The sequence below is a fragment of the Cololabis saira genome, chromosome 24 (genome assembly GCF_033807715.1).
Source record: "Cololabis saira isolate AMF1-May2022 chromosome 24, fColSai1.1, whole genome shotgun sequence".
Taxonomy (NCBI): Eukaryota; Metazoa; Chordata; class Actinopteri; order Beloniformes; family Belonidae; genus Cololabis; species Cololabis saira.
In genome coordinates, this window is record NC_084610.1 from 10,143,162 (window position 1) to 10,377,768 (window position 234,607).

A 234,607-nucleotide genomic window follows, 5' to 3' on the forward strand; every position below is an offset into this window, starting at 1 on the left:
TTACTTTTATTACTAGACTTGTAGTTCTCTCCAGACCACTTGTTTGTGGTCTTGGTCTTCTCTCGGCCTTGGATAATTGAGATACCGTTGCACACCAAGGTGACAGAATCTTGTATCACCACTTCTTCCTCTTGTTAATGTACAGTTTTGTAACTATTTTTATTTTGCATTTGATTTAATGTTTTGGTGCATCTGCATGTGTGTTTCTTTTTAATTACAGTTTTGTGTTTATAACGCCCTTGTTTGAATAAATATATGACATCATTGGCCTTGAATAATATTTGCATATTGTTGTGATTGATCTCAACTCAACTCAACTCAACTTTATTTATAAAGCGCTTTAAAACAACCACAGCTGAAACAAAGTGCTGTACATAAGAGGACAAACAATCAACAGCAAAAGACAATAAAAACAATTAAATAAACAAATAAAATTACATAAAACCACTAAAAACAGAGCGAGGTCTCATACTGGGTTTTGAGGTTGGTTTTAAAAGCAGACAGTGAGGAGGCCTGTCTGATGTGCAGATGTAAAATGTTCCACTGATTGATTTATTGATTAAGCATTAGGTTTATTTCAGTGATGCTGATATACAATGTCATCTGGCTATTATAATAGTAAATAATGCAATTTCAAGTCGATTTAAAATTCATGTTTCATCTAAAAATTAAGTCCAATTTAAATCAATGACATTTACTATTCATTAGACTTTTCTGAGGTGGAGGGGGGTGTTGGATGCCGGTTATTTTGTTAGATAACTTTGGGAATAGTTAGTATTTGTGTCAATCCTTAAAAGCACTGGAGTCAATCCTCCAATAGTGTAGAAATAGCGGTAGTGCAGTCGCCACACATATTTGATCTCAGCTGATTGATGAAAACATTTATAGTGAGTTCAACATCTTCATCCACTTCTCTGTGTTATTGTGCTGGAGTTGAATACAAGCTCATATGGAAACTAAGCAGCTGAACCAGGATGGTGCTGATGTTCTACAACTCACGCAGGATGAGGAAATAACTAGGTTTTGTTTTGATCTCGGTCTTGAGTTGAACTAGTCTTGGTCTCGACTTGGTCTTGATTCTCTCTGGTCCCGGTAGTGTCTTGGTCTCGGTTTAGGCGGTCTTGACTACAAGTCTATTTAATACTATCAGCAACTTTTCATGAGGACAAGCACTTTCAGCTGGCTCTGGTAGCTATATATTATTGTTACACAAGGTTTCAATATTCTTATTGGTGATCATTCAGCTTCATCTTTATAACAGAGGTTGAATATATTAGGGCTGGGCGATATGGACCAAAAGTCATATCTCGATATTTTCTAGCTAAATGGCGATACTCGATATATCTCGATATTTTTTCTGTGCCTTAATTGGGGTTTCCCCCAAAGCATTATAGCATAGCATCTCTGTTAGCTTCATTTTTTTCTCAGGCAAACCCTTAAAAAAACTGTCAATTTTAATACAAAGCCTCGTGCCAAATGTCACACAGGTACCTTTATTAACAGAGGTCTGCACAATATCAAAATGTATAAAACAAATAAAATTAAAATAAACTGCCTGCATATATAGAATAAAAATACTTCTTGAATAAAATAAAACAAATATCCCTTTCCTGCATAACAATTAAATTAAAATACACTGTGCAATTAATACAATGTAGACAGTAACAGGCAGACTTTTCAACTGAGGTTGACAGTTGTGCAAATAACAAAACATTTGTGCAAATCTCAAATAAAACATTCAAGTCAATTTGTCACAAAATAAGCTATATCAAAATCATAAAAAAAAAATGTAAAAAAAAAAAAAAAAAAATCTTAAAAAAAAAAAAAAATCGATATAAACGATATTGTCTCGTTCCATATCGCGTTTGAAAATATATCGATATATATTAAAATCTCGATATATCGCCCAGCCCTAGAAAATTGGTGACACGGCTTGAAAAATATCAACAAGTAATTAGAAGTCAGCATTTTCTTGCTCATCATCGCAATGCTCACAAGACTCTGGCGTCGCTTAAGTTAGGTTGTATCTGATTGGTCAAGAACTAATAGTATTTAGAGTATAAATTAGGCTATTTGTAACAATATTGTCATGTTTTGCGATATCGATATCGTCTACATTGATGGGTTTTCGATATATTGTGCAGTCCTAATAGAAATATGTTCCTGCTTTGATGCTTTATCTATTTTGTTCGGTTGAAACTCGTATTTTTAGAGCCTAAACAGACCATAGGAGGTGAACTAATTGCATATATCAGCTCAGTTCTCTCAGTACTCCAATCCTCCTACCTCCTCTTCACATTTATCACAAATGCTAATTACCTCTGTCATTTTAAGTCATTAGGTGTGCTGTGAAATTGCCTTCATGGACATTGACTGCCACTGACACGCTCCTGCATCTCACTCCCCTTGCATTGTTTGGTTTTTCGCTCTCTGGGATTTCCTCCCCATCAGATTCATAATTGGCCAAAGGGCGATTATTTCCACTTCCACTGTAATTCAGCCAAAATAACAGAACAGGAAAGAGGGTGATGGGCTCTCTTGCCTCTGTTTCGTGTCTTTCCTCGGTAAACAAGATGAGTTTGACGCTGGGTGCGGGAACTAGAGCAAGAAGGCAAAAAGGAAATGGAAAAAGAGAAAGGAAGACAATGATCTCTAATTAGGAAATCTCACAAAGCTTTGATTTTGAGGTTAGAGCATAATTATAGTACAAGCCTGTTTTAGAGTCCCTGAGAGTGCACGATGCGGCTCCCTCGGCTGCTGACTCATCACTCAGTTCAACTGTACCGTTGCCAGCGCTTAAGAAACACACGTCCCACTGCTGACTGCAGTCATATTCAATCAGCAGTGGAATATGTGCATTTCCACTCTGCGTTGTTGAAGGAGAGAGTGAGACGTGGGGGAATGAAGAGATAAAACTGTTTGGTTTCTTATCTAGCAGAAGACACACAAAAAAAAACTGCATGTCCTGTTCTTTAAAGCTTTATTTGTCCGAGGCTGACAGCCTGCCGCATGAAAAGCTGTGCCAGAGGACTCTTTCTCCTAGTCCCTACTGCAGTCAGGAGCTTTGAGTAGAAATTAGCAAATCTGAGTTAAAAGTTTACGACTTTGCTGAATTTTATTGCACACAAAGCATTCAAAGTAGCTGCAAACCCGTCATTCTGTCTGAGTCAGATGCAAACTTTTTGCATGCTCCTGGACAGAGTTTGCATATTATATATTTAAATGAGTTCCGAAGTCGAACGAGTCCCTGTAGCAGAAAGGCATTAAAAATGAATCCCCCTTTAAATGTTAATGTAAGCTAAAAACAGAAAAAGTTTGTTTTCATGTTTTTGTTACCCCTCCTCCTCCGGAGTTAAACTGAGCATGAACTTGAGCCTTGAGCTGTCGCCTCCGCCGTCATCGCAACTATCCAAATTCCTGATTTTGTACGCTGGGAGATAAGATACAGAAGCGTGCACACATATCGGCTACACGAATAAACACGCTGGGCAGGATATTTCTGTAGTTCCTCTGTGTTCGACTGCAAAATGGAGAAGCTTTTTAGTTTTTAGTTCCTGTAAAATGCAAAAAGAACAGTACGAGAACAATAGAAGCTTTTATTTTATTGCAAGTTGAAGCAGGAACGATGGAGGCCTCAGCTTGGTAGTGTTGTAGTGTAACATTCAGGTGCTACACTTTCTGTGTTTCATCACAAGCAGAAGCTTGTCTGACCTGAAACTAAGACTAGTTTGACAACAATCCTTGCATAACTGTCATTTGTTGACTCTGTGATGTCACTTCTATACAGTAAATAGAGTGATATGTTTCCGAGCAAGCCTGAGTTTGTTGCAGTTTCTGAGCGAAAGCAGCACGGAGTGTTTCAGAGCCTTTGTTCCCCTGCATCAGGATGAGAAAGCTCAGGTTTACAGTCGTCTTTGAGCTGAAATCCTTTCGCAGCGACACAGCTGTCCTTAGAATGATCCATGAAGCTTCAATCCTCTCCCTTGTTTGGAAGCGAGGCGCGCCAGCCGAGGTGTTCGTCATCAATAACGGTCCAGTGATGGTTTTTGTTGTTTTGTTGCTCTCTCTGAGTGCAATTTACAGGGCTGGCCTGTCTGGGTCGATAGCCAAGTTGATTTGCTTTCAGTCTTCAAGCAGTGCCCCTTTTCTAAAGAGCAAAATTGACATACTGTCAGCGGCAATGCCACCACCCCTGTGTTTTAGCTCAGTGTGAGGCTGAGGATGGTCAATAGCTGAGGCTTACTTCACTTCCTGCTGGGCTGCTTACAATTACAGGCCCTGATTCCAGCATCAGGCATTTTTCACACATAAAAAAAAGAAAAAACAGGAAAAACACTGTTTGCAATCATAAAACTTTCATCCGGCACAAGGATTTCATTTCAGGCAGTGTGTACAATATTCATGCCCCAAAACTGCGTTTATTTTGTTCATCGCTACTGCAAAAAATAAATAAATAAAGCTCCAATTCAATAGCCAAAAAGCGCTCCCCTGAAAATTACAAGTGCTTTCGAAGTTGCTCAAATTGTTGCCTGGAATAATCACAGTTATTCAGAGGAGAGGAGACATCATCCGGCATTATGATCTGTGGGCGCAGAGATCCATATGGGTTTGGAAGGTTTCTGTGAAGAACTGATGGGAGTCCACTTACTTCTGGGGTTTCTTTCTAAAGAGTGTGAAGAGACGTGTGCTGAGGAAGAGGAGGCGGATCTTCTTCAGCCGTGTGAACCAACATGGTGAATGTACATATATGTAGTTCTACTCACATATCACATAGAAACACATTATTGTTTAACACACTGAAATGTTGAGCAATTCAAATATATGTATTTATAATATACAATACTGAATAGTAATTCTGTCATCCTTTTCAGATAATTTTATTAAAATAAAAATGAGACATGGTTAGACATTAATCTGATGAAATTCTGCTAAATATCTTTCTAAATGTTATTTATGCTTTAAAGTTACTCAATGTAAATCTATTTCATTTGGGATGGATAAATAATGGATGGATAAATAATTAACACACACACACACACACACACACAAATATATATATATATATATATATATATATATATATATATATATATATATATATACACAGATATATATACACACATACATATATATATATATATATATATATATATATATATATATATATATATATATACAGTATATATGTGTATATATTTCTATGTGTGTGTATACTGTATATATATGTGCGTGTATATATATACATATAATGTTTTTTTGAGACTAACACTTGTTCTTTCTGCTCTCTCACCATGAATAAATATGACTGCAAAAATCGAATCAAATAAAAAACACAATAGAACCAAAAAGTATGTTTGTTTTCACTCTGAAGTTAGAAAAAGCCTGTTTTAACTTCCTGTTGAAACGGAACCTTCCGCTCTGTTGTTGCACGCTTTAAATTTCCAACAAAACATCAGCAGTCGCTTGTGCCAACAATGTTTTTCAGTTTAGATCCTTGTTAACATCAATTCAGGACAAAGAAACATCTGTGTTTGCATGCAAGCGATGTCACGTCGTCACGCGAGTGGATGAGGGATGTGTTTTGCAGATCATTAGTTCTTGGAGCATCTCCACTGCCAGGAAACCATCGTGAATTTGTTTGAGTGTAAGCGAAGAGCTGATGTGGGTTTGTCGATTATACAAATCCACCCGCACATATTTTCACACTGTTTTTGAAGAGGAAACATATTGTCTCACTTTTCTCTGCGAGGAAGCCACAAAGGAGTAGTCGTTCCATCTATGACTGTTGCACACACCTAATTAAACTAATTAGATTTTTCTCAGCTGAAGCCTGAGTGTGACAAGACATGACTCTCACCTTCTGCACCCTGCTCATTGATGGGTGAGAATGAGGCTTTATATTCAGCAGGCAGGTAGCGCGTCACGCACTCCCTCTCTCTAGCACACACATACACACATCCCCTAATGGATCAAATTAGCACTCTGGCACATAAACCCTGTTTTCCACTCATTCTTTCACCCCTTTTTTTTCTCGCTCTCTCCGCATTTTCTTCTCATTTTCATTCCAGGTTCCTTCTGTCAGAGACGGTCGGAGAGCAATTAAAATCTGCACTGAGACAAAAGTTGCTTTAATTTAAGTTCATTACAGCGTGCCAGTCAAAGGATTTGCGGGAGATCTTCTTTAGAAATGTGCTGCTTTGAAACCATGACAACATAACTACATTTTCTTCCTAATCGCAGCAGGAGAGACTGCTGAAACATTGATTTGGACAATTATGGGGCTACATTTACAACAAAGCCAAACGAGGCAGAGCCAGCGCTTGGAAAAGGTGAAGTGAAGTCGGGGTGGGGTTGGGGGGGTTAAGTGCTTGTCGGGTAAATCAAAGTGAAGGCAGAAGAGAGTGCACAGAACGGTGAAGGTATATGCCTAAATGCTTTAATGGCAACTTTTTTTAATATAATAAATGTCAAAATGATGTTAGTCTTTTCAATGTCGCTGTTGTTCTGTGTCATTCACTGCTCAGGACTTTCCTTCTGATGTCAACCTGTTAATCTTAACAAGAGCTGCTTGTGTTTGCAGCAGGAACCAATACAAATAGGTTATTTTGTGGTTATTAGTATCAAAAATGACCTTGTGTGGTTAAAAATAACACAAAATAAAAGCTCTTGCATTATTTTACCTTTAGCTGGACATCTAATCTCTCACGGCACTGCATCAGGGACCAACACTCATCATTACTTTGATTACTTTGAGAAAAATTTGCTATCATATGGATATATATTCACAAACTCCACTAAAATGACTTTTACTAGGCAGATAAGAAAACGATGCTGAGCCCAGATCAAAACAGCTTGGCTCAGTGCTGGAAGATTTACCGCTGCTTTCATGATGCAGAAACAAAAAAATACAAATTTCCTTTTACATTAGTCAATGAGGAAATATTTGTTAAGAGCAGAAGGTGGTGTAATAAAGCATGAACTGCATTTGCAGATTTTTATGAATGCAAATATATAACTATGTCAAATGAATGATTCTGTGAAGGATTATTCACAGTATTGGCACTTTTTTTCAATTATCTTCTGTTTCCGCTCACACATGGTTTGCAAAAAACACCCCCTCCATTCTTTCTGCATTCTAAATCCGATCTATTTGATATATGAAACAGTTAAATCACTACGTTTCTTCTGTGATTTGCAAAAAGACCCTTTAAATCAATTCAGCGAGTTAATTTGCCCACATCAGGCTTCAGTCGGCGACACTGATACACACAAACAACCTGGACTTTATTACAAGCTGCAGAGGTCACCCAATTGGCTGTGGCCCCCACAGGTCAAAGGTCAAAATGTCAGAAAGTTGAGAAAGGCTGTACTGTAATAACACCACCTCATTATGGGGTATCGGTACCTTTTGAGCAGGGTCACGTGCTTGTTTGGGGCTGACCTGGCTTCAAAGGGGCCACGGCTGCTGTCCTGTGACCCTCGTCAAATTGGGGGAATTCTGGCGATTATGAACGAGGTAATATAGACGAGGACGCAATGAGGTTAAGTCATCAAAGAGAAATGGAAATACACGGAGCTGCTTTGTTGTGCACGAAGGCATAAAAGGTCCCTCGCCTTTTTGTGTGCAGGTGTGTGAGGTGTCTGTCAATCGCAGGGCTTCCCTGACGCTGTCAGCAGTGATGAGAGTCCTAATGACAATCCGTCACCAAACACACACAATTAAGTTATGCAAATGTACTAATTGCAAATGCATAATAGTCCAGCCCTGTCACTTAACCCCAAGAAACCTGTTTAAAGGTTTTTAGCGTACAGTTTTACTTGCAGGATGGATTTGTACGCGGCATTCAATAGGGGATGAATAGAAGGTGGGTTGGATGGGAGGCAGCGTGGAAAGAGGAAAAAGAGAGATCAAAATTGCCCCCCGTGCCAATCAAAAAACCTAATTATCATTCTAAATCAGCATGGAGACGACACAAAGAGTCCCCCTCATACAATGGATCACTGGGCTAGACCAGAACAATTACGGCGTAATTAGTTCATCAGACGGTTCTAAATTGATCCCACTTCGATTTGCATACAGAACTGGGTCGGAACGGGCCGGGAACAAGCTGTTCCCAACCCATCGACAGGCATCCGGGCTGTGCTCGCTGTGCTGCTGAAACAAGAAGAGCAGCTCAACCGGGGGGAAAATAACATGGTGAGTAAAATATAAAGAAGGAAAAGTAGAGTTTAAACACCTTCCTACAGGTGTTATCGCAACTTTTGCACGGATTCATGTTTTAGGTGGAAGGCGGAGGTGAGAAATTACTTCTGAGTCCCTTCAGCTAGCACACTATGAAGTGGTGAAACTCTTTTTTTTAACCTAAGTGCCCCCAATTTGAATCTTCCTCCCTTTCTGTAAGTGAGGATTGCAGCGATGGCGCCCGCCTCCGCCGCCATTACAGTGCAGACGTGCTGCAGAGCAAGATTGCACGACCGAAGTTGTTATTCACTCGACCGGCCGGGACCCGATTCTTTGGCGGAGCTGCATCGTCGTGGTGAAACCTGCACCGATCAATGGCGGGGAGAAGAAAGTGGCCTGGACTTGTCGCAGGGGAAAAAGGCGCCACGCTGGGCTTCTGTTAAGAGAGAATCGAGACTCAATCACTATCTGGGTGAGGAAAGGCGTCCGTGCGCTCCGAAGACCGTGAATAGGCTGGTGATTACAAAGAAACGGGGTGCAGGTAATGGCTGTGGTTTGACAGACGCCACCCAGCAGCAGCTAAACAGCTAGCCGCTGCACCGTTTGATTCAGGAGAAGCTGTTGCTATGGAGACCATACTATTTGATTGGCGCCCTGCTTTCGGGGGCAAAGTCATTTGCATGAATCATTTGCCTGATTCTAAGGCCAAAAAAAAGCATCTTTTGATGCCAAAAAGTCACGCTTAGTGAGTTTCTCCATCAAGTCGCATTTAAATATGGTTATATTTTCCAAATAATATTAATGAGTAAATGAGAGAAAACAAAGCTTGGAGGAGAGAAAACAGTAAATTACCTGGGTTACGCTTTATCAACTACATTGAAAATCACGGTTTTGGTTAAAACTAGACAGAAAAAAAGCAAAACAATTAAGATAAATAGATTATTTCATATGTTTCAGCCAGAATTAGATGGCTGGGAATGTAAAAGCTTTCAATAAGAAGAAATCTGGATCATTTTGAAAAACAAATATCCACAAAATCATCTTAATCCAAGGTCCTAAAGGTGTAGGTGCATGGAGTTCTCCAACACCGCTTTGGATGGAGCATAAAGGCAGCTTCAAGTATTCTGATGCCTTTATAAAGTCAAAGCTACACCGTTCTTGGCAATCATAAGTTGTTTTTGTTCTAATTTCAGCCCCATTGATCCCCTTTAATTCAATCGCATGCTGTCCTTTATCTTCTTTATCCCCCATTTCTCTAAATCCAAAGGACCTTTTTCCCAAGCAGCAGTGTAAATATGGATGGAGGAGCGTTTAGAGCATGGAAATAAACTCCCGGCCCCGTCTGCAGGCTCACAGGTCGATGATGGGGTTAAGTCCAGGCTTACAGCTGCTTCGTACAGACTACACCAAGGTTGCGGATAAAAGGAAAGCGCTATTTCTGCCCGGCTCTCCTTTGTAATTAGCGAGGAATCCATACAGCGTAGCTTCTCAACCAGGACTACAATTGCGCCGAGCCATAATTCACTTAATTACTCGGAGACGCCTCTTTGATTCGGTCGATATCGAAAAGGAGCTTTTCAGGAGAAGAGGTGGGGAATGATAGTGATTTAGAAAGCTGTTCGGTTCCCATTCGCTGCCTCTTTTTATTTTATATTTCTCTCAGACCAATAAACTGATTTCAGCTGTGAGTCTGTCAGCGATGTCCGTTCCGCTTTCTCACACAGTGAAAGAGGGGACCAATAGAAGTCCACTTCAAGTCCCTTAATTATAGCGATAGCTAATAACGATCCCGTCTTCCCCCCCGTCTCTCTTCTCTCGGGTCATTGTGCAGGTTTGAGATGGGTGTAGTTCAGCTAACATATTACTTGATACAGAAAGAGATTCGTACACGCCCAGACTTTAGGGAGATAATGTTTTCACAGAAAAATGCTACTTAAAATCTGGAGCAAACAAGCTCAAGTTGAACATGAATTCCACTCAGCCTTGAAGTGATGGAAAAAAAAAGGGAAGAAATTAAGTTAACTTAAGGGATTTGTAAGACTTCTTTCGAGGATCCTCGAGGCGACAGAAGGCAGGGTGCCACTTACCTGCTGAAAACTGCACAAGTGTGTTTTTCTTCCCGCTAACCGAAGAAGGGAAATGGCAGGCCTAACTTGAAATTCTCTCTCTGCGGGACTGAGATTAGAGGACTTTCCTCCCTGTTTCCACTCATGTACTGAGCGCGTGAATGGTCACCGCGGCCCTGATGTAACAGGCGGTCCCCAATGTCTTTGAAGTGGCTGGATAAGCCGGGCCTTGGACGCGGGGCGAGTTCAGAAAGGGCCTGGGGAGGGATTTTAAAATAGAGGGAGAAATCCAGCTCTTCCTCAGATCATTTCCAGCCTCATTTCCCACCATGTCAGCGAACAGGCTGAGAGACGAGGGGGGAATCTTCTGAGGATTGTTAGCGAGTGACTCAGACATGTGGGTCGCTTCTTTGTGGGAGGGCAGGAGAGACAGACAAGGGAAAGAGAGACACATCCCCCAGTTTTTTCTTCACATTCAAACCTTTGTTTCTTTGATTCAGAGAGACTGACAAGAAATTCCCTCCGACCTTTTCTATCACAGAGTAAAAATTTATGACATCCGACACAGATGGATGAATTTATAACAGGAGTAATACGTCTGATAAATGTTTAAGAGAATCTATTATGCTTTTTGACTTTTTCATTCCCATATGCAAAACCAAAAGTGCCTCCCACCCACAGGAGCAACTGCTCCAGAAATAGTTTCTCCATCTTGTTTACAGTTGTAACCCCCGGGTCCCACCAGGTGGGGGAGAGCAGCAGTCTACTGGCCCACCAAGGAATGCCATTGGGCCGTTAGGGCCATCCCAAAAGATATACACCCACGTATGCAGTGGTAGCATCAACAACATTGCTTTTCTTTGACTTTGAATGGGATTTTCAAAACAAAACATGAGCAGATTCTAACTGGTCCATCAACGTTAACCAATGGAGGCTGTGGATAAACAATTCAGAAAAGATCATTGCCATAAAAATCACATTTTTAAATAATAAAACATTGACGGATCGGCTTCTGCCTAGCCGTATTTGAGCCCATTTTCCTTCATATGGGGCGCCTGTTGGCTAGCTTTAGAAAACAGTTTGATATTAGTCAGAAAAACCAAATTACAACTTCAAAACAAAATTGGCCATAACAAAAGAGATAGAGAAAGTCCATAAAAAATACTCACATTCAATTCAATTTTATTTATATAGCATCTATTACAACAGAAATTGTCTCCAGGATCTTTCCAGATACCAGAACATGACCCCCGAGCAATTATTACATAAACACTAGCAGGTAAAAACTCCCCTGGTGAGAGAAAAATCTTAAACCAAACAGTGCCAAGGAAAAACTCCCCTTTAAGGGGGAAGAAACCTTGAGTTGGTTCCCTCCTGCTGGAGACCAGACAGGCATTACATCCCTAATGCCTTGTAAGAGATGGTGGTTTCAGTGTGGGACATGTACAAAAAAAGAATTCGACCTAAAACAATTAGCTGCTAGTTTTACTACTGCTTTTGAAGAATCAGATAACAAGGCTGATGGAGTGAAAATAAAAACGACAAGAGGTGCTCCATTAGTGCACAAAATGAGGAAAATTTTGTTTTTTGAACATTAAAGTAGCACAATGTAACTTTCAGCTTTAGGTTGAGTTTGGCAGCTCCTTTGGACAAAAGCGGTAGTGCTTTACCAGAAAGAACACTACATTTCCCATGAGCACCAGCGCGTACTGCCGGAAAGATCCTGTCCCCGTCACGTGCATTTGTTTTGATAGTGAATGAAATAAGACGGGACGGACTTTCAAAATTACTTTTCTGTTTTCAGCGGTCGTTTGCAGGATGGATAGCAAAGAGGTAATGTATCTATTTTTGGCTAAACAATATAATATGACGATGTTGAAAATCACTAAGTTCAACTTGGTTTTATTAGTGAAGTCCATGTTTCAGCAAGATAATAAGCCCTACAAACTCATACGCTCTGCACCTTTTTCCTGTCATGTTTTTTAGAGGGACTTCATCATAAATTAGTAGTCCAACATACTTGCTGACAAAATAAAAAAATACTTTATAACCTGTGAATAACTGAATGCCCATTCCTTATATTTTATTTTATATTTTGCAGATCAGCCCTGCACAATTTTACAGTTCTCAGGAAAAATACTAGAAATGTTTTATACATTTTCTTTGCATTGCATTATTTCCTCTAGTGCTGTAATTCTATTCAATTGTATTTTTTCCTGTACAGTTATTTTTTTGTGTTTAAAATAAAGACATTTGTGCAAAACAAGACAGACTTTTATTTACACACCTTTCAGAAAATAGAAAAATTCTTGAACTTTGTCATTTGCATAGTGACAGCAGTTATCCCATACATACTTATTATAAACAATAAGTAATCTGTATCACAGTAGCAGTAATGAACAACTGTATGACAGGATAAATTACTGTGAATAAAGTAAACAAGTGTAAATAAAGTAGTAGAAAAATAAACTAAAAATAATGAACTGATAATAAAAACTGAACTATGAAACAGTGTAAGAAGTTACTGTAAATAAATACAATGACTATAGTAGCAGTAGCATCTTGTGTCCATCCTTGTTTCGTGCCGGGAGAGTCCGCGTGCGATTCACTGCTGGAGTAGGAGAACCTTCCCTGCATGAGGATGTGATTGTGGAAGTTTTCCAGATCTGATGTAGTCCTGTGTGAGAATAAAGATACAAAAACATTATGTCTTTCTGATAATTACTGACCTATACATCATTCAACATATTTTATTGATCACAAGTTTGAATTTTTTTCGTTGTTGAAGTCACTGTAATTACGCAGACAGTAAAAGCAAGTAATGTATAGCTATAGAATTAGAGAAATGTATATATTTATACACTCACAAGATAAAACTACACATTATAAACACCATATAAGGTTTCTTTTACTACCCTTGTTATTATTTTAATATAATTCCAACAAAGTAGATTTATTTTATGCTTATATGGTGTTTATATTGTATTCTTTTTATCTGGAAGTGTATACTTTGCCTATATATTTCATTTTTCTGGCTATATTTTACTGTATCTACAAATTTGTTGCTTTTACCATCAGTGTATAAATATCTGTATATACAGACCTGAAGAGTCAAAAGGTTTACATAGATATTGACATTTGATACAGTAGCAACACTTACACCAGCTGTAGTAGTTTCAGGATAATTGTTTTTGTAAAACACACATAGGTGACATAGGTGTTGACAAAAGTGCATACCTGAAGGTGATGAACGTCTTTTCATCCTTCAACCATCTCTTGTCCAAGACGACGGCTACAAGGGCTTGTAGCGAGAGAACGCCGGGCCAATGTTTCTTCTCCACCGGGCATTTAGCTTGTTACTCTCCCGCTTTCTTTTTTTCGCCTCCTCCGATAAAACTTTTATTTTCTTCGTTTTTTTCGCTGCTTGGGCCATGATACCAGCTTCTCCTGAGCTCTGCGCTCCACGCCCTGCCCAGCTTTCGTCTCGACTACGAATCGGGAAGGAGGGGGAAGTGACGTATCCCGTAAAGCAGTCAAAGCCGTAAAAATGTGTAGTTTTTTAGTGTGGCAGGGTTCCTACCATGCTCCTCAAAGTTACATAGTGCCAGTGAAGGCGATACAGACCCCTCAGACCATGACAGAGGTTCATTAAACCTGTTGGAAGTTGATGTACCATCACAATGACTCTGGAAATATTAGATTAAGGTGGAAAAGTTACATAGTGCTGCTTTAAAGCAAATATTATTCTTCCAGTAGACCCGAACATTCATGTAAAGCAGAGATAAAACCTAATATGGCCTCTTTAGGCAAAACTAAGATGTGCTTGATGCAGAAGAAGAAGAAATTAATTGTTACGCCTTCCTCACAGCACAGCTCTCACTGCTCGGTCGCACCCTCTCCTCTCGGTGTTGTAAGCTCGGTGAAGCTGCTGTCATCATTTATGTCTCAGCAAGGACAGAAAGTGCTGACAGGCCAAGAACGGTGGAACCGACGTGGTGTTTTCACAGATCGGGAGGCGAATCTGGCCTCGACCTCAGGGGGACAAGAACTCACAATCCAGTTTTCCAGCCGCAAACAGTCCTCCAAACATCTGGAATGGCTTTACACTTTTTTTTTCTTTCTTTTTGCCTCTGGTGTAAAAATACTCCTCAGTTTCATCTGAGAATAAGAAAAACATATTCTGTACATGCTGCATATCTTCAGAAGGATTGTGAAACATAAAACCCAGAAGATAAACACACATGACCATGAAAACTGAACATCTTTTACTGCCTCAGGGATGATTGTACATATATTTCTTAGCAATTCAGCCCGTTTTTTTTTCCCTTTTGGAAACTTCGGGGTCTTGACTAGAACCGCAGTGAAGTTCAGTGGGTGTGAACAAAGCCTGGTTGCGCACCGTTTGCTTTCCCTGTGGCAAATCTGTGTGGGCTGAAGAGGTGAAGGTACAGCGAGGCTGGCACTGCTTCCCGGCTGGAAACAGCCGTAAAACAATCACACAAGTGCTATTTCTGACAAGGTTTAGGCCCATGAACAATGTATGAGCTCTGGCTAAAGCTCCCGTTCGTGCTGGAGGCAGTGATCCTATCTGTGATGAAAAAGGGACTGATGCCAAAACTGGTTTGATAATGTATCAATAAAAATGCAGGCCGGCACTCCAAGACGCTGTTCTCTTCTGAAACATTCATAAACATAAAAGATTTTATGATCAATGAGGAGATGTCGTCCATTAAGTCAGAGTCAGAGCACCAAGATTTAGAAAACTTTAAAAAACAAATACATTTTAAGGTTTAACCCCCTTTTTATTCAAGAAATTAATTAACTTTCTTGTTGCACTATTGGTCCTGTTGATCAGATTCTGGAGCAAATAAGAAAATAAATCGCTCATAGCTTGTAGAAAGCAAGGTTTGCTGCTACCACAGTATTTTATCATCATTCCCGGCCAAGTTTTTAATCAATAAAGTCTCCTTCAGGCAGTTTTTCAGGCGTAAATGGCATTTTTAAAGCCCACAGTGTGTGCGCGCATAAAGAGAAGATCAGCCTTGTACACGTTATCAAGTAAAAAGAGAAAATGTCAAAGACTGGTGCAGATGAAGGTGCAACTTCAAATAATTGGTTATCAACTACATTAGTCGTTGAGGAATCTAATGAGCGGATATTTAGAAGTGCCGTGCAGGGAGGAGGAGCTCTCATTGGCTGATCCGCCGTGGTCATCGGGGTTGCAAATCTAATGCATCCAAAACCCTGATGCAGGTGGACATTCACCTCTCAGTGCTGCACCGCTGCCAAACCACACACTGACCACCTGCTCCCCTGGAGATCCAGCTATGCTTTTATGCATACACCCCCCCTCTCTCCTGCGCTTCTCCTCACTGACCTGTCAAATAGCCCGTCGGAGCCTGAGCCAGTTTTTTCCTCTTTTTTTTAAGCATACAAAAAGGAACCCACAGGTTGTCTGTCCATTTCTAAGTGACAGGTGTCCAAGAGAGTGTGTGTGTGTGTGTGTGAGAGTGTGTGTGTGTGTTGCTGTGCAGACGACAGATCCTGGTAATCCTGTCTGTCCCGGAGGACGGGCAGTGTGACTGGGTAATTGGCCACTGACTGAGCAGGACCACTCTGGAGGCGCTGCTTATTGAACCACTGTCACAGGGAGAGGAGGTGGAGGCATAACGAGGCTGGAGAGGGAAGCAAGAGACGGCGGAAAGACAAAGTGAGGACAAAATCAAAAGGAACAATGCAGGTGGAAAATAAGGGATGGGACGCATGTTGGTGAAGCGGCCGGGAAATAAAGAAATCTGGTGGCCGATGCACTCAGGGAAAGAAAGAAATATATATATAAGTACCAGTGAAGAATTTTAGAGTGACCCTGAAGTCACTCTTTCTTCTTCTCTCAGCTGAAATGTGACACTTTCATGATTACACTGGACCCTCTTTTTGGACGGGAGGCAGCTTAATCTTAAAAGGATGAGCGGGTGAAGGGATGCAGGGGATGGGGGAGAGTGGAAGGGGAGACGTGGGGTGTCATGGTAATGGAAGTCTAGGTTAATACTTCCCTCCTCCAGCTGGCCACCTAACAAATTGCCTTGTAAAAGCAGAAGCGATGGATAAATAAAGAATGAAATAAAAAAGTATATCCCTCCAGCAAATTGGCTGTCATTGGATTATCCCCTATAAAGCAGGATTTGTGCATGGGTGGATAGACTTTGGGGTGTGTGTGTGTGTGTGTGTGTGTTTGAGACCACCTTATTGTATCACATATTTGTGTGAGTGTGGGGAGGTGGCTGGTAGTATCAGGCCCAGGCAGAAAGGGTAGAGGGAGAGGAAGGACTGGATGAGCGATCATTGCTTCATCAGCTCCATTAAACACACCAGCGGCCTGTAAATCAGGCTGTCACAGCAGCACTCATCCCACACGTGCACAAACACACACACACACACACACTCTGCAATATATATATTTATATAGGTGAATTGACAAAATCCATGTACTCTTTTGTAAAAGATATGCATGAAACATGAATAAGAGCCCACAACAAATTGATCAGTTGATTCATGGCAAGAGAAATGTCTTAAAAGTAGATGAAGTCCTGACAAATGACTTTCCGAGGAAATTGTGTTTATGCTTGCTCTTCTGTTCTGGCTCTTTATGCACTTTTTTTGTCCTTTAGTGTCCCTGAAGAGCCTTTCGCTCTGATTGGCAGGTTGGTCGGAAGCCTGTTTGCGTAAGCGCCACCTCAACTTTTAGCCGGTCGGGACGCAAGCTGAAAGAAACCTGCCAGGTAATGTTATTTTCCAGCAGTATCTTGGCAAATCCAGCAGTACATGTTTGAACCTGAATCTGATCTAACATACAAATGGAAAGTGTTGCAATCCTGTACAGCTGTTTTTCTACTCCAAAGACAGTATGGTTTTCTTATACCTAAATAAATCCAAACAGCCACTAAAAATTCATTTTACGCTTCTATTCTATTCCTTGTGCAGATGAAACAGCAGCTCGGAGCTTATCTAAGCCCAGCCTAAGAAATCTTGGTGTTGTCTTTGACAAAGACATATCATTAGATCACCACTCCAAGCAGCTGAGGAGGAACTGTTTTTACCAGTTGAGGAGTATTTCAAAACTAAGAACAGTTGTTTCTAAAAATGATCTTGAGCTAATTATATACTTTTGTATCGTCTCGTTTGCACGACTGCAACAGTTTGTTTTCTTGCCTAAACAAGAAGGAACTGTCTCGTCTTCAGAAAGTCCAAAATTCTGCAGCAAAGCTGCTGACTTGCTCTGACTCAAATCACCCCAATTCTAAAAACTCTTCGCTCCCCGCCCCTTTTAATTTTACCTTTAAAGTCTTGGTGCTGACATTCAGAGTTCTGCATGGTCAGGCCCTCCTACATCAAGGACCTACTATGCCCCTACGCTCCATCTCGGAGTGTATATAGGGGCATAGTGTGAGAAGGTTGTTTTATGACCACCATGATGATTTTATGTACTTTTTTTATGTAGTTTTTCTATCTGTATCTTCTTGTTTTTATTGTGTTTCTACATTTATTGTAATGTTTTTATTCTTTGTGAAGCACCTTGTGACATTCCCTTGTCTGTGAAAGGTGCTATAGAAATATTTTATAGAGACCAGACTGCACATGTATAAAGGAGCCGCACTATGGCTTTTATCACACATTAACCTAATTTATTCAGGGTTTTATTCAGGACCCAAGCATGTTTTTGGGACATGCTTGGGTCAAAAAAACAGAGATATGGTACAACAGTCCCCTTTTCATCCATGTCCAAACAGCTCTGTTCACAGCAGCTGGTTAAGAGGGGCAGAGTCAACCCTTCAAGTCTGCTCCACCTCCTTTTTCCAAGTAGATTGTCTGTTTTGAGGCCTGTCATTTCATTTCCCCGGCGGGGAACGCTGGATAACACTCCAATCTGCTTTTGATGTCACAGTTTATCCAAACCTGCTCTTTTTGCACATCGAACAAGTCTGTTATGTTAATAATACTGTACAGTATATCCAGCACAGGAGGCGTTTTGGCCTATCCTGCCATTTGCAGTCTTCCTGGCAGTGCAACGTGAACAAGAATGGGGTTCATGTAGTCCACGTGGACCCCCACATTCCACCGGGGATCCAAGTTCAAAGCGTTGCTGAGACACCAGTGGAACCCTCGGTGCTTCGCCTGATTACTTCATCAGTAATGTGGGAAGACTTGCTGCCCTCCAGGTGATCCTACAATGAATTCAATGTTGGTGCCAAGGACTGAATCAGCACCTTTTTCTCATCTTTTTATTTTATTATAATCCGACTTTCCCGCTAACTAAGGTCCTAGGAGAGAGCAGATCTGAGCGGGTCTGTAACCAGCAGAGAGATGATTGTGGCAGGTTGTTCAGTGGGCAGAGGAGAACAACTTGTCCATGCCAAAAAAAAAAGGGAAAATCAATAGGCGCTTGAGAATTACCAGCGTGTGGGTGTTTAATGACAAGATTCAAGCTCATTATTTCAGTGTTCGCCCCTTACTTCTGACCATCTCAATCTTGCAGGCTCTAACCTGCGCGCTAGAACATTTGGCAAATGACCAACTATGTTATTTGCTACTTTCAGCTGCAACAGAGCAAATCAAATTTGACAGGACTTGAGAGAAAACAACAGTGGAAAAAAAATGAATCCCCCTATAGTCATTACATTTCAGTGGACGGACTAAAATTGAAGCTCACTCATTACTCGAATTTATTCAGTATCGCTCCAGGCGGGAAATCCACATTGTTTTTCTGTTGCTCCTCTTCAATATCCTTCAGTGAAAAAAAAAGAAAGAGCAATACACAGAGAAAAGGTCCCAGTCTGATTTCTATCCTTCCTTACAGTCATTTAAAATTGAATTTAAATGACTGATAACACTCAATCAATGGTAGCAATTTCAGCAAATGATGCAGCATTGTTTCCAACTGTAGTAAAGTATTGATTCAGCTGCAGCCTGCAGTAAGACATTTATCTTCCATTAAAAACAATCTCTTCTAATTGCCTTAAACTGTTTTTTTGCTATCATGGAAGCATGAATTATCCAGCTCCGCCGCGTGCAACAAATTACATATCGTTACAGTGAAATGCATTAATGCATGCACTCATCGGGAGTTTCTGTTGGTTTTGAATAAAGTGCAGTAATGTATGCACTCGTTCCCGATTCCCCGAGGTTCCTCTTTATCGCAGCCGTCGTAAAGAATAGCCTTTGTAAGTCGGGCTTCGGTGTTTCCTGGTTTAGCTTCAGCGGTTTAGTCAAAGGACACCTCTGGGTGGCTGAAAATGTGCTTTTACTGTAATCTCAGCTCTGCAAGTTTGTACCTGTAGATTCTCCTCTGAAAGTAGCTCAGGTCTGGGTTTGCAGGATGGATAGTGGGAATTTTCTGCACGTGAACTGCAGCTTCTGATGAGCTGTCGAAGGCTGTTACTGAAAACCAAAAGCTGGCCATTAATGCCGTGGGATAAAACAAATTAAATCGTCCTTACAGTGACACACCGTAGCAACTCAGGATAAAGAGTACAGTACATATATTGTAGAGTCTAGTAAAGTAATAACAGGGAAAAAAAGGGTAAATAGCCAAAAAGTCAAGTAAAATAGGCAGTTCTCCGAATCCTCTTTACAAACTGCATATCTCAACAGCTTTTAGATTTATTAACAGATATGGTATAATACGATATGAATAAATGTAGATTTTTTTTTCTTTTATCCACTTGGTCAAAGTTTTCACCTTGCACAAAACCGTCATTACCACACGGTGTAAGAACTGGACAAACCCACAGTGACATCACATATTTCTGAAGGGTGCTTTTGAAGCCTATGATGGTAATCGATAAAACTTTACATTCATTTTTATCAAATTGGTCCAAACTTCCTCATTTCAAACTTGAAATGAGGTCCAAAACGAGGGCTGCCAGAGCTGAAACCAGGATCAGCAGCCCTGCTGCTACCTGAGGTCGCTTAGACCCGTTGTAGTCGGCCAAAACTCTCCGCATTGCAGCTTGATATTCTGCAGACTTTCATTTGGAAGGGTCCTGAAAGGATTTGCAAGCGATCACGGCTCCTTCAGCTGATCTACGCCAGAGATGCTGTAAACCTTTCAGCAATGGGACCCTAATTCTCAGACTCTTCAAAGCCAAAATTAACATAACAACCAAATATATTCTTTGGAAAATCTAAATAACTATGCTCTATCAAGCTTTCACAGCTCAGACGTTCAGTCAAAATAGTGCTAAGTATCAAAATTATGACTACTAATTATGACACCACACGCCTCAATACACACACACACACATGTTCCTTTACATAAAAATTCACCTCTCATACCTGATCATGGACGTATGAAATCTAGCTATGAAGACCAAGAGTATTTTTTGTAACAGGATGAAAATGTGTTCACTTCTGCCGCAAAGGTTGGACATTTTAACAGTTGAGGAAGCACAAGTTTTTACTACTTCCTTGGTCATGATATCAACAGGAAAAATCATAATATTCTTTTACGAAACATTTATTTCAATTGATAACTTTTAAAGCTGCTATGTGTAGTAATACTACCTCTGACCAGATGGAGGCAGGATATCACACAAAAGTTCATTTCAATACAATGAATTGTACCTCTAGTGCAGGGGTCGGCAACCCAAAATGTCGAAAGAGCCATATTAGACCAAAAACACAAAAAACAAATATGTCTGGAGCCACAAAAAATGAAAAGTCATGTATAAGCCTTAGAATGAAGGCAAACACATGCTGCATGTATGATATCTATATTAGTTATAACTGGGGGAAGATTTTTCTTTTCATTATGCACTTTCATTACGCAGAAAAAAGTCGAAATGTCGAGAAAAAAAGTCAAAATTTCGAGAAAAAAGTCGAAATGTCACGATTAATGTTGCAGTACAATCTTGAGAAAAAAGTCGAAATGTCGAGAAAAAAGTCAAAATGTTGAGAAAAAAGTGGAAATGTCAAGAAAAAAGTGGAAATGTCGAGAAAAAAGTCAAAATTTAGAGAAAAAAGTCGAAATGTCGAGGAAATAGTCAAAGTTTCGTGAAAAAAGTGGAAATGTCGAGAAAAAATTTGAAATGTCGAGATTAAAAAGGAAAGGAAAAAGGAAAAAAAAAAGATAAAAAAAGGAAAAAGAAGAAAAAAAAGAAAAAAGGAAAAAAAGAAGAATAAAAAGGAAAAAAAAGGAAAAAAAGAAGAAAAAAAGGATAAAAAAGGTCAAACATTTTTGAAAAAGCTCCAGGAGCCACTAGGGCTGCACTAAAGAGCCGCATGCAGCTCTAGAGCCGCGGGTTGCCGACCCCTGCTCTAGTGGAACAAAGTGGTATTACAGACAAAAGAGAAATAAGCCTATTTTTCTATATTTTGCTTGCCTCATTTGTAAACGTTAGTTTGTTTGCTCTGAGGGGCAGATTCCATCACTAAAATACAGCAAATCGTTGCTGCACCAAACAAGCACACATGGGGAATAACTGCAGAACAAGCCTCGTCATATCATTATGGAGATCTTCTGTAAGCATAAGAAATCACGTTTTATTATTACTGCAGTAATGAGTCCCGTGTTGTTAACGAGTCAAATGGCCTTTAAATTACTTGACCTGTGGAGATAAGAGAGCATTTGGCCTTTTCTCAGAGACTCCTGGTTGTCCCTCTCTCCCAGCAATAATGTCACCGGTGCTGCATGCAGTAGTATCGACGGAGCCATCTGACATCACGCTCTGACACATGAATCACGCTTTAGGTCGTATTTTTGCTCCGATAAGAAAATCATGGCCACCAACAACGCTCCCAGCTGCTGTGAGGCGGTCGGCGAGCTTTGTTTTTGTTTTATTTCTTGACAAGGTTAACAGATGATCAGTAAAGAGTGACTCCCATGGCGTCCAATGGTCCGGCTCCTTCCTTCCTCCCACCTCGGCATTGATCAATACCCGTTAACAAAAGCTCTGCAGGCCTCCTCTCCGCTCTCTCCGCTCCTATTCATATTTCAGGATGTTATTAGAGCACCCGGCAAAATGTCAAGATCTTTACAAGGTAAATATCTCTCCGAATGTCACGGGGAGAGGAGTGGGGGTGAAACTACTTTTCTTCCCTGCTCTGTTTTTCACTGTCGGCGCTGCGAGCTGTCGACATTAGGGCAAGAGTGATTTTACTGCCAACGGCTATTTCGCGCAGTCGTTTGTTTCTGCCGTGTTTTCAATCATCATATTGGCGTGGGTGTTTGCATTTTAATGACTGGCTGCACTCGCTTTCCCGAGCTGGAAGGGCCTGAAAGATAAATGCAGCAAAATATCAGGGCGGCGCTCGTTTGGAGCCGGGGCGAGAGGTGAAAATGCGGTTTGTGCACGGTCACAGCTGCCCGAGGCCACGGCGGTACGAACGTACCGGCGATCAGCCGAGGGAATGAGGATGCATCTTCCTCACGAGGGTCTTCCACGTCCCCACGTACGGTGGATGACAGTCGTGTCTGGGGGAAGTTGCATGGAAACATGGACAGGATGCATTCAAAAAAGCATTGGCGGGAGGCTCGGCGGCTGAGTTAGAGCTCATTTCAAGTCGTGTGAGGTGCGAGCAGGTGCAGCAAGGTTCTGCTGATCAGAGGAGAATGTGAATCAGCCTCCCGTCTCTGCTTTCTCACATTGTCCACACCTTGACAAAAGCCTCAGCGAGGACACCGGGGATCGTGTCTATTTTTGATTTGCTTGTGGGGTTGTGTTGTTTTTTTTCCTTCTTCCTTTTAAGTCAACATGTGTATGATGCCTCTGAACGACAGCTTCGCCCGGCTGATCAACCAAGCAGAGACACGGGGAGGAGGAGGAGGAGGAGGAGGAGGAGGATGGGGATCATGAGAGAGACATGGAGGTTTTTCATTCATGGCCAGCTTCTGGGATTATCTCTCTTCCGCCTTGATGATGTCACTCCGCCAGGAACGAACAAGCACAATCAAAGATGCATTTGACAGGAAGCGGGGAAGCACAAGAGTGAGGGTGTTTCTTATCCAGAACATCTCTCCTCTGCCTGTCTTCTCGGATGGTGACAATTCAAGTGACAACGGACCTCTGAGGGAGAAGACGACTGCTTTCTCCATCTGGCGTTCGCCTGTCTTCGCTTTACGTTTACCCGCTGTTTCTCCTACTGCCGTTTCCCTCTTTTTTCCAGGCCATCTGGATAATTAAGAACTACATCTGACAATGCCTCCCCTCTCTTTTTACTTACCACTCAGCGTGTTGACGGCACAGGCGTGCCCGCAGAACCATCCCCAGCTTTTAGCCCGTTCACTTTCACAGATGAGTGTCTTTTTTAATCACAGCCTTATATTGTAAATGCTCACGTTTATATTGAAGCACCTGGCGAGTCAAAGGATGCAACTGTCACCGGTAATTGCAGGCACCTTGTTAGAAGTTGTCAGGCTGAAATCAAATCCCCCCCCAATTATTCCATCCATTTCCCGTCTTACCTCAGATTCTAAATGGATCTGCTTTGCATCTCCGAGGTCTTCATTTGTGAGGATGATGTTGGGAATAAAAGCGCTATGTATGGATGAGATGTTTAAGAGACAGGACAACACTCCGTTTACCAACCATCTTGTGTGTCCTGGGTTTCACTTGAGCTTTTGAGAGCATGTGCTCTCAAGGAACCTTTGGTCCCACAGTGCCCCCTATTGATCAAAACGAATATGAACACAGTGGATGAGCTCGTTTCCTCCCTTCAGTGTTTGCATCAAGCATCCAATAAACACAGTAATTCAGTTTTCGTTGCAAGAGAAGCTTCTCCCATAAGCGTAGAATTGTAAAAACCAGTATTCGGCTCTTGAATGTACCCCCGTTTGCCGTAAAATGACAGATTGAGGTAATATGAGATGATTTGTTCGCGACAAAATTGTCTTTAAATGTTGGTCAGGTGACCTGAGGGGGAGTTAAACGGAGAAAAAGGAGAGCAAGGCGGAGCGAAATTATTAAATCTTTCATAATTCCGACTTTTTTCTAACCTGGTTGTACGTCCAGAGCCGGGGTCTAGACGTTGTTGCAGGAGCAGCAGCCATCCATCATGTCTGATTATGCTGTTTAGATGTAATTGCAAACCCCTTAAGGATTGCTCTCCCATCCTCATCCCAGCTATGGGTGTGCACGTACGTGACGCGGCCTGCACACAAACACACACCTGCAGGAGGGGGAGAAGAGGGGCTGGGGTATCAGCCTTGGCTCCTGCAGACGGAGGGAAGCAGAGCAGGGGAGCACCTCTGCACACATTTCACAGACAATCACATTAGAGCCGGCGTTCGATGCATCACTGACAAATTGTTTATTAAACAAAAGGCTTGAATTGCAGCATAACTGAGAAAGATTTGAGAGACTGCAGGAGAGCTGGGGGCCGCCAGACTTTTATATGTGTGGATGTTTTACTCCCATGTAAGGAAGACGCTTCTCCTGCGAGTCTCATCCTCACAAACACACCATTTATGTCTCCTTCTACAAAACGACCCCAGTCACAGTTATTGGGGATATAAACACAGGAATAAAACACAAGGTCACGTGTGGAAAAAGATCTTATACTACTAATGGTGTCCATGTTTGAGTCCCGGCGGGGCCACCCACGGTTTTGTGGCAGTTTGATTAAAAGCGCCCACCATATGTTATGTAAATGATTTGCTTCCTGTCACTTCGTGCATTCGGGAGTCAGGACCCGCATGGGTCACGTCGAGGCGTGATTTGTTCATGTTGTTTTACAGCAGGTGTTTTGCAGCCATAAGTGGAGGTCTGAACCCGGATGAGATGCTGCAAGATGCTTCAGCAACATCAGACCGCTCAAATACTCCCAGGATGCAGCGCTGGGAGGAAACGCAGAGCGAGAAACGTGGAAAAGTCGATGCAAACCGTGGAAAAATAATAGTTTTTTATGTTTTCTGGTTGGTTTTTGTTTAAAGTTTTGATTTGAGTCCCTTGTTTGCCATAACTCCCGAGTGTTCACACTCACGCCTGCCAGCTCCTGTAACTATATCCTGTATATCGTCTTGTTTTTCCCAGTTTCGCTGTGCCGTCATGTTCCTGTGTTCTCCATTTACTTCTCCTTTGGCTACGATGGTTGTTTTCTGTTTTTGCTCTGGGTTTCATGCATTCCAGCCTTTTTTTCTTTGCTTTTTCATTCACTTTTTTCCTCCTGTGGTCAACCCATTTCAACCCGTTACAGATGTGCTGCACAATAAGGGCCAGAAATACAACAAAATGGTAGAAAAGGACAAAAATTATGATTTTAAAAGCTTTCAAAGATAGAAGGTGGTATAGATTATCTGAAAAAAAGGCTTGAATCAGCATCAGTGGACTTCCTTTACCTGGTTTTTTACACTTCTTCATGTTACTTCAGATGTGAAGAAGCCTTCTGGAAGGTAAGCAGCAACAGAAGCCAATAATCATATGCGGAAAAAGCTCTTTGGACGCATTCTTTTACTGCAGGAAGTGTAGCTGTGATTTATCGGTGAACCCAGCGACAGCTTGGCAGGAGCGGTTGGAGATGTTATGTTGAATGTTTTGATATGTTTTGACATCAGTGTTCCCTGCAAATGTTTAGTAAAGTCATGCCACTTGGGACTGCAACTCCCCCCTTCACGGATGAGTGAGTTAACAGCCTCATTTTAAACCCCCCCCCCCTCTTCAGAGTAATAAACCCGTGGACTTCTCTAGGAACTGTCCGTCACTGGATGAGGTCGATCGCAGCAGCGCCGGTGGTCCGCAGAATGTTTACCGCGTGCTGAAAAGCGCCGTCAGGACAAATGATAAGAAATGTTAAAACACAAAGTGATTTAGTGTCAAACTTTGCAAAAAAGAGGCCGACTGCAATTAGAGGAAACGCACAACATTCAAAGCCATTTCCGCCAGAAAAACAGCTCAATAGCATCGGATTAGATCTGCTCACAAAGTGGATCCACAAAAAAAGGCAGAAAAATGAAAAGTGTCTCCCCTGGGAGAGACTCAGGAGTCCATGATGAGCTCAGAGGAGGGTAAAGGTCAACTCCTCATTCTCCTGCTGCTGCATTGTTCCTCTGCCCGGGGTGACGGCGTCTGTCAATCAACCCGCGCCCAAGACCTTTCTAGCAAGACAGAGGCCATTGACGGGGTTTTTCGCGAGACAAAGATCCCGTCATGAGAAATGTCATGGATGTTGTGATAAAATGAGGTCGGCCCTGGAGTGTGGGCACAGCGAGGAGGCTTCTCGCTTTCTTTGGAGCGTATGGAGTAGGTCTGTGTTGTTTTGGCTTTTTTGCCAAATGATACATCAGCTGTTATTGCGATTCTGGGAAAGCATTATCATGTGTGTGTGTGTGTGTGTGTGTGTGTGGTCGGTAGGTGACGTGGTGTGATGCATGTCTTTAATAACAGCCCATTAGCTCTCTGCATGTGAGTCTCCTGTATCTGCACTCCCTTGTGCGTGCATGTGTGTGTGCGTGCGTGTGTGTGTGTGTGTGTGTGTGAGTCAATGTGCAGAGAGGTGTTGGTTGAGGCTGCTGATGGCTCGTGAATCAGAGTCCCGCATGACGTTGTTTCATGTCTCTCCCACCGGGACGAGCCGAGCACCCGAGGTTCACTGACCCTGACCGTATTTTCCTTCTTCCTCTCCTTTGTTTTCCCTTTTTCTCCCCCCCCTTACATACTGCGCCTCGAAGGCTTCTCACTTTCTGTCCTTCGTCTCACACTTACTTCCCTGCTTCCGTCTGATGTCACTAATATAGTCTGGAGTAGTGGCAGGATAACAGAAGCCGGTGTCTGAAAACAGTTGGCAGTCCATGTTGGGAGGCTAAACCCCCCCCCCTCCACTAAGAAGTGTCTCCAGACCCCACACAAATCCATTCACCACCACGGGAGCTCTGACAAAACTGCTCGGAAATCCACTGCTCTCGGCCTCTCGCTCGCCCACCGCAACAGCAGGCTACGGCTAATCCGTCTCCCACTACATGTTTTTAATGAGCCTCCGTAACCGTAATCCGTATGGCGCCGCGCGGCCCGGGCCCACTCGAGGTGTTTCCACGACTTTGTTGCTGTCAGCAAAATGTGACGGTGGGGACCCGGGTGTGTGTTTGTGTGTGTGTGTGCGCTACTGTCACCGAGCATCTGTGCTGCTGGTGTCCCATCACGCTTGACGATTTTCACCATCTGGCAGAATGGGGATGCATGTGTGTGTGTGTGTATTCATGGTCAACACAGAGCTCTTCTTATTTACCTGCACTTGTCTAAAAATACATCAGGACTAACGGACACACAAGCTGCAGAGAGAGAGAGAGAGAGAGAGAGAGAGAGGTAGAGCCGACCAGGCCCTTGTCAGAAACCCCCAAAGCGGGGCACATTAGGGCCCTCCAGGGGCCAAATTACGGGCAGCTAACCAAGTTAGAGACCAGCAGGAGATGGGAATGGGGGTCTGACTGGCAGGAGTGGACTGATTTCAATCCAGCCCCCTGTGAACTAACACACACACACAAACACACACACACAAGGACACACGCCTCTTTTTGTTTTGCCGCTGATCAGCAGAAGATAAAAGCCTTTCTGAAGCGCCGTCTGCAGGGAGATCCTGACAGAGCGCGAAAGCTGTAATGTATTCCTGCAGGTTGGCCCGGATCGGTGCATCTGCATCAAGGGGGAGAAGTTTAAACTCATTTAGCCCTTAAAATAGACGCTGGTTGCTATGAGATCTTGTGTCTTTTGACAATACATTATGCTCTTACAGGAAAGCTTGGTTATAAATAGTGTGGGTTTATACGTGCAGATGTGAGCAAGGGTTTCAGCATCCATGGAATATAATGTTTTTGAAGTGAAAAGACATAAAAAAAATAGATGTTCTTCAAACGATCTTCAATCTCTTGCTTTATGTTTTATTATAAACACACATCACTGATTTGAAAATCCATCTAGATACACTTTTTATTTTGTGTTTGAAACTCTAATAGTAAGTCAGCCTTTCTTATTCACCCATCTCACGCTTGACTGTCAAATTAGTTTCTCGTCCCAGCGTGCGACGCCGTAACTTTGCAGCGGTCCCTCACTTTGAAAAGGGACACACATGCTGGTTGCAGCGCCGACCTCCCGCTCACCTGGAGAGCAGCGTGCCTCGCTGCTGCTGGCAGCTGCAGCCAAAGATGGTGGCGGGATGAAAGATTCATTGGAGAGGCGGCTGAATGACATTCGTGCCTGCCTGCCACATGGGTGGGCCCGGGCCAGCGGCGGCGGAACCTGCCAGAATCAAATATTTACATTCTTCTCCGCACTGCAGGTTCAGAAGCAACGTCTTGTGGTTTTTAATGTCATCTGTTTTTTAATTCTTTTGTGTCTGCAAAAAAAAAAAAAAAGGATTGCACTAATTCCAGCTGTGAGAGAATCTCCTGCTGCGAAACACACGTGGGAACAGAAACTGCAGAGCAAGTACAGTATAGACCTCCTTCCCAGCAGGCTTTCCTATAGTGCTCGTGTGTGAACGCGGCTGTAGTCACCAGATGACGATGTCTGAAGAGATAAAAGCTTGAACTTTATCCTTCTACTGAGTAAGCACTCGGTAAGTGCTCTGGAGAGGGATCAATCAATCAAAAAGATTTGGAAATAAATTTAATTGATGCCGAACACGCTATAAAAAGGGATCCGAAAGCTTCCAGCTGGCAGTGGAGACACCTGAAGTCAAGATGCAGATGTGCTCTGCACTTTCAGCTAAAGCTGCACGTCCACTGGACAGAAACATCCCATCTGACATCAAAGACGCTGCAGGGAGGTTTAGCGCAGCGGTCCAAAGGGTAGGGCTGGCGCACAGACAAGCTTTTAATGATGAAGTCATGAGTGGAAATTCTTACCTGCAAGCTCCTCACAAAAGTCCGAGCTCCAGCAAAACAACATCTGGTTCTGCTTGGCCTTTGTTCGGGGGGAGAAAGATAGCCGGGGATGAAGTCGGTCAACAAAGATACAAAAGTTATTGAATGAATACAGCTTGCTTGAGTTATGGGGTCGGAGCAACAAGAGGAGCAGTAAGGAAACACCTTACTGCTGACTGAAAGGTCATTAGGTCAATAGGACATGTATATTTTTATACGTTTACTTACAGAAAACACATTTGGTGCCAGATAGGTCACTCGGTTGAGCAGGTGACCCGTATGAAGGCTCCAGGGGTTGTATGATTAGCTAAGTATATTTTATGAGATTTTATTATTTTATTATTTATTTTTTGGTCATTTATTCATGCAGGCTCCAACAAATTAGTTAAAACATGTTGAAAAAGTCAAGGATGGACTAGGAATCAGGTGATCTTTATCACAGTTTACAGTTCTTTCCATCCTCCTTTAGTATATTTAACAATTTTTTGTTATTTTAAGAAAAACATTTGCATTATCGGAGTTAGAAATTGTACTAATTGTGGGATCCAGTACAGGACTGTCTCAGAAAATTAGAATATTGTGATAAAGTTATTTATTTTCTGTAATGCAATTAAAAAAACAAAAATGTCATACATTCTGGATTCATTACAAATCAACTGAAATATTGCAAGCATTTTATTATTTTAATATGGCTCATTATGGTTTACATTTTAAGATTAAGATTCCCAGAATATTCAAATTTTTTGAGATAGGATATTTGAGTTTTCTTAAGCTGTAAGCCATGATCAGCAATATTAAAATAATAAAAGGCTTGCAATATTTCAGTTGATTTGTAATGAATCCAGAATATATTACATTTTTGTTTTTGTAATTGCATTACAGAAAATCACAATATTCTAATTTTCTGAGACAGTCCTGTATATTACTAAATGTGGTACACATAAACAACTTAGCAACAAATGCAAGTACTCTCTTTGAATCCTTAAACTTGTTCAATAATGGAGCCAAAAAATAAAACTGCAAAGTGGATGCATTACTCAAGTGGTGCAATTTATTTGGGATTCTTCACAATAATAAAAGTTTAACTAGAAAAGGAAAGGAAAACTGGTTCCGTAAACCTGCAATGGGCAAATATTAATATTTCTGTTTTGTTATGTTTGGTCGGTGATGTTGGATGACCTGTGTGACATCGTCGAGAAAGACGTCATTGGGAAACAGTTTTGTCAACGTCCTGATGCTATGTGAATGCTTTTTCTGTGAAAAACAAACCCTGCCAAGGCCTTGGGGCTCTTTCCATTGTATAAATTTCAGTTCCAGATTTCTGCAGGTTCAAAAGTCAAAAGAAACTCAGACTGAACTTAAGGTACAAGAGAACAGTTTGTGCATCATGTACATTGCTGTCTAGGTCATTTACTGGCTGGAATGTCAGGGGCTTTTAGAAATATTGCCTCTTGCATCCAAGAACTTTGTAGAAGTTTGCTGCCAAAACCAGCACAATTGAGATATTGATAGTGTTATTAGTGCAGGAAAGCATTTTTTTTAAATTTTGTTTTAGGAATTACACAACTTCAACAGAGCTGAAATCATTGATCTTTGTGGCTGACGTGTCCCACGTCACGCGCAACCCAACCGGCGCCGATTCATATTCGCTGGTGGTGATAAATCTCAGTTTTATGAGTGACTCCTGCTGAACTCTGCCGGCTCGTGACCGCACCGCCTGGACGTGCAAGAGTGCACGGCAACACAAAGAAAACAGCACTGGGTTCAGGCTCCTTGAGCGCACTGGTTGATTAGCCTCATGAGGGCAGTGAAGGCCTCTTGCTCTCGAGGCTCAGGGTTGTTTCTGGTTGGGAAAGTGCACATTTGGCAGATTTCAGAGTTTGAACCCTTCCTCACTTCTCTGCTTCCAGAAAAACAAACAACTGACATGAACTTTTTACTGTCTTTTGGTTTCTTAAACAGTCATGAGATGATCGGCACTTAATTTAAGAGACCAAAAGCTTCACCCTTTGAAATCCTGCAGCTGGAATCCAATCAAGTCATTAGGAGGAGGCGGAGCCAGCGCAGAGCTCCCATATCTTGGTTTTTGGTTCAGAGACAGGCAAAGCAGGACTCTCTGAAAACACCGATATAACACCAAGGTTTTTGTGTGAAAGGTTGTAATGGGGTTCAGGGTGGCTGTTTTCTTAGGGTTTGTCCTTCTCCTTGGTGGAAGCCTTTGCTTTGCAACACAAAACGGGTCCCTGTTCAACACCAATGACACCCTCCACCAAGTCCCTCAAGGCCAGACAATGTTAGCGCCGTCGACGGGTCGCCAGTCAAACTTGACGGCGGTGAGGCGACGGACCGGCTCTCCTACCACCTTCCGGCTCAAGACCTTCCAGCTCCGAGACCCACCTCGCCAAGAAAAGCCAGGGAAGTCTGATAAAGAGCAGATGCAAACTCCTGAAGGCCCACAGGGACTGCAGCCCAGGCAATACTCCCCTGAGCTGCACAGGACCAGGCCCACTGCTCAGGAGATGCTGCAACTGGTGAACCACGGCCCGGATCGCCTGCCTGTCAAGAAGGAATCAAAGGTGCTCTAAGGGAGTTTTACCTTCTCGACCAGTTTAACGGCTCCTTCTCGATGCACGTGTCTTCATGTCTCCTGATGCTCTAGGTGGTGGTAAAGTTTGAGCAGCGGGTGGCCACGCCAGCCGAGAGTGTGTCGGTGCACTGCGGCGAGGAGAAGATCACCATAGCGGTCAGACAGAACTTCCTAGGTAATGGCTGCCCATTAACTGCCTGAATTGATCACGCGTGCTCCTTTTTTGTCTGCACTGGTAGCAGGACGGGTCCATTTGCAAGGCCTCCTGCTTTTAATGTATGAAAAAGGGCCGGATTAGAGGCCTGAATTGGAAAATTGAATAGACTGGTGAAGATGGGACACAATTCCGATTTACTGCAAATGGCTAAGAACTTTAGCAATCAATATTTTGTTTCCTCTTTATTTCTTTTGAAAAGAAGCATTCTGCTTCCCCCGTTTGGAGCTCAAATGCTGTTTTTTTTTCTTTTTTCAGCAATGCATTAAGAAACCTTTTATTCGTCCCGTAGCTGAATCTCAACTTGCTGAGTGTTTATTGATCTTGATTTAAAATTCTACCTTTTTGGCTCCATGTCCCTAGGAAATGGTCAGCTGATCCGTCCTGGCGATTTGACGTTGGGAGGCTGTGCGGCAGCGGAGGTCGTGGACCACGTCCTGCTGTTCCAGACGCAGCTGCACGCGTGCGACAGCACAGCTATGGTCAGTGGATCCGTTTCCCCCTCAAATTCATCTGCTGCCGAGCATCTGACGTCACTTTAAACGGTTTATGTGCTTCCTGCAGATGACGGAGGACACTCTGGTCTACACATTTAGTCTGACGTACTTCCCGACGGCCATAGGAACTACCTCTGTTTTAAAGACCAACCTTGCAGAGGTGCCAGTTCAGTGCCACTATCAAAGGTAAAGCCACATTTAACCTCGGCTGGATCAGCTGCTCTCCCATTGGCTGGAAAGGTGACATGACATAAACCTTCCCATGAAGGAGCACTGGCCCTGAGCTGTACAAGTAAGACGCTTTGGTGTGAAAAATCTCCAACTTGAGCTTAAAAGACGTGTTTTTTTTCTGCTTTTGACAGTAAAATTATTCTTTTGAACACGCTGAAGCTTCCCCAGTGGGATGTAAAACTGCTCCTAAGTTTGAAGTACAGCAGAAGATGCTCCTGAAAGAGCCTGAAACTCCCAGCTAATCTCTCGTTCGTCAATGCTTCTCAAGCCAGAGCTTTATGTTTATTGTGAAAGGTACAGCGTGTACTCGTCTCCATTTGGGGAAAACTTGTTTTAATTATTACCAACCGCAACCTGGAAAACTTTTTGGGTTGCCTAGCACCCGCCACCCAACCTTCCCTCCTGTCTCAGCTGTCAGTCCTATGTAGGGTCTTGCAGCGTAGATCTTGCAAGACTTGGAGCCGGATTCAGGGATGGGGAAAAAAAACAGTAATTTGAGAGATTAGTCCTCCACTTTGACTCCACTCTTAACTTTAGCTTGTGAAGTAACTTCCTCCCTTGATGAAGCCGACCCCCGTCTCCGTAATTATCCTCACAGGAAGCACCGCGTGAGCAGCGATGCCATGAGGCCGGCCTGGAAGACGTTCGCCTCCGACATCCAAGCCAATCAGCAGCTGCACTTCTCCCTGCGCCTCATGACAGGTGGGATCGGGTCAAAAAAAGTGACAAAGCTGATGTTCCGCATCCGAAGCTGGTTGGGGGGGGGGAAACAACTTCCGATTCCCACCCGGCGGTCCTCCTAATTTCCCCAATGACAGCGACTGTAATTATAATCACTCAGACGTCGCTGCAGTTGTTAAAGATGCTAAACGGGGGCTTGATAACCAAAGAGAAAGTTTTGATGCCTGGTTATTAGCTGAAATTACACGCCTTGCAGGCTGCAGCTGACCCACCGGGGTCACGCACAAGTGAAGCGATCAATATACAGCTGATTAAGGCATCTAATTAATTTCCTGTTTGGCATAATAGTAATTGCATTGAACTGTTTATCTCAGAAGTTGGTCTAAGAGTGCTTGCATGTACTTTTTTGAAGTTTAGAGGAAATCTTAAACTGCTTTTTGCAGACGCAGACCCATATTTATGTTTCTGATCCAGGTTAATGATTCTGATAGCCTCCTAATTTGTTTATTGGTTTCTTTTCTATCGTTTGTTATTGTATCAATATCCCATTTTCCGCTGCTGGCCTGACCGACCGTCTCCCGTGGGCATCGTTTTTAGTTTCATCTAATCAGATTCATGGCCCCGACCTTGCTGTTCCACTTGGTTCTTCTCTTCCGTATTTGATTAGAGGACTGGCAGTCGCGGCGGCCCTCCAATGTTTACTTCCTGAGTGACGTGATGTACATCGAGGCCTCGGTCCTCCGGGGTCACCACATCCCGCTGAGGGTCTTCGTGGACAGCTGCGTCGCCACCGTGAACCCCGACCCCACTTCCAAACCCAGATACCCCTTCATCACCAACTATGGGTGAGAAGCTGTAATTAATGTGCTTAAATAGGACGAGATGAACTTTAAAAGCAAAAATGGCATGTTTTGAATGTTCAGGGTAAGAAGTTGAAATGTTTTTTATGAAACTGGGTCCTGTGCTTGTATCTTGTCACCTTTTTGAAGGTGTTTAACTGATGCTAAGCTGACAGGAGCCCAGTCTTACTTCACGCAGAGAAGCCAAGAGGATAAACTCCGCTTCCAGCTGAAAACCTTCAAGTTTCACGAAGACGACAGGAATTCAGTAAGTACAGCTACAGTGAGACATCTTTACAGTTAAAAAAAACCCATATAAAGTCGTGTGTGCCACCAAAATATAAAAAATCTTCCCAGTTCTCTGCAGTCATGTTTATAGGAGTCACAAATGTACCATAAACAAGCCACAATGTCTCCAGAACTTTACTCTGCGACCACAACTATGGTGTTAAAATCCTTGCGGAAAGCAGTCTCACATATTGTTTAGAATAAATGTCTAAAAATGCAATTTCAATACATCTTAATTCTCTTAAAGCTCTACATCACGTGCCATCTGAAAGCGACAAAAGTCGACGTTCCCATTGACTCGCACAACAAAGCCTGTTCGTTCCTGACTGAAGCCAGAAGGTTGGTGCATGATAAGTGTCATTCTTTCTCTCCCTGGGTGAGCATGACTTGAATCACACAAAAAGATCTCCTCTTCCTGTTTAACAAACCCCTTTTTCCATCTCTGGACAGATGGGTGGCATCAGGTGGAGACAATAACGTGTGTAGCTGCTGTGACACCAGCTGCATCGGGCAGCGGCAGAGGAGGAGCCCTGCAGCAGATGCCGGTATGTTTACAGAACCGGTGCTACATGACACAACAGGGAAGGCTCCGGAGAAGATAAACCTCGTCTCCAGCAGGAAAAGCATTTACTGTATTTATATCAATTACGTTGGTTAAAGGTGTTTTTTAGTTCTGTTGGGTACAGCCTCCCTTAGAGCAAGTGTGTCCCTCTGCAGCGCCGCAGTGGGAGGAGACTGTAGTCCTGGGGCCCATCCTGGTGGAGGACAACGCAGAACTTCCTCCAGAACCTCTTCCTCAGCTCCAGATGCAGGGAGAGACTCACGCTGGTGAGGGAGGCATCTAAATTTATGTCTGCTGCAATCTTAATTGCTAATTCCAACTTCTGCAAGTAATGTTTCTCTCCTCCCTGCTTCCTCCTCAGCCTCGTATTCATCAGCAGCCCTGCTGTTGGGAGCAGGTGTGGCGCTGGCTGTGGTGTTGGTTTTCGTGAGCGCTGTAATTTCCGGCAGGCACTGCAAACCTACTGTGTATTCCGTTTCCACGTGATTTAAACCAATAAAACATTTATAACCAAGCTTTTTCTTTCATTCTCTGGAGCAGAACTGAATGTTTTTGTTTCCAAGGCTGAAATCTCCTACCCCGAGTCTCAATTTTTGTTGTGCAGTTAATGTATTTCTATGCTAATTTGACCCCCTGCATATGATTCGTCAATGCTATTAAAGGCAGCGAATACTGTTCGCTCTTAAATACATGCAAATTGCAGGCACTAGTTGCACTGTCAACCAGCGACCTTTTATACTTTAATAGGCAGGGATTAGCACTTTTGGAAGCTGCCTGTAAGATGTGCATAAATTTCTGTATATGGAAGATTTCAACAACGTGCATGGATGCATCCAGGATATCTTTGAAGGGTAGGTCTTGTGGCAGAACTTAGACATTAACGGTGTCACGTGAACTTAAGGAACTCATTTCTTGGATGAATGCAGGATGATTGGTGTGGTTCAATATGTTCGGGAACCTGCAGCAAGGCTTTCCGCTGTGTTGATCGCTCCGATAATTCAATACATCACTGATGGCTTCGCATGAGCCTTCATTTTTACGATTTTAAAATAAAGACGAGCCTCAAATTGAAATGAAAGGCAGCACGTTTCGCTCCACATGCAGCACTTTGACAATGGTCTTTTTTTTTTTCTTTTTTTTTTTTAACACATTCAAGGCATTTCCAGCATTTTCCTTTTTAATTCACCCCCCTCCAGCTTTCTGCCGGTCGAGGAGTATTCATGAAATGGGGCTCATCATGAACTGTTGCTCACTAGCCCAGGAAGACGAATAGACATAATTAAAAAGCCCATAAAGGCGAGAGCAGGGGCTTTTATTACAGTAATATGTGAAGGCCTTGGTTTAATGGGGTGTTTGTTCCCCGTGTGCAGGGCTGACGGCTGTGCTGCTTTACTGCCGGAGCCGTGCTGACCCCCTCCCATCCCCACCACACCAGAAGCTAATAAAAAGCCATACCTAATGAAGCATCAGCAGGATATGTGACAAGTGGCGTGCAGAGACACACTGATGGACACAAACCCGGAGCCTCTCAATTAAAACAATCATTAAGAATATGAGGGTTTTTTTTATTTGTTTTGTTTTCTTCACCATGTGTCGTCCGAACCATACTCATGAGAACTCCCATCCACTGGTGGAAAAGAAAAAAGATAAATAACTGCTTTTGACCACCTGAGGGCACCGGCGCTTATCCTTGCGATGACGTCATCCTGATGGCTTTATAATGACACGGGTGAAACAGGTGTTTTTCAATTTGACGTGAATGGCGCAGAAAAGAAGGTATTTCTCAGAAAAATCCTGCAATTTGGGCCAAATTGTCACAATTATGATGCTATTCACTTCATTCTTTGCTATCCTCCCCCTTCAGGGGGAAATAGCTCCTTAAGCTCTCTACTGCTTGATTCACAATCATTTGGAAACTCAAATTGCTAATTGAGTTAACTTTTTTTTCTTTTAGCTGTTTATTCCTGATCAATAAGCTGGAATAAACCTTAGCGTTGAGGTGTGACAGAACTAAAAGACTTTATAGCAGGGGCAAAACAGAGTTCAAAGGTGCTAAAATGGTCTGAAATGGATCCTTTGCGAGTCTGTCGATACCTGCAGCCACTTTCACGATTCCAAAGGGTTTAACCTAATGTGTTTTTTATGGAAATATTGATCCTCGCAGCTTTAAAGCTACTGTATGCCAGCAGTTCCATCTAAAGGCAAGTGTTTGATGAGCAAATTACATTTGAACATAACATTTATATTGCTGCAGTAAATCCTGCCAATGATTCAACCTGTCTCCATCTCTTCATCAAGGTATTAAAAACTATGAACCGTAGTTTTTCACACTGTTTTATACACAGAAGATATTTTTCTGCTCTATTTAATTTTGTTGAGGATGCACATCTAAGATGATTTTCAGAGGCCGCCGGGATTAATGTTTCTCTCCATATAAGGATAAACTGGCCTGCGGCTTTAAGAGAAGTCAGCAGTGTGTAAAAGGCGTTAATGTCTCGCTCTGCCTGCAGAGACTCATTGTCATCATCATTATCATCATCATCATCATCATCATCATCATGGTGGAGCTAGTTGCCTACCCGCAGATGTCTAACTGGTGCAACACGGACTCCAGTTGACAAACAAAAATGGCAGATCCCTGAATCAGCCATTTTCACGGACGGGAAGCGTGACCCCGACGGGGCGCATGCGCACGCTCATCCTCGCAGCATGCGCACACATAAAAAGTCACAAGCCACTCGTGTGATGCAGAAAAACTAGTTCATGCGTTTGTATCTTCTACACTAGATTACTGTAATGTGTTATTAGCAGGATGTCCAAGTAATTTGCTGAATAGGCTCCAGCTGACCCAAAATGCAGCAGCACGAGTACTGACAGGAATCAGCAGGAGAGACCATGTCTCTCTAGTGTTGGCTTCGCTCCATTGGTTACCCGTAAAATTCAGAATCCAATTTAAAATTTTATTACTTGCATATAAAGCCCAAAACGGCTTAGCTCCGCATTATTTGCAAGACCTGATAGTGCCTTATGTTCCTGTCAGAGCTCTCCGTTCTCAGAGTGGAGGTTTACTCGTAGTTCCTAGAGTATCCAAATGTAGATTTGGAGGGCGGGCGTTCTGCTATCAGGCACCACTATTATGGAACCAACTTCCAATCTGGGTTAAGGAGGCTGACACCACCTCCACCTTTAAAACTAAACTTAAAACATTTCTGTTTAGTAAAGCCTATATTTAGTGTTTAGTAAACCTCTAGCTGGTGTTGGTAAATCTCTAGGTAGTGTAAACTCTAGTGTGTTAGAGTCGCTCCTGTAGTTTCTTGTGCTGGCCCCCCCTTCTCTTCTCTTTTGCCCATGTTGCAGCATCCTCTGCCGGTGGCGAAGAGCATCTCCGAATGCAAAACACCGGATCCTGCAGTGGGGGAGTGAGGGGGGCAGGGTAACGGCCCCTTTTGGGCGGGGGAGAAGGTTCGTCCCTCAAGACTCCTCTCCCTGGCCCTGCCCCTTTTCAACCTTTCCCCGACCCTGCACCCCAACCTGGGACTTGATGATTGGGCCGGAGCTTCGGGAGCTGCGTGCTGGCCTGCGGTCCTCACCCCTAGTCATCCTGTTGCTGCTTCCACCTGCCTGCTGTGCTGTTGCCGTCCCTGACTCCCAGTCTGGCCCTCGGCAGGAGGGTCCCCCCTTATGAGCCTGGTCCTGCTCAAGGTTTCTTCCCTCCTAAAGGGGAGTTTTTCCTTGCCACTGTTTGGCTTAAGGTTTTTCTCCCACTATGGGAGTTTTTACCTGCCATTGTTTATGAAATAACTGCTCGGGGGTCATGTTCTGGGTCTGTGGAAAGCGATCTAAAGACAACTTTTGTTGTATTAGACGCTATATAAATAAAATGGAATAAAATTGAATTGAATCGTGTCTTGCACGCCATGGCCACGCCGCAGACATCTCCTTCTGCCTGCCGGTGACGACAGAAGGCTGAATTAACACCAGACCTATTGTTGATGCTTCTAACAGAAAAGTACAACATGTGGATTCCTCCTTGAGACATGAAAACGACTGTTACTTGCAGCTGAAGTGGGGATTTGTGGCACAAGGGGATCATTATCAGAGAGAACATGTCGTATCATCACTCTCTTTTTGAATTTCAAGGCACAATACTGCATTATTTACAAGAAATGCTGACTTAAAATATTCATAATTTCTTCAAATTTGAATACATATCAAAAGATTGTTTAATTTAAGCCTTGGATGCTCATTGCGTCATTATCCGCCTCTCGTACAAACTGCACGAACACATACACACAAACATGCATGCTTCAACTGTCCAGGCCCATAATTAACCCTCTTAATTAAGAACGGGAAAGAAAGTTACTTACTAAGGAAATGAATTTAATTAGCCTGATCTTAGCCCAGGAACATGTGCACACTATAAAACACACACATGCACACACAAAACAATTAAGGCTCTTTTATACCAGCTAATGGCTTCAGTGACTCAGAGCCGTTCTCATTAAGACTATCAATAATATGCTGATTACATGCATCCACTGGTCTCCGTTATCGGGGCACAAAGGGACGAGTGTGTGTCTCTAAGGTTTTAAGGGCGGGGCACTGCGCCTGTGCGACCTTATCTGCTGAAATAGACGTCGGGGTTTGTTTGACTGGAGGAGTTGAAAGAGGCTTGGGTTTGCCGTGTCTTTATTTTCTGCGGCTTATCTTATCAACGGAGCTGCATATGCCTCTCACAAGCAGGAAATGCCTATGAAGTTGTGCCCCTGGAAGGCTTTACAGGGCTGAGATAATAGGCCGAGGAGGGACGGCGGCTGCAGGGTTGCAGGTCTGAAGATTGCACTTCTTGAATGCAGTAGACCCGTTCATGCTGCATTTCTTGCAGTGGTGTCAAGGATCCAATGGAGGTGGAGGTGGTGAAGGAATACAGATATTTATATATTAACCTGGACAACCTGAACCAGACTGGAAACCCACTGACGTGCTCTAAAGCAGTGGTTCTCAACCTTCTCAACCTGCAAATCTGTGATCAACTCTTAGGACCCCCCAACATGATATATTCTTCTTTGTAAAGTCTCTTTTTGCTGTCTGTTTTCTTTTTGTTTTTTTTCCGAGTCTGCTAGGTTTGGAACAAGTGGTCCTATTTTTTAGTATGATTTCTTTTTTTCTTCTTCTTCTTTGTGTTACTCTGCTTATCCCATTCTTCTTGCAAAATTGCAATTTTTTGTTTTTTAAATCTTTTTATCTTTTTATCTTTATATGGGTGTTTTTGGGGGGTTTCTTATTTGTATATGACAGTGCTGAGTGAGTGAGATGGAGATGTCAATTTCCCCGAGGGAACCTCCCAGAGGGATTAATAAAGTCGTCTGAATCTGAATCTGAATTTCAATTCTGCAAATATTCCTGCGAATATTTCACAATAAAAGCATTTTAAAGAAATGAAGGGTGTATTCCCACTGAAATGCTAGGGGGCTCATAATTTGAAAAGGATGCAGATCGAGTTACGCTTGTGTCAACAGTGTCATGCAGTAACTTCAACAATGCAAATGGGTGCAAGATTTCTTATCAAAATACCACGAATTACACTTGTAAAGAGTAAAAGAAGGTCATGTGACACTCTGTAGTTTAGGTAGATAAAGGTATCGGCCACATTTGAGTAAAATAATAATCTATTTCTATAAATGTCAGAGGATCTTTTAAAAATATATATATATTTTACTCTCACAGACCCACGGAACCCTTGCAATTACACCACGGGCCCCCGGTTGAGAATCACTGCTCTAAAGGAAGGGACAGAGCAGATTCTACGTTTGCTCTACGTATGCTCGGGCGTTTGATGTTTGGGGCAACATGACGCACATCCTGCACGCTACACGTCTGGTGGAGAGGGCACTTTCTTTGCCTTCGTCAGTTGGGGCAGCAATATCGAGTCAATGACTCAGATAAACTAAACAAACAACATCATGAAGAACAAGGACATTCTGGTCTGATATTCTGTCCCATATGTATAATTTTTGGATTTCTTTCAATGTGCATTGATATTACTTTAATCAAAGTGCATTCATGTTACTCAATGTCCTGCATGTGCCCTCATTTTTCTATACGGTGTTTTTTCCCACCATACAGGCGGAGGTATGGATGGGTGTGTGTCTGACACAGAGATACCAAAGTAAGACAGACAGGCATCTGTCACACAGGCAGGAAGACAATAGGCCTGTGCTTTGACCTTGAGGCTCTTCCTGTTGTAACAGACATCGGGGTCCCTCCCAGCGGAGGAGAGAGGAAAGCACCGGCCTGACCCGCGGAGCCACACCTCTACCCCATCCCCATAAAGTATCCCAAACATCCCTGACCGAGGCTTCCTTGCTCCCTCTGATCTCCACTGTCTATTGTGTGATTTGTTTTTCATCCCTGTTCTGAGGGTCTCTTGTGGCCACCTATAGTGTTGACGGACAGACCTTTGTGTTGTTTCCAGATTTATTGTTTCAACTCTTGACTAAATGTGGGACAATTGAGTTTTGACTGGATTGTGAAGGACCTGAGAAGAAACTGGGAATTGTGGGAACCACTGGACTGAAGGAAGGGGGAAGAAATCCAGCTGAATCAGCAGGATATTGTTGCTGTTTCATAACATCAAATTTATAAAATGAATCATTTATTTTGCACCATTTGAAGGTTTTGTGTGATTTAAGAAATTAAACACAATCATGTTCCAAAAAGGTTTGGATACTGCAAATGAAAACAATAACATCATTTAATCTGCTAGTTTGACTTTCTTCAAGATTTCAGCTGCCTTAACTTATTTATTTTTCTTGTTTCGCCTATGATTTGATGATAAAATAAACCTTTTGATGGATTAATAGTCTGCATTACCATCAGGCCAGTTTGGTACTTTCACAGAGCCGGGCTTTTGTGACCGATCCAAACTGTGGTTTGGCATTGTCTTGCTGAAATCCACAAAGATTTCCTTGAAAAAGACACTTCTGGGTGGCGCTGAAAACGTCCCTTTTATTTAACCTGGGGAACAATATATTATTATTTAAATTAATCATAGCATGGGACAGGTAACTTCTCAGTTTATTGTGACCCGGCTTCATTTTTAAAGTTTTGTGTCAACAATTTATTTCATTTTCCAAAGAACTATGGCCATGAAACATATTTAAAGGTTAAAATTTCAGTTTTTACTTACGATGGCTCACTTTTGATCAATTATTTTCTTCCACTGTCTTCCTTCTGTCTACTCTCTGGTAATGCACACTAAGCTATAGTTCCCGAGCATGTAGCTGACGTGTACTTCAATAAAACATCACACTCCGTGTTCTTCTTTCATTTTCTTTCAAACAAAATACTACTCTCGTGCAAACTAGTGTGCTCTCTCGGTTCCATAACTTCACTAAACCAAAATACACATACATCACGTTATATGTCCTTAACCAATGAGAAAGCTGCAGTCACTATTAATATTAAGCAAGCACTCTGCGAACTGATATTGAAATCAAATATTACAAAATCTAAATTATTATCACTTTGTTCATATGTACAAATGGCTCTAACACTATATTCATGTTGCATCTAAATGGATTATTTGAGCTCAGACTCTGTGGTCTTCACATTTGTTTTCTTTTTCTACGGTTTAGTCTTAACGAAGCAGGTACATCCGGTTTGCTAAACTGGCTTGATTCCTCGACGGACCACACGCTGGGAAATTACTTCAAGCTGTGGAGGAATAAGTGTAGGATAATAATCACTCTTGTTTCAGCAATAACATTGTTTAGTCACATAGGGGTTTTCCAGTTCTTTATATACAGTTCACGTAAGGACTTTTTTACTGTATCTATGATCAGACTTGAGTATTTTATTGATTTATTTATTACTAGTTACTCTTGATTTCTTGTTACATGTATCAGGACTGGTGAGGAGCGGTTAAAGAACAAAAAAGAAAGTTTTAGATAACCCATAGTCCAGGCCTAGCTGGTCAGCTTTTCCCATATCTTAAAGTCCCATGTGTTTATGAGGATTATGAGGTGCAGTAGGGTTTATCCAGGGAAGTATATTTCAACGTAAGACACAGAAACAAAAGTAACCATCTGTAAATCGTAGAATATTTCAGTTCAGATTACTTTTCTGAAACATTTTCTTAAACTTCTGCTTAGGTTATTCCCCAATAGATCTCTTTTTACCTTGCGTAAATACGGCAACGCTGGCCAAACCCAACAGCTCTCGATATGACATTGAAGAGTTTCCCCGAGGTCAGCGCTCCCCTCAGCTGTGCCAGCAGCGCCGCGCGGCACTCCTCCAGACTGAAAACCAAACATACGAGACGTAGAAATCATCACGCTGGGAAGCATCTGCACCAGGGAAGTCAACGCAGATGTGTCTTCCAGCAGAACGGATGTCTTTTCTGATTGAAATAACATCACATCCATCCAGCAGTGAACCTTACACCTTCCTTTTAACCACCAGGAGGATAACCGCAACAAAAGGCTCCCTTTCCCGTTTATTCCTCTGTTAGATGTGGGGTTTTTTTCCAAGAAGACAATGGATAAAATATCCTTGGTTTGGTGTTTGATGTGGGCTTACTTGTGCTGTGCTTTAATGGGAACGTGCTTAACAGGGTTTGATCGCAGCTCTCAGGTGCACAAAGTGGGAGCAAGTCCACACAACAAGGCCGCCACAGGATAAGAAAACTGAGAAACTCGCAGCTCTCATTTATGGATTCTAATAAACGCTTATTTGTCCCGTCGACCATAACCTTTAATCCTGACTGGCACACTGAAAGGCGAGGAACACACAACACCCAAACACACTTCTTTATCATTCAAAGTATGCTGGGAGCTATCAACCTGAATAAATAAATCCTCGTCTTATCTCGCAACGCAAAACTGGATAAGCGCTCCCACCGGGACTGGATGGAGGAAGCTGTCAGCACCTCTATTTTGGTTTGCCTTTTGCCTCATACCGAGACGGAATCCTGTTTTTCATTTCCAATCCATCCTCCTGGTTCTCTCGTCCCCCAGAGAGTCATTTCCCTCCATGTGCGTGAGACACATCTGTCCCGCCTCGCCATCCATACATGATCCCTCTTTCCGGCTTATCTGCTGCACTGGGCCTATATTTTTCAGCCACGCAGCAACATTTTCCAGGTAGAGAAGAAAAAAAAATACATTTTCCTGCCTTTAAATCTGTCTGTAGGATATATCTGTCATTGCTCGGCTCTACACCATTAACCTTCCTATATCGAACCTCTCTTTTGTTTGGACACCTGTAGCTCCTGCAGACGGAGCACTGGGCTTTTATCTGTGGTCCAATTTCAAGAACCGTTTTTTTAGATGTTGAATTTAACTTCTCCTACCTTGAAATATCACAATAAGTCAAAGGATGTACGACTTAAACGTGGAGCAAAATAAGCGACTCGTACATCACATCTCCACTGTCAAGATTTGAGTTAATGTAATTTGTATTCTACTCAGGCCACCGCCACTTTGTCAAGAACAATCGAACCGAGTTTTGATGATGCGTGTCTCCGTGAAGTTTTTACTCTAATTTTTCCTTTTGTTAAAAGAACAAAGGAAGTAAAAAAAAAAAAGAAAGAAAGCAAGCCCACAAAAGGGAAGCTCTCTTGCAGAGCAACATTGCCATCTGCAGCCAAAAGGAACTTCAGCATGAGGCCTTTTTGAGGATGTATTAAAAGGATTTTCTTTTTTCTTTTTTTTCTTTAAAAAAAAAATGATTTACTGTTTAAAAGCTTCACTTGGATGCTTAAGATGCATCCAGATTTTTTTCTTTTTCTCATAAATAGAAAAATAAAGAAGGAAGTGTGTGAAAAATTAACAATGTTTCTTTTCTATCCAAATTCTCCATAATGGGGAGAAAAATCTATATATAATCTTAACTGATCCATAACTGATCCATCACATGTGTGTAACAGCCAAAGAGAAAAAATGTATTTAATCTGATAATCAGAACTACAGTATATGAACCCAATATATATTCAATTGATATAAATCAACCCTGTACTGCCGGATGTGTCGTATTTGATGCATAGATTTCTGAGACATCCCTACCACCTCATAATTAAAACAACAACAAAAAAAGTTTTATATAATACACATTAAAATAAAGCCAATTAATAAAATAGTACATCAAATGACAAACATGTAATAATAATAATAATAATGAATTTAACTTGTAATGCACTTTCCATTCAATGAATCTCAAAGTGCTACACTTAGACCATTATTCATTCATACACATTCTCTCTGGTGGTGGTAAGCTACATTTTTAGCCACAGCTGCCCTGCGGCAGACTGACAGAAGCATGGCTGCCATTCCGCGCCAAACGGCCCCTCCGACCACCACCAAACATGTATTGATAATGATTTATTTAGAAACTGTTATAGACAGAATTGGGGGTGTTTTTTGTGTATTATTTTACATGTCAGGCATTAATGACTTTTATTGTCACACCTGGAGCAGCAGGGAGGCTATTTGTGGACTACAGCTCTGATTTTAATACCATCCTGCCTCACAGGCTGGTTGACAAACTATGGGAGCTGGGTCTCCCTCACTCCACCTGCATGTGGATTTAGATGATATGACTGCACCTCTGCCCATCACAGTAACACATTTGTGAAGTTTGCTGATGATACCACAGTGGTAGGGCTCATTTCAGGAGGCGCCAAGTCCGCTTACAGGGGTGAGGGGAAGCGGCTGTCAGTGTGCAGCGAGAACAATCTGCTCCTCAACACCTAAAGACAAAAGATCTCATAATGGACAACAGGGAGAAAACAACGGACCCTACACCACTAACCATTGGGGGAGACTGTGTGGAGAGGGAAGCTGATTTCCGTTTCCTTGGGGTCCATATTGAGCAGGGCCTCACGTGGAACCTGAACACCTTTGGGTTGACAAAAAAGATCCAGCAAAGACTGTACTTCCTGAGGGTCCTTAGGAAGTACAATATCAAGGAGAAACTGCTGGTGTCTTTCTACAAGTGCTCCATAGAGAGCATACTGACGTCCTGCATCTGTGTGTGGTTTACCAGCAGCACGGTGGCTCAAGGGAAGGCTCTACAAAGGGTTGTGAGTACAGCCCAAAAAATCCTGGGCTGCCCTCTCCCCTCACTGCAGGACTTGCACAATAACCGCTGCATTAAAAAGGCAAAACAGATCACAAAGCAGGACACTTCTCACCCTGGACACTCTCTGTTTGCACCGTTGCCCTCGGTACAGAGCAATAAAAACAGGAAGAACCTGATTTAGAGATTTTATCCTACGGCTGTAAAAAAAAACTCAATCTACTCAAAAACAAACTGTAACTGATATGAGGGATTGTGTGCATGTGTAGGCTATTTTTAATTATTTATTGGTTTTAATCCGGCATTTGTTTTATTTTATATTGTGTGCAAATGTTTTATATACTACGGTATTAATCTATTTATTTCTGGCACTTCTAATTTCATTGTTAAATAACAATGACTAAATAAAGATCCAATCTAATTTTATTTTATTTTAAAATATGATTGAAAATCTTCTAAATTCAAGAATCTTTTCATTTCATTATCATTTTAATATAAATCCAGATAAGAGACATTTGAACATTTCCTCCTTTAAAATGCCTTGCAATGCATGAGATGATTGAACAAATCCAGAGAGATCTCACTTGATCTCTGATCTCTGATCTCTCACGTGACTCAGCATCCAGAACCGTCACTCATCAATAGCTGATAGCCACACAGGCTGAGGGATTCCTGCTTGTACTCTTTTTCAGACACTACAACACAGGGCAAAATTGACAAACACTACAAAAATGTAAATAAGCAAGTTAAGATCCTAATGTAAGGCTTGATGTCTCCAGGCTCAGAGGCATCTGGCATTTGAAACATGTATTGTGATCAGATGAATTATTATTCCAGATGTTGTTTTGGAAGAAAATGGGCAGAAAATGTGATCCTGACTAGTAACAAAAAGGCCCATCTAGACTGTTATAAATCAACAAGTACAAAAAGCCAGGATCTAAGATATTACTTAAGAAAAAAGTGCAATAACATTTAAAAATTGCATATACTGCCTTTAATGTGACATATGTTCCAGAGATATTTATGGATTTTTCTACAAGACGATGCAAAACCTGAAGATGGTGCTGGACTGACATGCCTGCACTTATACCCTTTCCTAGAGTTTTGTTTCTAGAGAATTTTGATACAAACCCAAACAGATGTTTAAGTCATGTTTGCAAGAAAAATGGAACAAAATAACAGATGAGATGCTTCATTTCTTAGTTTCCTCAATACCATGGTGTTTTCTGAGACGGGATAACAGTACAAAGTGGTAAAAACCACACTGTCCACCCTTTTATGGTACTACAGGATCACATACAGTATATATCAACAAGTTAAATCCAGTAAATCACTTAAAAGTCTTAAATTCATACATCTGTGGTAGACTGTTAGTTCTCAAGACCACTTTTTTGTGGTCTTGGTCTTGTCTCGTCTCGGGTCTCTCGGTCTCATACTCGGATCACTGAAATGCCGTTGCACCAAGGTGACAGAATCTTGTATCACCAGTTCTTCCTCTTGTTAATGTACAGTTTTGTAAACTATTTGTATTTTGCATTTGATTTAATGTTTTGGTCCATCTGCATGTATTTATGTATATACAGTATTGTGTTTATAATGGCCTTGTTTGAATAAATATATGGCATCATTGGCCTTTGAATAATATTTGCATATCGTTGTGATTGATTAAGCATTAGGTCCATTTCAGTGATGCTGATATACGGTGTAAACTGGCTACTATAATGGTAAATAATGCAATTTCAAGTCCATAATTGTATCTTTAATATGTAAAATTCATGTTTCATCTACAAATTAAGTCCAATTTAAATCATTAACTATTCATTACTTTTCTGAGGTGGAGGGGGTTGTTGGAGGATGTTTTTTTTGCTAGATGACTTTGGGACTAGTTAATAGTCGTGTCAATCATGAAAAGCACTGGAGTCAATCCTCCAATAGTAGAAATAGTGGTAGTGCAGTCGCCACACATATCTGATCTCAGCTGATTGATGAAAACATTTATAGTTTACACCTATTCGTGGGTCCATAGATGGATGAATGTTTCCTCTGTTGCTCCAGAAAACGGAAACACATCCACGGTCTGTGAATTTAGTGCATTTCCAGTGAAAACCTCTGCTGACAGCAGTTTGTCCACTAGATGGCGCAGTCAAGCCATTATTAGAGTTGGAGAGACCTCCGTTGAGGACAGCGTCTGCATTGTGAAGACATCTTAGCAGAATGATTAAATCAGTCCATTTTTAGTGTCTACATGTTCATCTGTTCACAAACTTTTCTTTTTTTTTATTGGCAGAGACAGAACCTGACGTTTTTTCTTAATTAAATATCTGAAAATAGCAGCTCTATTATTTAATATTGAATGTGGGCAGGCTGCTAAATATGACTGCTACATTTGTTACCAGGATTAAAGTTAGACAAAACCATTCCTACAAAGCAAGTGTGTGTCTGTGTGTGTCTGTGTGTGCCTGTGTGTGTCTGTGTGTGTCTGTGTGTCTGTGTGTGTCTGTGTGTGTCTGTGTGTGTGTGTGTGGGCAAGATATCTAATTGACTCGGCCCCTGGCATGCCATGCGTGCACAAACACACTCACACAGACACATACACCCCGTGAACCTCCGCCCACTCCCATCCATAAATACATTTCAACTGTAAATCACACAGAAAATAAATCACCATGGTTACTGTAATGTAATAAATGCTGTTGCTGAAGTAGGTTTTGAGTGATGCAGCTTTCGGGGCTACTCAGAAATCGATGATTACAGGGGAACGAGTGCATATTTTACTGCTTCCACAACAGAAATTATGTTTCAATGTATATTTGATCCAATAACCAGAAGGTGGAGTGGACAACATGCCAAGAAGATTTGAAACTCATATTGAACACAGATCAAACTGTCCTTCATGGTCTTTACTTGTCCTCAGGTTTATAAAGCAGATGTTGTGAGAACAAGGTTTTTATTCCCATTTCAGAGAAACCCATAACTGCAGTGGTTATTTTTTTTTCCCTGTGTATTATGCTACATTCTTTCCACTGGATCCATATTCAACTACACACTTATAACCAAATGTTTGGACTTAACCCTCAGAACTCAGGTAAGTGTAACAACTGTCATGTTATCAATGATAAGCTGTGGATGTTTCTATTGAGCCATATTTTGATTTCAGAAAAGTGAGTTCCAGGGAAAAATGTTGCAATACACATTTTTAAATTGGTTTTGTTGTCAATGTTTTTTTACTCAGCCACTTTCCACAAGAAAATCACCCCATCTTCTGAAGCTTTTACAGAAAGGTCATCTCAATCACGACCTGATCGATAGATAGATAGATAGATAGATAGATAGATAGATAGATAGATGATGCTTCCTTTATACATCTAATATAAGCAATACAAGCCAAGTAAATATACTTCAGTCAAATCTAATTTTAATCTAATCCCATTACAATGAGACAATGACATATTTGTTGTCAAGATGAAGCAACAAACCCATTACTTATACCGTAAGCATCATTTTTTCAGTCTGCATGATGTTTACTTGCAGCAGCAGACTGTACAAAAGGATTTGTGTCTTTGACACTGTAGCAGATTTGTGAATAAAGGGATTTGTGATCATCTTTTTTTTTTTTTAATCTAACATTAATTACTTTTAGCCTCCAAATACAGAAAATATCTTCTTAAAGCTGGCATTGGGTTAATAACTAATTTCGCTGACTTTTTTCAAAGCTGTCACAAAGGGGCCTTTAAACCTACAATAACAGACCTCTGATATTACTGCATGAATTACAGAAGTGTGAACCGTAAATATAAAAACCTTTACGTTCTGTCGGAGGCCCTCCTGCAACTGGGTGAACACGATTCATCAATAACTGCAATTACTCACCAAAATAGTCATTATTCTAAATAGAAAGTGTAGATTAAGAGACAGACAGCCAGACCTTGGGTCAGACGTAGACGGGAGGGGGGAGGGTGCATTCGATGCAGAATCTGTCACATCTGCATCTGTTCTCCTCTGAGGCATTGAAGTGTCCCTGCAACCTGCTGCAGCGGCGGCGGCGGCAGCGGCAGAAGCATCAATATTTCAACCTGATGAGTTGCCTTGATAGAGGTTATTATTGTCTCTTACTGTACACAGAGGGAAACATGTAAACACTCCATTTTTTTTTCCAACTCTTACATCCCTGAGTCTTAATATAGACATTAAGAGACAAAATAACACACTCCAAAACCGCCTTCCCTTTTCATTCACAAATATCTAAGCACCATTACATCTTTACTGACTGCAAAATGCCTAATTACTCCAACCGACTCTGTGCTTATGAGGCTTTTTGGAGAAGAGAGACAGCGTGCGTATGTGTGTAAGCATAATTAGCCGACTTCTTTCTGATCTTTAATGCCGTATTGAATATTTCAAAGGAGTTTCAATCCTCTGGGCTTGGCGACTGCCAAGTAGGGATGACAGGGCCCGTTTGGCAGTGATGAAGGGCAGGTCAGCCATTAAGGAGTCTGGGCCGACTCGATGGCCTTGTGTGAACCTGGGGCTCATGAATAATATAAATTCCTCTACTGTATTTGGAAGCACTTTGGACCGCGGTGGGAGGAAGACGATGATGCCTCATTGATTTTTGGACAAGCAATTTCAGGGAACAGGTCAATTCGGTTTCGGTGGGGAACAATAGCTTGTGGAAAAGAGATGTATTGTTGCAGCTATTCCTGATAGGGAGGAACGCTCAGGGTCTCGTTTCGTCGCCACACTGCATGCGCTTGCAACCTTGACAAGACAACAGCAGGGTTGTCATGGTAATATGGCATTGTCTCCTGACATTTCCAAGATTTGAATCTCTAACAATTACAACCATTGTGTTCCCTTCCCCTGAAATGCCACCGTCTATTATTGCAATTACTTTTTAATTTTCATTATACCACATACAATAAAAATACAATCCTAATCGGGTGAGGCTGAAATATGATGATAGGAGTGGATATAGCTTTATACTTAAAGAAAAATACCTATTTCAAGAGGCACAGAAAAGGAAACGGTTCATAACAAATAAGTAGAAGTTGTTAAAGGAGTCTGTCTTTAAAACATATGTCGATAAAGTAAAGCCATTATATGTAGCAATACCACGTCTGACCATCTGGGGGCAGTCCAACAAATGGGAACACAATACTGTCCTAATGAGTGAGGACGGTCCGGGACATCTTGGCCATTTTTCAGTGTCTGTTCTTGTGTCTTCTTGTGAAACATCATCATCTGCAGCTGAAGTACTCTTCCAGTTGCAAGAAAAGATGAAAGGCGTGGATGTATCATCGCTACGCCAATTTTATCGAGGCTGCATCTAGCGGAAATTGTGTGGACTTGAGACGGCACAGAGTGCATTTTGCACCAAGGAGCAAAAGTAATAGAAGATAGGAGAGGACTAAGGTTTTTTTCGTGCAAGAATATAGGTATTATAGCTTTATATTTTTGATTTTTTTCTTTTCCCCTCGACCAAGCTCATAACGTTGGCACACAAAAGCATAAAATCCATTAAAAACACTTTGTGTAAACTATTGGTTATAATATACGGCCCATTCCCAGTTGTTTTAATATTAAGGTGTTTGTTTTTATAATCAATTGAACTGTAGAGGTTAGCTCGGATCTGATGTCATGAAGAACACAAGTACGCTGCTCTTCCAGTTGCAGAAAGAGAGAGATGCGTTCTTGTGTCCTCCAAAGTACCTTCTGCCAGTTTATATTCTTAAATACAGATTCCCAAGAACACAAGTCCGTACTTGAAATGGCCCTGGTAATACCACTTCGTCCCACTGGAGGTGGCATCTTCCATCAGACAGTGATACATGAGACCATCATGTGATATGCTGCCCCCGTGTGGTGAGAAGTTATATTACAGGGGATGGTTTAAAAAAAAAAAAGCCCCCACCATCTATTATCTAAACCTCCTTATTATTATTTAGGGTCACAGGAGTCGGCAGGAGCCTCTGCGGATGAAATGCAGGGGTACACCATGGATGGATCGCCAGCCACACAACCACAAACACTCACATTCACTTATATGAACTATAGACTCACCAATTTATTACAGTGTTGGCACAAAAAAATACAAAGTATGAAAATATAGAACCATACATGCAAATGAGTGTTTACTGGAATGAAAATGTACTCTTATCAGCTGCAGCGTAATAAGAATCTTAGAGCGACCTTATGAATCGCAGTATCTCACTGTGTGGTGAAATGAGTCCTGGAGGACTGGACGAAGCAAAATGAACAAACAGCTGCAGCGCATGATTTATGATAATGCATAACGAGTCTTTTCTCATGTGAGTCCGCCTCAAAATGGTTCCTCTCAGCATTTTGAGCAGTCTCACCACAACAGACTAAACCCATTTGGGCTTTCATTTGGTTTAATGACGATGGGCCCACCTTCAATCCCTCATTACTCTGGCCTTGTGATTAGTAAAATGCCCGTCAGAGTCATAGTGGGAGTGAAATGCCCAGGTGAGCATCCTATAATCAATCAAACTGACTGAACCTCAGCCACACACACACACACACACACACACACACACACACACACACACACACACACACACACACACACATGCACACTCTTTGTGTCAGACATAAGCTCTTCCCATTAAACCTGTGCTGCATTAAGCATTTAGGTTAAAAGCTTTCATAATCAGGTGTGTTCTGATTTAGAGCTCAGAGATTTCCAAGATCAATACTGTCCTTGACAAAAGAGCTTTGCACACTGTAGTTGTGTATACGTGTGTTTGTGCAGGGCCGTGCATGTGTGTGAGCAAAAAAGACCTCAGAGTCAGAGCTTTGGCCCTCTGGAGTGTGCATGTGTGTGTGTGTGTTTATGCGTCATGCATTTGCCCCCGACTGAGTGTCTGTTTACTGTTTTCTGTCTGCGGGGGCAAAACCGTTTCCTACTGCGTTCCCTTTATTCTCTGCTTGAGAGAAACTAAGACCGGTGTCCTGCAGATGCTGCGGTTGTTTTTCTGCCTGACGCCTCCTCAGTTGCTCCTGAGGTCCACTCCACAGACTGCTACCGCAACAAATGCAGAGTCAAAACCCATTAATGAGCACAACGAACATACACGCCTGCTTTGGTTCATTCCTCTTTGCATAGATGTTTGAAATTCATTTTGAGCAGTGACGTGAACACATATTCACGTTGCCCAGTGATCAGCCTCAGATTCAGTTTCCATCTTTGCAACTGAGATGAAATATTTCTCATATAGGAAGCAGTTTCTTTTAAAGCTTACTATGAATCTGAAACTGCCTGTCCTTTGGCATGCTGCCACCTGTTTCTTGATAATATTACCCAATAGATATCCAAACTATGCCCACTGCTCATATTGAAATCGGTCTGCAAGAGAAATATCTCAGACAGGGTATTGGGAAACCACATCCATCTAATTTTCATCACATGAAACTCAGAACACGCAAAAATCAGGAAAATGTGTAATTACATAGCCATATTTGCATCGTCAACTGTAGTTTTCCATGTTTTCGTGCTTGTGGACCCAGCATGTAGCTACTTGTGTGTTTGTTTGTTAGTGCGTGGGTGTTCAGGGACTTTCAGAGAAGTATGCCGGCTGCAGCGGTTTTGTAAATGCCTCCTCTTCATGGGGATCAATATGTCAAGCCTTGGAGGGTTGAGCTTGACCTGTGCGAGCGGTTTTTCATAATCAGTGACATCTTGAAAATACTGTTTTTCTTCCTTACTGCGTTGCAAGATGTCCGATTATACTTTCTGTAATATGTATTTATTTATTTGACCTTTTTTTGTATTATAAAATGCAAAGATTAAGTAAGGCAAGATGGGAAATGTTCCATCGCTCTCTTTGTACATTTAAAATTAGTCTGACTGGAAAAATCTCTACTGAATACAGACTTTTATTATTCTTGCAGAGTAATAGGGTTCAAATGTTGTGTCTATTAATTTATCTGCTTCAAAAAATGATTGTCTTCTTTATTATTATGCTTATTATTATTATTATGACTATTATGCTTATTATTATTATTATTCTCATCATTATTATTGTTATCTTTATCATTATCATTATTTTTACAGCCGTGTTTATTCCTGGTACTACCAAAGTTTAGTGTCCCGACAAACTATGATGCCTTTATTCCCAACAGCATTCCACTGAAGCAGGCCTTGGCCCTGACGGAGCAGTCTGCCATGGCTATGTTCATTGTTCATGCGCTCAATAGGCAGCACATGGCATGGGCAGCAGTCAGTGGGGCTAAATTTGTGCCTCTCTGCTCATTCCAGGGATATTTGTGACTTGCTCCTTGTTGCCTCGCCGTGCTCCTTGCTGACAACGAGTCTCTCTGTGTCGCATGCTGCTGAATCCAGCCAGCTGTATGCAATTAGGGGGCAAAATGTTAAAGATGTGCATGCTCCTCTACAAAAAATAAATATATATATCAAATGGTGATGATGGAGTCATATTGGGTCAGTGATTAATAATGATAATAATAATTAGTATCTAATTAAAGACATGTATTTAGGCTGATTTGAAATAATAATAATGTATATGTCAAAGATATAAATATTCAAACAGCACATTTACAACCTTTAACAAATCTTAAAATGTAAAAAGTGATTCATGTTAACGTTGCAAAGCTAAATCGGTTAAATCAGCCTGTTATTAAATTTAAATTTCTCATTTTGAGGTGGGGAAAAACAAAATATCCCCACTATGAGGGAAAGTATTGAAACTTATGTAATACTGTATATAACATGATCATATTTTTAAAATATATATATGTATTAAAAAATAGATTTGATCTATTAAATGTAATACATCTGCAATATATTTCACCAGATGTCTTTTCATCTCGATGATTGCAGGCTACTTTGACAGACAGACTGGTTCATAAATCAGTGGCCACATCTTTTCCCCCTGGGAGATTCACTGTTGTTTCCTAGGCAACAGGCAGCCCCTCAACCCCACCCCTACCACAGCTCTCTTTGGACCGTACCACATTTATAGCAGGGTGGACCCTCTCGTTCACATCTAGTAAAAAATTAATATCCACGCCAAGCTTAACAATGTATAATGTTAAATTATTCATACATTTTAGTTTTATTTAAAGTTCAGTTTGTTTAGGGGGGTGAGAATAAATGCGTTATTAATGTTAACACCGCTGCACTTAACCTCCCCCCCCTCCGTGGCTCACAGTCAACATTTCCTCGAACTGTCAAAATCGCTTGTTGCTTCCTACCTTAGCCTTAAAAGTAGTTAGCGAGCAGCGTGCAGGGGGGGCGTCGCAGCACTTCACTGACAAACAACCTCGGAGGCGGTTAAGTTTTAACGGAGAAGAAAAAAAATAATAAAAATAGCCGTGTTAGGCGAGTGTTAGTCGGGAGACCACCGGCTCCACCGTCCTGCGCCCGAGCTGCGAGTGCCAGTCCAGCCGAGACAGGAGCGCCGGCGGCGGCTGCAGCGCAGCTGGATGCGGCAGGTGCGTCATCAGGTGAGCCGGACGGAGCTAGCAGCTAACGGCTAGCTGCTGTTTCCCGCCGCGGCGAGGGCACAAACTTGTAATGACGTAATAGTATGGATAATAAACCCACGCAGTGGCCACGCCGGGGTCGATAATGCTCCTCCAGAAACGGGAAACTTGCTTCGTGATTGGCTGCTCCCAAGAAAACAAGTGAAAGCAGTTGCATGGAAACTGAGTTAATGCCAAAACAGTAACAGTTAATCAAAAAGATCTGACTAAAACTCGTCCAGAAAGTGTGTGTGTGTTTTTAAACGCAATGTATTAATGCACCCCCCCGGTTAATAGATCATTATATGTAATTGCCACTTAAAAAAAAAAAAAAAAGGCAGATTTCATATGACACAAGTGGAGGAGCGTTTTAATCTACTCCAGATTTCCAAATTAAGAGTCTTTTCACCTGGGAAAGGTTAATGATTTTTTATCAGACTTGCTGATTGGGTCATGCGCAATAATTGATCCTTCTAAATTGCAAAGTAGCATGCAGATGGGATTTCAGAGGCAAAGGGAGCGAGGTTTATTTTCTAATGACTATGAATATGACCGGTTAAATTGGACCTTGTTAGTTAACTTATTTCCATGGAATATATTGTATTCATTAGGGCTATTGCAGTTACTTTATACTTGAATAGGAAATAACACCCTACAGTAGACAGGAAAGTGGCTTTCAACAATCAGAAAGGAATAATTTCCCCAATAAAGCCAATAATGTTCAAATTAGCATGAGATTAATTCTGTTAACAAAGCCTTAAGGCAAAAGTTACATTTGCATCCATTAGGCAGGTATTTATTATCATTTATTCTCAATTATCATGGGAACTTCAGGCTTCGGGCAGGAAGAAGCACAACTTTTTGCTACTTGATATTTGATTACGGCTAATAATAGAAAAAGACAGCTGCCTTTTCATTGATCTGTCTTCAGTGCCCTATTTATGAGTCCTATTTTTTTTTTCTGTCATGTTGAACCATCCAGCACACTGTCGTCTGTTCTGCAAGGATTTTTCAAACACAGTTTTAACTCATTCCTATTCTATCGGTAAAGAATCTGGTCCGCGTGTTTGAAAATGAAACTGTTTTGGTGTGTGTGTGTGTGTGTGTGTGTGTGTGTGTGTGTGTGTGTGTGTGTGTGTGTGTGTGTGTGTGTGTGTGTGTGTGTGTGTGTGTGTGTGTGTCAACCGAGCCGTTCGGGGTCAAACAGGACAGGAATGATAAGAGGAGAAGGGATACCATGTGGGAAGGAAGTAGCTCAGCTTGTTTGTCTGCCCAGCCTTTGTGTGTTTTCCTGTCGGACAAATCTATTTAGAAGGCAGGCTGCAGGGGTCTGCCAATTGAAATTAGCAATAGGAGAGGCGGGTACACAGGTAATGACAATTATTCTCTAATGTTGTTACTAAGATGTTAATTTCAGATACAACGAGGGATCGATAAACTTCAATCATTTTCAATTGCTGCTATCTAGAAACATTCCTCTTCCTTCCTCTCTTGCATCTACCCACGATATAATGTCAAAGTGGGAATACTTTCACCGCTGGTGTAAGGTGACACTTTTGCTTTTGACAAGGGCTGACGTTCCCCACCTCCCTCTCCATGCTTCATGAAATAGCTCGTCTGTGTTATTTCCCTACAGGTGCCCCAATCCCTGAGTTGATGTCACCATGTGATTTGCCCAGGTAGACACTTTTCATGCTAGAGAGAAGGATTAACCGCTCTAGTCCTCATCTCCCCGAGAATATATAGCAGATGCTTTGCAAGTGTAGCACCGGATTATTATCAGCCGGTAAATACAGTAGGTCTGTTTATCATGGGACTGTAAAGCGTGTTTATCCTCATTGATGTCAACGAAACACCCAGGCTGCAGTGTCATTCACAACCTTTGTGTGAGACCGAAGCGGGGAGGGAGGTGGAGAGAGACAGGCGGTACAGCTGTTCTATTGAATCTGGATCGAAAAGTCATGAAGGTGGATCTCTGACTCATCAGTTCTGTGACGCTTCGGTTTCACGGCTCATATGATGCCAGCCAGCGTGTCATCAGCTGGGTGGTGAAGAGGGAACGAGCGAGGGGGGGCTTAGAGGGACAGAGCAAGACCTCCACTATCCCTTCTTCTTCCTTTTTTTTTCAGTCCAAACTAATTCTGGTACATTGACAACAGAAATGTACCCCACTGTGTAATTTTCTGGTTCAATAAACTAAGGAATTATATTGAAATTGAGCTTGAAAAAATAGCTTTTATATATATATATATATATATATATATATATATATATATATATATATATATATAAAGCTATTTTTCAAGCTCAAATTTATTACAATTCCTTAGTGTGTGTATATATACATATATACGTGTGTTCAGGTGGAGATGTGAGGACAGGACAAGAGAAAGGCGAGAAGAGGGATGTGTGGATGAGTTTAGAGGACGGATGCTGAGAGGTGGTGGAGGAGAAGCTGGAGAGGGGAGGAGGTGTGGTGCTCCTGTTTCCTGGGGGGATGGTGTTAAATGTGATGATAGAACATAGACAAGGACAGTGCTGATCTTCAATATGCAGCTGCAGGGGCACTTTCATCGTCACTTTGCCATATTGCTTTTCAGTCTCCTTGAGCTTCCTTTCTTAATGTATCACTTGATTTTAATCGGTATGAAGATAAATGTTATAATAGCTACCTGAGCAGGGCATGAAATTGGGGAAATACCTTTTCAGATCAGTATTCAGGGGCTGTTACTGTAAGCGCAGTATCTGCCACATCAGTCATCCACACTCTTCCAATGAAGCGGCACAGAAAGCTGGGATTCAAAGAAGCTGATATGTCATTGGATAGAACTGTGAAGGGGCAGGTCTCTGCCACAGGCTGGTGGGCAGGAAGGGGCTGGCTTTAGGGGTGTGTGTTGTATGAGGCGGGAGGGAGGGGAGGCGGGAGGGGAGTTAGCTGGAAGTGTTTCAGCCAAATAGTTTGAGTAGACACTCTTCTGCTTCCTGCCTGCCCGCCTGCCTCGCTCGCTCGCTCTGTGACCGAGAGAGACATTGAGAGAAAATCCCTGTCTAGGCATGGACCTCTGGCTGCAGCACTCGGCAGCTCGCGAGGAATGACAACAGTTCACATGGTCATTAACTCCACTTGCTGAGGCTGAAGGGAGAGCCGCAGTGTAGCTGAGTGGCACAGAAGCATCGGCTGCTTCCAAGACAGAGGCAGACAGCAGTGCTCCCGTGGACCCCATGAAACAAGGTGGGAAACTACTGTCATATTGGCTGCTTACATTTTTTGTCTTGAATATAGATTTTTTGGGGGAAGAATTTTGCTGCAGTGTGCTGCATACCAGTCTGGGTGGGGAGGGACTTGAGGGAATCTTTCATCTGTGTGAAGGAGAGAGGCAGAAAACAAGGAAAAGGAATATGGAGAGAGTGGTATACATGTACAGGAGCTTTGGGAGCTTGCAGCCATGCTGTCTTCACCGCAGTTTTAAGTCCTGCAATAGACTTTCTCCTGCAACTCCTAAGGGAGAGGTATAATAACAGCAGCTGCCTTGCCTCTTCCTCAGTACAAATGACACAAGCTCCTTTTTCTGCCACATGAGTTACATATTTATCACTGTGTCATGTCTACTCTCATTCCTTGTCATGTTTGGGTTCATGCAAAGTTTTTCCTCAAAACTCTTTTACAGTTTTCTAGTTATACGCAAAGGTTGTATTGGCCCTCTTTATGTACACAGACATAAATAGATGATGGCTTGAATGAGCTGGACCGTCATGGTACTAATAAGGCTCACGTCGTAATTAACCTTTTGAGTTAGGTGTGGCATAGTTGACATGTCCCTAGCTCGCCGCCGTCTGTCTAGATTTAGCTCCGCACTCGACACCGGCCCTGTTGCGGTCAGCCCGTGGACATCGGCGGGCTGCATGGAAAAGGCCAACGCGGTGTCATACGCCTGGCTGCAGACCAAGGGGAAGTGGGTGTTTTCTAAAGTGGAAACATTAGTCTAACCCTTCCTGTTGGAAATAGAAAAAAGGACCGAATCCCAAGAAGGCGCACGGTTCTCACTCGATACTTTGTTAGCGAGAAATCCCATATCTCTAAATTGATTCTCTTATTAAAATGACTTGCAGTTTCAAAGCTTTTCCCAGACATCCTCTGCCTCAAAGAAGCTCACTGATTGCTCTCTTACAGAAGGGGGGAGTTTGCTGAATCATTCAGCTCCAATGTTTCCAAGTACAGTAATTTGAAGGTTTAGTTTTCAACATTTAATATTCTATTCTTCGTATTATGATGTACAAAAGGATTGATCTGATCAGATGTTGCCTGTTTATGAATTTGAGATGCATAGGTGCCAGTCGTGCTTATGAAAACAACTGACAGAGGTCCAATTGTCTTAAATAATCACTAAAGATCTTTGTTCATTCATTCATTCAGTAAAGACTGGGGTGTTCTTTTATCGTCGTATTTATCTGAACAGCACTACTGCACCTCTGGCAGACAAGTGCACTATAATTAGGTGATGACTAGCTCGAGTCCCCGTGGCTAATCAGAGAGTAGACAAGAACACTTAGACAGGAAAACAGATCCATTTACCAAACACAGAGGATCATATCAGGCAAATATCCTGGATATTTCTATCGTGCATATTAAAAGACGGTGTCACGAAAACGAATCCCTGCTGAGGAGAGGAAAGCCTGGTCCCATACCATGAGCTGGGCTATTCGGGTCACTGCGGTTTAGCTAAGGCTATTATGATATGGGGCACACCTACCTGCTGACTCTGTGAAATGCTTCTTGTGTTGCCTCTCAACGGTAGCTTAGTCCTGGTATAGCCTCTGCTGAGCTCACTCACCCATCCTTATCGCTAATGGTACTTGATAATATTGTCCACGAGTATCCGTAGCTTACGCCAAAGACAATTTCATAAGCATCACAGCTTCCATTGTATTAAATAAGAATTGGGCTACAGGTTACAGCCCGGGTGCAAAGGAGCATTCTGTAGGCTATATTAAGGTTTGTTAGGGATAGAGAACGTTTTGATAAAGCTTTAACTACACGGCTTACTCATTTTTCCATTACTCTCTGGAAACTGAACGTTTTCCTATCCCCCCCCCTACAATGAGGCCCTCTCTCCACAGCCTTGAAAAACATTGACCACTTGTTCCTCTTGGCCATGCAAATGGCCATACAACTGCGGTTTGCCAGCATAAAATGGTAATAAATGGAAATGCAGCCCCTCAGGAGCCCGGCTCGTGCGCCTGCCTCGCACAGCCGTTTGTGTTTTTTGCCTCGTTTTGTCCGAGACACCTGGCCGGTGCCCCAGGAAACGTCACAAGCGCACAACTGACAGAAACCAGGTAGCTTATCATCTCTGCCGAGCAAACACGAGCAGCGGAGATAAACTGCACCCGCGCAGCCAGAGTGCACAGATACCAGACTAATGGGTTACATACGTGGTATTCAGAGGTCAAGCCAATGACTTTCACTCGAGACACCCCAGGCCCGCTGACTCTCATTCAATTAAGCAGACTGAGGAAGATAATGCTTCTGCCAGCTGGCCTTGGTAAGCGTCGGTAATCCATAAAGTCTAGTACTGTGGTGCTTTTCTTCACATCTCTATCCCGTTTCATCGGGTCACCCCGTCTGTCCACTTTTTGTATGACACAGAACGGACAAAGTCCTCTTGCACAATGCTCCCAATCTCGCTTCCCAGGTATTATTTTAAATGCGGTCGTGTCTAGCTGATAGTGAGTGGGCGATACGATCAAGATAACACGTTCCTTTGCCCAATGTAGAGCAAGTAAATAGCAAAAAAGATATAATTGCATGTTGCAAGGGACAGCTCTTGATACGTGGTTTATTCCCATTGAATGCAAAAGTAGGCATGCAATTTTCCATCCTTGAAAACACTTAAAGCTGCAGAAACGGAGACCGGGCCCGCCATGAATCTCTACAAACCCGCTAATCTCTGAGGGTTGGATGAACTTTTCCTGCAAATTTGACTTTAAGTTGGTATTCAAAGGATTTACTGCTTGGTAGACACCCTGTGCATTGAAGAGGTAGTCAAAACACGCTGTGGTTTATTCCCTATCGACATACCATCTGTTCTCTTGTTATTTTATACACCGACTTTATCTCTAAAGTGTGACTTCTAAGCCCGGTGTTGCACCTTAGTCTTGCTGAGCCAGAGGTCCGGTCCAGTGTCCAATAATGTTGAATCAGCCTGCTCTAAAACAGCACGCACCGCCTCTGACTTCAGACCGTTTTTTCAAACTAGTCATTATCGCCAAGCCGTTTTCTTCTACTATGTGTTTTAGCTCCTCATACCTCATGGGATGAGATATAATTATATGGCAGAGGTAATAGTTTTTGCTCCCAGAATGATGGTTTGCTTTTCAGCTTGGGCTTTAAAACTGAAAAGGACTCGGCTGTGTAGCATAAGCTAGTCTGTTATGGCAACTTTGGATTCCTGGCGATTGTAGTCTTGTTTTGCAGTACATTTCTTTGCATTACAGTATCATCCACCCACATTCATACAGTAGTCATGTTCCTGCATGTTTTTGTTTTTTATCTGATTACCAGTCCCATAGGGGTGCGCTTCATTCCTCACTCCTCACCTTTTCTCTTGATTATCTTTTGTGACAAACATTGCCCGTCGAGTCCCATGTGAATTCTTCTGCTGCTGACCTCAGCCAACTCCTCTGCACATTTCCTCTCCAGAGTTGTTTCTCTACGTAAAAATCACCACTTCAAGCTAGTCGTTTAGCAGAAACCCGGCGCCGTTGTCCCTTCACACACTGTCGAAGTAGGTTAGGTTGATCGCGGGCTTCTTATGGCTTCTAAAAATAAGAAGGGATTAATTGTTTAAGGTCAGATCTGACATGATTCTTACCTGACTGTCTCTTCTGCAGCGATTGGCTCTCTCCCTGGGGATATGATGGTGAAATTAAATCTTGCCTTGGAGAGTGGAGCCTTGGCGTCGGTACGATCAGGCGCGGAAGCTTCTGATCTCATTTCACATGATCAGCACTAAAGTGGGACGATATGATTAGCTAGACAATGGTCTGAATGTATAGGGTTGGAATGACATAGGGTTGTGATGATCTCGAGGGGAAATCAGCCAGCTTCCCTAAACAGAGGACAACAGTGGGACGCAGAAATTTGTGAACTTTTATCCAGATTTCTGCATGAACGTGAAAAAAAATGTGACATTTTTACACAAATTCTTGAAGGAGGTGAAGTGACTTTTTATTCTGATTCTGTTTGTTATCATGGGAAATAATCATGAGTGGTAAAAATCTGTAAAGCTTGCCTTTATTGTCGTTGTGGGACTAAATTTTGCAGCAGCAAATGCTGCTAAACATTCGCTGTAACCACTGATTAGTCCTGAATGTCAGCTTCAAGAATTCTTTCAGCCATTCCCATGTGATCTATAGCAAACTGCAGACTGGCAGCGATGTTGTTTTTGGCACTTTTAGCGGTGACTTTCACCTTGCAGCTCTACTGTTCACACCAGTGTTTTCCTGACGAGGGACTCGTGAACATGAACTTAATAGAAACCACTCACAGATGCTTTTTATCGGCTTTATTTACTCATTGAGTTTTATTTCATACGCCATATTTTTGGAAAAACTAGTTCTGTATTCCCTTGAAAGGTTTCCCAAGAATCTTTCCCAAGGGCTTGGAAGATAGTTCCTGCACTTGCACTAATATGCATGAAGTTGTGAAAGAGTAATCTGTTAACCAGATCTTGGAGATTTAACAACCCTTCTCTTTCTCCTCCCTCGGTCTTATGTCCTCAGCTGCTTCTCTCCGCCCCTTAGTTACCAGGAAAACACTTCCAGATGTGCCAAGAAACAAGCTCCCTGCGCAGTAGCCGGGTAATAGATTTCATGCTTTGAAGCTAAAGGTCGCTTCCTCAGATTGTCGCTTTAACAGTCGTTTCCCCGATCTCCCTAAACAACTATCGGACACATGGACCAGCGCCTTTACAGGACGTATAAACGATCCCTACATGGAAGTGAATTGACAGGCTGCTGTCAGTGAGCCAGCGACTAATTTGGACAGTGTGAGACTAGCGAATGTTGCGGGACACCGGGCAGCATCGTAATCGCGTCTGATACTGGTATATGCATCTGTCTCAGTCCTTCTCTGCTTGTTGGGCGACTGCCCGGAATAATGCTGCGCTGCGCTCTTTTCTATTGGCTGAAACATCCCTCCATGTGCAGCTCCACGGGGCAGACTCAACCCTGGGGCTTTTTTCTTTTTTTTCCTCCCAGTACAGTGGCTCCATGCTCTCGTCTACTGTCTCATCGCACAGTTCGCTCTTGCCACTCACTGCTTGGTATGCAGCATGTTTGAAAGCCGGTGGGCACGCAAATGCACACAGCACTGACTGAGGGACTTAAACTGAAGTGGTTTCTGAATAACATTACAGCTGCTTCGTCAGCCCTGTACTCTTCAGCGTTAGGACCCCTCTGGAGCCGTAACCACTTCAATCTAGATTGACATCCATAAACAAACACTTTAAACGTATGTTGAAACCTGTGGAGACTTTATTTTAAAAACTCACTGTTTGTCCCTTGTGTCTTTTCCTCTGAACTACTCATTTCAGATCACTGACAGAAAGTGCCTTGTGAGACAGCATCTCTACTTGAAGATCCGTGAGTGTTTCCGAAGACTCCAGACACAGCTTCGACCGCAGGCTCCCCCGACTTTAAAAGTGACGCTGCTGCACTCTTGGCAAAGGTGCCAAAGCTAAGAGACTTCATACTGAATATAGAAAGCCTCAAACTTTGTCCTAAATTGTGCCATTGTACCTCGAAATAGGACCACCTCTGCCCCCCCGGTAAAGACACCATCACTCATAAAGAGGACACTTTGAGGACGTTGGAACAGCCGATACAGGTTGTTTCCAGGCATGCCCCTCTGCCTTGTCAGAGGTCTGCACCTGAGACGTAGTGATTGATGAACACGAGGCCGTTTGATTGACAAACCGCACACCAGCACCATCGTGTAATTCCATGTTCAGGTCACCGAGACTCTGTCAGTCCATTACCTCTCCTTCACCGTCGGCGAGGACAAACCTCGTCCACTGACCTGTGGCAGATTATTTATAGCTACATGTCCCCTCAGTTTTAGCTGGTGTGGAGTTTTATTTTCCTTCTTTTATTTATTTATTTATTTATCTATTTATTGAAATCTTTTTTTACTGGAACACGACAAAACCCCCCCACAGAGGATAGCCGAGGTCCTCCTTAAATCAAGTCCTCCACAGCTCCGCTGCCGTTGCCCCTCGACATGGCTCTAAACATAGCCTCGATACGGGACACGAAATGGCTGACCCTGGAAGTGTGCCGGCAGTTTCAGAGGGGGACTTGTTCACGCAGCGATGAAGAATGCAAATTCGCCCATCCACCCAAGAGCTGCCAGGTGGAGAATGGGAGGGTGATCGCCTGCTTTGACTCATTAAAGGTAAGGACACCTGTATATGTCTCGAGAGAAATCCTTACGACTTGTTCTCTGCCACGCCTTGCAGTAATGGCAAATTAAGTAAAATATATATATATATATATATATATATATATATATATAGATATATATATATATATATATATTTACGATTCCTAATATTCTGTAGGTGTAAGTTGTCTGCTCAAATTAGCATGTGTGTGTCAGGTCTCTGTACTGTGCTGCAGCTAGCAGACGAGTCTGACCTATGAAGCTAAAGGTCACAGAGGTCTGTTGTCTTGTTCACAGCCACCACAGGGTGTGTGTGTGTGTGTGTGTGTGTGTTTATACGGTAAGTTCGTCTAATGTTACCTCGCCTTGTCCATCATTTGTACGTCTGGGCGAAAATCTGATAACCTTGAGTCGTACTAGGGCTTCTATTCCTGGATTCATGTCAGCTCTCATAATATATGCAACCAACAAACAACAGAAAAAGACAGAATCTGTTTCAGCAATAACGCTTTATATATATCTAATAAATCGGCTGGTGTGTTTTTACATGTTCTGCATTTGTTGTTTGTTCCTCCCTTATATTACCTATAAGACACTTAAGAGTCAGCCAAATTATCACAACAAGGTCGATTCACACTATTCCCCGCACTAGCCGCAACAGAGAGCAACCTATTATTCCTCACGCTGCATGTTGGAGGAGAGGAAGAAAAAAAAAAGTGACAATGATAAATAGCCGATGAAACTGGAGCAGAACACCAAAACAGTGTGGAATTTGTCTTTTGTCTGCCACGGTGGCTTTTTAAATATACAGCAGCACAATGTATACACAGAAGATTATATTACACATCTTTGAGAGCGGTGTGCCAGGTCAGCACCCGTAGACTCCATTTACATCAAGTTAGAATTCATTGCATGTTCTAAACTAATTTACTCCATCCCTCCAAGAAATATATTAGTTTATTGTATTAGCTTTAAAGAAATAGGTTAAAAAAAAAAAGATATTTAAATATGACACTCCCTATGCTTGAAATCATGTGAAAAATTGCCTTAATCTTAATACATTTGAAATATATTGAAGGCCATCCTGCCTCTGTTGGGCTTGCAATGACCTCTGGTTAATATTCCATGGTATTTGGTGTATATTATTTATCATTAGGTGTGTAGTGAGTGTGTGTTTCTTTCTAGCCTGAGCGTATCTTGGTCAAAACACACTTTTCATGGCATAGACTCTGTGACTGCTCTCTTTTCCATGCGTCTTGAGACATAATTGACCACAATGACCTGAGGGGTCATCTTTCTCCTCCAACACTGCAGGACAGTTTATCAGCTCCTCTCTGGAACGGTTTTAAAAGCAAAAATGGTGCAATCATGCCGATGCTAATGCTCCTCGTCATGGTTTAGAAGAATCTACGTGGACCCCTCTGGAGACATCAGTAACAAATTCAAATATGATATCCAAACAAACGTGATAAATATTTCCGACTGAATTCAACGCCATTTTCTAGACAGTTTGAAGATGCATCTAAGCTACACTTTCATTAATGATGGCAAAAAGAAAAGGTCACGGCGACAGGACTTTCTTTATGACTCTCCTTTTTCTTCCTGCTCAGATAAACACAGCAGCTCTTCTTCTTGATCTCATGATGCTGCCTTTATACCTGCAGAAACACATGTATGAAAAAGATTTAAAAGCACTTTATAAATACTTCATAAATACTTTGACTTTTGAGATTTTGGATGATTGAAGCTAAAAATGCTGTTTGATGCATTGGACTGATTAAAAGACACTTGAGGAGGAGTTTTCATCTTTTTCTTTGGCTTACCAAACATTCCTAGAGATCAGGAATATTTGGGATATTTCTTTAACTCGTCTGATGGGATTCATGTGATCTTGTCAGTCCACGATTCCTGCTGCGGTCCTTTAGGTCTCCCGCAGGATGCCCATAAGTCACAAACCTTTTTTCAGATAACTTGTTTATCGTGTGGACAAAGAGACACAATTTGACTTCTCTCTTGTTCTCCTCTCGCTCTCTCTTGAAGGGAGTATACACGATTCTCTGTATTTTTAACTCCAACTCACCCCCTCTCTCACAAAGACGTTCCTCGTGATGGCCGAGAGAATGAATGCTTTATTATGCATTAGGAAATGTGTTTCACTCCGCGGTGGGCTGATTTTCACCCCATTACGCCCATATCCTCTTCCTGGGTCCTCTCATCTGACGGGGTTACCGTGCCAGGGGTGAGTCCTGCCAGGTGTGACTTGGCCAATGATCACAGGGGACTCCTTTGATAAACATTTGAAAAGCAACGCTCCAGAGGAAGAAGAGCAGAAGGTGTAACTCTGTAACTCTGGCAGTGCTGTGCAAGCATACCAACTCAGTGGAGTATGAGTGTCTGGCTTGTGGTGTTCAGGCTAAGTAGGTAAAAAGTCTTTCAAGAACTCAAAGGTACTTTACTGAACTATAATTTTGTTTTTTATTATCTCAATCTCCATAAATTATCTTCATACCGGGGTTTATTTTAGATGCATGCTGCACAAAAAGATGCATGATTGTACTTTGTGACTTGATGTCATTTAAAATACACAGGCCTCTTGGTAATTCTCTTTTGTGAAGCAGCTTTTGAAAGTGGTAATTAATTTCAAACACAATGCAGCGGGGATACTCAGAATAGCTGCTATGTATAAAAGATATACAGTAAGTGCTTTGTATATTTAGAAGAGCACAATCCAGTTATCGGTCCGTATTTATCAATGAGACGTGAAGGACCGCCCAGGTTTTCAGATTTCAGGCAGTGAAGTCATCACACTTGGCTGAGATGAGGCATGTCAAGGACAGCGAGAGATACTGTGGGATTTGAAGCAATCTTTTTGCACGAGTATCAGCCATCAGAGGGGGGAGAGACTGGTTTTGCATTTTCCGTTAGTGCTTTGCATGGCCAAAATGATTTCGTGGAATCATCCCTGCCGGGTTTGCTCCTCCGTTTTGCGATCACAAAGCCCGAAGCATCCTGACGCTGCACTTCTCTCAGCATTTCTGCGGTGTACCGTCCCGGGGATTATTTTTGTCCCCTGCTCTACACTTTGGGGTTTTAGAAATACCCTCTGCTACATTTGTCATCTCTCGAAAATAGAACAAGCTGCAACAAAACCAGAGAAAATGTCCTTTGAGGTGACAAGACCCGTTAAAGTTGAGCTGCACTCCTTAAATCCAAGAGTCCTAGTAGTAGTATGATGTTTTTTGTGGGCTTTGCATCATATTTTTAGCGATTTGAGATAGGAAAATAACATGCAAATCAAACATGTTCAGGCAGATGTGCTGGTCGCCAGGCACAACATGTCGTTTAAATGTCCTATAATGATGCAGTGATAACAATCAGCATTACATTACCCCCATACATGTCGCTGATTCACATCATTTGAATGTGGACATATTGCCTTTGGCTAATCAAACAAAGCCATATGGTCGTATTTGGCAGCCATTTCCTTTAGGCTCTTTGGTACTTGTTGCACTGTGGCCATGGAAACCCTGACTGCGTGGTACTTGTGGGAAGAGTGGAGGCGGGGGCTGCAGGAAATGAGGGAGAATGTCTACCTTAATGAAGTAAATGCAATCAGGCCAGTCATGTGAAGATGTCACTGCAGACATTAGCCTTTTGTCGATGCTTATCTCTCTTCTCCTCTGATTCATTCCCTCCAGTGACGTCCCTAACTGATGACTGGTGACAGGATTGCGTCTTTGTTTTTGAATATTTTGATGGTTTTCTGTTGCACATAACACAGATGTAGGTTTTAAATAAACTAGGGCCCCTAACGGTGTCTTCTTTCCAAAACATCCTTGACACGGCAGGTCAAACGGCTGGTAACGTGTTTAGATTTTCTCCCCCGCCCCGTCATATTCGGCCAGGTGACGACCACGCCTGACCGAGCTCCCGCGGTCAGGGGTGGGGGGTAGTCTGCTGCACATCTGCGCGATCATTTTTCACTCAGAAAGCAGCAAAATGGGTGAAAACAATAGAAGGCCCCATTCAGGTGCGGTTTTCTCATTTGTATCACAAAATCAGTGCGAGGCCCCCCTTGAGGGGGGGTGATGCACGATGTTGAGAGCCTCTTAATCCAGACTCCGCTTCAAAGAGAGCAAGACATGGGATGACGGAAGGGAAAGTGCTGAGAAGTGATTCAGCCACAGAGAGAGAGAAATAAATGTGGTTATGAGGGCTTTATTGTTAGCGAGTAATGGGCTCAGCTAAGCAATGGTGGGGGGGGCGGTATTTTTAAAGCAATTATCAAAGAGTCATATTAAGATTCAAAAGGAATGTGGCTGTTGCTTCAGACACACTCGTCCAGACAGAAACCAGACTGGAAAGCTTAATGCCTATCTATGCCAGATCTTTTTTAAGTTTAAAGAGGTCTCTCACTTCACTGTAACTCCGCCCCGCCTTTCTGGTCTTATTGCATTTGCATTTTTGTTTTTTTTTGGGTAGGGGGGGAGAGGGATCCCTGGGATGCTCCATTGAACATGAACTTCATGCACATAGCCTTAGCCTCTTGTTTTAAAATATGGGCTCGGCCACATTCCTCGGCGTAATCCTCTCGAACTGGGCCACACCCTGGGCAGAGCAAACATGTGGAGGGGGAATGCATGCAGCGCACCGGTAGCCGGTGTTCCCCTGGGGTCATTCACACAGACACAATGAGGCACTGACTTGAGCCTAATGTGAGGCTGCAGTGGATGCGGCATGCTTTGATGAGCCCCTAGGAGACCCCAACTGCTGCCGTTCCTTAAACCGCCCTCCGCGCACGCAGCCGCATGCATTCACACTCACTTTCTTGCCAATGCAAACCATGCCAAATTTCATTTGATCCACATGATTTCACCCCCTGCACCCTGTAGTCCTAATCTGACTGATCTGAAGGAAAAAAACGTGCAAAGACAAGAGAGAAGGAAGGGGAACAAATATGAGCCCACTGTCTCATGAACCAATTAGTCATATGGGTGGACTGGAAATGGCTCATACCTTTTGTGCAACTCTTGTTATTAGACCGGTATGACACGATTTGTAATGGATGCAATGAATCAGTTAGTGAGTTTCCCTCAGTCATGTGCAGATCATTAAGAGTTGTAACCGTTCTTGTCGTTTTATGTCTGCACGTGATGCAGAATGATCTCTTCACTCTGCATCGGCTGAACTGAGGAGTTTCATTTTTCACCACGGCCGTCGTTCAAGTTGAAACACAAGCTGGTATTTTAATTAGGCCAGCACTTTGACCCACATGTATATCAGTCAATGTGTGTCAGAATCTGCGCGTAGCCAGGAGTTTAGTTGCTCGTTATGGGTGGAGCTAAACAACTGGGTGAAGCCAATTATAGGCAGTAATCTTTTTTTAAATGTTGACGCCATAGCCTGAGGTTTTAATGTGATGTCTTTGACATTGGACGTGTTGCAGTCAGGGATGCAGGGCGAAAGCTCCACTTTCAACCATGTCTGTTTAGCTGGTAAACATATACTTCAGAGGTCCAGCTGATGCTACTATGTGAGCAAATGATGGGCGTTTGGGTGAAGATGAAGGTAGAGAGGCTCTGATTTGGTAATGTGCAAATATTTCAGGTGTAGTTACTGAAAAAGTTATCTATTTCTGTATTCATTTGCGCTGCAGAGCCTCATTTTGCTCGTAGATTTCCAGTAGAAGAAATTTGGTGAGCGGTTTCGCCGGTTTATGTGGGCAGCCAGACTAAAAATAAAATGCAGAGCCTGACAATGGTTGGGCACATTTTACCGTACCAATGGATAAAGGAGTTTTGTGTCCAGAGTAAGAAGAAATCTGTATTATATTACTCGTCTAATGATGTTCTCCAGTGTGAATGTTAGTCTTCACTTTGAAGTATTTTTCTCTTATAATCAAAAATTCACCCATCTTACTTTACATACGTTGAAGCGTTCCCAGAGTACAGCCTGCCTACTCTTCCTACCCCTCTGATAATGTGCAGCCTTTGTTATATCATATAATAGAGTTGCATTTAGGAACTTGAACTCCATTATTTCTTTTCTGTGAATTAAAAAACAAAACCACTCTTGTTGAGTTTGAATAGTAGGTGTTTTTCGCCCCATGAGCTGCCTGCAACATGATGGAAAGACTGAAAATCTGCCCATCTGCTGTAGCAGTGTCTCACCTGGTCTAAGTCCACCCACTATCTCTGAGTCATCCTCGTCCTCCATCGCTCTCCGCTGCCCACAGTGCTGATCAAGTGCTTGATTTTCTGACTTTTATCCCCCCCCCCCCCTCTCTCTGTATACACCGGCAGCTTAAATCACAGCCGCCGGATCAATTCCATCCTCACATTTGACGATTTCAAAGCCAGCTGGAGCCACGTTCCCTCACTGCTGCAGTAGTCGTTGCTGTTGCGAGGCACCTCTGCAGTGGAGATGAAGGCAGATCTCTGGCTAAGTCAGGCAGGAGGCTTGACCTTTAGTGTTGGCCTCATTAATTATTGATGTTTGGTTTGATCATCACTCAGAGACAGATTCAGGTTGTTCGAAAGAAACATTTATGTGCCTGGTTTATTTGCTTGAATGTCTCCTTATCGTCATTTGAAAATGTAAATACTGTTTCTGCTCGCCACGCTATGTTAACTGAACAGTATACTGAAGCATATGGTGTTTAATGTGACCTGTTTTAACATCTAAATTAATTGTTGCATAGGAAATCTGTCGACTCCTTCCCCCAGGCTTCAGTTCATTCTTTTGCTTATTAGAAAAATTGACAAACTCACAAAGACACAAAGCTAAAGATGCCCCACAATTCCCAGCCAGCTACCCTCAGGTTGTAGACACACGTAAGGTGACACACGCACACACACAAACAGTTAAGACAGACAGGCCCAGCTGTCTCCCAGGGGCCAGCATTTATAATGAGACAGAGATCTTCTTAATTGGCTCCACCTAATGAGGCAACAGAAATGCAATCTTTAGGGGCCCTACAGAAGAATGGGTTCCCTGCGCTTTCTCCGTCTAAATGACTGTGGATCCATCAGGCAGGCACTTTTGATCCAGCTCCACCGTGACATCCCACTTCCCTGTGAAGATGTCATCGCCGCGATTGACGACACTCTCAAGACTCTGTGGTTAAACCCGATAAGACCTGATGTAACGTATGACTGAACCTGGTTCAGATTGAGCTTCAGGTCGGGGGGGGGGGGGGTTAAATTGCACGGTCTTGCCTTATAAAAAGCTAAATGACAATGGCGTGTGCCCCGGGTGAACTCCCTCTCTTTCCTGTTAGTGTTCTGACTCAAATCCTATTCAGGCTCTGTGAATGGCGATGACTTCACTCCACAGCTGAACTGTTACCTGTCGTCATTTCTTCTCGCTTTTGTTGAGCTGAACGGAGTCCCACCAATCAGGGATGGCACTTACAAATTGCTACCTTCTTCCACCCACTTAACCTCTACATTTTAAATATATGTCCTCCAATGCATATTGAATAGGCAATCATTTATCTCCGTGCCCTGAGGGTAAGGACTGAATCAGGCTGATAAGATAAAGAAAGTGTTGGTATGAGTCTTTGTGGAAAACGGTTGATGGATCACCCAAAACATTCCTCCAGGAAGTAGATGATTCACTCAAGGCCAATTTAACCTTTCTCTCAGACATCAAGCTTAATAGGCTACACTATACTTGCTACAAATTGGGATAATTTGATATAGCTTGTCTAGATGAAAGTCTTGGAGTCTGTTGAAATGCTTCTGGGCACCCATTGGAAATGTTAATGCTGCCTAGTTTAACACCCTTTGCTGAATCAGATTTACTTTCCAGCTGATGGCTTATTTTTGTTATTTTGGGCATCGTTTCTAACAGCGATATGCTCATTTGTGACTGGGAATGTAATTTTGAAGACCATTCGGGGTCTAAAAAACATTCAGAGTACTGGATACTGTCCAGGCCGGAGGTATTATTTGTAGCATCTCGCTGGGTGGCCATACCGCTAAGGTCAGTTTTAGGCCATGACAGCAAAAAAAAAAAAGGGGGGGGGATTCAGAGGGAAGGTTAGCATGCAAAGTTCATGGGCGAAAAGTGAGATGGCCAATTTCACACCCAGCAGAAGCCGTCACCAGTGACCTGTGGTGACAGGTGGGGGACTCTAATTGGCAGCGTGCAGCATCACAGAGCGTGTTGAGGCCGTGGTGGGTGAGGGAGGGAAGGCACGACATGACAATGAGATGGAAAGAGACGCGGCAACAGTGTGAGCAGAAATGTGCGCAACAAATCATTACATATTCATGGTGGGACGAGTGTCGGGTTAAAGTGCGCGCATAGTCTTTAAATAAACAGATGTTTCCTGTGGAGGCCTCTAATCCTCTTCTCTTTCTGGCTCATTCACGCTACAATCCAAAGTTTGCCTCCGAACAAACAGGAGGAATAACACATGGTGACATGGGGGAATAGAGTGACCGTGATGTTTACCTGCATCTGACCCAAAGATAAGTCACCGTACCCTTGCTTATTGATCTCAAGTTCATCGAGTAGGGCGTCTAACGCGTTAACCAAGCACAAGCACTCGTTCAGCTCACTGTTCCTTGACGTTCTCGCTCTTGTGAGGACTCTTTTCATCATCTCCATGTGGGATTAGAGTCTCTCCAGCCCACAGGAGGTCGCAGAGGCCTCCGAGGCCTCATCACCACGGCCAACAAACAACACGCCGATCCAAGCAGGGCTGTACTTTATTCCCCCTCGACCACACCTATCAAAATGAACCTGCACCGACTACTTTTACAATGGTGGTTTCCAGCTTCTGCCTCCATCTGATTTAATATGAAACCAAAAGTAGTGGACTTTAACCCATGCATGCATGAATATGAGCAACTAGATATATATCTACAGCCTGATCAAAGATTTAAGGCTCCTAACTCGAATATGAGGATGATTCTGAAGTCTTACTGTAGTAATTGGACTCTCCAGAGCTACTGTAGCTTGAAAAACACTAGAGGAAAAAAACAAACAAACGTGCAACTCCACTTTATTTGCAGCTACCAGAGCTTTAATCTGAAAACTGGAGAGTAAGCAGCCATGCAACATTTCTGCCCCTATCTGCTGAGTGTGTTAGAAAGAGGCTTTGATGAATAGATCTGCTCTCTCCCTTCCATCTCATTATCCTCCTTTATCTGTTGTATGGATTTACACAACTCTTCAACACGCTGTGACATGCTGTCGATAGCCTCAGCAGGAACCCAAGACGTTGCCTCGTCTTCTTATTTTATCCTTTTTTGTTTGTTTAATTTGTCTCATTAGCGTGTGCGGTGATTTCGAGCACCATGGCTAAGAAGTTTCAGTTCCGATCGCTGAGGAGTGATCGAAATATGTTAACAAATGTAAAACGAAGAGACTGAAATAAGGCCTTGCTGTCGTGTCCTCTTGGGGCCATGACACAGTTGCTTCCAAACTGGGGCATCTTCATCGTGTAACCTATTTCTATGAAATCTTCATGGCTATTTCTTGTTGCCTGGTAGCTGTAGAAGTGTTGTCATATCGCCGCGGAGCTGACGAGACCCGTCCTCTTAGGGAAAAGTCAGCTGCTTGAAAGCAGTTTAATGCCCTTGGCTTTTCGCCGTGACTCACCTATCAGCAGCTTGAGAGGTGGCAATGTCATCGTTGAGCTTTTGTTCACTTTGTGTGTAGTTGTCAAAGGTGTGTCGACGTGGGAAAGTTTAGAAAAAAATGCTGCATGTGAGTTTAGGACACGTTAAGTATCGACGCGTGTACGGTGCCTCTCAGCTTCCCCGGGTTGATGCCTGTTTGTGTGCACAGATTAAATGAGCTCTGGAGGGGTGGGTTTCATGTCTCAGCAGGTCACAGATGATCAGATTAACTGAAGCAGGGCGCCAGCCTCCAGGTGGATTAGCAGCAGGGAGCAGGGCTTTGCAGGTGCCTCGCAGCAGTCTCTGCTGCAGCCACACTTTGAACATTGCCTCCTCAAAAGACACTCAGACAACCACAGTCACATTCAGCATGGGTAGTTACCTCAGCTGTAACCCCAGTATGTTTAGGGGCTTATTTGCAGCTGTCACTTTAAACTCCCTTTTCCTCTTTCACCGTCTGCACTAGTATACCGCATCTCTTAATAAACATCTATGTTCTGCAGACACCTTCAATTCATTAGTCCAGGAAATGTCATTTGAGCTTAATAAAGACTATTTATTTTGTCACTCGTGCAGTCAGTCAAGTATTCAGCCCCCACTTATTGCAGCATTAGTCTTAATATTTCCATAGCGTGCAGTTCGGATCTTTAAATGATCCCTTTAGCGGGCAGTTTACCATTCCTGAGAACTGCATGACCCACGGTTCGAGTTAACTGATCACAAGCTCGGAGTGCCGGTGCCGTCTGATGATAGCACAAGCATGTGATTTTCAGCTGATGTGCAACACTCTGCTACTATTCTGAGACGCTGCCGCGCAGACCTACGAGGAAACAATGTGATCAAAGGAAAGACTGAAGAGACATTGAAAGGGTGTCAGTTAAAACCGGATAAATGGACGCTCTCTGCCTCAGATTTATTACACATCTCAGACGCATGTGGGAGTGTTTGCTCTTGAACCCTGTGGGGGAAAGATTTCAGGATATCCAGGCATCCCAGGACAAACAAGCGCCAACAAAGCGGCATACTTTATTGCACCTCGATCCATTCTCCTTGTCTGTGTGTATCTCTTGCTGGCGTTCTCCTCGTCTCAATCCTCGGGTAATCTCAGGCGTGTCAGCAGCAGTACCACTCCTTCATCTGTGGGATTACAGCTGGTGAAACAAAGGCACTTAATTACTGCTGAGGCAACACAGTCTTCACCGGTGATGCGTGTCTGCTATATGTGTGTATGTGTTAGGGAAAAAATTAGGGTTTTTTTAACTAAATTGGTCCATTATATGGTATTTCCTTGTTTTTGTTTACTCTAATTATATTTAATTGTGATGTAGGTAGACAAATATACCAGATCGCAATATAATTTGAGCTGGAAAGAACCTTTTATCAAGGCTTTCATTACAGTTTTACATATAAATGACTTACCCACTGTTCTGCATTGATCCTTCATCACCATTACCAAATGTAAGCAAAAAGCTTTCGGCTATCATTTCAAAATGGATTTTCTGTGTTTCCTGCTGTCCCGGGGCCTCGCCGCTTCAAACAGACCCATTAGCTCTAACCTATCCATTAGAGTCCGAATCAAAACAAGATCCTTAAGAGGAAGCACTCTCCAACCACGAGGATAAAGGGGACCCCTGTCTCTGTGCATCCAGCGCCTCACGACTTAACCAGGTGGTGGGATCACTTGGCCTGGCCTCTGCTCGGTCCTCTGAGCAAGAGAGCGCTAGCATTTCATAGCCGAGATTTGCAGACTGACCCACAACCAGCTCTAAGTGTCCCTGAAAGAGGACTCCGGGTGTAAACTGAGAACGGCAGCAAAATATTTTTGTTTTTCAACGACGGCCTTCGGGGGGAAGAGTGAGTTCTGGCTTCAAACTAAGAATAGTGGGGAAGGGTTTGGTCTATTTAGAAAAACAAAAAAGAAAACGGGATATTGTGAGGTGAACCTTGCAGAAAGGTTCTTTTCAGTATAAAACATGCTCTTTGGATATTTATAGGAACAAACGCAAATATTTCAAAAGAAGATCAAACATCAGCATCTCACAAGCGAAGACGACCTCGCGTTAACAGCAGGATTGACACAAACGGCACGCTCCAATGACAAGGCTGTGAAGTAGCACATAAAGAAAAGTACCTGGGAATATTAAGGGAGGAGGAAGAGAGGCTGACCTCCTTTCTTCGTTGGTCAGTTTAGATACATGAGGTTCTTCAGCTCTGCTCTAAGTGGATTACACATATCACAGGTTTTATGTCGGGGAGATTTGTGTCGGTTCCTCACAGAGGCCCTCCTCTTTCACGCTTTGTAGTACAATCGGATAAACTGCTGGGAGAGGACTCTGATGGATGCAGCCGCTAGGAAACCAGATGCTTTGGGACATAACAGGCGATTTCAAGTAACAAGGCCGTCTCATTCGGGGGAATATAAAGTGTGTTTTCTCCGTGCATCTGTTGCTCGCCAGAATCATCGCGATCCGCGTTGATTAACAACGTCGTTAGTCATAGTCCTATATTCCTGGTTTGAAGTGTGCCACTGCCTCTCTGTCAGGTGGTGCAATCAAACATTGCTTAGTCACGGCCCGTTGTGTGCTGACCCTGCTCTCCTCCCCATTATTGTCCACCGTGATTGTTCTTTCCAGCGCGCAGTCTGCCATTACTGCCAGTCACAGCACCATTGATCATGTTGCCGAGCGCTGAAAGAGATACCATCAGGCCGACGATATGTAAAAACCAACCCAGCTTCTCGGCGCCACAAAAGAAAACGGAGGATTAATATAGATTTGCATGCGCACACCTCTCTGATTCCCAAGGCACTACCTAATGTTTCAATACCGTTTCACAGATTGAGGTGTTGATTAGGGAACGAAAAGCAATAACTCATCTCATGTGCATCCATCCTGCATAAGCAGCGGGAGATTGGTCTTCCTATTAAAGAGGAGAAATAAAGCCCTTAGCAGGCCGTTTACAGCTCATCAGTCAGCCGCGGCCTATAGGCGGGCGCTCTGTGTCTCCAGCGGGCCTCGGGATAGAGCAGCCATTGAGGGCGAAATGCAAATGTTACAGTGACGAACCGAGGGGCCCACAACTGAAGCGCTATTCTTCCGAGCGGGTTGAAGACTGGCCCTCTGTGTCTCCACCACCCACAGACACACAACAGTCATCACTCCAGCCATTCAGTTATCCTAATGAAGGAGGTAGGGGGTCGAGGAAAGGGCTCCGAGCCACCGAAGATGTCCAGGCAAGGAGATGCTGACGTTAGTTAGAAATTCACCGCTACGGCTGAGCCCTCCAGCGTGCGGCCAATATACCGTTTTTTTTTTTTTTTTTGTTTTTTAAAAGTTTTGGTCTGAATGTGGTAATTATTGGTTAAACATTCATCCTTAAATTACATCTGTTGGTTGTGGAAAGACATGCAGACGTCCATAACTGAGGACAGACAAACCCAAACATCAGTGTGATTGATCATAGCGATGTCATGTTGGGTCGGATGAATTTTCGTTACCTCCCTCCCCCCTCAGCACTCTGGCGCTGTGTTCGGGTGAACTGGGTTTTTTGTTTTCTTCTGCCCCCCCCAACTTCTTTTTATCAAACAGTTAGTCAAATGAGCGTGCTCAGCCGAACTGGGATACACCGATTTTCTGTGCTACTACACTTTAAACACACTTAAGACAATAACAGAATAATAAACAAGGGGAACAAAGTTGTAAACATTACTCCTCTTTTATAGATTATAGATTTATGGGACTGACATAATCGTTCTGTCACCTCTCCCTCTTGCAGAGCCACTTATCCAGTCTAAATCATAGCACTTATTAATCCAAAAGCAGGGATCACAGAGGAGCAGCGGACACTCAGAGAGAGTCTGGTACGAGCGACCCTGGTGGAAGGTGGCTGTGGCTGCACAACGACGGCTGGCACGTGAACCGCAGAGGTGCCGTGGTGCTTTCAAAGATCCTTTTCATACACGGCCGCTCGGCGACAGCACATGCCATGAATGGTTTTCTGCCCTGCTCCGAGTGGGTGGCTGAGACACGAGGCACGGTGCACTCGCTCGGCGTGTGTGTCGCTCTGTGTGCGGGTGTCTGCAGTTGTGTCTGCACATCCCACTAAAAGAATGGAGATGTGAAAGCAGATGATGGCTCGGAGTTGTCATCGGTCATGCGTGCTGCCTTTTAGGGCCGTCATGATTATGTTGGTGAACCCCGTCGGTGCTTAAAACCATCAGCTTTTCATGCAACGCTGCCTTCCCTCAAAGCTTACCTCCTATGTGCTTCGAATCCCCAAGTGTGGTCTCCCAAAAAGCACACTGGACCATTCCTGCATGGTTTTTGTTCTCATCTCTCTCCTGTTCTGTTGTACCTGCCCTTCTTGTATTTATAAAACGTATATATGCTTATATATCTATGTGCACATGTGAATCAAAAGGAAAGAAATTAGACTTGTATAGTCCCACAGAATCATTATTTCTGTGGTTGAAAGCTGTTCAGAGCCATAAAATGTATCTGTAGGACCTGGATTTATTATGTTTTATTTGATTATACTATACCATGTTCTGCAGTGGTTCCCATTCATCCTAATAAAAGCTGCTCGCAGCCTGAGAGTTGGCACGAACGCACCAGCAACACCGCAGACGCTCACTTTAAGAGGTGACTCATAAACTCGGTTATTTCATCTGTCCTTTATTTAAATACACTTACTAATTAAAATTGATCCCAATTTATGTGGATTGACTCTGATGTAGTTTAGATGTCGCAGACAATTTAAATTGGCGGTTATTGGCGTATAATCCAAGTATATATGGATCTTTAAGGTTAATGAAGATCACGTTTACTAATATATGTTTGGGTAATATTGTTTTAATGTCATTGCGCTGGAGTTTCCATTGTAAGAGGCCTTTTTTTATTTTTTTTTAGATACTTTTCCTACCTTGAAATAAGATAAAGAAAATGAAAAATAGTAACTTATGCAAAGACCACGCACAAAGCTGTGATGAATCAAAAATAGATCAGTGAGAAAAGACTCTTAAACAGGACTGACAGGATGAAAGTAGGGGGAGTTTTCAAGAGCGAGTCCAGCGCTTCTAAAGACAGCCACTCTCCCAAGCAGCTTCACCATTTAACTCATCACTTTAAATGGAAAATAATGATGCGCAATTACGGAGAAGTCTCTTTCCCTCTCCAGCCGTAGATGAACAGAAACACATGACTGACAAAGTGCACGGTGAGGGTCGGTGGTGTTTGTTTGCATGCTGTTATCCGTGTCCTTCAGGGTATACGAGCACTATAGGGTGTAGCGGTGAGGCTGCACTTCCCCACGGACTCGGTCTGGGATGCTGTCCAGAGCTCAGCTTCAGCACCAGCTCCCTTTCTCACACCCGCCCGCGCAGTTTCTCCTGCACAGTTACACCTGCCTACGCGTTGTTTCTCGTGGCCACAGATACACATGACACTCGTGTATTGCCGACATTTCTGATGGCGGCAACACAAAACCCTTTTTTTTCCCCCACCTGTGAGGTTTTTGGTTGTGAGGTTAAGTGCCGGCATAATGCCTTTGGCCTGGATGAGGTTTCTGAACAGCCTATAACAGTATAACACACACACACATGCCTCTGCGTGTGTGTAGGGGGAGGCTTGTTGTGACCAAGCGATTTAGTATGCATATGTGTGGGTAGGTGCGATTTGTCTGCGTTTGAACTGTGAAACAGTTATCAGAGGAGGTATCAGAAGCTCATTGGAGCTTTCACACCAGGTCGTGGAGGTTAAGATCTACTTATCAAGATATAATTAAGAAAAAAAGAATCAAAATGCAGAAGCAGTATGTGGAAAAAACACCTCATAATTCATTAGTTTAAAGCCTTGGTCTGACATTATTAATAATCTCCTATATCATCGTGGATGAATTTTGAATTCTTCTTTACAGTACCTCTTCAGCCATTCTGATGTAGATTTACTGATTAGTTTGGGATAATTGTCTCGTTGCGTGAACCAGATTCAGCCAGACTATCGTTGAGGGACAGCTGGTGTCACATTTGACTCGAGAGGAATTCATGGTGAACAATACTCTAATATTAATCTGATTAGCTGAATAGCCTGAATACGAGTCGTCCATGTAAACAGGGACTTTCATCTATACTTAAAGTATGTAATACAATCTATGAAGACATGTAAATAAACATATTAATCACAATTAAACAGCATATAGTACTTGTAAAATATTAATGACAAATGACACTAACAATAAAAGGCTATACTATACAAAACACTCATAACAGAATCTGATGTCAACAAACATCTGTACAGAATACCAGAACAGGCATTTTTACATGTGCTTTATGGAAAAATGGATCGGCCCCTCACGAGAGAAACTAAAGGAAAAACTAGCTGACATTCAAACTGTATCTAAAAACACATTAATAGTTTTTGTTTTGGCTCCACACGTTCCCATCAGGGAGATGAAAGGCACAGGGACATAAGGGATGTGCAGTTTATCAAATTATGCTGTTTAATATGGAAACCTAGAATATCAAGTGAATATTCTCAGAGCAACTCATGTAAACAGCTTAAATGGAGTATCGTCTCATTTAGCTTTAAGTCAATAGATTAAAGTCTATAATTAGATCACTGATGTCCATTTAAACATCGACTCATGTGGATGTAAAAGGGGCGTAAATCCCCCCCCCCCCCAGTAAAACACCAACTTATAGCTTTGGTTTTTTACCAGATGTGGTGCTGGGCAGTTTGGTCAACTTTGTTTTGTTTTCATCCGTCCAACGAATACTGTCCCAACAGTTTTCCACCTTCAGGTTTGCTGCCATGTTTTTTTTTTAGAGAAAAGAGGCTTAAATGATAACTCATAAGTGGTCTGGAGTCGATTGGTCGTCAGAATATGTTGCTGCATTGGAGTCAGTTGCCATCTGTCGTCGGCTAACAACAGATGGCGCGACATCAGACCTCCCAAATTTGAACGGAAAAACAGAAACTGTTCCTGTTTTTGGAAACACTTTTTGGGGAAAACTATTCACTTTCAATCGTATATGTGGTTTGTTGGAAGTTTTCTGAACATGGCAGCACCATGCAAAAGTTATGCAGGTCAAAGTAAAAATAGATTTTTATTTATAAGCATTTTCATAAACTATCAATTTGGATTAAATCTATTTAGTACCCAAGTCTACTGTCTGGGTGGAGTCTGAATTTTTTTTTTTTTTCCCTTGACCTTGTAAACTTTTCCAGATGGATTGGAAACAACATTTGCTTCTCTAAGATTATTTCTGATGTCTTTCCTGCTTGGTATTGTGTTAACACATTTCAATGCTCCTCACCAGCAAAATGCAAAGCTGCATGCGTGGTTATTCTTCTTAGTTTGGCGATGAACCTGAGACCTGTCCAGTTATACCCCGGCCTTTCTCGACTGTATCTCTCCACCTATTGCACCTATTGTGCCTACGAATGAAACATCTTTTGAACTCTCTTGCACTCCAGATCAGTTGAAAGAAAAGTAATCACAACAATGCAAGTAGTCGGTTTGGTTCTCTCTGGGGCGGTCTTTCACATCAGTTGAGAGGAACATGATAGCCAGCTTTTATTAGTTTTCCTATGATGAGAGTTGAGTACGTGTTGTTTACACTAAGAGCAAGGCTTATACATTGAGCCGTGCTTGATTAAAAGATTTTGGTTGCTTGCTTGCCTAACGTACAGGAGGAACAAAGCTCTCAGAGTAGAGGTGTAGACTTGACTGTAGGTTGAGCATCAACGTCGAACTCGTCTCGGGACACCCTGATCTTCCCAGTCTTTGTGTTAACAGAAATAATCCAGATTATTCTTTTGTTCAATCGTGTGTCTCAGAATAATATGTTATATCGACTTTTTTCTCCACTCACTGCTAATAGATCTCAGGCTCAGTTGAAACGTCCGACTTGATTGTGCTTTAAAACATATTTAATGACAGTGAGGAAAGAGAGAATATTGATTAATTAAGGGCTTGGAAGTACCTGGGCAACGTTGATAATAGACAGTGAACCGGAGCAGCTTGAAAGCACCGCAATAATGTTGTTTGCATTGGAATTTTAATTGGATATTCATTTTTTGTTTATCGATATAGCTGTTAAACTTTATGCTGGCTCTTTTGGTTCAATACCACTTTGACCAATCGCAGAAGCATTCAGCTGGAATCCCTGTCAAACATGTTACAGATCATTGCAGGCCGCCACATTACATGGGACGTATCCTGTACACGGCTTGTTGCCCTTTTCTCTGATTTATCGCGGGCTTAAACTGGCATTCGAGTGCAGCACTTGAGTAATTAAACTCGCTCGTTGCCAATCACCGCACGGACAGAAGGCAGACCCGTCATATTTCCTCAGAAGAGGAAATTAGAGAGATTGTGATGCCAGTGATACCGCTAATCAGAAGACGGCGCTGCGTCTTGTCTGTGTCATGGAGTTAAGGGGTATTTAGAGAAACCAGCGGACCTCCTCACGCTAGGCTGAGTCTAATTTGTCTTCATTTCCCCGTGTGCTCCTTCACACTAACCAAAACCCTCCATGTCGTGCCAGCCATGTCATGTCCTCCCTTTGTCTTCGTGTCATTTCCCTGCGATCTCTGCGTCCTTTCACCTCGTCCCCACAGTCCACCTTTGTCTTGGTCGCTCCCTCCTGACCTCTCTCGTTTGTTTCACCCACTTTCCTCGCAATAAGCACTGCAAAGAGGATCCATATTGGATCATTGTGTTTGCCATTAGGCTCTGGCTTGACATGGTAATTGCCTTCATCCAGCAGGGTTTCTGAGCGTCTGACCCTGCCGATCCTCCATTTGCCTTTCCACTGAGAATAAAATGCGGTTTGTCTGTCAGAAAACTACAGCGAAACTTAACTTTTGTCAATCATTGCTATCTTGATTTTCATGTCTGTTCTAATAATAGGGTTTGTAAGTGTTTCCATGATGAAAGCATGACACAAATCAATTACAGAGCTATCATCTTTTATCAGAATGATCAGGGAGGCCGCGGGTCCTTAAAAAGTGTTAAATTCAATTTTTGCTAAAAATAAGGTCTTTAAATGTCTTAATTTGTCTTAATTCTTAATCCAGGGGTCTTATTTTTACAGGGAATGTATGCAGGTATCATTAAAAAGTGTATTTCATTGTTTTGAGGAGAATCTCCTTCTGAGGTTCTAAATCTGTGTTGCCAGGTTGGGAAAGTTTCAGCCCAATTGGGCTGAACAATATTTATTTGGGCTGCTTTTCCTGGTTTTTACTATTTAATATTTAGAAGAAATTATTAACAAAAAAGTTGCTATTATGGCAGAGAAAAGTAGAAACATACACAATAAACTCACTGATATTTTATTTGCTTTTTGCTATTTGATTTAAAGGAGCTTGAGGCTGGATTGTGGCAAGATTTATGAAAAAAAATCCGTATACATTTTAAGTTTTCTAGTAATAATGTCAGATGAAGCGTTCCAAACCCAAAAGAATGATCCCTCTAGTGTATCTCTCCGTTGCCTTGAACAGGCTGTGTGCTGCAAAATGTGCTGCAATTCCGGGCCCGAATTTCCCGCTGTCCTGCAGATGTGACGTCACATGACGCTGCATGTGCGTTCTCCCCGTTCTCCCGTGCCGGCTTCACTGTTGGCTGCAGTACCCCCAACGGCCGTCGTGGTGAAGGGTGGCGTTAAGGAGTCTCATTTCTTAAAAGGAGCCTCAAGCTCCTTTAATTGTAGTCTTTGTTTGGAGCTTGAACTTTTTTGGGGCTATTTAGTGATGTTGTGAAGCTTGAAATTTATAACGCATTTAGTAATTGACAGTTTTAACATTGAGAATGTATGATTCAGGCTGGTTTTTCATTATTTTGGCAGGTTTTACATTGCGTCTGGGCTGGAACCTGTCAGCCAGATCTGGCAACCTCGACTTCAGTGCTGGATTTCTTAGTGACTCGTCTTTTTGGTCTTAAATTTAGTTTAAAAATGGTATTAAAAAGTCTTAAATTTACCTTGGTCAAACCTGTAGACACCCTGATGTTCCTTTATAGAGGAGAAAGTATGTTGATGTGTACTGCTTTCAATCATCTGATGTATTGGAGTCTCTGGGCCGACAAACAACCTCTTCATGCTTTAACTTTATCATCGAAAGCTGGTTTTCAGCTCAGTCAGGTCACCAGACAAGACTGATGACAGCCAGGTTTATCTCTCCCTCATCAACTCGTTTTTTCCCCCCTTTTCAGGGTCGTTGCACGCGAGAGAACTGCAAATACCTCCATCCGCCCGCTCACCTGAAGACCCAGCTGGAGATCAACGGCCGAAATAACCTGATCCAGCAGAAGACAGCGGCCACCATGTTGGCTCAACAGATGCAGTTCATGATCCCCGGCACCACCATGCAGCCTGTGGTTAGTGTTGCTTCACAACCGGCTCCTGTCAAAACACACGTTGCATCACTCTAACTGAAATATTCTGCAAGGTCACGCCTTTGACGTTCATATGTTACCTGCACAACGTCTCGTTTTTACACGCCGGCTCTCTGAAAGCGCTGGTGCGTGTAAAAACGAGGGATCACGTTCCTGTGGAGTCATCCTTCGTTATGGCAACAGCTCAGAATCGCTCAGAGTATTTTCTCAATGAATCATGTCAAGTCAGGCCAAGTTCAATTACACAGACTTTGATTAGATTGACTGTTATCTAAGCGCTCAGATGACTTTGTTGTTTGAGACGAGAAAGATCATGAATTAGTTCCTGCGATTATTATTCTTGCGTCGCCCTTGTGCGAGAGCAAAGCGTCCAAACGTGGAGGAGCTGCTCAGCAGTCGGTGGCAGGCCGCGGCTGACTGGGCAGCTGCCAAGTGTGAATGTGCTTAACTGCATCAGTGTAAGGCGAGGCACAACTAAAGCAGGACATGTACACTCAGCAAAAGCTCTCCAGGATACACAGAGGTCCACTTCCTCCTCTTTGTTCCCCCAGCTGTGCATCTACCTGTCACACCTCCCCCACCTCCCCTCTCATCCGTCTCCACCACCATTTTGTCTCTGGTGTCTCTTTTTCTCTAATTTCTCTCCCTTTTCTTTGTCTGTGTGCCCTCTGTCTACTCTCCATCACCCGTTCCCTGCATCCATCGTTTCCCATCTTTTCCATTCCTCTGTCTCTTGAGTCTCGAGCCGCTTACTTAAAGATGTGATAACGTTGGCGAACGTAAAGCAAGAAATAGCTGTAAACGTCCGCTCTTCTTCTCCCCCTGCTCTTCTTCGGCCTCCGCAGCAGACTTTCCCAGTGAGCCAGGGCCTGGGCTCCACCGCGGGTCTGAGCTACGCCCCGTACCTGACTCCGATGTCCCACAGCATGGGCCTGGTGCCCACCGACATCCTCCCCAGTACTCCCGTCATCGTCCCCGGCAGCCCTCCCGTCTCGGTGACCGGCGGCTCCTCCTCCAACCAGAAGCTTCTGCGTACCGACAAGCTGGAGGTGACCCATCAAAATCAAAATCATCCTAATTTTTCACAGTCATAACAAGTAGATATAAATTATTCAAATTCTTTACCTATTAAAACACACGTTTAACCTATAATTTTGATTTAATGTTGAACTTTTAATTCACTTTTGAAAGACAGACAAGCAGATTTATCTCATTACGCTACATTTCCATTCAAGTAATATTACCGCCTTCAATATAAAATATGTAAAAGTCGCCTTGGAAGAAGTCCAGAAAAGCTATTCATGCTCATAAAAAGCCATGAAGTAGTATTAAAAGGATTAACTCTCATATCATCTTTCTTTTATTCAGTCTGTTATAGCGGCATCATTTCATGTGGGGCTTTTCTTTTATCCACACATTATTATCCTTATCGCTGTTCACGTCATCATCCTGGACTTTCAGTTGAAAAACATGGTTATGCTTCTGTCAGAAACGTGTAAAAACACAAAACCATTTCAAGCGAATTTGCTCAGAATAAACTGGAAATTGCGAGACAGCGACAGTTAAACTGGCGAGAGACTCTGAGAATAGTTTAGTTATTGTGAAAGACCGTGAAGAGGAGCTTTTTTTTCCTTTCCACTATAGTTATGAAGATAAACAACAGTCTCCCTTAGACCTGGAGGTGATGCGTAGGTGTGTGCCTGTATGTGTTTTTCTGCAGGAGTGCTATCACTTAGCAACTGAATGGAGCTGTTTCTAATTAAACAGTATCCCTCTGAGACACGCCTGCACTCCTACACGAAGCCGTCACATATGTGCACCCGTGTGCATTTATACAGTACCAGTTTCTCTGTAAACATGTAGGTGTGCTTTAGTGTTACGTGCAAATGGTTACGCATGTGTGAAAAGCACAGATAACCTTGTGATTACGCCCAATTCCAGGTTTAGATTTAATTACAGAGTAGTAGCAATAAGATGCTTTCTGACATGTCCTAAAGAGTAAAACATCTCTTTGTGCATTTCTTTGATTTCTCTTCGTGCATGCATACATCTGTCTGTCCACATCTGTGTGCGTTTGCGCGTCTGTCCGTGTCCGTCCGCCCAACTCTCCTGCTACCCAGGTGTGCCGCGAGTTCCAGCGGGGCAACTGCGCCCGCGGCGAGACGGACTGCCGCTTCGCCCACCCGAGCGACAGCCCCATGATCGACACCAGCGACAACACGGTCACCGTGTGCATGGACTACATCAAGAGCCGCTGCTCTCGCGAGAAGTGCAAGTACTTCCACCCTCCGGCCCACCTGCAGGCCAAGATCAAGGCGGCCCAGCACCAGGCCAACCAGACGGCTGTGGCTGCGCAGGCTGCCGCTACAGCTGCAGCCATGGTGAGAGCACCACACTCCCGTATATCAGACCTACACAGAGACAGAGCAGGAGACACTCGCGTACCTTACAGTTTTAGTGATGTACTAATTGGTTTCTGCCTGTTTGTAGCTCGTTAGGTCTGACAGGACAAAGAGAGGACGGAAATGTTAAATGTTTTAATGTTTTAAAGACCACATGTGCAGTGTTCCTTCCAAAGAGCCTCAATATAGTCTTTTATTATATAATGTCTCATTGTTTTATCTTATATATTATTTTTTGCATCAAATAGACATAATGTACTTAATTGAAGTGCTTACATTACTTGCTTCCTAGAGCAAAACTGCGGTGACTAGATAATCGTTGATTGTGTGTTCAAACAGGACACTATTTGACTTTTATTCCTCAACTTTGTCCAATACAGTGTAATGATTGTTCTTATTTTTATTTTTTTTAATTATTTTATTTTGTAGGAGTCACTTACGTTTGTTTTATTATTTATTTTTTCCTTTTTCTGTTGCTTTCGTCGCTGATTAGGTCGAGGTCGAAGATTTTTACCAGTTAATGTACAGGTAGTGGAAGAAAACTAGCAGGATGCGCAATTTTTATACAAACGATCTTGACCTTCAAAATATTAAGACACATCCACCAACATAAAATGTGGAGCACTGCTTTATTACTGTACAAAAAAAAAAAAACACACCCGCCTCCGCTGGTTTATTCCAGCGGACTCCAGCGACAATAGTCATCGCAGAGGGGCGCAGTCGGACACAAAAAGATAAAAAAGTGGAACACAAACACGTTACAGTAACGCTGCAACAATCCGTCATTATCTCACCGCAGTCCTTTTATTTCTCCTACGCCCTTGGTTCATAGAGAGAGACAATGAGCTACCCCCGACCCCCCCACACCTCGACCCCCACCTCCCCCATCCCACGCCGCCGCTCTCAATGATAAGTGCGGTTCTCTGCAGATCAGCACAAATTGAATCTGGGATGGATGAGGACGTAGCGTCGGGGGGTTAGTGGTGGGGGTTAGTGGTGGGGGTTTACCTTCCTCTGCATTTAGCACTAAAAAAATCCCACCCTAATGAACCGAGGAGGAGGCAGACAGACATGTAGACGATCAGGTGGAGATTCAGACAGACACACAGACGAGTTTGGCATTCGGTCTTGGCTGCTCCCCACCTTCCCCCCCGCCTCCCGGCTCTGAGTGGCTTCTTCTGAATTTGTCCTTTGGCTACTGCTCTTGCACACCTTGCCTTGCACCAGTGTGCTGACTGACTCCTTTTTTTTTCTCCCCCTCCATGGCATGGGCATGCTTAACGCGGTGCACATACCTCTCATCGGCTGGCTCCATCGCTGCTTGCTGTCCTCTCCTTCCTTTTTGAGCCCACAGCGTGAATGATCTCTGTACACAAAAGAGGGAAAACATCACAGCGTTAAAACACACTAAGTAAAGAAATGTGCAACCTGACGTTGCTGTTTCCTTAAAGCTGCATTAGTCAGTCCCCCTCCCTCAGGGACACTTTGTCAAGTCACTTTTTGTTGCAATCCTATGTTTCGCACTCCCGTGTTCCTCATTCACTTTAGTTTATCAGTGTTATGACCCAATTCCTAAATTACCTTCAGTAGTTGCAATCTGTGCTAGAGGTGAAGAGGGTTAACCTTAGGACAATAAGTTGTTTAGTCAGCACCTTTAATCCAATTTTCCTTTAGCTCTGAGCCTAAGCTGCAGTACTTTTTTATTGAAGCAGAGACCCATAAAACCTGAACTGATGCACTGCTGCAAATAGGTAATACCATTATCCATGATTCACTTTTCTTTTTCCTTTTTTTTTTTTTTAAATCTTAAGCAAGTGTTAGATAGATAAGGTTACACATTAACTGATACACTTAGAGTAAGAAGATCGTATTACTGAGATTATGTTGTTTTACTGTGTCACATTATGTGTTGCTTGCCACGCTGTAATCTTCTTACCCCATTGCAAGTCGAATGCATTCATCTTTGCTTTTCATGTCACCTTTAATAGACCATCTTCCACTTTAACTAACCGCAATGTTTGAGTGTTTTCACGTCGGCAATGCATTGTTGTAATTTCATAAAAAGTAAACTACTAAAAACTATAAAAATTATAAAAAAAGATCCACATACATAAAGCAAGAGGCTTGTGCATGGTCCCTTTAACCTTTCATCACACCCATTTCATCTTTTTTTTTGTACTTATTTTTCCTCCCAGCAGTGACATCACAGTGAATAACTAGCAATAAACGTATTCATTGTTGCATAATTAGGCTTGATTGTGCTTGACTAAAGTATTTCAGATGAATTTGATAATAAACAGAGCTCCACATTCTGTTATTACGCTGCAACTTGTGTCACTTTTACCAGCTTCATTGATCTCGCTGACGAGAGACATGCCCTCATGATGCGGAGATTTCCTTTGAGAATTTTCTCGATAGATGTGAGTTAACAGGATTCAGGCGATGCGATTGTGTTAAGCTACTTTTGGTTGGCGTTGTTAGATCTGATCATCACAGCTGCCCCAACGGAGACGGCCTCACTCGCAACTGCGCTAATCTCCGGTTTTAAATCTTCCCGCACATATGCGTCCAGGCCCTTTTTTTTTTTGTCTCTTGTGAGGGGAGAGCTGAATTAAAAGGGCTTCGGCCTGAGCTCGCTCACAGCCCGAGCTGTTGTTGGAAAGTATATTTTCTCAGGCACCAAATCACCGCTCGTCATTATATAAGAGTGAGAGAAGTGTGTTTCCCCACTGCTTGTGTTTTGCAGAGATATCTTTAAAGTTGACTTACTTTTTCGGATATAGCTGACGTTAATACTAAATGCTTTCGCAGCAGTTTTGAAGTACATCCTAGTATATTGCTTTTTTTTTCTCTTTATTTTTTTAACCAAAAGTTAATGTAGATGCTTTTTTTTCTTTTTGCTTTTGTACTAATTCAGAAAAGTAGCAATGTCTCTTTAAAGTAAACAAAACAGTTTTTTTGTTTCTGTGCATGCCTATTGTTTTGTATGTGGTATACTTGCATTCAGATTATTTTTTGTTTTTGTTTTTTTCCTTCTCACCTATCCACAATGCAATGCTGTCCCCCATGATGCACCTCTGCTTGCTGTTACCTGTATGTTAATACGCTTGAATCCCATTGGCCCACTGCCATCATGTGCTCGCTGCCTGCTAATTAAAGACTCAGTCGACTGCCAAAGCAATGAAGCGACCCCTCGAGGCAACTGTAGACCTGGTACTTTGACCTTTCACCTTTTGCTTTGCATGTAGCTTCTTTAATTGTACTGTAGCCACTCACAAAATTTAATTTGGCTCTTCTGTTTTTGTGATACACTTTAATGTATAGATATGATCACATATGGACATTTTAGACTATATTCTAAATTTATGAGCTGAGCAGCTACAACGTAATGTTAAATAACTATCACTGTCTTTAATGTGTTGTTGATGATTGGTGTAGTTTCTACTTGCATTCTTGTGCTGTGCGTAGACAGATACCACATTTAGAGTCTATTAGCGTTGACGTTCTCGAGTAAACGGTTCCAACCAACTGTTCTTGTGTTGTGTTTGTGTGTGTGTGTGTGTGTACGTGTGTGTGTGTGTGTGTGTGTGTTGTGTGTTGTGGTGGACAGGCGTTCCCCCACGGTGTCCTCCAGCCCCTACCAAAGAGACCGGCACTCGAGAAGAGCAACGGAGCGAGCTCCCTGTTCAACCCCAGTGTCTTGCACTACCAGCAGGCGCTGGCCAACGCACAGCTCCAGCAGCCCGCTTTCTTTCCCACAGGTAAGATACCGCACCTGACACCACGGCATGCAGCTGCAGACAGGCGTGCATGTGCTCACATGTGACCGTTTCCTCCTGTATAGTCTGATACTTCCTGTATAAATCGATGTGCATGAGCGACACACATTCCGACTTTATGTTTGGTTCGTGCTAACGTTTTAACCACGCCATCCAGAAGCGCTGATTTACCGCCTGCTCTTTTTAAAAACACGCCACTGCTGCCAGTCGGAGGGGGCAGCGCAGCCTTTGATCTGAGCACCAGAACGTGTGATATATTACCTCTTCAATACGACACACCTGCTCATCTAACGCCTGAGCTCATAAAAAAAAAAAGCCCAACTGCTCCCGCATATGCCCAGGACCTATTGTTTAGGCTCCACTTTACCGGGCTGAATAGTTCAAGTTCGTTTTTCGGGTCAGTGTTAACAGACGCTGATATCTAAAAATTAAAAAAGAAAGCTATTTTGTTTTTTTAACAGGGGCTTTAAAACAAAAATACTCCCACTGTCTGCCTCACACAGAAGCGAGCAGCAGCTCGAGAGCCCTCGGGTGACTGGCTAAATGAGTTAACTACAGCTAATGTGGTCGCCGGTAGCAACACTCATGAGTCATAAGGGATAAGACTCCCGCACCTCACGCTTCTTGCAACCTGCAGTTGTTTGTGAGTCCAAAATTGGCCCCTTCATCCCTCCCCGTGTATCCACAAGTGGTCCAATATTCTTTTGACATTTCAGATGGATTGGATTTGTCAACGACAACATAAAAGAATATGATTTATTTGTGAGGCGGTAAACCCCAACCTACCCATCTTGATTTTATCCACATCTGGATGGAAGCCTGTGCACATCACATTACTGACACTGCATGGTGCTGCACTTTGGCTCAACCCTTCAGTTTCATTCTCTTTCCCTTTCTCAGAACTATAAATTACATTTTTTGTTATTTGTTGTAGGTTTTTCTCTCCTTTTTTTTGTTATTTTTTATTTTGTTCCGTCCCTCTACACCTGTTTAATTGCAGGATTTTGTAGCCGCATCGAGTCCAGGAAGATATGGCAAAGCGCTATCGGTATTTATAATGAAATATGTAAAAAAAAAATAAAAAAAAAAAGAGAGAGATGAAACAGCTTTCCAATAAGATTATGAAAGAAAAAAAACTGATTGAACATTTTTAATAAATATGGTTTGCGTTTATACTTAGTAAGGAAAAATAAACAGTGTATTTTCCCCAAATTCCTACTTTTTCACGTATACGGATAAAGCTAAAACCCAACGATCAAGCAGCTTCGTGACATGGACTATAGCTACGTTTGCTTCATGTTTGACCTGCAGCTGCAAATGAACAGTTTTTTGTTTTTTATAAAACATAACGGCTTGCTCTCGTAATCTGCTTTCATTATTAGCCGACAGTGTCACTGTTAACAGTAGCCTCTGACCTGAGTGAAGGCTTTTTTTTATTTTGTCTTGTCTAACCTTGTTGTTTTCCCTCCCCCTCAATTAACCCATTTATTTCTTCCTCTCTCTCCCTCTCTCTCTCCCTCTCTCTCTCTCTCTCTCTCTCTCTCTGCATGGTCACAACAGGGTCAGTGTTGTGCATGACTCCTGCTAGCAGTCTTGGTAGGTCCTGACCTTCCCATTGCTCTCTCACATGCTCAGTCTGATTTGGGTGGGAGTGGGACGGGGGGGGGTCACTGTGGGAGGACTGGGGAAGGGTCTGCAGTCCCTGCAGGTGAGACAAAATGTCCTTGGTTTGCTGATGAATGTATTTATTCCTGAGATATGAAACACCCTTTCTGTGCATTTTGTGTCACCTGAAGGAGTTCTTGTTCTCCTCGCTGACTTTTCTTGCTAATGGTTGTTTATTGTTCAAATGTTAGTATCATCTGATCTGTTCTTAAGCTCTAGGATAGCTTCTGTTTGCTGTGCTGTGTTGATCAGGAAATTTAAATCAGTTTCCCAGAGAAATCACCATGAGTTGGGGGCGGAAATTCCTAACCAGCTAATGCTAAACTGGTGACCAGAAATGTCTTTTTGTTTTTACCACAACATTGCAATCAGAATGGCATGTTATTGACAGCTGGAAGGGGAAAAAAACGACTAAAATCCCTTCTGCCAAAAAAAAGGAAAAACTGCAAGTCATTCATTGCAATTGGTGTCTTATGCTCCTTTAACTTCTCTGGGAAAAACAGCAAACTGATTTTCCGTATAAATTTCCTTACTTGTGATTGTAATCAGCTTCTCTCCTCTTTTTTTTTTTTTTTGTTTTCTCCCATGCTCTCTTTTTCTTTCTGTCCTCCTTGCTTTGCATTGCGAATGGTTGCATGCCATCTGCCGGTGTAACCCTAACGATGGCTTGCTGGCGCTCTGTCACATCCGCCACTACCACCGCCATCATCATCATCGACAACAACAACAACAAACCTTACCGTCGACACACACTCCACCACTGTTGCCACGGTTACCATAATGCTCCACCTACCTGTCCATTGCTACCACTCCCCACCCCCCCCACCCATTCCTCCTGCTCCCCTCTTCCCTTTCCCACCCTGACAAACAAAGTCCCAATGATGTACAGTGCTACGCCTGCTACTGTTTCTGCAGCAACAACTCCTGCCACAAGTGTCCCCTACGCAGCAACAGCACCAGCCAATCAGGTTTGCTCCTTTTAAAGCTTTCTTTCATCAGTCCCCGGAGCTCTGAATAAGTATTGCCTGTTCTAGTAGTGAACTGCAATAACCTGCAGTTGAGCCGTAGCCCACGCCCTGCCTCTCTGCCTAGTTATCCATGTCCGAGTGTCACGGCTGGTGCAGACAGGCTGTTCAGTAAACCAGTGCCATAGGAAACCGCATCATACTTCTTTAAAATGCACAAAAAATGCTTCTTCACAGCTCCCACATTTGCAAGTAGTAGTTGTGTTATGTTGCATCACTTCCTGTTTTTGTTTTGCATGTTCTGTTCTAAGTTTTATTTTCAACTTTTCCTTATCGTTGTCAAATAAGCCTCTCCATCTGCAGTAGGGGTCTCATCTGTACTGCTTTCACGCTGGCGGTTTCCCGCGGCCGTGCTGGACCTCTTCCCGTTTCCATCTCTCCCAAGTTTCACCTTTTTAACCTCTTCCTGAATCCGGGATAAAAGGGGGAGAACAAATCATGGGAGGAAACATTTCCAGGTTGCGCTCGTCGGGGTGACACAGACAGGGAAAAAAAGCGATCGGCGGAGCTGTCTAAAAACGGCCTCTGAACCGCCGCTCTCTTGTTGCCACGCGTCAGCGGGAGCCAGGGAAGCAGGGCCAGGTCTGAATGCCAGAGCGAAACACGTGCGGCCCATTTTAAACCTGGAAATTTCAGCACAATGCTGGCACGTCGGGGCTCACGCGGGCAGCTGGCAATCATTTACCCGGAGATCTGCACAGAGGTGCTCTGAGGACACGCAGATGAACAGATCAGACGTGCTGCACATGTCGAATCGTAACTCCCAGATGATCAGGAATTGTCCGTAAAAAGGGGCGGGGGTCAATAATATCAATAGCAGGGTATTATAAATCATATGACTCACATTATTCCCTTTATTTGGAGAATAATATCTAAAATGGGGGGGAAAAAAAGCAATAATCTCCTCAAAGTGCGAAGGCACATTTTTGAAAGGTACCCCTCCCTTCCGTCATTAACCACAATGCCGACTCACCGAGTCTTATTGCTCCTCATAGGCCGGCCGTGCGCACACTTCCTGTGAGTCACCACCTCTTCCTGTAATTGGCATGCAGCAGCAGTAGCAGCAGGAAGCAGAGCCGCTCTTTAAAGATGCATGTGGGACAAGGAGCTGGAGAAACACTGACGTCAGCCTGCGCTGTCTGTCTCCGTCTGTCCCTTACTCTTTCTCTTTTTTCTCCCCCGTCCCTCCCCTCCCTGCAGCTAGGACACAGTAAACTCATATTAGCATCATCAGTCATGCTGCACACAGTGCACGCCTTGTTTACTCCAGTCATCCCGGTCATGTGATGTCATTAAAAATAAAGATCCAGACTATTTTTTTTTTCTTTCATGAAGGACACAAGCTGCTGAGGTCACTGCTTTTGGGTCTGGTTAGCACCGGTTTTCCCCATCTTCTCCCTTTTAAACCTCATTTTGACCCCAAACAGACGTATTGATTTAACATCTACCCGTTAGAAGAGATATGTATTTCTTAAGTGTAAAGACGTCATGTGTTGAGGATATTAGACACGCTGACAGGTTCAGAGTCTGGTCACCTCTCAGTCCTCGGAGCTGTTGATGTGGTATGAGGAGCAGGAACCAATTACATCATTCCATGTCTGAGCAAATATTAAACTCTAGCTGGCGTTTATGAGGTTGCAGCACCCTCTACTGGCGGAAAGTCAAACTGCAGCCTTTAGCCACAGGTGAAAACCTCAAGCGAGGATAACACAATTACAGATAAGTGTTTTAGGCAGGTCTTTATTAAAAAATAAGACGACGCATTTCGCCGACTAACGAGCTCATCCAGGGTCGACACCTGCTGCCGGCATCGCTGCACAACCTCACTGGCAAACTTGACCTCTAAACGGTTTCCTTGCATCTGTTTATCCCGCCCATCTGCACCACTGAAGTGATCTTATACCCCACCCTGCACGGCGGAGCGTGCACGCCCCCCCGGAGCTGACCTTCTGTGATTGTGCGATGAGACCAGTGGCTTCTGTCCTGTGCTGGCTGTCCATTGTCTATTAACAAGCACCATGCGGCTTTTGTTCTGCGTTGGCTCGCCGCCACGTGATGGCGGCCAGCAGCTCCTCTACCTGCCCCCCTCCCTCAGTAGTCTATCTTTCTCCCTCTATCTCTTCTTCTGCCTTAGTCTCTTTGTTGTGTTGAGGATTACTTTTCATCTCTCTAAAGAGAGAGTAGACACAGAGGTGACCAGAAAAAGGTCATAATGTTGGTTTGCAAGTAGTTAGAAGCTCTTGCTCTTATCTGCATGGAGCAGCAGGCAGGTGGCGTCGCCACAGCTCAACATCAACCAGAGAGAAGTGGCAATATTCATCTGTAGCTCTCTGGCTTGTTTAGTTGTGGTGAAGCCGAACCTGCCTGTTGCTTTAAGGTCTCAGTGTGGCTCAAAGGAAATACTTTTGCACATTACGCCGTTACCTCGAGTGCCATCGCAGAGGGTGCCGTTTTATCAGCCCCTCCCCAGTTTCTCTCTGCACCTTCGGTGATATTCTCCAGTTTGGGAAAGTGTAACCAGAGTTAAAAAAAAAAAAAAAAGAAAAAAAGAAACATTTACAAGCTAATCTGCTGGTTTAGATCCTAAGAAACCATCTCAATGGCTGCTCTGGAAACCTCCGCTGTGCAGTTACAAAGAAGCTGCAGAAGGTATTAGACATTTGAAACATACTAAGACCTTATCTAGACCAAAACATAGTTAGATCCACATCTTCAGGAGGACATCAACTCTACACTATGTTGTTAGTGAAAAGCAAGAAATTCAACTTCAATCCACTTGTTCTGTATATATACAGTATATACTACTTTACAAAAGTTCTAACTTTTTGTGTCTTTTACTGATAAAATTACAATTTTTCCCTTTTGTTCTTTGTGTTCTCCTCAGATCATCCTGAAATAAGCATAAGGAGAGGAATGGAGTGTCACGAAGCTGCACTAGGAAGCCCAAAACAGCCCTTCTGTAAATACTATCTCCCCCTTCCCGTAGAGGTCCAGCAACCCGCATGCTAAGAGTGTAACACCTCCGTTTAATCGTAAGAACTGCAGTGCCGGTGTAACACACAGAAGACAAAAAAAAGCTATTTACTGTATGTATTGCTTTAAAAAAAGAAAAAAAGGAAAAAAAAGCTATTAACATGGAAGAGTAAAGAATATTCTTATGTATAGGACATCATCGCAGATACACAGTAGAGGTCATGTTAACAACTGTTTCCCAGCTGATCCCTCCTCTCGCATATTTATTCTAAAAACCTCTGCACGGCAGTCATCCCTTTGGTTCGCGGAGACAGATGTTTGGTTTGCATAAAAAGCGGAAAATGGAAAGAGTCACAGAAAAACAAAAAAAAAACATGCACAACCGCAGCACCGGTCAGGAGGGGTTCGCCTCGCAGTCCCCGCCCCCCAAATCCCCCAGAGGCTGTTAAGATGCCATCGCTCGCCCCCCCTCGCCCTGCCAACGGTTCATCCACGGAAATATCATGCCAAAGCTGCAGCTTGGAAGAGGTTGATGAAGTCAGCCCGCCAGAATTCACCGCCACACTTTTAAGCACCCTCCAAAATTCTTTTTATTTTGCCATCGCGCCATGCTGCAAGAACAATCCACCCTCCCTTTATGCGTTTGCGAAGCCGGGTTCAGTTTGTCAGCGGATGCAGTCTGGACAGGAGGAGATTTGTGTTGACAGACGGTCGCGGCCAATACCGACGAGCCCGAAGGCTCGGGTCTGTGCCAAGGGCTCAGCGCAGCTCAAGGGGTCTGCTCCAGACATGCTAAGCCTTGTGCGCGTGCTAAGTGTGTGCATGTGTGTTCATATCTGGATACTGATGGTCTGCAGGCAGACTGCGACTTGAAGCGAGGACTAGCAGGTGATGGCAACACCGGGCCTGGTAGGAGGAGGGTTTGTTTTATCTTATTTTATTTTGAAAGGGAGGACGAGGGATTCAAGTGCTAAGCCTAAAGAGAAGAAAAAAAAACAAAAACAGACAAAAAAAACTAACAAACGGTGCATTCGACGACACTCGTCAAGCAAAAAGATGACTTGAACTTGGACTGGAGGGCTATCTGTGACCGTCGGTTGTCCTGTCCAACCCAACTATCACCGATAATCCTGTTCCATTTTAGAAAAACTGTAGAAGTGCCTAAAAGAAGAAAAAAAACAAAACAAAAAAATGCTCATCAACGACACGTGTCCGGAGTGGATCCCTACAAGTCACGAACAACAACACAACCCACTGTCCGAAACGTACCTTCTGGGAAAATAAAAGACGTTGTGACTTCATCGGGACGAAGAGAAAAGAAAAGAAACGACAAATCAAATCTAGCTTTGTAGAATGTTTGGTGACTTTCACGGTTTCTTACGTGGGTTTGAGTAGTTTTACACGAGGAACGTGAGTGAGAAAAACAATGTATTGTAAACTGTGTAATGTATGTAAAGTGTCTCTTATTTTGAAAGTTTATATTCATGGTTCTAGAAATGTATTCAGACTTATTTAAAGTTTAAAGTTTGTGTTGTGTCTACTATGCTGGTGTGTATGAACACCCCGCCCCAGAGACCCTCCCTCCGCCACCTCACAAATCACATCTTATTTTACTTTCCACCAATGATCTTGATCAATAGCCGTGTGTTTTAACTCCAATACTGATGTAATTTCATGGTGCTTTATTGACATTGACAATCCCCCCCCAATCATAAAATTCAAACACATTTTAGTCCCATTCACTTTGAATGTCTTCACATACATCGTGACTTGTTTATAATATTTGTAGAAGGTGGTACAAGTCCTTTTTTTTTTTTTTGTAATTTATCTTTTTTTTTTTTGGTCAAATTTGAGTCAAAAAAAAAAAACAAGTTGTAAACTATTCTATTTTGACATGAATGTAATTTATTGAGCTGCGCTACATTCTGCACGGTGGGGTCATCCGGAGGTCGAACCCGTCAGGTCCGCGATCGAGAAGCCGCACACGTCCGAAGGGTGGGGCCCGGCTTTAAAAGTCGACCCCGCCGAAGGTCGAACGCTACTGGATCCTTCTTGCCTTCTCATCGATTTCAAATGAAAAAAGGAAAAAAAAACTGATCACGGCGTTGCAGTAATGAGCATAGTCATAGAGTTGCTTGTGTTGTTGGAAAAACAAAACAAAAACACACACACACACAAATGTTTATTGTATAGATGACATTTTACAAGAAAAAAAGCAAAGAAATGTACAAAAAAAACAACAAAAAAAGATGTAATTTTCACTCTAGTCTGATAGTATTTCATAACAAGATTAAGTTGTTGCTGTGGCAACCAAATCTTACAATTACTAAAGTTCGGTATTTTTGTAAATGACATTGTTAAGTTGTTTTTTTGTTTGTTTTTGCTAGAACACTGTACACAAGGTAGATTGTAAAGGAGATATGAACATTTCTTATTCTTCACTGAGATTATAACAACGACCTAATATTTTCATTAGCAAATCGCAGCCTCTGTAGCGCCGCGACTGTAACACTTATAGATTAAAAAGTCATCAATGTTATATAGATTACATATAAATATAAATCTATATATGTAAGAACTAAATATTCTATGAATGAATAAGTTCAGATGTACAACTCCTCCCCTGATAAAGGACCTTTAAGTTCCACACTGAGAGTTTTTAATTGAGACATATGTATCACTAGAGTTTTAGGATTGCACTTTGTTTAAAGATCTGTTTCGAGGTCTCTGCACCACGTTGGTACAGTCGAATCTGTTCATCAAAAGCACCGGTGGTCAACTTTTAATTGAACGTGTCGTTGCATGGGTAAACAATAATTTCTTTTTATTATTAAATTATAACGTACTGAATGTTTCTAGTGAAAACAAAAAAAAGGAAAAAATGTCTGTACAAAATTTGAAAAAATGAAAAAAAAATGTTCTCATTCGTTGACCCGAGACACCCTCGTGTTCGGGGTCGTCTTGGGATGTTTCTTGAAATGTGTTGGCAACGATTGACTGATGGTTTAAAAAAAATAAGAGAGCGAGAGAGAGAGATGTAAGCACTTTCTGAGCAGTTGGTCAACTGAGCAGACTCAGCTTATCCAAACACTTTGCCTTATCTTGAGTCCATCGTGCTTAAGGTTTTATGTTGTAAGAGCTCTTATGAAATTATTATTATTAAAGAGATGTGAATGGCTCTCTCTTCTCAAATCCCTTCTGAGTTTCATTTTGAATATGAATCTTTATATTTGAAATCATTTTATAAGGTTTTAATGTGTGCATCGCAAGGCCAAAAGTGGGGGCTGCGGCCTGAACGGAGCAGTTACTGGTCTTTACTTCTGGTGTCCTGGATCTCATGACGTTTATTTTGTGCCATTGCCTTACAATGGGACAGGCGGAGCGTGTAGTTCACCGCTTCGTCCAGCAGAGGGCACTACACCGGAAACCAGGTTTGAAATGACTGTGTCATCCTTGTTGTGGTCTCACTAACCAACAAAGACAACAAAAAAAAAAAGAAAAGAAGTTAAATTGACAAGAACACCCTCACTAGAGTTATGGTTTCAATGTAATCCTTTTAAATGTATTCTTTTTCTTTTTTTTTGCATATATTTTGTGCTATTTTATGTTTATATAGTCGAATGTTTCTTTGGTTCCAGCAAGATAGTGTAAAATCTATTGAAAAGAAAGAAATAAAGAAAATCAAATGACTCTTCAGGCTCAGTCTGTTTTTGTTTATTGTATGTCAGATTTTTTTTTTTTTTTTTTTTTTTTAACTAGAGGCCCCCGGGGGTCTTTGAAGCCCACTGCCCTAAAAGTAAACAAACACCAGATCTTTTAAGTAGATCTCAGTAGTTCAGTTTTAGATCATGCTAAACCTGAGACTGCTGTTTGTATACACTTTTTTATTATTTATTTTCATGTCTCATTTCCTGTTGCCTGGAGCAGAGCTTTAAAAAAAAAGGGGGTATATGAGGGGTGATTGATGGCACTCCAGGATATATATATATATATACACACACACACACACATATACATATGTACACATGTATATATTATATTTTTATATATATATATATATATATATATATATATATATATATATACACACACAGTTGAGGACGATTTTATTAGCCCCCTTACAAAATAGTGCTTGTTTTCTAAGTGTTTTCCAAGTGATATTAACCAGAGCAAAATAAACTGAACACAGCTTTTTGTAGACTTCGTAGTTTTATTTTGGATGCTTACACTATTTTATATTCCACTCAGAAATGAAGATATTGTACAAAACAAAAACTACCAGGGTCAAAATTATTAGCCCCCCACACCCTAATAGTCAATTGTGTATCCTTTTTGCTGTATTACTGCCTGCAGACGTTTGTTGTAGTTTACAACAAGTCTCTCACACTTCATTTGAGGAATCCTGGCCCATTCTTCTTTGGCAAATCTCTCCAGTTCCTCTAGATTTGATGGGTGCCTGGCATGGACATGTTTCTTTAGGTCACCCCACAGATTTTCTATTGGATTTAAGTCAGGGCTTTGTGCAGGCCATTCAATGACATTCACTTTGGTCGTCTGGAGATAGTTCTTCACCAAGAGGGAGGTGTGTTTAGGATCCTTGTCATGTTGGAAGATGAAGTGACGTCTTGACCCAGTTTCACAGCTGACTGCCTAAGGTTCTCTTTCAAAATAGCCAAATATTTTTCTTTATTCACGATTCCATCCACCTTGACAAGATTTCCTGTTCCAGATGCACTGAAGCATCCCCACAGCATAATACTCCCACCACCATGCTTCACTGTGGGGATGGTGTTCTTTGGGTTGAATGCCTGTCCTTTATTTCTCCAAACGTAAGCAGTGTCCCTGTGACCAAAGAGCTCTAGTTTAGTCTCGTCAGACCATAAGACACGCTTCCAGTATAAATAATCTTTCTCCAGGTTGTCTCGAGCATACTGAAGTCTGGCTTGAAGGTGCCTCTTCCTCAAAAGTGGGGTTTTTCTTGGTCTGCACCCTCGTAGGTCATTCCTGTGCAGAGCTCTAGTTGTGGTCTTCTTCGAGACAATGATTCCTGATGTGGCCAGGTCATTTTCCAGCGCCTTGGAAGTTAATCTGGGGTCTCTAGACACGTCTCTCACCAGTTTCCTCTCCAGTCTCTCTGAAATCTTTCTCTTTCTACCTCTGCCAGGCTTGTTCTGCACTGTGTTGCCGTCTTTGGAGCGTTGAATGATGCCTCTCACTCCAGTCCTTGACACCTGGAAACGGTTGGATATCTTCGTATATCCCTCCCCTGCTTTGTGGGCATCTATAATTCTTATTCTGAGGTCCACACTGATCTCCTTTGTTTTTGGCATGTTGCTTCCTCAACTGCCAGCTCCATAATGAGGCTTTTATACCATGTTTTGGCTTGAGTTAATTAACTTAACTGAATTGAGTGCAATCACCTGTTTGACCTGATTACCTTTATGCACATCACATGTGAAGGTTAAGCACATCACTGCATAAAAGTGGCTTGTGTGATGACTTAATAAATGGTAATTTCTTAAAGGGGGCTAATAATAATGTCCCTGGTCATTTTAGCTTTTTCTTACATAATAATGTTTTGGTGCACAAATATAAATGTTTTGGCCCATATAATGACAAATTGTATGTTCAGGAATGCTCTGTTAGAACCGCCTTGCTCTGCTAAAAAGGATCTTGCCAGAAACTTGAAAAAAAACTTCAAATTAAAATATATATACACACAACATAATTAACATTTTGACTCATGCAGCTAATTTGAATATCTCTAATTGAGTTCATGATGCAGGGGTGCGCGTGCCGTGCAGTATGAATGTGCTCACAGTTTGTCTTTTATGAAGTGAGAGGCCACAAATGGCAGCAGTTGTAGTCGTTTAGGAGAAAACGCAGGAAACTTTCCTGCCAGAGTTGCTGCTGAATCCGGTCCAAGTGAACACTCGAGCAGCTGGAAGTGGGACATCGGAGGAAAACATCTTAGCAGTAATGGAAAATACCTGCCAAAGGGTAAAACTGTTAGAGTCCCCAGTGGGATTAAGAGCATTTGTAAACCAACTGCTTTCACTCTCTGTTGTTTTTTTCCTTTCTTGGGGGAGAGATGTTGCGAAAATCCAAATAGTCGGCGAGAATGTGAAAACGATTCCCAAGTACAGCCCCTTCCTCCAGATGTGCCTGTGAAGCCACGCCTCCGAAAAGCACATCTGTCAAAATGCTGTTCCATTGGACGGTTTTAGAGTCCTTTTTCTTCCACGAATAATTCATATTTTCTGTTTTGACATGAGTGCATTGACTTAAAGACGTCACATCTGTCGATATTTGAAACAAAACATGAATAAAACAAATCTAGCTCCTCCGGTGCCCGCTGAGGAAACACGCCCTGCCACCTTAAATATCTGTATTTGGTTTAGGGTGTTAATGCTCTGAGTTCTGCTGCTGGACCTTGTTTCTTTCTATTTTAGTGGTTTAGTTTTTGAAATGTTAGATCTGTTTTGGGTTTTGGGGTTTCTTAGTTACCTGTTTTTAATCTAGATCTCCTTAAATCCCGTTTTACTACTCATCCAGAGTTGTTTTTTCCAGATGTGCCTTTAGACTTAGTTTTGTTTGGTTGTTTTCATGCCTCCCTTCTGCTGCTTGAGTCCTTCTTTAATCACCAATCTCAGCGATCCTAATTATTTCATTATGTGCCACATATATACAGACTCCAGAAATACCTCCGTGTTTCTGGCTGGTGGATATAAACGGCTCCTCGGTCCCATGCAACTGTATCTCCTGGGTTAAGGTAATGAACATGAGCAAATCCATACTCTTAAAGGACCCTGGGTTCTTCTGATGTGGCTTCTCAGAGCCTGTGATGAACGTTAAGCAGGGATGATAATAACATGTTTATGAGCTTTAAGTAAACTCTATATATCGTCCAGAACCACGGCTCATTTAAAGAGAGCAAACAAGCAAGAGTGCAAACTGTGTCCTGCTAAGTTTGAGTTCATGTTTGGAGTGAGCTGACGGGTTACACCTAATACGGTTATCAGCTTTTCCATCAGGTCTTCTACTCCATGCAGCCTCACATGTTTGTAGTCTTGAAGTGGCTCTATGTGGCGATGCCGCTTCTAACCACAAAGCGGCGTGGAAATCTGCTGCGTTGACAAAAAAAGCCCCAGAGTGAAGATGAGCCGCCACTTCATCCCACTAGAGGTGCACTTGTGTCTCTCCAGGGGCTGACTCATGAACTTTCTTTCCCCCGTGTGGTCCGACCAATGTGGTCCGACCAATGTGGTCGCATCATTGTTGGTGTGTGATGTGTCGTGAAGAGACGGGCCTTGGCCGTAGAAGATGAGTTACGTTGGTTGTTTTTGCTGCGATCGCCGTAGATGTTTGCTAGAAATGATCAAATATTTCTTCAAATGAGGTGGATAATGATGTTTAAAACCTCATTGGTGCGACCCATAAGTCATTTAAACTGGCGCCTCTGCAGGTAGCAGGAAGTATTGCGCGTTGCAGAGCTGCGTGTGAACGCCTGCACCAAACTCTCATAAACAGCCCATAAAATCTACCCTGTATGCTTTCCAGAAACACTTCCAGCATGCAACTGATGACTCTACCTAACGTACTGCTCCCATAATGCAATGCAATTCACCGGAACACGTTTAGTCACATTCGGTGAATCTTTCTGATGATATTATATTTCAGATATCAACAGACATGACATCATCCAAATATCATCTACCCTTCCTTCAATCGGGAAAATACTTCAAATGAAGCTTTTCTGCTGAACACAAGAAAATGCATATTTTCAAACATAATCAATAATATAATTATGATTTTAGATAATTGCTCAATCTGTAATTATTAATAAATAATGATTTAATTAACAGAAATGTTACTTTTATGCACCCTTTTCTCTATTATTTATTAGAGCAACAAGGCTGAATGATGGTTGACAGGCTTTAATTAACCTTTTGTGACCCTGAAAACATGTTTGATTGGTTTATTTCCACTAAATGGATTTTATATTTTAAATTTATGTGAGGATTATGTGAATAAGAAGTAGGAGCATATTAGGACTGTTTACGATCATAAACAGAAATGTTATGAATCATTTGTATGGCTAATTGGACATCCTAATTCCTTAGTTTTAAAAGTCATGGAATACAAATGTAAATGTTCCCAAGTGTCTGTGCTTCCTTAAACCCAATTTATTCTGTTTAATTTTATCGTATTTATTTTTGTTTTTTCAAGATTTTACTTATTCATAATTAGCAGAAACAAAGCCAACATTTAAATCGTGCAACTGAGTTTCCCCACCAGCAGTGATAATGAATTATGGGTAATTAAGTGGCCAACAAAGCATCAAAAAGTAGGCAAATAATAAAGTATTTACTAGTGTAACAAAAGCCGGGGACTGGGATTTTGGATGTCCACAATCTCCCTAGAGCATGTTGTATAAATGGTCAAACTGTCAGCTCCTTTAAATCAAGCCTAAAAACATTACTGAAGCATACTCCTAAATTAAATACTTACCTGCTGTACTCTACTGCCCTTATTTTTTAACAACTTGTGCTTTTTATTATTTTACCTCTTTTCTCATCATTTTATTTCATTTTATTTGTTATTTAAGCGTACTCTTAAATTAAATACTTTTTGAAAACCATGCAAAGTTATGGATAAACCCTGAATGCAGGCATTGTAGCATAGAATAGTCAAATTGGTTTGATTCACCGCACGAATCGGCAGATTACTTTGTAATACTGTATTTGACCCGGTCTTTGTACCTTTTGACCGTATAGAAACGTAATTCTTGCCATTTTAAGAATAAGATGTACCTGCTGTACTCTACTGCCCTTACTTTTTAACAACTTGTGCTTTCTATTATTTTACCTTTTTTCTTATCATTTTATTTGTTATTTATGTTTTAATTGTGTCCTTGCCGCTTTTAATGTTGATGTAAAGCACTTTGAATTACCTTGTGTTGAATTGTGCTCTACAAATAAACTTGCCTTGCCTATATCAGAATCAGAATCAGAATCAGAAAAGGGTTCATTGCCAAGTTTGTTAACACACACAAGGAATTAGTTGTGGTGATTGGTGCAATACAATACAAATATAAAAACAAATATATAAGAGATAAAATAAAATGTATATAAACAGAAATGTACAATATGAGGTTTTAAAGTGCCGGATATGAGTCTGTACAAAAAGTGACTTAGGATGACTTAGTACAGATAAAATGTATAAACAGAAATGTACAAATGAGGTTTTTAAAGTGCATATGTCTGTTCACATGTGTTTATTGGAGGCTGAGAGGTTAATTCCTCTTTAAGACAAAAAAAAAAAAAAAAAAACAATTTAGTATAGCTAATACTAAAAAGATGTCAGGACATAACATTGTTGAATCCATATGCTGCGTTCCATTTACCTCGGAACTCGGAACTCGGAACTGGGAATGACGTCACAGCCGAGTTATCGGCGTTCCAGTTACAAAGTAGGTAAACAAGTTTGTAGTTCGCATATACCACATGAAAAAATGTAAATTACACTATAGCAGCATATATATGCCGAACAATACTTGTATACGACTGATTTAGTGTGACCAAAACTAGAATGAAGTGCTACGAATTTTTACAGAGCTCTCTTCTACTGTTTACAACCGGGGCAGCCATCTTGGAATGTGAACTCGGGGGTGGTGAAGACTCTCCCACTTTCCCAGTGGGAAATCCCACTTCGAGGGGCGTTCCAGTTGAAAAATCCGACTGGGAACTAGGAAATCCCCACTTGCGAGGACAAATGGAACGCGGCATTAGTTCCTCTTTAAGACAAAAAAACAAAACAATTTAGTACAGCTAATACTAAAAAGATGTCAGGACATAACATTGTTGAATCCATAGTCTCTCCCACATCTGGCTCTGGTCTTCCCTCCTGACATCAGCGCCTTGTTAGGGCTGATTTATGGTTCCGCGTTACACCAACGCAGAGCCTACGGCGTAGGGTATGCGGCGACGCACACCCACACCATACGGTGTGCGTCGCCGCGTACCCTACGCCGTAGGCGACGCCGTAACCCTACGGCGTAGGCTCTGCGTCGCTTTAACGCTGCACATTCCCATGTTCAGTGATTTTCCAGCCCCTCCTCTGCTCCTCTGGTCCCTCCCTTCACCAGGGCCACTCATCACCCCCCATATCTTCCAGGAAACCGGGCCATTAAAAAGGATGCGCCGACTCCAGAGCAGAGGCGTGGATTCCCAAGCAGCAGCAGCACCGCCGAGTCCTCGAATCAGCCCGAAATAAAACCGTCTCTTTGCCTTTAAACGAAACAGCAGAAAATGTAGAAAGATGTTTCTAATAATAGCCGCTCGTGTTTCTACCCCGCCGCCGCCTTGTTGCATTATGGATGCCCGCGGACCGGCGGCCCTCGGAGGTTAGTGGGGATCTCCCAGACAGTGAAGGCTGCAGATTGAAGCATCATCATCTCGGGGATAAATGCTCCAGCATCCGTCCTGACGCGCGTGCCCGCGAGCATCTTTGTTGCTGGAGGCGGCGGTGCGCGTGTGCGCGGGGATGCTGCGGGAGCTGCGGGAGCGGCCGCTCTCTCTGCGCTCTCTCTCTGCTGCTGTGCGTGATCGCGGCTCCGCGGGGCCATGAGGGAGTATAAGGTGGTGGTGCTGGGCAGCGGCGGGGTGGGCAAGTCCGCCCTCACCGTGCAGTTCGTCACCGGCACCTTCATCGAGAAGTACGACCCCACCATCGAGGACTTCTACCGCAAGGAGATCGAGGTGGACTCGTCCCCGTCCGTGCTGGAGATCCTGGACACGGCCGGCACCGAGCAGTTCGCCTCCATGCGGGACCTGTACATCCGCAACGGCCAGGGCTTCATCCTGGTCTACAGCCTGGTCAACCAGCAAAGTTTTCAGGACATCAAGCCCATGAGAGACCAGATCATCAGGGTGAAGAGGTGAGACCAGGACCTATCAGCATGTTTATTCATGTTTTTGGGTATAAAGCACCACACCTCAAGCATGCATTAAAGCCTTGTTTCAAGTTTCCTGGAGATAAGGATGAAGAAGCTGGATAGCTGTGCTCTGGTCTGGGTCTGTGACGTCACAAACCCTTTAAATTTGAACAAATTTAAATCTGAACAGATTTAAAAAGAAGCTGGGTAGCTGTGCTCTGGTCTGGGCCTGTGATGTTTCAGATTCAGATTACGTTTATTTGCCATTTGTGTAACACATAGGAAATTGTCACGTTGGTAACAGTGTGCCTACTCAGTATTCTTTTCACATGTAAATAAATAAAACACAGACACAAACACCGTAGTGAGGAATAAGCAAAAATAAAGTGCAGGCATATACATAAATTATAGTCCAGTTATGATTACTATTATTGTTATTATTATTATTATTATTATTTCTTTTTTTTTGTCAGAACACCATTTAAATCTGAACAGATTTAAAAGCCTTTTTTGAAGTTTCCCTAGAGATAAGCATGAAGAAGCTGGATAGCTGTGCTCTGATCTGGGTCTGTGACGTCACAACCCCTTTAAATTTGAACAAATTTAAATCTGAACAGATTTAAAAAGAAGCTGATCTGGGCCTGTGATGTCAGAACCCCCTTTAAATCTGAACAGATTTAAAAGCCTTGCTTGAAGTTTCCTGTTTGACCTGACTTGGCCAATAACCCTGATTCTGATTCTGATTCTGATTCTGATAAGCATGAATGAGCTGGATAGCTGTGCTCTGGTCTGGGTCTGTGACATCACAGGCCCCTTTAATTCTGAACAGATTTAAAAGCTTTGTTTGAAGTTACCTGGAGATAAACATGAAGAGGCTTGATAGCTGTGATCTGGTCTGGGTCTGTGACGTCACAATCCCCTTCAAATCTAAACAAATGTTATTTATATGGCGTTTATTACAACAGAAGTTGTCTCTAGGCACTTTACAGAGATCCAGAACATGACCCCAGAGCAATTATTACATAAACATAAACAATGGCAGGTAAAAACTCCACTAGGGGAGTTTTTTTTCCCAGTTTCCTGGAGATAAGCATGAAGAAGCTGCATAGCTGTGCTCTGATCTGGGTCTGTGATGTCAAGTCCCCCTTAAATCTGAACAGATTTAAAAGATTACTAGCATTTCCATCTTAACGGTCCCTGCAGACACCAAATATGTGCTCACGTGCAAAGCAAATGTTTTTTTTGTGTCTTAAAGCGTCCCCCTCACTGGTTATATTGGCAGGACGGACCAAAGGGCCTGAATTTATTGTCAGAACGAGACTTAAATTCCCAAACTCTCTGGAGTGTCCCCTGGATCTGCTCAAGGGCCTCTAAAAATAGCCAAATCCTCTCCTTTTTTCTTCATCTCTGGGATTCATCCCATGCTGCCAGCCTCCACTTCCTCTGTAGTCGTGCTAGTCTCTCCATCTCCGTGAGAAGCGGCTCACATGTTCCTCATAAGGAGCGCGGCTGAGGCGGATCGTCGTATATCAGCTCCTCTCGCCGGCTCTCTTTACTTCAGGATGGTTTTGATCAGCCCGGTGAGCTCATCTCTTGGAGATAAATCAGGATTTTTCTTTATTTTTCTCTCAGATAAAGGGGCATGCTGGTATTTCTGCCTCGCTGGTGTCATTTTCTCAAGCGCTTATTAATGAATTCCTCCGCCGCCTGTGAGAGAGGGGTTGTCCCACTTACAGCCCGGGGCTGGGCTCCTCTAATGTGACTCATCCACTAAAGAAAGGAGGATGTTCACCTCATTACTCAGGTCTTGTGATGATACACCTCTAATTCTGAAGATTTCATCTCCTCGTCCCTCTCCTGTTCCCTCCTCGTCTTATTTGTTCTGGTCTGGGTGGTTCCTGGTGCGGTTTCAGCTCCTCGGCTGCTCGTTTTGCGTGAACCCGGTGACCCGAGTGAGCATCGCAGCTGACGCCGTGCAGCGGGGGCGGATGCATGAGGGATCTCCTCTGAAATGAATAATATAATGATGGATCAAAACGAGGAGCTGCGGCTCCAGTCGGCTCCCAAACACCTTTTTCTTTTTAAATAACACAATTTCTGCCTGATATGTAGCGCTGCAGATGAAGGGAACACTATTAGCTGCGGCCTTGCCTCCTCCCAGACTTGTTGCTGAGCCAGCATCAGCATCAGCAGCAGCATCATCAGCAGCAGCAGCAGCAGCAGCAGAGATGCAGCAGCAGCAGCAGCAGCAGCATCATCAGCAGCAGCAGCAGCAGCAGCAGAGATGCAGCAGCAGCAGCAGCAGCAGCTGCAGCAGCAGCAGCAGCAGCAGCAGCAGCAGCAGAGATGCAGCAGCAGCAGCAGCAGCAGCAGAGATGCAGCAGCAGCAGCAGCAGCAGAGATGCAGCAGCAGCAGCAGCAGCAGCAGAGATGCAGCAGCAGCAGCAGCAGCAGCAGAGATGCAGCAGCAGCAGCAGCAGCAGCAGAGATGCAGCAGCAGCAGCAGCAGCAGCAGAGATGCAGCAGCAGCAGCAGCAGCAGCAGCAGCAGCAGCAGAGATGCAGCAGCAGCAGCAGCAGCAGAGATGCAGCATGAGCCCACTCACTGGGGCTTAATGGGATTGCGTTGGGTCGCAAGCCAAGACGGCATCAGGCCTCCATTAGGCAGCAGCCACATAAACGGGAATGCTTATGCAAGGAAGCAGGAGCGGCATCTCAGCATCCCATCTAATACCCCCCACCGCCCTTTAGTATAGGTTGTTATCTGTGAAAACATCTGGGTGTAGCCTTTTCCCCGCAATCTCCCCATCTTCCCCCCTCCACTGTTGCGACGGTCCAGTTGGAGACGTTCAAAGGGGTCCGGCTGTTTTCACGCTGCACTGATGCTGTGTCTAATAGTGGGAGGTGAGCGCCACGCTCCGCTGGCTGGGATCAGAGAGGATGGGGGGGCAGGACCAGTGGGGGCAGGACCAGTGGGGGCAGGACCAGTGGGGGCAGGACCAGGGGGGGCAGGACCAGGGGGGGCAGGACCAGGGGGGCCCTTAGGTGTCAGGCAACTTCTTGACCCCAAGGCTGGACTTGCTCAAGCCGCCGGCGCTATGGCTGCTCAAGTGTTTTCACCGAGCTGCAAACCTGTAGCCGACAGGAAGACCTGGTGAATCAGCTGACCACCGGGGGGGGTTCCTGACATAAATGCTCCATCCAACTCCCCTTATGGATGTTTATTTAAGTCACGTTTTGTTATCTCCAAATAAACTACTGTATTTTGCGGACCATTAAACGCACCGCATTATAAGGCGCAATATCAATGAACGGGCCTGTTTACATACAAAAGAAGCACAGAGTTATAAACGGCATGATAAAACATATATAAACAGAACAAAATAGTCCGATAAGTTGAACTTTATTCAACTTATTCATAATAACTCAGAATATCGTTCAGTTTTAACTAAAACTGAAAAATAAAGTCACATTTTAAATCATCCGTCTTCCACAGATCAACCAATAAAAGTGGAGGAGGTAAGCGTCCTGTTCTCTGATTGGTTCATCACCCGAAGTTAGTGTGAGGTTAGAACAATGTTGTATTCCAACATTTGATTGTAACTGGATTATTATAAAATAAATTGGGTTTATGCTAAAAACCTAACGTTGGCTTGACTTCTAATTATAGTAAGGTAACGTTGACTAGATGTTGGATGAAAGTTGCTTACAGGCACTGCATAATTAGTTATCTACTGTTGTCTGACCCTGCGACCCGTATCCAACCAAGGACCGACTTTAATGTGTCAGCTGAACTGGTTTGAGGTCAGTAAGCACAACAAAATTCATACATAAGGCGCCCGGTTTATAGGGCGCACTGCTGATTTTTGAGAAAAAGTAAGGATTTTAATTCCCTGATAGTGCAGAAGATATGGTAAGATCTGTCGTGTTTTTGAAGCCACAAACTAAGTTGCGTTCAGGGTCACTAAAATCGTAGGACGGCCCCTGGTTCAACAGATAAAACAGATAAAAGACCTAAAATGTAAAACTGGAGAAAGCTTTGAGGAAAACCTTGAAGTTATTGACCTAAGAATGCTTGTGAACACCCACACTCACTTTTTTTTGTTTTTTTTTTTGCTGTGGTTGTAAAAAAACTAAGATAATCTGGGAGTTTGTCTACACCAGCAAACATGAATGAAGCTTGCATCGTTTAAAAAGGAATAAAAAACCCCTCTAAATCCCTTCTCCATCTGCTGTGCAGGCCTCCTTCCTTTCCCAGGAAGGTTCTGAGTTTATTGTTTTCTTCCCTCGATCCCTCCATCGTGCTGCAGGGCATTATGGGTGCAGCAGGAACCGCAAGCTTGGTCGTGTAGCAGGAGGAACTTTTCTGGACCCGGCACCATAGGTGCTGCTCTTTCTGTGGGCTGCCACCCCTGCAGCCGCTCCAGCGGCTAACCAGCTCCAGATGCAGGGGCTGCAGAGGCGGCTGCAGGGGTGGGGGGGGCTGCGGGGGGCCGGGCTTGTTGGTGTGGAATTTGCATGCGTGTTTTCCGGCGATGTGGGGCTCGTGAAAGCGGCTAAGTGAAGTCGCTGGAGCCGTTTAGCTCGGCAGGGAGCCTCGTAAAAGAGCTGCACGAACGGAAAATGCAGAGGCCATCTTTTTCTCTTCTGCAGAGTCGGGGGTTTGCATCCCAGAGGTGCATTTGTGTAAACTACAGTGCATAGGAGGACTTGAGAGGATTCAGCTGCTGTGCATCACTCTGAGAGAGTTTTGATGCAGAAATCCTTAAAAAAAAATGTAATTTCTTATCCTGTCTTCCACCTGCTGTCGTCAGCTCAGTAAATCCAAGTGGCTGCTCTCCCGCCGCATTTCTAAAACAAAAAACAGCCTCATATTTATACAGCTTGCAGTCTCGGCCAACCGACTCGGTCCAACTGTTCTGTTAATCCCCCGTGATAGAAAGCTTTCAGCTCTTCCACTGTACCGGGAGTAAATTAGCATCACTGGTCATCTTCTGACCGCTTTTTCCGCCAAGAGATGAGCTCACTTTTTTTTGCCGGTTTAGGCCGTTAAGACAACACTGGCGGAAAGTCCAAGATAAAATAAACATGAAGATCCTGCGCGTTCAACTGTGGACCGAAACAGAGGCAGAGGAAGCAGTCAGAGCACTTTTCTTCCCAGTGGGATGTACTTGGGAAGTACAAGCCGGGAGAACGGCCCTTGATGACGTCACGGCTCAGCTAACACATGTTTAAAAATGTCTACAATTTAATTGGCTATAAAAATAAACCCCATAAACATTGAAAACAACTGAGAATACGTTTTTTTTATAACAAATAGCGCCTTTCTTAATCAAATAGCTGAGATGCTTCTGATCCTGAGTCTTGACTTGCAGGAGCGGTTCTCGTTCCTGCTAAAATGACGCTGTAAACAATGTGGTCCGGAGCTCTATAGGCTCTATCTTTATAACTGTATAACTTTCTTAAAGACTAATTTATTGCATGAAAATGTCTTGAAACTACGTTCCATTAAACAAAGATCAAGTTATAACTATTATACTTTTATATCAGGTGGAACTAAGATCTGTTGCAGGTCCTCGACTAGAAGTTGGCTCGTCCTCGTCCATAACTATCAATCAGCAGTGTGTGAACCCAGCGCAGCTAAAAGCAGAGAGGATCAATGATTTCACCATCGGGTCAACATGTGAAATGTTATATTCTGCTGGAAACCTCTGCCAAAAGCTCTGCAGCTGCTTCGTGCTGCTGAAGGAGCAGTAGTAGTGATGTGCGGATCAATAATGAAATATTGATACCTCCGATACCAGATCTCTACAGGACTGTCTCAGAAAATTAGAATATTGTGATAAAGTTCTTTATTTTCTGTAATGCAATTAAAAAAACAAAAATGTCATACATTCTGGATTCATTACAAATCAACTGAAATATTGCAAGCCTTTTATTATATTAATATTGCTGATTATGGTTTACAGTTTAAGATTAAGATTCCCAGAATATTCCAATTTTTTGAGATAGGATATTTGAGTTTTCTTAAGCTGTAAGACATGATCAGCAATATTAAAATAATAAAAGGCTTGCAATATTTCAGTTGATTTGTAATGAATCCAGAATGTATGACATTTTTGTTTTTGTAATTGCATTACAGAAAATCACAATATTCAAATTTTCTGAGACAGTCCTGTACGCTCTAAAATCGATTCTCAAACTAAAATATTGATACTTTTGATACTTCAGTCATCTGTGGTAATGTATAACATTAACAGGAATACAGTGGAAAGTAATTAAACGATTCAGATTTCGTGTAAATGACATGCTGCTGGTAGGAACTACTTTTTTTCATTTTTATAGTATTTCTTATTTTTATTTGTTTTTATTTATTTTGATGGTTTTATTATTTTATTAAGGATCTTTTTTTAGTGATGGAAACACCTTTTTCAAACACTGGTTTTTCTGTTGTGGTATTAGCTCGGCTGTATTGTGAATGAGGCCGCTACCTCAGTATACTTATATAATATATATATTATATATTATTAATATATATATTATATAATTATACTTCTGACTTTAAAATAATTAGCTAAATAAGTGGCTCTTGTATTCTTAAACTATCTAAAATACTCCAAGTATCGGATTGATATCGTCGATACCAGCCTGAATTTTACTCAATATCGGATCGTAAAGGAAATGGGTGATATGGAACATCACTAGCTGGTAGCCAGAGCCAACCTGGACTGACACACGGACGTCCCCGCCCCAACAGAAGGGGGTCAATGGAGCTCGAGGGTATTTTGGAGCCCGTCATCAAAGTGCAATGTTTTCAACTTCTGCACCCGTGTGTCAAACGAGCGGCCTGGACTAAACCCCTGGTTAGAAGCTGAAACCATACGCCCTCTGATTGGTCAGTTTGTGCACAAGCACTTCTATTTTTCTCAGTATCTTTGTGTAACTAAAATGTGAACTTAGGAGCTACTTTGGAGCTACTAGGGGACAAGTTTACCAACTCAGGCTCTTATTGACCCTTATTTTAGACCAAAGTTGAACCGTGAAGACGTGTTGAGCACTTTATCCAGAGGAATTGACTTCCTCTCGTCTCTCAAGCTCAGACCGACGTACTCTTCAGTGATACTAGAGGCCTATCGATGCCCCTGGAACCAGGTTTCCTCGTGTATGTTCACCCTCATCGTGGTAGAAAGAAGAAGCGGTGGGTAATCCGGAGAAACCCCACCTCGGAGAAGCTGGCTCTCAGCTGGCCGCGTCTTTGTAGTTCTATATAAAGTTTCTCCTGCCAGGCTGTCAGATTGTGTTTGTCTGCGTGACGCTCGCCTTGTTCACGCTTCGCGCCCTCCAGTCTCCAGCTCTCCAAACACGCGGGCTGCGTGAGATGCCCGTCCTGCTGAGGTCAGCTGCTGCTTCTGAGTGTGTGTTGCTGCAGAGCCACGGCTGTGGGGGAGAAATGTCAAGCTGCAGGGGAAGTCTCTGGCATTTCAGGACTGCGTTTTTCTCTGCTTGATGGTTTTGCAGCATGCATTCTGACTAATTCTGAGTTGTTTTTTTTCCTTTCGTGACGTCTAGCATGAGGTCGAGGGAGATTCAGGGGTCATCTGATCAGCACTCTTGACGTTTGAGGAGCACGGCTGTGTTACTCAACACTTCAGCAGCCTCACAAGCGTCCTCCAAACTCCTCTCTTCCATGTCTCTGGCCTCAGTGAGATGTTAGCCAGCTCTTTTCCACGCCTCAGCTCCTCTCCCAGCTGGGCAGTGTGGCTGCAGGCCACCAATTTGTAGATAAGAGGCTAATTTCTCCATAGCACCAGCAGATCAATAAGTGGGGCTTGAAAGCACTTAGGAATGACTGATGGTGGAGCCCGTTAGCTCATCTGTGCCGTGACCTGTTGCGAGGATATATACCCGCCTTAATTGACGCTCTGCATAGATAAAACATGAAGGGTGTCTAACTGAGATGAAATATCTCAAGTCTGAATAAAGTCAGATCAGGGTCCAGTGTAGTCCAATATACACACACTCAAATAGGTCATAATTATACCTGAAACTGCTCTTGTTTCAAAGTGTAACCACCTCGAAATCTCAAATAAATGCAATACAATTACTTGTCATTTTGCTTTATTGCCGGTCGTTGCGTGTTGCGACCACTTGGGGGCGCCAGAAACACGGTGCAAAAGCAGCGTCTCCCTCTGATTTTTGTCTCCTGATGAAATATGTGGCTATGAAGTCAGAGAGAGGGAGTGGAAATGAGCCAGAAACGGTGCATATGAGCTCAAAGGTGCCGTAACTCTGCAGGGTCATGTGATAAGTAAATGTGATTGTTTTGGTTTTTGTTTTTCCCCTCCAGGAGCACGTTGGTTAGTCACACTACCTGCAATTTAACACATTAACATCCTCACCCCTGTCAAAATACATCATCATAAATGTTCACAATTAATGCTGGATCAAAAATACAAGCTGTAAAGTCGTCATCGAGTCATAAAGACACCAGTAGTCCTCCTGAAGTAACCCCACAGACACTGTTCCTAGGCGCACAGAGGTGGGAGTATGATAATATGGGGCGGCATGAATACGACGGCTCAATAGCTTTCTTTCTTCATCTTACACACAAATAAATTACATCACTTTATTTATTAGACCATATTAATCCTATAATTACTCCTACGATGATGCTCAGGGTTATTAGGGAGAATGTAGATGTAGATAGCAGCATGAATATCTGAGCATGGATCTAAGTTTTGGCCAACAAGAAGACTCATAACTGCACTCAACATTTTTTATATACTGGAATTGTAATGTTTCACTGTTTATTCTGGTATCTTGTGTCTCCTATCCCTGTAAAATGTTTTGTTAATGTACGTCGCATAAATAAGAACAGCTGCTTCAAAGGCCAACGTTCATGTCTCGCCATGTGAGAGAAGCACATTAGCTTTATTCAATTATTCAATAACTTATTCCATTACTCTCCCCAGCCTGGTTTCCTTGCATTGATGGCTCAGGGGGGAAGAGGACTGAGATTGTCAACCACACACGCTCGGGAGAAAAAAGCTTTTGATCTCTTAAGAGATGCTCAGCGTGTGGTGGAGACGCTGCAAAGTGGAGAGCTAACGAGTTTAAACAGGAACCAGAAGACGTTTAACCCATAGTTTGTAGGGGTGGGTATTGGGAAGGACCTCACGATACGATACGCATCACGATACTTGAGCCACGATACGATACACATTGCGATATGCCGATTATGCGATATCCCGATTATTATATTCTACATAGTTCACCGAAAAATTTAAAAATGCATTACACATCTTAAAATCCAAGTTGTATATATGTACATCAGATGATAGTGATGGATCTTAAAATCCGAGTTGCACGTTCATCAGATTATAGTAACAATTCATGGGACAAACTGAGTCAAAACAATGTTTTATTATAACTATACGAGCTAAAGTTACAACTTATTTGTATATGTTTTTCATATTATTTACATCATATAAAATTAACATTAAATTTAGTATGAGGTTGCTTTAATTATGTGGCAAATGATAATAAACACAAGAAAGATGGGTACTAAAACCAAGGACAGGCACAGTGATCAGTCAGTATAAATATAAATCCATAAATAAATAAACCTCTGTCCATTATTTTTCATTTTTTAAGGACAGGCAATTGTGTTATATAAAAAATAAATTATAAAATGAAATAAAACGTGAAATAAAACCTGAGCTCAGTGCAGGGCCCTCCCAGGGTTGGTAGAGAGTGGCAATGCCCAGGACTGTCACTTAGGTAGGAGCACTGGGTGATATAATGGGAAAAAGATCGGGGATAAAAATAAAAAAAAAAAAAAAAAAAATTTAAAATAAAAAAAAATAAAAACAAATCGATATTCAAATTTTGAACATCGATATTGAATCGGCTGGAAAAGTATCGCGATATATTGCCATATCGATATTTTTGCCCACCCCTAATAGTTTGCATGCAAACGCACGTTGTATGATGTGTCCTGAAGTGTTCTGATGGGACTCTCTGTGGGTTTCGCAGGTATCAGCAGGTGCCGGTGGTGCTGGTGGGGAACAAGGTGGACCTGGAGGACGAGCGGGAAGTGTCGCCCAGCGAGGGCCAGGCGCTGGCCGAGGACTGGGGCTGCCCCTTCATGGAGACGTCGGCCAAGAGCAAGACCATGGTGGACGAGCTTTTCGCCGAGATCGTCCGGCAGATGGACTTCTGCCCCCTGCCGGACCACAGAGAGACCTGCTGCCCCACCTGCAGCATACAGTAGCTCCCCGTCGGAGGCCAGGTGGATGAGAGGACAGTAGACGTTAGAATGCAAAATGTGTTCATGTTAGTTAAAAGCAAGAGATACGAGAAAAACCCACTCTTCTGATTACGATTTCTACCTGCTTTCTGTATCGGAAAATGAAGGCCTGCTCTACGGACAGGAGGTATTTTGGGAAATTGAGGGAAATCACCCACTGTGTCAGGGTTCAACACAGCAGGTTAAGGGGGATTTCATCACCTCTCAGACACAGGGTGGACTTTCACTTGAAAAAAATAGCAACACTTGACCTCCAGCACCCATCACCATCCTGCTGATTCCAAATCAGGTGTGAATTTCCCGGGTTTCCCAAAAGAAAGCAGCACGGTGCCAAAGCCATCAACCCGAAGGACCCCAGTGCTAAATGCAAGCAGCCATAGGTCCGAGCACGGCTGGCATCGTACTTAGCAGTGTAATTTCGCCTCTTTTCTTCTGCTTGTATCTTTTTTTTAGGCACTTTTGAGACATTTTTTGGACAGTGCAAGACGAAATCACCGAGTACCTGAGCAGATACGTAACACCACTGTGAGGGAGTCGCACTGGAAGCTCATTTCACAGCAGGCCCGCCTAACTATGAATGAATGAAAAGATGAATGATTGTCCAAAATAAAAAGAAATACCGCACCTTTGGGGAGATTCATGAAGAAGATCCCGAATGCTGGCATACTGTGGATGGTGTGTGCACGAAGTTGTACTGTCACACTGACATTGAGTACAATCAATCTCACCCAAAGAGAAAGTATCAATCAGATAACTGATTAGTCAACCAGTCAGTCATTAAAATGTATAGATACACGTCTTTTCACGTTACAGACTACATAAATGCCTTGTTACATTGTATGAAGTGAGCATCAGTGTCAGTGTGTAGTTCATCTAAAGTCACATCAAATATGTTAGTGGTATGATGTCAGAAACACGTATTTTCAACAAAATAATAAAACTTTATGCACAAGTGTGTCATGTGTTTTTTATTGTTGAATAATTGTATGCTCTTTTTTTCTTTCCTTCTTATTATTCTAACCTCCAGGGGTCAAAGGGCTCCACTTATTGTGAATTAGTCTTTCAGCTTTGCCATTAGGCGGTAATCTGGCACTCACTTGCACTGCGTTGAGATGATTTATGATGCTTGAATCCTGCAGCTGCTGCGTTCCCGGGCCGGGCATCCCATGCTTCTGTCGCTGCCATTAGTGCCAACGCTTACTGCTGATTCTGGTCCTGAAATTCCAAGAAGCACTTGTGAAAATGCTGAACGCCATTAGAGACCATTAGAGACTTTGGGTCGGGATTTTGGACACTTTCCAATCAATCTTTCAACACCAATGAAAAGTAAATGTTGGTGGCTGTGGGAATATGAAATAAGTAGTGGAGAGGCCGTTTATGTTTTTTCAAAGCGTTTATTATGATTTATTAATTACTAGAGTTTCTACTATATATATATATATATATACCTGACCCAGGCCTCACATGTCCTGACTGTGGCAGGATATGTGGCTCCAGAATTGGGCTTCATAGTCATCTTACAGTGGCATCGTCGCCAGCACCGATAGCCGCTGTCCAACACACCACAGCAGAAGGAAGCTACGTCATCTTCGACTACGATGGACCGCCAAGGAGGATACATACATATATATAGGCAAGGCAAGGCAAGTTTATTTATATAGCACAATTCAACACAAGGTAATTCAAAGTGCTTTACATTGACATTAAAAGCAGCAATATATATATATGACTATGACTGTTTGCAACTATTTAAATATGGGTTCAGTGAGTGAAACTGAAGTCAAATTCCCTGTCTGGGATGTTCAAATATAGCGTATTTTATTTTATTCTATTCTATTATATTCTAGTCTATTCTATTCTATTTTATTCTATTCTAGTCTAGTCTATTCTATTTTATTTTATTCTAGTCTATTCTATTCTTCTATTCTATTATATTCTATTCTATTCTAGTCTAGTCTATTCTATTCTTCTATTCTGTTCTAATCTATTCTATTCTATTCTGTTCTAATCTATTCTATTCTATTCTGTTCTAATCTATTCTATTCTATTCTATTCTTCTATTCTATTCTATTCTATTCTATTCTATTCTAGTCTATTCTTCTATTCTGTTCTAATCTATTCTATTCTATTCTGTTCTAATCTATTCTATTTTATTCTATTCTATTCTATTCTATTCTATTCTATTCTATTTTATTTTATTCTAGTCTATTCTATTCTATTCCATTCTATTCTGTTCTATTCTATTTTATTCTAGTCTATTCTATTCTAGTCTATTCTATTCTATTCTATTCTAGTCTATTCTATTCTGTTCTAATCTATTCTATTTTATTCTATTCTATTCTATTCTGTTCTAATCTATTCTATTCTATTCTATTGTATTGTATTGTATTCTATTCTATTCTATTCTATGCTATTCTATTTTATTCTATTCTATTCTATTCTATTCTATTCTATTCTATTCTATTCTATTCTATTCTTCTATTCGGTTCTATTCTATTCTACACACACTCCTAACAGCGACATCTGCTGCCGTAAACTGGAACAGCAGGTCATCTTTAAGGTCCACGCGGAACATTCGTCCGCTTCTGTTACTCTACGGACCCAAAAAGGCGTTGCACAGGAAGCATGCATGGCGTCCTTCAACCACAGGCGTTTGTAGTCAACGTTTTGGGTTCTTTTTCTACTTTATTATCTGTTTCTTTTATCTAAATGTATAAATACTCTCCATAATGGCAACCAGGACCATATGTCGAGTTTTCAAGCGCCGTAAGTACCTGTCAACTAACGCAGCATTAGCATGTGAGATAAATACGTTTGTTACTTTAACAATAATTTAAACAAACGAGAAGAAAATCATATTTACAATATTGAACATAGCGTTAAAACTTATAAAAACACGCCCAATGAAGTAGATAAACATGCATATAAATACACTTGACATCATAGATATTAATAATAGCTGATATAACAGCACTGATGACATTTAACAAGCTGGCAGGAAATGTATTGGAAAAACTGGTTTATTATCTCTGTTGTCGGTCCTGAGCACACGTTTCCCATAATCCAGACTGAAAATATTATGTTAATGTAGTTTTAAAAAGGATTTGGCTGACAATGACTAAATATATGAGAACAAATGTGGTCCAGCTGCGTCCACATCTGTACTTCATCATAATGGTGCTTTTGAGAAGTGTCCCATACAATAACTAATACAAACATATCCTTAATTTATTTGTACCTAAATTAACTCACTATAAATTTGCCTGTTGTGGTGAAAAATAACATTTGTTTTCAGTTTTGAAAAAGATATCAAAGACAAATAATGAATAGCTGTTTATATTATTTGACTTTGATGAGAATTTAAGGTCATAATGGCCAAAAATACCTGCTGATTCTGGTGTCTTACTGTTTATGAAATGCTCTAAAAGCTCAAATGCAATCCAAAGATGGAAAGCTGAACTCAAAATCAGATTGAAATCCAAATAACTTTTATTGTGAAGTTGGACCAACAGATCAATCAAAGCATTCACTGTCAGGCTTTTACATTAGACTCATTGATTAAATACGCTGGGAAAGTTCCCCTTTACCACTGTTTTGTAAATCCCTCTGATATATTAAAACAGTTAAGTCCATCCATACATGCCTATGCCATAACACATGAAACAAGTTTATATTGGTTTAGTTTGTTCCCAAAATCTGATTCCAAAATAAAAGATTAGGCTTTTTTTCTTCTTTTAGCCTAAAAGCCTAAAATGGGTTTCCTGCTCTTGAATGTTGCCAGTAGTTTGCTTGTTGGACAGGATCATCCAGTGCTTTCTTTCTTTGTAAGAGTTTACCAATGTCAGTTCAAACATAGGGCCTGATTTACTAAAGGTTTGCGTGTGTAAAAACGTGTGCAAACTTGACAGCACCCGCAAACCAATGTGCAAGCTGATCTACTAACAGCGTGCAAAGAGGACTGCGCCTCTCAAATGTGCAAAATAGCACACGCTATTCATTTAGTACTTTTGCCCTGATGAATAATCAATATGGGGCGTACCCGCCAGAAATCGCTAAATACTGGGAGGGGAAGATGCAAATTGGTCCATTTACCACGCGCAATGAGATTTACCAAGCCTGAAAGTTTTTGCGTGGATTGTGATTGCGTCTGTATTTAATACGTTTGAAAGGAAGGTGCTAATCTCCACATGCAAAAGGAGAAATATTTTATTTGAATGTTAAATCGAGTATTATTCAGCAAAAGGTTGCCACAGGAGGCACATTCATTTTTTTATTTGTGATAATAAATAAATCACGTGTTTTCATGGAGGAAAAAGTGTTTCTTATTGTTCTGCAGTTGTCATACCCCGGTGTTGTGCGGTATACAGCACCCCTGCCGTGAAAAGCACCCCCTCGTCTGACAAAAATGATATTCTCATTCCGTGTCATGTTCTGTTTAGCGTCCAGTTTTGTGTTAATGATTCATGTTTAAATGCGCTCATGGATTCCACAAAAGTCATACTTTCCCACAATCACGGTCACAGATAACAAAAATTGGGTAAATGGTTATTGATGTCATTAATTAATAGCCTGCTTACTGTGTTGTCTTCCATAATATTTGTAAATATATATAATATAAACTCCTAAGTTTGTGTGAGTGTGTATATATAAATATATTGAAGTGTCAGTGTGTTGTTTTTTTTTCTTGGTCTACTTATCATTGAATATACGAGGGGGTGCTTTTCACGGCAGGGGTGCTGAATACGGCACAACAATTTGCCTCGTCCACTAATATCTCTATATATAACTCTAGAACTCTAGAATCTATATAACTCCAACTCGTCAAATTTCATTTTGCGCTTGCGACTATATCCTGCTTTCCATCCACTCTCCATGGCGCAAAGTTTGCGCCGCAAACCGTAAGACGCGCAACACCTCATTTAAATACTGCTGTTTGCACCTGTTATCAATTGCGCACGCAATCTTAGTTGATCACCCGCAAAACACACAACAACAGCACGCGCAAACTTTTTCAGTGCACACGCAATTTAGTACTCTTTATTTAGGATCTTAGTAAATCGGGCCCATAGTGTTCTGTCTTTGCTATCTCTTATTAGATTTTTTTTTTTTTCACCCAAACAGTGTTCTTCTTAACTTTTTATTGATATCTTATTGGACTTGGGAGCTTATGTCAAATGGTTGCTAAGTTCTAGCTCGATACCTGATATGAAATCCAGATCTAAAATCTGCTTTGTCTTGAAGTAACAAGGTAATGAGCTGTAATTGTCCCAATACTTTGAAATGGTTGTAATTCCTAAATGGCAAAAGACACATTTTTGTGAAACCTCATCAATCAAAGCTGAAAGTTTACACTTTGATCACATCTTCATTGTGATGGTGTATAGAAGCCCAAATCATGAAACTGTTCAAATGCATCTGGATCTAACGGTAGAGTGTTTCTTACTCCATTCATGTGTTCTGTGTCGCCACAGGCTTCGCATCCGCTGCAGAAGCTCTGCGTCTGTCGCCTGCCGAGATACGCAGCGAGCGCAATGCCATATTCTCCAGAGAGCAGGCCAGGCAACGAGCTGTGTACCCCCGTATCGAGAAGATAGAGGTGTCCATGGAAGGCCCGGGGCTGGATGGCACGCTGCTCATCATGAACAGAGGAATGTCTACCCCACTGAGCTGCGCCAGACGTAAGTGAAGCGGATGGACGTTGGCTAATTTCTGCATCTCAAATCTTGTTTTCAGATTTGTTTTGGGTATTTTGAAGACATTAAATGTAGATATACCACTCATGGCCACATGGGGGCAGCATCACACAAGGAAGTTATTGTAAGCAAGTGATTTGGCAGGAGCTGATTCTGCTCAACCCCAGTTAATCTGAAGATGGGTAAAAGCATCCATTGTGATTTGATCCATCCGCCCATCGTCAGATCTACAGAGACTGAACTGATATTTCAACCAGGCTGTAAATATGTTCAACTGGGGTCAATCGAGATTTAACATACCTGTCAAGTTTTGGATTTAACATGAGGGAAATTTTCCGCCGCTGTCCCACCAGCCCAACCGAGGTTACATTTTAAGACAGTTTTACAAGAAATCTAAAATAACTACCTATGAACCACTTACAAACAACAATTATGTGCTCATAGCCTGATAGGCCGACCTTTGTTGACACTGAAATGCTGTGGACATTCCTATATTTGTAACTCCTAATAGAGCCGAAATGAAAAGACAAAGGGAATTAAAGCACATTTATTTATTTTCAGTTTATATACACATTGATTGTCTTAAAGTAAAACATTAACATTTTCACTCATGTGGCTCTCTGGCATTCACTGACATGTTTCTGTGCCTCTAGCTGCGCTTGTACTACTGACTGACATCGGTCCTTCCCCCGTGAGAGAAACTAAAATTACAGTTACACATCTTTCAGAACTCGTAACTGAGCCCCGTCCGATTCCTCTTTAGGAAAATGAATTTGGTTTCGCATTTTTAAAAATTTTTACACAAAGTCTTCGCTTTTTTGGCAGAAATGCCTTCACTCTTATTACATCCATCCATCTATCGCCACTAACCTCGCGAGAACTGCCACCCAAACTACAGCAGGGGGCAGTTCTCGCGAGGCAGGACGCATTTCAGTTTAGAGAAGTACAGGAATGCGTTTTAAAAATTATTATATTGTAATACGGGAGGACGGTGGGAAAGAGGGGTAAAATACGGTAGTTTCACGGCCAAAACGGGAGACTGGACAGGTATGAGATTTAATCTCTTTTGGAGCCAGCCCCTAGTGGTCATTCAAGGAACTGGCTGGGAGTGGTGATAGACCAACAGTGGCTTTTGGTTTGATATCATCGGGGGGGTAAAGTAGTCAGCGTTAATTAGTGTTGCTACAACTGATATCTGTTTCCCTCAGATCTGACAGAGTATCATGTGACTAACTCGGCCTTGGCGCTGGTGGATGGAGAACCGTGGCCGCTCCATCAGCCCCTCACGCGCTCCTGCTCTCTCACCCTGCTCACCTTCAAAGATGCTGACCCAACAATTGTCAACCAGGTAAGTTTAAACATTCAAAAAAATACCTTTTTGATGTTATAAGAAATGACAAAGGAAAGTCAGGAAATCTTAATTCTTCAATTGATTAGTCTGAGTTGCATGACCAATCCTTCTGAGCTTATGATCTTTAAAGAACCGAACAAGATAGAAATTGTGCTGAAAGAAAAAGGTTTTAGTTTGCTTCACGGTCCCTCTTCCTCAGGCCTACTGGCGTTCGTGCGCCGCACTGCTTGGACAGGTGCTGGAGACGGCCTTCAAGGACGACTACACCGTGGAGCTGCTCAGTACACCAGAAGTCCCAGGTAGAGCGTCGCCGTCTTGAGTTCTCAGATTTACCCTGACCAGCAATCGGAGACTAAAAGAGAAGGAGGACATTAATTAAAGGAGACCTATTATGAAAAACACGTTTTCTCTAGCTTTAACATACCCGGTATATAAAGTGGTCTCCCCTCAGCCTGCCAACTCAGAGGAGGAGGAAAGCAACCAAATTCTGCAGTGTCTGTACAGCCGCCCGGATGAGCCGTCCAGTGTGATGTGGATCTACGAGCCGTTCAGATTCTGCTCCCGTCGTTACATAACGACGGGAGCGATTTACAGAGGTTGGCCTCCGATGCGTGAAACCAAGCCCACAACTAACTCTGGCCGGAACAACAACAACTCCGCCGGCCGGAGCTTCCGCCATTTTCTACGCGTCATTCAGGCAGCCAATCAGCACAGAGCCTCATCATCATAGCCTCCCCGCCCACTCAGAATCCCACATAGATAATGAGGTTAGAGACTGGGATGCTAAAGACATGGTTTAGGGGCTGAATTACTAATTTATTTAGCAAAAAAATCAAAAGCTTGTTTTTAACACATTCAAGGCCTGTTTAAAATAGGTATTAGATGCCATAATAGGTCCCCTTTAATGCTCATTTGCTTGAGTGTCTGATGTTAAAATGAACGTTGATTGTTTTTGTACCTCATTTAGTAGTTTAAATGTGATGTTTTTGGTATTTTTTTAATGCAGATGAGATCCCAGTTGTTTATCAAGTGCCACTGATTAGATTTTTGATTTCCCTGCAGTTATTTCAGGGGCCTTCTGTTGTGACGTGGTCCTTGACCCTCAGCTGGATTCATGGACCCCCTCTGAGGTGCGTAAGATAAAAATACAAACCATTAATCACTGGATGTTGTCTGACCCTGAAGCAACAGTCCAAAAAAATAGGTCCCAGTGATTTCCAGGTTAGTTTAGACGCATATTTAAATAAACTGGCAGAGGCGGCATGATGCAGTGAACATCACAGATCAGCAGCTTTTATTTGCCGGCTCGTGCTTTGCGTGATTCCTGTTGTGCCCGACTGTCCTGTGACGTTTTGCGGCCGTTTCTTCCTAGGAGTCGTTGCGCTCCCTGTCCAAAGGAGCCCTGCAGCTGATCCATCAGGATCTGGCCTGGGAGCCTCTGGAGGTGACGCCCCCCGTGGCCCTGGAGGTCTTCTCACACAGCAGGTAGAGCGTTTGGTTCCCGGTTCTTCCTCATCACGTTGCATGTCTCTGACCACTTGGACTACTTCATAATCGTTTCACTCCATCAGGTGTAAAAAGGAGGAGGTGGAACAGAAAGCTTCACAAAGTCCCAACGGCACCGTGATGCTCTACAGGTGAGATGGCACACTGTGTTTTTTATCTGCTTTTTAACTAAATGCTGTTTTTGTTGTATTAATGACTATTTCCCACGATTTGACCATCTTTCTGTAGATGTGGCGACCACGTGCTGCTGAGTGGGGGCCCCCTGGTGGCCAGAACGGGACTCTGCTTGCAGTATGAGGTGACGGCTCTCCATAGCCTGGGGCCGGGGCCCTGGGGGCCCCGCCGCAGAGCACAGGGCCTGTCTCTGCCTCTGCAGCTGCAGGTACGTGTGCTTTTGAAAACATTACCTTTTAATTTTCCTTCTGATATTAAATGTTTGTTGTGCGTAGAAATGATGGCAAACAGAAAAATGAGATATTTGCAGTTTCCCTTCAGACCGAAAGCAGAACCACAGAAAAGTAGAAAATACCTAATTGGTGAAGCGCTGAGCAGGTTTTTGTTCATGTATGATGCATACATGGCGCCTGAAGCATAAAATATCCCCAAAAAATCTCTTAATGTTTTTATTTTATTATTTATTTAGTTTATTATATATTGAAATGAAAAAAGCTTCCAATTTTGTATGTAAGTAATTATCTTTCCTATCGTTATGAATACATTAGGTAAGTTTATGTATTTTTATTTCGTTCTTTATATTTTTTATAATTTTTTGGTTTTGTATAATTTAAAAAAATATATATTTAATTATGGGGTTGTCTCATAAATTCATGTATTAAATATAATACATTATGGGGAAACACTAAATTGTTAGTTGCCCATCTAACCATTTAGTTAATTTAAAGCTCATTTTCTTAGATTTTTATAAATAAGTAAATAAATAGATAAATAAATAAAAGCCCCTCGTATTCCTGCAGATGGGAAGGAGAAGCTTGCTGTATTTTAACTCCGTGCCAGTGTTCCTTTGATAATCGCAGAGACTTGTTTGCGGCAGACGAGGATAAAAACAAAGCCCCAGTTCATGTCACAATGAGTCTGAAACACAACAAAAATGCAGAAAGTTGAAAGGGTCTGAAAATTTAACGCCTGCATTGTTCCTGCACAAGAGAGTGCTTTGCTCTGTTTGTTTGTTTTGGTCCGCGTGTGCCCGCATGTCACGTTTTCTCTCCTCTCTGCAGGCTCACCACACGGTCTGGAAGAAGCTGAGGCATCGGGCACAGAAGCTGGTAAGAACAGTCTCAGTCTTCCTGACAGCAAAGCTGAGGCCCGTAGTGTTTTTGGGGGCAGCGGTTTTGTCTGGATGCCGGGGGGCGAGTCCAAACGACCGCCTGGTTCCCTTCCAGCCGACTCCCCGGCTGCAGCCATCACTTCAGATTTCACAAAGTAGCCAGAGGTTAGGATTTAACGCGGGCTATTTTTAATGCTTTCATTACCGTGTTGGCAAACGCAGAGGTGATGCATCGTGGGCTGTAATCTCCTGGAAACAGCAGGTCTCAGTCTCCTAACGAAGGACAAACCCGTGTTTACTGAAGTCTGCATCAAACGCAGACACTAACGGGAGATTTCAAAGAAAAACTATTTTTAAATCTCTCCTGGTTCAACGCTCACGTGGGGATATTTGGGCGGATGCAAAGTCAAAGCTGCTCTTCTCTCTTTTGCACAAGCGAGTTTGACTTCAGCACCAAATAAAAAGCATGAATCCTGCAGAATCCAAAGTAGGCTAAGAGTTAATTTTGGACGGAGCCTTCTAGGCGAAATGTATTTCGCTGCAGCCTCTCTGGCTTCCTCTGAGCATCACGGATTGCGTAATGAAAGAGGAGGAAGGAAAAAAAGATGTTCATTAATAGATACGCTTAATTTGGCAGCTGATGACAGTGCGGTCGTGGCCTACATCTCTCTGTTTGGGGAGCAGAAACAGCCCTTTCTTAAAAAATAAGCATACGGACATCCGAGCAGCTGCAGAAGCATCCCGGCCGTCTTTCTTCTTTACGACTTTGGAGGTTACTGATAACCGTATTATATGTGGCGTTCAGCATTCATGCGACGTGCGCGGAGGCTGGTGTCCTCGCCGTCCTTTTTGTTCCACGTGTTAAAAGAAGATCACGACCAATTATCAGGGGGGGAGCTATAAACTGAAACATGTCTGGAAGTTCTTTGAAGGACGTTTACTCTGCAGCCAAGCGGCCGTCTCCTCTCCTCAGCAGCTCTCTCTGATATCACCGAGGAGCAGGACTGTTTTAATTCCTCCTGTTACTCCACAACGGGGACACGAGGTCGGGTTAGAATGAAATCAGTCATGAAGCTCAGGAAAGGGGCCGCCGTCAGGTTGCAGAACGCCGTAATGTTTCACACTTGGAAGGGAATATTGCATCTTCTGTGGGATCAGCGTGAGTCCACAGCTCAGAGGGGTCTCAGGTGCTTATTTAAGCTCAAATCTCTGTGCAAAAGTGGTTCTACACTAAAGAAGAGGAAGAAAAAGAGTGACAGAGCGAGATATTGAACGATAGTAAATCACAGACGATGTGGCAGCACTGACGTTACTTCCAGGCCTTTAGGGGAACCCTCTGAGCTCATTTCTGCTCCTTTCTAACATTAACTATGAACAAGGTACCTGAGCTGAAAAACGCTGCAGTATTTCACCGTTCTGTCGATCTCTACATGAATCTGATGGTGTCCGAGTGCGTCGGCTTCTTGTCTCAATCGCCATCCCATTAACTTCTCTCCCAAAGTCACAGTCGTATCAGTGTCATCAGAAGCAGCGTGGAATCTCTTATCTTGTGACTTCTTGCACAAATTGTAGCTTCGTCTGGTTGGTGGGAGTCTGCAGGAGGCACGGCGGGTTCAAGGACTTTCTCTCTGCTCGTCTCGTATCAGCAGCACATTTAGAGGACAAATGTATAAAATGGTCATGAAGAACATTAGTTTATAAGTTTCAATCTTTATTGTCAGATATGATGTATAGACAGATTCAGATGACTTTGAATCTGAATCTGGGAGGTTCCCTTGGGGAAATTAACATCTCCATCTCAAACACACAGCACTGTCATTTACAAATCAAACACCCATATAAAAATAACAATAAAATATACATACAGCACAAATGAAATTAGTCTTCTCCGACCCACGGTGCAAAGTACAACTAATAAAATAAGATAAAGAATAAAACAGTCCACTAAATTACATTAACTAAACTTGAATACTTACAGGAGTATTTAAATGATGAAATAAAATATAAATAAGTATTTCCTATACAAATACAGTGTTGCATAAATATGTTGAATTCAATTTTAAGAAAACATTTCTAACAGAAAATCTCTTAAATTCACAACTTAATAGTTTAAATAACAAATTTTTGTAATTTTCTGATTGTCCTCTGGGTTCTAGTGCATTCTGGGTAATGAAATTATAAATGGAGACTTCAAGTTCATGTGTTCACACCTGAAATTAAAGTGCATGCCGAGATTAAAAAGGGGGCATGAAGAATTGATTAGTGATGAAGACTCGTAAAACAAGCTTTTAATCGTTCCTCAGCCTTCAATCTGAACCAAACTGATTTAATAATGAACAGTGACGTGTCCTCGCAGTCACTGCCACTTTACTGCCTGTAACACACCCGTCAGCTGCATATCTTTGTTGTTTTACACCGAGGAGCGGCGGGTGCTGCCCCGTGTGGCGAGAGGTGGTATTGCTTCTAAGAGTGGCATGCAGAATTATGTTCATGTTCATGTTCATCGCCGGGTTCACTTTCATCTCTCTGACTTTGCAGTTTCGAAAGCAAGTACGACTCTAATAACAGCTTTTACATGTTTTATGTTATTTTTAATTCATGCTCTTTGGTAAATGAATAAGTCGGATGGGTTTGAAATGATTGCTGGTACTTTTCCCAGAGCGGGTCCTGTCATGTTCAGTAATGGCTGCTTCTGATTAGACGGCTGGTTCCGTTTTATAATGCATCTGCAGGTTTTCAAAACAACTTGTCATCCATCTCAAAAAATGTGTACAGCAGTACATAAATCAGTCCCGGTAATATTTGCTTTAATTTATTTAAGCCCGCCGTAACGGGGTTTGCAGAACAGCAGCACGTGGGCGGGTGTGTCTGGTGAGCGGGCCGGAGGCGGCGGGGCGGCGCTGCCCCCATCTGCCTCCAGCTGGCACTGCGAACACGGCCGCCCACGCGGCAAACAGACCCTCCTGCGGGGAGCGTCACGATCCCACGTCCCTCCGACAAAACGGCCAGACAAAATAAAAGCCTCCACAAAAAAAAAAACGAACCACAAACGAGCTGTTTTTCTCTTGCTGATGCAGGTGGACGTGCCGGCGCCCGAGGAAGCAACTCCTCCACCTCCTCCTGACTCCCCTCAGCCTCCAACCGGCCAGTAACCTCCACCGTTTAACCTCCCACATCCAACTGTACTTTATGTTCAATAAATGTTGAAACAAATCACTTCCTCCTTATCTGTGTGTTTCGCTGCTCGCTGCAGAGCGAAGGACACCGAGGCCTGTTTTTCAGCTGATCGGGGCGTAAACAAGCTCCAAGTCGCTGGTGCGTGCCAGCAGGCCGCCCAACAAAAGCCGCGCATACCCCGGCCGAAGGTCGGGCGGCGCTGCAGCTGTTGAGTCTATCAGTCACCAAACAGGTGGCCCCGAGAGTGCGTGCACGCCTGAGGGTCTGCAGGAGTGCACGTTCTTCAACCCATTAAACAACACTTGTGTCCGAGCCTCAACTACATCAGTGAGGAGCGGAGCTTTAATTCACAGGCTTAGGTCCTCTCATGTACGTCGGAGTAAAAATAACTCTCTTTGAGGCAGAGGACGATATTTCATAAAGGTTTCCTTCATAAAAAGTGTCGCCCGCAGTTTTTGCGATGGTAAATTTAGCCGCCATTTGTGAGGGAGTGCAGGTGGTTACCAGCAGCTGTCGATGACTGAAAGGAAAACTGAACAGCTCCTTCAGACTTTCCCCCTCCTCCAGCTCCCCTACTTCTCTTTATTTGTGCATCTTTTGAGGGGAACTAGAAGCGAGGGATGAAACGCTTCACATTACAGGAACATCTGCGTCTTCTGAGGTGGAATTTACCAAAAAAAAAGCTCATCGTTCTCCATCAGGAGACGAGCAAAAGCCTCGGGGCAGAAAAGCCAACCACTGTGCAGCTGTTGTTTCCACTCAAGCATCCCAATGCCCCCCCTCCCTCCCTCCATCCCTCCCCCTCTCCCTCCCTCCATCCCACCACGCAGTGACAACGTGTGAGACACACCCAAGGACATATGCCGTGGACTCTTAAGCCCCGTCGCAGCACCTGCACCAGCCGGGATGTTTGAATCCGTGCCCCCGAATGCCTCGCAGATGCAAACACTCGAGATGTTTTTGTCGGGGGGCGACTGCTCCGCCTGTGACGCGGCCGCTGAGGCCCGATTAAATTTAAATGGATACTAAAAAACGCTCTGGAATAATGCACATGCCCTGGAATTAACTCCTCGCGTCTCTTAAGTCCTCTTTATACGAGTGCTGCTGCAGTTTGACGGTGCTTTTACATCGGATTTGAAAGTATTTACACTTGTGTAGTGTTTGAACAGTTGATCCCCCTCCTTCCCTCCCACCCTGATCGTTCTGCACTCACTTGCAGCTCTTTGTCCTGCAAAGGAATTTTGTTGCAGGCAAAACAAAACAAATCCACGTAAGATGAAAAAGTGTCCAAATCAACATTTAAACATCTTGAGAAGCTTTCGTTCTCCCGTGAAACTCTGATAAATGATCCATTTCCCAGCTTGTGGGAAATGTCAGGTACACAATAGAAATCTTTCATTGATAAGTAATCAGTTGTGTTACAATAGATAAGACATAAAATACATTTGGCCTTGAGTATCCAGCACTTTTTTTCCATCACATCCAAGTCTCTAATGGCGCTTTAAAGCTGCTTTCACATAGAAGGCGGTTTGTGCCGTGCAGAGTCGGCGCAGAGCAAGGCTGCATGCGCGCATCGCGTACATATTTATTGCTAGGCAACCAAAAAAAGTTTTTCCGGTCTGGCGCCCTTTTCCCACTCGTTTGGACGTACAGTAGCTACAGCCCGGTTTGCAAAATGCATCTGTCCCTGCTTCAAAGAAAAGCCCTGGCTTTAGTTCTTCTTCTGAGGAGGTGGAGGAGACAAGCAGCAGCAGCAGCAGCAGCAGCAAGGAGGGTCCATGAAGACAGGATTTTGGGGGGCTCGTTGGGGAGCTCCAGCTCCATGATGACCAGGTCACTTCAGGCTGAACAGGGAGCAGTTACAGCCTGTTGGGGAGAGTTGGAGCCTCAGCAGGATCAACCAACTTCAGGCTTCATCACCACAACTGAACGCCTGACCTCCCTTCCTCTCCTTTATATCACCCATGTCATCCAGTTAAAAACACATTTTATTAAAAACCCTTTCTGAACTATGTTGTTTTTTAGCTCATGTCAGTCATCTAGATTTTTAGATATACTGTGTACATGTAGTAAAGTATGTGCTTCAGTTTACAAAAGTATTGACAAGTGGTCTTTTCATAACCATATATTGATAAATGATTCAATCGATCCTGATATGAGGCATGGAAATGCTATATTTTATTTTAAACTAACATTTTATTGTTAAAAGAGCAAAAGAATATCACATTTCTACCACTTTTAAACACACCTGGTTTGTCCAAATTCTGGGAGATTTCTCTCCACTTTTGTCCCTTTTTATTGTTGTCCCGATAGGTCTGCAGTCTCGTATCCACAGCTCCTCATAGACTCACAGCCAAGATCATTCTTTCCTCCATGTGGATCGTCTCTGATTTACAACCTGCAAGTTTTTTTTCACCCTTCACCACCTTCTCACCTATTTAACGCGCCGTGATGTCTTCACAGGGCGCGCGGTGAAATTAAAAAATGTTAAATTCGGGCGCAGGCTGCCGCGGCTCAACCCCGTGGCAGCCTGCGCCCTCTTGTGCTGCCGTCCAGCCCGGTGGCAGCACATACACAATGAATGGGAAAGCCAGCGGCGGCCGCTGCTTTGCACATTCTATGTGAAAGCGCCTTTACACTAGTACCTACTCAGCGCGACTCGCCTCGCCCAGGTTTTGCACTTCTCCACTAGGGGTGGAGGCGTCCCGAGTAGATACTTTTCCTCTATCTACTCTTCTAAGGTTCTAAGCGGCTGAAGCCTGGATTATGGTTCTGCGCTACACCAACGCAGAGCACACACCGCTGCCATGACCCCGTCGCAAACCCATTTCGCTGCGGTGCAGTACCCCCCCCCAGAGTGCTAGGGGGGTGCATTCTTTTCCTGAATGGTTTATCCGACTTTTCCGGTCACAGTGAATCAAAGAGATAAGGACAACTATGGTACAAAAAAAATCACACACACACGAAAAAAAGAGCGCTGAAAGTTCACGAACCGGAACCAAAAATGCGTTGCTACCAAGCGAACCAATCACATCCCTCTCGGTCTGCGTTGGGTCTGCGACCTCTTGATGCGTTATTACAATTTTTGGGAGGTGCGCGTCAGGCACGGCGTGGCGTGCGCTGTGGGGTGCTCATTGCGGCGCAACCTGCGGCGCACTGGGCGTCGATTTAACGCAGAACCATAATCCAGCCTTTAGTCGGCTGCATCTGACGTCATCACACTACAGGCCACTGATTGGTCAGGGAGTTGGAGTCAGACGTCTGAGTCAGGATGTGACATCAGCGAAAGAGCGACTCCCGGCTTCTTGTTCATTTTATTCGACCAGCAACGGCAGCAGAAGTCAGTTTGGTGATCCAACTCTGAGGTGCAGATGTTCATAAACCTGGTGGCTGAGGAGACAATTAAAAAGGGATCTAGACGGCGATTAGGACCAGATCTACCAGGAGCTCTGTCACTTCATAGCTGCTCGCGGCTACAAACGCACTTTTCAGCAGCGCCGAGACAAACTACCAAAAAAAAAATCGTTGCTGGTTGAAGCTTCTTTCACTCATTTTTTAACTGGATATTGAACACAAGTCACAGACCCAGCAGCACATATATCATCTCCTCCAGGTTCTACATCTTTAGGCCCTGTCCCAATTCTCCCCCTACCCCTCGTTTTCATCACTACCCCTAAATTTTGCACGCTCCCGTGAGGGTAGTGGTGTCCCAATTCCTCTTTCCACCTAGGGGGTGTGGAGAAAAACGAGGGGTAGTGGCTATGAATTTGTGCACACTAGCTGACCTAGGGACCAAAACATTTCCCAGAATGCTTTTCGTCGTCATTTCCGGACTGAATCCAAAAAAAAAACATGGCGGACATTTCTTATTTTTTAGTGAATAAAATCAATATTTTGAGTTAGTTTCTGCATAAAAATTAGTTTTGATTACATTTCTAGCGAGAAATATACTTTCATGATATTCACTCAGTGAATGTACATAATCACTAGTTTTCCCGTTTGCCGAAGATCACGCCAGAATAAAGGGATTTGTAGGCTCTGCGTCGATTTAACGCGGACCCATAAATCAGCTCCGGAGCCGGCAGGCAGAAATCTCTAAATTTTCTGAGCAAATTTCTTAACAGGCTTAGCTACAACTGTTAGATTTCATCTATTAAACCAACATTTATCTTCCTAAATGATTTATTTCAGCCAGCGGTAATTCTCCACAGAGCTGCAGGTTTCTCTCCCGGGACGACGGCGCAGGGCGATCACGTCTGTACTCGGGCTGTGAGCTGCTGCTCCCCGGGGCCGGCGGCTCTTCTCATCTCTGAAAACATTGTGTCAAATTTCTTAACAGGCGTTATTTGGATAAACTGAGCCCAGGTCTTAACGGTTACTTTTACGCCTGAAAAAATATTAAAACTTAATAAAGTGGCATATTAACAGCGCTACAGCTGAAATTAAAACAGCTTTTGGCTCTCAGCTTCCTGATTAGGGGTAGGGATGAAAACGAGGGGGAGTATTGGGACAGGCCCCTGGGAAGATTTCAAGTGCCCTAAAATCTGTCCCTTCTTTTTTAGGGGTAGTGAAGAAAAGAAGGGCGAGTGAAAGAAAGTAGGGGGTGTATTGGGATTGGACCTTAGTGTTGTTGTCTTCTTTGTTTAGATCACACAATCAAATACGTCACAGCCAGCTTCGCTCAATTCCCGCCCACTTCTCATCTGGGTGTCTAAAAAGAAACGAGGGCAAGGCGAGTGGAGGTGAGACGAGTCGCGCTGAGTAGGTACTAGTATGAAAGCGCCATAAAAGTTCAGCATGAGCTGAAGCTTTGTTTTAATGGATTTAGCACTTTTTGCTGCTTTCCTGATTGATCCGGTACATTTTGTACCAGGGGAAAAGGGTGTGAAAGGGAGGGAACCAAATCCCATTTAACACAAGAAAAGTCTGGCTGACCAGGCAGATTTAACACAACAAACCCAATAAAAAGCCAGTGGACTCCAGAAAGCCCCCTAAAACCTCAAATTTAAATAAATACATAAAACACAATTGGAAAAACACATTCTGGCGATGCATTTTTCTAGAAGAGAAAGGGAAACGTGAGATCTTAAAATAGCTCAAGTTCAAACACACAAACCTGCACATAAAACACACGAGTGTAAAGCCTGAATTATGGCTCCGCGTTAAATAGACGCAGAGCCTACGGCGTAGGTGCGCAGCGACGCGTACCAGCGTACCCTACGCCGTAGGCTCTGCGTTGGTGAAACGCGGAACCATAAATCAGGCTTTAGTTACCTGAAGAGGGGACCGGGTCACCTCGTCTTCACACTAATTCACACAGGAAGATTTAATTGAATTCTAAACAAGTACACCACAGTTATTTACTCCGATTCCTCATCATTTAATTTCTTACCACTTCTTAAAGAATGTGTTAAAAGCAATGCATTTCCTGGCCACAGTGTCACACAATATAAAAAATACAAGCTTACCATCAAGTTTGCTCTTGACTCCTGTGGAGGAATCTAGTTTCTAATGGAGGTTTCTAATGAGATCTGATGGAACAGTATAACACAAGTTATATTAATAGTATAGTTCCTGTTATAGAGGCAATGATGTTGTCTGCAACATTCAGGTTAAGTATACACCTTTATACCTCCTCATATGGGGGTTCCTGGGAGGGGATCAATACATAAAACACAATTGGAAAAACACATTCTGGCGATGCATTTTTCTAGAAGAGAAAAGGAAACGTGAGATCTTAAAATAGCTCAAGTTCAAACACACAAACCTGCACATAAAACACACGAGTGTAAAGCCTGAATTATGGTTCCGCGTTAAATCGACGCAGAGCCTACGGCGTACGGCGCGCGTCGCCGCATACCCTACGACGTACGCTCTGCGTTGGTGTAACGCGGAACCATAAATCAGGCTTAAAGGAGCTTGAGGCAAGAATAAGAAATTAGATTCATTAGCGCCACGACGGCCGTTGGGGGTACTGCAGCCAACATTGAAGCCGGCACGGGAGAACGGGAAGAACGGGGAGAACGTGCATGCAGCGTCATGTGACGTCACATCCGCAGCCCAGCGCGGGAAATTCGGGCCCAGAATTGCAGCACATTTTGCAGCACACAGCCTGTTCAAGGCAACGGAGAGATACACTAGAGGGCTCATTCTTTTTGGTTTGGAACGCTTCATCTGACATTATTACTAGAAAACTTAAAACGTATACGAATTTTTTTCATAAATCCTGCCTCATGCTCCTTTTAACACAAGAAAAGTCTGGCTGACCAGGCAGATTTAACACAACAAACCCAATAAAAGCCGGTGGACTCCAGAAAGCCCCCTAAAACCTAAAATTTCAATAAATACATAAAACACAATTGGAAAAACACATTCTGGCGATGCATTTTTCTAGAAGAGAAAGGGAAACGTGAGATCTTAAAATAGCTCAAGTTCAAACACACAAACCTGCACATAAAACACACGAGTGTAAAGCCTGAATTATGGTTCCGCGTTAAATCGACGCAGAGCCTACGGCGTAGGGTGTGCGTCGCCGCATACCCTACGCCGTAGGCTCTGCGTTGGTGTAACGCGGAACCATAAATCAGGCTTAACTGTGGGAGCGTGGCACACGGTGACGCCGCTGTGTGGCGGTGCAGAGCGGCCGCCGCTCGCTCTGAGAGCCCACCCACCTCCCTCCTCCTCCAGCTCCCTCCACCTCCTCCCTCCTCCAGCTCCAGTCCAGTCTCCAGCAGCCCAGAGGACGCTCACTCCCGTCCGTGTCAGTCTCCGCCGGCACCGACCTGCGCTCGGATCCGCGCGTCCTCCTGCTCCGCTCCTGCAACTCCGGCGGGGCGCTCCGCTCCTCTCCGCTTCTCTTCTCTCCTCTTCTCCCCCCAAACCCCGACACCTCCGGACGGCCGGTCCCTGGATGCTGATGAATCATCGGCGAGTTGGGAACAAGTGTGTGAAGAAGGCTCGGGATCTGCGTCCGCGCCGCGTCCTGCACGGAAGACGAGCGTCCCGGGCTGGTGATGGAGGGGCCGTCCCTGTACCTGCCCCTGGTCGTCCTACTGATGCAATGTAAGAACAAAACACTACTAACTCCTCTGTTTGTTTCTGCTTAAACACTTCCCTCCGCGGGACGAGCCTCGGGCTGGAAGTGCTCCCAATCGATCGGCTTTCTATTGATTCCTGCGCGTTTGGCTCGGAATAAAAACCAGTGTCATTTAAAGTTGAGAGTTAAAGAGTGATAAATAGAAGTAAATGTTTTTTTTTTTTTACTGTTTTACTGTTTAATCACAATTAGAAAAATATTGCTGCAGTTACTTTTTTTCATCCTTAAAAGTGAATGATATTAGATAAATTTCTTAATGGGGCAGTTAAATTAAAGCCCCCTCCTCTCTGAGGGAGTGGGTTCCTTCCCACGCGTTGGCCCTGGAGTTGGCCGGGTGCCACCCCAGGGTGGTGGGTGGGTGCTGGAGGGGTGGAGGGGTGCCCGCCTTGGCAGGAGAGGTGGCAGATCCCGAGGTCAGTGATTGGATTATCACCAGAGACCACTGAGCGTCTCCTCTGGGAACGTTGCCGTGGAAACGGGGAGGTAGAGGATGAAACAGGACCAGGTGAGTTTTTCCAAAAAAGTCCAACTCTCCCGGACCCCAATGCCATGTCACATCCATGAATCAGAATCAGCTTTATTGGCCAAGTTTGAACATGCCAGACAGGGAATTTGACAAATGTGGCTCTTATTAACATATATACAATTTTTAAAAAAAAGTGAAAGGTGCAGCAGTGTGAGGTAGACGTTGATAGGTGCACAGTTACAGCATATGATTGTGGTTATTGAAACAGGGGGGTGGATGCGGTGGAGATGGAGATGGATGTGATGAGACGGGGAGGGAGGGAGTGACGCACATTTGACTCACATATTGCCACCTGTCAGGCCGCTAAGTCACGAGTTCAGAGGTGCGTTTTCAGTCGGCCTGGGAGGGGGTTGGGGGTGGGATGATGAGGGGTGGGGGGTTAAAAACCCATCATCTGACTCCCAGACAGCAGTTTACCAGAACCTCAGGGACATTAAGTGTTTAAAACAACCCAAGAGGAAATGATCTGGGTGGGTCTCTGCGGCCAGAGACTCAACATGCACACATATACACACTAAAACACACACACACACACACTAAAACACACACACACACACACAGTATCTGGCCGAGACAGCTGTTGCTCGCCGGGCTGCAGTCACACAGACCAGCTTTGTTCACAACACACACTCGGGGGCGGCGTCCTGTTTTTCCTCCCCCCCCACAGCCTTGAAACGCGTGCCATCCACGTTATCTGCACCACACAGCCAGACGGGACATTTCCTACGGGCCCATCTGACCCCCCCACCCCCCCACCCCACCCATCATCCATTTGTTCCCTGTTCATTTCAATAAGTGCCTTAATTATCCCCCGGCCGGGCTCGTGACCCCGGCACCCGGCTCTCCGTTAACACCCTGGACCCCTCGTCGTGCCAGGGGCCCCACGAGCGCGCCGCACTTCTATTTTCCGCCCAAGCAAGACGGCGGCTGTCCCTCCGAGTGAAAGCTGTCGCCGGGTTTGCTTGACGTTAATGCCACACTGTGTGTTTTGCTCGTCTATAGTTAGACGCACCTTCAAAGTCACAACTGAAGCATTTTAATTGCCATAACGGCCGTATGTGCCGCCATACTGGAGGACCACCGGAGACCCGCCGCTTTGATGTGCATGAATAACTTAGCATGACCTACATGAGGGACTTTTCCACGCTTTTTTGCTTCTCCGTATCAGTCCAACTTGGGCTGGGATGACTGGAGATGCTGGGCTTGACGCGTCACCGTGGGAGTCCCTGAACGCTCCCCTGCTGAGTCTCTGGGCGTCAACACCAGTCAGATTGTCGTTACAGCCACACCCGACCTGATTGCTGATCAGGCTCATCTTAATCTAAGAGATACGGACGCAGGCCGAAATAGCTGGGAACCAATGAGGCTTCATGTCCTGTTGTGGTTCAGATGAGTCAGATTGTAAAGTTTGTGGTTGACAGCTTGGGTTTCATCTCCTTTTTTTTTTATTCCCTTTTGCTTTAAGAGGTTATGTGGTCTGCTTTCACCTAAAAGACTTTTAAAACTCCCAACCAGCCTCTGCGTGCAAGATGGTTTGGTTTGAGCGGCTTGTTTAGGTTTGGATAAGATCAGATTTGGTCATTTCAAGACCCGGAACATCCCTCATAACACCAGACCAACATGACTAAAAGTCAGTGTTTTTTGTGGCATAAAATCACATTTCACCAGCTTTTGCTGCTTTTTAGAAGCCAAAATGAACAAAATCAGTCAAAAAAAGGGGTGTAGATGAGTAGAAAGTGCACTTTTTCCTCTCTGTTTAACATACTGGAGGCATCACTGGTGGTTTCCCACCATGACAGGGATGTAACTCTGAAACAACGCTCCCATTATGACATGTCGGCCTGCCGAGTGTAAAGTAACCCGCATTAACGTCGGCCACCATGCGGAGCTGAGATGATCTGAGCAGGGGGAGCGGCTCATCATCTGCCCGGCACGTCTGCGCCGCTAATTGAGGTCATTTAAGATGACAGTGTTCATAGTAGAGAGGAGCAAGGCATGCTGGGCCTCTTTGCTCACTTCGTGGGCTTTCGTGCATGTGTGTGTGAGAGAGTGTGTGTGGGGTTTGTTGTCATCCTGACTCCACTTCCTCCCTGGCACAGAGAAGCTCCTCAAGGTGGCGGCAGGCCTGGTTTCACACGGTGTGACAAGAGCGTCTCCCGTCCGCCGCGCCGCTGTCAGGGAGCATCTCCCTCGCCTTCAGTCCCACTGTCTCTTTTATTCATGGCTCTGCAGACCCGTCCTCACCCCCCCCACTCACTTCCACTCCATTTGTATTCTATTCTTGGGGACTCGTCCCCCCCCGTTTTAACCTGATTGTCCGCCTCCTCCCGTCCATCCCTCGCTCCTCTCAGGGCGTTAAGGTACCCAAAGCCAAACAAATTACGATAATCCCGTTAAACTGCGGCAAGTCTGGAGCTCCAACTGCAAGAAAAAAAGGCTTTCAACAAACTCTTCACGCCACATTTGGCAGACGACATTATTTTTGTATCTGCTTCCTTTTTATGCAAACGCCGATTTTAAAAATAGCAGCCGGAGCCGCTGCACAGCGAATACGTTCATTTGACCTATTGCAATCTTCCTGCCTTTTGTCCCGGCTTTCCCTTCCAGTCCGGCCATCGAGGAACACAATGGAGTAGACGGCAAACGCAGGAAGTTACTGACAAACAGGAAGCCGGAGAGCCGGTAGTGGCAGTGAATTAGACTCTTGCATTTACAGTAGACGTGTCCTCCATCGTTCTGCAGGACAATGCTCAGAAAGTGAGTGGTCCCTCTCACTGGGGGCTCAGGCCTTCATGTTCAAAGCAAACGTCCCAGCGGGGGGGCCCATCCAACATTTATGATCTCCTCTAAAAAATGCATCGCCTTTTCTTTTAATTCTCCTCCTTAATTTTTCAGACTTTTATTTGAAGACTTTAACGCGAAGCGGCTTCCTGAGTGTGACCCCGCCGCCTCGGCCTCAGGTGACTCCCTCAGTCATTTAGATGACCTTTTAATAGCAGGAAGACCCAACTAATCCCCTCTGTAAACCAATCAGCGCGCGGGAAAATGATGGGCCGCGTCCTCTCGCCGGCGACATGCAGGGTATGTCACGCAGATGGCCGAGGGGATGCCCTCCATACATCAGGTTAATCCGGACCAACCGCTGGTAGAAACGCTTGTTGACTCCACTCTAACCTGCGTTTAAATAACCACCAAGCAGGCTGCTCCTTGACCCCGTGGGATTACGGCGGAGGAGTAAGAGTAATCCTGCCTTTCCTCCAGACCTTCTGCAGATATTAAGCATCCTCCTCTTGCGGGGACACGTGAAGCACTTCCAGATCCCCTCGTCCCCTTCATGTGCGACTCCCTCATATCTGTCCCGTTTATTTTGCTTTAATATCCATCTTATCTTTGCCACCAGGTTCCCCCTCCAGTGCGGTTACCGTGACAACCACCAAGCATAAGGTGGAGGTGGAAGAGTCCTCAGGTAAGGCATGGAAACTGTCATTTCCATTCTCCCTGACATGTTTTTGTTTTATTTAGGATCCCCATTAGTATTAGCAACAGCGTTAGCTATTCTTCCTGGGGTCCGACATACACACAACACACAAATTAACACTTAATATGTAACAGACATACATTATACATGACAAACAAAACAATAATAGACACAACTCCCTTAGTCACAAACAGCACAGAGGAAAAAATCATTCTCAGACATAAATACATAGAAATGAAATCAAATAAAACACCTTCATAAACAATACCTGCCTGAAATGACCTTATCTTAGAATTCTTGGCCACTTTTCACCTTTATTGTGATAGGGTTTACACTACCTGTAATTCTATTCAAACTTCTTCTATTCCTTTCCAAATGTCAAATCATAATTCATTACATTTAAAAAAAATATTGTTTCAACTGAATCTTAAACCAATCTTTGCTACCTGCATGAGAAATATGAACTGGTACAGAGTTCCAGCCAAACATGGTTCTGTAAAAAAAAGTTCTCTGTATCAAACCTGTTCTCCCCCTCGGTATGAACCTCCTTTCTGATGTAATTCTTGTACTGTAACCATGGTGATAAAATGATAATATAATCTGTCATACAGTTGTTTCGGAGATTGCGTCAAAGTATAAGCAGACCTTTGTCTTATAGATAACCAGCCTAGATTCCTCTGCTGCTGGACACATTAGATCTACAGGACTGTCTCAGAAAATTAGAATATTGTCCTTTTCTGTAATGCAATTACAAAAACAAAAATGTCATACATTCTGGATTCATTACAAATCAACTGAAATATTGCAAGCCTTTTATTATTTTAATATTGCTGATCACGGCTTACAGTTTAAGAAAACTCAAATATCCTATTTCAAAAAATTAGAATATTCTGGGAATCTGTAAACCATAATCAGCAATATTAAAATAATAAAAGGCTTGCAATATTTCAGTTGATTTGTAATGAATCCAGAATGTATGACATTTTTGTTTTTTTAATTGCATTACAGAAAATAAAGAACTTTATCACAATATTCTAATTTTCTGAGACAGTCCTGTATAAGGACACAATAGAGCACAACGTGCAGCTTTATTTTGTGCAACTTGTAATCTCTTCACATTCCTAACTGAAGTATTTGACCAAACTACAGAAAGATGTAGTATACTGATGTGGCGGAGTCACCCGTTAACGGCTATAAATAGAGCAACCGGTTGAAATCGCTCCTGCCACGGTGGACGAGGGGATGAAACGCCTCACTGGTCCCGCTGTCCCCGCAGACGCGGTGCTGTCCTGCCTGTTCCACACGGAGAGGGACCAGAACCCACGCATCGAGTGGAAGAAGAGGGGGGAAGATGTCTCCTTCGTGTACTTCAACGGGGAGTTCAGAGGTGAGGAGGGAGGCTGGCACCTCGTTGACGAGCAAGGCGTTGTCTTTAACAGTCTGAAGCACACGGAAGACTGTCTCTTTGAGGTGGAGGCATGAAAGGTTAACCTCCCTCTTGACTTCACGGTTGTGGTTGAAGGTGTGAATCCAGTCAGTGAATAAATAATGAATCTGAGAGAAACCTCCACCAGGTCAGTTATTTTTAGAGATAGTCTCAAGTTTGCTGTTTTTTTTTTTAAATCTACCCATCGATCCATCGACTGCATGGACCAGTTTAGAGGTCTGGGATGACGTCTCTGCTCTCTGGGCGTAGTTTACCAGCTGCTGTCTCATCTCATTGTGCGAGAAAAGAGAACTGAAATATTCATCCTACCTGCAGGTGTATTTTTGGAAACAGTTGTGAAATCCTGGACTTCAGCTTGGAGGAGTTGTGACAGTCCTTCATACTTAACGTTTCTTTCGGATTAAAATCAACACTTTGACATTTTAAAACTTTGATATCTTTTTTTAATTAGTGTTCCTGCTTAGGAAGAAAGGGTGATAGTTTCTCAGAAGCTGCTTGGTGCCCTAAGAGAGGAGCTGGAAGAGTGTTTTCATCAATAATGCACGTCTGGATACCATGATACTACCGCTGCCGTGTTTCACAGATGGGATAAGCAGAGGTGTCAAAAGTATTCACATTCATTACTCAGGTAGAAGTATAGATACTAGAGTTTAAAAATACTCATGTAGAAGTTTTTTACTCAAGTAAAAGTATAAAAGTACTGGTTTCAAAACTACTTAAAGTATAAAAGTAAAAGTAATGTGAGGGGGAAAAAAAGCCATTAAGGACAAAAGCCATTGAAAATGAATGCATCTTAGTATAATGTAAATATATTAAAGAACCATATATGTGTACTATTGAGCATTAACATGTGTTTCAGAGAGCAGGAGATATGATGACTAGTTGCCTATAAGTATTGTAATGGTGCAAAAAGTCAAACTTCAGAGGCATGTTATCATTTATCCTAACCTTTATTGGAATGAACATCCAAGTTTAGTTGCAGGAATCTGAGGGAACGGATGTAAGAACAAAACTGGACAAGAACATCTGAAACAACCACAACCAAATTCACTCTATCCAGATGGAGCAATTTAACTGGATAGTTTTTTTTAAAGGCCAAAATGAAATAGAGTAACAAGGCTGTTTTTAAAATGTAAGGAGTAAAAAGTACAGATAAATGTGTGAAAATGTAAGGAGTAAAAGTAAAAAGTCGTCTGAAAAATAATTACTCCAGTGAAGTATAGATAACCAAGATTTCTACTTAAGTAAGGTAACAAAGTATTTGTACTTCGTTACTTGACACCTCTGGGGATAAGTGTTCTGTTCTCCTCCTCAGGTCCGTTCCAGGGCCGGGCGACCATCGACGGAGCCACGGTGACCCTCCACAAGGTGACCCAGGAGGACGCCGGAGAGTACCGCTGCGAGATCAGCGCGTCCCTGGACCCCGTCAGCTTAGGCGAGACCAACGTCACGCTCAAAGTCCTGGGTACGGCCCACTGTGAGGACTGATTGATGGAGAAGGTGCTCGGCCCCCCGGTGTCTGGCTCACGTCTGCTCTCTGCTCTCCCCGTCCCCCAGTGCCTCCGGACACGCCGTCCTGCGAGATCCCCAGCTCGGCGGTGACGGGCTCGGCCGTGCAGCTGCGCTGCCGGGACCAGCAGAGCATCCCGCCCGCCACCTACTCCTGGTACAAGGACAACAAGCCCATCGACACGCGCCGCCACCCCAACGCCACCTACCTGATCAACGTACAGACGGGGATACTGGTGAGACGTCTGATTAGGGAGTGAAGAGTCTCCCTGTTGTTGTCGTCTAGTTTGACAGGAAGTCCGGCTGAAGGACACGTAACGCCCTGCTTGTCCTCCTCCGCAGGAGTTCAGAGAAGTAGCCAAAGACGACACCGGCCACTACAAGTGCCTGGCGTCAAACGGAGTGGGATCGCCCAAGATGTGTGAGGGCAAGCGCATGACGATAGGTGTGTTGGTGTTGTGTGTCCCGCACACTTCCTCCCACTCCCTTCAGCTCCGGACTGAATCAAGGAAGCAGTGGAGGGGAAGTCTCACCCCGCCTTTAATACCTAAACGTCGTTGTTAGTGATGTTCAATACCACCCATTTCCTTTACCATCCGATATTGAGTAAAATTCGGGCTGGTATCAACGATACCGATCCCATACCGGTACATTAAGCAAATACACCTAATGTGGGCCGTAAATCTAAAAAAATTGGTGTATTTTAGATAGTGTAAGAATACAGGAGTTGCTTATTTAGCCATTTATTTTTAAGTCAGAAGTGAATATATATATATATATATATATATATATATATATATATATATATATATATATATATATAGTGTACATGTATGTATAGTGTACATGTATGTATGTATGTATATATATATGTATGTATGTATATGTATATATATATATATATATATATATATATATATATATATATATATATATATATATATATATATATATATATACATACACACACACACACACAGGACTGTCTCAGAAAATTAGAATATTGTGATAAAGTTCTTTATTTTCTGTAATGCAATTAAAAAAACAAAAATGTCATATATTCTGGATTCATTACAAATCAACTGAAATATTGCAAGCCTTTTATTATTTTAATATTGCTGATTATGGTTTACAGTTTAAGATTAAGATTCCCAGAATATTCAAATTTTTTGAGATAGGATATTTGAGTTTTCTTAAACTGTAAGCCATGATCAGCAATATTAAAATAATAAAAGGCTTGCAATATTTCAGTTGATTTGTAATGAACCCAGAATGTATGACGTTTTTGTAATTGCATTACAGAAAATAAATGTTTTTCCATCACTAAAAAAAGATCCTAAGTAAATAAAATATAATAATAAAAGCAAACAAAAGTAAGAACTACTATGAAAATGAAAAAAAGTAGTTCCTACCAGCAGAGTGTCATTTACACTAAATCTGAATAGTTTAGTTACTTTCCACCGTATTCCTGTTAATGACATACATTACCCCAGATGACTGAAGTATCAAAAGTATCGATATTTTAGTTTGAGAATCGATTTTAGAGCATACCAATCTGGTATCGGAAGTATTGATCCGCCCATCACTAATCGTTATAGTCCAGGTTGTTTCTATACATATATATAGTTGATGTTGAGAGCGTTTTCCCCTGCAGAGGACGTGAACGTGACGGCGGTGGTGGCGGCGGTGGTGGTGATCTGCCTGGTGGTGCTGGTCTGTGGCTGCGGGGGGCTCGTCCTGCACCGCAACGGCTTCTTCACCCGTGAGTTCCCTTCACTCCCACTCGCACCCACACTCCATCAGACTAATCCTCTCCAGAATACGGACTGACTGACTCTGTTCTCTCCTGGCGCGGCCGCGACCCCCTCACCCGTCCATCAGCAGAGCACCGAGGGAGGTAAGAGCTCTGGGATCGCATTAACATTGATGGAAACCAACACTAATATCTGTTGTGGGGGGGGGATTGTTGTGCAGCGGGGGTGTATCTGCGTGCTGAGTCAGAACTGAGTGTGTGTGTGTGTGTGTGCATTTCAACTTCAGTACCATCTGATTGGCACGGACAGATGTAAAAGCGGATGGAGAGTGCATTTATTTACATTAAATAACCCCCCCACCCTGCTAAAATAACAATAAAAGGATGTAAAAATGCAGGAAACAACAATCAGAGCAATGTAATTATGGGATAATTACTGGCTGTTAATCAGCGCGGAGGACAACACTGGCAGCAGGAATTACTGCAGGCAATTAAACTGATTGGATGAGTAATTAGAAATGGATGATTCAGGACCTGGGGGGGTGCTGGTGTGTTTCCGCACCATCACAGGCCCCTGCAGAGGTTGTGATGGCCGTCTGGCTGCGGAGCCAGGGGACCGGCAGACGTGGACGCGCGTCCTCGCGCGCCTGGACTAACTCACTGGACTTCCCGTCATTCGATTACGGGCTCGTTACGGCTCTGGGTCGGGCGGAGAGGGAAGCGCAGAGCTCTCCCTTTGAAGCTGATGCGAAAGCTCTTTGTCTGGGTTAAAGTCTGATGCTTATCCCACTGAGCTAACTGGAGCTGTCAGTGTCAACGTCCTATTTATAGAGCAGGCGTCTTCACAAAGACTCAGAGACAATGTGATGTGATATCTGATGCACCAACTTACAGAGGAAGGAAGATGCCGTTTCGCCTTTTAGGAAACAGAAAAACAACCCTGTTAATGTTATTTACACCCATGACTGGATCTGTTTTGTGTTTACGATTGAAACAGCCGTCAAATATTTAAGAAAAAAATGCTGTTTGTTGAATGAAAAAAATCAAATTCTTGTAACTTTAAGGGCCCTAACTTAGTGACTTCAATTCAATTTTATTTATCTAGCGTCTAATACGACAGATGTTGTCTCCAGACGCTATATAAATAAAATTCTCTGGACTTGAGGGACCCCAGTTAGAAAAAGAAGCAGTGACTGTATTTTATTTATTTTAGCCCCACAACAACTAATTTTGAGCAAAATCCAAGAATATTTAGGGTTTGTAGGTGGTAAATATCAGAGGGAGTAGAAGGCTCAGGTCTTGCATCTTAAGTGTTTTGGACAAAAAAAAAACAGATTAAGAAGATTAAAATGCATATTATACGCTTCAAGTTTTACCAAATTTGGTATTAAGCATTGATATATATGCAGACACGGTATTAAAAAAAAAAAAAAGAGTTTTAGACTGCTGCATGTGTCCCCAGCAGTAAAGCTGGTAAATAAACTCACTAATAAATATGTGCTTATCGTTGTCCCTGCAAGGCTGGTTTGGTTACATCATCAGTGCAAAATAGCCCCCTTGTTGTAAAGCCAGTTCTATTCATTTATATCTCATATAATCTATATAATATCGTTAAGATTGTGGCTTTCTCTCAAAATAGCATCTACACGAGGGCTCGATTCCAAGATTTCCCAGTAGATCAATGCATTTTAATAGGCTGATCAAATTCACTTCACAGCGGTCAGCAGTTTTAATGTTGTAGGTGGCAGGAACAAGTCTGGCAGTATTTCAGCCCGGTACTTTCTGGGCGGTAATTTATTAAAGGAGACCGTTAATCACACGAGGGGAGAAGAGATCAGGAAACATGGGACTCGGTACGTGAGGGAGAAGGGTCAGCGTCGCACTGGAAACGGTCTGAAACCACCACGTTTTCTGCAATTCAGTGAATATCTTACCATCTTACTCATGGGTTCACTGTTTAAATGATCTCCATGCACAGCCCTGGTTACATAAGCTGGAAACAGAGTGAGGACAGCACCATAATAAATATTGCTATAGCCAATCTTAGACAGGGGGAGTGTTTATATGCATATGAAGTGGGAGGAGCTAGCTCTCTGTATTGACGTCAATCAGAAATCACTTTCCCTACCTTTAATTGACGCCACCTCCTTTCTGTTTTAACTATTTTTAGTCCCAGATTCTCACATCTGGAGGGGAGACATCTGAAACCAACAACCATTTTACAAGCAAAGTCTTAAATATTCAGGAAAATAGATGATCTAAATAGAGAAGGAGCTCTGAAACCAAAGTACCCGTCTCTTTTATGAGTGACTTGATATTCCACAATAACCTCAAACTCCAGCATGGTTTTCTGTATGAGTCTGAGGTGACTCAGTTTATATTAAAACCACAGTCCTCACCCCTCCCAGGTCATTTTGGATCTCCGAGTGTCACGGTGCAGCCCACATCAGCAGCCAAACTCTGCACAGAACCGAAGACACGTGAGTGTGACACATGAGGACTAATTTACAGCCATAAGAGTCTAAATCTAATTACTAGAGTGGAATCCAGGAATTCACTGAACCCCGCCAAGAAATGGTCCCGACACCACCACTGCCCCCCCCCCCCCGGTAGGGTCAGAAATTCTAGTCACGGCAGTTTTTGTTTTGGATTAAACTAACAGGATCAAGTGTTAAACGCCGAGCTGTGGAAGTTCTGGTAAGCAGATCACCTTCACTGTGAGAGTCACTCGCGTTATAAATAGCAATAAGAGTTTCCGTTTTATGCAACAAACTCATCTTTTAGGGAATTAGATAAATAGCACATCATATTTTCCATATGATGATTAAGAATTATAAAAAAGCATGAAAGCTCCACTTGTAGGGACAAATGCTGGTATTTTCCCCCCTTTTCATTAAAATTCAATACTTTTGGAAACTGAATTTAATTTCATGACTCGGTGAAAAGATGCATTAGTGATTATTTTTTTAAATTGTAAAATTGCTGCAGAAGCAAAGCCTGTTCTGGTGTAGCACCTGAACAGCTGTGTGAATCAGCTGCAGTCGCCGTTCTCAGTTCTCTCTCCCGCCCGATGCGTAGCTACAGCAGTTTTCTTTCCACACTCTGTCATTTATGATGCATAATATAATAAATGTTGAAGGGAAGATGTGATTTAGGATGCAGCGGGTCGATGTACTAACCCTGTCTCTGACTTTCAGGTCCAATGTCAACTACATCCCACCACCGCAAGAGGTAAGCGTCTTTCTCCCCTAAATCAGCTCAACACATAACTTAAAAAAACTACAATAGTCATAAAGTATCACTTGTCTGTTTCTCACAGCCCCAAGATTTCAAACACACGCAGTCGTTCATGCTCTGAGAAGCTGGCCTTCCTTCAAAAGACAATAAATACATCAGCCCTGTGATGAGGTGCCAACGCTGGATTCAGACGTCCTCCCCTCTCTGTCTGGATTCAGATTGAGTTTTGATCCTTTAATATTTGCAAATCTCAATCTTTTTCTTCCACTGTTTGTTTAAGTTGAGTTTTATGGAGCAAAGTTTTAAAACTTTTTTCTTGGCTGTATGCTTCACCTCTTTTCTTTGACATATTCTGCTTTTTAAGGGGTTAAAGTACGCGTGTGTGGTACTTTGCCGCCACCTGGTGGCCAGATGTTGAAACTGATCTTTTCTGAGATTATCAAACACTTTCTTACAGTAGTACAATTGTTTCACTGTTTTCAGTTTTATTTTTTTTCTCCCCCCTATTATTTCAACCAAAGACTGATGTTTTGAATTAGTGACTTAAATGATTTGCTTTTAAAAAATAATCACAGGGGAAATATCCCTAAAGCCATAGAGAAGCATTTCAGTTCTTTTGAGAAATACTCAGACTTAAAGCAGCTTACCTCAAGTCAGTATTTTGTCTTCTGTACGTCTCAGGCGCCGACGCCACTAAAGAAACACCCGTCGTGATCTTAGTAACAAGATGTCACTTCATGTAAATCTACTGAGACCAATCCCATTCCATCCTTATGTGCCTGCATGGTCTTTTTTTTTTAATATAAATTTGTCTATGAATATACTGTATAACCTTGTGCCTTTTTTAAGTTGTCTGTCATATTTATCTATGAAATCACACTTTTTTGTAAAGACTTGCCTTACTTTTTTGTTTTTATATTCTCGTGCCACTGTTTGACTGTTTTCAACTGTGTGGATGACTTGTTCAGAGTTTTATTTGAATGATGCATCGGTAATAAAGAGGTTTTCTATTTGAGGTCTTATTAACCGTCTGTAGATCATGTATTGTTTATTTTAAATGAAAAAAAAATCTAATTTTGCCTCTTGTGCAAACTCAGCCATTAAAAGACCAAAGACTCACTGAAAATCCCAACGTGTCAACCTGATTCAGTGGACTGCTGATTTTTCACACACAATTTAGTGGAACCTGGCTATTTTGCGGTCTGCTACACGACTGCATGTCGGAGCTTCTTCCCTATTCCCACAGAGGAGAAATATGGAGTGCAGTGGCTCTGCGAGCACGCCTGTACATTAATATTTTAGGTGCAATTCCTCCAAGCACGCATGTCACATCAGAGTCGCTTAACTAGATATTCTGAGTAGCCTGTCCTCTGAAATAAAAAGATCAGGATTCTTAACGTGCAGCTATAATCTGTCAGGTTATATCCTTCGCAAAGGAAAATCTGGACCACGTCCTGCAATCAACCTCAGCGCAGCTATACAATCTTTGCATTTTTTAAGCATGAGGTCAGATGGAAACTAAGCCTTTCTGGTACTATTTTAGGTCTCAAATACTCATCCTGGAGGATTAAAGTCATCTCTGACCTTGTCATAATGTAGCAGTCAAAACTAATTCAGAGTGACAGCCAATTTCCATCTAGGTCAGCCAACATTTGGCTCGCTGTCGGTCGGTGAATTCCAGCCGAATCTAAATAAATACACTTCACATTCGGCATTTTGTATCTTTCTGGGAGTCGGGGGGGGGGTAGGTTTTTTTTTTTTTTTAACCATTACCTGAATTAATGTTTGAGCGAAAAGAAATATGGAAGCAGCAGCTTAAAAGGTGAAACAGGATTTTTACAGTAGCTGTGTTTACCCCATGTCAGAAAACGTTCTGCGTTCTACCACACATTTAATTTAATTTTGGCTCTCACCTTTAAATCACTCATCAGGTATTTGACTAATCAAATGATAAAAGAACCCATGAAAAGTTTAGACACTATGTAGCAATACCACTTCTGACCACACGGGGGCAGAAAGGCTGTTGACTCATGCTGGAGGCCTGTCAGATGAACTCTTGGGATCTGCTGCCCCCATGTGGCCAAATGCAGTATTGCTACATAGATTAGCTTTAATGTCACTTTCTTGGAAACTATCGAAACCACTTTGACAGCCAGAGCATCATGTTTCAGTCCACTTTCTTTTTATTAAATACAACATATTGGGTCATTGGATGAGATATACAACATGGACATCGTTCACTTAGCTCCTTCGTCAAGCTTGGGCTCTAAGGAAAGAAGAAAAAGAAGAAATTTTAGTTTTTAGGGATTATAATTTACAAATTGTATGTAATGTTTTGAAAATTCAAGAACAGAAATACTGAACTGGCATCAAACATGACTGCGAAGCTCAAAAATAAAAGCCCCTTGAATGGATTTCTAAAAGAATTTTAAGAGTCAGCCTCTTTGCTATTTATAGACACTGAAAAAGATGAAAATAACAGGTCATCTCTTCAGAAGGATAATTATTCATGAAGAGGAGCTCTAAAAGTCTGCCAAAAGCAAGAACAGTTGTTGCACAGCCAATTGTCACGCCAGCAGAGCGGTTAAAAGCAAAACATAAATCAAGGATGTTCATGACGAAGGGCAGTTCTGATAGTTAAACTGTTTTAATGAATTACTTTGACCTGAACAATAAAATTACAGTGTCTGGACTACGTCATCCTTCAAAAGCTCCTCTGTACATCAGCGAGCTGAAATAGTTTTAATGCTTTGAGCAGTCACCCTGAATTATTACAAATTAAACATTAATATATTTTTACATTTCAGATTCTATTATTAGAAATGTCTCATTTGATCCCTGTTTTCTTTTCTTACTTCAAAGTAATTTTAGTTGAAAATGAAGCGGAAGGATGGGAACCTTTTTTTGTTTTTTTGCCTGACCTGGGAATTTGAAGTCGGGGAACTTGTTGAAGTCTCCACCGCCGTATAGCCTCTGCAGTTTTGTTACTTCCTCCGTGACGTTCTTCTGATAACCAGGGCCGCCATCCACGATGCCACCAGCAGTCCTGCGAGAGCAGAGGTGTCAGAAAATGATCAAAGTGCATGACTGCAACTACAATTTGAAAGGTGTTACTAAACGATGCTGCACTTAAGATGCATTTCTTGATTCTGATTTGATTTACATTTTCACATTAATCTTCTATCTTTACTGTGATCAGCCAAATAGTGTAATATCTTCACAAGCATGCTGTATTGTTACGTAGGTAAAAGAATATCATCCACTGACTTGCTCTTGGTGTTGTAGTCCCGGATCTTATCCAGGAACAGTTTCTGGACGGGGTCGAGCTCCTTGAGGACAACTGCAGACACCCCGATGTTCCTGCGCAGGGTCAGGCTGACGGCCGAGCGCAGCAGGGAGGACAGCTGGTATAACCGATGAAGCGCCATCTGAGAGATCAGAAAGTCACAAGATTAGCTGCCATCACACAACTTTGTTTTCATTTAATTATATTAAACCAGTAGTATCTCAAAGCCTAAATGTCTCAGATTTAGTTGCAAAGTCAAACACACCAACATCATGTGGATATTCCTAAACATTTGGGGTTTAAGCTGAATGACTGATAATCTGGGACATTTATCATATTTATATCATATTCTACAACCAGGCCTGCTCACAGTAGCAACGGACAGTAACATGTGCAATATCTTTCTACCTCATAAACATCCTACCTGCTTTTTTTGCACTGTTTTTCTTTCTTTCTCATACTGCACTACTTTTTATTTTTCATTCCAATGTATATACTGTTTATATTTGTAATTATATATTTTTTACCCCTCCCCTGCATGTGTGTTGAGTGTACTGCTGCTGCACAAAGTGAATTCCCCCATTGAGGGAGAAATAAAGGACAATCTAATCTAATTTGCAGCTACAATGTGGCCATCAATTGGAGCTTAAATGCCTAAATACTACTGATCTTTCCATATTCAGAGCTTCTTATTTCAGCTCTCTGATTTATTTACAACTTTTAAGTAACTTCAATGTCGACGGGGAAAAATAATTCCAAAATGTGTAGTTTAGCTATGAAAATGTGCAACAAACAAAGAGATTACATGTTATTGTAGAAAGAACATACCTAATTAATTAACCAAATTAAGTCAGTGCTTTAGCTACAGCTGCTCTTGAACTAACCGAGCCCGAATTTACAACCTGCAAAACTGAAAACGTAGTTTTCTACTGCTTTTACTTCTGTCAGCACGATGCTGTGTAAAACTTTGTTCAAGATTTCTGATAAAATCGTGAAACATTTCAGTCACAAACTCCAACATGCTAAGCAGGCTAAGCTAGTCCTGAACCCTCAGACGGTTTTCACTTCGTAATTATTCGGTTCGCCTGGTTTGTTAGCCCACTGAGCATTCAAAGATACCCAGATGTGTCTTATGCACGTCAAAACAGGTTTAGACGTGTTTTAAAAGCGTTTCATTTCCAAAGTCACTCACCTTGGGTTTGACACTCAGCTCAGGATCCAAACGTGAACCGCGGTGGATTGTGGGAGAAGGGTGAATGTCACGTGGTCACGTTGCCCCCTCAGCGCGCAGGGTTGCGTGATGACGTCATATTAAAGATAAAATAAAATAAATATACGTAAAAAAAAATACCTTTCCTATCACAAATAAATAATATCAATCGGTAATAAACGCTATTCCTAATGGAATTCTTCAATTGATGAAGTGTCACTTTGAGACGCCAGAAGTACAAGAGAAGGATCTCTCCCTTCTTGTTGACGGTATAGATATTAGAAATAAAAAAGTGCACTAATAAACACATAAGAAACTACTTTTACTACAGTAAAAGGAAAATAACCCCAAGAGGTAAATTTGTTTGGAACTCCCATTTTTCGGACATTCAATGGAAAACAGCGTGGCTCCTTCCCTATAAATTTGCAATCTCAAACAAATTAAAAGAAGTCCAATATAAAATTTTATTTACCCCACCAACCAACTTATATCCAAATTTGTAGACATTGATAGCAGATGTGTATTTTGTAAACATGACGAAGAGACCATTATACATTTGTTTTATGAATGTGAACATATTGTACGTTTCTGGAAAAAATTTGAAGAAATTTTTGACATACAAACTAATAATGTAATTAAATTAGAAGCTAAAGATATCTTACTATATTACGAAAACCAAAATTACAAAATTCAACAATTGGTCAACTTAAAGTTTCACATTCATAAGGCAAAATTCTCCAAATCCTGTCCATCCTTAGTTTCCTTTAAAGTTGATTTCAAAATGTATTTTGAGACAATACAATTGATTAATAACAAGAAATGTAATACCACTGTCAACCTCATAAAAGAAATGTTTACTGATATCTGAATGTACTGCCTTCCTTTTATTATTTAGTTTAATTTCACGAACTACTTGCACTTTATTGTAGTTTTTTTGTGAACAGAACAATTTTATATTTTTTGGACTATGATGATGCCTATGTATGTTTGTGTTTCATATTATTGAATGATGTCTGCCATTTATTTTAATGTTATTGTATTTTCTGGAATTGAAATTTTTCATACAAAAAAAAATATATACGTAAAAAAAATGTTTTTAATTGATACACTGGCAAAGATCAGACATTACGACCACTACTCGATTAAAAAGTCCAGACACCAGTAAATGCTGAAAAGAAGAAAAATCCAAGGCACTCTTTTTCAAATATAAAAAGCCTTTATTAGAAATAGCTATTTCATGTAGAAGATTAAAAAAGTGGGTTACAGCCCACGGTTTTCTAGCCATCTCTCTGCTTCAGATAAAAAAACTTGGCTTTATCGACCAGTTAAGGGTACTTTTAAATGTGGCTTGTGCAAACATTGTGCCAATATCAAAGAATGTAAACAATTCAAGGTTTATGACATCAATTATCATTAATTGTATACCATGTTTGTTGTCTACCGATTGTCTTGTACCTGTGGTTGTTTTTATATAGGCCGCACTAAGCGTCGTTTGAAAGACAGAGTTTCTGAGCATAAGTATACTATTAGAAAAAGAAAATTTTGATTACCCAATGGCTAAGCCCCTTTTTGAAGCACATCACAGAAACCCAGGTTCACTTATGGTTGAAGGCCTAGAAAGTATTAAAAAAAAACATTAGAGGTGGTGACAGACTCAAATTACTTCTGCAGAGAGAGACCTTTTATATTTACCAAATGAAAGCCACTATCTATCCAGGTTTAAATGAAGACATTGATTTCAGTCCTTTTTTGTAACTTTTTTTCATTACAGATAGTGTTATTTCTTCTCCTATTTCCACTATGTAATTGTTTAACAATTGTTGGAGCCATTTATTGGTCATTATCTGTTATTTCTCTTGTTTACAATTGTCCTCCCACCTACCCAGGTGATTTCAATCATCGCATTTAAGGAGAATCAATGTGTAGAGTGTTACACCCTGAGGAAGGCTGTGGCCAAACGCGTGGGCTGTAACCCACTATTTTAATCTTCTACATGAAATAGCCATTTCTAATAAAGGCTTTTTATATTTGAAGAAGAGTGCCTTGGATTTTTCTTCTTTTTTGACATCCTTTTTCCCACCAAAGAGCACCTTCATCACATGATTTAGATCAGTGACCCCCATGGGGGGGCCCCAGAGATCTCTGGGGGGGCGCAAAACTTTGTCTGCTTTGAAATTATGCAGTTGTAAATTTATATTGGCGAATGAGTCAATCATAAGACATTGTTAGGAATAATTTATGAATGTCTTGAATATTTTTTGTGTTTTTTTATACATTGGTGACAAACACAGCAAATGATTTCATTCCTTATTATTATATCATTACTCAACATTTAATCCACTCCGACAGGTTGTTAAAGGAAAAATGTTAAAAAATGTTGGTCTCATATTAAAAGAGACATTTTTCAGAAATATTTTTATGTCCTTTTGTGCGTATTTTATGAATTGGTGATATTGGAGAAAAACAAAGTCATATGTATACAGAGTAAACCAAAGAGAAATGTATAAAAAAAAAACATAATTAATGTTCATTTCTTTCAATTAAAGACTATTTTGGTGCTAGTACATACGGCTCAGGGGCCTGGCTGGTCATATGCCGAGTTCCATTTGTCCTCGGAATTGGGGATTTCCCAGTTCCCAGTCGGAATTTTCAACTGGAACGCCCCTCGAAGTGGGATTTCCCACTGGGAAAGTGGGAGTGTCTTCACCACCCCCGAGTTCACATTCCAAGATGGCTGCCCCGGTTGTAAACAGTAGAAGAGAGCTCTGTAAAAATTCGTAGCACTTCATTCTAGTTTTGGTCACACTAAATCAGTCGTATAAGAAGTATTGTTCGGCATATATATGCTGCTATAGTGTAATTTACATTTTTCATGTGGTATATGCGAACTACAAACTTGTTTACCTACTTTGTAACTGGAACGCTGATAACTCGGCTGTGACGTCATTCCCAGTTCCGAGTTCCGACTTCCGAGGTAAATGGAACGCAGCATCAAACACCCCAATACAGCACGAATGGACGTGAAGTCTTTCGATTGGATTCTTAACCGCTTTTTGAACCATTATATGTATTTTTCTGTTGCAAAGTCAGTCAGCTGGTTGCCTTTCCAGGGTCTGATGTAGGTGGTTTCCCGGTTTAAATAAACAGAATAAATTCAACTGAATTACTCAACTGTAATATTAATGGATTATAACTGAGTGGAATATATTTAGACTGAAATTGACTTGTACTGATCTTATTTTCTCTATGATGTGAAATAGTATTTTTTCTTTTTGTGAATTGGTAGTAAAACTGAACTAAAACTCAGTTTAACCACTGATTTCAGTTAAGTACATCCAGTATATCAAGACACAGGGAGCATGAATCCATAGGAACACTGTTATAAACCATCTTGTATTTAAAATTGATATCATGTAAACATGGATTGTTGGATTAAAATAAAAAAAATACAATAATGAAAGACAGATTTGTATGTACATTCAAAACTTTATTATGGAATACAGTGTAGAAAGCGTTTTCCAGTTAATGCAAATGGCCTGCACAATATTACACAGTGGAAAACAAAAATCAATATATAACCCACAGAAAAAGAAAGAAAATCCTGCTTCCTCTTCTACTCTACTGCCCTCTGTTGGGCTTCTAATGAGCACCCTCTGAAAACCAGACACCTCACTGCAGCCCTGATATGTACATTTCACTCACCATTTTCTCTCAAGATTTAAAAATCCCCATAAACTGTATTAACATCGTGAGAAGTCTCCCTAGATTTCTTTCAGTGCAGTGTGGAGTTGGTGAAAAACCTGTGTGAGGATGAAGGTCAGATTTCCTGCCAACCTTGCTGCCATCTGTTTTCAGCCCATCTCCTCGCATACACACCTTTCTGTCAGCTCTCTTGATGGTATGCATATTTTTTAATTATATATATATATATATATATATATATATATATATATATATATATATATATATATATATATATATATATATATATAAATGTTGACTCCTGCGCTGCAGCTTTGAGCGAGGAGCCTGCCTGAAGATAAAGGCGAAGGAGGGACAGGGAGGTGTGTGGGGGAAGTGATTTTTTTTTTAATATATATATATATATATAGATGCAGACTGACTGCCTGCCTGGCTGGCTGGCTATCCAACCGGAACTGCAAGTCATTTCCTCCTTCCCCCTCCTCTTCCTCAACACTCCACCTGTTCAGTCAACTAAAAGCTAAATGAGTTGGGGGGAGAAAAAGGCGACAGTCTTATGGATTGAAAATAAAATAAAAAAACATGTACGTGCAGAATTGATCCTAACCTGTTCCTCATTTCGAATTCCCCACATTCCCCTCTCAACTTTCACTCCTACATCATGCCTTTTCAGTAAAAAAAAAAAAAAAAAAAATCAATACAGTGACATAAATTGAGGAAGGAAGTAAAAATCAACAGGAGTGACCTCTGAGCGCCTCTACACGTGAGGAAACTGAACACAACATATTCAACTGAATGAACACTTAGATGAAGCCAGCCACCTCCCGCTGCCGCTTCAGGAACGAGACAAGGTTTGAAAAATAAAATTAAAAAAAGCAAAAACAGAAAGGAGGAACACACTTAGATTCGAAAAACACAGATCCTTTTTTTTTAATGTGCATCTTTACATCTGAAAGCAGAGCCCGTTCACCTAGACTTATATATATATTTTTCATCATCGTTTGAAGTCACGTGATCACGAGAAGATACTAAATGTACAATCTTGCTAGAATGACAATCTATATGTGAGAAAGGATCTCAAGAGAGCAGCGTTAAGATCTTGGCTTTCTTTTTTTTTTTTTTTCTTTTCCCCAAATCCTGTTGTCATTGTTGTCATGCACTACATAAGAACAGCTAAGACTTCAGCATTACTTCAGTAACATCACACGTAATTTAAAAAAAGGACTTTACATTGGTTTACTTTTTTTTTTCCTATGTTTTCCATTCTTTTTTGTAAAACAAAACTGGAAACAATAAGAGAAAAACTCCAAAATAAAAACAGCTCATTTAGAATACATGGTCACTACTGTTGCCACCAACGTGTTCATTATTGTCAGCATCTCCTGATATCCTTAAGAGCCTTGTGTGACGTAACACAGCCCAGCTGTTATAAGAATGTGCAAAAAAGGGAGAAAATTAAAAATAAGGTAAAAAAAAAAAAAAAAATGGGAGGGAGGGAGGGATGGAGAAGGAGAGGAAGCTCACTTATACTCCAGTGTAGACGTAGGGAGAGTGCAGCAGTGGTGCGGTAGATGGGGAAACGCTGAGCCTCATTTTTAAAATCACGTTGCTTGACATAAGTCTTTACTTGATTGTATAATCATTACAAAGAATAACGTATGGATTTGATTATGTCGACACGTAAAAGTGATGAGTGATTGGTTCTGCATGCAACGTTTGCTTTTGCAAATGAGGCCCAGATGAGCGTGCACTTGCAGCCCTACTGATCAGTGGTCAGCTTTGCCTACGAAAGTCCAAATGTACAACTATTCCAAGCTAAAAAAAAAAACTAAACAAAAAAACTTTTACACTGGCCCTGAATCAGTGTGGAGAAAATGCTCTTACCCAAGTATGGGTTTGTTTCGATGCCATGGGCGGGGCCTTTTTCCAGACATCAGCAGGCCCAGACGGAGCAGCTTCTAAAAACTCCTCTTTAATTAAAAAGACGTCTTGCTCCAATAAAGTGAACAAACATGGTGCAAAGTGGCTCGGCCTCAGTGTCCGCCCAGGCAAAAATGATAAAACCCTGACTACAGCCGCTCTTTCTGCTCGTAGCTGACTATTTCAGCCACTCCATGATCTACCACACTGCTTTTCTTTGTTTTTTTTGGAGACAGGGGACCGGTTGAGGGGGAGGGAAGGTGTGTGATGTGAGGGAGGAGATGATGATGATGATGTGTGTGTTTATGTGTTCATGTGACATTCTTCTCAGTTCTGCATCTGCTCAAAGAACTTGTAGGTTGGATTCTCATAACCATTCTGCTGCATCTTGGACAGGTGGCGCTCCTCGGGGGTGACGGCAGCATCCACCTGGAAGCCAGCCAGAGAGAGACGGAGGCGGTTACACACATGTACACACTTGTGTAGCAATCTACATATTAAGACCTTTTTGAAGCTCTTCAAGTAGCCAACAAAATGATTTAAATGATCCAATTACATTTAGTGATACGTCTAGTCTGTGACACATTACACAAACACACAACATTTGTGCACACAGCACCATCACAAACACAGAAGGTCAGCCTTTTCCCACCTCGATGACTCCGTGGTGGATGGAGGTGTATTGCTTCTTCCTCAGCATCACCAGAGTGATGACGATCACCGTTGCTATGACGACGCCTCCGACCATCAGGCCGATGATGGCGCCCTTGTTGGAGCCGACATCCTCAGCGAAGAAGACCTGTGGGAGTTGAAGGACAGATGGTGGTCAATGGTTTGAAATGTGACGATTTGAGAGAAAAAAAAAAAAAAAAAAAAAAAAAGAAGTTATGATCTCTTTTACTTCTATTTCCACCTAAATCTCTTTAGAAGTGCACACCATGTGTAATGACAGCACATTTAGACTGAAAGCGTCTGCTTTGGCGCTGGAGAACAAAGATCTGACACAGATGACAAGTGTCACATGGGCAACTTATTTCTAAACAATCATTTTCTACTAAAAATAACATCTTCATGTGACTTTCAGATGATTTACAGAAATCTTAGTGATGCAGGGAATGACTCAGCTCCCCAACAATTAAATCATCACCAAAGGATTTTTCACTTTTTTCCTTTTTGGAGTGGTTAAGTAAGAGAAAAGCAGGAAGAGAAAATGAATCTTTTATGAGATTATCTGATAAGAAAAAACGTCAGTGCTTGATACAGACAGTAGTTTTTGTGCCACAAAGACAGAGGGCTTAACTTCTGATTGGGGTTCCAGTGAATATTGAATTAAAGAGTCAGGTTAAGGAGATGGCCTTGATACACTGTAAATGCAAGACATGTGATACATAATAAAAACGTGTGGATTAAAAGATTAATACCTTTAGGTGAAAAGAATAAGATATGTGGATTTGGATTTGACTGAGAAGGGATTGAGGTTTTTTTTTTTCTTTTGTGCTGCATTACAACGCTGGAGGAGATTAATGATGGAACGCACAGCGAGGCTTTGAGAAACATTATATTAATGTTTGATGCAACGACCTGTGGTTGAGCAGAAAAATACCAACAGCATTAAACTTCTCTTTAATCAAAGAATAGTGGATTTGAGAGTAGACCACGCAAGTGTGACGCATGCATTATTGTGGCTGTTTCTATGGGCACTCGTCTCCATGGCGACAACCTTGGGAGTTTATCAGGAGGACAAAGCGTAGAAATGGATGTGCGTGTGCTCGTAGTGGAGAGTGCAAGCTTGCAAGTGGCAGTTAAATGCATCTTTACGCACGTTTCTTTTCATCTATGACTATCTGCCCGCTTGAATTTATTTGAAAGGGCTCGGCACGTCTGCACGGCTTCAGAACCGGTTCTGTCTGGGTGCGCGCGTGCCTACCAGTTTCTGGTGGTGGACTTCATATTCAGTACTCTGTGTATCATCTGGCTCCATTCGCAGCTCGGGAAGAGCTTCCATCTCCTTTCCAGTCACTAAGCCAAGGAAAAGATACATTTATTACACACAGCCCATCTTTTAAACAGTTTTTCATGCTGGGTATAAAAAAAAAACATAAAAATCCTCAGATTGTAGCGGGTTTTAGTATAAGGTAATAAACATTTAGCACTGTCTCCCTCCATAAACACACCTCTATAAAAGCAGATGTTTTGGCAGTTTTTTGGTTTTGAGTATTTTGGTATCTGTTAACACAATACCAAGCAGCTAAGAGATAAGGATTGATCCTAGAGGAGTAGTTCTTGCTGCAACTAAGTCTGAAAATACTGACAAAACATTTTGAAACGATATGGAGGACAAGTGGAGCCCCATTTTAACATAACCCTGGTGACTAGTTTAAAGCAATCCCATTAATGGTTTGCATCTTCTTTTAAAGAAGAGACCTCAAGTAACTCAATCAAATACAGTATATTAAATGAAAGCTGCTTTAACAAAAGAAATTGCTGTTGAAAGTCCTATGTAGCAGCCTAAATTAGTTTATTAAACACGTTTGGGTTTGAGAACATAACAGGCAGAAAAACAGATATTCATAAATTAACAGCCCCAACAAAAACAACTGATTTATAGAAGATACCGATGATGTTTGTGCAGTCTGATTTTACTTCATATAAAAGGCAGAAGTATAAGGCATTAGTGACATAATTTTCATATATTAAATTAATTGATCTGTGTAGTTGACTGAATCCATTAAAAAAAAAAAACGAGGTTTATTAGTTAGTTCCTAATTCCTGACTGAACTCTAGAAAAGGGCATAGATAACAGGTAAACTGTTAAATTAATCAATTTTCAACCAGTTACTCACAAAGCTAATGTAATGATGTAAAACAGGCTTTTAATGACGACCACTAGGGGGTGCATGACTAAGTGAAGCACATGCAAAATACTGATAAGATGCAACACTTTTACAGTTGGGAGCCAGCTGACATGCTTTTGTCAAGGTCAAAGATTTTTAAGGCAAATTGATGCATATGATAAGAACATAATCCAGATTTCTGAGTAACGGCGCTCACCTGGCCGTGTGGGAATACCTCTGTCCAGACTGGGGCGAGAATCCACGAGCTCAACTAGAGAGAAGGGAAGACAGTTCACTCTCAAACGTCTGCTAATCAGAGTGTAGCAGCGTCTCCGTGGTGTCTCGGTGCGTACCCTGGTTCTCGGTGTTGGGCTGGTTGAAGCTCTCGGGGTGGATGAAGCCGATTCCCCCGAGTCCCAGGGAGTCCTCTTGGGCCAACAGGTCGGTCTGGCCGTCTCCCAGCTCCTGGTCGGGCATCAGGGCGTCGTTTCCGTAGCTGACCCTCACGTCTGTCTGCAGGTTCGCCAGTTGCTGGGCCATCTCCGCCTGCTCCCGCTGCAGCAGCTCTGGATGCAGGAGGACAGAAAAGTTGATCCAATTACACCCCAGAATTGAACACTTTGCAGATTATAATGTCATGCCTGAACTGTTATGGCAATCTTTAGATATTATAGACGTGCTAAACCTGCTGACACATCATTTGCATATCAGAAGGAGCAGACTGAATAAATGAAAAGCTGTTTTTTCTTATTAATCGATGCACAGCAAGAAGTGGATGTTGCCACTTCTGTACCGAGCAGCATGGACTGTGACGGTCTGAGAAAGACACAGATGGCCGTGTGACGCACGCACCACGACTAAACCCAACAATCTCACAGAACCCTTGAAAACACAGAGGCAGCAGGGAGGGGGGATTTATATTCCCCACAAACACTTTCATTTTACTCGGAACAGAAGAATTAGGCCAAACGGTCCAATGTCCTGACCAGAGGGAGAGAAAAAGGGGGAAAAAAACAACAACATGTATATATTTTTTTTAAGATTTGGAGCATTTAATTTAGACACTTCAATCTGTAAACACAATCAGGGGAGTGAGTTTTCTACCATCTCTCACGAATCCAGACTCCTTAAAACAAGAGCTGGTCACAACAACCCGATCTACATGTTTCCACAGAAACGCCTCCTGGCAAGGGTTAGATAAGTTCGGGGTGGGGGCTTGGCATCGACTCGGATGTGCTGTGGGTGGGAGATAACGTCGCCCAGGCATCCAAGTACAAGCCTCGCTCTTCATTGCAGTGATGAAATACAAACTCAGTGACCACCTCAGCCCCTCCAACGCTGATCTTGTCATTCATTTTTTCTTCTTTTATCCATCTTTGCTCTGTTTTTCATGTCTGTTTTATCCCAGAACTGCCCTGATTGTAAGGCAGCTCAAGATGCATCTTGTGAAGGGGACGGATGGTTTTCTAAAACACACATCTGTCAAGCTAAACCTAAAAATGTAATCCTGTACCAGGCGCAGTCATTTCTGAACCCAGCTGCTGTTCACCTCCACTTTCAGCTGTGGTTTTACACATTACTAACTACCTGGTGAAGATTGGGCACTAAAAACTCCATGTGAAGGTTAAGAAAACATCTGCCTGCATTAAAAAAAAACCCCAATACAGATGCTGTGATAAGATTTTGCATTAACATCTTTACTGGAATCCAGGAAAAACAAACAGCTCTTCAGCTGCACCCAGCGCTCACAAATGTAGAAAAACACATAAATAAAACAGAATGTGTGTCTATCTGCACAGAAAGTTCTCTTTTTTGAGATCCCTGCAGTTTCCTTAAGTGATAACAATGAGCATCAAACATTCATGTCTCCTGTCACAAACCAAGAACGAAGCTTTTGAGAAGGAAGAACTCACCAACTTGGTCCTGGATGTCGTCAGCCACGCCGGGGACCTTGTAGAGGAGTCCCAGGGACTGGTTCATGCGCTCCTCAATCACACGCAGATGGGTCAGCACCTATGAAGAAAGATAACAGCTTAATCTCCTCTTATTAGATGAAAGGACTGCCAAGGATGCAGTTCCTGCCAGACTGGAGGTGAAGTGTCAGAGAGCAGGATGCTACCTGGGGTCTGATCTGAGCTGCCTTCTTGGGATCCACCATGCGGACATGTTCGAAGTGTTTGAGGGTGTGCTGCCTGTCCTTCTGCTCAGCGCGCACGTACTTCTTCAGGAGGCTGAAGACGTGACGGGGCTGGAAAACAGTGAACGAGACAGGAAGATGATGATCCCCGTATCATGAGCTGGAACTTTAATACCCGACGTGCATCAGGTCATCGCACCCTGGGCGGGTCCTGCTGCAGCGCCGTCAGGTAGCTCTCCAGGGCCAGCCGGCGCCGGTCGTTGAGCAGGGTCTCCACGCGGGCCATGTGGGTCTCCACCAGCTGCTGGCGCTCGCTGGCCGCCTCCTGCTCCAGAGACTCCACCTTCTCCTGGAAACGCTGCACCCATGTACCAGATTTTAATGCGTCAAGCGGAGAACAAAGACATTTGAGCTGATACAGTTTTATTCTGGTAAATATTTAAATGCCCCTCTTACTTGGATAACAGCTTTCTTGTCGGCACGGGGAAGATTCTTGGCCTCCCTCTCGGCCTCCTCCCACTCCCTCATCACCTGCAGGGAAACATTCAGAGCCGCTTTCAGCTCGTTCCTACCAATATCACTTTTTAACGCCAGAACATCAACATCAGGGAGTTAAAAAGCCTAACATTTCTGTGCTCTGTCAAGTTGCAGTACAGTAATGAAGTCATAAACAGTTTCTGTTCCCTTTTCGCTCAGTTCAAGTGCTTTCAGCGAAATGACATCCCCCCCCAATTTCCCCCCGCTATGACTCACTGGGGAGATTTGTTTTTATAAATTCCTCTATTTCTCTGGAAGTATCTTTAAGAGGAAACTCCATCCGTGTAAACTAAAGGTGACGGTGAGCTTGTAGTTCCTCTTGCACAAACAGACCTAGATGGATTAGTGCACCAACTCCTGCAGTCTCACTGCGTATCAGGTTTGTAGTCTGGGTTTGAAAACTGACATAGCAGCGGACCATCTGGATCGCTGTCTGAGAGGACGACGGTTGATTGAAGAAGACAATTAAAGTTGAAATGCCTCAGCCGGCTCACCCGGGGGGATTAACAAACACATCTTTTCGATTTCCCTGCCACACTTCTCCCCCCTCCGTCGTCTATTCTTAGCCTCTCTTTGTGCTCTCCCTGCTAATAAAAAAAAAGGCCTTTTTGTTCTTTACACAGATACCGTCATTACCCGACATGTGTTATTTATTAAAACAAAGAATCCACAATCATCCCCCTTCATTCCTTCTCTTCTGTCCCTCTCCATCATTACCTGGGACATCCTCTCGCGGTGCTTGGCCTCCAGACTCTCCTTGGCCTTCTGGAAGTGGGCGTGCTCGTTTTCGTCAGCAGGAGTCTCCAGATAGTGGTCCACGGCATCTGGGGAGCTGGGTGTGGCTGTGGGTACTGTACAAAAAAAAAAGAAACGTAAAGGAGAGAGAGAGAGGTGAGAAAAGCTTGGGTGAGGATCTCGTTACGGCACACTTTTCCGGTAGAGCCGGGAGCGACTGCAACTGCACACACAAACACGGGAGTCCGAGACGGGTTAATGGGGTTAGTGTGAGCTCAAGTGAGGAAGGAAACCAGATAGCGAGAAGTCTGCACCTTCTAAAAGCAAACGAGTGAATGTTTCAGAAGTGCTCGAGAGAGAAAACACAAAGGCCCTTTTCTCATTTGTGATGGTCCGCTCCGGCCGAGCTACTAACACTGGAACGTTTTCTGCAGGCTCAGGCGGACAAACCTCACCTGCCAGAAATAAATCCAATCAGTTACCGCGTGAAAGTTGGAAAAAAGAATCAGTGGAAAGTTAATCATCTTTCAAAAACATGCCATCAAAAGTGTTTGGCCCCGCGCGTGGAGGCGTGAAGGTCGCGCATCATGTGGAATTGGTTACGTCTGAGAGGCGCGTGACTGCACGCAACACTAAAACAACAGAGACGAGTGCTCCGCTATCGCTGACATCCTTTAAAAAAAGGGCACGGACAAAAGGGAAACATTTTGAGAGATAATGGAAATTCTTCAAATGTTACTCAACGATGCAACAAGTAACAAAATAATTAATTTATAGACAAAAACAAGTGTAGCTTTGTTCTTTTTGTGAGAACTGCATCTGTGCTGGATTTATTGTGTCAGCTTTTAAATTCAAATCATCTTTAATCATTACTGTTAAAGGGTTCAGTGGACTATTGGAGGAGTTTGTGTTCAGGCATGTAAACAATTTTGTTATGCCACTGAAAATAATAGTTTGTTAGAATCTGAGCCTGCAGCTGAAACAAATGAGAGCTAATTCTTGGTTTGTTGACAGAAATCTGAGCTGAATCACGATGTGCTTCTCTCTGTACTTACTTTCAGAATTGCAAAACCTCCCATCAACTGAGCAAATACTGACTCAGCAGTATCCCAAAAAACGCTACCGGAACCAGAGACTTGATATTTACTCTACCAGCTAACTAAACAGCACTGGTTGCAACGGCACTGCTGAATGACCACGTGTGTGCATGTGATGTGACGGCCCTGCACGGACACGTGCACAGACACCCGCTCCGATACAGGGGTGAAATCAGATCAGAATACAGGGAGATGGAGAAAACATGACTCCTCTCTGCTGCAGGGCAGACTGAGAAGAGTGCACACATATCGAGCAGGATCACTGAACCTCAGACGCTGAGATGAGCACCAGAGGCAAACACTTACTTTCTGGTCTAGAAAATAAAAAAATGAAAGAAAACAACCCCCATCTGTGCTTGCAGATGCACACATGGGAATGAGAAACTGCAGGGGGAAATATTTGGGAAAATCCAGGATTGAGTTACTATGTGAAACCCTATCAAGTCACGTCTAACATCAACACGCGCAGTAAATGTTTTTTTTCCACCCCGAGTTGCCTTTATTAAGATCCTCGGATAGTTCGGCAGGTTAGAAAGGTGGAAAGATCTGTGAGCAATCATTTCCTGAGACACCGCTGATAATCAGTCATCACGGGCAGGTAGAGAGCTCCCAGACCGCGTAATGTTGCATTGATGAGCTGCTCCCCTTACCACCGCATAGAGAATCTTTCATTTTCACAAAATTACACTCGGGTAATCCGACATATGATTTCAGTGAATTGAAAGAATTAACGAGAGTATTTCCTCGGTGATGAAGATGGAAGTAATAAGAGCAGGTTTGCAACACGTCAAAAGCTATAAGGGCTAATGCGCATTGAAGCGTGGATTATTGCAAAAATAATTTCTGCCTGGGTGATTTCACAGCTCATATTCACACTAAACTAATATACATAAGATGATGGCCTGAAGTAGCTGTAATCACAGGAATTATGATACTTATCCTACATGCTCTACAGGGCAGTTCAACTGTAACCATGGCGATGGGAGGAATGCTTTTCAGCCTCTGACACGTATATAAAAATGAGCTTTTATAACCAGTAATCTGAGCATTTCCCTGCGTGCAATCCACTTCAGAACAGAATTAGAAAGGAAAATTGGGTATCTGGTCTAAGAGGACCCATGTGGTAAGACGTTTATTATTCATGCCGCTCGGTTTGAACAAAACCAGCGTTTAAATATGTTGCCAATATGAAAACGCTTTCAAAACCACATGCAGGAGAGTTTGTTGTTGAAAGAGAGAGGTTCAAAGTATAGAGGGAAAGAAATCTGGTTTTGGTGCAAACATTTCCATAACAGTCACGCAGAAAGACTGTGAGGAATAAGTATGTTAGCCAGAAATAGAACTGAAAGGTCGAGAAGAAAAAAAGAAGCACCCAGAGGAGAAACAAACACACTGAGAAGCCTTGTGAGCAGCTGTTAATTTTCCACACCCCGTACAGAAAGGAGACGGTGAGTAAAAGTGAAAGTTTCAGGACAAGCAGGCAGTCAGACGGGTGACCTGCTGGTGGGGGTTAGCTGCTGTCGGCTGGACTTACTGACGCTGCTGCAGACAGACAGGCAGTACTCCTGTGACTCAAAGTTATTCCTGTTGCCTCCGCAGCCGCCGTAGATAAACTGAACGCAGCGGCCCTCCTGGCGGTTAAAGTACCAGCGGGGCAGCATGGCCCGGCACGGGCCGGTCTCTGCATTGGCCCAGCACACATCTTGGAAGACACACATACATACTCATCATAAAAAAATAAATAAAGATAGTAATCAGCCTAATTTGTGATGTTTCCACCCAGAGTCAGATCTCAACTAGAAAATATGCCACTTAATTCAAGGACAAAACAGAAAAAGTCTGATTTAAGCGTTATTAATGCTGCTTGGATGTGAATTTAAGAGCAATTTAACAGCGAAATGAAGAAACTGCAGAGGTGCAGCTAATCCTGCTTCTAATGGAACGTGGCTAATGAGAGCTGCGACATGACAAATGAGCACAATAAGAAAAATGACAGCGGGAAATTAATATGAGGAACGTGAAGTACGAGCGGGCTTGGCAAAGCATTAAAACCGAGGGGGGACATGTTGTGCACGTTGTCCTGGAAGGATTACTCCGCGCTCGTCTGAACATGAATGATTGATGAGTGTGTTCAATGCGTCTCGTTCTGAGGATATCCTGATAACGGAACCAGAAGTTTGGATTGTTTGATCACGGAGATGGAAACGCTTCTCACCCTTGACAACTTCCTCCACGGACTCGGTGGTGGTGGTGGTGGTGGTCGTCATGGCAACGCTGGTCGTGGGCTCGTCGGCATCGTCGGCGTCGTCGTCGAGCGCGTCAAGGATGTCGTCGTTGCCGTCCTCCTCGTCCATCTCCTCGTCCTCTTCCTCCACCATCTCTTCGTCTTCCTCCCCGTCTCCGTCCTGGTCGTTGTCCAGCACGTCGTCCTCCTCATCCTCCTCCTCCTCCTCCTCTTCCTCGGGCACCTCCTCGTCCTCGTCGACCTCTACCACAGATGGTTTGGCTTCTTCTTGCTGCTCTGCTGGCTCCGGCTCCCGCACCATACTGGGAAACCGCAAAAAAGAGCGAGGGGGAAAAAAAGAGAAGAGAAGTGAGATAAAAGCAGTTAAGGAGGAATAGAAAAACATATGGATTTAATAAGAGCGAGGGAAGTGAAAGGATTTGCCCTTGTGGCAATGTTAGAGATTAAACGAGTGTATCTGTGATGTGATTATCTGCTGCTCGCCCTCATTTGTCTGTGGACGTGCACCTGTTGTCGGAGTAGTCGGTCTCCACCCCGCCCCACCAGACGTCGGAGTCGTCCGTGTCCTGCTCTGCGCTGTCGGCGTCGCGCTCCGCCTCGGCGGGGCAGCACACGAACTCCACCCCTCGGAAGCGGTCGATCCCGCACGGCAACAGCATCCCGTAGTCGTGGAGGTTCATGGTGCGGTCCCCGCATGACTACGCAAACGCACACCGAGGAGGACGCTAAAGTCAGAATGGATCAACGTTTGACAAACTGGTGCTGGTCATTTACGTGCGTGGGGTTTTACTCGCCTCCTTGGCCACGGTGTGCCAGTGAAGGTGGCTCTCACACTGGTCCATGCGCTCCTGGTGCAGGAACTTGCATTTGTCAGGAACGAGCAGGGCGTCGCTCACAAACTCTCCCACTGCAAAAAAAAATAAATACAATCCACGTCTAGAATCATACACATCCTCTGCTCTGGGAAGATAAAGACAGTGTGACATGGCGGACTCACCGAGGCAGCGGTAAGGCACGACGATGTGCATGTGGCTGCGACACTGCTTGCGGCCCTTCTTGCACCAGTTCTGAATGCTGATGGGCTGGTTGGCCTCGACCACGTTGGTGATCTGGAGCTCTGGATACACCTGATCACCGAGCAGGACGGAGAGTTAACGCCTCTCCGTAGAAAGCTCAACAGGGTTTAAAAAAAACATAAAATACCGTATTTTCCACACTATACGGCGCACCTAAAAGCCTTTAATTTTCTCAAAAACCGGCATTGCGCCGTATATATGATCATTACAGTAAATGTTACTGTAGTCAGGGGGATTCTGGGTACTGTAGTTGGTGTCACCGAAGTAACAGCGCTAAAAACGTCAGGAATCGTCACAGACGTTCAAGACAGCAGCAGCGACGCTGACTCGCATAATGGCGACTGACGAGACGGAGCAAAGATGGCTTTTATTTTGTTAATAAAGTTTTACTTACGATACTTTTCTTCTGGTTTTTTTTTGCATTTCCTGTAGCATTTTGTAGCATTTCTGTAGCGCAGCTCCATCAGTTAGATACGCAACTCAACCCCAGCCACTATAATACGGTATCTTACGTATATTCCGTGCACCTTAAGAGTTTTAAAAGAGGCCATTTATTGAAGGTGCACCTTATAATACGATGCGCCTTATGGTGTGGAAAATACGGTATGCTGTTTGTCAGACTCATTGATGAAGAACCTGTTTCAAACCTGACTTATCTGGCTGATTTGAACAAATATTGTGTCCATGCTTTAAGATATCCGTTTCATATCTCTGGAACTTTCCTGGATATCATTCCTGCGGTGTTTCCCCCTTATTCTTGTCATTACATCTGCATGGCACTCCCTCTAAGTAACTCCATCCTCCCCCTTTTTCTTGACACCGTTTCCATTTTTTCCTCCCTTCAAGCTTCTCTAAATGCAAAAGAGAAAATTACTACTCTCATAACCTTCTCGCTTTTTTCATTAGCCTTGCTGTTCTCAAATCTTGCAGTCATCCTTGGGGAGGAAAAAAAAAAACGGCTGCGTCGGTTATCGTTTTAGTCCTCATCGCTGGAAGTTAAGAGCGATTTGTAAGGATTTGCATATTCTCACTAGATTTGTCACAAGTGGGAACAATGGGAAGATAAGTTTATCTTCCTTTGAGGTTGTCAAATGTTTTTCCAGTGAAACAACCACCTCTTATCAGACAGTTTCTCTCTTATCATGGTATATTTACACAGTTATGGTCTAAAGTTTATGGATATCAGAATTCGTGTGTAACAGAAGAATACGTTCAGTATGCTTAAAATAATATATCTAGCCTTTACTTTGTAGGATTTGGCTTAATTACAAGCTAAATGTGGCATGAAAAGTAAAATTAAAGATGACTAAGATGCTCGTTTGCAGAGTTCTGTGTCAAACTGCTAAATGAGGGATTTTTTTGAGTGTTTTTTCTTCAACTTTAACAAGTCTGATTGCAGGATGTTTTGTTTTCTGGAGGAAAGAAATGTCGTTTATACCAGGAAAAGCAAGTACTTTCCCTCTTGATGCCCTTAATTGCTTTGGTTTAGCTTTTGCCATCTGTAGTGAAGTATTTCAATTGTCACAATTACCTAAACATTTTTTTAAGTCAGTTTTAAAGGGTGGATTTATACAATGTTGTGAGACTTGAATCTGAAAGAGGAGCAGTCGGGAGGCGAGCAGCGTGCTCTCACTGTACCTCCTGGCAGTACTGCAGGATGCCCTCCTTGGTACCGATGCAGCTCTTCGTGCCTGAGGGGTCTGGCTCCCACTTGCCGCTCTGTACGTTGATGTGCATGTTGAGTTTACCGCAAAACATGGCCACCTGGGGCTCGGCCAGCAGTCCCATAGACACGTCTGTGGGCACCTGGAAGACGGAGGAGAAGCTGAGTGAGATATCGCTCTCGCGCTAAACTCGGTGACTGGCTCACGCTGAGAAATGCAACTGATGCAATTACATTTTATTACCGGGATATAGAGGGGGGCAGGGAGAGAAAAAGAGGAGATTAGTGTGAAGATGCGTTAGTATGAGAGAAGGAACAAGAACAGAATCAGAGATAATGTCATGAAGGCTGAAATATCAGTCCTACGTACATATTTGCTACAAAATATCTTGTTGGCAATTGTATTTTTGTGTCCATGCTTCCCTTTTCATCAGTCTTTAAGAGGGTAAATCTCCTGTACCATTAAAAAAAATAGCCTGGAGCAAACTCATGCACCCTCCTTTGTCTGTTACGCTTATGCTTACCCACCCACCCCACTGCCCTGCACATTTACACGACTACTCCATACCTCTGCTCTTTGCAGGCTTTTTATAATCTTTTCAGCAGGACTGCATGTTTATATAACCTCCTTTCAGTTTATTTCTACGTGTTAAGCGCTGCAGATTCTGCGAACAAGAGCAGGTTGCTTGGAGATAAAAGGGAACGCGTGTGCACACACTAAAACTCCACCTCTGGCTTAAATATAGTAAATTTTGTGTTAATTTCCGCCCCTGCGTGTGTGTGCCGCCGCAGCCAGCCTTCATAAGGAGGTTTTGTGCCGAGGCTCCCCTCGGAGAGGAGGTGCAGACAAACCGCTGAATGTCTGCATTGTACTGGCAAATGAGCTAGAACAAAATGGGAGGGAATATGGGAGAAAAAAAAAACGAGACAGAGGGAGGGAGGAGAGGGACTGTTGCCATTGTGCTCTCCCTAATCTTGTTAATGGTTTTGAAGGCCCTGGCAGGCAAACAAACGTTGTTTTGTAAGATGGATGGCAAATTTCCCCTCTAGATTTGATTCTCTGGAAGCAGCAAGGTGCAGGAAGTCCTCTTTCAATATGAGGAGAGCTGCCGGGGAAGGTGTGGGGGGGCAATTTGGATTCAATTTGAAGGTGACAACTCAAATATCTGGATCAATTAAGAGGGCGTGCACCCGTTGGATCAGTGCAGATATCAACTCTATCAGCTTTGTTGGTGCGGCTGGCAGCGGCAGAGGATGACGGTGCTCTGGAGCCCAGCTATTCTCCCCAGACTGCGTCCAGAGGATTCAAGGTAAAGCAGAACAGAAAGCTCGGCAAGTACAGCAAGAGGTGAACACAATAAAAACAGCACTCGTCCACTGCGGAGCAATTTAGTGCTGCTGCACACGAAAGAGTGAAGCTGGTAACACACAAACAACACACACGTTCATCTAGAGGATGATTTTTAACCTTGTTATGTTCCTGAACTGGAAACAGCTTTCACCAAAGTTGACTCAAAACCGCCTACAAATCAATCATTAGCTTTGGGTTTTTAGTCCATCTTTTAATGATTTCCTTAAAAAGCAAACGTTGCACCATATTGTGCCTTTAGTGTATTATTTCACACAGTTGCTGTTGGATGTTTTGGCCATGTGCATGAGACTTTTACTGTAAGTTATTTATTAAAAGTTGATCATTTCATCTTGGCTATCGTTGTTAAAAAGTTATAAGATAAAATATTCACCCCACAGTGCAAATCCTGTTTAATCATCAATTGAACATAATATTCATTTGTGCTCAGAAGTTAAAAAAAAAAACAAACTTAAAACATTCCCATTATTCAGCGTAGTTATGACTAAAAGAATCAAACCATGTGCTGTCCTGCAGTTTTAGCCGTTTACTGCCACCAAATGTGAGGATCAGCAGCGTACACTCTCTCCCCATCAGATCTAAAAGCACGTCTGCAGGCAAAATGTGCACCTTCAAAGGGGTTAGCATGAGAAGTGTAGTAAATCTCCCTCACAAACACAAACACACTCACTAGGGTGTAAAATCCCCTCTTGGCCACAGCCCTCTTCAGCTCACACAAATGATAACTTTAACGCTCGTGGCCATTAATCTTGACACTGAGCCATCTGCACAAACACAGAGGATTATTTAAGGGACCATCATTTGATTCCCACAGTGCCATCTGTGAGAGAGCATCGTTAGCGGGCGGAGTCACACCCCCATCCTCCTCATTAATAGCCAAAGCCAAGAGGAACTGATTGCTTACAAAAGGTGAGGTGTCATAATTATGACTTTTTCCCTTTGCTTGAGCTACATTTCTGGGCCGTTAGTCAAAAGCTCTCGTTTAAAAACAAGTTAAACTTCTGCTTCGTTTGGGGTTGTTTAAGGTTGACAGCATCTCATTAGGTGAAGAAAATGATTCCTCATCTTTATCTTCTCTAAAAACCTACAAAACACGGAGGAATGGACTTCAAACAAAGCCCCGGGGGAATTATGTCAAAGATACAACACATACCCAGTAGCAAGATTAAACCTAAAGAGGAAGCAGTAGTGTTGACCTTTTGTACAAAACTGCAGATATAGGAAATATGAAATCATATTTACATGATTGAATATTTATATAAAATATAATGGTTGCATAATCTGTCATTCTAAATTATTATGTGCTCCCTCATGCAGCTGTTGAAGCTGTAAGCCCTCAAAAAGAGAAAAGTGCACACTCATAAATGAACAGGGACTGACTCTGGAATTAAGTCAAAAGAAAGATGCTTCACTAAAAAAAAAAAAAGGTCAGAAATTCATTTTAACTTCTAGAGGAAAGAACATCTTATAACATCTTTTAATTAAAGTCGGATTCATCTTGACCTTACTCGACTACCTTTCAGCTTCACTCGAGTCAAACGCAGGTAGGCAAATCAGAGCTGGCTGCCTGCTGGGACTCAAATTATTTACATTCCCCTCTTTTTCCTCCATCCTGCTTTTCAGCGTCTCTGCTACCATCTCTCTGATGCTCAGTCTGCTGCTGAAGGAGGTGGGGAGTGAAATTGGCCAAGCCCTTGCTGCAAGCTTATAAATCACAGGCCGAGGATGAAGGCAGAGGAGGAAGCCAGGGTACAAAGTTAAACAACAACAATAGCCACAATGGCAGCATACAGGAAGAAATTGGAAAACAGAGGAATTAGACAATAAGCCTCTGAGCTCAAGAAGAAGGTCAGGCAGTTTGTAAAGCAGGATGACGAAGGACCGGAGATGGAGACGACAGCTGGAGAGATCTGACGAAGGAAACTGACATAGAAAGGTAACTGAAGTAACAGTAACTGAGTAAAAGTGATGCGTCTTGTTTTCTTTGGACGATAAGAGAGACGTGAGAAGCCAGACTCGACCCCAATTATAAACCACATGCAGACAAATGGGGAAAGGCGTCAGCAGCGATGCCTTGAATAATACAGGAGGGAGACACCAGGCATCCTCCTCACCTAAACTCACATCATCTTTATCCCATCTCAGCTCTGCTACCAGTCTGCCAGCTGGCCTTCCTACAGGGAGCGGAGGAAACGGTAATCTGGGCACTGAGGATTAAGACGCTGGCCAGGTCATGAGAAATATCCCCTATTGGTCTCAATCTGGCATGACAGCCATTAACATAACGCCGGGGGAAGCTTTCCCAAAAACTAGAAGAAACTGAAATGAGTGAACCGTTTCAGCTTCTTGCTGCTTTTATTGATCCTCTCAGGCGCTGAAAGGAACTCTATAGTTTGATAAAAACTATAGCAATAAAACAGATTTACAGCTCCAGTTTAGGAAGCTAAAAGACTGTGACGAAGCCAACTATTAAGAGAAATGCAGAAGAGTTGAAACCCTTCTTCCACAGAAACCACTAAAACAGGACCGATATTTTCAGGCTGAAATGAAATTTATTTTACCCTGAGGGAATAAAAAAAAAAATCAAAAAAATTTAATAACGTAATGCAATAACATACAAGTTTAAAATGCAGAGGGATTAAAGTGAGATTATTTGCTTGTGCAATTTGATGGAGTGGTTTGCTACCAAATATAGGTTAGGTTTATGGCGAGCAGGACACGCTCGCAGCAGCATTTCACATGTGTGCGTGGGAAAACAGAAAAAGGGGTGGGGGATTTAAAGCTGCAAATCACGCACAGCCGTCATCCACACAGTTGGGAACCGTTATTCCCACACTCAGGGAAATTTTCACACATGCAAAACGCCTCGTCATCACGGAACCATATGTTCTCCCTAAATGGATCATTCTGGCTCGTTAAAACGCTGAGAAATCATATTAACATTTAAACGGGAGGTCTGGCCTCGAGATTAAGCGGTTTCAATTAAAACTGACTTTAAATGATTCATTCATTATGCATCAGATCAATAATGGAAATATTCATCCTTAGTTTGAAGATTATGGAGATTCTTTGTCCTATAAAAATGTTAAAGTAACCACGGAAACAAGAAAATAGATGAGTCATTGCATTAGAAAAAACAATGACGGAGGAAACCTACGCTAGGCTGCTGTATCCACTGATGTGGTCAGCAGAACTGAAAACCAGGACCAGGATTATGACTCGTGACATGTAAATGGACGGGAAGAATTATTACATCACAATCCAAATGCAAATAAATCTATTTTTGCACCTTTTTTTCCCTCCCCTTTCATGCAAAGGCTGAGAAACTGTTTAATGTATTTCGGTGCAGCCTAAGAACACACACACAATCTTTGAAGTGCACCCACGGGCGCCAGTCCTGCAGTGCTATTAATTGCACAGTCTTATCTGAGTGGCCCAGGCCCGCCACGGGGAGTTGGGTGAAGAAGGTGGTGGGTGGGTGGGATAATAAGGGTGGGGGGATGTCTTAGATCAGCTCATCCCAGAGGGAAGCTCCCAGGAGAGCAGCAGCTCCACACATGCACACTTTCTCGATGGCGTGCATCTTTGCCTGACATGTTCCAGCCAGTGGTTAACAAGACGAGGCGTTTACTCTCTAGGCCGGGACACACCGCCGCTCGTACACGACGTCAGTCAGGGAGCGTCAGCCGTGATTAACCGCGCCTCAGATCCACAATCAATGACCAGAAGAGCAAGTGACAGCTTAATACAATGCAAACGAGGACTTGATTCTGTTACCCGTGGTAGGTACTCAGCATTTATGATTCTCACACACTGCCTTCTTCGAAGCCATTAATCAGTCAATTGTAGTGGTAACAAGGGAAAGCACAGCTGTCCGGGAGCTGTTTACAAGATGCATCACTTTTCAGAATTGTTTGCTAAGCTTGGGCGGATATGTGGCAGCTGAATTAAATAAGGCCGGTGGTGACGGGAGTGAAAAAAGACGAGGCTCTGGTACAAAGCTGCAGAGTGTGTATGTGCCATAAAACACACACACTATAATCACGTTGGCAGGCAGGCCCCGATGTTACTTAAAACCGTGGGATCATCTCTGACCGGACTTAAAGCCGGCGTCTGCCACGCTATCTCTGTTAGCGGTGTGGGATGTTTGGGAAGCATATCTCCCCCGATAGAGTCTTCCCCGCTGATTGCAGACAAGCTTAACCTCCCCTCCTCGTTGGCCACAAGTTAAATTACAGACTGGATGTAAAGAGCAGAAAATCAAAGATCTGTCCTGAGCGTGTGACAAAGAATTTGAATGGGAGTGCTCAAATAAACGTCCTATCAGTCTAACGGAGGGTGGGTTATAATGAAATCCATACAATTCCCGAAACTGCTTCATGATCTCTTAGACAGCTCCCCAATCAATAATAATATTGATCTCACTTATTGAGGCTCAAACTGATAATGAAATGTTTCCTCCAGTCAAGACTATTAAAAGTGCTTTTCTTCTCCGCCAAGATAAAACCACACCCATCCAATTTCCCTGAGTCACCCTCCACTCCTTCTCACACGGCCCCCCCATCTTCAAAAGTTTTCATTAAGTCTGAGGAGAATTTCGGTCTGAAGAATTATCTTCATTCATATTCAACGCGATTAAGCTTCGTCTCGAGGGCTTCCTCTGGAATTAGCATCGCAGACAAATCTGTTAAAATCTGATTAGAAGTGTGAAGGAAAAACAGTTCCGACTTCTGCCCACTTAATTTGTCTAGACAAGATGGAGGGACTCTCCGGTTCTCCGGCTGCGTCGCCATGGATACGGACACTGCTTTCCGCCCGGGGGAGAAGCCCATTATAACCTCCCCCTGTCAACGCTGTAGCAACCTGAAGCAAGACCATTATCCGAGTCACCTGGGGGCAGGAATTTCATCATCTGGTTCGTTTGCTCCGGAGAACAAGTGGGTTTCTGTGTGTGTATAACCTGCTTGTTACTGGGTGTGCAGGTGTGGGCCTGGATTCAACACTGAGTCATTCTGCCGGGTTAAATGGTTCTGACCTCGCCGGTGCACAGCTTTGAGTCACTCAAGAGCAGAGAGGCAGCATGAAAACAGAGCTCTTGCGCACACACCCCTTTAAAAACGTATTCATATCTTCAATTGGCAGATAAATGTACTTTTTTTTGCCTCACGTGTTCGGTTGAATCGTCGTTATGACGACACGGGACCAAAACTATTCCAGGCATGACGAGAAAGACCAAATAAGATTTGTGCAAGCCCAAGGTCTGATAACCAAAACTATTTTCTGGCAGACTGCAGTTCAACTTAATCCTTCAGTGTTATTCAGGGTCGCAGGTCGATCGTGGGAGTGCACATCTCATCGCCGTGGTTACAAGCAGCACGTCCAGACAGGACTAGCAGATATAAACTAAAGCTGTGTCTGAAATCACCCTCTAATCTCTATATAGTCACTACATATTGCACTGCTGTCTGGAAGTGTAGTGTTGGATCCTCTGTAGGGCCCTTAATTTATCACACAACGCCACAGTAACCAGTGTTGATCCGTTGTGGTTCAGCTGTGCAAAAATAAACGCTGGTAAACTCAGAAGGTCCATTCCTTTAATGAGAAATGTGCAAACAGGTGCGTCTCTGAAGACATCTGCAGGATGCACCAAAACCTGACAATTATCCACTCGAGGCTGAAGCGGTGCAGTCACGCGTCTGACGACTCCTCACGGTGCTTTTCTGAACAGAATAAATAAAACGGCACCGTGTCTGCGTCATAATTTTACTGCCTCAACGACCCAATACATCAAGCAAAAATAAGCCATTACCATTATGATCCACACACACACGCACACACACGCACACACACGCACCTCAGCCAGACTGCCACATGTGTTTCTATGAGAGCCATTAGAGCTGGATGCAGAGTCAGTATTTGAAAATTGATCATATTTTTCCAAATGTACCATAGCCATGTCTGCCTTCACTTAAAAATGGAATCAAGTGAGTGAATAATTAAAAAAATATTTCCATTAAGTCTGATGAAAAATGTTAAAAGCTTAAGTAGGGCTGGGCGATATATCGAGATTTTAATATATATCGATATATTTTCAAACACGATATGGTACGAGACAATATCGTTTATATCGATTTAAAAAAAAAAAAAAAAAAAAATACATTTTTTTTTAATGATTTTGATATAGCTTATTTTGTGACAAATTGACTTGAATGTTTTATTTGAGATTTGCACAAATGTTTTGTTATTTGCACAACTGTCAACCTCAGTGGAAAAGTCTGCCTGTTACTGTCTACATTGTATTAAATGCACAGTGTATTTTAATTTAATTCTTATGCAGGAAAGGGATATTTGTTTTATTTTATTCAAGAAGCATTTTTATTCTATATATGCAGGCAGTTTATTTCATTTGTTTTATACATTTTGATATTGTGCAGACCTCTGTTAATAAAGGTACCTGTGTGACATTTGGCACGAGGCTTTGTATTAAAACTGACTGTTTTTTTAAGGGTTTGCCTCAGAAAAAATGAAGCTAACAGAGATGCTATGCTATAATGCTTTGGGGGAAACCCCAATTATGGCACAGAAAAAATATCGAGATATCGAGTATCGCCATTTAGCTAGAAAATATCGAGATATGACTTTTGGTCCATATCGCCCAGCCCTAAGCTTAAGATTAGACAACTGCACACATTTCAACAAGAGTTTGACCTAAAGTTTTTGTTCAGACAGAACTTCCTGACACAATGGTTCCTACAACCACCCACACACACACACCCACACACTTCATTGTGCATCTTTCTGGTTTACTGTACAAATGCAGGATGTCCACTTCTATTGCTGAGAGCAAACAGGAAACATCCAGAATTAGCACCAAAAGCACCTTCAGGTCCAGATCTCACACACACAATCACACAATATTAAGAAGCAGTGGTTTTATAAATCCTCCAATCTGTGAATATTGGGCTTTTGTTTTTAAAGAAAAAGAAGTGTCCCGTTCCTTTTGGTCGACAATATCAAGAGGTGGAGATAAAGAATGGATGAGAGGGGTGACAGCAAACAGAGAGACCCAATTATAACCCAAGTACAAGGCCCTCTGGGAATTCTCTACCGCGATGGCGACTACACACAACGGCGAGGATGACATTTCTGGGAGCGAAGGAATAAAACTTTCAGCAACTTTGTGGTTTTTTTTGTCTTTTCACTTGACTGCCAAACTTTAAAAAGGACAACTCAGCAATCTCTCGAGACTTTTCAGTTTCTTTGAAAGTTAATGAAAGAAATAAATATTGAAAAAGTTAAAATATGAAGGAAAGAGGAGACACCAGAGAATAAACCTGCTGTTCTTTCAGGATTTTTATTCCAAATTAGTAATGTGAGCATGACGTCTACATTTGTCAGGATGACTGATGAAACTGATTTCTAAGTCAAGCGTATGCAAATGTTCTCATAATTTAAAATGCAATGACTGAAAACCGATTAAAGACTTACAGAAAGTTATTTTTCAAAAAGAATTCAGACTTATTGAGTCGTGGTTTTCACCAGCGATGCTCAAAACATGTTTCCAAACGCTGCAGCCTGCCCTGCACGTTTACTTCTGGAAAGATTGTGGAGAAGATCCAACTTTTAAACCTTTGCAGATATGAGATGGTCTTATAGTGAAACATCTGGACAGACACTGTGCTTTTTCTACTCTTTTCCCTAAGATAGTGCAGATGTGATGGACACTACAAAGGCTTTTCCTTTGCAAAGAATGGGCAGTATGTGGGCAGAAAGAGAGAAAAGTAATGACATAAGCATGTAAAATGACCCTGGGATGTTGCAGCAACACATATGCTTTTCCTAGCTCGCGTTACAGCTCCTTTTTAGGACAGAATAACCAAAATGTGCAGTTTGCTTCTCTGGTTTCATGATGGCGAGTTAATGGAGGCTTGAGACTGCAGAAACAAAACAAACGTCAAGATTCCCCAAGTACAAAAGAATGTTCCAGGTCCTCGAATGGCCCCAATCTTCAGGCCCCGTGTACACTGTAAGCTTTAGTGATCTTTCTTTTTCAACATATCCTTTTTTTTCCCCCAGCGGCTGTTCACATTATTTTTAACAAGAGTCCAGAGTAAACTCCTCAAAGCCTTGATTTGACCAACTTGACATTATAAAGCACAGCACGCTGGAGATGGAAGTAAAGGAAAACATGTTGACAAAAGAGGTCCGTAATGGGCAGAATGGAAATAATAAATGTGCGTGTCGACTTATTTTGGCAGGGAAAATGAGAAGAGCGAGTTAAAATAATGGCATGGGCGTGGTTTGGAGCAACGGCTGCTTCCCTCCATGTTTTAATCCCATCTTTTGCACTCTCTTTTTCCTACTCACGATATTGACAAAAGTCAACCAAGGGTGACAACGGATTAAAATAAAGTAAAAAATAGCTGCGCGAGTGTCATCTTTCTGTTGATTCAGTATCTTCACATTCCAGGCAGATTCCAGTCATGATGTTGGCTGAACACATTCGAACGAAATAACACTCCTTTGCAATGCCAAATATTTATTGACTCCATCGTAAAACCGCATCCATCGCATGCCGAGGCTGTGTAATCCAAATCACATTTCCAACATGATATTACTGCCCTTGGCATCCCGCCCGTCCACATCTCTGTGGAAGGTTGCTTAATGCATCACAACACATTCCTGATGGACGGACGGATGGATGGCTGGATGGATGGATGTAGCAGTTGTGATGGAGCACTTTCTGTAAAGCCATTCCAGCTTTGACACTTTTATATTGAATACATATTTTCGCATGGGGGCCATGTGCACAACTACTGCACACAACAGTGTGTGTGTGTGTGTGTGTGTGTGTGTGTGTTCAGCATCGTGATCAGTAATAAACTGGATATATTCACAGCCGGTTGCAGAGTAATGTACAGGTCCGGCTGACTTGTTCCTCTCATTATTATTCAGATTCAGTACCAGCAGCTGCTTGCTCAGCAGCAGTGAGACGAAAAGAGCATCTTCATGACACCCCGCTGATATTTATAGTAGGAACAGTAGCTCGATTATGTGGAGATTCACTTTAACATGAGGACTGGGAGGAGGGATGCACCTTCACTAGAAAGAAAAAGGGACAAAAGGATGACGAGACAGCTTTTTTAAAATAGACTTGCAGAACATTCGTGGATCATAATGTTTCATCCAGAATACATTAGTCACACATGAGGCTTCCCTCGGCTCTATAGAGCAGAATTGTACTGCAATGTACATCCTTCCATCACTACTTAACTCATGATAATCACTTATTCAATTTCTGATCTGATTCAGATCCTCAACTGTCTGGAAACAAAAAACGCTTGGAGCAGTGGTGGTTAATGTATCTGCAAGTTCTACCTGAAGGGCAGATTTTTCTTTAATAGCATTTTATGATCAATCTACACTTTCAGACTTTCGCTCTGGATCAGGATCTTGTCTTTGAGCCACAAGACCAAAAGCAGGTCCAGCTTCTACACCTAGGTTTAGGATGATCAAATACATTACAGATAAATATCAAACCTTCTTATGTTCATTCACAGTATCTCATTTAGAGGCCGGGTTACATAGCAGAAAAAAGAGAGAGCCTTTGAGGTACCCACTGGCCTCTACCCAGCAAAATCCCCTCCACCGGATTCCTGACATGCTTTAAAAGAGAGGTAAGCCCCCTTGAAACAGAACAAAAGGCACTATTAACATACGACTCGTGACGACATCGCTGCTGGGGAAACCTATGTCCGGGGTTGCAGTCGGCGCACAAAGAGAAAACAATTTATGGACAGAACTCATTTCAAGACGGCAGGCATCCCATCAGTGTCATCCCATTTACCACGACGACAGAAACAACACTATCAAAAAGGTCAGGAATTCTTCTCCCTGGAGCGGGTGGGAGCGCGCCCTGGGAGCGCCGCCGCACACCCCCTTGGGAGGACGCTGGTGTCACTGGGTACAACCAAGACGCTGCTCGCACTATCATTTTCAAACAACTTCCCTTTACATTATTGTGATTTATTGATTACAAATCCCTGCTGTTGACTTCTCCTCTCAAATAAGAGACGCAAACGGAGTATCAGTGCCACATTGAACAGGGACAATGATGGACCGTTCCACCTCCGACCTTCCAGAGAGGTCTTTCATAAGTCAGCTACCAACTTACAAAGACACCACTCTACTCCACAAAGCTGGAAATGGAGCCGCTGTGACGTGCAATCTGCTGTATGCGCTGCAGACAGCAGTGAGAGAGTACTATGGGGTGACACCATTTCTAAAATATCACAGCCATTTATTTATTTATTACTTCATGCTGCACTAAAAAGAACAGATAGACAAAACACACGTGATGATACTGATATCTCTGTGAGGCGGAAGGCACGTTTTGCAGAAAGATTATGGCGACCACATCCAGTCCTGTCATATTCTGTTATCCAGTATTTCCTGATACACAAAAAAGCCGGCACAATATGTCCAAATCACAGCAGTGACTGGTAAGTGATTACAACCAATTATTTTATACTATTAGTCAACATAATGTCCACAAAAACAATCCCCAATGATTTAGAAAGCCAGAATATACCTCAACCTGAGAAGCTGAAGCCAGATAAATATTTAATTGAGTGATTTAAACATGTTGTTTCCACTAAAACCATGTAAAAGTAAAAAGAAAAAAAGACGAACATTTCAGATCCAGATGTTGAATTCAAGATACAGCCTTTTAGTCTCAGAAAAAGAGCAGCAGCTTCTCTGTTACCAGGTTAGTTCATCGGTCGAGGGGAAAATCTCACAGCAATATTGCTGTGGCTTTTTCTGTCTAGTGGACTGAAACCCTGGGTTCAGTAAGAGGTTCAAACTCATTCTCTGAAGGCTGTCAAAGAGCCTTCTGCATTGCACAAATATGAACTAAGATAAGCAATGCGGGTGAAGGTAAGTGCAGAGCGAAAAAAAAGGAAAGCAAGAAGAAATATGACGGTGTCAAGTGCAATTCTGCTCCAAAGACCTGACACTGCAGCATGAGCAGCAGAAAAGGTGCCAAAGGGAGAAATACCGGCAGCGCCAACAGGCATAATGGCATTAAGGCTGTCTAATAAGAGCGGAGGTCTGGTCTGCCTCGAGCTGAGAGACTGCAGCGTGCACCCAGACCGACTGCACCCATCCAAGAGCCGTTTCCCAAGGATTTACAAAAACACACAAAAGCTGGTATCCAGCTCTCGTGCTTCTCGCCACCGCCTGCCTGTGCAGGGCGGGCCCGGCAGGAAAAGCAGCTTCCTACAAATGTGATTGTATACGCCAAAGATGACAGCAATAATCAAGTCCTGACAAGATCAAAAACTTGAAACATTTCACTCGAGTCAGATTATTCTTCCTGGTATTATTTCCAAATAGTTAAAACGGCTTCTTTTAGTCACGTTTCATCACTTCTTTGATGTTTAAAATGTGCTTGACTGGGAGAGCGTAGACGGCCTGATGCGACCCAAGTAATGGATTAAAAACAAGGTCAGTGCCCAAACAATGCCCAGCTAATCAGCACACTGATTACAGGCTAATGAAGATCAGCTGTCACATTTTTGCTCATTCATTAAATGGGAGGGAAAACCAGCTATATAAAAAAAAAGGGCCAAAATGGCAAAAAAAAAAAACAATGGACTTGAGCTGAATATAATACACAATTAAAACCATGCAGGTTAAATCAACTGTGACTGTTAAAACCAGACCAGATCATTTTGAACTGCAGATATTCCTCAACCACATTAATGACCATTAACAGAGCGTTAAATGAATGTCTTATTTAATTATTTCCATAATGATGCTTTACCTGAACTACAATTAGCTGCACATCAGTTATAAATCTCCCAATTTGGAGACTTGCTTTGTATTAGAATTGTCTTTTTACTTGCTAGAGGCATGTTTCAAGCCACCAGTTGTAGCTGAAAATAAATAAAATGTGTGAAACAGATGAGACTTTTCACATTTCAGCAACACATAGCACAAAATCAAGTAAATGACGTAGTAAATTTTGGGGGGATTTTTTTTTTTTTTTTTTTTTGTGCGGCGTACACTAATGTCACGACTCTCTTTGACGACACAGCGCCATGTAATTAAAATAAAACGTTAAAAGCAACTTATGCTGAAGTGGGAAGGGTATGTTTTAGTGGGAAGTGTGTTAATAAAGCCGTGAGAGGCGGAGATGATGGTCTCTGCCTCCATAAATGCTGCAGTGCCGCCGCCATCTTACCTCGCTATTACCACCTAACAGATATGTGCAGGGCGACAATAACGTCTGTTCCCCGGGATACCTGCCACCCTCACGACTTATTCCTCTTTTAAAACCAAAAACAACCCAAATCAAGTCAGTTCTTAACAAAATATTCCTTTATTTGCATTTCCCAAAACACGCCCACTCCCAGCGTTATCCCTCCGGGATATGAAAGAGACAATACACGTATGTTTCTCTCTGATTACTTTCACATACGAGGGTGTTCAGGGTGTAACTCCAGTGAAACAATCGTCTTTTTTAATGACAGTATCGCTGGTTTCCAGGTCGGTGGTGTTTTTGAGGTTTAGGACGTGTTTAAATCACAGCAGAACATTTAACTCTCGGGGAATCACAAAGAGAAGGATGTGGGAACAGCTTTAAACCGAGGGTGTGGACAATCTCTCTTTTCACTTTCCCCCTCCATTCAGTACGCTGGTACAAATTATTTATTTATTTTTCCTTTTTTTTTTTTTTTAAATGAAAGAAAAAGGAAAGTCGCCAACCCTAATGAAATATACCCATAGTAAAAAATAGACCCCTATATATCCTCTTCCTCAGAAGAGGTTTCATCACACCAGTGTTATTAAATGCTAATAACTTTAATAAATTATTTCCCACTATTTACGCAAAATCTTCCTAAACAGCAGCTAAAGTGTGTTAGAAATAACCAAGAACACGCGAACAGCGCCGACTCTCAGACGAGACTTCCGGTTAAAACCTCCAAAATAAAACTTTAAACAATTTAATTCCACATCATCGCTTTCAAATCGTGATACTAACAACTCCACTGATATCAAGTTTACAAAAAAACAGCCCGCCACTTGCTTGCTATAAATCTTTGAATGACCATTTCTAGTTAAAATAAATTACAAACATCATGCTTTAGGTCTGAAAGTCCGGCAGTTCAGTTTCCGGTCTAATTCTGCGCTTGACGAATCTGCGGGAAACGATATGGTCGGGATGAAAATACACATTTTAAAATGTGATATTCCTTACCTCCAGAGCCATGGCCGAAACGGCAGCAAGCAGCAGCAGTAGAGCTACTCGACGGCCCATGTCGTGTGTGTTTGGTCGCTCCTGGCGGCGGCGGTGCTCCTGATCGGGGAGAGAGTGTGTGCAGCAGCAGCAGCGTCGCTGACTCCAGTCGTCTGATCGTGAAGCTGCACAGCTGCTGGTCACGTGACCTGAGGGGATTAGCACCGCGCAGCCCCGCTCGCGCAGCCCACGCGCTTTATCTATTTATTTATTTTAATCTACAGTGTTTACACTCTCACCAACACGCGTTTACCCGGTATCTTTATGTATTTATTACTTATAAATAAGAGACTTGAGTGAGATTTTTGTACTTAAAACATTTTTAATTTAAAACACAGGCACTGAAACCGCAAAATTAAAAAAGAAAAATACATTTATAGGGTCAAATCCCATTACACTCATATCACAATTGTCATTTAAAAAAAAAACTTTGATTTGCCACCAACTGCAATTCACTTACATGACCCAGTTCATGTTTTATCCTCCATATCATTTCAAGTAAGGTTAAAAAAAAAATATTACAGTCCTTTCATGTTGTTCATGGCATTGATGTGTGTGTGTGTGTGTGTGTAATATATATATATATATATATATATATATATATAAAAATATCACACACATACAGTACAGACCAAAAGTTTGGACACTTCCCCATTTGTTTGAATGTCCAAACTTTTGTTCTGTACTGTATATTATACACAGTATATATATATATATATATATATTATACACAGTGTATACATATATATATTATACACAGTGTACACATATATATATTATACACAGTGTACACACACACACACACACACACACACACACACACACACACACACAATCCAGTTCTAGTCTTTGCATCAGCGGACCACCAGTAGACGACTTGACTTGCGTTAAAATGACTTGATCATAAACTTTTATAACAGTTTAAAATTGGATGGGGGGGGTATTTAACTCTCCTAACATAAAAATAAAGTGGTCAATACTGTGTCCAGAAGGAACATTTGTCCCCCGGTGGTATGAGCCTCCCTTCCATGCTGACAAAGATAATCTTCACCTTCAAAGTGCACGCTACCTTTGATCTGCACAGACGGTACAAATAAGGATATGGGTTATTAGCCAGCGCAGAGTACCAGCTGAGGGCCCGCGGGGCAGCCAACGGTTAAGTCCATCAGACATGATGTGGAGCTCTTTGGACGTCTCCTGACCCACATTTTGTCAAATCATTTACTTTCCAACCACATGCTCTGGCGCAGAGATGCAGTGGCGTTCATTTCAGGTGTTCAGCACTGACACTATTTAAGTTTTAATGTGGATATTTTGGTGCTCTGTACTCAAAGACGAACAGCACAAAGTGTACAATCATCTCCGGGCCTCCGAATCCGGGCCGTGAGAGCTGCCGCTGAGGTGGTCACAGCGCTCGTCCTGCACTGGCGGGATTCACTTTCGGGTGTAGCCGGGGTAGGGTGGTGGCGGGGAGTAGTTGTCCAGCCGGGGCGGAGTTGGGGTGTAGGGTGGGGGGCGCGAGGATGGTGGGTACATCTCATAATCATAGGTGTATGGAGGTGGAGGACCTGAATTGGCAAGAAAAAACAAAAAAACATTAGTACTGCAGCTTTAAAAGATGTATTTTTGTTCTTTTATAATTAAAAGTTTCAGATTTCTTCCACGTTTAATGTGATTGAGGCCCATTTAGTTAATTGAGACAACAGCACCATCTAGTGGCCGAATGTAGAAACTGCATTTGAGGTTAAAAGGTCCGCCACTGTTGGAAAAGGCTGCAATTCCTTTCATTGACTACATTAGACTAGGTTACTAAATCTAAATGCATCATTATCATAATTATTAAATAAAAAAGTTAAATCCAATATCTTTGTATTAAATACATGGAAGTTGAGTTTGAGAGTCATTTAAAAGAAGTCCACCTGCAGCTCATCTTTAGCTCAAAGCACAGTAATTCCCATGTTTCTACATACAGAACACAAGCATTCATATTGCAACATCTCGTGCATCGTCTTCATGAAATGCGATCCGGGCAGCGTGAAAAGCGCTCCGGTTAGAGTAGCATGAAGGCAACACACGGAGCGTTATGAAACGTGATAAATAAATGATGAGCCTCAGACAGAAGAGAGGAGAAAGGAGCATTCTTAAAGCTGGAGAGTGACACAAAACACCAGCGCCGACGTGCCAACAATGCATCTCTGAGGACAATGTGGAAACTCCGAGGCTGTGTTCCTCCCCCGAGCAGGGAGACACGCAAAGTAGTGAGTTGAAGAAGGAGGAAAAAAAGGAAAACAAAAGGGTAAAATGAGACAAAGGGGACTGGGGAGAACTCATGGTTGTCTCTAGACACTCCTAGCTGAAAGGTGGAGCCTGGACAATATTATACCTAATTTCTTTACAATTGCTGCCTTTGCAAAGATGAAGTTACACTGAGAAAATCTGTGAGAATCTTTGTGGGGGGAAAAACAAAATCATTAGATTTTCAGAAATCGACTAGCATTTACATAAAAGGGGGAAATGCCTGTGGCTTCTTATGTGAAGAGCACTTCTGCATGGAAAAGTATGACAAGAGAAGAGATCAGACTGGAAGAACAGCAAACTAGAAGTTGCTTCTTCACCAGTTACTAAAAAGCGTTTTTTTCCCAAGATGAAATTCCTTACTTTTCCAGAACTCTCCGTGCACTTTTGAGATCACGTGTCACGTCTGGTTTCGAGACAGACATAGCATGACCATCCAGCTGTCAACATTTACGTTTTGAACTGTGGATGCATGTTATGGTGCCAAGTAGTCAGTTCAGTTATGATCTTGTAGATTTCCCCCAATTTTATGGTCTACTTAAAAGAGAATTGCAAATAAGTTGGAAAAGCTTTAGTCCAATAAAAAATAACTTAAAAAAAAAGAATAGTTACAAACCATTGTTATGCAAAGGTTCATTTATTTTTCCCTTAAATATCATGTTAGATATTTTTTTTAGATCTCCAATTTGGTGACAGAGGTCGATGTTAAAGACATATTATTATTAATAATATAATAATAATAATAATAATAATAACTTACTGTATGTGGTTTAGCAGACATATATGTGAGTACAAGCACAGAAAAACCCTGTGTATAGCTTTAAGATGCCCACAGGCACTAAAACACCTCCACACTACCAGAGATGCATGTTCTTGAACTGAGCACTGATAATAAGCCAGATCGTCCCTCTCATCTTCGTTCTGGAGGACACAATGTCCACGGTGGACAAGAAGAAGCGCTTTGGTTCAGAAACAACGGCTGCGTTTCTGGCTCATGGTCACATGACCCGAACATCACGACATTCATTGTCGATTTTCAGCCGTGTCCCATGCATAAAGAGATTTCCCCACATTCTCTGATGATATCATGTACCGTACACATGTATGAGACACTCAAAGTCTTTGAGATATTACATGGAGGAACATCCTGAAGTAATTTCACACAGTTGTAGACAGGTTCTTGCAAACTGGTGAACCGCTGCTCATCTCCACCTCCAAGAAACTGTTTTTATAGCCAATTATGTCACTGATCTGTTGCCAGTTAACTTAACTTAATTAGTGGTTAGATGTTCCTGCAGGTGTTTCCTTTTAGTACTACTTCCTTTGCAGAGGTGTCAAGTAACAAATACAAATACGTTGTTACCTTACTTAAGTAGAAATTTTGGTTATCTATACTTCACTGGAGTAATTATTTTTCAGACGACTTTTTACTTTTACTCCTTACATTTTCACACAATTATCTGTACTTTTTACTCCTTACATTCTAAAAACAGCCTTGTTACTCTATTTCATTTCGGCCTTTAAAAAAAAACTATCCAGTTAAATTGCTCCATCCGGATAGAGTGAATTTGGTTGTGGTTGTTTCAGATGTTCTTGTCCAGTTTTGTTCTTACATCCGTTCCCTCAGATTCCTGCAACTAAACTTGGATGTACATTCCAATAAAGGTTAGGATAAATGATAACATGCCTCTGAAGTTTGACTTTTTGCACCATTACAATACTTATAGACAACTAGTCATCATATCTCCTTCTCTCTGAAACACATGTTAATGCTCAATAGTACACATATATGGTTCTTTAATATATTTGCATCATACTAAGATGCATTCATTTTCAATGGCTTTTGTCCTTAATGGCTTTTTTCCCCCTTACATTACTTTTACTTTTATACTTTAAGTAGTTTTGAAACCAGTACTTTTATACTTTTACTTGAGTAAAAAAACTTGAGATGATACTTCAACTTCTACAGGAGTATTTTTAAACTCTAGTATTTATACTTCTACCTGAGTAATGAATGTGAATACTTTTGACACCTCTGTTCCTTTGCAAGTCTTTATATCCCAACGATTAAGACATGTTGCTGATTATTTATATGTTTCTCATCACCAAATGTAAATAATGAGCTTATTCAATCCTGTCTTTTACTCAGCATCCTTGCTGCTTTGGTGTGTGTGTGTGTGTGTGTGCTGACCCACCTGGATAGCCCTGGCTCACAGTGTTGACGTAGGAGGTGTTGAACACGCCCACCCGTGCGCCACGCCCGCTCTTCACGCACATGCACATGCACAGGAACAGGGCCGCCACCGCCCCCATCAGAAACACCACGCCGAACACGATGCCGGAGATGGCAGTGCCCCTGAAACACACGGCCAGACACTTAGCGGAGTGTGAAGAGATGCAGCCGGTCTCCCGCGCGAAGGCCATCATCATCCGTCTGACGCCGCCGTCACGGAGAGATAAACCGAGGTATCTTGTGTCATGTTTGCACATCTTGTGACTGTCGCTCACGTTCTCTGCAGAGGAGTTTGTGAGAGTCATCCCTGACTCAGGCATTGCCGCTTCAGAGAGCAGAAAAGTCTGACTTGCCAGAGTCATTCATGTCAAAATATTGAGCAAATATATAATAATATATATCGATATATTTTCAAACGCGATATGGTACGAGACAATATCGTTTATATCGATTATTAAAAATATATATATATTTTTTTTTTTTTTTTTACGATTTTGATATAGCTTATTTTGTGACAAATTGACTTGAATGTTTTATTTGAGATTTGCACAAATGTTTTGTCATTTGCACAACTGTCAACCTCAGTGGAAAAGTCTGCCTGTTACTGTCTACATTGTATTAATTGCACAGGGTATTTTAATTTAATTGTTATGCAGGAAAGGGATATTTGTTTTATTTTATTCTATATATGCAGGCAGTTCATTTTTATTTCATTTGTTTTATACATTTTGATATTGTGCAGACATCTGTTAATAAAGGTACCTGTGTGACATTTGGCACGAGGCTTTGTATTAAAACTGACAGTTTTTTTAAGGGTTTTCCTCTGAAAAAAATGAAGCTAACAGAGATGCTATGCTATAATGCTTTGGGGGAAACCCCAATTATGGCACAGAAAAATATTGATATATATCGAGTATCGCCATTCAGCTAGAAAATATCGATATATGACTTTTGGTCCATATCACCCAGCCCTACTTTGGACGGCGACCTGAATGATCACAACCTCATGTTAAGGAAACAGAGACCTGGTGACTAATGGCACTTTTCGACTAGTACCTACTCAGCCCGGCTCAGCTCGCCTCCACCCGGTTTGGTGCTTTTCCACCGTGCTGAGTAGATACTTTTTCTGTAACTACTCTGCCGAGGTTCTAAGCGGCTGAGTCGGGCTGTTTCTAACGTCCAAGTTGAGTCGAGCCGAAGTGAGATGAGTAGAGCCGAGTAGGTTCTAGTGGAAAAGTGCCATGAGTGGACGTGCAGCGGGATGGCAGGGAGAGACCGAAAGGTCACATGGTGTTCAGCACCTTCTGGCCTCTAAAAGGACAGCTGGTATGTGAATGAGCGCTGCCCATTTTCAATCTTATAGCCAGAAAAATCAAATCCAACATCGTCCCTGGAGATTATTAAAAAAAACAATTTTGGCCAAACCTGGAACAGACTGTCCAGAAAGCACTCCTGTTTACCACTTTTGTGATGTTTTCGGGTTCAGAGCGCACGTCACTTCGTGCACCCTCTTCTCTCATTTCCAGCAAAAGATAATTGAGGCTTCCTAGCAACCGCCGCTGTTAAAGCCTGGGAAGCCTCTCCGACACCTCGAGTCAGATGCTCTTTTATCCTCAAAGTGTCTGGCCGGCAGATTTGTCACCCTCAGCACCGGTGATTTGTGATCGGCTCAAAAGGAGAGCGAGTCTTTTTCCAGCGAGAGCGGGAAAAGGATTCAGCCTTTTGTGTGGTTTTAATGAAGAGAACGACATAATACACCTGGGAATAAACAAGAATAACAGAGTTAAAGTTCATTTTCTTAATGCGTCAACTTACGAGAGGACGTCCCCCACGTAGGTGTAGTAGGAGCAGCAGAAGGGTGGGGATCCATCACAGCAGTACTCTATGCAGCCTTCACACTGGCCGTCGCTTCCTGCAAACACACATCCAAGCAGAGTTAAATAATCACATTTTCCTTAACCGGGTTTTACAGTTGCATCATAATTATGTTTCTGAATCCATCTCTGCCACTAAGTGACTCGTTCATACCTGTGCTTTGAACTTAACCCCAGACTTGTAGTCAAGAAAGACCACCTAAACCGAGACCAAGACCAAGACTAGTTCAGCTCAAGACCAAAACAAAACCTAGTTATTTCATCATCTTGTGTGAGTTGTAGAACATCAGCTCCATCCTGGATCAGCTGCTTAGTTTCCATATGAGCTTGTATTCAACTGCAGCACAATAACACAGAGAAGTGGATGATGATGTTGAACTCACTATAAATGTTTTCATCAATCAGCTGAGATCAGATATGTGTGGCGACTGCACTACCGCTATTTCTACACTATTGGAGGATTGACTCCAGTGCTTTTAAGGATTGACACGACTATTAACTAGTCCCAAAGTCTTCTAGCAGAATAACCAGCCTCCAACACCCCCCTCCACCTCAGAAAAGTCATGAATAGTAAATGTTACTGATTTCAATTGTACTTAATTTGTAGATGAAACAGTAATTTTAAATATTAAAGATGCACAATTACCGACTTGAAATTGCATTATTTACCATTATAGTAGCCAGATTACACTGTATATCAGCATCACTGGAATAGACCTGATGCTTAATCCATCACAATAATACGCAGATACTATTTAAAGTCCAATGATGCCATATATTTATTCAGACATGGGTCAAAGACGTGACGCTTACTTTTTCTGTCCGATGGAACTTTTTACCTAATAATAAACATAAAAATGAATAAAAAATATAACATGTATGTCTACTACGTTCCTTCTACATGTGCCCACTCTTATTTTATTTAAACATGTTAGTTATTGGTAATTTTCTGCCATCTGAAGTGTGAAAACATTATTTGGGGTGACCGTCCGGCCTTGACTTTGGTTTGGACAACTGGTTTTAAATCACATTAAAACTATTTAAAAATAATGCTTGCCCTATTGGGCATACTTTCAAACTTGTTTTAGATTTATTGACAAAGTTATGGAACATTTGTACACACATTTCAATCATAATACACAAACTAATCTTGTCCGAATATGTTCATTGTCTGAATTATCATCTGGGGTGACCATGAAAAAAATACAATTGAGGGACTTTTATATTGACAATCATCTCAGAGAGGATGTTGCATCAGCCAGTTACTCCATGAGGGTCCCAGAGAGACAACCTGCAGGTCAGTAGTCTCTCTCTCCTTTACAAATAAATCCTCTTTCTAACTGCTGCAGTGTATACGTCACATTTTGATATCATGTGGGGTGACCACCCTAAAACTGTAAATAATTAGTTTTATTTGCAAATCTATATTTTGAAGGTAAATTTGTTAGTGATTTGTGGTGAGAAGTAGCTAGCTTAGATCATATAGCTAACTGTTAGCCTGTTATATTTGATTAAACTTGAAAGCATCATGTGGGGTGACCACCTGTCATGTGGGGTAACCAACAAATGGCAATTCTGTATCAAATTCAAAATTGAATGTCTATCAGTTTTGGTTCAAATATAAATTATTGGTATAGCATGCATAAGTGGATACACCTTGTACACATTTTAAATCAGTTTTATGAATTTTAGAGTAAGTAAGAGGGTGACACTGCCATTATGGATAGAATGCATTTAAAAATGGTTTTCAAAAAATGAAAGGAAACATGTGTCTCTTTCTTGAACAGTTAATTTAATTACTGATACTTATTAAAATATAAATTTGGTTATGGAAATCTATTAATTTTGAGATTTGAGAATTACGGTCGCCCCAAATAACGGTTTAAAGGTTTAAAAACACTAAAATACCATTGTTTGAAGTTTTCACATACATGCATGTGTACATTACATTTCAAATGTTTGGAAAATGGCCAAAATTATCTTTATTTTAAGTATTTTAAAAATGGGCTACTCAAAGGCCTTATACGTCTTTGACCCACATGGCTGTTATAAACACAAAACTGTAATTAAATACAGACACACATGCAGATGCACCAAAACATTAAATCAAATGCAAAACACAAATAGTTTACAAAACCGTACATTAACAAGAGGAAGAACTGGTGATACAAGATTCTAACACCTTGGTGCAACGGTATCTCAGTTATCCGAGTCAAGACCAAGACCACAAAAAAGTGGTCTCGAGACCTACAACTCTACTTAACCCCCCTTGTTCTTGCGACTGGAAACTTGGGAGAGAGGCCGTGTTTTCTGCTATGCTACCGTCTCTCCAACGTAAATGTAAAAGTGGAAGAGCGTGATGGTGGACAGATCAAATAACGACAAAAGCGACAGGTAAGTGGCTTATTTGGGTATCAGTTTTCAGTCACACAACAATCAGACAATGCCAGCCCTGTAACGTGTCCTTGTTCAACATGACGCTGGTTTAACAGGTTTGAACTAATTCAAGCAGGAAGTTTTAAACAACAAGATTATCCTTGACACAAAAACAGCTACTTCTCCTCCCATATCCTCTTATTTTAATTTAAATAACAGTCACAAGTGGAGTCAAGCAGTGGTTTTTCATCACATGAGCAAGTGGCTTGCAGAGTGAATTTTCAGTTGAGGCCAAATCCTGTTTTTAAAACACAACAGTCCACACCGGAACACTTATTTATACTTCATCCCTCCCTGTTCAAGAGAGATGGACCCACACAAATTCACCGCAGCTCTCCTCATAGCAGGAAATAATGCAAAGATGATATTAGGAATAAAAAAGAAACAGCATTAATTATCTCTGAATGTGCATTCTGATGAAGCACAGCAGCCCACGTGTCCCACCTGCTGAATCAGACGCTGTAGGCTGCACACAATCCCAAGATATCTCATGAATCTGTGACACAAAACTGGAAAAAAAAGCAACACTTTCCTAACGATGACATCAGTAATGAACGTCGGCCAAACTCATTTGAGAGATTTGCTTCGTTCTGTCAACTTGGTGGGAGTTTCAAGCAAACGTCTGAAATGTAGAGGATTTTAAAAATGCCACTTATTTGTATTACCTGGTTTGGAGTGAATAAACTACTCACCATTGAGTTTTGATGGTTTTATTAAACATAATTGAAGATGCTTTGGTTGCATACAAGAGGAAAACAGAAGAAAGCTTGTGAATTTGTGAGGAATACGCAGAAAATCTGAGTTTATAGACTCATAAATAAGGTGCACATCAACACTTGGTGCTTGTTTAGTAGCTACCACAGGTCTTCCAAGGGGCAACATCTGTTTTTTGTTTTTTTTGGGGGGAGAGGGTGGTTCCACAGCTGAGGTCAATGTGGAAGTAAGAAAAACCGCAGTTCAACGATTGACCAATGGGGGGCCGGGCTCCATGATCAAAGACCCCTGAATCATGCTCAAGACCCGTTTGGGGCCTCTGGCCGGGACCAAACATTGCTAAACAGCCCTCTACACCTCACTAACGTCACCCCCCCAGTCGAAGGGCTGCCAGCAGGGTTAACCAAAGACATCTGGGCTGATGCTGGAGCAGCCGGGTCCTCCGGCGGACAGAACTTCCACTCAGACCGTTTGCTGACCCTTCCAGATTCACTAACTGGAGCAATAGCCAACCTGCCATCAGTCAGTGTGGTTACATGCACATCTAAATAGAATAGAATAGGAGACTTTATTGATCTCCCAGAAGAGAAATTCAATCGTGCAGCAGCCAAACACACACACGCTCAACGGTTTATACAAAATATTAAAATAGAAATAACCAATAAATAGCTAAATAATAAAAAAGAGCAATATAAAATGTAGAAAATGAGTAATGTACAAGAGAAAAAAATAGTAAACACAAAAAAAACTGATAATATTTACATGTGCAAAAATACGTGAGGTATTTAGCAGGCAAAACAAGCTATTGGCTAAGGTGTATACATGGCTTTTAAAACTTCAATATCGGTCTGATTAAGGCAACAATTCAACTTTCTGTTAAAGGATGTAAACGTACTGCTTGGTTGCCTAGGTTACTAATTATGGAGCAGTAGCATTCAATGCTGGGAACTTCATAGCATTGTTGTTTCAAAAGGGGGGCTGGACGACATCCTATGATTCAATTGTGAGATAAAAACATGAGTATTTCCTTGTTGCTAAATCTATCTTAGTACAGTTTGATCAGGTTACTGATCATTGGTCTGTTCACGGTGCTGAAAGTAGGGCTGGGGATCGATTCAAATGTCAAGAATCGATTCGATTCCGATTCTTAAGATTCAGAATCGATTATCAAGATTTGATTCGATCCGATTCCGATATTGATTTGGGTTAGTGTTTGGTAACTGTTTTTTGAGCTGTTGCATGAATTATATGACTGTAGTTATGTAAAATATTACTACTAGTATTATATTGAGATTAAACAGCAAGTATTGCAGCTAATGATGCTGTAAGGACCAATCAGCTCCCAGAATGCTGATAGAAATGCTTTCAGAAACATCATGTGGGTCAGAATTACCAAACAGATCCAGGGAGGAAACAGAGACGGATGAAATCGGTTTTATTTTTCCCCACATTCCGTTTTTATTTGTTCCATTTTCGGTCTATTTTGGTTTTTAATTTTTGAGCATTTGGTTTTTAGCATTTTTTGCAAATGTAACCCCAAGACAGTATATAAAGTAATGAAATATAGACAATTTATGCAATTATAACCTAACACTTTAATGTTTTCATACATTTAAACATATTTAAAGGCAAAAACATGGCACCAGTTATTCTCGTGTCCAACAAAACATTCCTTTTTTGGGGATAAACAAAAAAATAACCAAAAGTTGTAATGTAATGATGAAAAAAAAAACAACAAATAAATAAAAGGAAAAAAAACAACAACCAAAAAAAATAAAAAATAAAAAAATGGATCTTTAGACATATGAATCGATTTTTAGGAATTAATATGAGAATCGATTTAGAACTGGGAAATCGATTTTTTCAACACAGGCCTAACTGAAAGGACTTTTTCCTCTGAACCCCCCCCCCAGATTAGTTAATGAATCCATTCCAAGTATCATCTTAAACAGTTTGGACTCCGACATCACTATCTGTATCTCTAAAAAAAATACTCCACACCACCGAAAGGGAATTTTGCACAGGGCCTCCAAAAAGCCTGGGTACGGCCCTGCACACAGTACGAGCTGTCTGTCAGCCAGCAGCCATGCATCTGTGATTGATGTGGCTAATCCCCCCCCTATGTAACTGCTTAGGCAAAAGCCTGGTTATTCAAAAGAATTGTACACACAGCTGTGCCTCTCTGCCTCGACCTGCTGCCGCGACACGAGCCCTTTTCACCAGCGGGTTTTCAATGCTGTCTCTGAGCCTCTTTTCTGCTTTTCAGGTTTCTTTCAGTGTAACTCAAATAAACAACTCTGCATGTAAAGTGTGTGTGTTGGAAAAAACAACAATTTTCACCGGTTTCAAGTAGATTTTCACTTGAAATAAGTAGAAAAATCTGCCAGTGGAACAAGATTTTTTTGCTTGTAATAAGAAGATAAATCTTGTTCCACTGGCAGATTTTTCTACTTATCAAGTAGAAATCAAGTGAAAATCTACTTGAAACAGGTGAAAATTGTTGTTTTTTTTTCCAGTGATGAGTCTTGTTTTAAGTGTAATGAGATTTTACTGTTTATTATTATTTTCGATTTAGGTTTCGGCCACAAATTTTCATTTTGGTGCATCACTACTAAATACTACTGCATTCTTCCAAAATTATTAATTCTGTCTCAAATTATTCTAGGGGGGGACAGCTTTACTAATGGGGGGGACTTGTCCCCCCTGTCCCCCCCCGGGATTTTCGCCCCTGGGTTCAAATACAGGTAGAAAAGTTCCTCGGGGGGGGGGGTTTCATTCCACAGAGGAGGATCTTATGTTGCTTCCTTCATGATGAGGACTGGGGCTTTGAACGCAGCACCTCCCAGGATCAGATCTGTGCCACTCCCCTCGAGCAAACTCCTGAGGGGGACTCTGTCTGGGTGGTCCTCTGGTCCTGGCTCCTGTCTCTCCACAGGCTGTGGCCCCCCTGAGCACCCAGCCCCCCAAGACCTGTCTCTCTCTCTCTCTCACACACACCAACACACACACTAATGCCGCGTTCCATTTGTCCTCGGAAGTGGGGATTTCCCAGTTCCCAGTCGGAATTTTCAACTGGAACGCCCCTCGAAGTGGGATTTCCCACTGGGAAAGTGGGAGAGTTTTCACCACCCCCGAGTTCACATTCCAAGATGGCTGCCCCGGTTGTAAACAGTAGAAGAGAGCTCTGTAAAAATTAGTAGCACTTTATTCTAGTTTTAGTCACACTAAATCAGTCGTATACAAGTATTGTTCGGCATATATATGCTGCTATAGTGTAATTTACATTTTTCATGAGGTATATGCGAACTACAAACTTGTTTTCCTACTTTGTAACTGGAACGCTGATAACTCGGCTTGACGTCATTCCCAGTTCCGAGTTCCGACTTCCGAGGTAAATGGAACGCAGCAATAAATCAGCAGGCTGCTGGAGACTGAACTCAGCAGGAAAAGTTTCCAGCTGTTTTCTGTGCATTGTCTTCCCCCCATGTTTCTAACTTCAGTAGTTTATTGAAACGGCACCACTGAAGCAAACCTTTTATTAAAGGTTTTATTAAAGCTTGAAAAAATGTGTTAAAGCTGAAACTCACCAGTGAATAAACAAAGCAGCAGCGAGTTTCTGAGCCAGTCCCAGGTCCTGCACCTCCCCCGAGCCTCCTCCATGCTCACAGTCTCTCACAAATGAAACAAGTCGGGAATAAAACGCACTTCTTCCGTTTGATTGAGGATCTTACATGTCTGAGTCTCCTGGAAGCAGCTTTGACGCAGAAACCAAACTTTATCTTCAGTGAGCGCCGGCGGGCTCCACTCCACGTGTCCTACTCACACCTCTGAATTGTTGCTGTACTGAGTTTTTTTTGTTTTGTTTTGCCCTTTTTTTAAATTCCCGTCTCCTCCACTCAACTTCCCAGCCGTCCCCCGACTGCTCAAATAACCCACTCCAGTTTTTCCCAGTGGAGATATTGGCGTGAAGTCGAGCTGGAAAACGGCTTCTGGTCGCCACCTTCAAAATAAGAGCACTCAAATTGAAAAATCTAATCCTATTCTTTGAATTTATCAGTCTAGGACTTTAGGAAAAGTTGATTTGAAAAAAACTCCCGAACAGCTAAATTGTGGTTTACAAATGTATGCCCGCAAAAAAGCCCTATTAATCAAAATTCCCCTTTGTTTTTAAAAACAAATCTCTCCTGAAGTACTTTTATTCAATTCCCCACCGGTACTCCGTCATTACAATGGGAATGCTTGGAAATAATATTATTTTCACTTCAGCCTGCTGTCTTGTCTAATAGTGCGTGTCTACATTAACTAAAACAGCATCAGCATGGAAGGCTTATTAAAAACTGCTTTCAAAATAAAACTACTCACCAGGAATAATTTCATTGTAAAATCGTAAATACTTCTAATCTCAACTACAGCACATAATATTATCAAAAGTTTCAGAGAGCCTGGAGAGGTCCCTGCCTGGAGTACAGGCTTGATTCTGGGATGGAAAGCATTTAATAAAGTTCACCAACGTGTGAAGTCATATGTGAACATGATATGGAAATACTTCTCTGGACCAAAACCCATTCCGGATGGAAGCAAAATGGAAAACTGTCCTGTGGTGAGATGAATTGAAATTTGGCATTTTTGGAAACCAAGCAGGCCGCGTCTTCTGGACCGAGGGGGACCATTTAGGTTTTTATTGGTGCTAAATTCAAAGGTCTGTATGTGTGATCAGTGCCTATGGAATAAACAGCTCTGATTGTGACTATTATAAAAGGAACTATGTATAAATACAGAACTCCATCCATCCATCCATCCATCCATCCATCCATCCATCCATCCATCCATCCATCCATCCATCCATCCATCCATCCATCCATCCATCCATCCATCCATCCATCCATCCATCCATCCATCCATCCATCCATCCATCAATCCATCCATCCATCCATCCATCCATCCATCCATCCATCCATCCATCATCTACACCTTCTCACTCCTATTTAGGGTCAAGATATTTGCTGAAATCTATCCCAGTTTTCTTTAGGTGAAAGGCAGGGATAAACCCAGCATTAATCTATCTATCTATCTATCTATCTATCTATCTATCTATCTATCTATCTATCTATCTATCTATCTATCTATCTATCTATCTATCTATCTATCTATCTATCTATCTATCTATCTATCTATCTATCTATCTATCTATCTATCTATCTATCTATCTATCTATCTATCTATCTATCTATCTATCTATCTATCTAAATAAATAAATAAAAGTTTGAAGGTACATGTAATGTAGCCTAAAAACGTAATATTGCTTTATATCTGGCTTCTAAACTTCAAGGACAACATACATAGGCTACTTTAAAAATGTACTATTAGGCTAATATTTTGGTCGTGACAGCGTATCTTTTAACTTGAAATAAAAGATGTCTCAAGGCATTTACTCTCAATGATGGGAAAGAAAACTTAAGTAATATGGGTTTTGTATGACATTTCAGAGATTTACTTAAATATGGGATTAAATTGAGTGACTGAAACACTGAGCTGGTTTATTATTAGTTTAAAGAGAAATAAGTCTGTAGTCTGCTTCCTAACATCAATCTGAGTTATATTATACTAATTCTTTTTGTTTTTACTATTATCATTTCCCTTTGGTAGAAGTGAAATAGCCCACAGAGGAAGCTTTTATTTTGAAAACAGCTCCTAACCGCAGTTACCGTAACACCAGATGTTAACACGCGCAACACGAACTTCTTACATGCTTAATCAAAATAAGAAAAGCGAGTATTTATCACAGTTAAACTGCTCTTATTTCTGACTGCTGGTGAACAGAAGTGTTAGTAACATGTTTGTAATAAACGGATGGTGTTTGAATTGATTATCTTCCCGTCGTTTTATTTTGAAGACGTTAATTGTTGCAGCTGCTCGTTTTGACAAAAAGAAAATACACGTGTTTGTGCGTGCGTGCAAGTGCGTGTGCACACTGCTCTGTCACATCACGATTTCTATTCAGATGAAAGAAAACCCAGACTGTATTGAGCCAAGAAGCCACCAACCGCCCCACTTTCTTGAAAAGTACACGAATCCGTCTCATTCATCAGGGATGTCATTGGCTGGAAGTGTTATCCCATTAACACCTCCGCGTCATGTACTTATGTCAAAATCTATCCAATATGAACATTTTTTGATTATATTTTTTAATTAACGGGGTTTCAAAACTTTCATTTTGTTTAAACAGAATAATAGTTCTCCACAAGGAGTGATCTGGTAATCTAAAGTCTCAAATCCATCATTATTGATCAAGAATCTATCCAAGTACCTTGATCCAAGTCACAGTACTGAAACTGACGTCATCATTGACGACCCTCCCAACGCTCATGTGTAACTTTAACAATCAGGCAACTATGGAGGTTGATTATGCTGCTTTATTTGGAGTAGTGCAAAACATATTGGTATTAATACGCAGCAACCTCTTTTTTATTTCTTCTTTTAATTACCGGTACTGTGATTTCTCTCTCCTCCACAGCTGAGAGAAACATTGAGTTTGGATTTCTAGTTATTGAAGTCTCGCTCCATCAGCTGATCCAGGATCACAAATGTTTCCTCCCAGCTTTGGTCCAAAACTCACAAAATACCTGTTGAAATTATGAACTTCATCATTCATATTGTTAATGACTTCATCATTATTGGTAAAATATTGTGGATAATTCATTTGTCTATAACTTTTCCTGATGGCATTGTTCAATATATTCAAAATAAGTTTAATGTTATTTGTATTCCTGTCTAATAATTTGCTATAGTATTCCTGTTTTGATATCTGTAAAAGAGTTGTCCATTTAATTTTATGTTTCATATTTATTCATAGTTTCTTCAGTTCTATATTTTATGAATTCTTTATAGAGTTCTTGTTTTTACAGGCATTTCCCTTTGTGACACATTGTGTCTGAATATTTATTTCTTTTAGTGTATTTCTTTATCGGACAGGTCCTATCGTACAATAATTTAAAGGTACACAAACGTTTTTATATGCTTTGTCAAAGTTAATTCGTTAATTCGTTAAATACCGACTCCCAGTTCTGTTTAATCAGCTCTTCTTTAAATGCATTAATTGTCTCCTCTGTCTTCACTCTCTTAAATTGTTGTCCAACATCCTGTTTCTTTTTCTTGTAGCAGCCATCATACACTTCAAAAACTGGTAGATGGTCGCTGATATCATTTATTAATAGGCTCAGACTGTGCATCGTATGGATAAAGTCTTTTGTTGTTTTGTGATCATTTGGATGAAGACCTGAGTTGAAGCTGCATGTTTCCTCAAACCACTCCTTATAGGTTTCTAAGTTAGACCGTGTTGTTATAGAGATGCACCTTATAATTACTTTCTTTTTCTTTTCCTTATCAATTTCTACTGATATACATTCAAATATATCATTCATCACTCTTGTCATTTCTTCCACCACACCATACTTCAGGTTTTCGTCCACATTTATAGCCACCCCCCCACCCCCCCTCCAGTCTTCCTCTCCAGGTCAGAGTCAGCTCCCTCCTCAGAACTGATCCACGTTTCACAGATGAAATAATACTGAACGGATGTTTGAACCGGCTCAGATAACGTTTGGTTTTGTTGAAGTTTGCATACGAGCTTCTGCTTTGAAATGTATCATAGAGATTGTTGCCAGCTTGAACCGTCCTGTTGATCGTCTGTGTAACAGCAGCAGTTATCGATGACGTCCAACTACAAGTTACTATCTGGGTCAAAGTCATCCTCCACGTCCTGACATTTGTACTCGGTGTAATTAAATGATTTCCGTTCCATTTGATCACAATTGAGTCATGAAAGATGATCTTCTGTCAACAGATGATGATGAATAATTGCTGGTGCTGAGTGTCATCCTGATGGTGAAGAGTTTGTCTTCTCTGTTTTACCTATTTTACTTTTATAACTTCCCCATGAACTTTACTCCAGGAACTGGTGTGTTGTGGCTGTTGTGGCAACAACTGACCACTTATGTGTCCATCTGTACCGCCTTAAATACTTCCTTAAATCTAATTATTTCAGATCTGTGGAAAAGATGTGGAAAAGAAACATCAGCATTTCAGAGGCCCAAACCTCATCAGTAATGCATGTAGGTAAAATTTAAGACTTTCTAAACAGGATTGCATTTATTATAGTTGAAACTAACTTTTTAAGGGCAAACCATGGGGTGGCAAAAGGATGAAGATAATTTAGTTCTCGGAAATGCCACCCACGCTGAGGAGCGATGAGTCATGATGCCTTCCAGATGTTTCCTCCAAGCCGTGATGAAGTGACGTGTGAGACACATGAAAACAAACAGGTACAAAGAAAGGCAGGCCTAATTTTCTGATATTATTTTTTCTCTGTGATTTCCAGCCACTTGACATGTCAGAATAAAATGTTTCTCATTTGGCCCTGAAGCAGTTGTTTAGGCTTAAAAAAAACAAACCTTTACACATTATGTTATTATGCAGATTACAGGGATGGCCAATCTTCTTCTCAACCACCTATAATTAGAAGATAATGACTTCCTTTGTGTCGCAGGGCTGGAGATGGCCTCCCATGTGGAGCAACAGGACGTGACACACGGATTGTGGCCTTCACTGACTCCACTTTGTTCTCTGGTCTCGGAAAAGATGCAGAAAGTTGAGGCTTATCACCACAGTGACGAAAGAGATTGAAAGGATTCGAGGACATAACATAATGAAACGATCAAATTGTGTGTTATTTCTAGGGAGTTTTGTCACCGGAAATGGCTCCTTTGGTTGCTAAATTTAACACAACACTTCACTTTAATTAGGGAAATTACTTCGGAGGAGCGAAGCTGGTTCCCTTGGTTGACTTAGACCGACGTCAATTTCTTCAGCAAATACGCAGCTCACAGACTTCAAAGGGGTATAAAATGAATTTAACATGTCTGGGAGCAGTAGTTTTCCTTGTCTAACTTTTTGGCAAAGGATGCCCTACTAATGCACCTTTTTTTAAAGCCACATTCTGCATGAAGGACACAGATTTAGCAGGAGGAGCAGTCACGAAGCCTAAATGTTATGCTGTTATCTATTATCTTGTTAAATCTCAAAGTGAGGCTGGGAAAAAGTAGGACAGCTGATTCAGTGAGCATTCAATAAATGATAATGTGCATTACAGAGCCCAGATGTGGGCCAAGATACTGAATCTGTTACTGGAGCAGCTCAACGGTGCCCTCTAGTGGTGCGACCTGGGAACTGCAACCAGGCGGCAACCAGGCAAACCTCTGGACATTTTTGGTAATACTGTTATATAAAGTGGTATCTGACGACCATCTATTGTTTGTTTGGGTTTATTGGAATTGCTGTCGAAAAAGAAAACTATTTTTTCGTAAAAATAGACACTACAAGGGGGGAATTAAACACTGTGCACTGTTTTTGTTACATTTGTGGGTCATTTCTTGATAGTGGGAGTAAAAAAAAAAGTCCAAATGTGGCAAATATAATTTATGAGACCTGATTATTTTCCTGGATACACTCAAGGTTATTATTATATCTCAATAAATGATGATTAAAGTGAGAGTTATGCTGTTGAAAGTGAATCAGAAGAATGGCGAGGACACTTCTGCTACTCCTCAGCACTTCAAAGGACCGTGTGAAAGTTTCCACTTACAATCGAGTTTGTCAGTCAGTTGTGTGTTTATCGCACCTCGAGGCAAGGAAATGGTTTATGTCACAGCAGGTCAGGGGTCAACGACCGCTCCCAACTTCAAAAAGAAACCATGGAGACGACAGCTGCACAAGTCAAGGTGATGCTTTATTTCATGAACCTAGGACCATATATATATAAATATATATATACATATATATATATATATATATATATATATATACATATATATATATATATATATTTATATTGTATAAACATTGTATAAATACTCTATATATTCTACTTCCTTCTGTAATCTCAATAACAAATAAAAATATTTAAAAAAGCAACATGATTATATTTAACAGGCTGTACAAAAATAAATAAAGTTGGGATATTCTGTACAAAAGGAAAAAAAAAAAGAAAACGTGAAAAAAAAGGTGCCTTCGCAGAAGGCAGGAGAGACTTACTTATGAAGTAGAAGCAGGAGACAAGTCCCTCTTCAGGTGATAACACACACTCAGACACACACACACACACACAGATACACACCCAGTCACTCCTCTTTGGTCTGAATAAATCCCTCATTAAGGCCGTGAAGGTGAGGGCAAGATATGGCTAAAAAAGAAAGTACTGAGGCATTTTTTGAGAAACTGGCTGTTACAATGTGCCACTGGCTGAAAAAACAACAAAATAAAAAGGTGAAGTGCTTCATGTTTGTGATAAATAAATGAAGTTTGCACATAAACATTATAAGCTATCTTACTTTCCATACCTGATGGGGTGAGCATGAAGATTATGAGCTATTCTCTCTCTTTTGTTTTGATATACTCTGCAGGAACTTCTCCCCGAACCTCAACGGTGTCCAGCCCAGCTTGGACAAATATATACACGCATTAAAAACTTGATACACACACACAGACACACTTAAGACTCTCACTAACGCACGAGCATGACATGAGCGTGGGAAGCAGCGTGCTCTTTTAGGGAAACCAGGAATGCCCATGTGTTTTTCTTTTCCCTTAGTGGAACATAGATGTGCCACCGCTGACGGGCGTACGAGGATGGACGATGACGGTTACAGTCACAGTCATTGTGGACTCATCTGGAGCCTTCGAGCTCTGGATGTAAACATTCATCGGCTTCTCTTGCGGGAAACCTGGAGATTCTTTGAAACTGGGCCAACAGGAGGTCAGAGGTCAGAGGTGCGGTCCTTAGCAGGCGCTCTGATTGCATAGTTCCAGCAGGGGTCGCGGCCTGTCCGTGGGGTCGCAGCTGTCGTGGCCTAGCGTGCGCCCGTCGTGCCCGAGGCAGTGCAGCTGACGCTTGCGGAAGCCTCGGCCGCAGGTCTTGGAGCAGTCGGACCACTGCCCCAGCAGCCAGTAGGGGCAGTCCTGGGAGCCGCAGGAGCGGGAGGCCAGCGGGCGGAGCTCCTCGGGGCAGTCTCTGGACGGACGCCCCGCGGGGTCCAGACACACCACGTCTCTGTGCTGCATGCCCCCGCCGCAGGTCTGGGAACAGGGACCCCACTCCCTCAGGGTCCACTCGGCGCCGCCCACCTCCCGGATGGCGTTGACGGGGGTGCGGCGGCCTCCGTTCCTGGAGGACGAGGCGGCGTTGATGGGTCTCGGGGAGAAGTAGCTGTACTTGACTCGGGGCCGCGGGGCTTCTCCCACGGACAGCACCTGGACGGTGAGGGGCTCGGGGAGCGGGGCGAAGCTGCGGAGCCGCTCCAGGGTGGCGGACGAGCCGCTGTATCTCAGCAGCGCCCCTCTCAGGGCGATGTCCGTCTCCATGGTCATCAGCTTGTAGTCACCGTTCAACAGGTACGTTCCATCCTGGCGACGCACCGCCAAGTAGCTGTTATCGTGGCGAGCGTTGCCCGGGACTCGCTGCTTGACGTCCACGTGGGTGGCACCAGCAGGGATAGTTACCACGTCCTGATAACCGGGCCTGAAGGAGGAGACGTTGGATGAGAAACTTAGATATGAACGTAATCTAACACGCATGCGGTCGAGGTCTGACAGCAGGGTTCAGGTCCTTACCTGGCGTACTCCAGAGAGCCGGAAACCTTCTTGCACGTAGATCCGTCTCCACCGCACATACCGCACTTATCAAAGCGCCGGTTGGACCCGATGACCCGGTCGCAGCCAGCCTTGACGCACTGGCCTTGGACGCAGACCGAGGTGGAGTCTGGGCTGCAGGGAGTCCCATCAGCCACCTGGGGGCAGCAGAGAGACGGAAAATTAACTTCAGAGTCTCAGAAGGAAGTTATCCGAGAATCTTGGGTCAAAAGGTGAAACTCCTCTCTCTCGGGGCTCATCACTCCTAAACTGCTCCTAACTCACCTTGGGTTTGAGGACGATGAAGTATCCAGTCCCCTTGGCTCGGCAGACCAGCTTGCAGCGGTCTTTGGGAGAAACTCCGGCATACTTGGGCACCCACTCGACGCCCTCGGCTGAACCCAGTGACACCTGAGCTGACATGTCGTTGTGGGCCAGACACTGCTCCTCGCGGAACGAGAGGCCTGGGAAAGAGGAGCGAGGGAGGTGAGATTTCATCACCAGTGTGTGAAGCACATCACAGAAAGACTTTCACGTCGAGGCTAAAAGGCCGCGGCCCCAGAACATTTGTCCCGTCTGTTTACATCTAAGTGAGCGTCTCTCACCGTTGGTGTCGGGGCAGGTTTCTGTGTTGCAGGACCGGTACTGGATCCTCTTGCCTTCGCAGTATTTGCCTCCGTTCTTCGGCAAAGGGTTATTACAGGCGCGGAAGGAGTACTGGACGCCTCCGCCGCAGGTTCGGGAGCAGTCGCCCCAGGGACCCCAGACGCCCCAGCCGCCATTAACGGGGGTCTAGCAGGAAGACATACATGTTAACCTCGGTTGGACTTGAGAGGATGTAAACAACAACACGGGTCCATCGGGACGGGGTTCTCACCTGATGTCTGGAGGCCTCGCTCTTGGTGAGACACTGTCCCGCCAGGCAGTAGCTGTCCCGCCCGCAGGCCGTGCCGTCGGCCCAGGGGAAGTTCTTGGTCTGGCACACCAGCAGGCCGTTGGACGAGTTGACGGTGCACCACAGAGCGGCGCAGGTGGTGCTCAGGTCGGGGCAGTGCTGCGAGTCCTCGCCGAAGGTCAGGCGGCACTGGTGGTTGGCGTCGTAGACCGTTCCCGGCAGGGGCAGCGGCAGCGGCTGCGGCTTGACCGGCTTGTCCAGCAGGCACTGGCCGTGGCCGTTGTCCAGGAAGGAGGTGACCATGAGGGCGGAGCAGGGCGACCACGGCTGCTGCTGGTCCAGGTTGGACAGGGTGGACGCCATCATGTGGGAGCCCCAGTGGAGGCCGTTGACCCCGGAGCACAGCTGGGTGTCATCGTGGGGCATGTTGAAGACGTGGCCTGGAGGACGGACAGGGACGGTTATTTCAGCTCCTCCCACATAAACATGGACGGGATTTTAGACATTTTGAAGACTTTTCTTACCCAGTTCATGTGCAACTGTGAACGCTGCCTGCAGTCCGTCGTCCTCGATAATGGAGCAGCTTTTGTCGGGGTTGCACAACGTTCCCACATCCGCCATGCCCAGGGTGTCACACGAGTGGGCGCCGCACAGGTCCTAATGATGATGGCGAGCAAAGGTTAGCACTAGAACGATCATGAGCCTGTACTACTGACACAACGACTGCTTCTGCGTCAACTCACCGTCCTGGTGAAGAGCACCGCCGTGTCGTAGTGCTCGGGGTGGCGGTCGCTGGCGGGGTTGTGCTGGCGCTGCCACTGGCAGAAGTTGCGGAGGGTCATGGCGGCGTTGGACGACACCTGGGGCCCGCGCTCCTCCTCGTACACCACCAGCAGCTTGACCACGGCCAGGCTGATGGAGTTGTGGATGCTGGGGTGGCGGTAGAGGCGGGACGCCACGGCCATGATGGTGAGCAGGTAGGGCTTGAGCCCCGCGCCGTGGAACTCAGCCATGGACTGGTCGGCCACCAGCATGATCTCCAGGTAGCGAGGGGTGGAGACGAAGCGCCTGGCCCTGTGGTGAGCTATGGAGGAAACACCGAGAGGTCAGACTAAACCGGGTCCAAAGGTCACGTGGCTCATATCACATTTCAGGGGGAATTAATACAAATATTTCAGTCTGTAACAACTAAACAAGCTATTTGTTCTTGGAGGTGTATGAAAAAAAGGAAAAGAAAAGAAAAGCCTGGCCGTCCTGACTCAGTCACACCACCTGAGGCTCCTCCTCCTCCTCAGGATCCACATTGTTAAAAACTTTCTTCAGGAGTGGGAAAGAGTGAAGGGAGAAAATCCTTTCTCGGGACTAAACCGCATCGGTGCGAGTTGTCCCAGCGCTGCCGGGCTCCGGCGGCCCCGTCCCCCCCGCTCCCCCCTCTCCCGCCCCGTCACGCCTCCTGTTTCCACTACTCCCCCTCTCCCCCTTCCTCTCCTCCCCCTGCCTTCGCTTTCTGCTCTGACAGCGCTGTCAAAGGTAGCCGGGTCCATTGCGCACGGCGTGCGCACAGACCGCTCCAGCTGACAGCAGTCTGGCCTCGGCTGGAGTCGCGGATTTAAATAAAATATGCCTTTTATGTGCTTTAAAAGTGCAGAAAACGTGATTTATTTAAAGGTGTCGTGAGGATTAAGTTCTATATATATTCTGAGTTTTCCAGCTATAATAAAAATGAGTGATTGCGTGTAAAATGCGCGCATGCTCCTGCAGGAGCCTGTTTATTACCTGTCTGGTCTGCGTTAGGGGCTCCGTGACTGGCCTCTTCTCCCAGATTCTTTGGCACCCTCTCCTCGTCCTCGTTGACCCCGCACTTGGAGCTGCTCTCCTCGGCAGAACCGGCCCGGCTCCTCCGCCGAACCGTGTGGACATCATCCTCCGTGCCCGCCAAGTGGCTGGAGTTCAGGGGCTGAATAAAGTACTCTTCCCCCCGAAAGTAGAATCCTCCCTGGAGTCCGTGGCACAGGTTGAGCGCGGCGGCGGAGTTCACCTCCCCGTTCACGGTGCCGGAGAAGAAGCAGCCCGGCTCGGAGCCGCTCTCGCCTTCCTGATGGCTCATCGGTTCGGAGGATTCGGGGCTCCCCACGACGTGGAAGACGAACCCCGGCGCCAGGAAGGTCTGGTCGGGCTCGAGCTGCAAAACCAGCTGCTGTCCAAATACGTCCAACTGGTACGCCCTCATCTCCGCAGCCTTCTCCCTCTCCTCCGCGGAGAGAGTTCTCCCCGACCCGGCCTCGCTCTCCGCCCGGGCTGCCGGGTCCAGCCTGCGCGGCACCGCGGTGCTCTCCTCCCAGGAGCCGCGCGCTGCGCACACGCACAGGCTGGCGATCAAACCCACATGTAGAAACCACATCACGCAACTATCAAGTCCCACAAGTGGAGAGGTTAATTTAAAAAAAAAAAAACGTCTCTAAAGATACAAAAAAAAATCCTTTACACGGGTTTCCACTCTGAGTTACAAAAGTTTAAACTCCCCCCAAAACTCCTCACAATTACGCACGAGCATATACACTTTTTTTTCTCTATAAATGGCTCTAATCCAGTGCAAAACTCAATTAAATGATACGAGCAGCTCTGATTTATTGCAGGAAAGTCCTTTCGTGGAAATGAACACAGGAGCTGGATCTCAGCAGTAAATTCCAACCAGTTGCTCTCTTTCTTTCTCTCCAAAAGCACGGACGTCTCCGTTTTCTCTGCGCGGCTTTGAGGTTTTTCGGGAGCAGGTTTTTCTATCTCCGAAAGTCTGTTCTCTGCTCTTGACTTGCAGTCGGATGAGAGTCAGCCCCTGCTATATATTCCCACCCTGTCCCGGGACCACCCCTTTTCTTCTGGGCTCTTTGATGTGAGAGGAGCATAATCCTGTGCGTAGCTAAAACGCAGCACCGACCTGGAGCGCTGCCATAATAATCAATCACTGTGGAGGAGAGGGAGCTCGGGGCAGTGAATCTTTCTGGGCTTCAGTCACCGCTTGCCTGTTTCAAAACTTACATACTCGTACCAGAATACCTTGGGATATTTATATTACATTGTATTAATATTAACCATATGATGATAACCCTACACAAAAAGTATGAGAAGTCAACAAAGATGGCTTTTAACTTTATTAATGAAACATTAGTATTCTGTTTTCACACTTATGGATGCGTAATGTTGATAGAACTTTAGATTTATTATTATTAATTATTTCTAAATTAAAGTTGCTGGAAGTGTGGTGACTAATGAGGGAGAGCTCGGGAATTGTAACCATATCCACCCCCCTGTTGCGCGCAGTGGGCCGGGGCTGCGGAGCTGCTCTCCCCGGGGAGATGGAGCTCCTCTCCCCGGGGAGATGCAGCAGAGAGGGGGCCGCAGGTCTTAAGGTGGAGCGGCTCCTCCACCGCGGTGCGTCCCCGCTCCGCTCCAGACAGCCGGCGCCCCTTTCCTCTGCCCCCCCTCCTCTCCCCTACCCTCCCCTCTCCTCCAACACACAGAGAGTGGAATATTTATTGCAAGAGGCAATAAACACAAGGAAAACTTTTCTGAATAAAATACATTCACGTATTTATATGTCATTAAAAATTACGCCACTATAAAAAACGATTCATTATTTTGAGTTCAAAGGCAAAAAAGAAAACGAAAACAGCCTAATGATATGAATGTTTAACAGATGAATACAACTTTGAAATGCCTGATTTTCTGTGTTGAGTCACCTAGGAAAACTTAGTGGGCAGGCAGTGAAACTAACACGGGCGTCCACCTTAAAAAACCTTAAAAGCCACGGCTCTGTGAGGAGAAAAACTGTGATTCCAATATTCACCACTAGATAGCAGACATTGAACCAGGAACGCCTCGAGTCCGGTTCTGAGCTTCTTTATGACCAACTCCAGGCTCTGCCGCCAGGTGGTGCTCTTGTACCACTTTTAAGGCAACGCGTAAAGTCAACAGGACGCGTGTCCGACCACATGGAGGCGCCCTGAGCTGGTACAGTGCCCAGTACCTGTGGAGAGCAGCTGCCAAATACTCTCTTTTCTGTAGCATTTGGTTTATTTAAAGTTAATTTTGACATTCTAATGGTCCTTTTTTTCTCATTTATCTTTAAATCAAATATAACCGAAACCTCTTTGCTGTCCTCATCCAGTTCTCTTCCATTATGAGCATCACCCACTTTCATTTTAAAGGCCACATATTATGAGGGGTTGAGAGCATTGATATGGAAGTTTGACGTAAGTGCCAAATTAAAAAGTGTGACAGAACACATTCTTGTCACTTATTAGCCGCCTGACTCTGAAAATATGTAATTCAATGAGCCAGTCTGATTCGTTGGGTCCCATGACAACACAGACTCAGCCATGAGACGAATTAGCCTGTCTCCCAGTCTTTTTCTCCACCCACCTTCACCTCAAATGGTTTGTACACAGGCGCCAATCATCCAGCGTCCAGACTCAGCAACCTGGGAGCAGCACAAGTTGCAGTTCGTCAGCTGGCCTAGAGGCCGGCTGCAAAGGCAAGTCAATACCAACTGACTTTTATGGTAAATTGCTTTAAAGCAGAAATAAACATATTTACAGCCTGGTTTAAGAAAAGAAAACCAACCCTGCCTGGTCATGTGAATTCTGAGGGGGGTGAACCAATGGTTTATCATCATCACTTCTTCTACTGGTGTCATGCTATAAAGCCAAGCCAAGTATTCAACAGCTGATACCAACAGCGTTGGCTAAACGCAGTTGGGGGGGGGGCTTTAAGTCCTCTAGCAGCCAGCTCCTGCTGTATTTTTCATACTTTATGGCACTTAAAATCCTTAATATAAAAAAAAATCAGCAGTGCGCCTTATAATCAGGTGCACCTTATGTAAGAATTTTGTTGTGCTTACTGACCTTGAAGTAGTTTTATGTGGTACACTGAGCTCAAGAATCTGTCAAAATGTTTTAGTGTGACAATCAATCCCCTTGATTGATTGTTGGACCATTCCGCGCTGACACAGGGTTGTATTAAAGTCCCTTCTTGGTTGGATACGGGTTGCAAGGTCAGACAATGTTACTAATTATGTAGCGCTGGCAAGCAACCATCATCTAGAATATAGTCCATGTCACCTTACTGTAATTAAACCTCAAGCAAACGTTAGGTTTTTAGCATAAACACAATTTTCAAATCTGTATCATAATCCAATTATAATCAAATGTTGGAATACATTGTCCAACCTCACACTAACTTCAGGTGTCCGCTATCGCTGGTAACGTTGAACCAATTAGAGCAGTGGTTCCCAACCTTTTTTCCTTGGAGCCCCCCCTACTTGTGTCTAAGACCAGCCAGGCCCCCGACCCGTACGTACTAGCACCAAAATAGTCTTTAATTGAAAAAATGAACATTAATTATGTTTTTTTGATACATTTCTATTTGGTTTACTCTGTATACATTTGACTTTGTTTTTCTCCAATGTCACCAATGTATAAAATACAATACAAAAGGACATGAAAGGACATAAAAATATTTCTCAAAAAATTTCTCTTTTAATGTGAGACCAACATTTTTTAACATTTTTCCTTTAACAACCAGTTGGAGTAGATTAAATGTTGAGTAATGATATAATAATAAGGAATGAAATAATTTCCTGTGTTTGTCACCAGTGTATAAAAAACACAAAAAATATTCAAAACATTCATAAATTATTCCTAACAATGTCTTATGAATGACTCATTTGCAAATATAATTTTTACAACTGCATAATTTCAAAGCAGACAAAGTTTCGCACCCCCCCAGAGATCTCTGGCGCGCCCCCAGGGGGGCCCGGACCCCAGGTTGGGAGACACTGAATTAGAGAATAGGATGCTTACCTCCTCCACTTTTTATTTGTGGATTCGTGGAAGATGAATGATTTAAAATGTGAGAGTATTTTTCGGTTTTAGTTATACTGAACGATATTGTGACCTAACCAGACCACTAAATAGTCAACAAGCTGCACCTCTGCTGGGATCTGAGCTCTGCATTCACCAAGCTCTGCCTGCTAGCTATTGGGTTTTCTGGCCTGTCAGGGCAGAACCTCCACTAGCCCGGCAATGCGGCCTTGCTAGAGCTTGGTGGGAGCTCTGGGAGATGTCGCCTGAAACAACCATGGATGGAGAGATTTGATCAGTAGGTAACGTTAGATGGCTTCATCGGTTACCATGATCTAAGCTCAGTTAAAAGTGGAACTATTGGGCTGCTCGGTGGTGCAGTGGGTTAAGCAGCGGCTCATATACTGAGGCTACAGTCCTCCTGCAGCGGTCGCAGGTTAGAATCCCAGCCTGCGCACCTTTGCTGCGTGTCATCCCCATTCTCTCTCTCTACCCCTTTCCAGTCTGCATCTTCAATAAAGGGCCACTAGAGCCCAAAAAATCTTTAAAAAAAAAAAAAAAAAAAGTGGAACTATTATCACTTTGACTCATTAACTGAGTACGTCTTCATCCACCCATCTGCAACTGTCATTCAGAAACAATTTACTGCACCTGTAAATGAAACTGACTGTGTTTTACATTGTTGAGCCCAATTTAAATCTCATTATATTCAAGTTTTATTGGCTTTTGTGTTGTTTTGCCCAAATAAAGTTAACCTATATCACATCTGACCAACCTTTCAGAGCAGAAATGAAGATAGTGTCTCCTCAGGAACAGTTGAAATGAGGTATAATCAGTAACGGATAACATCAGGATGAATGCAAAGACACGTGGACAAGGATGTTTAAATATATAGATTTTATATACATATATTCATATGGATGACTACAAAAGAAAAACACTATATTCTTACATAGGAGTGATTCAGCACAGTCAAATTCCTAAGTTAAATAGTAATTTGATACAAAATTACTATAATAAATAAACCTCATCTCATTGATTTTTTTTTTTTATTCACATACCAGTTGTACAAACAATAAATTACAAGTTCAGTGCTGCGTTTCTGTCGTTCAGCGAGAGGGGTTTCGTGACTGGAAGAGTCAGTTTCGTGTCTGCAGAGTGTCAGAAAAGCGGCGTGACTGTGTAAATGTTGGATGGATTCAGTGTGTCTGTTTACACTCATGCTAGCAAATACACGACAGATCAATTTGCTGCGTTCAGTCAATAAATCTGCATGTGTGAAGAGAGTTGTGGGTGGTACGCTGCCCTCCGCCGAGCCACATGGGCGAGGTTCACCACGCAGGAAGGAGTAATGAGCGGCAGATATTTGAACACAATTACAGGAAAGTCCATTAGATATGTCATTTACGTAATTATCCACAACAGCTGAGGTAATGTCGTTGCATGAAAAAAATGGACTTTCATACAAGTATGTCGCCTCGAAAAGAAGCATTTCTCCTTTATTCACATGAAATAAAGGTTGTGAATGTGGGTGGAGGACTTCAGAGGGTTCATTCACTTCCGTTAAAGATCATATTTTCTTTCCGTCTGAGACACACAGAAGACAGAAAAGATATTTCTCATTCATCATTAACAGAACAGAAAAAGAGTATTGTAGCAATGCTACATCGGACCACATGGGGCAGCGTAACATGAGAAAATGTAAATGACAATGCCGGCATGAGACACAATCAAGTATATCTCCAACCCAAAACAGAAATACATGCCCCCCCCGCCCAATGCTACTTAACTCCATCCACTTATGAAAGGAAACTCACGTTTCCAGATTACAGGGGACCTCCACTTGCTCCGCAGTCTTCCAGCTCCTCCTGGAACCGTTCCCAGCCTTTACAAATTTGTTTGTGGCTCTTTTCCCAACACTGCAGAACTAAACACCCCCATGTGGTCAGAAGTGGAATTACTACATAGAGTGGCTTTAAAAAGTATTTTTATTTTGCTTTTCTGAGATGTGTTAGTACTTTTGAAATGTGATTTTCAAGATGTCTCTGTCGTTTGTTACTCGTTGAAGGAACCATGAGTGGTTGAAACAAATACAGAAAAGGCAAGGATTTCTTTTTAATCAGAGACTTCACTTTACTGCCAATTACCACAGAAACTTTAATTGAATTAAAAGTTTCTGCTCTGTGGAGTGAGCCGGGCCTTCAAACTCCTTCACCAGATGTGACTTCATCCCTGACTCAGTGGATCATTTTTCTGGCACAATTAAAGTTTACGTTTCGAGGCCAACTCCGACCGTCAGTGGGACACTTTGTAAATACGAGATGGAAAACAAGTAAACGAATGCAGAAAGAACTGAACCGCAGAAGGAAAATAATGACTTTAGCCGTCGTTGCGAGTATCCAGGGCACATATTGTCATATTAGCACTGTCTCCTACAGATATAAAACACACACACACACACACACACACACACATACATGCACACACACACACAAAACATATGACAGTCCTCCCGGCACCAGCAAATGATTGACACGTGTAAATGAGCTTGACACTTAACGATCTGGACAACAAAAAGCAACACATTTATGATTTAAACGTTCAGACACAAGCGTCGCCCCAGACCTGTGAGTCGTCTGAAATCTCTGCGAGCCCCTTTGTCGGTTTCAGTCCCCTCGCGTCGTCCCTCTGTTTCTACACTAATGTGCCTTCGTGGATGAACTCTCTTGTGGCTTGTCACATCTTCAGTTACTTTTGGGGGGGAAATAAAAGTACTGTAAATACTTTATTCAGCACTATTTGCGTGTTATGGCGAGGAAAAGGGATTTGTGCTAAATCTGATGACTTTTTTTTGTCTTATTAAGAGATCTGAGAGGAGGGAGAACATGATTGCAGAGATGTTCCCCGTCACGTATACGGAGGCGGATGATGGTGCGCCTGATGATTGGGGTTCCCAGGTTCAGGTGAACCTCCGCTGTGGCTGCATGGATGCTCCCAACATCCAGCTCACCACAGTTTATGATCAAGTCTTCCTCCTTCCTCGCAGTTTTGGATCAAATACAACAGTCAAACCAACACTAGGGGGGTCTTGATCACTTTTAGCCACATATCTCACACTGATCATCAATTGGAAATTGGGAAACCACAATTTGATGGAATTTAAATTATTGCAAAAAGATTTCCCTTAGCTATGCCTAAGTGAGATCGCTACAGAGATTGTGCGTGATGCAGTGAGTGGGTGTCCCTTGGGACGGGGGCTACCATGCAGACGAAAATGAGGACCTTGGAGTGCTTCCCATTGTTGGGGATCTTGTCTCTGAGACATTCACGACAAAAGACAAAGACGACAAGCACACAGAGGCATAGAAACACTCATGAACCCTCCCGGGTTGGGAAGCTTGAGTAAAGACAATCAGTTACTGTCCGTGTGGTGATGAGCCGTGGTTCAGCTTGTGCTCTGCATAGCTACTCTGATCCCAGGTCAGTCCTCTGGGTTATAGTCAGGTACATCCATGTCTCTAAGTCTCTTTGTGTTATCGTTAGACATTCACTGTTTAAAGTTCTACGTCTCATTGGTTCGTTGGTTGATGGTCCTACATCCTTCAGACCTACGGGTGAGAGTTTCTCCTGCGGAGCCGCTTCCTGTCCTCACCTGCCGCCTCAGCACTTCTTGGCCAGGCAGTGCTTGAAGGCGGAGGGCCGAGCGCCCAGGACGCAGCCCTTGGACAGTTTCCCCTCCCGGTCCTTGCACTGCACCGTCCGGCTCTGCCAGCCGGTGTCACAAGTCCTGGAGCATGTCATCCACGCTCCGGTTACCCACTGAGGTCCCGGGGTCGGGGTGGAGGGCCCTGGAGCCGTCGGTGCCCCTGTGATCAGAACCGGGAGCGTAGAGGGAGATGTAGTGGTGGTTGATGCGGTGGTGGATATTGTGGTGGATGTGGTGGTGGTGCCCTGTGAAGCGGCTACCTTTAGCACCGGCGGCTGCGGTGCAGCGCTCCGCCTCGGCATGAAGAAGCTGTAACGGACATCCAGAGGCTTCTTGGCGTCGGTGGCGAGGATCTGGACCACCATGGGTTCCTGCAGGGCCGCCGGGCCCATGCTGTGGATGGACTCGTCCCGCTGACTCCAGCCGCTGTAGTTGAGCAGCGAACCGTTGAGGGGGATGATGGTCTCGGAGGTGGAGATCATGAACTTCCCGTTCAGGAGGTACTCGCCGCTGGGCCGCCGCAGGGCCAGGTAGGCCGTGTAGCGGGTCTCATCCTTGGCCTTGTGCTGACGAACCTTGATGTGGGTGGAGCCGGCGGGGATCTTCACCACATCGGTGTAACCCTTGCTGTTGGGAGAGGAGGAAGTGGTGATCAGTACCTACAACAGCTGACGGAGGGGTTTTACAGTGGGGCAAAAAAGTATTTAGTCAGGCACCAGTTGTGCAAGTTCTCACACTTAAAAAGATGAGAGAGGACTGTAATTTTCATCATAGGTAACTTCAACTATGAGAGACAAAATGAAAAAGAAAAAAAAAACCCACAGAAAATCACATTGTCTGAATTTTAAATAATATATTTGCAAATTATAGTGGAAAATAGGTATTTGGTCACAATACTTTGTTATTTACCCTTTGTTGGCAATGACAGAGGTCAAACGTTTTCTGTAACAAGGTTTCCACACACTGTTGCTGGTATTTTGGTCCGTTCCTCCATGCAGATCTCCTCTAGAGCAGTGATGTTTTGGGGCTGTCACTGGGAAACAAAGATTTTCTATGGGGTTGAGATCTGGAGACTGGCTAGGCCACTCCTGGACCTTGAAATGTTTCTTAGGAAGCCATTCCTTCGTTGCCCGGGCGATGTGTTTGGATCATTGTCATGCTGAAAGACCCAGCCACGTTTCATCTTCAATGCCCTTGCTGGAAGGAAGTTTTCACTCAAAATCTCACGATACATGGCCCCATTCATTCTTTCCCTCACACGGATCAGTTGTCCTGGTCCCTTTGCAGAAAAACATCCCCAAAGCATGATGTTTCCACCCCCGTGCTTCACAATAGGTTTGGTGTTCTTTGGATGCAACTCAGCTTTCTTTCTCCTCCAAACACAACAAGTTGTGTTTCTACCAAAAAGTTCTATTTTGGTTTCATCTGACCATATATAACATTCTCCCAATCCTCTTCTGCATCATCCAAATGCTCTCTAGCAAACTTCAGACGGGCCTGGACATGTACTGGCTTGAGCAGGGAGACAGGTCTGGCACTGCAGGATCTGAGTCCCTGATCGTAGTGTGTTATTGATGGTAGCCTTTGTTACTTTGGTCCCAGCTCTCTGCAGGTCATTCACTAGGTCCCCCATGTGGTTCTGGGATCTTTACTCACTGTTCTTGTGATCATTTTTACCTCACGGGGTGAGATCTTGTGTGGAGCCCCAGATGTAGGGAGATTATCAGTGTCTTGTATGTCTTCCATTTTCTAATAATTGTTCCCACAGTTGATTTCTTCACACCAAGCTGCTTACCTATTGCAGATTCAGTTTTCCCAGCCTGGTGCAGGTCTACAGTTTTGTTTCTCACGTCCTTTCACAGCTCTTTGGTCTTGGCCATAGATTGTTTGAGGTTGTGGACAGGTGTCTTTGATACTGATAACCAGTTAAAACAGGTGTCTTTTATACTGATAACAAGTTAAAACAGGTGTATTTTATACTGATAACCAGTTAAAACAGGTGTATTTTATACTGATAACAAGTTAAAACAGGTGCCATTAATACAGGTAACGAGTGGAGGACAGAGGAGCCTCTTAAAGAAGAAGTTACCGGTCTGTAAAAGCCAGAAATCTTGCTCGTTTGTAGGTGACCAAATACTTATTTTACTGAGGAATTTACCAATTAATTCAATCAAAATCCTACAATGTGATTACCTGGATTCTTTCCCCCCATTCTGTCTCTCATAGTTGAAGTTACCTATGATGAAAATTACAGACCTCTCTCATCTTTTTAAGCGGGAGAACTTGCACAATTGGTGGCTGACTAAGTACTTTTTTGCCCCACTGTATATCACGGGCTGAAGCTTTCCTCACCTCTTCTTGGTGAAGTTCCCCACCACCCGGATACATCCTGTGCTGTCGCCTCCACATATGCCGCACTTGTCGAACTGGAGCTTGGAGCCGATGATGGCGTCGCAGCCGGTCCGGACGCACTTCCCTTTCACGCACACCGAGCTGCTGTACGGCCGGCACTCCGTCCCGTCCACCACCTGAGCACAAGCCTCCATCACTGCTCCGTCCGTCAACACGCCCCACCTCAGCTGAGCCATCTACTCACCCGATGGGAGAACACCACGTAGTAGCCCGTCCCCTTGGCTCTGCACGTCAGCTTGCACACGTCTTTGGGGAGCACGCCCGCGTACTTGGGCACCCACTCCACGAAGGTCTTCACCCCTTTAGGATCCGTCTGGGGGCCGTTGCGGACCTCGCACTGCTCCTGCCGGAAACTCTTACCTGGAGAAGATTCCAACACAAAAGGGAGATGAACGCGTCTGTTGCAGGTAGTGTTGTTTTTGTGTTAGTGTCTCTCAAGGGGGAAGGACCGATGTCAGTTAGTAAATGCGAGAGGGCCACATGAGTGAAGACAATCAATGTATATATAAACTGAAAATATTTAAAATACATAAATGTGCTTTAATTCCCTTTTGTGTTTTCATTTAGGCTCTATTATAAGAATTACAGACATAGGAATGTCCACAGCATTTTCAGTGGCCGATAAGGACAAAAAAATGTATCACGATTATTTCTGGCATTTATCCCGATAACAATAGCTCCTCGCTCTCAGATCCGCCTTCCGCCATGTTTGTTACACAAAAACGTCATCAACGGGAATTTATCCTTTCTTTCTTTCTTTCTTTCTTTCTTTCTTTCTTTCTTTCTTTCTTTCTTTCTTTCTTTCTTTCAGGCTCGTTTCCTTCCTTCCTTCCTTCTTCCCTTCCTCTTTTCTCCCTTCCTCTTTTCTCCCTTCCTTCTTCCCTTCCTCTTTTCTCCCTTCCTTCTTCCCTTCCTTCCTTCCTCCTGCTCTCTCCTTCTTTCTTTCCTTCTTTTTTCCCTTATTTCCTCCTGCTCTTCCCTTCCTCCCTTCCTTCCTTCCTTCCTCCCTTCCTTCCTTCCTTCCTTCCTTCCTTCCTTCCTTTTCTCCCATCCTCCCTTCCTTATTTTCTTTCCTTCTTTTCATTCTTCCTTCCTTCTTTCTTTCCTTCTTTTCATTCTTCCTTCCTTCTTTTCATTCTTCCTTCCACCTTCCTTCCTTCCTTCCTTCCTTCCTTCCTTCCTCCCTGCCTCCCTCCCTCCCTCCCTCCCTCCCTCCCTCCCTTCCTTCCTTCCTTCCTTCCTTCCTTCCTTCCTTCCTTCCTTCCTTCCTTCCTTCCTTCCTTCCTTCCTTCCTTCCTTCCTTCCTTCCTTCCTTCCTTCCTTCCTTCCTTCCTTCCTTCCTTCCTTCCTTCCTTCACGTACGTTGTGCGTCGATTTAACGCAGAACCATAAATCAGCTTTACACAAAAACGTCATCAACGGGGAATTATCGTTTTTACTGGGAGATGACAAATTCTTACCGTGGGGAATTTTTAATTTAAACATAATTGTAGTTTATAAATGTTTGACAGGTAGATATTTTAGATGTGTTGTAAACCTGTCTTAAAATGTAAGATACTGGATCTCGGTTGGGCTGGTGGAAAATGTCCCGTATTTTGAAATCCAAAACTTGACAGGTATGGCTGGGGGTCATGTCATGCATCCTCTTTGCTTACTTGACGGCGGGCACGGCGCCACGCTGCAGGAGCGGTAGATGGCCCTCTTCCCGGTGCAGTAGCGCCCGTTGTTCCGCGGCGGCGGGTTGTTGCACAGCCGCTGGGCGAACTGAACCCCGCCCCCGCAGGACCTGGAGCACGGGCCCCACGGGCCCCAGGAGCTCCAGCTGCCGTGGTTGGACGCCTGGGGGGGGGAGGACAGGGAGGATGAGAGAGAGATCAGCATTGGCAGAAGAGACGGAGAACCAGGAAGCGGGAGAAAAGGAGACGATGGTATGGCAAGCCGTTTTAACATTTAATGGCTCAGTTTGACTATCCGGAATTAACATTGCAGATATCTACAACTGCATTTTGACTAGTCATAATTACATTGTGACTGGTAAGAATTCTAGTTCAAGATATCTCCAACTTTGTTCTGACTAGTCAAAACTTAATTTAAGATAGGCAAGGCAAGTTTATTTGTATAGCACAATTCAGCACAAGGTAATTCAAAGTGCTTTACATCAACATTAAAAGCAGAAAGACACAATTAAACCGTAAATAACGAATAAAATGAAAAGAGGTCAAATAATAAAAAGCACAAGATATCTAAAAAGGACAATGTAGATATCTCGAATTGAGGGGAATTAAAGATATCTTGAACAGGAATTATGACTAGTGTGAATTAAATGTAGATATCTGAACCTGGAATTACAGCTAGTCGTAATTCAGTTGCAGATATCCGTAATTCACATTGCGGATATCTGCAACTGAATTGTAGATATCTGTAATTAGAAACCTCATACACATGAATGGCAAAAGTGGCGTCATTTGTCCCAGGCAGAATGACGTTGTTGATATCTGAAATGACAATTGTGGATAGGAAGAATGTAATTGTAGATATCTGAAATGCTCTTTTTGACTAGGAAGAATTGCATTGCGGATATCTGCAACACATATCCAGTCTAGCTGTTAAATATTAAAACGGCTTGCACACGATGGAGGGGGACAATTAGTGCTCATCAGACATGCTGGAAGCTGCAGAAGCTGACGGCCAAGCCACGTGTCGCTGGAGAGCACTCTGATGGAGAAAATGTGGTATTCATTGAAGTGTGGAAAAGAAGAACGCTACCATCATGTGACACGAAAAAACGTCTTTTTATAACCACTCAGCCCGTTTAACGCTCACATGGCTCCCCTTAGGATCAGACTGAATGAAATTCTTTAGGTAATAGACTTATTTTTATGTATTTTTCCAACTTGGCCGGTGACTCATCGGTGATTAAATTAAAAAAACAACTCTTTTTGAAGTTGCAATTCTCAAATCCTGCAAAACTTCTCTTTGGAAACATCAGATTCTTCCTGAAACATCATCTTTCCACTGTTAAAGAGACCTAATCTGCATGTGTGAGCTTGCAGGGCGACAACAAGCTCTTCAGATCTGGAACGGGGGGGGTGAAACGTGAGGTCCCGAGCAGCCGCCGCCTGCCAAGCACCGAGTTAAACCCAACGAGCGGCATGTGACACATAAACAGAAAGGAAATATTCTTTTCTGCCTTTTTCTTTTCCAAACTTTGCTCGACTCGTTTCCTCCTCTGATATTCAAACTGTGCACGAACCCTGCCAAGAACAAATATGAGCCCTCGACTGCTCAAAGCCAAAAGGAACCACAGAGAAGGCTTCCCAACCCAGAAGTGGGACAAACAAGGCAGAACAAGTCACAGAGACTCATAAAGACATCTAGTCTCTGATATCTGTACGACTTACGGAGTAGTGCTTCTTGCGGGTTTTATCCACGCACTTCCCTTGCAGGCAGATGCGTCCCTTCCCGCACGGCGTGCCCTCCACGGCCGGCAGCTTCTTGGTCAGGCAAACCATCTGGCCCTGGCGGATGACGGCGCACCACAGCCGCGAGCACACGTCCATGCCGGGGCACACGGTGTACTCCGGCCCGAAGGCCAGGCGACACTGGCGCACGGCGTCGTAGCTCTGGCCCGGCAGCTCCTCCGGGCCGAGCAGCGGCTGGCGCGGCGAGTCCAGAAGGCAGTCGGCTGTCCGGGGGAAGAAAGGAAGGAAGAGGACATTGAGTTTCCATGCTTAAATGTAAAGAGAAAAACACTTCGTTTTTGCTCCTGTCTCTTTAAATCCTTCCTCGTGTACCCGTCGCTGAACATAGGACCGTTTTACAACCTCGGAGGCCTGTTATTTGCAGAGAAATGATCTAACACACCAAACATATTCACTCTTGAAGAATCTGCAGCGTACAGACTCCCGAGCCACCAGGCCTGCTTCACTAAAAAACACTAAAAGTGCCGCGGCAGCAGATACTGTCAAGCCTGACGTGACCATGTTGGTTTATGACCTTTGCCAAAAGCCATGAATTTGCTGAGTAGAATGGCAAATATGGTGGTTTTTAGCTGTCGAGAGTGATTAAACTGGGGCACAGGGTACGACTGATCTCTGGCTGCACTGCAGTCAGTGAGGCTGCAAACGGGGGGTGATGCATTTGTTTTACCAGTCAAATACAGAGGTGCAGCCTGGGAGAGATGCTCACCGTTGCCGTCGTCGAAGAAGTCGGTGATGGTCGCCGAGGTGCAGCGGCTCCAGGGTTTGGAGGCGTCGATGGAGGTGAGGATGGAGGACATGAGCCGCTTGTCGCTGTTCACCCCGAAGCGCTCCTCGCAGAACTTGGAGTCGTCGTGGGACAAGCCGAGCAGGTGACCTGGGATCGGAGAATGTTGGAGATAAACTAACATCAGAAAGTGTTGAAAACTTGGACGGGTGTGAATAGTTTCCCTCAGAAGTTCAGTAACACAAGAAATGACAGGACTTGTCTCGAATATGCTCCAAGAATGAGGAAGGAAAACAACCCGAATGCTCGGGTTATGACGTGATTCTAGTCTGAGATGTTGACAAGTGCATGCCCTGGCGTGATCTTGTTGCTGTATCTGCGTTTCCACGGCGATGCGTACCTATCTCGTGCGCGACGGTGAAGGCGGCGTGAAGGCCGTCGTCCTCGATGACGGCGCAGCTTCTCTCTGGGGAGCAGATGGTGCCGACGTCGGCCATGCCCAGGGTGTCGCAGGAGTGGTGGCCGCACAGGTCCTGCACGGAGGGAACACCATGTTAAGATTAGTTACTTAGGTTTTCCTGTTTTTAAAGGGGACCTATTATGAAAAACACGTTTTTTCTTGCTTTAACATATATAAAGTGGTCTCCCCTAAGTCTGCCAACTCAGAGAAGGAGGAAAGCAACCAAATTCTGCAGTGTCTGTACAGCCGCCCCCGGATGATCCATCCAGTGTGATGTGGATCTACGAGCCGTTCAGATTCTGCTCCCTTTCGTTACATAACGAAAATGAGATTTACATAGTTTGGCCTTCGAAGTGTGAAACCACGCCCACAACTAACTCTGCCGGCCGGAGCTTCCGCCATTTTTTCGTAGCGGTGTATCGCGTCATTCAGGCAGCCAATCAGCACAAAGCCTCATTATCATAGCCCCGCCCACTCAGAATCCTGCATAGATAATGAGGTTAGAGAATGGGAAGATAAAGACATGGCTCAGAGGCTGAATTTCTAATTTATTTAGCAAAAACAATAAAAAGCTTGTTTTTAAGACATTCAAGGCCTGTTTAAAATAAGAATTAGATGCCATAATAGGTCCCCTTTAAGTTGAAATAATGCAAATCTAACACATAATGTTGAATTGCCCGGGACTTGGGTGGTTTTAATAACAAATACATGCGGTATATATATATATATATATATATATATATATATATATATATATATATATATATATATATATATATATACACATATATATATATATATATATATATATATACACATATATATATATATATATATATATACATATATATATAGTTCTTTATTGTCATTATAACTTATGTACAACAAAATTAAAAGTACTCTCCATTCAGTGCATCATATATAAAAAATAAAATAACTGAAAAATAATCCAATAAAATGTAATTTAAAATATAAACAAGTAAAATAAATATATATATATATATATATATATATATATATATATATATATATATATATACACACACATATACGTTTGCAGCATCTTTATTAAGTGCCATTGGGGTTAATGCTGTAATGATGCTTCCAGAACCCGCCTCCAGCCTCTCGTCCCGCCAACCCCTGTCCGCCTCACAGCATGTCCCCGGCATCGATCCGTGTTTGATTCCCACATGTCCTCGTAGACGAGGCCCGGGGCGGCCCGGCCCGGCCTCGCTGAGAGCTCAGAGCCCGCATCGATCCACCGATCACACATCAGCGCCCGTGTGTCTGCACGAGCCTCCCCGCGCATGCTCGTACATGCACTCTACAGGCTTCAGATGCATGGCCGTCTGCAGACATGCATGCATGTGAGCATGGGACCACGCGGGCAGAGGATGGATCACGCTAAGTGGTGCTGACAGGCCTGCTGGGCCGTGTGAGAAGCTCGGTGGGGGGGGTGTTTACCCGTTCTGGGCCGATCGGTTTGGAACAAGCTGGCTTGTGTTGGGCTCTCTCAAAAAACACCTCACACTAAATCCCACACACACAGGTAACGACATCCAAGCGTATAAAACATACCTGCACAGTCAAGGGATCAACAAACACTCTCGCCAGCTGACTGCTGGACACACAAGAACTGGTTCTGACCGCATGGACCGCGACTAAAAGCCAAACTCGTCTGAGAACCGAAAACTGTAACGCTTATTCTTCCCTTCATCCCTTCACCCGGTCTCCGGTTTTGTCTCTCATGTGGGAATCTCCCGTGGAACGGTGACGTGGGAGTCATACCTGAAGTTACCCGAAAACCCACATCTGCAGGGGTTCTGTGCTGAGACCTGCTCGCTTCCAGAGCAGGAGGAGAGCGAGGGAGAGGAGGCAGGAGAGAGGGAGGGAAACAAAAACACCACCAGTCGCCGGCGGAAATTAAAGACAAGAAACTCCGGAGAACAACGGGTTACAGAAATATTGGCAGAAACAACACGGGAGCAGGTGGCGAGCTGGCTGCAGAGGTCAGGAGACGATTGTGCTTATGTGTGTGTGAGAGCACTTGAAATCTGGTGTTAAACAAACACGGAGCCAGACACACACACACGGGGGAACTCCACCTCGCCCGGAGAGGGCGGCTCACGTTGTGAAACCCACTGATTCCAGCAATGAAAGCAACAGCAGGCCAGACGGGAGACAACACGGGTATCTGACTGCTTCACTGCTCTGATGGTTCCTCACAAGACACTCAGGTGTTATGCAATGGCAAAGTGTCCACATTTACTCCAAAAAAACAGCTTCTAACTAGTGTTGTTTCTGCCAGCCTGTTTCAATTTTAGTTTGAGTCTAGACTTTGAGTCAAGCTATCATTTTAGTTTTTGTTAGTTTTAGTCACGTTCATACTCCTTTTAGTCGTGTCAAGTTTCAGTCGATTAAAAGTCTGAGCATTTTTGTCTTATTTTAGTCAAAATTGACCATTTTAGTCTAGTTTAAGTCAAAGATTGTATTGACGTGAACCTAGAGCTCTGCGTTAACGGCATCAGCCTCTAACCTGCAGCTGCATCTTCTGGATCTGATTCCCATCTGCAGCGACTGGGATTGAGGACTAACGTCACCAGCAGCAGAACTAAACCAGAGGAAACTACTGAAAACATGGATGTTAAGGATCTTTGTTAGAACATTTCGTCTCGTTTTGGTCAACGAAAATGAAGACACATTTTAGCAGCTTTTATTTTGTAATATACATTTTAGTCTTGGTTTTATTCGCCTACGATATTGCATTACATATTTAATTATCGTTATCGTCACACGACTAGCATTTTGATCAGCACTCGTTTTCCTCAGGTGATAAAGGTTCGTTGTAGGGCTGGGCGATTTTGGACAAAAATAAAATCCAGATTTCTTTCTCTGAAAACCCGATTTTCGATTTTGATTTCGATTTTTTTGGTAAAACTACAAAAGACAATGGAATAAATTGTTTCAAATATTTTATCTTTATTTTTAAATAAAAATAGCAAAAAAATGTCCCTTTTGGGAATGAAGTGCAATTGAAAGATACTGTAAATCCTCCTTGAGTTTAGTAAAGTGACAACATTTACAATTTTCTTGACCAAACAAAGATGACTAGACGAGCTCTGTCTGTAATGCAGCCAGCTCTCTTCTTCTTTTCCAGCTATATGAAAAAGAGAGATGTTTTTTTAACATCGTCTTGATTAATAAATCCGATTTAGATTTAAAATCGATTAATCGCACAGCCCTAGTTCGTTGACGACGATATTTAGTCATAATCTTCCTTGACGAAAGCAACTTACGTCTAACTAATCGGGCTTCAAATGTGAAGCATGTTTGCATGTTTAGTAGCTTGAACTTGCAGACTAACCAACACCACTCCACTCTGTCTTTCCCAGAGTATCGATGCTGAGCTATTAGCTAGTAAACATAACTTATTCCTAAACCAGCGTGAAGCCAAACATGCAAAAACACTCTTCAAGGGGTCAAATGTCTGATATCTGAAAGCTATTGAATACTTGGTTGCATAACTGGGTTACACAACTTTTCCCAGTTGGGGAAGAAGGTCACGACCCCCGCTGTTGGATCAATGTTATTTCTCATGTATACGTGCACATGAAACAACCTCCGGAGAGCGTTCGGGGGGAAGCTGTCAGACATGACTGCAAACAGGGCCCGGCTCTAAAGCCGCCCGTGCGCTTGGGTGTGAAGGGCGTGTTGTTGCGGGGCGGGCCTCAGTTCTCCGGCCAAGAACAGGCCGGAGGCCGACGTCGGGGGGTTTAGGATCCAGGAGCTGTCTGCGGGTTGTCAACATGCGCCAGACGAAGTAACGCACGTGTGAAATATCGGGAGAGTTTCGAACAACTGTGACGGGGGCGAGAGCTGGGAAATGTACACTCCGATGTAAAGACGCGGAGAGACGGGAGGTGACGGCCATGTGGAGAGGATTAAAGTTACTGCTTTAATCCGTCAACATTGACCAAGGGCTGCTGGGACTCTGGCCCCGTGTGGCCACTGTGGGTACTACACCAACTTATATAAAACTGACACTTCATCCATCTCATAGTAGACTTGTAGTTCTCAAGTCCACTTTTTTGTGGTCTTTGTCTCGGTCTCGGGTCTCTCGGTCTCACCAGGTCTCAGATAATTGAGATGCCCTTGGACACCAAGGTGACAGAATATGGTGATCAGCAGTTCTTCCTGTTGTTAATGTACAGTTTTGTAAACTATTTTTATTTTGCATTTGATTTAATGTATTGGTGCATCTGCATGTGTGTCTGTATTTAATTACAGTTTTGTGTTTATAACGGCCTCGTTTGAATAAATATATGGCATAATTGTCCTTTGAATAATATTTGCATATTGTTGTGATTGATTAAGCATCAGGTCCATTTCAATGATGCTGATATATGGTGTAATCTGGCTACTATAATGGTAAATAATGCAATTTCTGGTTGATAATTGTTGTATGTTTAATATAAAAAATTCACATTTCATCTATAAATTAAGTACAATTTAAATCAGTAACATTTACTATTCATTATACTTTTCTGAGGTGGAGGGGGGTGTTGAATGCCGGTTATTTTGTTAGATGACTTTGGGACTAGTCAATAGTCGTGTCAATCCTTAAAAGCACTGGAGTCAATCCTCCAATAGTGTAGAAATAGCGGTAGTGCAGTCGCCACACATATCTGATCTCAGCTGATTGATGAAAACATTTATAGTGAGTTCAACATCATCATCCACTTCTCTGTGTTATTGAGCTGCAGTTGAATACAAGCCCATATGGAAACTAAGCAGCTGAACCAGGATGGTGCTGATGTTCTACAAATCACACAAGATGATGAAATAACTAGGTTTGTTTTTGGTCTCGGTCTTGAGCTGAACTAGTCTTGGTCTTGATTCTCTCTGGTCTCGGTAGTGTTTTGGTCTCGGTTTAGGCGGTTCTTGACTACGAGTCCATCTCACAGTGGGGCTTTGTCCTCCGGCCGAGCCCCCGACGACACAATCATGCGTAACATTTGAAGTTCCCACATGCTCAGATACACACTCAGAGGAGTCCCCCTCAATGTCCCCGTTGTTTCCCTCGGGGTCTGGCATGGGACCGGCCGACGGCGCTGCATGGGTCAGCTCCCCGAGAGCGCGGGGTGTCGGGAGTAATTGGACCGAGTTCCCCTCCAGCCCAGTGAACTCGCGCCGCCCTCCCATGTGGGAACAATGGATCTCACCAGACCTTAGCCTTAAAAGCTCTGCTCACGTAGAGACGCTCTGCGTGTTTAGACGTAAACAAACCCTCTCCGCCCTGTCCGTCAACAGATCAACAGGCTATAATCCTGATAACGACCTTTAGCAGCCGAAGGGTCCAGAAGTTAAGAGCTTGACCCCAAAGCTGAGTCGGTAAGTGCTCCTTCTGCATGCTGACCAGATTTAAGCCTAATTATGCTCATTTCCCTGCAGAAACCCGACTGATACCGATCAGGAATGTGATATATTCCTCCGCGTGGGGACGTTTCTCCCCTCTGGTGACAAGTTAAATCTACAAGGCGACCCGCAGGTTCAACGGTATCAGGTGAAACGAAGGTCTGGAGACGGCTTTATGAATAATACATGCGGCCTGACAGGTGATATGCAATTTATGTGCTGGGAGATCGTTTGGAAGCTGGCGTGGAGGCAGTAAAAATGTCCATTAATGAGGCCGACTGCTCTCTGATTAGATTTTGGCTGCACGCTGTAACTCTTCCGAGCGGAACTGGGCCCGACGAGGCTGCTGGGAATGAAAAGGAAATGTGAACTGGAGGCTAAGGCCGACTGGATGGATGATGCCAGGGTGGGAAAAGGTATTTTTGTGAGTTAAAGCTGCTGTTTCCATCCCTGCCTGACCTTGCAGAGCCCAGACTGAGGATCCACCTCTCCCAGCCCGGCTCGTGCAGGTGTAGCGGCCAAAGGATTCCCCCGCAGAAGCTGTGCCACACTGCCAGCGTGCTGACCTCAGGTATGCACTACCGGCCTCCTTGCCAACGAGAGCCCTGCCAATGATGCACGAGCCCGGCAGATCTGAGGTAACGGCACTTGTGCATGCCCTTTTGGCCAGACAAGACCTCGCATGACTTCTGCACACCGCAGTCCAAGGTGAAGCTGTCTGACACGTCAACTGCAGTTAACCACCGTGAAGCCACACCTAGAGACGTGAAGAATGCATGCAGATCTGCAGCTGCCCTGTGGCTTTGGACCGGGCGGTTACGGGGGGTGGGGGGTGGTGAAAGAAGAGATAAATGAGTGTGGTCTCAGTAATGATACGGCTCCTAAAAGGGTGGATGTGTTTGTTTTCCTGACAGCTTATGTATTCTACAGGCAGCTCCCAGCGCCGGGCTGACAGACGCTGGAGAAGTAACGGGGAAAGTATGTGCAGACGGAGGCGACGAGAGACAGAGTGAAGAGAGGAGTGAAAAAGCTGTGATGAATGCTCAATGAAATGCAGTGTCAGGGGGATTGTGAGATATTTCTGCAATGCATCCAGCAGCTGATTCAAGATCTTCCATATCCTGGGAAGAATGTGCGTGCATGGCGCCGAGCACACGGACTCCCCAAGGCTGCTCGGGGACTGGGAGGGGAAACTGCAGATTAAGAGAGCCAACCCAGAAAAAAACAGGAAGTAGAGCTCCATGGGTGTTTCAATCATGCTGGTGTTGTATACATATATTAAAGCCACTCTATGTAATTTTTTCACCTTAAAATTATGGCTTGAAAAAGTTTCTTTGGCTTAGATAAAAGTTAAAGGGTCTGCTTTTCTGTCAAACGATATACATATACATATATACGATATACATGTAGGCCTATACGTGATGTCATATATACATTTATATATATATTAGTGGTGGGGAAAAAAATCGATATTGCAATATATTGTTGCGCTCTCTGTCGCAATAAATAATTGATAAACTGACGGCAAATATCGATATTTTATTACAACACACATAATGGATTTACGCGGTTGTCACCGCACTATTGTTCATGCACTTCAATTTGTCCAGCTGTACATTTACAAGCCTAGGAGGCAGTGAGGCTCTATACAAATGCACTTTCTTTGTACATTCTATGAAGTTTTGGCATTGAATAAATGCATAACTACAGACATTTTCCTTTTTATGGGTATTTTTTTCTTATTAAGTCACGTATATTTGTACAGACTCATATCCGGCACTTTATAAACCTCATTTGTACATTTCTGTCTAAACATTTTACCTATCCTAAGTTCATAAGTCACTTTTGTACAGATTCACCCGGCACTTTAAAACCTAATTTTGTACATTTCTGGTCTACATTTTATTTTATTGTTTATACATTTTATTTTATCTCTTATATATTTGTTTTTATAATTGTATTGTGTTGCACCAATCACCATAACAAATTCCTTGTGTGAAAACTTGGCAATAAACCCTTTTTCTGATTCTGATATCGTGATATATTGTTAATGAAATTTCTTACAATATATTGAATATCGTAGATATCATGATATTATCGTTATCGTGGGCCACATATCGCCACAGTATTGAATCGTGAGTTACCGTTCCACATATATATTCACTTATGATCTGTGGTGATTCAAACGGGTAAATGATTCATATGGAAATATAAAGTCTAACCAAATTTGTGCCACATCAGCTGTTTTCATCACCACATGTAAAACCACCCAAGTCGCGTCACGCCAAGTGGCTGCGGTGAACCAGCTGCCACCGCGTGGACCACCACAATCAAAACAAAGTGGGGTGACTTCACTCCCCTGGCAGGGCCCCAGGGTGCCGGTAGCCCTCCCACCCCCCCTGCGTGGGAACGCGGCTGGGCAGCAGCGCCAGCGCGCAGAGCGCACGGCTGGCTGCGCATGACGCACCGGGGACTTTGTTTACCTGCCTGGTGAAGAGGATGGCGGCGTCGTGGTGCTGCTCGTGGTCGTCGTCCAGCGGGTTCTGCTGGTTCTGCCACTTGCAGAAGCTCTTGAGCGTCTGCGCCGCGTTCTTGGACACGTCGAGCCCCTTGTCCTTGTCCGTGACGGCCACCACCCTCACCACGGACAGGCGCACCGGGTTCTCGATGCTGGCGTGGCCGTACAGCTTGGAGGCGATGGCGGCCAGCGTGAGCAGGTAGTGCTTCAGGTCCTTCCCGTACTTCTTGCTCATGGTCTCGTCCGCCACCAGCAGCAGCTCCACGTGCCTGGCGCGCGACACGGACCTCCTGAGGCGCGCGGGCGGCGGGTCTGGCCGCGGCTCCCTGCGCGCGTCCCCGCGCCCTCGGCGCGCGTCCCGCGTCCCGCAGCTGTCCCGCACCTCCCCCGCAGCCTCGAAGCTGAAGCTCTCGCGCGTGAAAACGTGGAGCGCGCGCTCCGCGTCCTTGTCCTGCAGCGCGCGCGCGTCGCTCTCGTGTCCGCGCGCCCGGACGATGGGCGTGATGGAGTAGCGGGAGCCGTTGACGGCGAAGAAGCCCTCCAGCCCGCCCCCGCACAGGTCCAGCACGGCCAGGGACTCCGGGCTGGAGTCCACCGTGCCCC

The 234,607-nt window shown here is 43.0% G+C and overlaps 10 protein-coding genes and 1 long non-coding RNA gene across 31 annotated transcripts in view; 6 read left to right on the top strand and 5 right to left on the bottom strand.

Moving 5' to 3' along the window:
* The first annotated feature begins 31,257 nt into the window (after window positions 1-31,257).
* On the top strand, window positions 31,258-35,480 carry LOC133425056 (zona pellucida sperm-binding protein 3-like). Its single transcript, XM_061715716.1, has 11 exons — window positions 31,258-31,671; window positions 31,755-31,857; window positions 32,260-32,378; window positions 32,461-32,579; window positions 33,223-33,326; window positions 33,973-34,150; window positions 34,295-34,412; window positions 34,680-34,771; window positions 34,883-34,977; window positions 35,150-35,260; window positions 35,356-35,480. Exons 1-11 carry the CDS (start codon window positions 31,258-31,260, stop codon window positions 35,478-35,480), a joined length of 1,578 nt encoding a protein of 525 aa, XP_061571700.1.
* A 19,834-nt stretch (window positions 35,481-55,314) lies between these two features.
* mbnl2 (muscleblind-like splicing regulator 2) lies at window positions 55,315-100,574 on the top strand. 15 transcript variants are annotated; one of them, XM_061715572.1, is made up of 10 exons: window positions 58,527-58,806; window positions 64,169-65,028; window positions 84,858-85,022; window positions 85,886-86,089; window positions 87,161-87,421; window positions 90,602-90,655; window positions 91,053-91,203; window positions 92,782-92,817; window positions 93,802-93,854; window positions 96,796-100,574. In XM_061715572.1, the coding sequence occupies exons 2-10, from the start codon at window positions 64,855-64,857 to the stop codon at window positions 96,808-96,810; spliced, it is 1,113 nt and encodes a 370-aa protein (XP_061571556.1). In that variant the 5' UTR covers window positions 58,527-58,806; window positions 64,169-64,854; the 3' UTR covers window positions 96,811-100,574. The 15 variants fall into 15 exon arrangements, with proteins under 15 accessions (XP_061571547.1, XP_061571548.1, XP_061571556.1 ...); XM_061715566.1 differs by having other exon boundaries at window positions 58,528-58,806; window positions 93,760-93,854; XM_061715563.1 differs by lacking the exons at window positions 58,527-58,806; window positions 93,802-93,854 and adding an exon at window positions 55,315-55,556.
* A 6,467-nt stretch (window positions 100,575-107,041) lies between these two features.
* Window positions 107,042-119,075, top strand: LOC133424877 (ras-related protein Rap-2a-like). Its single transcript, XM_061715443.1, has 2 exons — window positions 107,042-107,823; window positions 117,855-119,075. The coding sequence occupies exons 1-2, from the start codon at window positions 107,510-107,512 to the stop codon at window positions 118,090-118,092; spliced, it is 552 nt and encodes a 183-aa protein (XP_061571427.1). The 5' UTR covers window positions 107,042-107,509; the 3' UTR covers window positions 118,093-119,075.
* A 1,661-nt stretch (window positions 119,076-120,736) lies between these two features.
* On the top strand, window positions 120,737-131,179 carry mrpl39 (mitochondrial ribosomal protein L39). The gene is made up of 10 exons (XM_061715586.1): window positions 120,737-120,894; window positions 123,600-123,806; window positions 125,030-125,169; window positions 125,372-125,471; window positions 126,235-126,302; window positions 126,545-126,657; window positions 126,744-126,809; window positions 126,907-127,060; window positions 127,914-127,961; window positions 131,041-131,179. The coding sequence occupies exons 1-10, from the start codon at window positions 120,858-120,860 to the stop codon at window positions 131,113-131,115; spliced, it is 1,008 nt and encodes a 335-aa protein (XP_061571570.1). The 5' UTR covers window positions 120,737-120,857; the 3' UTR covers window positions 131,116-131,179.
* A 6,691-nt stretch (window positions 131,180-137,870) lies between these two features.
* On the top strand, window positions 137,871-151,201 carry jam2a (junctional adhesion molecule 2a). 4 transcript variants are annotated; one of them, XM_061715617.1, is made up of 11 exons: window positions 137,871-138,202; window positions 142,163-142,228; window positions 143,517-143,627; window positions 145,003-145,152; window positions 145,245-145,432; window positions 145,539-145,641; window positions 146,851-146,958; window positions 147,078-147,093; window positions 149,358-149,429; window positions 150,147-150,180; window positions 150,269-151,201. In XM_061715617.1, the coding sequence occupies exons 1-11, from the start codon at window positions 138,154-138,156 to the stop codon at window positions 150,305-150,307; spliced, it is 936 nt and encodes a 311-aa protein (XP_061571601.1). In that variant the 5' UTR covers window positions 137,871-138,153; the 3' UTR covers window positions 150,308-151,201. The 4 variants fall into 4 exon arrangements, with proteins under 4 accessions (XP_061571601.1, XP_061571602.1, XP_061571603.1 ...); XM_061715618.1 differs by having other exon boundaries at window positions 147,081-147,093; XM_061715619.1 differs by lacking the exon at window positions 149,358-149,429.
* A 1,150-nt stretch (window positions 151,202-152,351) lies between these two features.
* atp5pf (ATP synthase peripheral stalk subunit F6) lies at window positions 152,352-154,755 on the bottom strand. The gene is made up of 4 exons (XM_061715597.1): window positions 154,665-154,755; window positions 153,454-153,614; window positions 153,108-153,232; window positions 152,352-152,452 (listed from the first exon to the last, which is right to left on the bottom strand). The coding sequence occupies exons 2-4, from the start codon at window positions 153,612-153,614 to the stop codon at window positions 152,424-152,426; spliced, it is 315 nt and encodes a 104-aa protein (XP_061571581.1). The 5' UTR covers window positions 154,665-154,755; the 3' UTR covers window positions 152,352-152,423.
* Window positions 154,756-158,148: 3,393 nt separating this feature from the next.
* Window positions 158,149-187,417, bottom strand: appa (amyloid beta (A4) precursor protein a). Of its 2 annotated transcripts, XM_061715448.1 has the most exons (17): window positions 187,262-187,417; window positions 172,604-172,771; window positions 170,887-171,016; window positions 170,684-170,796; window positions 170,397-170,587; window positions 169,860-170,191; window positions 169,179-169,346; window positions 166,530-166,663; window positions 165,732-165,806; window positions 165,475-165,633; window positions 165,258-165,386; window positions 165,052-165,151; window positions 163,492-163,704; window positions 163,356-163,409; window positions 162,232-162,323; window positions 160,957-161,103; window positions 158,149-160,733 (listed from the first exon to the last, which is right to left on the bottom strand). In XM_061715448.1, exons 1-17 carry the CDS (start codon window positions 187,319-187,321, stop codon window positions 160,632-160,634), a joined length of 2,367 nt encoding a protein of 788 aa, XP_061571432.1. In that variant the 5' UTR covers window positions 187,322-187,417; the 3' UTR covers window positions 158,149-160,631. The 2 variants fall into 2 exon arrangements, with proteins under 2 accessions (XP_061571432.1, XP_061571433.1); XM_061715449.1 differs by lacking the exon at window positions 169,179-169,346.
* Window positions 177,668-181,166, top strand: LOC133424881 (uncharacterized). Its single transcript, XR_009770921.1, has 3 exons — window positions 177,668-177,779; window positions 178,749-178,934; window positions 180,976-181,166. It is a non-coding gene; the product is annotated as an uncharacterized LOC133424881 (long non-coding RNA).
* Window positions 187,418-187,643: 226 nt separating the features above from the next.
* Window positions 187,644-200,807, bottom strand: cyyr1 (cysteine/tyrosine-rich 1). Its single transcript, XM_061715671.1, has 4 exons — window positions 200,440-200,807; window positions 193,644-193,740; window positions 191,791-191,951; window positions 187,644-188,868 (listed from the first exon to the last, which is right to left on the bottom strand). Exons 1-4 carry the CDS (start codon window positions 200,510-200,512, stop codon window positions 188,735-188,737), a joined length of 465 nt encoding a protein of 154 aa, XP_061571655.1. The 5' UTR covers window positions 200,513-200,807; the 3' UTR covers window positions 187,644-188,734.
* A 5,946-nt stretch (window positions 200,808-206,753) lies between these two features.
* On the bottom strand, window positions 206,754-212,228 carry adamts1 (ADAM metallopeptidase with thrombospondin type 1 motif, 1). The gene is made up of 8 exons (XM_061715580.1): window positions 211,206-212,228; window positions 210,173-210,513; window positions 209,954-210,086; window positions 209,412-209,869; window positions 209,140-209,326; window positions 208,820-208,998; window positions 208,517-208,692; window positions 206,754-208,424 (listed from the first exon to the last, which is right to left on the bottom strand). The coding sequence occupies exons 1-8, from the start codon at window positions 211,828-211,830 to the stop codon at window positions 207,686-207,688; spliced, it is 2,838 nt and encodes a 945-aa protein (XP_061571564.1). The 5' UTR covers window positions 211,831-212,228; the 3' UTR covers window positions 206,754-207,685.
* Window positions 212,229-216,202: 3,974 nt separating this feature from the next.
* LOC133424928 (A disintegrin and metalloproteinase with thrombospondin motifs 5) overlaps window positions 216,203-234,607 on the bottom strand; it is an 18,954-nt gene continuing 549 nt past the window's right edge. The window contains exons 1-9 of one of the 3 annotated variants that reach the window (XM_061715513.1): window positions 233,970-234,607; window positions 226,012-226,144; window positions 225,594-225,761; window positions 224,807-225,090; window positions 223,061-223,244; window positions 221,590-221,765; window positions 221,346-221,521; window positions 219,254-219,620; window positions 218,965-219,153 (exon numbers count right to left, since the gene is read on the bottom strand). The exon at window positions 233,970-234,607 is cut by the window's right edge and continues 549 nt beyond it. In XM_061715513.1, coding sequence (XP_061571497.1) covers window positions 219,100-219,153; window positions 219,254-219,620; window positions 221,346-221,521; window positions 221,590-221,765; window positions 223,061-223,244; window positions 224,807-225,090; window positions 225,594-225,761; window positions 226,012-226,144; window positions 233,970-234,607 — 2,180 coding nt within the window. In that variant the 3' untranslated portion in view covers window positions 218,965-219,099. Of the gene's footprint in view, window positions 219,621-221,345; window positions 221,522-221,589; window positions 221,766-223,060; window positions 223,245-224,806; window positions 225,091-225,593; window positions 225,762-226,011; window positions 226,145-233,969 lie in introns of all 3 variants that reach the window. The other 2 variants (XM_061715512.1, XM_061715514.1) reach the window with 2 other exon arrangements.

Coding starts and splice junctions, on each gene's coding strand:
- LOC133425056 (XM_061715716.1), top strand. CDS start 31,258: ATGGGGTTCAGGGTGGCTGTTTTCTTAGGGTTTGTCCTTCTCCTTGGT. Junction 31,858..32,259: donor GGTCAGACAGAACTTCCTAG/GTAATGGCTGCC, acceptor CCATGTCCCTAG/GAAATGGTCAGCTGATCCGT. Junction 32,580..33,222: donor GTTCAGTGCCACTATCAAAG/GTAAAGCCACAT, acceptor TTATCCTCACAG/GAAGCACCGCGTGAGCAGCG.
- mbnl2 (XM_061715563.1), top strand. CDS start 64,855: ATGGCTCTAAACATAGCCTCGATACGGGACACGAAATGGCTGACCCTG. Junction 65,029..84,857: donor CCTGCTTTGACTCATTAAAG/GTAAGGACACCT, acceptor CCCCCTTTTCAG/GGTCGTTGCACGCGAGAGAA. Junction 86,090..87,160: donor TGCGTACCGACAAGCTGGAG/GTGACCCATCAA, acceptor CCTGCTACCCAG/GTGTGCCGCGAGTTCCAGCG.
- LOC133424877 (XM_061715443.1), top strand. CDS start 107,510: ATGAGGGAGTATAAGGTGGTGGTGCTGGGCAGCGGCGGGGTGGGCAAG. Junction 107,824..117,854: donor CAGATCATCAGGGTGAAGAG/GTGAGACCAGGA, acceptor TGGGTTTCGCAG/GTATCAGCAGGTGCCGGTGG.
- mrpl39 (XM_061715586.1), top strand. CDS start 120,858: ATGGCAACCAGGACCATATGTCGAGTTTTCAAGCGCC. Junction 120,895..123,599: donor ATGTCGAGTTTTCAAGCGCC/GTAAGTACCTGT, acceptor GTGTCGCCACAG/GCTTCGCATCCGCTGCAGAA. Junction 125,170..125,371: donor ACCCAACAATTGTCAACCAG/GTAAGTTTAAAC, acceptor CCTCTTCCTCAG/GCCTACTGGCGTTCGTGCGC.
- jam2a (XM_061715617.1), top strand. CDS start 138,154: ATGGAGGGGCCGTCCCTGTACCTGCCCCTGGTCGTCCTACTGATGCAA. Junction 145,433..145,538: donor ACGTACAGACGGGGATACTG/GTGAGACGTCTG, acceptor CCTCCTCCGCAG/GAGTTCAGAGAAGTAGCCAA. Junction 150,181..150,268: donor ACATCCCACCACCGCAAGAG/GTAAGCGTCTTT, acceptor TGTTTCTCACAG/CCCCAAGATTTCAAACACAC.
- atp5pf (XM_061715597.1), bottom strand. CDS start 153,614: ATGGCGCTTCATCGGTTATACCAGCTGTCCTCCCTGCTGCGCTCGGCC. Junction 153,233..153,453: donor GACTACAACACCAAGAGCAA/GTCAGTGGATGA, acceptor CTGCTCTCGCAG/GACTGCTGGTGGCATCGTGG. Junction 152,453..153,107: donor CCCCGACTTCAAATTCCCAG/GTCAGGCAAAAA, acceptor TTCTTTCCTTAG/AGCCCAAGCTTGACGAAGGA.
- appa (XM_061715448.1), bottom strand. CDS start 187,321: ATGGGCCGTCGAGTAGCTCTACTGCTGCTGCTTGCTGCCGTTTCGGCC. Junction 165,634..165,731: donor ACAAGAAAGCTGTTATCCAA/GTAAGAGGGGCA, acceptor ACATGGGTGCAG/CGTTTCCAGGAGAAGGTGGA. Junction 160,734..160,956: donor TCCACCACGGAGTCATCGAG/GTGGGAAAAGGC, acceptor GCTGGCTTCCAG/GTGGATGCTGCCGTCACCCC.
- cyyr1 (XM_061715671.1), bottom strand. CDS start 200,512: ATGGAGGAGGCTCGGGGGAGGTGCAGGACCTGGGACTGGCTCAGAAAC. Junction 193,741..200,439: donor GCTGCTTTGTTTATTCACTG/GTGAGTTTCAGC, acceptor GTGTGTTTGCAG/GAAGCGACGGCCAGTGTGAA. Junction 191,952..193,643: donor TACGTGGGGGACGTCCTCTC/GTAAGTTGACGC, acceptor CGTGTGTTTCAG/GGGCACTGCCATCTCCGGCA.
- adamts1 (XM_061715580.1), bottom strand. CDS start 211,830: ATGTGGTTTCTACATGTGGGTTTGATCGCCAGCCTGTGCGTGTGCGCA. Junction 209,327..209,411: donor GCGAGGCCTCCAGACATCAG/GTGAGAACCCCG, acceptor TCTTCCTGCTAG/ACCCCCGTTAATGGCGGCTG. Junction 208,999..209,139: donor AACCTGCCCCGACACCAACG/GTGAGAGACGCT, acceptor CCTCTTTCCCAG/GCCTCTCGTTCCGCGAGGAG.